The sequence below is a fragment of the Anolis carolinensis genome, chromosome 4, assembly GCF_035594765.1.
Source record: "Anolis carolinensis isolate JA03-04 chromosome 4, rAnoCar3.1.pri, whole genome shotgun sequence".
NCBI classification, from domain to species: domain Eukaryota; kingdom Metazoa; phylum Chordata; class Lepidosauria; order Squamata; family Dactyloidae; genus Anolis; species Anolis carolinensis.
In genome coordinates this window covers 82,172,786-82,422,010 of record NC_085844.1, presented here as the reverse complement: position 1 = coordinate 82,422,010, position 249,225 = coordinate 82,172,786, and the positions used below count along the sequence as shown (strand labels likewise).

At 40.4% G+C, this 249,225-nt stretch overlaps 1 protein-coding gene across 1 annotated transcript; it reads right to left on the bottom strand.

Moving 5' to 3' along the window:
* Positions 1 to 6,380: 6,380 nt before the first annotated feature.
* c4h1orf21 (chromosome 4 C1orf21 homolog) lies at positions 6,381 to 152,473 on the bottom strand. The gene is made up of 6 exons (XM_003223408.4): positions 152,196 to 152,473; positions 102,710 to 102,935; positions 77,740 to 77,834; positions 30,793 to 30,869; positions 18,770 to 18,830; positions 6,381 to 8,328 (listed from the first exon to the last, which is right to left on the bottom strand). The coding sequence occupies exons 2-6, from the start codon at positions 102,801 to 102,803 to the stop codon at positions 8,290 to 8,292; spliced, it is 366 nt and encodes a 121-aa protein (XP_003223456.1). The 5' UTR covers positions 102,804 to 102,935; positions 152,196 to 152,473; the 3' UTR covers positions 6,381 to 8,289.
* Positions 152,474 to 249,225: the final 96,752 nt, after the last annotated feature.

Sequence of the window (249,225 nt, the reverse complement as noted above, 5' to 3'; positions counted from 1 at the left end):
TTATTTTAAAAGCCTCTCCTGAATAGATCTGCCTCGTCTTCTCATGCCCATAGCTTAAAGGATCAGTATTCCTAATACAAGGTGTGGCATCACAATCCAGTAATCCTGGGAAACAGCCCAAGAAGGTGCATAGGATCAAAAGGCAGTGTTGTTGCTACTGTTAGTCATGTTACCCCCAAAGTGATGGGCAGTCTTTCTCTTTGCTGGGGAGCTGATGATGGCACAGGTAAAAAAAAGTTTTAATGAGCTCCAGTGGGTGAGAAGTAAGTATACTTTAACACATTAGTCTTCTTCATTTCTTAATTCCATGTAAAACAAATGCACAGTGGAAACGGTGAACCGTCCAGGGATTTGGCGTTTTGTCATCCATATGCAGGCAAACATGCAACTCCAGTAATCCTGGGAAACAGCTCAAGGAGGCAGTGGAAACTTGTTGTCCAATGTGAGCTACATGTTTTTGTCCAAACATGACAGAGGTATTTGTGGAGTCCACAGAAAGCATAATATTCAGAAGTGGAATAGGTATTTCTCCTCTTCTAGATAATAATCTCACTTTAGGAATGCTCCCCGTCTTCACCATCCTGATGAATGGTGAAGATGACTATTTTTACAGCTTCACTCCATTTTAATGAATTTGTGTGGTATTATGTATTTCATTTTCCTTGCATGAGGTTTAGGAGTCTTTGGCAACAGCAACAAAACAAACAATATCAGAACAGGCATATTTTCCCACGTATGCTTCAACGGAACCTCTCTTTCTTGTATAGTTGTATGCATAGTGATTTCCTGGAGACACACTATGTGAATTCATGTTGATTGTAGAACAGAGATGACTGTCTCCTCGAAACATCCTCCACCATTATTCATCCTAATCTCCACAAACATAACAGGGCTTCTAAGGAAAATCCAGGGGACACTGAGCAGTTATGATTCTCTATTTGTAGTGTTCCAAATGCACTAATTTTAGGATAATTCAGGTAGATACCAAGATCTGACTATTCATCATTTTCTAAAATATAAATTTTAAAGCTATAGCTGTTTCATTGAGGTTCTAGCAAAGCAGATATCTAAAGGAGCACATTTCCTCGTTGGAAGCCATAGAGAGAACATTTTGTCCTTTTACCATAATTAAATCATAATTAAATCTTGGTTTAAAAATCTTGTACAACTTTATATTTCACCTTACTTCTCCTCTTGACATACAAATTTCAACAAGTCTCCCAACAATGGTTTAAATAACTTATCATTAGTCAAAATCAATACTGTCTGAAACAGAAACAATATTCTCAGCAAAACATTCATTTTATCACAGAAATTGTCCTCAACAGCAATAATTTGTCTCATCCATTGTCTCATCCAATCTTAATATAATTCCAAATCTTAACAATTCTTCTTCAATAATATACAATTCATATTTGTCATAGTAATACTTAGTTTACCCTTTATCAATTTTAAAATCCAACTTACCCATCAAGTGTATTTGATACTCTTTTCTCATGTTTTTAGTTAACACAATCTTAAACCCAGCAGTCTCCAGATTTTTTAATGCCCCCAATAGTACTTTTATACTCTCCAAAGGATTTTCTAACACTGTCATGAAATCGTCTGTGAATGCTCTTAACGAAAAGACTGTTCCTTTTTGTACATTACATGGTTTGAATTACTCACCATTGACCAGAATCTGTGCCTTCTGTGTATCATAAATTACTTTGATCCAAGTAATAAAATTATCACCCACATGAAAGTTTCTGAAACTTTAAACACAAAACCCTGTCCTTCTCAGGAATAATTACTCCATTCATTTAAAAACATTTTTTTCTTGCTAAGGGCATAAACTCTTACTACTAAAAATTTGGCCCATAATCATTATGAATTTCCACATACCTATCATCTTAATATTTGATTTTTTTCTGGTGTCAACTTTACTTTCATGTAGACAACAAGTCAGTTTTTCTTATCTGTCATGGAAATAAATTCTTTGCTCTATTTGGGGTGATGCAACTTAATGTCCTTCTTTGCAATATGTGTCTCTTGAAAGCATACTTTATCTTATAATTGCAGGCAGTCCCCGAGTTACAAACATTCGGCTTACAAATGATTCATAGTGAAGAAGGGTGAGACAAGAGGAAGTGAGAAGAAATCTGATCCTATGAAGGGAAATTCACTTCTGTAAGAGTTATCATGGGGGAAAGGTGTCTCCACTGAAGCTTTCTCACCAATCCTTGTTTCAACAATAATCCAAAACTTGGGACCAAGTGTTTTAGATATTAATTTTTTTCCAAATTTTGGAATATCTCAAGTGGTAGGAATTCAAATATCTCTGAAACGGTGGGAATCACAAATCCATGCCTTTCAACAGTCTCATTTCTCATTCATTTGCTACTTGTGTGTCAAACATGAGGCTAGAGAGAGACCGAAGATAGAAGGGACTTGATATTCGGGGGAAGGGAGATATAATAATATACAGGAACTCCACAACAAGCTAATTTTTTCACAATCCAATTATCACAGGGACAGAAAGCAAGGTGAAATCTTCTGAACAGGGACACAGAGAGCAAAACAAACATCATCCAAAGTTTATATATGTAGAGTGAGGCTGGAATTACACTTAAAATGTACCCGTTCCAACTTACAACATACAAACTCAACTTAAGAATAAACCTACAGAATCTGTTTGTAACTTGGGGACCGCCTGTACTATTATACAGTAGAGTCTCACTTATCCAACACTTGCTTATCCAACGTTCTGGATTATCCAACGCATTTTTGTAGTCAATGTTTTCAATATATCATGATATTTTGGTGCTAAATTCGTAAATACAGTAATTACTACATAGCATTACTGCGTATTGAACTATTTTTTCTGACAAATTTGTTGTATTACATGATGTTTTGGTGCTTAATTTGTAAAATCATAACCTAATTTAATGTTTAATAGGCTTTTCCTTAATCTCTCCTTATTATTCAACATATTCACTTATCCAACGTTCTGCCGGCCCGTTTACGTTGGATAAGTGAGACTCTACTGTATTAAATAATTACTATTCAAAAAGTGAAATCTCTACGTTCTTTTCTGAGGGATATACGGTATATTCCCCTTAATGTTCCAGTTAATGGATCTTAAATCCATACCTATATGGAAGTTTATAAAAGTCGACAGCTTCTGCACCTCTAGTTTCTTCATTTTCTCCATCTGGTGTCTTTTCCTTTTCTTTATCTGAATCATGATTCAACAAGTTCTCAAGATTCTCTTATCTTCGTTCTTCAGGTTGCTTCAGTTCTTTATTATATTTTCATGTAAATTATTTCATGTTTTGTATAGAGTTCACTTTAATTCATCTTTGTTTGAAAGTAAAAGTAACTTTCTCCAATGCCTCCCAGCTAAATTGTATTTTATTTTGCTTCAGTTTATTTGCTTGAAAGGCATATTCCCTTTTCTTCAAATAGAATTTGTCAGGAATTTCTTTAGAAATCCTTCTCACCCACCTTTATTCTATTCTCCTAATGTTGCTGTAGTGCTTGATCTCTAATCTATTTTCAAACAAACCTTGGCAATTTTTTCTGGCTTGCCCCATGAAAAGACAGAACATGTGATCCAATTCCAGGTTAACATCCTCACTTTGTTTCTCTAAAAAGTTATCTGAACCTTCAATTATTCTTGCCAAGATGCTTTCATTTGGTTGTTCTGGAACAGCCCTAAAACATAGGCAGTTATTGTATTCCCTCGGTTTCATTAGGGAACGGGAAAATACATGTTTTCCATATTCTTGATAGATCTCTCCATCCTTTGCTTAATCTTTCCTGTTTTTTCTTCCAGGTTCCAAACATTCTCATTCTTTGTACTGTCATCTGGGTCAGTTCCAGTTCCTTTTTTAAAAAAAACGATCTTCAGGTCTCTTGCCATCTGAGACATCTGCAGTTTTATAGTGTTAAGATCATCCAATATATTGTGTGTCAGATCTGCTGACTCTGATGATTTATTTTGTGTCAAAAGCATTGCATAATAAATAAATTTAAAAGTGATGAAATAAAGGAAATCACAAGCAGCTAAATAATTTTAGACTAAAAGCGGGCAACAGCGACCACATTGTCTGTAGATAATTCCACAGGTCTCCTTCTTTTAAGCAGTCTGGTCCTTGATCTAAAAGGAGAGCATGTTATTTTATAAATGGACATTTTTTTAAAAAGTGCTACCTGAAAATAATTTTTTGTCCACTAGATGTTAACTCTTTGCTTCAGTTTCCCTATCTGGCTCTGTTTCCAGCATTTAGTATAAAACAGCACCCAGACTGCCACTAGATTTCAACAGCCTTGTTCTTACAGCACTTCCAAAGGTAAACAGCATTATAGTCCCATTGTAGTTTTGCTATTTCTAATCCTCAATCTTTACTGTATTTGAAATATATTTTTTCAATTAAAAGCTGGAGAGAACGCCTAAGTGAATGCAGATTCTCTTTTCCTTATTCTTACGTGTCACTAGTAGCAAAATGGAGAAATTTTGCTGTAACCTATGTATATTTTATCAAAAAGAGAAGAGGCATGAATCAATTATTTACTGTCCCTTCTAACAGAATGTATTACTCTCAAAGAGCTCTGTACACTTTCCAGACCTCTGCTCATTTCTCTGACCCAAACATTTCTGACTCAGTCTTTCTTAGAAAGTCAAGAGTATCCAGCTGTCACTTGTTTGAGGTGTGGGGACAAAAAAAACCCCTCTTCTCACAATTGGCAGCTGGTTTGGATAGTAGATATGGGCTGTCATGACAGGAAAGCAAACCTTTGGTTAAAAATAATACTGTTCTGGAGTTGTAACAGCTGCTGAGGTGCTTGTGGGTTTTTTGCTCTCAAGTCTAGCTTGCATTATGCACCATGATAAGGGGAAAGCAACTGCTTTTCCACCAAAGTTTTGAGGTGGTTCTGCACTTTCCTTTAGTATCAGTTCAATGGCTACCCAGCTGTGGATGTCTTCCAGAAACACCAGTTATTTGTAAAAGACACTGAGCAGATTCTGAGAAAAAGTGCAATCTATGATGACTCCAGCCCTGCCTCCAACTATAATATTTCGGAGCAGTAATTCAGGCAGTGATCACAACCTGAATACATGTTAGAAGCAGAATTGCTTCAGTAAAGAGGCTTTATACAGAACTGTTGCCAAAAAGCCTGTACAGTAGCTCTGATTGACCTAAGGTGACAGGGGATGTCTATGTACATTGCTTTAATTAGTTTCGTTACAATACTTTTACAAGCTGCTCTGGAAACTTGCTGAAAGAGGAAGTATTTTAAAGAGAAGCCAAGCTAACAGGTGTACAAAGAAGAGTTTTACTGCTCTTACAACATCAGGAAATACTTAATATTATTAAGACACATTTTAATCCACCCAGTAGCCTGCCTTTTTGTTCTGTTTCTTTGGTTTGGGCGTTATTTTGTTTGCTTCTCTTATTTATTTACCACATTTATACCCCGCTCTTCTCAACCCTTGGGGGACTCCTTTATAGACACACAGAGAAAACTTAGATATAGGGAGAAAGCAAATTTGCCTAATTCTGAAGCTGCAATGTCATTTGCTTTCCTGAAAAATATATATATTTCAAGCTTTCGCACAACAAAGAAACATGAGAATGTGCTGGATCAGACCATAAGACTTATTCCTACATTTGCCCGTAAAATGCCAATGGGAACCCTACTATCTGACACCTACTGGTATTTCCCGGATGTGGTACTGAGTTTGAAGTTCTCACTAGGTACCTGGAAATGGGAGATGCGTACCGTGAAGCTAGAAATCTTTCCTCCTGGCATCATATTGGGGTAATTTTGGGTAAGAAAAAACAAAGTTAAGAAAAGGGTGAAAAATTTCTCACTCTCGAGAAATCTCATATTATATAGGAGCAAGTCATATATGGGAACTGGGCCCAAATCTTTTTAAACAGAACTTTAAAAAAAGTTCCTTTTCCCTTCACTCTTCTGGAAATGCTCTCTTACTCACCGAGATTCTTCCTCCAGCTTGGCCAGATCATCAGATGTAGGAGTCTATAACTTTGTTGTAGGTCCTCACTGATGTGTTATTCACCTGGTAAAATCATGTTAATTAGTATCTCCTTCATATATCCCAGTGGTTCTCAACCTGAGGTCCCCAGATGTTTTTGGCCTACAACTCCCAGAAATCCTAGCCAGTTTACCAGCTGTTAGGATTTCTCGGAGTTGAAGGCCAAAAACATCTGGGGACCCCAGGTTGAGAACCACTGATATATCCCCCTTTGGATTGAGATCCAGCAGCTTACCTGTATAAGGCCTCCAAGAATTGCAGAAACTGCTTGCTACAAACTTAATTTAGTTGCCTTGTTCAAAAAAAACAACCCTCAGGAAATAAAGTCAACACCAGATAGAAGAAAAGAAGCCTCCATTTTAATTCTAAAGGAAAATCAGAAGAAATTGGACTCTGAACACAAATAAATGAGACACAAGGACCCAGAAAAGAAGCTGTAACTTCCAATGAAGTTGGAGATAGTGGTAGTGAGGAGCACGTACAAATGCCCAGAAATATACTTCTTAGGTGTATTTACTGGTATGTCACACATTGTCACCCCTAAAAACTCCCAAATGATTGATGAGATGATAGCAAATGGAGAGCTCTAGGAAATTTAAACAAGTTATCGTGTGCAGCATGAATGTGAGTTCAACTGTAAATTTTGTTCCCTGTGTATTTTCTGTAATTGAATTGGTGTTGCTGAAGGAAACGATTTCACACCATAGAGGTCAATTTCCTTTATGATTGTTATTGACTCCCTGAAGGGAGTAGGGGCTTTACAAATGTCTGACAATGTTGGTAAAGCCTTCACATTCTCTCACACACATACCCTTTCAAAAGAAGGGGCAAAACAATTGTGGCAATGTCTAAATTGGCCACACTTTGGAGCAGGTCAATTCCTTAAAACTGGAGACAGAGAGGTTCAGTGATATCATCCCTCATTGTACTGATGGTGGGTGTCTAACTAGTAAAATCAAATTAAATGAGATGGACATAGGAAGACCAAACAACAAACAGACAAAAAGCACAACCCTTTCCAATGTGCAACATCTACTGTGATCCTGGGCAAAACTACATCACAAATTATACAGACTGATCTAAAATGTGCTTTTCCAATTTACACAGTTTTATTGATGAGATGTCATCTTGATACCCTATTAAGGCAAACTGAGGGATAAAAAGTTCAGCTTCAAAGAAGCATTTTAAATGGTTACACCCCTCTATAGACACAGAAGAGAATCTGTCAGCAAAAGGTGTTTTTAAAAAATAAATGCAAAAGTGTTTTTTTTTCAAAACCTTAGGATTATTTTTACTCATGACAATATTTGTTAAAAATATTACATCTGCCTTTGAGAAGAGAGAGCCTCATCTTTTTATAATATGGAAAAATAAACTCTACACGACATCCCAAATTGGCACACAGGCGGTTTAAAATAACATCCTCTCCCATTATAGTTCCTCGGGGTTGCTTTGCCCCTCTCTCCCGTTCCCCAATGTTGCTTAACACGCTGGACTGTATGAATGGGTATAAGACAAGAATACCTAAAAACAGTAAAATGTTTATTTCCTTAGAAAAAAAAGAGGGATTCAAACTGATTGCAATCACAACTTCCATCTGCGGTCAGCAAAGCCAGTACTGAAAGCTTATTCCTCGATTAAAATAACCAGTAAAAGAAGTGGTGTATTTTTTAAAAAATACAGATTTCTGCTCCTGCATCACCATAGCCAGTATTTCTGTGACAACATGCTTTTAAATTGACAACTTCTTCCTAGCAGAGAAACGAGGTCTGTCATGGCAAAGCATCCCATTTCCAAAGCTCAATATTGTCAGCATTAACAGGAACTCCAGACCCCATCACGGCTGGACTGACGGACTGGAAGAGGCTCAACTGCTCAGTTATGGAAGATTCTGTACAACACCAGCTCAGCCAACAGAAAACAGGCTAACAGCTCCAGGGAAATCCAAGGTGTCACTCAGATTTTATGTCAAAGATCCACTGTGTTCCTGGACAAGGTAAGTGACAATCGGCAACAAGTTTCAACCACCAGCAGCCAAGGGCAGTTCCACACAAGCCGTTCTTCCTTCCTGTAGCCATGTTCATTGTATGGTCATTGAGAAACACTGTAACTTAATGGAGCATACAATGTGGAAATGATCTTTTGTTATGTAGTGCTGTTCACTTGAGAAGACTTCCAGAAAAGATCTTCACTGGACCATAATCTATTTACACAGTAGTATTCCTGTTTGATCTGCAGAATTGGCACTATGTGATGTCCTCCTCTTCTGAACAGTAATCACGGCCCTTCAAAGGGAAAAAGAACATTTTAAAGATATGTTATATCTGCATTAAAATAATACACAGAAAATGAAAAAAATGGATATAGCTAGAGAAAACGATGGCTTCAGTTTATGCAAGCTCCATTAGGATTGTTCTGCTTGGAATACCTTTATGCAACAATGTTCTGTAAACTTCACAGCTGAAGTCACAGCATGTGTTGTGAATTTCCTAAGTAAACAAAGAGCAATGTCTTTCAATTTCAGCCTCACACTTTGCACCATGGGGACAATAATAACCACAGGGTCCTTGTAATGATTCATGTGCACAGCATTCAAAACGGCTACACAGAATGCACTATAGGTAACTTCTATCTCTAACTCATACACAAGCCAAAGCTAAGAAAAGTGTATTCTACAAATAAGGGCAGACCTAACTGCATTTCCCAAGTAGAACATTAGAGTCTTGCTGAGAAAAGGAGGAGTGAGTGTCATCTCATCCAGAATTATAACCAATATAATGTGTCTTGTCCAAACTGGATGTCAGTTCATTGGCCTTCAACCAATTCATTGAACTCCAGGATCCAGATAAGCAAGCTCAACTGACTCTGCCAGTGATGAGATCAATCCCAATCTTCTGATTACTTCACTCAGCACAAACACACAAGCTATATAGTGTTTTGAGAGGCAGCTAGACAAGACCATGAATCTATCGTAGCCTCTGTGAGGCAGAGAAACGAAAATCTGAAGCCATTTTCTGGAAATGACCACTAGATAGGAGAGCTTATTCAAACCTATTTCATAATAACAATATTAACATTGATAGAGCAGTCCAGAGAACATGGTTGAAAAACACTCTTCTTGTCTTTCTCTGAGCACAATTTATGCCCTGGGCAAACCAAACCATCTTGCTGCCAAATCCAGCCTGGAACTAGTTTAGATATCTGTGATAATTAGGAACAGCTAGGCTTAAACAGCTACCACTTGCCTATCTGCTTGGCTCCAAAAAGGATATGTATTTGTGAATGGATGACTGTTGATACAACCCTAGGTATCTCAAAGAAATTCCTCACTGCTCTCCTACCAATCGCAATATCTAAGGGAGGTGAAGATACCTTTTCTCCTGACCTCTTCAGTAACCTAACTACTAGGGGATTTTAGCACCCTAGTGATTTTTTTTTTAATTCCTTGATTTGAAATTCAGCTCTTGCTCTAATTTTTAGACATTTTGTCAGCTTTCTGATTACTTTGTGTAGGCAGGAACAGCACTTGAAAAAGAGAAAGGCGAGAAAGAGAGCATACAGACACTGGTTAAGAAATGGGAGATATGGCCCACGCCTTCCTGAAGCATGACAAGCAGCTCTTCAGCACAGCCTGTCTCTGAAAATGCAGCTACCGAAGAGAAAATGGATCATGGCTGAATGCATTAATTGAATGAAGAAGCTAGCATAATGTCATCTTTGAATATAGGTCACTATCATACCCCTTCACACCAATCTGTTCCACTTTTAAATATTCCAAGGTGCAGCATAGACTCATTTTTCACCTTTGCATCAAAGCACATGCAGAAGAAATGGGATTGAAGCAAATACTGGGACAAGAAGGATAGAGGGACATCTTTCAGAGGGCAGACAGATCTTTCTCCCACAGTTTGAGGTGAGTAAAGTTCCTCCTTGGAATAAAGTTCCAAAGTCAAGAGTTGGATGGAGAGGAGGAGGTCTATGGAAAAGCTATACACAGAATACTGCTGTGAAATATGAGCAGCCAATGGGGAGCCAGGCAAATAGTTTTATGTATCCTAAAATTATCACAGACAAATTTGAGTCATTTTCTCCTGGTTTGGAATTCATCTTGAGCTTTTACTCTTCCTTCCAGCTTGTATATTATTTTGTGTATGATGTATTGTACTTTGTTTAGTGTTTGATTCTATAAACCACAGACTGTTATAAGAAATTTAACCATCAAGAGTTGGTGTTGAAACTAGAGAGTGGTGATAAAAGTGGCAGCACTGGTTGGCAAAATCCAATATACAACCAATGAAATCGTAAGTATGATTACTACATCTCATTTATTTGCATAGGTCTGCTCTAATTGGGGATAGTAGTGGATTTAACCTTTTTTTTGTTTGACTACATCTAATATTACTACCAAGTAGAGCGTACCGATTGAAATGAATGGAATCTGTTAGTCACAATTTATGTAAATAAATCCCACTGATTTCAAATATTCTACTTTAGTTCAGGGGAGCCCCCAGTGGCGCAGCGTGTTAAAGCGCTGAACTGCTGAACTTGTGGACCAAAAGGTCGCAGGTTCGAATGCGGAGAGCGGAGTGAGCACCAACCCCAGAGTCGGACACGACTGGACTTAATGTCAGGGGAAAACCAAACTAAGAATTGATTTGGCCTAACTATCATCACCATCACCATAATAACTGAAATTCAACTGCAGGCTGCAGTTTAATTGCAGACTCGGATTGACTCCAGAATCTTTCCTACTTGAAAAGAAACATTTCAGGACAGGAATACTGTACAGTAAGCAAAAAAATGAATCATCAGCTATAGGTTAGTTCTGGTCAGGGCCATGGAAATGATGCCCACATTATGTCAATTATATAAGACTGAAACACAAATTAGATTAAGCTCTTTAAGTGCAAGCAAATCATGATGTATTTCCTAAATGGCATATGAGTAATAGGAAAGAAATGACTTGAATCTCAGACAGCATCAGACAGGCACTTGTTAGACAATTGTGAGTGTGCATAATTAATATCACTTTTGTTATTTGACATTCTGATATGATAAATATAATCCATTTTTAATAAATCTAAGTCCCCCTCCCATCTTATTAAGTAGGTTAATTGTGCCATGAATGTATGGTGTAGCTGTTGGGAGTGTAGAATTAAGGCTGGGAGACCTATGTTCAAATCTCAATTTGAAGATCCCTTGTCCACTTTAGGCCAATTAGATTCTCTCAATTTCACAGAATTATTTCAAAAATAATTAAGGGAGTGGGAACTATGCCATCTTAGCCCCTTAGAAGAACAGTGAGATATAAAAAACTACTACAACAAAAAGTCCAAATATTTTCCAAAGACACTTCCAAAACTAAATCTTATAGCTTGTTTGGACTAAAATTTCCAGCATACCAAAATAGCAAGAAACATAGACATCACGGCTCGTGTGATGGGAGTTGCCATCTATAACATGTTAAGGGAACTGGTGATGGAAGTCTGTGCCTAAGCACTCAATGAAACTGAAGCGTTTTCTCTTACTACCCACTCCAATTTCAGGCAATGCACATATTTTTAAAAGTTACTCAAAGAATCCTGGTAATTTGATGAACATTATGTTCCTCTGGTCTTAAATAACAAAGATATGATCTTGAAAAGTTGAATCTTGAAAGCTCAAAGAAACACCTAAATGCAACAGTAAATACAGTTGTCACATATTTGGCCATGACAGCAGGACACACACAGGGATCAACTGAAGGTTCAACACAGCAGCTCCCTTTGCTTCCACTCAACACAATTCTCAGCAGTTAAGAATTGTAAAAGTTCTACTGACATACCCTTTTATTAGTTGCTTCATTGTTTTAAAATGACAGATTAATAAACAAATTGACACCACAGGAATACAGGAGTTCTCTGGGCTAAATGACTTTTTTGTACTTTGTAAAGTCTTCCATGGTGTGAGGCCAGAGAGGGCAGGATGTCTCTAAGGCAACACAGCATCTTCTACTGCTATAACGTTCAACAACAGGATCCCGTTTTCTATCTGTCACTCTAAAGGAAGCAAAAGAGGAGGACAAGGATCTGGTTGCCATGAGTGCCACTGTGCCAAACAGTCTCGCTTTGCGCTATGGCAGAAAGCACTGAAAGACAGAGTGGCTATTTTCATGAATGCATCTCCAAGGCAATGAGGAAACAGCTGGTTCCTAGAAGAATTCCAATTTCTGTTTTTCTTTCATTCCCAGAACGGGTGGAATAAATATGCACATGAATGTGCAACCAAATGTACACTTAACACCCATATATGGAGTGTTAACTTTGATTTCTGCCAAATAAATAATGGCTCAATCTACCTCTCCCACACTAGCCAGGTAGTGGCATGATGTGTAGAAAAAGGTCACACTGTCCCTATATGTCACATCCCTTACACTGGTTTATTATTGGATCACCTGTGCTGACATAACCCTTTGAGATCAAGTATATATTTCAACAGTGATAATCAGTTTCAGTATTTGCATGTTTGAAAATAGTCAGGCAGCTTTCTTTGGATAGGCAATCCCACACATCTAAGAAGCAATCTTTCAACTGGCGTATACAGCAACATCACAAATCAGTATTCTCTCCCTACAGCTCACTACTCCATGCTTACTTAAAGCTTGCTCCAGGGAGCTAGGAAATCCTCCTCGGCATTTCACAGAGGTTGCAGGGGCAAGGAGAAGATAAGTACAGGCAGTCCCCAAGTTACAAACAAGATAGGTTTTGTAGGTTTGTTCTTACGTCGATTTGTAAGTCAGAACAGGTACATTTTTAAGTATTACTCTAGACAGACAAACAGACAGACAGACAGACAGACAGACAGACAGACAGCCAGCCAGCTTTGGATAGCATAGGGAAGGGTTAACACCCATGTGGTGTTTGTTTTGCTGTCTGTGCTCCAGAAGATTTTACCTCACTTTCTGTCCCTGTAATACCGCATATACTAGAGTATAAGCTACCCCAAATGTAAGCTGAGGCACCTAATTTTCCCACAAAAAACTGGGAAAACATATTGACTCAAGTATAAGCCGACAGTGGAAAATACAGCAGCTACTGGTAAATTTCAAAAATAAAAATAGATACCAATGAAATTACATTAATTGAGGCATGAGTAGGCTAAATGTTTTTGCATATTTACCATATTTCAAAGAAAAATAGTAAATTAGCTGTATAAGTGGAAAAGGAGGGTCAACAAAAACAATATGGTATCAACATTAACTTTGTAACAACAACAACAATAATTTATTTGTACTCCACTCTATCTCTCCATGGGGACTAAGGGCAGTTTCCAACATAGTAACAGACAAACATTCAATGCCAATTTAAACAAAAAAAAAACCCAACCATTTTTTTGTAAACAAAAGATGATATTAAACATTGTACAATAAGTTAAAATAAACTAATTTAAAAACCAGACGAGGTTCCCTTTCACCTTCTCCCAGGCTTCTCCTATTGACACAGCCTAGAATGGCATTGACCTTTTCAGCTGCAGCATCACACTGTTGGATCATGTTCGGCTTATCGTTGACTAAGACTCCTTTCATAGAATCCTAGAGTTGAAAGGGATCTCCAAAGACTATTTAGTCCAACCCGCTTCATTCTGCCTTCATGTAGGGAAAGCACAATCAAAGCACCCGCTACAGATGGCCATCCAGCCTTAATATTATTAATAATAGAGTTGGAGGGGACCTCTAAAGACTATCTAGTCTAAGGACCTTCTGCTTTCATGCAGGGAAAGCACAAACAAAGCACCCCTGACAGATGGCCACCCAGCTTCAATAATAATAATAATAATAATAATAATAATAATAATAATAATAATAATGAGTTGGAAGAGACCCCTTGGGCCATCTAGTCCAACCCCCTTCTGCCTTCGTGCAGCAAAAGCACAATCAAAGCACCCCGACAGATGGCCACCCAGCCAGAAGAAGAAGAAGAAGAAGAAGAAGAAGAAGAAGAAGAAGAAGAAGAAGAGTTGGAAGAAACTCCTTGGGCCATCTAGTTCAATCCCCTTCTGCCTTTCCCTCCTTCAGCAGCGGCGGCGGGAAAGGCGCACGTGGGGTGAGGGAGGAGGGAAAGGCATGCATGTTTCCCTCCTCCTCCCTCGCCCCACATGAGCCTTCCTCGGCAGTGGCGGAGGGAACCAAGGTGGCAGGGTTTGTCTGTGGCCTTGCTCCCTCCAGGCTCGGAAGAGGGAAGGGCACGTGGGGGGCGAGGGGGGAGGAGAAGGGAGGGCCCAGTTGGGAAAGCATGGAGAAAGGGCTCTTCTTTCAGCCTCATGCCTTCCTACCAGGACCCTCACCCAAGTATAAGCCATTGGGAGCCTTTTCAGCCTGAAAAAAGTGCTAAAAAACTCAGCTTATACTAGAGTATATATGGTAATTGGATTTTGAAAAAATTGGCTTATTGTGGAAACAAGGAATGGCAATAAAGCTTCAGAGGAGACACCTTTTCCCCCCATGATCACTCTTCTAGGAGTGAATTTCTCTTCAGAGGGGCAGATTTCTCCCACTTCCTGTTGCCTCACCCCTGTTTGTAACTATGAATCATTTGTAACTTGGGAATTGCCTGTATAGGCTTGGATTTAACCCTGTGAGCAGACATGGGGTGGGAATACTGCAACTCTCTAGATCGGGATCCTCAAACTTTTTAAATGGAGGGCCGGTTCATGGTCTCTCAGACTGTTGGGGGGCCGGACTATGATAAAATAGTTCAAAATTAGGATTGTTGTTGTTGTGCCTTCAACTCATTTCAGACTTAGGTCAACCCTAAGTCCAAAGTATAGGACAGGGGCTAGGTAAATAACCTTGGAGGGCCACATCCGGCCCACGGGCCTTAGTTTGGGGACCCCTGCTCTAGATCACAGACAAGCAAAGTCTGGCTAGTAAGAAGCCTGGGCCAAGCTTTCGTAACACATGAAACCTGCTAGTGCTCTAACCTTTATTTTAAAAACTGCAGTGATTTTCGGACTGATTTTGGGTGTTTTCATCTAAAAAACTAAAGGGAGAGACTCCAGCCCACATAAAAATGACCCCAGCTCACAGAGATATACAGTGTTCACTCACTACTTCGCGGATCACTGTGTTGGATTATGGTTGTATGTGTATGAAATGTAAATCAAGTGTTTTCTGCTGTTTTGTAAGAGTGTGTGTTGAGCTGGTGCTTGCCGAGGCAAGAGGCTATAGAAGAATGCCAGCTCAGAGCGATGGCTTTTGCTGTGCTTTATAAATATGTATTATAGATATTGAATAAATGTTTGGACTTCAGACTATGGATATGTTTGAGTCTGACATTGAACAGGAATTGGTGAGGCAGACAATTGCAACCAATTCATCAGGGTGCTGGAGAAGATGATTGATGGAGTTTGAAGAAACCCACCCAGCACGCACCCTGACCTCATCCACGCCGTCACACTTTTCGCGGATTCGCTGTTTTGTGGTTTTTCAATAACCTCTAAAAGACTATTATAAATCATAAAAAATTACGATTTACAGCCTAAAGAAGAAAGGACAAGCCAAAGGGAGAGAAAAGGAGCCCAAGCAGCAACAGGAGGAGGCGATTTATCAACACACAGTTGGTAGATAAAGACTTAGAATAGTGTGTAACTACTTAAATAATGTAGAAATATTAAAATAAATATAGTGTCCCTACTTCGTGGATTTTCACTTATTGAGGGTGGTCCTGGAACCTAACCCCCATGATGTACAGGGAATACTGTACATCAGAACTCTGCAATATTAAACAGATTCATGAATTTTCAGTCACCCTTTTTTTAGGAAGAACAAAATATTTAGGAGTACTACTATCAGCAGGGATGGATGTGGCCTATGAAAGGAAAGGGAGGGAGATTGATCCCTGTGCAGTTGTCCACCATTGTTCTAGGTGTTGTTGGACTGTGGCACCCAATATACTTCATCACTGGCTAAAGTCAAGGATTCATGAAACATACAGTCCTACAACAACTACAGGAGTCATCCATGGCATAAATGACTATATTTTTATTATATTTATTATTAATAAATAGTCCATCTGTAGTCCATCTGTAAACATTTCAGAATTGTCTTATTGTAGCTATTTTAGAGCCAGAGATGGAAAATCCACAGACAATCTTTAATCTTACAGATTAACATGGGTCATCATTTATGTGGAGGCTCTTTAAGATGAATAAGAGCTGGGCTCCAATTACTTTCAACAAGGTTTGCACAAATGACTCTCCTGTGGGATCTGGTCAGAGCTGTCTCTTGTTCTACCCCCCCACAGTGGCACCCAAAATCTGCTACCCGATTTAGCAGGACTCCCTTCGGTCTCCACACATCAAAGAGCAAATTCCAGATTGTGCAGCCTGAATTCAGCCACATTCTTTTAGTGGCTAATTAATTCACTTCAGAGAATTGTCGCCTGTAGCAACTCTCCAAGAATCCTCAATGTTTTAGTCTTGTGGTTTTCTTGCATCTCATATTCAAAGTTTCTGAGGATAATATCCATGCCTTGATTTCTAAGGTCAAGCTAATTACTTGTCCTTCTGACCCAATCCCCTCTAATTGACTCTGGGGACTCTTTCCCCAAGCCTAATTGATACCATTAGAAATTTTCCATTCTCCACAGAGAATCTACCCATGTGATTTTGGCTATGCTTTGATGAGTCTTATTTGAAACAAATCTATAAACCTATTAAATTTTCCTTAAATATTTATCTCCTTGATCATCTCTGCAACTCTTGCCCCTTCTAATTTGTATAGCCTGTTACTTATTTTCAATTATATATTAACAGTGAGATCACATTACCATGCAAAGGCCAGGACTCTAATCCTGTGGGAAGGTATTGGATCCAGCCTCCTCTGTCATACGATGTTGTGAATGAGCCTTCTGGGGTCAATGATACTACTGATAGTAGCAGGAAGAGAAGAAAGACTCCTCGGGAGCAAGACTCATTTGAGGAGTTACAGAGAAAGAATGTGTGATATCAGATACATCTAACAGAAGCCAACTTAAGAAATGACAATTAATGACCTGAGAATTCGAAATTGGATCTGTGTACCTGGTACATATACAGTGGTAGCTTTTATCCTACAGCTGTAACTAAATTGTACTCAATGGTTTCACACTGATGTGGCTGTTTGGTGGTGGTTGGAGTGTGGAGTGATGGGTGTGTTGTTTTTGCAATGTATGCTGGGGAAGGCATTTAATTTTGTTGTATAATGTACAATGACAATAAAGTTATTCTATTCTATTCCATTCAGTGGGATGTGAACGTAGTACCAAATGTAACTGCTTGTTCCTAAACAAATCATAGCCACGTGTATGTGGCCTACTTTACCATCTATGTAGGCACCTCTATACAACATGCAAAAATCTAGATACTGTGACTTCAACATCACTGCTACGTGAGTATTGTTTTATCATATTTGTCTGATGCAGAAGCCTAGAAGAAGTTCAAAAGAAAGTATGAGATGTTCTACACTTTTTGGCCTAGTCAATGTATCAAGATAAATTTGGGTTTGTTTTGTTTTATGGACAACATCGCTACCTTGCAACTTTGGGATTTATAGAGTTACAGTCTTTTAAATCCTTTCATGCTGATTTCCTTCAAAAGTACTTGGAATTTTGACTGACAACGTGGTTAGTGGAAACAACCCAACTGCAAACTAGGGCTGTTTTCAGGATACACTGTTAATCTAAAATGGAAGCTAGTGCTCCCAATCTTCTCTGTAGGAGACTGGGAGATCCAAAGAGCCCGAGGTGGAAAGGTTAGGTTTGTCTCGTTCTCAGACTGAAATGCTATGTGAAACACCTTAGGTAAAGAGCTTCATTTAACTTCTTCACTGAACAAATCTCTTTCTCTCTGTGCATTTAAATACACACGTTGTTATCCTGCATAATGTGACATTTGGGATGAATATGTGATGTCCTCACAACAAGAAAAATCAGTTAAAAAATCAACCAAAACAAAAAGTATAAAAGTACAATTGCTGAGTTAAGTGTTTGGCCAAAGTTCTGCTTCATTTTGGCCAAAGAGGGAATATACAGGAAAAATAGTCATAGGAAAAGCAGGTTGCTTGCTTTTTAGTCACCTGAGAAATATCTGAAGATGAATTGTGTAGGCACCTCCCTCTGTATAGGTGTCACAGAAATCACAAAAAATAACCATAAAACACTCTTTATATCAATATGTCAGGACAAGCCACACACATACATCAGCTGCAATGTTGGGGCTACGTTAGATGAACCTGCAGTTGATGCATCTCATTCCTGCAATAATCCTTGAGACTCAGTCTCAATGAGACTTAAGTCTCAATGTGGAAAACCAACAATTGCAATTATACTGAAAATATAACATACTTTGAAAAGTTGCCAGATGTTAATAAAAACACAAGAGATCTTTTCTTATGCACAAAGGTTTACATGTCCCAATAAGTCACATTACACAGCTATTGCATTTCTTCTAAAGCAGTGTCTCTCAAACTCTGCTTGTCCAGGTGTTTTGGACTTCAGCTTCTACAATTCCTATCAGCTGGTAAGATGGCTGGGATTTCTGGGAGCTGAAGTCCAAAACACCGGGCAGAGCAGAGTTTGAGAAATATTGTTCTAAAGGATTTATACACCACCTTTCATCCTATTTAAGATTTGGGGGTAGTATACCACTGGCTCCATCATAGTACAAATACTATTCCTTACACTAATAAAATGTTTTCTTAGTAATTCTTACCTTTTCAATTTTCTCATCCAGCATTCTGAAGAATTCTTGTTGGCTTTCAGAGATGTGCATGCTGAAACAGAGAGAGAAGTGCTTTTTAAAATTTGACACAATACAATACAAAAACATACCTGCTGTGTCAAGCTTTAGTAGAACAGGCAACTGTCAGGTGTCAGAAACCTAAGTGCTTTTTACTGTTATTAAGGTACATCTGAAATAATTTTGTTTTGGAAAACTGAGGACAAATGTTGGGGGGTCAGTGGTTCCAGGGACTAAATGTGACATAAATCCTATACTTTTTCCATCCATTATTAGCCTACCATTTATGGGGGAAGGGGGGGGGGGAGAAATACAGATTCTGACGTAGTGCTAGTAATGTCAAGATCAGCAATACTATTCTAATATCACAATATCTCTCCTTAGCAAGATAAATGAGCAAAAAAAAAAAGATACCAGCTAGTTATTGATATATGTATGATTACCACCCCTTTCAGCTTCTCTTGAAAACTGGTAGTTTTCTTATCTAACTTAACCAGAGGGTATCACTCTTAAATGAGAGAAATATTATTTGATGAAAGTGAGAATTATGGCTTTATTCACAATTTATACAGTTTTAGTATGTTTCTTTAATAGATTTCAAAAAGTGCTTATTATGGTGTTGACAAAACAAAGTGATTGATTATTAGGCAAAGTATTTGCAACTGAAAATATTTAATCATTCATTACTGCTGTTTAAACAGGGAGGCAGAAGAAGGCACAGCTCGCTCTGTTCCTATTCCCTTGGTGAAAGATATCACCAGTGAAGATATAAAAGCAGAGGAGAGAGAAAACAAACAGTACTACTATTTAAAGCTGCATTACCTCAACCTCCCCCCCCCCCCCCAATGGATGACATTTAAGTTTGCTCTGGAGCAAACTTCAACACTTTTTATGCTGGCTGTACCACAACTGCAAACTAGAAAGGACATCCCCACCCCAAAGTATGGGGTGTGCCTAGCAGCCAGCAGCAGTCAACACCCACTCAAACCCATTTAAGAAAACATATTCCAGCCAACAGTACTTGTTACAGAACTCATGCAAATGATGAGCTAACTATTACAGGTGTTCTGAAAATGGTAGGAAAGGCTAGTCAATCTAGAGGCAGGTTGGAAGGAGAATTCCTCAATTAGCTTTCCAAAAAAGACATCTCCACTCCAATCTTCGGGGTGAGAAGAGCGGGATATAAATGTAGTAAATAAATAAATAAATAAATCTACTTAGAAGAGTATGCAAGCACTCCTCAGTAGCAACTCCAGCCAATTTTTCTTTGATTGGCTCCACCCTTCCTCCATGGGGCTCCCTTGTAGTCTTGTTCTGTTGTGGGTTGTTAATTTGTATGAGATGATGCTTGATTCTTGCCACAATTTTTAGAGTTTCAATTTGAACATTGGGCTAGATTCACGGGGAGGGAAATGGAGATGAGTGTGGTCACTTCTTTGCTTTTGATATTCCTTTGGTGAGATCACAGGGGATTGAAGTACTTGGGACAGGGCCAGCTCATGGACCTACTATAATGCTTCGCCCTCTGGCAGCAATGGGAGCCACACAGTGAGGGTTCCATTTGCTGTCATCCTGTTAGTCTTTCCCCCAGCAGATTGTGGGTGGGTGTCACTGGACAAAGATTGGTTGACGTTTGGATCCATACCCTATGCCACTGGTTCTCAACCTGTGGGTTCCCAGATGTTTTGGCCTACAACTCCCGAAAATCCCAGCCAGTTTACCAGTTGTTAGGATTTCTGGGAGTTGATGAGCAAAACATCTGGGGACCCACAGGTTGAGAACTACTGCCCTATGGTGTACCAAGGCTCTATCAGCTGCAACTAATAAAGCTAAAGCTGTTTTAACTTAATCATTGTCTCTTATGTGTGCCCTTTCATAAATAGCCTCCTTCACCTGGCAAACCCAGCAATAACATCTATGTTAATAATGAACTCCTTCATGCAAGAGCATCTATATATATATATATAAGGATAAAAAAATTTCGGCCTAGGACAAATCAACAAAACTACACATCCCAGAAACACTAAACTTGGCAACACAACCTCTCATCCATGCCTCTACGTTCATACAACAAAAAGAAGAAAAGAAAAATAAAGTCCTAATTAGAGGGAAAGGAATAATTGTTTTTTTATCCAATTGCTGCCAGTTAGAAGGTTACACTCTGCCCACTTGGTCTCCTAGCAACCTACTCAGCCCAGAGGACAGGCACAGTTAGGCCTCAGGCCTCTTCCACACTGCCCTATAAGATACAGATTATCTGATTTTAACTGGATTATATAGCAGTGTAGACTCAAGGCCCTTCCACACAGCTATATTACCCATTTATAATCTTATATTATCTGCTTTGAACTGGATTATCTTGAGTCCACACTGCCAGATAATTCACTTCAGTGTGCATTTTATACAGCTGTGTAGAAGGGGCCTCATATAATCCAGTTCTAAGCAGATAATATAAGATTATAAATATACAGTAGAGTCTCACTTATCCAACATAAACAGGCCGGCAGAACGTTGGATAAGTGAATATGTTGGATAATAAGAGATTCAGGAAAAGCCGATTAAACATCAAATTAGGTAATGATTATACAAATTAAGCACCAAACATGTTATACAACAAATTTGACAGAAAAAGTAGTTCAATGCTCAGTAATACTATGTTGTAATTACTGTATTTACAAATTTAGCACCAAAATATCACAATGAATTTAAAACACTGACTACAAAAACAATGACTACTAAAAGGCAGACTGCGTTGGACACCTGTTTCGGCAGGCTTTTGATCTCCGCTATTGCTGTTTTTAAATTGCTTAGATTTTAGCTGTTTTTGTAAGCCACTCTGAGCCCTGGGGGAGTGTTTTTAAGATTTTTTAAAAAAGATATTTTAAAGATGTTTTTAAATTGTTAGATTTTAGCCTTTCTTGTAAGCCGCCCCGAGCCCTAGGGGAGTGGCGGCATATAAGCTTAAATAATAAATAAATAAATAATCCAGAACACTGGATAAGCAAATGTTGGATAAGTGAGATTCTATTGTAATATGAAATAATTACTGTGGTAATCCAGTCCAACCCAATTTTGCCATGGAGGACACAATCCAAGCACGCCCAACAGATGGCCACCCAGCCTCTCAATAATAATAATAATAATAATAATAAGAAGAAGAAGAAGAAGAAGAAGAAGAAGAAGATCATACAATCATAAGGTTATGAGACACCCCTAAGGATCATCCAGTTCAACTTCCTTCTACCATGCAGGACGACACAAACTAAGCACTCCTGACAGATGGCCATCCAAGATCTACACAGTAATAATACAAATCGAATCATAGAATCAGACAGTTAGGAGAGACCCCTAAAGGCCATCCAGTCCAACCCAACTCTGCCATTGGACGATACAATCCAAGCACTCCCAACAGATGGCCAGCCAGCCTCTCAATAATAATAATAATAATAATAATAATAATAATAATAATAATAATATCATACAATCATAAGGTTATGAGACACCCCTAAGGATCATCCAGTTCAACTTCCTTCTACCATGCAGGAGGACACAATCCAAGCACTCATGACAGATGGCCATCCAGCATCTACATAACAATGATGATGATGATGATGATGATGATAATAATAGCATAGAATCCAAAGGTTTGGAGAGACCCCTAAGGGCCATCCAGCCCAACTCTTTCTACTATGCAGCAGGACACAATCCAAGCATTCACAACACATGGAGAACATATAAATACTATATAATACTACACAGGGACATAGACCCCCTCTACCCTCACCACTTTCACAGTACACAAACAACCAAATGCATACTAAACATAAAGACAACTATACAACAGACATTCCACTACCACTACCTCAACAAGTTCCCAACAACAACACCAGACAACGCCACAGCAACGCGTAGCTGGGCATAGCTAGTTTGGAATATAAACTAAGAAGAAAACAGATTTGCCTGGCATCTTCTGTTTGAAAAATAGTCACCTGCAAACGCTCCAGTTGCAACTGCTGAGTTTGGGGGTGAAAAAGAGATGCGGGAAAGTGTACAAAATGCATACTGGGCAGCACCCATTTTAAAGTTATCTGTTCATCTTTCTGCAGCCAGGTTTTTTAATTTGTCTTTTAAAAATAAGCCCCATGCATTGATGAAGCTGTTGAAGTTGGGGAAAGGACCATATGATGGATGGCCAGCCCTTAGCAAAGGTGCTACTACCGTGTTCCCTCACTTATCACGGGGGTTACGTTCCAGGACCATTCACTATAAGTGAAAATCTGCTTTTCTTTAGGAAGGAAGTAGAAAGAGGGGGGGAGGGAGGGAAGAGGCAGGGGAATATGGGGCTGCCTCCTTCTCTTCCCGCTGCCGTTTAGGCTTCTTCTCCGCCCTGCTGCCCACACCCGACTGAGACCACCACCACTGTAAATCATAATTTTTGATGATTTATAATATTATTTTAGTGACTATTAAAAAAACGCAAAATGGTGAGGGAGCAAAAAACGCACTCCAAAGTAGCGCGGGAACACTGTATTGCAAAAAATAAAAATAAAATAAAAGGGGGGGGGGGGGACACCTCGTGGAAAGCCTGGACAGGATCGGGAACTTGGTGAGAGACCTATGGCAGCATCAGATTTCCAATGCTGCAACCCCCTTAATACTGTGCTGCTACTTGGCCCCCAGTCTGTTGTTGTTTATTTGTTTAGTCATTTCTGACTCTTTGTGACCTCATGGACCAGTTCACGTCAGAGCTCCTTGTCAGCCATCGCCACCTCCAGCTCCTTCAAGGTCAAGTCAGTCACTTCAAGGATAATATTCATCCATCTTTCCCTTGGCCGGCCCCTCTTCCTTTTTCCTTTCATTATCTCCAGCATCATTCTCTTCTTTAAACTGTCCTTTCTTCTCATTATGTGGCCAAAGTATTTCATCTTTGCCTTTAATATACTTCCCTCCCGTGAACAGTTGGGCTTTATTTGCTGGAGTATGGATTGGTTTGATCTTCTTGTGGTCCAAAGCACTCTCAAAAATTTCTTCCAACACCACAGCTCAAAAGACCCCCAGTCCAGCTGACTAAAACCACCCTAAGACACGGCCAGGCTGCCTCTGTGGCACAGTGCAGCACTATCTCATATTTTAGTCTTGAATCCAGCCATTCTTGGCACTTCAACATGTTCTGAATGAAAATAAAAAACTCTACTGTGCTTTTAAGAGCTGTATTTCCCAATTACTACTACTATTACTATACTTTGCTGGAAAAAAAGCCAGAGGTTATATTTATTTTACAGTTATCTGTCACTGGTCTGAAAGCAAAAGTGTCTTCTCTTTTGGCCTAAGGCATAGTAAAAAAAACCAAAAAACCCAGCTCCAAATGAGCAGCATCAATGGGAACCCGTGAAATGGCAGGCTACACACTACAAGGAATGCTTTTTCATTTATTTGCATTTATCTAGATGTGCAATTGACAAAGCTAATTAGTACAAACTACAGTCTGGAGGTTCTCCTCTTCCCAGGGATTCTTGTTTTTATTGCACTTGTTTTGACTGGTTAATTGTCTTTATCTTCGATCTCCCCCGAAAAAGTTTTTTTAAAAAAACAAAAAACATCAAGTTACCTAAAGGGATCCTTAACACCAAGAATACAAACTACAATACAAAACACCAAGAATACAAACTACAAAACAGAAAGTAATTTAGCAGAATAGGTACCAGAGAAATGCAAGTGCTGCTAGAATATTAACCCTGCATTATAGTAGACTTGAGTACAAGGTACACGAGGTCTGTTTACATTCTCCTAGAGAAGGAGCCAGTCCAGAAAAATAACCCAGGGCTTCAATTACAGTGGATAGGAGACAAGGAAGGACCCTATCTATTTGGTTAAAAAGGCTACTCATAGTACAATTCAAATGCATTTTAGTTGTGCCATGAGTGGGAGCTGCACATTTAATTCAGAGGCCATGCTAGCTGGCAATTTGGAAACACTAGGTGACTGAGATGAACACCAGGATTTCACAAAGTCCCTCATAGAGTCAAACATTTAAGAGTGCTAGGCTATTATGATTTACATTAAAACTAAAAGCAAAGGTAGCCAAGTTGTCTGAAAGACTTTAGATTTACAGTTTTACCCTTAAAGGTGCTTCTGTAGAGTTTAGTCTTTGCACAGTACCTCTTTACATTACACTCATTCATTTCTCCCTCCCCTCCTTGCCTTGCCTGTACTTTTTTCTTTCCAGACAGAAGGTCAGATCATTTCTTTCCATTAACAACACGATGTTATGGGGCCCAGGTCAGTGAGACTGTGTTTCACTGTAGTGTGCAAGATTGGAAAAATACTATTATTAGTAGCTGGCAAAGTGCTGGCAGTGCATTATGTATGGTATAGGATGCAAGACAGCAGACCCTGCCACAGGGCTGAAGGGGGGAACATGAAAGCTGAACATGCAGAGCAAGGTCAGATGTTTCTATAAAGTCAGAGGACATAGAAGATATTCTCACTATTTTATGTGTATACATTAATTGGGTCAGTTGGTCCTTCCTTCCTTCCTTCCTGCCTGCCTGCCTGCCTGCCTTATTCAAGTTATATTCTTCCTTTTTCTCAAAATAAGACCCAAATCTACTTTTTAGAATTGACAATAATTAGCATAATTAACAGAATTTACTGCTGAAGTTATTTGTGGGAATGAAAAAAGATGCACAGTGTGACATTGTTCACAAATTTCACGCTCCTGAATCTCTTAATATTCTTTTTTTAAAAAGCAACTTATAAAACTGAAAATATGCTTGAAGTGATCAATGTTATTTCTTATCTAAGCCAGACAAGCTTGCTTACTTACTTAGGCAATCCTTCGTAGTTCGAGGATGATTGTCTTCCATTTCTGTTGTCTTGGGGGTGGGTTCTTAGGTGGCTGAAGATACCTATTCTTGACCTGCATGTTCTCCCGCAGTGAGGACATCGGTTTCCAGGTGGAAGGTGGTCCCGGTCAGGGTTGGCTTGACAGGCCTTTCTCTTGGCATGTTTCTCCCTTAAGCCCTCCATTCATGCCTCTTCGAACTCCGCAGCACTGCTGGTCACAGCTGTCCTCCAATTAGAGCGCTCAATTTCACGCTCCTGAATCTCTTAATATTCTTTTTAAAAAAGCAACTTATAAGACTGAAAATATGCTTGAAGTGATCAATGTTATCTTTTATCTAAGAAGTCAGAGGAGCATAGATTTCCAGTTGTTGTGGGTAGCCCAGATCTCTGATTCTTCTCATAATTAACTGAGTAGAATAAATTATACAAGATGTATGCATGGTGTAATGATTTGAATGCTGGGCTATGATTTAGGAGACCTACTGAGTGACCTTGGCTGAGTCCCACACTTTCAGCCCCAGCAAATCCCATAATAGGTTCACCTCAGGGTAATGATAAACCTTTTAAAAAATAGAAACCAAAGTGGACTATACAACAAAGTGATGCAATGTAGAGCACTCCTGCTCAGAGTTCTAGCTAGTGATGCTTTCTTCAATCATACATACATTTTTCTCGCCCCCCCCCTCCAAACACTTCACCTAAGATTATGGTCACCTCTATACTTGTTTCTAAGTCTCTCCATGGTTACAGTCCTATTAGCATTCACAATCTAAATTCACTATTCGAGACAGTGATGATACAGAAGACGACAACACGAATAAGACCTAACTTGAAAGGAATATTTGACAAATCTTGTCAAAGAAGTGATTTCTGAGACATTAGCAAATATTAGTGCAGTTAGTTTATCAGTGACATGTTAGCAACCAAAAGAACTCAGAGAATGAAACCTTTGCCATGAAACTTTTATTTTAAATAAAAATCAGAGCCAAATACTCATAAGGGAAGAAGAATTTCCAAGGTATTTCCTTTTTAGGCAGTCATCTCTCAATCAAGGGAGAGCCTGAATTCTCATCCAGTTATTAATATTGTCATATTTGCACATCTAGAGCAGATTTTTTTTTTGTGGGACTGTATACTCTTACAAATACAAACTTCTGCACAGAGAAGAGAATAGTGGAAGCAAAGGGAAAAGGGATTAGGGAATGAATGTGGACAATTCCAGTTATACATACTCAGGCTTCCTCTCATAAATTCCACGGCATAACTCTGCAAGTGCCATGCAGAGAACGGTTAATGTGAAAGACTGTGAACTAGCAGTGCTTTCCGTGATCACAGCAACACTTTTGTTATTTACTCCTAACCCTTCTCCGTGAGGAACTGAATTCTCTTCCATGGAAAAATTCACCAGTACTTTGAACTTGCCTGGAGGTAGCTGATCACTTCCACAGGAAAGCTCTTTATAAAGAAATGATCATAATAACATAGCTAGCTCAGTCCAGCTGGGCAGACCTTGTGCCCCAATATCTCTTTTTCAGATCTAACAAAATGCAGAGCAACGGAGATATGTTTTTGATATGCCATTTATACAAGGTGATGTGGTACTTTCACAGCAGCTGATACACTTCCTGACATGCAGACTATGACAGATGCAGCCAAAATACCCACCAGACAGTCTGCTTGTCCAATCATGTCATCTAAGGCAACAGCAATAAAACCTCTCAAATTCATGTCTGCATCCACATCTCTCTAGGGGCCAGTACAATCAGCTTTGTACACAAAACATAGCTTTATTTTTAGGAAGATTAATTATGGGGAGGCAGGAAATAATTAGCAAGGGATGTTTGAAAATGATAAACCTGTGATACAAAATATCAGCCAAGTACCACTATTCTAGTTCATTAAATTGTTATCATTATTACAATTGTTTGAACGGTGAGGAACAGCAGTAAATGAAAATACAGAGAAGAGGAAAGATATGCACCACAAAACCACCATAATTAGCTTATATGCTAATAATAATTGGTTCCTGGACATAGGGGGTGAGCTTCAATGAAATCTTGAGGATTTAAAAATAACAAAATGCATTGTAATGAGATGCAGGATTGCTTAAAATAAGCCTCTTGGGATCCTTTCCATTCCTGTCATTCTGTACTTTAGGGTCTCTGTAAGCGGGTGATCAGTTGTGGGTTGCCCTGAGGCAATGCCGCTTTAAGGCCTGACAAAAGATTGCTGACAGCCAGCAGCATTCAGATGAATGCTCCCCAATGGGAGCTCAGCTGGGCCAAGAAGGCAAGGGACTGGCTGAAATGATTCATGCTTATTCAACCCAGCAGTTGAGTTGTGGGGAGGAACAGCCAGGTCTGTATATATGAGGAAACAAAAGGACAAAACCAAAGCTTTTGGGAAGACAGAGGTGCGAACAAGACCAGAGTGAGGGCTACAAGCCTCTGTTTTCTGCTTTGCCTGTAATCAATTGTAAGTAAGTCTCAAATCACAAATGCCAACCAACCTCCCTATAACCTTATGCCAAGGAGGACAAAAAAAGAAGTAAATACTTGAAACTCTGGAGTTCTCAGTATTCAGAAAAACAGCATGTGAAAGCTATAACAGTTTCAGAAGCATCCACCCCTGATATCAAGAAGCCAAAGATCTGTCACTGTTTTGACATCAATATTCATAAGAAAAAGGACCCCTATTATTCTTAGTATTCGGTTAGGAGGGCACACCACAAAGATCGGCCAGACCCATGTCCAAGGTCCAGTTTGAGAATTCTACCTTCTTACATAGTTAGGCAAGCCGTCATTCCTATAACTTACTTAAGGGTAGAAGCAGCAGTAGGAAAAATATATACATTTTGAACCTCTGCAGGATAGGGTAATTGTGAGATACAAATCAGCTCATTTCAAAATATGAAAGCTATATACTGAAAGGGAATGCAGAATATCAATTGGCTTTACCATTCATTCTGCTATGGAGCAAGAAAATATCTAGGGTAGAAGGAAAATTGTTCCTCTCTTTGATGGTTTTTCATCATCACAGTATGCCTTCCTAGGAAATCAAACTCAGCATACAATTTTGTCCATGTGGATTCAGAAGTACACATGCACAAAAATCCCACTGCATTCAAATATACAAAGGACTGCAGCCTACACTGCATAGGGCAAAAGCTTCACATGTTTTATAAGTGAAGGGAAGTAAACTGCCTCCCCTTTCAACTAAATAAATAGCTCAGTTGTAATAGCTCACATATTTTAAGTCTCTATTTTACAGTTACTCGGTGAAGTCACATACTATGGGATACATTCTATCCAAGTCAATTAACAATCATCTGTGGGGATAATGTTGCAGACAACATTAGACCATAAAACACATTATTTGTAGTTTAATAATACATTCTGAACTTTAACACACTGGGAATTTATGTGTACAAACCCAATGCAAACATTGCATCCAAACACAGAAGTCTGGCTGGGTCAGAGCGTTGTTTGGGGATCATATCCACAGATAGTTATGCTATCATGCTGTTATGTTATTTTGGTTGTTAGTGAAAGGTTGAGCGGGTAGATAACTGTTGGCTAACATGTCAACTAGATGAATCACCATCTACTTTCAGAACATGAAACAGCTTCCATTCAGCTGTCATCACACTTGAGGTTTTAAAACAGCTTTTCAAACAGATTTCAGGACCTAGCAGTGTGGCTCAGTTCAGATATTACGCAAAGTCATGATCTTAATCACTGATGATTTAGTATACAAACCACTGCCTAAGCTTGCAAATGTATCAACAAAACAGAATTTACAGGCAATTCTCAGATTTTTGACCCCACCTCAAGTTAAAGCAACAGATAATTATAAATTCAAACATCATGAAAGCATAGTTAGCACACATCCTGGTTTGCAAGCCTCTTTCAGACCATGGGCTATTCACACTATATACCATATATACTCAAGTATAAGCCAACCCGAATATAAGCCGAGGCTCCTAATTTTAAAACAAAAATTGGGAAAACTTATTGACTTGAGTATAAGATGAGGGGGGGAATGCAGCAGCTACGGGTAAATTTCAAAAATAAAAATAAAATAGATACCAATAAAATTACATTAAGTGAGGCATCAGTAGGTTAAATGTTTCTAAATATTTACATAAAACTGTAATTTAAGATACTAAGGCTTTAATAAAATAAAACCGTCTAACTCCGATTATCTATATATTCGAGTATAGTCCGACCTGAATATAAGCTGGCCAGGACCCTCAGTCGAGTATAAGCTGAGGGGGGCTTTTTCAGCTCTAAAAAGGGCTGAAAAATTCTGCTTATACTCTATTATATATGGTAATTATAACGCTATGGTTATACTTTAACTGCCATTATTCTAGCCCATGGAATCCTAGGATTTGTAGTTTGATCAGAGGCATCCCTAAGCTTTCAGTCCCAGAATTCCAGTTAAAGTTGAATGGCACTATAGTTCTGTAGTGGGCCCCATGACTTTTAATTGGTGATTATTTATCTGAAAGACTTATTTCACGCTCTATTTGAAAGAAATTATTCAAAGTGGAAAACAAAGTAAAAAGTAAAATAACTATTAAAAATAACAAAAATAACTATAGAAAATATCATGTCTAATTTTAAAATGAGACAAAATTAAGGTAAGGTAAAGGCTTTCCCCTGACGTTGAGTCCAGTTGTGACTGACTCTGAGGGTTGGTGCTCATCTCAATTTCTAAGCTGAAGAGCCGGCATTGTCCGTAGACACCTCCAAGGTTATGTGGCCGGCATGACTGCATGGAGCGCCATTACCTTCCCGCCGGAGCGGTACCTATTGATCTACTCACATTTGCATGTTTTCGAACTGCTAGGTTGGCAGGAGCTGGGGCTAACAGCGGGCGCTCATTCCGCTCCCGGGATTTGAACCTGGGACCTTTTGGTCTGCAAGTTCAGCAGCTCAGCACTTTAACACACTGCGCCACCACCAGGGGCCCAAGACAAAATTAATGGGAAACAATTAAAAAGGTTGTAAAAACTAGCATTTTACGCATGGCATAATATGAGCAAGTATATGGGTGAGAGGAGAAGAAAAAGGAGGATTGAAGGGAAATGCCTCTTTTGTGGTAGAAAGATTTATGAAAATATATTTTAAAAAGAGGAAACTTACTTTGCTCTAGGTTGATGTACTAATCCTGGAAGCTCTTTATTCGTCTTAAGTCTTACATGGGTACTGGCACTTTTTTCCTGGGGAAGTAAAAGAAAACATGTCAGAGAACAGAAAGACAGATACAATCTAGTAGCATGTTTAAAAACTGAAGATTAATTTCTCATTACGATTTCTCATTAAAGAAGCTATATATAAGTAAAATCTTTAAAACATAGTTCAGGTGATAAATTATAATGAGTCGTGAAGTTCTTCCTAGTGTTCAGGTGGAATCTCCTTTCCTGTAATTTGAACCCATTGCTCTCCAAGTCCTAGTCTCCAAGGCCACAGAAAATGAGATCCCTTAAAATACTATTAACAAAACTCAAGTAAGTAATGTTGAAAGCAGGAAATAAAAATTCTATTCCTACCCCCAAACCATCCACTAGACAGGCTCAGATGGCCTTAAATGCCAAGTAACATGGTGATACTCTTCCAAGTTAACAAATGAACAAACTTGTAGGTGATTTTTAACAAAAGGTATACCTAGCATCATTTTTTAACTTGTACCCCTACTGTAATCTCCTTTGTGCCTATCTTTCTTAAGTGGGGTCTTCAAAGATAGCCAACCTCCACGTAATCCTGTATCTAAAAAACTTTAAGTTGTTATTGTTTCTATTACTGCATGGCAAAGCAATATCTTATGTGAAACTTCTACTTTTTGTGTACTACAGACAGATTTACCATGTCAGCAAAAATTATTCATTAGGACTGCTTAACAGTTCAGTGTTTCTTATTTTGATTTTGATTTTACATTTATAGGTTCAAATTCTGAGTAACTCCACAACTAATGGATAATTACAAATCAACTGTAATCATTGTAATTATTAGCTTCCTGTCAGGGCCCAACACCTTCAGGGGATTCAAAACCACAGGTTAAATATCAGCAATACTATGGCCTGGCTTTAGATCAAAGCTATCAGTCTTGCCAGACCTTTCCACTCATTTTCAGTAGTATTATATAAAGCCTCTGAATAGGGGATGCAGCCCATCTGCTGAGTTCTCTTTATCCCATGGGGCAACTTTTAATTTTGCTTTGTCATATTTATTTCTGGGTAGAGTTTTGTTTTGTTTTTGCCTACAAGCATGATAAGCAGATACCGCTGTCAAAATGAGAGGAGAGGACAGAGAGGCACAGTGAATGTTAATGAGACTTGAAGGGGCAGACTGTAGCGTGAGGATAGAGAACTGGAGGTATCAAGTCAGCATCTATTCATACATGCCTCTATCATGTCTTTTGATTGCCTCTATTGTGAAATTTGGTTTCAATTATATTCGCACTGTTATCCAACTGGAAGTGGGCTCCCTGCTCCCTGTCTACTCCCCATTAAAAGTCCCTTAAAAGCTAATCAGAGTTTCCTCTTAAACCAGAATCTGAAAACAACATAAAACCAAATTCTAGATTATGAGATTCCTGGTTAGTTTTGATTACATTTAAGATTGATACAGACGAAATGACTGGCCATGACTGGACACATCATGTTGATACTTTATTAATTAATCTATATATATAAAAGAGTGATGGAATCAGGACACCGGACAAAACTACAGGCCCCCCAACCTCGAAATTTGACAACACAACCCATCATCCACGCCTCTACGTTGATACAACAAAAACAAAAGAAAAATAAAGTCCTAATTAGAAGGAGAGCAATAATTGTTTTTATCCAATTGCTGCCAGTTTAGAGGGCTAATCTCTGCCCACTTGGTCTCCTAGCAACCAACTGGATTATCTTGACTCCACACTACCATATAATCCACTTCAGTGTGCATTTTATACAGCTGTGAAGAAGGGGCCTCATATAATCCAGTTCTAAGCAGATAATATAAGATTAGAAATATACAGTAGAGTCTCACTTATCCAACATAAACAGGCTGGCAGAATAAGTGAATATGTTGGATAATAAGAAGGGATTCAGGAAAAGCCGAATAAACATCAAAATAGGCAATCGTTATACAAATTAAGCACCAAAACATTATATTATACAACTAATTTGACAGAAAAAGTAGTTCCATGCGCAGTAATGCTATGTAGTAATTACAGTAGAGTCTCACTTATTCAACACTTGCTTATCCAACGTTCTGGATTATCCAACGCATTTTTGTAGTCAATGTTTTCAATATATTGTGATATTTTGGTGCTAAATTCATAAATACAGTAATTACTACATAGCATTACTGCGTATTGAACTACTTTTTCTAACAAATTTGTTGTCTAACATGATGTTTTGGTGCTTAATTTGTAAAATCATAACCTAATTAACAATACAATCTCTAAAATCAGAACACTACTCTGAAAACAGGGGGATTCCACACAGGAAACAATCAGGGTCAGCTAACACCTCCCAACAAAAAATTCACTCAGGGAGGAAACAGCCAGGCTTTAAAGCTGCAAGGCCATTACATCCTAATCATTTTTCCTAATTGCAGCATTCATACTTGCCTCCAACAGACAAAAAAAAAACCCAATCAGAAATATTGCATATTCACAACCTTTAGGAAATAATATCCCCTGATGGCGCAGCGTGTTAAAGCGCTGAGCTGCTGAACTTCTGGACCGAAAGGCCGCAGGTTTGAATTGGGGGAGCGGAGAGAACCCCCACTGGTAGCCCCAGCTTCTGCCAACCCAGAAGTTCAAAAACATGCAAATGTGAGTGCATCAATAGGTACTGCTCCAGTGGGAAGGCAACACCACTCCATGCAGTCATCCCACATGACCTTGGAGGTGTCTACGGACAACGCCAGCTCTTCGGCTTAGAAATGGAGATGAGCACCAACCCCCAGAATCAGACATGACTGGACTTAATGTCAGGGGAAAACGTTTACCCTTTACCTTAACTACCACCAGTTCCTCCATACTTTATTTCCCATACCACCAGACTTTGCCACAGCAACACCTGGCCGGCTACAGCTAGTAGAAGCTATAATCTTTTAATGAGTACACTCATTAAAACGTCCACAAAAACACTGAGCCTGCAAACACTTTGCTAACTGACACAAGTAGGTATTGCAGACCTGTGCCTTTTTTCCAGCAGCCTCTCTTGCTTTTCTGTGTGGACATAATGTTCCATTACTGTTCTTGCAGTCCATTCACCAGCCTATGTTCAATCCCTTCATATCTACTAACTATAGGTTTAGTGCTTAAATATAAGTGGACTTCAGGAATCCAGATTGGCCGGTCTCACTTTATCTCTACAGTTTAACTGCTAGATAAGTTAAACTGAAAAAGGTCACTGAACTGGCCAAGGTTTCCCAGGGAATTTTATGATTAAGCAGGAGGTTAACTGGGATTGATAAGATGTGGATATAACTCACTGCAAGCATCAATACAAATCAAGGCTAAGGAAACTTGTCTATGGCTTGACTGGACATAAACAATGCTTTATACTCCACCAGTAAATGTTAAGTCAAAAACCATGGTTTGACTTTGAGTTTTGCAAAGAATGAATTCTGCTATGCTATGATGTGATGTTAAAATGGGGTGATGGTTAGATATTATATGCCATAACAGAGTAACAGAAGTGATGGAAAATGGAAATGCCATTCATCTTAAAGAACCATTTTTTTATTCTAAAATTTCAAATCATGGTTTATATAAATGCTGGGTAACACAAATTACTGTTTGGCATGAGGCTGGGTGTACACAGCACTATCCATAGGCTGCTATAGACAGACTTAAGAAAAACAAATCGAAATTTAACTGAGCAACCTACAATTGCTGTTTAGGAGCGTATAAGTCAACTTTTTCTTTATTTTCCATCTGTTACTCAGCAGGATTAATAAGCAGCAATAGAAGAATTTAATGACAGAAATAAAGCTCCACCTTAATAAAGTCGAAGTTCACTCATTTTAAAGCTGGCAGGTCACACTGTTTATGCAGTCATAATTTACCACAAGTGTGCATTCATAGAAAGTTTGAAGGTTCACTCTCATAAAAATTGTTTTTTTCTCTCCAGACAGTATTCCTAAGTATAAAAAAATCTTGGTAAATTCATTACAACTTCTGTCTAGTTTCAGCTCTCAAAAAGTATTTGCTCTTCCTTCAAAGATGTTTTAGAGAATATAATCAAGAATTCTTCCAAAGGTTCCTGACTGTAGAATTTCAATCTCAAGCCTCAAAATATCACAGATTTTCATAAACAAAGAAAGAGATGTGAATACGAGAGCAATGCTGTTTTGAAAAATTGAAAGACAAATGGAAAGTGTTGAATTTTTTTAACTTTCAACAGTGATGCTGTTGGAATCACAGACGCCTTAAAGGGCCAGAATTAAAAGTGATTTCAAAAGAGTTTATTAAAACAAAAGAAAAGGGACACAGAGAAACTAAAATGCAATTCCACTGGTCAAAACTCAAAAAACAAAACCAGACCTGGTCCAAAAGGTTAACAGAAATATAATCCAAATTAACTGGATGCAAAGAGCAACAAGTCAAACAAAGCGCTCTGAGGCAAAACAAAAAGGCACAGTACACAAATGGTTAGCAAAAAGAGTCGCAGGAAGAGAAGCGTCGTCAGCTGAAGTCCAGGGTCGAAGCAGGAGAAATCCAAAACAGGGTTACTCCAGTGTCCGCAGAAGCAGCGTCTTTAGCCAAACCGGTCCAGGTCCAAACTGCAGATCCAAATCCAACGCCGAACACGAAACAGACAACAGCAAGTCTACAAGAACCTTTACCAATATACAGCACACAAACGCACATCAACACCTTGCCTTCTGCAAAGACCCCTCACCCCTGAACCCACTTTTATCTACAAACCATCATCAGAAGATGAACTGACCAACGCCCCATCACTATCCCCCGCAGCTGCTCCCAGTTCTTCACGTGAATTCCCTTGACTTTCCCTCTAATTCCTCCATCTCCTGTCAAGACTTAGATCCCCCCAAGACTCAGTTGGATCCCCTGATTGCCAGTCTTCACCCCCAGAGAACCCCATAAAGGTATCACTAGTTGTTGGCGTCTCACAAATAGCCTGCACTTCTCTTCTCTTAGTCCAATCCATGGTGTCTCTTTCTTCTCCTTCACTCATTGACCCATCGTCCCCAGAGAATCCCTCAAACGACTCCTCATCTGTAGGTGCTATAAGTATGTCTCGGATCCTCTTTTTCTGCTGTTCATCATCAGATTCCTGCTTCCGAGTAACCCTTTTCCCCCTTCTGGCACCCATACTACTGTCTGCAACATTATAATCCCCAGAGAATCCTTCGAATGACTCCTCATCTATAGGTGCTGTAAGTATGTCCCGGATCCTCTTTCTCTGCTGCTCATCATCAGATTCCTGCTCCCAAGTAACCCTTTACCCCCTTCTGGCACCCATACTACTGTTTGTAATGTTACTCACAGGCTCTACTACAACAGATGCTGAGCATCTGTGATAAATGTGACCAACACTCATATAAGGTTTGAGATGTCATATTAAACCTACTAATATATACAGTAGAGGTAACCTTTACCTTTAATTTTTTTCTGCATTCCTTCCTTTCCTATTGGAACTTTTGAAAACAATTTCTTTAGTAGCATTTGTAGTGGTCCATTACCTCTTGGTCTGAGTCACTGATTGAGTAGACTTCTCCCTGCAAAACATGGCAGTTTTGCCTGTAAACAGTACCCTGAGTCTTCAAAGGCTCCTACAGTCCTTTCTGTTCCTAGCTAGGATCAGATCTTGATATCAAGGTAAAGTAGGTAGCATGCTTACAGCTTGCCCGAAAAACTGGTACGTAGCATAAAGTAAATTCTATTTTGAAATTCTATAAAATTACTTAAAACAAAAGGCTATTTTGACTATGCAACAAAGAGGAATTTCTGCCTAAGTAACTCTACATTTTCCCCTAATAATATGTCTGTTAGATAGATTTGGTACTTTTTTCCTTGACTATTTTATGTGAGTTCTGATTTCTATTAAAATAAATTCACTTTCTTTTTAATTGTAATAGAATCCTCTTTGGGTTACCCTCTTAAAACCCACTGACCTTTTTCATTCTGTTGTAATTCTTTATTGTTAATTTCTGCAATGCGCAAACCCTTGGCCCCACAAAATTCAATCAGTTTCCTGCTTGATTTCTTGATCCTAAGCCCATTTTCTCAACAATCTTTGATTCTGCTGTTTCTTATTTTTGTATCCCAGTCCGATATATTTAACAAGAAACCCTGAAAAGCAGCATAGTACCTTTAAATTTCTTTTTCTGCCTTTGTAAATGGACCATAAACTTGAATTATATTGTTGGGTTTTCACAGAAATCTTATTGACATGTTTCGGTCAGACTTTGCATTACATTCTTTGACCGCTTTTGCTACATCTCTCCTCACAATAAGTGTCACTCCAGTTCTTCTTAGATTTTAATTACCTGAGTAAGTTAAATTGTCTGACTCAAAATATCCCATTCCTATCCACTATAGCTCGCTCATTCCAACTATTGCTGTATTTATACATTCCATTTCTTTTTTTTTCTATATCTAGCTTTCTCTGATTCATGTTTCTTACATTCCTTGCTTCAGAAGTGTATGAAATTTCATTGTCTTCTATTGGACGCATGGATAATTGGAGAACATTGCCTAGAGCAATGGACATCCAGATCAAAATCTGTACTCCAGTATGAAGGCCACTCTGTAGTTTTAATCTGGCAACAATCTTTTGCTCTAATTTACCCCTCAGAAGATAAAATAAGACTGTGACACCTAATGCTCCATAAAGGACAGTACAGTGTTAAATCAAATGAATAACAAACATTCGTCTAAACTGGTTTGCCCAGCAACCCTTTCTAGAGAAATGACTGGATTTCTTGTTCATAGCATCTATGCCACAGTTATTTCCTGCTAACCTTGATGGAACACCTGGAATCCTAATACAGACTGATTTCATGTATAAATTAAAGGAACCTTTAAAAGCCAACAAATTTACATGGGGAGGGGGAGGTGACCATCTTCCATATTTGGTTAACTTAACAGATCATAAATCTGTCCCAAGAACTACACCCCACGGTTGGCGCATTTAGCAACACCCACATTATATACTTATACACATAATGATACACATAATTTTGAACGTGACATTGAAATTTACACACACTAAAATACATCAAGCAGAAATGACTGAATCTCTCCCAGGCCACCCTAGTAAAATGACATTTTCCTCTATTCTACAGGTCAGCAAGCTGCTGCTGAATTGCAATTTCCATCAGCACTGCCAGTACAGTCAAGGAAAAGGAATGCTAGAAGCTGCAATCCAAAAGTATCTGGAGAACCATATTTTACCCAAACTTGCTCCGTCAATGGACTATATTTATTTCCAGTCTCAACAATAAAAGATATTAGACCCCAAAAGATTGCTCAGGCATATCCAGGGAGATATGATACTGGAAATTTAGAGTTTTTCTAAGTCCCGTGGATAGCCGAGGGATGCCTGGCAAGCTTCGCTAACCACAAATGGCACAAATAAGGAATCTGGAATCTCACCAGGTTGAAGGCAAACAACAGAGACTTTATTCAATTTGTGCAACAGGGACACTTGTACAGCACGGATGCTCGAAGGATACAAGTGTAAAAGCATAATCATAAGCAGGCACTTTTATACACAAGAATTCTCATGCATTAACACTGCTATGTTTTCAAGACTCCCTCACTTTCCCCTGATTGGCCAGGGGTGGGGTTAGGGGTCTTTGAAAACAGATATGCCCTCTTGATTTCAACTGAGGAAATACAAGACCACAGTTGCTGAGTGTTAACACTCTGGTTCATACAATATGTGGAATGAAGCTAAAGAAGCCATATACTCATCATGTTTACAATAAACGTGCTATACACTGCTGTGATACTAAACCACAGATAAGCATTTCATGCATGAACTTTGGGTTCCTCCTCTCCTTCTTCCAGGTCACCACAAAGGAGACTGCTTAGATTTCAAATTCACTGTGGTTACTTATTATATCCCACACAAAATTATAGGTAGCAGTAATGATGATTTAAAGGGGAAATGGCAAGTTTGTTAACTCTAATTACAGATTGCCTTATTTCATTAAAACTTAGTTAACACCTATCACAGTTTGTCTTAATTTAGATATAACAAGTAACTGTGGTTAGTTAAAAATAACTGAAAAAACTGCCAGCTTCATAGCCATTCCAAAAGAGGAGATGGAAGATAGAGTGCATAAACCAGATAATGTAATAAGCAAAAGATTTTTAAAAATTCTTATTTTAACCTTTATTCTTAGAACAATGAGCTTGAAAAACATACACATACAACTTTCCTGACATTTTAATTAGGATAAAAGTTCAAGAATTTTGGGCAGAGATTAACTCTGCCCAAAAAGATGTATGGATGAGTGGTACTCAGGATTCATAAGAAATAGGTTTCCTTGAAGATTCAGAACATGGTCCATATAGTTTAGCAACAAGACTAACGCCTCTGGAAAGTTAAAACAAAAAACAAAAGAAAGCCTAAACTACTGAACAATCAGACTTTGTTTCCAGGGTCATCTTATACTTCATGTTGAGATTCCCAACTGGCATCTTTTCATTAAGGTTAAACTAAATTGTTTCCATTTTCAAAACTGAAGCTTTTAAAGATTAAACAAATGAAAAAGTATGTCCTGTGGGGTCTCAACAGTGAGCAGGTTCACAATGGAAAAAAATCCCAAACCTTTACTTCCATGGTTCCCATTTCCACTGCTGCTTCTGTACATCTATCTGTTCAGCACATCATTTTGTTTCACTATGACGTCCCATCAATTATCCAAACCCAAAGGGGCCAAACACCAAACAAACATAAATGATGCACAGTCTATTAGACTTGCTATGAGACATTAAAACCGAATACAACTGAAAAAATGGCCAATGTTTTCTGACTGTTATGCTTGCATTCCTAGGAAACTGGGATTTACATAGAAAGGCAGTTAGTGTTTCCTCAACTGGTGAATATTTTCAAAGCAATCATCATAAAATTATCAGTTTTTTATGCTGCTGGAGAAATTCAATAAAAGCAGTAAATTAGGTTCAACCATATATTGCCAATCAACATAATACTTCACAAATTTTTCTAAACCTCAGGATTTTAAAACTATCACCTCATCTTGACAATCAAATTCATAAACAAAATGTACTCCTTTCACCTGTCCTAGATTCACTGCCAATTGCCTTCATTAAAATGGCTGGAGATCATTCACAACATGGCTTTAAAAGACTTAATTAAGTTCAGATACATGCTGTTCAAGAGAAGCTATAATTCTAGGCTCAATATTTGTATATTATGATTAAATACATAGTGTTTTCTGTGATCTTTTCGGAACATTTTAACACACATGCACACACACCTCTGTTATTTGAAGATTATTCGTATACAAGCTAAAGCCAACATCAAAGCCAAAGTGATTATATTTGCAGGATGTGTTAATTATCCTTTCCCTGCACTAAGGCAGCTTCACCGCTGTAAGAATTTCAAAGAATTAACAGGCAGCAGCAACTGTGTGGCCAGGTGCTACAAGCAGAATAGCAGCCATCAGTTTTGCTATAATTATCAACTGGTGCATTCCCTACTAGTCAATTTCAAAGAAGTTTTATGAAGATTGTTTCAAACTATTCTCTTTCTCCTATTATAAGATTTCATGCAACTGACTAAATAATTTACAATGATCTTGGTAAATGTCACTCGCATCATCAAAATCCTGCACTGATAGTCCCTGATGCAGAAAAGGCCTCTACATTTTGCGGCATTTGTGATCTTCCATTAGGGCTTTCTCCTATAGATATCTACAACAGTAATAATTTTGTTTTCCTAAGTTTCTTGCATCAAATATTGTTATACATCACCCAGTTGTTTCCGACTTATGGGGACTGTAAGGTAACACTATTCCAGGGTTTCTTAGCAAGATTGTTGGCTTGTCCATGCCACTCAGTGGAAATTTGAACACTGGTCTCCAGAGCCATAGTTCAATGCTTAAAAACCACTATACCATGCTACCTTTCAATATCAGGTATAGACAACAAATTTGTGTGGAAAATGGTTGTACATTTGAGAATCAAACTAACTACAAAATTCCCACCAGGTGTCCGAGTGCTTCTCTCTATTATACTCCAGATATTCCATTTCCAAATATATTTTGAAAAGAACTTTCTACAGATCCCTTTCTTACCCTGTAGTTTCTGTATTAACAATATGTTACTTCAGGTGCTGAACACGATGATGGTGGGTCCTTGGTATCCGCTGGAGTATGTTTTCAGGCTCTCATGGCTACCAACATCCATGGAAGCTCAAGTCCCATTATTACATAATTAAAGCCCTTCTGACAGATGGCCAACCAGTGTCTGTTAAAAAGCCTCCAGGGAAAGAGACTCCTCCACACTTCTGAAGTAGAGTATTCCACTATCGAACAGCTCTAGAAATTTCTTCCTAATGTTTAAGTGGAATCTCTGTTCCTGTAGCTTGAATCTATTGCTCTGTGCCAATTTTGCTATACCATTACATACAATGATGTCCCTTTATAAAAGACTAGTTTGGGAACCCAGCGATGCCCAGGTTATTTGAAAAAGGCATTATTTGTCTTTGATTGTTAGGTATTCTCAGTTTGGAGTGGGTGAACTGCAATTCCCAGAATCGCGGGTCAATCCTCCCCAAACCCTGCCAGTATTCAAAGTTGGCCATTTTGGGTCTGTGTACCAAGTGTGGTCCAGATCTGTCGTTGGCTGGTCATCACCTAGCTGCAGTTTTCTCTGGATGGGGCTAAACTGCTACAACTCCCAGATTCCAGGGGCAATTGTCCCAAAGCATCTGTCAGTATCCACAGCAGGCTATGTTGAGTCTGTGTGCCAAGTTTGGTCCAGATCTGTCGTTGGCTGGGTTCAGTGCTCTTTGGATGCATGTGAACTACAACTCACAAAATCAAGGCCCATTCCCACAAACACCTGCAGTATGTTCAGTTGGTCATGAGGCTTCTCTGTGCAAAGTTTGGTCCCGGTCCATTGTCGGTGGGGGCCACTGTTTCTCTGGATGCAAGTGAACAATATGTTCTTTTGGTTATGGGGGTTCTGTATGCCAATTTTGGTCCTGGTCCATCATCGGAGGGGTTCGGAGTGCTCATTCATTGCAGGTGGACTATAAATCCCAGTACCTACTACTCCCAAATGTCCAGGCCAATTCCCCTCAAAACCCACTAGTATTCAAATCTGGGCATATTGGGTATGCATTGCAAGTTTGGCCCACAGCCATCATTGTTTGGGTTCATAGCATTCTGGATATAGGTGAACTACAACTCCTCTAAATTCCCCAGTAGGAGTCACAGTGCTCTGACTTGATGTAGGGTGAACTACAACTTCCATCATGTGGAGTCAGTCCCCCAAACTCCTCCAGCAAGTTTAGTTGTTGCTCAGTTCTGCTCTGTTTGTTATGCAGACAGATTTGAAAGGGAAGGGCAGTAGGTGGGGTCATGCAAATTTCACACCAATTGAGAACCCTGGGATGCCTGCCTGTGGTGGAGGAAAATGCAAAATCTAGGATGAAATGGTCCCCAAATGAAAGCATTCCTTGGGTGGTGGGCCACATCATTTGGGGAGGACATTGGCAGGGGCTGGGATACATGTTCATGGAGCTCCTTGTAACCGCAATGTCAGTGGATGGGAGTGACTTGGTGGCTCCTTAGCACTGGGAACTATAACCTGTTTGTGGAGGCTGGAGGGTGTCTGTGTGAGCAGACACCCATACCACATACACACATATAGGTTTTCACTTTTATTATGGATATAGCTATAGATTTGGTTTTTGGATTTTCTAAAAATATTTCCAAGTTGTGGATGGTTGAATCTGTGGATAAAGAACCCATGAATACGGGGGCTGACTGTAGTCTCTCTAAGAAAACAATGGCAATCATGGATGACCGTGCTAACATTCAACAACAAAGCAAGTCGGACTCAGCCTAACCCACAATTGTTCCCTTGCTCCCGCAAAGGTGATGACCTATCAGGTATCCTGTATAAATATTTCAATAGCTGTAAAAGTTATATCAATAATTTACACACTATATTGTGGCAGGAGTCTTCAAACAAACATTACACCAGGGAATTTTGTTCGCTCTAAAAACACAGCCTCTCTTTAGTGCAGAAAATTAGGTCCCCCTCATGTTACACTTTCAAAGGTCAACTGCAGAGTAAAGGACATATGAAGACAGATCATTAGTTCACCCTGCCGGGCACTCTCTTTACACTTAAAGGGAACAGTGCTCTCAAACACAGGCAAAAAGGGCACTTTGCCAGGCCTCCCCTTTTCAGTGATGCAGAGATGCAGTGCGTTCCCTGTCTGCATGCAAAACACTTTCACTGAGCTACAGACTCTTTCCTTCTAATACAAATAATGTATTGATTTAGATATTCATATCCCACCTGATATCAAAAGATCTCAGGCAGAGAAAATGTGCTCGACAATCTTTAGCATGGCAAGCCAAACAATCATCATTTTCCTTGTAGCTTTGGCATTACATAAAGTCAAACAAATAAAAAACTACTGACAACGGGATTATCCAAACACAGATCTCTAGTCTTATTAGATACTATCCCATCTACCACAACATCCCTTTCTTAATGTGTACAGAAACAATCATTTTGTGTTAGTAATTAAATCACCAACCTGCCAGAAACATATCTATTGTATGAAGGGCCAAATCCTATATTTCCTACTGGCGCAGGCGTACAATGCAGCCGGAGAACATTGATTATGCTGCAAGCATACAACAAACAGGATTTAGAGGCATCTGGGAGTGGGGGAATGTAGTATGTAGGTTATCATGTGGCTCCACAATTTAGTTCTGGAATTAGACATCATTTGCCTAATTGACAGGCACATAAGTATGTGTGCACACACATCATGACAGCTATTATTAAAATATTCCAATGTCCTTCTATAAACAAGGCCACTGGGAAAGACTGATACTTTGACAAAAGTTCCAATCCTTTTCAGTGTAATCATGGTAGGCAGTGATTATTTTAAGGTATGGATGGCGTCACGTAGACGACAGTACACAAAATCCTGACACGAGTCAATAGGCTTTGGCACTGCTCCATTACTGATGCACAATTTCCCCTAGGCTCAAAGAAAATACACTTCATGATCTGCTAAGAGCAGATCTCTGCTCCCCCTCCTTTTTTTTTTCTTAAAAAAGATGAATACCACCTAATTGAGGCACTTCAGGCAATAATGAAGCCAGGTCAGTCCATTTTACTAGGTGCTTCAAAACTATTGCCTAGAGCATCTCTGTCCTGCAACACAAAAAGCAGTTTAAAATATGGTTTATGGCTGCATTCAGACAACTGGGAAACAAACAATTCCCCAACTCTCTCTCCCCTCTGACCAGACCATGGTTTCCATTACAAGCAAAATAAAGAACTGCTTACTGATTTCAAAAACAGGAAACAGATTGGTAGTGTTCATAAGACTAATGGTTTTGTGCCTTTTGTGCACTGAAAATACTAGATGGCCCAATGAAAGGGAAAACAACAATAGAAGCACTCCTAAATCAAGGAATTAGAAAATCCCTATCGATTCCCATTCACCAACCTTTTGAGGAAAAGGCCACTATCTGCTACTATTTACAGACAAATTGCAGTGCTTTAAGTTAAATCGTTCACATGAATCCTTTAAAACCACTTAATATTTATCAGATCCTTTTGGTGAATAATACATGATGAAGGAAGCCAAATCATTTGTGTCCTTGAATCAGATTCTCTTCAGAGGGAAGAAGTCCAAAGACAATGGGGGCCCCACAGGGAATTTCCCTGAGCAACGAAAGAACAAATTGTGTTCCACAACACTTTACACTTCATTAGCACATTTTCCTCCATAGTCTCAGAGGAATTTACAAACGATAATGAATTGAGGCTCTTAGATGGAGTAAGATTTAAGTCATGATTGTTCATCACTTAGAGCAGGCACTAACTCTAGTTCAGAGCTGCAGTTAATATTTGGAACAACCTTTTGGAATAAAATACTAGCAACCTCACGATCCGTTGAACTCCTGGGGCAACACCAGCAGAACAGCAACAACAACCCTTGCTCCACGGACTTGTCCTAAAGCATCCCAACTAAAACCTTCATGATATATTGTAAACTTCTGGGATCTATAGGAGGAAAGGGAGCAATAGACAAACAAATAAAATCCTATATTCTGTCCAGTAACAGATGTAGTTTGTCTTGTAAAGTACACATTTGGTGGCTTCATTCCCAGCTAGGATACTGTATCTTGCATATTCATGTTTAAGTGCAGAAAATGTATTCAAAAAATCAACCCCCATAGTCTGGGATGATTTCTCCATTGGTCATTGTGAATACTGTACCTTAGCTCTTATTTTTTTAAAAAAGTTAGTCCATCCCAGACTTTTTTTTTTAACTTTTTATTTGTGATTTTAATGATACAATAAAAAGAGAGAGTCATTTGTGGCCCCCTGTACAGATAGAAAGAAAGAAAAAAGAAAAAAAAGAAAAGAAAGAAAAACGAATCCCATACAACCCCCCTCAACCCTCTCTTCTCTTTACATTTCCTTCCAGATCCCCTGCTCTGCAATTTAGATCTTGTTTTTGCCAGTTCTTTCCCGCAACAATATTCTTAAGGTCCATCCCAGACTTTTTGAAAACCTTGGTCAATGGGGACACCAGGGATGGCTGGCCCCAAGAGGCAGCATTGGTACTCTTCCCTCTCCATGGGTCATATAAAAATCCATACTTTTGGTCCCCAAACCTGCCCTTGACTTTTACATGAGGTTGACTTATATAAAAGTCCCAAGGCTTCACAACTGAACATATCAAAACTGCAGGTTCTGTCCTCAGCCAAATATAAAATTTGAATTCAAGTGTTACAAAGAGATAACCACATCAACAACAAAGGCAACAAAGGTTGGTAGCACTGTAAAGTATAACCCATTTCTGACAGTATGGGGTGCTTTTGTGGCCTGCAGGTCACTTCAGGTGCACAAAGTGGTATCAGGAATTTCAGGTATATGTATTAGATCGTTCTGGGGATGAGGTGGGGGAAATTATGTGCAAAAGTACTGGCAATGATAATTAGATTATTAACACTGGCTGTTCAGCAAACTGTTACTGACAACAGAAACACCCTGACACTAGATAAGCCAATTAACACAAGTAGTGTGATAAGAACCATCCTGCTTCAAAGGTTGATAGATTGGGAACTTCCTAATATATTTTATCTCTTCAGGCTCTTTAGCTCTCCTATTCCCCCCCCCCCCCCCGGCCGTTTTTTCTTCTCCTTCTTCTGCATAATGGCTACTTTAAGGTAAGTGCCAGAATCAAATAATGGATGAAAAGTTGAATTTAGAGTACTGTACTGTTATCTACCAGATGAAGCCTCCTTCACTTAATTTCATAAAACCTCTCCTTCACTTCTGAAATTAGAATTTACTTTTTAACATGTTGTTTCTAATTTATAGCTTTTACATGACAAGCAGCTAGCTCAATGCAAACAAGCAAGGTACAGAAAATTTGGGAACTTTTTAGCAAGGCTCTCCTACATAACTGCCAATAATTTGCAAATGAAATGAAGCAGACACACATTTGTAAAATTCTACATCAATCAATATATCAGCTCTGTCTTCTACTGTACTATATACAAAATCATCTTGGCTCTACATTTTATTCATCTGGTAGAAATTATCAGTACCACCTACTTTTTGAAGATGAAGGAAATTTAATATAAAATTTAAATTCACAACAAATCTTGATATATGGAAGTTCTCATCCACATTCAGCAATCATTTCTTTACTCTGGACAGGCCATTATGGAAGTAGCAGCATGTGGAATTAACATGGCTCTGTGTGTGACCCAAAAGCTAGATGCTAAATGCACATGCCAGCTCCCCCACTTAGGTATTTCAGTTTTAGAGACACAGAAAAGGGAAAAGGAACAAACAGTATTTTAGAAATTATTATTATTATTATTATTATTAATAATAATAATAATAATAATAATAATAATAATAATAATAATAATAATTTATTTGTACCCTGCCCTATCTCCCCATGGGGCTGCTTCCAACACAGTAACAGGCAAACATTCAATGCCTATATAAACAAAAAAATCTAAATTTTAATCAAAAGACAATACTAAACATTGTACAATAAATTAAAATAAACAGTTGCATTAAATAATTATCATTCAAAGCAATTTAAAAAATAGCTGGGGTAAAGTGCCGTATCAGTTCCCTTTTGCTTTCTCTCAGGTTTCGCCTATTGATGCAGCCTAGAACGGCATTGGCCTCATCCTCAACAAATTGTATTATCATTTTGCTCCATTTTAAGGATACATCTTTCTGATGGTTCTTACATTGTGCACTTACTTCTGGCTTACTTACAATTAAAAAGTTGTGGATGCAGATGGAGAAAGAAAAGCAGAGCTGGACCTAACGTTGCTGATTTTTGAAAAGCACATATCTAAGCAGCTGCCTCTGAATCAAGAGTTTTGTCAGCACACTAAAAGAAGTTCCAATCACATTTACTGTATATGTACATCCACACATCCTTCCAAAATCTTATTTTGCTAATTGGCCCCAAGGGTCATCTGGCTCTTCAAGCGTTGACCACCTTATAAAGTGTACTTTCCTCTAGCCCACTCCTTGACCACAAATCAAAGCATTCACGTTCATGGATGACACCATGCTACTTCTCAGATATCCTATAATTCTCACCAGCTTAATACAGCGTTGCAATTGAGGGCAAGCATCCGTCTTCAACATCTGGGCATCCCATGGACACAGTATCTTCTCTTACACCAGAGAAGATTTGGAGTTTCTCAAGTCGCTCCTGACATGGAAAAAAAATCCCTCTTCAACATGACCAGATGTCCTTTCAGGCCCTAAAATGGCTTTCCAGATTTTGTTGGACTGGAAGTTCCAGCAGCCCTAGCAAGCACAATGGTGAGAGATGCTGAGAATCGCAAACAATTTCTAGAGTGCTGACAGATTCAAACCTGTTTTACGTATGCAAAGTCTATCTGCAAATAAGTTAACCCTTTTTGATGAGTCACATGTGAAGATGAAACAGACCCCATGACACTCTTCATATATTACTCCCCTCCAACTAGGGCCTCTCTGTTAAAGAGTTACATTGAAAAAAAATGCTAAACCAGACAGACCATGCTATAGTAAGAACGACAAGTTCATTATTACAAACCTCTAGGAAAAACTGGATAGAGGTGATATATATCACATTAGTTAAATCACATTAACTCTATCAGGCTATATATGGCCTACCAATGTCAACACACTGAAATGATTTATCTCTTCAATTATATAAACATTTGGATGGGCAAAGATTAAAGGCTGATTTCAGATGTAGGTTTATAAATGTTAGACTGTATCTCTGAGCAAAATTTTATGCTTTCAAAGCCTTTAAAGGGAACTGATGAAAACCAGGCACGAGATCTTATTTCCAGTGCCTCACTCTACCTTTTCATTCTACACACATTGGAAAATAATTAGTGTGTTTTCCTTCAGTGTTTCTTCTCATCTCTCTCTTTGTTTCTACACCAAACTTCCAATGAATTCTTATATTATTCTTGAATGCCTCTCAAACTAAAATTAGCATCACAAACATCTAGTAACCTATTTAAACATGACACTCAACATGAAAAATCATTATTATTGGGAACTATTACAGAAATGCATTCAGGCGTAACCAAGCCTGCATCATAACCAGGCTATCAAGAAGGGAAGCTACAAATATTGATTACTTTCTGTGAATATGTTTGTATGGGCATCACAAAAATAATCTGAAAGCAACATGCTGTCCGTTAGAACCATGCAATATAATACTAGACCACTTACACCTACCATCCCTCGCTACTGACTCTGTTGGCAAAGGCTGACAGGTGTCAGCAAATTCCAGAGGACCTAAGGTTTCTCAGTAATGCTTGAGATTTGCTCTAATCATAAAGAGCAAAAACATAGCATAGTACAAAGTCCCACCAAAACTGCACCCATCAGAGTATGCAAAAGAAATATTTTGTCTTACAAACCTCTGCATATGACAAAAAATAAGAACAATATTTTATGTTAGAAATAAGTTTCTAAATGCAAACACATAGCTATTATATAAAGCCTTGTGGATAGTCTGATGTCTGACACAAAGAGACAACTGAGTTGTCCTTTCACACTACAGTCGGTCCTTCACATTTGCAGCTTTGACATTTGTGGATTTGATTAAAATGCTCTCTCTAGGAATCTCTAGGTCCTCCTATGCAATTCTATACTTTCTAGGAGAAGAGCTGTTCTGGAGAACCTAGACATTCCTAAAGAGGTGTTTTCTCTCAGGTAAAAAAAAATTAATTCATGTATTTATGGTTTTTCACTTTCACATGGGTCATGTGTCCCTAACCACAGCAAATGTGAGGTCTGAGCATACATTAAACTATAACATTGTAACTCCAGTTTAACTACCCTCATTCCATCCTATGGAATCCTGAGATTTGTCACTTATGGGGGAATATTTTGAATTCTCAGTCAGAGGGCTCCTGCTGATAGTTCACCAAACTACAAAAGCCAGCATTCCATAGGATATTGCCATTGCAGTTTAAATGAAATCATAGTGCACTCATAAGCATAACCAGATACATATCTCTGACCCTCCCTGCAACATCTTGTCCTTTTATACTTTCCTGTTTCTTTGGTGATGAAATCATTTGCCTGTTATCTAGGACTGAGTCTGCTCTTGGGCAGTATTGTGGCACAGACACCAATTCTATCTTGACAGGAGTGGACTTTATTTTTAAATTCTGGCATGCTAAAATATAGGGTGGTAGGACAAAAAAGGAGATTGTGGGCAAGCATTCTGGGGTAATTCATACACCTCATTCAAAAGAAACCTTTGGTTTTCCAGATAATTTTGAGCTGCAACTCTAAATGCCTCATGCAAAAGCAGGGATGAAGAACTTTTTGTCTTCTAGATAATTTTGAGTTTCAATTCCGAAAAGCCCCAGCCAGCAAGACCAATAGTAAGGGATTATGGGAGTTGTAGCCTAAATCATCAGAAAGGCCAGAAATTTCCATCCCTGCTCAAAAGGCATGTTGAAACACACAACTGAATGCTTTGTTTTTAAATATAGGGGCTATTTTGTTTTGGTAACAGCTAACTGCCCTTCTCCATCGTTAGATCCTTTTGCATGCAGAGAGAAGGCACTGCTGTTAAAGATGCACCCAGGAGGCCAGAAGTGACTGATTGTCATCCGAGCCCAACTGTAAGCACATCAAACACCATTCTGAGAGGGGAGATATAGCTTCTTCTGAAAGACAAGTCATACTGCTCCAAAAACACGTCTAAAAAAACACAGAGAAGCTCTTGGCTCCCAATGTCTTATTTCTTTGCAATTTATACCCTCATACTTTATCTCTCAGATATTTCGCTGAGAGGACCAAGAGGAAGGATGCTGCTCAGCTTCTTGAAAATGGCAGCTGCTGATCCAAAACTACTGAAGACCTTTTTGATTGTGTAATATTTCTTGAAAGTGGCTATTCTTGTTTAAGCTCTGTACCTGATGTTATGTTTTAGGTCATAGCTCACAGAATACTCAGCCAGCACAGGGTTTTCTTGGAACTGAAGTTTAAAAAAAAAAAAGCAATACGCAAATCCTTGCACCCCATTCTTCATAGCAATGCTAGTTTTGGACTTCTAGTATTCCTATGACTAATACAGCCTCATATAACCTGAATATGACTTCCACCCTAGACAGTGCCTGGGAAGACAGAAAAAAACTACATGAATCAGAAAATGAGCCACACAGATTTAGAAATGTCTGTTTGAATAACCAAAGAGAATATAAATCAAAGAAAAGCTTCTGAGACTTTTTTGCTCAGGAAAACCATAAGCAGCTATGAAAAAAGGATGGCCAAGCGTCAGAGGAAGCTGACAGCATTTTACACATCAGCAGGAATCCAGTCATTTTGCTGGAAGGCTTGGGTCATTTATTGCCTGGGGGTATAAAATTAAGTGTTAAAATGACAAAGACAAAATGGCTTAAAATGATGGTGGGAAGATCTTAAAGGATATTCTCTTTGCATCTGGGAATTATTCAAACAATGAGTTCATAGTTCTAAGGTATTTTTTTCATAGGATTTTTTCACCATGTAGGATGTAATTGCTCTCCCAGTTGGTTCCTCACAAAATATCTTGATTTCCCAGATTCTCCTGCCTGCAGTTACATGGGAACTACAGCCATATATTTTTGAAAGCACAACGCTGCCCCACTTAGGAATGGTTGTGGTTTAGATTACACTTTTAACCCATATTTGGCTTCAGCTTGTTAAATCAATACGAAAAATAGAATAGCAGTATGTTTTTTGAAAACACACTAATACCCTGTTGAGGATAATTTTTACTTTAGAACAAAAAGGACAAATTGCAATCTTTTTATTCCTAGTCAGGAATGACAAAAACATTACCTCTGAAAATCCTGGAGGGTTACACATTCATCAGACATTAAGATTAAATTTTTAATTCATTCTGTATTTCACTTACCCAAAATTTATCATGTTTATTCAATATTAAAAGACAGCACTGAAGTAATAAAACAGAATCAGGCTTTTAAAAAAAATCATTTTTCCTCACTTCTGCAAACCTTAAATCAACAACGAACTAAATCACTGGCAACAAGGTTCAATACTAGAGCTGGAATATATTTTTGTCCCATTCTTAATTGAAACACAAAATGAAATTTCATATTGTGTTCTACAGAACTAGAATCAGTGGAAACGGGCTGTTCTATTCCTTGTGAATCCTCTATTCACAAGAGCAGAGACCCCCAAAATTACTTAGCTTATCACTCCATTTTCAGTGCCCTCCTAGAAAGCTGACTTCTTTAAGCAAACAAACACAAAGATACAGTAGCAAATTTTCATTTTTATGTATCTATATTTCTATTATTTCTAAACATAGTAAATAAAGATATCATTGTAATTACAACACATTGAAACTTGAAATTATACACTTATCTATTAAAATCAACCCCAGTAATAATCACATTACACACAAAAAAAGAGAAGACCTGAAAGGGTAACTATGTTCAAGAAGAACAAAATAGGGAACAGAGGGAGGATACACTGTATGAGTTTGCTTATTGACACAGTATTGATCAGGTGGAATTTTTTTTCTTCTGAACCATGCTTTTATTTTCCAGAATAAGAAAATGAAGGTCCATGTGCATTACTGGTACGTGCAGAGAACAGGAAAGTACCTGACGCATAAAAGGACTGTTTCTATTACACAGGAATTTCAACTTACATGTGGAACACAATGAAAATGAATCCTAAAAGATTAGGGGATCATCTGCAGAGCTAAAATTACTCTGAGGCTTACAGCTTAATATCAGAAAATTCATGGCTCTCCTGAATCCTTTTTCCATCTCTTGGGCAGTTCTCCCATCCAAGAACACACCCTTAAATACTGGGTTTTGTTTCAGATTTTTCAGAACCAGATTAGATCAGACACATTCAAGACCAGAAAAGGTCCACGGTTTTGATCTCTTTTGTCTCCTGCCTGTTCATGTTCCTGTCTTCAAGGGATAAACTTTTTTCTGCTGCTGAAAATAACTGCCTGTACTTGCTGCATACCATGAAGCATGCTCAACATCCAAGGGTATGTGAAAAGGAGGAGACAACTTCCATATTGTAGAAGGAAGAACCATTAAAAATGAATTAAAGCTTTTTACCGAGCAAAGCAATTTAGAATGGAATAACTATGCCACTTCAATTAGGATCACAAAAACACTTCAGGTTACACATTCAGTGGAGTGGAGAGAATGCTGCACTTGGTTCATCTGGCTTCATTTCCCAGCTTAAGCAGAGACCCAACCTCGATCAACAGTCTCTGTTCTCCCATTATTAAAATGGGGATAAAATGTGATTTGATTGACAGGGTACTTGAACAAGACAAATCATAAACAACATCTATCCTGTTGATGAATTTAATCATCTTCTGCCTTACCCTGGTAAGGCATACTCCCCTTTAGTCAAGACCATGTGATGTTTAAAAATAATCAAAATCATGCACTAAGATTTTTTTCCTCACGAGCTCGAGGGGGGGGGGGCAGGAGGAGAGGAATTATGCTGCCCACATTTCCATTAAAAAATCAAGAATATCCTAGAATCACATATTCCCATGAACATACAACTTCCCCCGCCCTTTCATTTATGGAGGTAATGGTGTTTAACATTCATAGGCTCTCACTCGTGGCCAAGGATTATTGTCTTCCAAGGGGTTTGTCTTCTGAGGTTGGTTTTGATACATTTTTATGATATTTTATACTCCGTTGGTTTTAATTGTTTAAATTAGATTGTTTACATTATATTATATATTTCTATGTTTTTAATTGTGTTTTAGCCTATAAATTTTTGTTTATGCTGGGCTTGGTCCCCATCTTATCCACCTCGAGCCCCTTTGGGGAGATGGTGGCAGGATATAAAAATGAAATAATTATTGTTGTTGTTGTTGTTGTTGTTTAGGATAGAGTCTTGGAAGTGGGTCAGTAAGTTACTAACATAACATATGCCCTAAAACTTTTGTTAATTATGGTTACCCAGAACCAGTTTGCAAGTAGGGTTCAAACTGGGGATTAGAGTTAACTAATTAATTAATTCATCTGTAATTAATTCTTCATCTGTACAGATGTTGTTAGCTTTGAAGATGAAGACAGGGTGGAATTTGAGGTGCCCAGGTTACTTCCAGTCTCCTAACTTTAACTAGTGTTGCACCCCTAGATTGCAGAGACACTTCAAAACCACACTGGAGCCCCAGACTATAAGCAAAACAAGTTGTTTATTGAAGAATATATGTAAGCAATAGCAAATCAAAGTCCAAGTCAATGAAACAAGGTTTTAGTCCATCAGGTACAAAATACTTGAGAATCTTGAAGCAAGGGTCCATGAAAATCAAACACAGGAATAAACTTCAACAAGGTATCAAAATTAGTCCAAGGTACAGGATCAAAACTCCCAGTGAAATGGGAAGGAAGTAAAAGGAACAAGAAAAATACCAAACTGCAAAGGACTAGAAGGAAGTCAAATTATTTTTTTTTATTCACACTTTTCCCTTTTTTCCTTTTTTTAGTTTTTTGTCTTTTTCCCTATTTTTAATACTATTTTTTAATCTTTTCCCCCCTCCTTTTTATTTTTTTCTCTTTCCCTTTTTTCCTCATACCCATTCTCCTCCCCCCCCCCTCAAGATTACCTTTTTCCTAGTCTATACCCGTTCCCTTCTCCCCAAAATGCCAAAACTCAATAGAATTCATTTTTTAAAAACTGGAACAAAGAGCAGGATCTTTAAATGGAACAAGGGATCCAAACTGCAAGCTTTCAGAACCAATGACTTGATAATCTGTATATATAGCCTAAAATAAATGTGAAAAGAGACTAATGAGTCAGGATCGTATTGCAATTCCTATTATCTTTAAATCCACTCAAAAAAACCAAGTGATGGTCACTCAGAGCCATTACCTGACAGCCACTAATAGACAAATAGTCAGAAAATGCAACCTTCTGATCACAATTTATACAAACAGGATTGAATGTGTCATGTTTTATTTATGGCTAATAATGTGAATTTAATTGCACTTGTCTAGAGAGCAATCTTCTACACAGGCTGTGCAAAATATAGGAGATAAAGCCAAAAAAAATCAAGAAGTGACTGCAAGTCTACTTTTATTTTAAAAATTGTCATATGCATATGCATGCACACAAGTAGGGTATAAGGGCCCTGGAACCTATTTAAAAAGGTGAATTAAATTGCGTAGAGATTCCTACTGGTGGCAATTCAACATCTGGCTAGAAAAAGGTCAGTTAAGGCTTGCAAAAAAATTGCCTGGACTAGGAAACTTGCTCAGTTCTGTTGTGCCTTTAAAGGTTTAACGTTCTACTGTCATCACAGAATAAAACATCATTATCCAAAACAGATTTTATTTGAATATTGTATATGTCATCTTTTGCCAGAAGTGGCCCTCAGCTTTCTACACAGGTCAAACATTAGATAGATTAGAAATGGCAACATAAAAAACTGTGTCATCAAATTGCAATCATGGAGGACACAATGGTTGATCTTAAAGCAGTTATTGTAGGCTAAAAGAATTTCAAGGAAAGTATTGAGCGTGGTTCCAGTGAACTGGGCTCTATTCAAGACTTCTGAACTGGGATGTATTCAGAAATTTTAGTCTGTCTTCAGAAGTTGTAGTCAAGATAATTTCTTAACACACGCCTTACCAACTGCTAGAATTGTTGATGGCCTGTAATTAGAGGATTGTTAATATCTAGTTTCATGTGATCCTCTCCAGAAACATAAAAATATGTGTATGCACCTGAAACCTAACCATGGTATGCTGCATATCAAAGGATGTGAATTATAATCGACAAATACTTCAACCAAAATGCACCTCAATCATAAAGGTGCTACAAAGTTCTTTGTTGTTTTGCAGATTTATTTATTTTGTGTCAAAAGCATTGCACGACAAATACATTTCAAAAATGATGGGGGGAAAAAAGGAAATCACAAGCAACTAAATAGTTTTGGACCAAAAGTGGGCAACAGCAACCGCATTGTCTGTAGTTTTGCAGATGAGCAAATGAAACAAAATCCTCTGAAAACACTAAAATCTATCACTCAGTTTGTGGCTGGTTTCATTCCCCAGAATATTTTCTTTGTGCCTTTTTACTTTCTAGGTAAGAGAAATTAAGGGCCAAAATACCTTTAATAGGGATTTATATGTAAGGAGGAAAGAGTCTCTTTTCACCAAGCCACACTACACTTTTATGCAAAACAGACTTGAGAAACTGACTTCTCACTGGCTAAGCCATCAGCAGGAACATGTGATTCTTAGAGTAGCCAATGCCAATCTCCATAGTCACTATGTATTCCCCACTGACGGGGAATGAGGTCAACCTAACGATTTAGTTAGGTTGACCTCATTCAAGAAGACAGGCTCTGAAGGACATGAAGGATTTTACAGTCTGTCACTTTCTCTTTCAGTACTGCAGTATTAAAGAGGGAAAGTAGCTGCTCAACGGTGCTCTCAATCACAGAAGCCCTAGCCTGTTTGGGAATGCAGTTTTCCTAACCTTACAGTTATCAGAGAATCATTCCTGATGTCTATAATCATGTTTTCCTACACATTGTAGTCTTTATACCTATGTTAATCCCACAGAGAAAATAACAAGTTGCCTCTGTAACAGCCTTCCCCACCCAGCATCCTTTAAGAAGCATAGTCCAATGGCACATGGCAGATGCTGGGTTTGGGAAGGTTGCTCTGTATGATAATTAATGCTAGATGTACACCTTTCCATTATATAGATGCCTTTTTCAAAAAGAAAAAAAAATGTTATAAGTTGGCTCTCTCTCTCCAATCAATTATTTCCCCTTCAGAAGCTAGAACTGCCTGAAGTTCTTGAGGCAACCTATCACGTGGGGGCATGACTTGTACTTCTGGAAGCACAGAAGGATGCACTGAATCCATGGAAACTGGTATCAAGATCCCTACAGATTAAATACAAACAGATTGACCAGCCTGAGCAAAAAGAAGTGGTCGAGGAGATGGGAACTTGTACTGATCCATATCTGTCAGCTTCTTTTTCTTATGACACTTCAAAAAAAATGTTTATGACACAAAGTTTTTGAGATCTGCCCTTTTGAAGGAGCTCACCAAACCTTAGAAGGCACAGCCAAAAGGTCTATTATCCTGAGAGATATAGTCCAGCCCACAGAGGGATGCATCAACAGGGTGAGCTGCAGAGAGGAAAATGAATACTGAAAAGTTGCTAAATGAACTGAAACAGGCAGAAAATATTTCCTGCATCCTATGGAAAATAAAACAATTAAAATACATTCATTCTTTAAAAAGGAAATAGAAATCAGATCAAACAGTGGGGGCTGCTGAAAAATCTTCTCTGTGAATTTTTGGCTATTCAGTTATTCCACTTTTGACACTAGCCTTCCTTTGAAGCCCTTGTTAATATTTGGTTGGGAGACAATGCTACCTCTTTGTATTCCTTACCTAAGACAACTCGGTGAAATTAATGGGATTCCTATAAGTCAATAGGTGACGTGAAGGTACACATGTATACATGAACACAAAGAGAGTTTTAATTATGGAACTTTAAAATGATGGTTTCACTGCAGATCTGATTTGGATTTTACTGCAAATAAGTGGTGTGGTTAGTTCATCTTTTGGTGCAATGAGAAGAAATATGACATAGAATTGCCCCATTTCTTCAATTTTAAGGCACACTTTTCTAATATAAATACCTCTAAAAATGGGGTGTGTTTTAGAATCATGGGTATGTGTGTATGTGCCCACACACACATATATTTTGTTGGTAGTACTGAAAGTAGTGTACATCTTACAATCAATGGCATCTTAGAATTGAAGGAATATGTAATTTTCAATACAAGACATTTCTTGGTTCTTACCTATAGAGCACTGCAAACAGAGAAATGTTCAAAGAAATAAAATAACAGTTATTTTTGTATAGTACTCAGCTTGCTGTACTGCTCCACTCTTTTTACAGAGGACTCATCAACTTTATTTTGGATTCATCCTATTGATTGTTTATAAGTTTATGGCGCAATATCATCAGATAATATGACAGAGTTGACTTGCTGCAAAATCAATATGTGCTGCCTATTTTCAAATGCTTCCCTATAGCGGAAAACAAAGTTTATCTGCCAAGTAGAAGTAAGTGTGAAATTAGCAAACAAAAAGAACAAAAGGTGCATCTACTGACAACACTGTTGACATATAGCCCCTTTTAACTGTCTGGCATTCACAACAGGTCACAGGAGCTCCCAGCTATAGAAAGATTTTTGACTGCAAACAATTTTTCAAGAACAGGATGTTTTTAGGACAAAGTTAGACATGACAGCAAATCATACAGTTGACTTCAAAAACAACATCCCTATGTTGTGCTTCTCCAATTCTTCTTCTTACAGTACATATCTAGACACTGTAAGAAATGACAATATCATGCTACATAACAGATACCACACAATACATTTCCTTTATGACTTTTTGGAGGGAGAGAAAGGGAACTGTAATAGAAAGCTGTTGCATTTGAGCATCACTCAGTGATGATCATAACACATAACATCTGGCTCTGCATTAAGTAGATGGATTTTTTAGGACATATGGCCCAAACCATAATCTTTATCCTAATCCTAGCTACAGAACAATATCACCTAAAAATAGTTCTAACACCAGTTCATTTCTGTGTGTGCTCGATTTGTTTTTGTGCATTCATTAACTTACTGTGGTAAACTGATTGAAACAGGGAACCCATAGCCCTGAGTTTGCAGGATCTCAGTAGGGTTGTTGATGACCAGGTCTCTTCAAGGGCTCTGATTTATGAAATCATCATAAGTCAAAGTTGACTTGATGGTAAACAACAACAAAAATCTTATAACAACCATTATAATGTTATTACTACTGCCATAGTGCGAATAGGGTGCTGGAAGCTCAGGTTGAGGGAACAGCATCCTTAAGGCTACATTCGGCAGACATTTGGAGCATACACATTGCCATTAGCCACTACAGTATGCTAGCTGCTACACAGTTAAATTTTATTTTGGAGTGTTGTGTGGCTTCCAGGCTGTATGGCCATGTTCTAGCAGCATTTTCTCCTGTTGTTTTGCTTGCATCGGTGGATGGCATCTTCTTGAAGATGCCAGCCACAGATGCAGATGAAACATCTGGAGAAAATGCTACTAGAACACGGCCATACAGACTGGAAACCACACAATATTCCAGTGATTCCGGCAGTGAAAGCATTCCACAGTAATTTTATTTTATTCATTGATATCAGGGGTGTCAAACACATTTTCACCAAGGGCCACATCAGTTTTATAATTGCCTTCAATGGTAACTGTAAACCTATAAATGTAACTATGTTGCCCTGACATTGAAAGCCTCGTGGGTCACATACTTGTTACCCACGACAAAATACATACAGTATGTTAAAAAACATAGAACAAAGATTAAAACACCAATACTTACAAAATGTAAAACTTTAAAATTCATTGTTTAAAGTTGAACAAGTAGCTAGTCAGAAGAAATAGGTTTTTAATTGTTTTAAATTCTGACCATTTGTTTAGCTTTCAAATTTCTTCCAGCAGGTCCTTTCACAGTTTAGGAGATGGCGAAGCTAATAAGCTCTCCTGACCACTGCATCTACCTAGAATCATAGAGTTGGAAGAGCCCTCGTGGGCCATCCAGTCCAACCCCCTGCAAGAAGCAGGAAAATCTCATTTCACAGGTGGCCATCCAGCCTCTGCTTAAAAGCCTCCAAAGAAGGAGCCTCCACCACAGTCCGGGGGAGAGAGTTCCTGGGCTGATGTTTAGAAAGATGGATCTAGGAGCACTCCCAAGCTGAAAACACAGTCTTTGAGGGGGAGTGTAACTCCATCTAGAACTAGTTGACATACCTCCAACTCCAGAGGAAAGCGCCTCTGTCTCACCTGGATTCAGTTTCAGATTATTTTTCTTTATTCTTTACCTCTTCCAGGCATTCATTCAGAGGAGACATGCTATCTTTAGCTAAGGACATTTTTGAAAGCTTGAAATGATAACAGAGCAGCATGCCTTGACCTCTAAACAAGAATGACATGCAGATTTGTGAAGTGTTTCTCACACACACACACACACACACAGCCTTTATTGGCATACAACAACAAAATCACAACACCAATATATACAAAAAGAAGAAGTCACATTAGAACAAGAGGAGGTCACCAATCTTCTCAACTCCACTCAAAAAAGCTCTCCAATAAAAGATTTCCAAAGAAAAATGATCATAACGTGGAAATTCCTGAGCCTGTCATCACCTGCCTTGCTGTGAGAATTCCCATGTGTTCGTTTTCCATATATGCCTTCTCAGATATTGAGATCTTCAAATTCCCCTATAACAATTTCCAGGAGAATCTGAAGATCTCAGCATCTGAGAAGGCAAGCATGGAGAACCAATAAGCATTCATATTGGGAAATATCAAGATAAGCTATCACATCAAGCACATTTTCTGCCTACACATATATACAATGTAGGCAGAAAATATATCTGATTTGATCACCTATCTTGATATTTTAGCATTATTCCAACATTGCTTAACAATTCTGCTATGGCAGAATATCTACTACTGAGCTTGAACTGATAAGGGGGAAGAATAGCTTGCCTCTGAACAAGGATGACATGCATATTCACAAAGTGTTTCATGTTTTAAAAGGCAACAAATGAAACAATATTACAAAGGCCCCAACTATGATATAAAATGTATAACAATGTCCTAACTAAAGTAGGCTCATCATATCCGTTGCTCAGGATCTATAGATTCGATCCACTGTAGATTTAAAGTAGAAGAAGCCGGAAGTCCCCACATCAGTCTCTTCTTGTATTTAGTATTGACAAGCTGGGACAAGTCTAGAGGAGGGCGATTAAAATGATCAGAGGTCTGGAGACCACTCTCTATGAGGTCTGGAGACCATGTTCTATGATTAAAGAGCTGGGTCTTTAAGGTTGAGAGGAGACATGACAGCCATGTATATGAAAGGATGTCATAAGGAGGAGGGAGTAAGCTTGTTTTCTGCTGCCCAGGAAAGTAGGACTTGGAACAATGGGTTCAAATTACAGGAAAGGAGAATCCACCTGAACATTAGGAAGAACTTCCTGACTGTAAGAGCTGTTCAGCAATGGAACTCGCTGTCTCAGAGTGTAGTGGAAGCTACTTCCTTGGAAGCTGGATGGCCATCTTTCAGGAGTGCTTTGATTGTGCTTTTCCTGTATGGCAGGGGGTTCAACTAGTTGGCCCATGTGGTTTCTTCCATTATTTTATAATTCTACAGTTCTAATAAATACCTTCTCTCCTCCCCATGTAGAAACTTTAACTTTTTGCTCATTCCTTTGCAAGGCAGAGGCAGATAGTTGGCATGCTCCCTGGAGATGGAAGAGCATGGAATTGGCAGCTGGGTTTGATACTGCTAAGCCTTTTACTCTGCAAGGATGGGTCCCATCCCAGTGCAAACTATTTTCTCCTGCTGCTTCATCACAATTCTGTATTACCTACGACAGAAACAGTCCGGATTTTATCTGCAGGAGAAACACTATAGCAGTGGGGGCATCTTTCTCCTCAAGCTCTGAGATTTTGTTTATCCCCTATCTCCCTATATCCCGTGAAGAGGGGAGCAGGAAACACACACCTGATGCTCAGAATATGCTGCTGTCTCCACTGCTACCCTATGCTATTTGATTAAATAGGGACTTGAGCATTTAGAATTTTTTTCTATCTGTGCAGAGTCCTGAAATTGAATCCCAGTGGATATCAAACCAATGAGTTTCAGTAGTTATTGGTAATAAGTTACCTTTTTGGTGATGAGAACTTAATGAAGCTATAATTCAGAAATAGTGCAACAAGAAAAGAATGAAGTGACTTAAATGGTACTATCAATCATGTTTTCTAGCTACTTTTGAAAGTTACTTTTAAGGCATTTTCAAAGGAAAATAGACATAACACAATTGGTGCCTCTCCAAACAGTGACTGTGCACTGATAGCAAATTATTTTCATAAAGTAACTTCCTTAATGTTTTTCTATACTTTGTTTACTTTTCTATACTAGATCAGCTGTCGGAATTTAAGACACAAGTGAAGACCTATCTCTTCCGGCAAGCCTACCTAGACAGCTTTAATGACAAATTTTAAATGACAATTCTATGTCTAATTTTTGTTTTGTTTATTTTAATATGTATTTTATGGAAATATGTTTTAATATGTGTATTTTATAGAGGGGTTTTAAATGATTATGTGTTTTGATTATGTGTTTTAGCAATGTTGAAACCTGCCTCATGATGTAAGGAGAGAATGGTAAGAAATAAAATTATTATTAAATCAACTAGTTTGGCTACCCGGCAGTGCCCAGGTTATTTGAAAAGAGGATTGTTTGTTTTGGGTGTTAGGTAATATCATATAGTTAACTTGTAACAGTATTTATTAGAAAAAAATCCAGTCTTGACTTCGTTTGTTATGAATGCTCCCATGAGAAAATACATAAACAATGAGGATGAATTACAATTCCCAGAATCGTTGGCCAATCCTCCCCAAAGCAGGCCTGTATGAACAGTTGGCCATATTGGGTCTGTGTGCCAAGTTTGGTCCAGGTCCGACATTGCCTGGGTTCAGTGCTTTGTGGATGAGGGTGAACTACAACTCCCAAAATCAAGGTCACTTCCCACACACCCCTGCAGTATGTTCAGTTCGACAAGGGGCTTCTCTGTGCAAGATTGGTTCCAATCCATTGTTGGTGGGGGCAGTTTGTCTGGATGCAGGGTGAACTACAACTCCCAAGGGGTGGGTCATTTCCTCTCTACCTCCTCCAGTATGTTATGTTGGCCATCATAGTTCTGTGTGCCATGTGTGTTCTAGAGCCTCCATTGGAGGCTTCAGAATGCTCTTCGGGTGCAGGGTGAACTACAAGTCCCACGTGGCTAGTCTTCGTCCAAACTCTTCCAGTTTTTCAGTGGCAAGTTTTGTCAAGCCCATCGTTGTTTGGATTCTCAGTGGTCTATGGATGAGGGTGAACTACAACTCCTATAAATAAAGGTCAATTCCCCTCAAACCTGGTCATGGTGTGCCAAATGTGGTCCAGGTCCATTGTCAGTGGGGGTCACAGTGCTGTGTCTTGATGCAGGGTAAACTACAATTTCCATCCTGTGGAGTCAGTCTCCCAATCCCCTAAGGCAGGTATGGAACGGATGCGGCCCCTTAATCTCTTTTTTCAGGCCCTCCTATCCTTCCTTCCTCCTTCCCTCCCTTACTTCCCTCTTTCCCCCTCCCTCCTTCCCTTCCACCCTTATGTCCTTCCTTCCTTCTCTCTCCTCCCTCCCTCCCTTCCATCCTTCTCTTCCTCACTTTCTTCCTTCCTCCTCTTTTTCCTTCCTCCTTTCCTCTTGGGGGATGTTTAGTTGGGAGAAGAGAAGGTAGAGAGGGAACATGAGAACCATGTTTCAAGATTTAAAGGGTGTCCCACTGAGCAGGAGGGATGGGGAAACTGACTTTCTGCTGCTCTAGAGACCAGGGCACAAGGGCGCAATTGGTTCAAATGGAAAGCAAAGAGATTTGACTGTAAAGATTAGGAAGAACTTCCTGGAGAGTGGCACATGCTGCCTCAGAGTGTGGTGGAGTCTCCTTCTCTGGAGGCTTGGGAGTGCTTTGATAGTGCCTCCCTGGATGGCAGGGGGTTGGATTGGGTGTGGCCCTTTGGGGTCTCTTGCAGCTCTAGGATTCTAGGATTCTATATCAGGAGTAGGCAATATAGGGGTCTCATAGCTACACTTTTTCTCTCCTGTCCACCACCTCATCCTGGCCAAGGCCAACCCCTTTGGGATCAAACATTTCCCATCTTTCCTTCATGTTCTGCCTTCAAAGGTAAAGAGAAAGGAGAGGAAAGGGCAGGGAGGGGGCTTGGCCTACATCTAGCGGCCTCCCAAGTTAGAAAGTTTGCGCTTGCCTGCCCTGCAGAATGTTTAGTTGGTGATCAATTTCTGTTTGATGTGTGCCATTGGAAATGATTAAGGGAGAGGCAGTGGGCAGGGTCATTCAAATTCCACACCAATGGAGAGAGAAAGGAACCCTGGGAGGTGTCTTTGGTGGAGGAAAAACAGAAAATCCAAGAGGAAATTGTCCCGGTATGAAAGCCTTTATTTCAGTATGGTATTTGTGGAGGACATTGGCAAGGCTCTTGAACATGTTCATGACGCTCTCTATAACCTGCAATGTCCTTCGAGGGAGGGACATGGGTGTCTCCTGCGTAATGGGAACTATAGCTGTTTGTGGAGAAAGGACTTTGTCTGTATTAGCGGACACCTGTGCCACATACACACATATACATTTTGACTTTTATTATATGTATAGATAGAAGATATATGCGTGCATACACAGATGTGCATATGTATGCAGTAACAGGGCCAAGAAGGCAGGCTCTTAACTGTGTGTGCTGTGGAATACACATTCTTAATCTTCTTTATTCCTTGGAGCATTTTTATTTTCATTTCCTCTTTAACAGTTCATTAAACATCATGTCATCACTAACATTAACTCCCATTAGAACTATCAAGGGTTAAAAAGAAACTAAAAGCAACCCTTCAAACCATAGCATCAAATCCTTAGCAGAATGAAATATGTAGCTAGTTTACTCTGTGGCTAATATTAGTGTGGACATCATGCTTAAAAAATGGTTAAAGCAAAAAGATGGGAATACATTATCCAAACAAGGTGGGATTTGGCAAAGGAACACCAGAGTTTGCATGCCGCCCATAATCTATTTAAGATATATTTGAAAACTTGTCAGTATTAGTAGTGATTTCCAGCTATGTTTTTATTTGAAACAAAAATAAGGGGCAGAGAAGGACAATTGACTAGCAAGTAGCCCAATGCTTCTGCACGCGCACACACACGCACACACACACTCACACAAATTATCCCATTTTGAAACTATCTGCAAACAATTTTTAGAAATCAGACCTATTGATTTCATTCTCAGTCATGAACATATTTCAGAATCCAGAGAATATATAGTATATAGAAAGCAGTGCTTTGTTAGGCTAATAAAAGTCCATCACGTTCTCTTACATCAATCTGATTTCCAAGTCCTGATTAAACATTAGATATTTAATCAACTAGTTGGACAGGGTTAATGTTTGCTCTGCCTGTATAAAGGAATGAAAATCATTCTTCATTGATTTTTGCGTAAAACATGATGAACATGTTAAAATATTTACCTTTAAATAATGGATCTATACACATTCGCTTTACTAAATTTCTACTCTTAACAAGCAATCATTTGTGCTTCAAGGTAAGTTATCAGCGCCACCCACAATTTCATAGCACAGAGACTTTTTCCATTACCAGTCCTGCTCAGGAAAGGAACTATAATATATGGGGGTGGTAAAATATGTTTATAGTACTTGGAAGTAAAGTTTGCTTATATAAGAATGACATTCAAAGACTGAGGACTCTAAATAGCAGTTTACACAAAGTCAGGTTATGGCATGACTGATGGTTAAAGGCCCTTTCTTGGAACTTGAGTTGGGAACCCCACAGTCACAAAACATTTAGGCAAGCAAGTTCTACAACTCAGATGGGGAAACATGCAAATTGACCCATCAGCTTATGACAAAAAGATGGTGGCTGGGCTGTGAGTGGAGAAGGCCCTGTATTTTCATTCTGCTTTTTCTTCCCACTTTGAAAATGCTTTGAGTCCAATCAGTATGTTTAGAGTGAGTATCTCCTGAAATAGAGTAGTTAGTATTAAAGCATTGGGGCTTTTAACTCAAGAGTAAAAGGAGGCAATGATAGAAGTGCATAAAAGTATCCACATATAGGAAAGGAATAGGAATCAAATAGCTTCTTGGCCATAGTGGCTAGGGCTACTGGGACTACAGTTCAACACCACTAGGGGGTTGTGCCCACCTCTGATGTAGAGAAAATTTCTCCCTTTGCATAATACACAAGAATGTGAAGACATCCAGTGAAATTTAGTATTCAAGGACAGAAAAAGGAAGTTCTTCATAATTAAGACTTCTTACCACAAAAATGTATCACTGTCAACTTGGACAACTTTGAAAGGGGAAAGAATTCGTGCAAGACTTTTTAGTCACAATGGCTATACATTTTCTCCAATACTGGAGGCACAGGAGCTCTGCAATCAATTGTTTGAGATCAGTAATACAAATGTTCAGTTGAACTAATGACATGCTTGTAGGTTCCCTGAAGGCAACTGGTTAGCTGCTGTGCCAGGACAGGCCTTTGTCCTGCTTCAGTTTGGCTCATTCTTATGTTCTTAATGGCTCTTAGGTCAATACCATGAGAATCAAGGAAGCTGGAGTAGAGATTACCAGGTTGTACAACTCAATGTACTCAAACACCTGCCAGTTGATGTGAGAGGGGGTGGGGGAAGGAGAAAAGATTTGTAGCTGACCTGACAAAGAAGGCAGAGAAATAATGACAACAAGAAAAACTGAAATGTTTCATGACACCTTTTAACAGAGAGAGTAGCAGGCTCATGACAAGTGTGTGCATGTGTGTATGAGAGCCAGGAAGACAACACAAGCATGCAACCTAGTCTCCTCCTCCCCATAAGTTAATGGCTTGTGAACTAACCAAATAATAATCCTCAAACCCGGAGGAGAGTGGGTAAGAAATAAAATAAAATAATAATAATTTGATACACAACAAGATGAGTACACAACAAACAATACCACTATGCTGGCTTTTGTATTGCATCACACCTTGGTATTATGCCTCTGCTTGTAGTCCGTCTGCATGATCTTCTTGCAGCAGCTGAGGATGTGACCCATCGTTTCGTCTGTTTCCTTGCATAGACTACACTTGTGATCAGAAGTCGACTTTTCAATTCTGGCTTTGATGGCATTTGCTCTAATTGCTTGTTCTTGGGGCTGCAAGAATCAGGCCCTTGGTCTCCTTTTTCAAAGTTCCATTTGTGAGCCACATCCATGTTTTTTCCTTGTCAATTTTGCTCTCAATTTTTCCCAGGAACTGTCCTGGAGAGCCTTATTATTATTATTATTATTATTATTATTATTATTATTATTATTATTATTATTATTATTACTAGCTGTGCCCAACCACGCATTGCTGTGGCAAAGTGGTGGTGGTATTGGTTAAAAATTGTTGTGGATTTTTTATTTGACGCTATTTGTATTTTTTAATTAATTTTATTGTAACTTATCTTTTTATTTATTATATTTTATTATTTTCTTGTATTATTTTTAGTTATTTCCTGTTATTATAGTATTTTATTGTATTAATTTTAGTGTTTTTAATTATCTTTTAGTGTTTTTATTATTTTTATTGTATTATCTGTATTTATTTTATTTTTATTCTTTCATTATTATTTGTGTTTTTATTATTTTATTTTATTATTTGTATGCATTATATTTTATTATTTTATTATATTATTTTTGTTCATGTTTTTTTAATTGTATTATTTTATTTTGTTTTTTTATTTGGTTTTTGTATTTATTTTATTATTTTTGTTTCTCTTTGTATTAAGTTGCTCTGAGTTCTGTGGTCTGCCTGGTCATGTTCCAAATGTATTCTCTCCTGATTTTTTGCCTGCATGTATGACAGGCATTCTCAGAGGTTGTGAAATGTGTAGTAACAAAAGGAAGTGGGGTTGATATATCTGTGGAATGACCAGGGTGGAAGAAAGAACTGTTGTCTGCTTTAGGCAAGTGTGAAGGTTGGAATTGGCACTGAATAGCCTTGTAGCTTCAAAGCCTGGATGGTTCCTGCCTGCCTGGAATGAACAAAATGTGGCTCCCAGTATTTAAAAAATCTGTGAAATCAGGACAGTTAACTAAAGAACAGCACTGAGCAATCAGGGAATTCCAGACATGATGTACTGAGGGCCAGCTAACATCTCCCAACAAAGGATTCCTCTCTGAAGCAGGAAGTAGGCACGGGCAGGCCCTGAAGGTGCAAGGGTATTCAATGGCAATCAAGGTGGGGAAGTCGCCTGAGAGTTGTCCCATCCTGGATATCATTGGTGAGATAAAAATAAACATCCCACTTGTCTGTTTTCAAACAGATCTCATAATCTCTGAGGATGCCTGGCATAGACATGGATGGCAGTTTGGCAGCAGATAGGGTCGTGAGGGAATGGGATGTTTAATCGGTTTTTCCTGAATCCCTTCTTATTATCCAACATATTCAGTTATCCAATGTTCTGCCAGGGTGTTTATGTTGGATAAGTGAGACTCTACTGTATATCTTATATTATCTGCTTAGAACTGGATTATATGAGGCTCCTTCTACAGAGTTGAATAAAATGCACACTGAAGTGGATTATATGGCAGTGTGGACTCAAGATAATCCAGTTCAAAGCAGATAATATAAGGTTATAAATGGGTTATATAGCTGTGTGGAAGGGCCTTGAGCCTACAATGCCATATAATCCAGTACAAATTAGATAATCTGTGTTTTATAGGCAGTGTGGAAGAGAGAGTGAGGCCTGAGTAGGTTGCTAGGAGACCAAGTGGATGGAGCTTAGTCTTCTAACTGGCAGCAATTGGCTAAAGACAATTATTCCTCTCCCTCTAATTAGGACTTTATTTTTCTTTTCTTTTTGTTGTCGGAATGTAGGGGCAAGGATGGTGGACTGTGCTGCCAAATTTCTAGGTTCTGGGGCCTGTACTTTTGTTGTTTAGTGGGAGGGGAGAACACCATTTGTCTTTTATATATATAGATTATTATTATTATTATTATTATTATTATTATTATTATTATTATTATTATACACCCTTACACCATCGGGTGCATTATAATTGTATACTAGAGTTCTATGAGAAGTAAGATATGCCCTAAGTTATGTGGAAAGTCAGGCTAATTTATTTGTGCATCATCTGGTAAAACTGAACTAGCTGGGAATCTAATGCTACTATTTTTTTCTTGCCAGTGATATCATTCTAGTTGATGGGAATTCAAAGCCCACGATCTCAAGCAGAAAATGGCAATGCAACAGGACTATATTATATTTCCTCCAATTTTCAAAGCAGGAAAAAGAAGGAAATCTGAGAAGGAGGAGTTCCCATGACAGCTTCTCTTACCTGTCACCACCTTATCCTGGTTCCCCAAAGGAAGTTTTTCATCTTGGGGTTCAGAACGGTTGATTAAGGATGGAATATGATCCATTTAAGTAACCCAGTGAAACATCATGGACCACTTAAAAGTGCCAGAGAACAGCCTTCTGCAAGACCATCCCTAGTTTGCTGTGTTAAACACTGTATAACTGAGAATGATAATGCACTGATAGATTATTAAGAATGACCAAATCATAAGAGACTGCAATTTCACAAACAGGAGACAAAGGTCTCAGTGTAAACAGGTACAAATATCAGATTTTTACCTCTCTAAAATGAGAAATACTCTGAAAACAGAAGCTAATTACTAATGTGGTGTGTTCGACATCACTTTAAAGCACCACTGTACAGTGTTTACAAATAATGAGTGACCTGGCTGCAATGCAGCACACCTCCCTTGTCCCTTCTGAAAATATAATGTCTTTATGTTTCGGGCTACTGAAAGTGTGATAGAGCAGAAGCAACTGTTCTTTGACACTAATGGCTTTCCCTTCCCACCTGATTGGTTTCCTTGGTTTCAACTACAGCCACCATCCTTGCACTGCATATATGTCCCCTCCACGTGCATAAAAGATAAAATGCCTTCATGTTAAATGGGGGGAAACCCCAAAACATCAATTATACTTACCCATATATGCTCGAGTATAAGCTGACCCGAATATAAGCCAAGGCACCTAATTTTACCACAAAAACTGGGAAAACTTATTGACTTGAGTATAAGACGAGGGTGGGAAATGCAGCAGCTACGGGTCAATTTCAAAAATAAAATAGATATTAATAAAACTGCATTATTTGAGGCATCAGTAGGTTAAATGTTTTTGAATATTTATATAACACTGTAATTTAAGATAATAAGACTTTAATAAGATAAAACTGTCCAACTCTGAATACCTATATACCTATATACTATATTGAGTTGCTGACCTGAATAGAAGCCGGCCAGGACCCTCATTCAAGTATAAGCTGAGGGGAGCTTTTTCAGCCCTAAAAAAGGGCTGAAAAACTAGGCTTATACTCGAGTATATACAGTAATTTTAAAGAAAAAAACTATTTTCATTCTATAGATCAACAATGTTTCAACATTAGAACAACAATTTAGTCCACATACTAATAAGCACTGGAAAAGAATCCTAGATCCTCTGTTTACCATCACTGTGGTCTTAGGAATTTCAATATGACAACCTTTAAAATGGTCCATGTTGAACACATCATGTCTGAAGCAGTGAAGTGTTGAAGTTCCATACAAAAATACTTGGCTATGGTGGGGACAGCTGCACAGTGCATATTGCAATGCCCAGAAACCTAGCCACCATTTTGTCCCTTCCCTTCCTGGACTGAGCAAGCTTAGAAAGAGGTGTGTGGGGATGCTGTTCAGCAAAAACTGCAACAGCTGGTGTTAAGGAAACCCTTCTGTTAACCCTCTCCCCATACTGAGCCCTGAGCAATTCCTTCTGCTACGTAAATGGAAATATATAATTAGTAACACTGTCAGTTTGTGACAATCAAACATCATGGAAAAAATGATGAGAAATCTAGACATATGGACCTCAGAGAATGTCAACAGCAGCAGATGCTTCAGCTCATAAACAGATGCCCATCACACTGCCTCAAAAAAAAAGGAACCCAAAACAACAGTGATACTTAATTTGAGAGAAAGAGAAGCTGGTCAGTTCTTATTTCCCTTGTCATCAACTCTAACTCCAATTTCACAATGTTTCCTCTTTGTCCTCATGCATCCATTCCCTTCACTGATATTTTCCTCTTCCTGAAATGTCCTCAATTCATCTAAAACTTATGAGGAAACAACCAGTAATAAAATTACTAGTAACAGATAACTAATTATATTGCCACAAAGCATCAAGCCTTCTTCAGCTTATGGCTCTTTCCCCTTCACTATGGCAAGCAAGAGTAAGGTGGATGAAAGAACCAGAAGAATATTTTACTTGATTCCACTGAGCCATCTTGAATTGGCACAATCTAGTCCTTGGTACTGAATGGATGGAAGATTTAAGGCAGCATGTGCTGATGGTAGCAATGGCTATCTCTGGCTTTCAGGAGAACACAAAAATGTACATGCCATAAAATTTGTCCTAAGTTAACCTGCTACCAATCCAGTCAGTAAATTTACAGAGAAGTGGGAAGGAGTGCCATCTTGTCCTCTGCCTCAAGCAGCAGCATGAGACACCCAGGTCAACCTTGTGCACACTGCTGTCCATAGAAAAAACTTTTTTTTCCTCAGCGAGCAATCCACCTGAGGTCTTGGAAGAATTTTGAAAAGCTAAGAATCCCAACAGCCTAAATCAACTGTTTTCAAAAGTGGCCATGAAGATCAGCAGTTTCTAGCACTTGTGGCAGAAGAACTGAAATATAAAAACATACCAAGAGTCTGCTAGAAAATCAAGAATATAAGAAATTTATTTAATATGATATTGATAAAGTCATGGAACAGATCTTAAACACCACACAAAACAAAATGTATACATCATGGAAAAATATCTCAAAATTTGAAAAATCCATCCTAGAAATTGCACAATTATTTGCACCTGGGTTGACTATAAAATCTATTAATATAACCTTATTTGTAGAAATAGAAAGTGAGTCATTTTTAGGCTTTAATTTCAAGGTGTCTGTTACAACACACTGAAGGCAATGACAAGAAAGGATATGGCTTGGCGATGTTTTTGGATTTATTCTAGCAGAAGAATTCAGGAGGCAGTGACTGTTTAAAAATACAGCATCAGTTTCTATCTCCTGTGACCTCTGATGTCCTCATCTTAAATTCTATTTAGGAACCTAGTTCAATGTCATTCTCTGTGATAATGATCTCCCTATGGCAAACATGCATGTACTAAGTGCTATATGAATGGTAACCCACATGAGATGAAGTATTCATTTGTATGTATGTGCAATCTGTTTATTGCTGTGCCCTCCAAAAGGAGGTGGCTATATCTATTGCACTTTTGCTGTTACAAGTCAGACGCCAGCCAATAGAAATAACTCAGTTTATTGCAAAAAACAACACAAAAGAGCCTAAGAAGCAACCAAAAAGGGCTCAAAACACTTTCTCTTCAGTGTGAAGTAACAATGTCCAAAAAGAACTCGAAAAACCCAAACTCAGGATATAATCCGGATTATCCTGGGAAATAATCCAGATTAAAACAAATTTAGTTGAAAAGGCTGGGAACTTGCTCCACCTGCTGGTTGGAGCTAAACAAACACAGGAAAGCTACCAGCAATTACCCACAGTGACCAACGGCCACACAATGCCCCAAAATGTAGTTAAAGCTAAACCACGTCGTAAAGGAGAAGTCACAGCCGTCACATCCGGTACGCGTCGTTAGGAAGAAGTCACAGGCATCGAGTTCTAGTCCAAGTCGTCAGGGAGAAGTCACGGTCATCGAGTTCCAGTCTAAGTCGTCAGGGAGAAGTTACAATCACCAAATTCCAGTCCAAGGTAAACACAAAGAGCCAAAGCGATGGAGGCAAGCTGGCAGCTAATGCATAAAACCAACACAGGACAATCCAGCACAAACCCACACAATGCCAGCCCCCGTTACCATTAAAAACCCAGGTTAACACTTACGTCCCAAAGCAGTCTTCCAAACACGTCTTCTGAAACAGAGATCCCGAAAGCACCCAACAAACACCTTGCCGATTGCAAGGCAACATTAGCAACAAACTTACTTTTATTTACAGGTCCTCCTCAGAACTTGAGCCAGCTAACGCCCCATCCACAGCTGAACCTTGGTGCTGCAAATCCTCATCAGAGCTGGAGCCGCCCAACGCCCCATCTCCAGCTGCTGCCCCTCTACAATCTCTCCAGCCAGTCCACCTTCTATCCAAACCCATAACTCCCCAGGATCCATCTGTATCTTCTCTGTGCCATCCCTCAAATGTACCACTGCTTGTGCGTTTCTCAAGAATCTCCCGGATCTCCTAAACCTTAGTCCACTCCATCACTTCACTCCCAGAGTCTGACATCCCATCCTCCTGACTCCCAGCCCCATAATCCCCTTCAAAGCCCTCAAAGGTATCATAATCAGTGGGCTCCACAAGTATTTCCCGGATTCTCTTCCTTTGTTGCTCCTCATCAGAGTCTTACTCACGAGCAGTTTTCCTGCCTCTTCTAATACAACTAGTAGGATCTCTACTCGAAGACTCCATCACAACATTTGCAGAGCGGTGTAGTCCTGCTCGTGAACTCCTGAGGTGAAGAATTTTAACTCAGACTGAATGCCTGAGCAAGACACAACTACTGCAGTATGCCTATTAGGATCCTTTCTGTTTTCATTATCAGCTGCATCCTACCTGTGTGGTGGTAATAAAGGGGTTTTAAATGGCACTATATTATAGAGAAGTGTAATTCATAAACCATTTCCCAAAGAAAGCCCAATTATGACAGAAGCTCTCCGACTGACTGTTTACACTGTCATCATAGGTTTGAAAAACAAAATCTATACGGTAATACAAAGAACACACAATTAACCAATCTAGTCTCTGTAGGAAAGACAAATGTCAAGCTACATGAATACCGTATCAATCTCATTTTATCTTTCTCAGAGGTAACATTTTATGTGGAAATACCATTTGTACTCCAATTAAACCAGCACTGTTTAGAATGTTAAGTAAGATGTTATGGCGACATTTCTGTGAACGTACTACACTACTGTCAAACTAAAACAATGAGTTCCTTCAAAAGTGGGGATAAATGGGTCTTTATAACTGAAGGAATACTTTATTTACACCAGGCTTGTGCACACAGGTTAAAAGAAGAGAAAGAGACATTTCCAGCCAGAGTTCTGCTAGCTACTTCCAGAAGCGATTCATCTAGCCAGGTAAAAATCACTGTTGCCATGACCTTCAATTGTTTCCAGACACAGGAGAAACACAACAAGGGCATGTAGCTACAGTGGGAATGAAATGAAAGTACTGCCCCTTAAAAAAGGATAGTGTACCCCCAAAGGAATATTTTAGTTAGTCACAAAATTTCTTGCATAATCCATGACTTAAAACTTCAGATGAACATTTACAAATAGGGTTTAGTCATCCAAAGAAAAAGAGACAGCACAGTTACCAGATGAATATGAACACAGAAAATATAGGAATTCTAGGTGGAAATCCTGTTCAGCATTTCATTATCTAGAAAGTCTGGGAGGGGATTTTTATTTGGGGAGCAATGCCCTCATTCTCTCTGTCTGTTGTACCCTGAAACAAAACTGTGTATGTGAGAAGACAATCTTGAAGGGCAAGCATAGATTTATTCCAACTGTGTTTAGGCTCAGATGCTTCAAAAGAAAGAAGTCTTCTGGCATGTTTTTGAGACTCAAGACAGCATCAAGGAAACTGTCCGCCATTTCTCTGCGTGCCTTAAAGCAGCATGTCATCCAAAATAGACCTCATGTTTCCCCAGGCTTGAACAGAGGGCTGAATTTCCCTGACTTTATGTTCCTTCCAGTGGTAACTCAACAATAAGGAGAGAAGAGCAGTAGCCATAGGTGAAAAGCAAAAGCCTATGCTACAATTCTACAAGAAATAGAGAGTATATTCTTAGAAGCAAAATATGCCCCCAAATGTAATGGAAATAACAATGCTTTTTCCTTCCTATGTGCCTGATTTTAGCATGAAAACTCAGGACAAGGAGTGTGTTCAACCACCAGCTTTCAACACTCTATTGTGAATGAATTCTGATGAATTTGAATTGTACTGTTATAGAAGAGGGAGGAAAGGTTCTCTAATTAACTTCTACTAAAAATACACAATTTTATAAACATCTATAGTCTCTCTCCATAGTCATTGCTTTCCTGCATTAAAATGTCCTGGAATATGTAACCTTTCTCAAGGAAAAAGGTATCCAGTGCATCTGATTATAATTTTCTTCATTTTCCAGATAGGATGACCAGATTACTACCCATCATTCCAAATGTGCCTGTCTCTAAGTACACACAAAACTGAAACTAACACTTTTTTCACTCACTTTCTGCCCTCCATTTACATATAATACAAGTCCAACAGTGCACTAAGATCGGGGTGGGCAACTGTGGAAGGCTAGGGGGCCATATAATGCCCTCCCCAAGAGAACTTGCAGTGCTGCACCCCCTACTGCACCTGCTCCCTCAAAAGAAATCAATTTTTTTTGCCTTCAAATGCCCTTTAGGGGTTATGGGGACATTTTGGGTCTTCCTGGCCTATATATGTTCTGGGCATGCCTTTTTTTTTTCTTTTAACAAAAGAAGTGAACACTTCCAGTGGTTTAAAAAGGCCTGGGCCACTTTAAATAGGCCAGGGAGCTCAAAACATAGTGGATATGCTCTGTGCATTGAGCGCTGCAGCAAATTGGATAAACTTCACTTATCCTTCATTTAGAATTAACAAAATTGGTGCTTATGAAATATATTAAACAATGATATGCCCGATAACAAACCCTGGTGGATTAATAATATGCTGCTATCACACAAAGCCTTATCTACAGGTTGAAACAGCAAACACAATATGTTTCCCAAGATTTTCAAACAGTATGTTCCTAAATGACTTAAAGCTACAAAACTGTTCTGATTTGAGTGTAATAGGAGGTTAAAAGAAAAATCATTTTGGCCACATCCCCAGGGCTCTAACTTTTAAAAATCTGATTGGTCTTAACATTTGCCTATGTTTTAAAATGACAGAATGCCACACACCTTTTTTTCCTGCAAAACATAAATTATCTCAGATTCCCAGAGGGCAAATGAGTCCTCTGCTGTCCTTTTGGGTTGGCAAAGAGAAACGAGAAAAGGTGAATCAAAACCATGTTCCTTTTGCAGTAGTATTTTTCAAGCTGTCATTTGAGGAATCCTGAGATAGTTCATCAAAGCTTCCCTCCCCCCACAAAGGTTCCTTAATAAGACAACCAGTAAATGTGGGCAAACTCTCCTGAAATATAATCAACATTAACCACAATCAAATTTACTACTGTAGAGAGGTTCAGGTACATTCAATATTGCACGCCTTCGTAACACAAGACAATTGTAAAGTCAGAGGATAAGTTACTATCTTGCATGACAAGCTTGAAATACTATTTTTAAGAAGCTATCTGTTAACTTGTCCTTTTTGGACTATTTACTGCATGTAATGCATTAGCTGCTACTATGTGAAGGCAAATATTTTAGTGACACATTACTAGCAGGGAGGAACACCCTGGAAAATACAAATATGACCCAAATTCTTCCCAAATGCCCTCTAAAATAAATGTTTCAAGAATGACGGATAAACATTATTGATTAGGTTCAAAAAGTACTATTATCCAGTCATTACATTTCTTAAAAAAAAACATACACCACTACAGCCTCATCTTCCCTGAAAATGCTTCTTTCTTCAGGCCCTGCTGGCACAAACAATGGGAAATATATCCCAGGACATTTTGCAATAAAAGCAAAAGTGTCCTGACAGAAAAGATGGTGGCAAAACTGTTTCCCGAAAGCCCAAAACTGGAAAAGCACTTTCTGAAGGAGTATTTTATAACTATTTGAAGAGGTTGGGCTTTATTTTTCCTGACAGAGGTCAGAATGTCTGGGAGTTCTCCCAGATTGGCTGGGACACAAAACCCTGGGACTGGATTTCAAATGGAGCAACAAATCTTCCAGTTCATTCCTTGTCTCTTCATTCAGATTCAGAAACTGCACACCTGTTTTTCTCCACTGCCTTTGCATCCAAAGACATCCTCATCACCCCTTATCTCCAAAACATCCTCTAATTTTCCTTAGCAGTAACAATACAGGGGATGAATGGAAAGGGGGGGGAAACTATTTCCCACTCAAACATTTCCACCTTTTTTCCTTCTGGTTGTCAGGTTACAGTGTAATAGGATGGAAATGAACTTTCAGGCAACTTTTCCCCTAATTCAGTTATAAATTCTCCTCACTTAAGATCCTTCTTTAACTGCTATGGATGCCCACACCACAGACTTAAACCGGCGTAACAGTTAAACCCAGGGTCCTGGGACCTATAGCTCCCTGTGTTTTGTTACAGATCTCTGATAGAAAATTCTTAGCAACAACAGTTCCTAGCATTTTTTGGGATAGTTATGACAGACTCTTTAATGGTTGTATAGAGGCAGGAATTTCAGCAGGTTGCAACAGTATTTCACTCTAACAACCCTAAATATCAATACAGTACAACCCTTCTACTCACAAGACCAGTATTTGTGAATTCATTTATTAATTTCCAATAAAATGTGTTTTCTTTAGCCATTTTCTAGTTCCTCCAGAGCAACCCTATGGTATTTTTGGACTAGAAGCTCTTCGTTTCAATAGGTTTCATTGTAATCCGTGGTTTCCATGTGATATTCGGGAACATAGTCCCAGCACATATTGGCATCAAGCTGTATATAATTCAGGTATTACTATGGAAAATAATGCTGAAGGTATATGCTGAACTAGTTTTAATTAGTGATAAATTGTTTGATTTGTAAATTTTGTCATTTGTATACATTTACATTTTTATAACTCTTTGCATTCAAGTTTCAGCTCTCATGATTTCAGAAAATATGGTCCATTCACTTTCAAATAATCTTTCCAATTTGTTTTTTTTTTTTAAACTGAAAGTCATGACTCACGGCAAGCTTAATTTTGCATTCTTTCTGTTGGACAGAAAACTACAGGACAGCCAGCTCTGGCAGTATGCAACTCAAGATAAAAAGAGGATAACACAAGGCATAAAACCCAAATAATAATAATAATAATAATAATAATAATAATAATAATAATAATAATAATAATAATAAAAACAACAATAACAACAACAATTCTTTTTTACAAAAAATATTAAAACGTTGCTACATACAATTCTCTACTGTAAACACAACAAACATCTTGAAGTTTCCAACTTTGTACTCTTTAAAATTCAATGTGGGAACTCAGAGAGTAAATAATGACAGACATCTACTTAAAAGTATGTAGTTTCCTTCTCAAAAGGCAGTAAATGTTGCTAACAGCTCCTTTGAGCACAAACACATTCATCATGAGCCAAGCAGCATTACCACTTGCAAAGGGGCTGAATACAAATGTGCCCATTCTACTGGAGCACACTCCACATTGCCAAGAGTGGGATAATTCACCGAGACAAGCAGGCAAGGTAACATTTTGCACTTTCCCTCTGAGCTATAAATAGTGGTGGCATTTTCAAGACAGCTCTTCTTCTCTGGTGCACTAAGTGTTCTACACACTTTATATTTCATTACAGATGCAAAGAATGAAGTTGTTAAATTAGTAATAACATCCATCCCTTACCAAATTTTCCTGGTTTCTGGCAGCAATTTTCTGATCATCCTCCCCTCCGTTTTTCATGTATTTGACTTCTTCCACAGGTTTGATTCTATACTCATCTGAGGATCAAGTAGAAAACAAGATATATGTAAGAACAGTTATAATACATACAGGGCCTAGCAAATAAAAGTGCAAATGGCTATTTGTTAAAAAAAAAACCTTTAAAGTGCAAAAGCATTTCAAGAATATTTTGTAGTATTGGAGGGGTGTTGCCCAGGTGTCAGATGGGCTGCTACGCGCCCACACACACACCTTTAACCATTTTTTCTCTTTCCCTCCCCTCATCTCTTTTCCTCTTTCCTTTCTCTTCGTTTCTTCCCTTGTTTTGCTTTCTTCTCCCTCTATTCCTTCTACATTCTTTTCTTTCTCTTCCTTCTTCCTTCTTTCCTTCCCCTCCTCTTTCTCCCTTCTCCAGCTCTCAGAGAGCCCACCTCCATTCCCCTCATATGCATGTCACCTTTCTTTCCCAATGATATCACAGAAGCCAAAAAACAATCCAGTGACATCACAGTGGGACACTTCACCTTGCAACACCCTTTGTGGTACAGACAGAAATACAGACAAGCATACTTTGACTTCTATATATATAGACTATTGCAGAACTGAATTAAAATTACAATAGAGTCTCATTTATCCAAGCCTCATTTATCCAAGTTTCTGGATTATTCAAGCCATTTTTGTAGTCAATGTTTTCAATATATCGTGATATTTTGGTGCTAAATTCGTAAATACAGTAATTGCAACATAACATTACTGTGTATTGAACTGCTTTTTCTGTCAAATTTGTTGTAAAACATGATGTTTTGGTGCTTAATTTTCTAATATCATAACCTAATTTGATGTTTAATAGGCTTTTCCTTAATCCCTCCTTATTATCCAAGATATTCGCTTATCCAAGCTTCTGCTGGACCGTTTAGCTTGGATAAGTGAGACTCTACTGTACTGCAGGAATGTCTGAAGCCCACAGACAAGATTACACAGATCACAGAAATGTGTGACAATGAGCTGCCAACGCAAGGTCTCCAAAACAAGCCTCTTTGGCATGTACGGGAATAATAGGAGGAAAAAATGATAAAACAGTAACTTTGAAGAAAAATACTAGAAAGGAGAGTTAGGGTCAGCCACTATAAGCAATGTACTTACATCTAAAACAGAACCCTACCTAGGGGAAAACAGAACTCTGTTTCCCTCTAGGTAGGAAGAGCTTGAAGCCTAAGTCAAGTGACTTACAAAGTGACTTATAAAAAGAAGTTCTGCGTACCTAGTTGCAGTGATCAAATCAAGAACAGCCTTGAGTAAATCTCTGCTGGGGGTGGGGTGGGGGAGGTCTTCCATTACAGACTACTGCTGGCTATTTGATGAATCCCATCCTACTAGGGAGGGCTTATCTGGGAAAAGAAAAATGGCCCCTCACACTAGAGAAGAGCTTTGAAACTGAATCTTACTTACTGTCCACTGGAAGGGACTAACCAAAAAGTCTTCAGATGATGCAGAAGGATTGGGAAGTTTTCTCATGGGATGGATATAAGAATCTTATTGTTCCACTTACACTTCTAAATTAACATATACTTGTTAATTTATTTAGAAACAATATGGAGTTAGGGGCAATAGGTGAGGTAACTGGCTTGCTGAATTATATCAACTTGCTATCTATAGAAAAGTAGAACCAAGACCCAAGGAGCAAGATGAGATCCTCAAATGTAGATGCTGGATGACATACCTATGACGGAATGAAAAATCAAAATGTGTAGTCTATGCACTGCCTTGCCAGAGAAAGATATATACCACGCAGGTGAACAATAAAGAATAAGTGGTTTATTCTTCTTAAATCCAGAATAACATATGTACAATATTATCAGTTGCACCAACTCACATAATGTCCTTTCCTGAGAGATTTAAAATAGTCTTTCCTTTCTCCATGTTGATAAATTCTTTCAAGCAGCTCATGAAGCAAGAGCACACTTCAAAATCTGTCCCTCTCTCTGTGCTTTTTTCTTCAAACCTCTCTGTACCTACTTAGCTCAAGCCTGAACAAAAATGCCATAGTATTAAAAAAAAACTCCCAGGCTTAACGAGCTCTCCAGGCATGGCTCAACCAATCAGCTTCATGCATCTTATTTTGTAGTTGACACACACACACATTAACTGATTTCTTACATTCCGTAACAATACCAAAATCAGAATAATTTCAGAACACAGTATTTCCTAATTCTATGTACAAGTGTAAAAGCTGGACAGTAAAGTGAAGAAAGCGTAAAAGAAAACATTTATTTAAAATGTGGTATTGGTATTTTATGGCTCCATATTCTATTGATTTGGATACCATAGATTGCCAAAAAGACAAATGAGTGGTTCTTGGAACAAATCAGACCTGATATCTCAATAAAGCCAATATCTTTAATGGAGGCTATCAAACTGAACATACTACAAGATGATGTGACTCGCTGAAAAAAGACAAAAATGCTTGAGCAAGTTGAAGGCAGCAGGAAAAAAATGTCTACAATGCAGATGGACTGAGTTATCAAGCAAGCCACAGTCCCAAGTTTGCAAGACTTGAGCGAGGCTCCTGGGGCATTTCAATTGATAGGGTTGACTTCATGACAAGCTGACTTGATGGCAACCTCTCCTCCCCCCCCCCCACCAACTAATCATCTTATGTATACAATATCCTTCATATTGCTAAAGTAACAAAATAATTTTCTATCTTCTATGTTCCTATTACATTTTCCCCACTTTTTCTAAACACAAACCCTCCAGAACTACCCATTCAATCTCTGTCTAAAGATTCAATTGGGGCTGGTTACACGCTCTTGTTACAAATGGCTTTCTCTTTTTTGTCCTTTCATGATCAAGCAGACATTTTTGTTTAGGCAGGCCTTTGGCAGGCAATTAATTTGGGGAAAAATTGCAAATTAAAAAGTTGAGGAAGTGACTGAGGAGTAATGCATCAGAATTAATGTAGTCTGAAACCAATGCGATGGGAATCAAATGAGTTGTCATTTCACTAGGTCTTTAGCATTCTCTGTCAAATAGTGCACCTGCTTTGCCAAACTACAAATCCCATGACTCCACAGCACTAAACAAGGCAGTCAAAATGGAGCCAATCTGCATTAATTCTACAGTGTAGATGCACCGGGAGATGAAGTAGCTGCTTTCACAGCATGATGACTTAACCAGCATTTTGGGACAAATACATGACCTTCTAATGCATTTATGGATGGCCTTGTCTATACCTTTAAGAGATTTCTCTTGTACTGAGAAGATTTTTGTTGGTCACACTGTGAAAAATAAGTTTTAAGTGCAATCAAAATGAAGAATCACTTGTCAAAGGTAGCTTGAACAATGTGAAATATCTGAGTTCCCGGCTGAAAAAACAGAAGTGTCTCCCAGGTAATTTAACTGTCAGTGTTAAGAGAAATACTTGACTAATTATGACCTTACAGCAGTGTTAAGACGAATCATAGCATGGATAAAGTATCTCCCTTAGAACTGGCACGTTGCCTTTTAGATTTAAGAACTGAGCTTTTATGAGCCCAAGAACCATTGTTGCAGTTTAAATGCAGACATGCACAACTCACAGTTGGTCTAATCATTCAAATGCCTTTCAATGTGGATCTCATTGTCTGTCTATTGTTTTCTTGGTAGAGCTACACAGTAATGTACAAGCTTACAAATATATGCTCCTCAATAAACAAATCCAACACCAAATATCATAGTACGCATTCACTACACGACACAGTGTGGCTATTAATTCAACTATTCTATTAATGATACAATAACTTTCTCATGCAATTGTACCACTTCAGATATAATAGATATGCACACTGAATGTGATATTAAATAACTGCATGTTAGAGAAAAGACATGTAAGTTTGTATTGCAAGCTACATTTTTGACATAATTATCACCTCTGTTAGAATGTGATGTAATGAAATAAAAACTGCTCTCAATGGATACAGTCAAGGCCCACACAGTCTAGCACTCCATTTTTCACAATGGTTAGCTGGCTGCCTCCAGAAACACAGAAGGAGAACCTAAATGGGATTTACAATCTTCACTATTTGTCTTCAGTGGCTCTGAAGGGAAAACGTGATGAAATGGTAGCAATGCCAAATAGCTGGTAATTTAATGGTGGACAGTAATTTAAAGCAGGGTACTGCCCAGTGGACATGTTTTGCTAAAACTGCCTCCCAACTTTGGTTACAAAGAATGCCTCAGCTGGATAAATTGCCTACCTCTAAGAAAGCATATGTGGAAGTAGGGAACATGTGGCAATAAATCTGCAAACAAGGCACCACTGTGATGGTTATGGGGGGAAAGAAAGATGGGCCACTCTATTTCTGTAATGCCTTCCCACTGGAGCCCCAATAGGTCCCAACTCTGGCACTAAGTTGAAAGGAGGCTGCTTTATAAAACACTGTAATTTCTTCCAGAATGAACTGTTCTAATCTTATTAGCCTTTTAATTTGTTAAACTGCCTAATATGCTATGAGATTGTTTAAATAACTTGGATTTCAATTTTAAACTGTTTTATAGTCTTTAATGGATTTTATTTAAGATTGCTTTGAGATCATGTGATATAGGGCACTTTAAAATAACCCCAATGCCATCCAAAGACTGGCATTCCAGTACAGGTTTTGGTGGATGTCTGTCATGTAGGTTCTGCTTTGATGTTTACTAGAACACTGAAGACCACCTACCAAGATCATAGAAAACAGAGACTAGTACAGCCTAAGAAAGAAATAAAGTGGTGGGGATCGAAGTTTTTCCCTTAAGCTTCGCAAAGCCCCATTTGGAAATTAAATTATTTTATACCCTCATCACATTTTTTCCTTCATTCAGCTTTCTTTTCAAATTATGTTTCCCTTCCCATCACATGGGAGACATTCTTCTTCCTCTGTCTCCTCCCACCGTTTTCTTTTACTTCAAGAAATCCTGTGTTTGTTCTCGTGCAAGTACTTTTTAACGCGAGATCATTAAACGGGATTTCTTCTGTTTATAAATACAGATACTTCTCAATTCAAAGGGTAACTCTATTGAATTTACATTGTTAAAAAAGATATAAATTACTGTTCTTTCCTTCCCAGTTCTAAAGATTATGGCGGAAGAAAATATTCTATACTTTCTCAGCTCCTCCCTCTAGAATGACATCGTTGTTATCTTCACAAGCGGACAATGTAGAATTCCCATCACATGTTAACTTTCATGTTTTTACATATCTCTACACAGGGAATTTTTTAAAAAGGTCTCATGGACCTCATGGACCAGCCCACGCCAGAGCTCCCTGTCGGCCGTGGCCACCCCCAGCTCCTTCAAGGTCAAGCCAGTCACTTCAAGGATAACATCCATCCATCTTGCCCTTGGTCGGCCCCTCTTCCTTTTCCCTTCCATTTTCCCCAGCATTATTATCTTCTCCAAGCTTTCCTGTCTTCTCATATGTGGCCAAAGTACTTCATCTTTGCCTCTAATAACCTTCCCTCCAGTGAGCAGTCCGGCATTATTTCCTGGAGTATGGTTTGATCTTCTTGTGGTCCAAAACACTCTCAGAATTTTCCTCCAACACCACAGTTCAAAAGTGTCTATCTTCCTTTGTTCAGCCTTCCTAATGGTCCAGCTCTCGCACCCATAGGTTACTACGGGGAATACCTCTGAACGTGAAAGGTGTGATATTTTGATTGGAACGTCCCAATAAACCTATTCCCCAAGAATTTAAAAACAATCTGAGCTATCAGTGTGACGTTACAATACAGTATTATTACCAGTAACAGGATCTAGTAAATGACTTTGGTTATTGCTGCTAATAGTATTATAAAAGTAACACAAATATTTTGAAAACCATGTCAGCGAATAATTCTATGAATCTACTTAGTTACTAAAACTGTCATTCAACTTGTTTATAAGGCCAATTTTTCAATAAAAATTCAACCTGCTGCCTTTCTTGATAGTATTAATATATCATATATTGTTTTTACCTTAATAGTTACTACCAAGTCTATTAATTATCATACTACCCACTTTCTCAGTAACAAGCTGTTGATCTTGAGCATAACATCCTCTCCTTTAAGATCTGAAGTACATCAACTAGGGCTTTGAAAATTAGACAATTAGAATTTCTAGTTGGACAACTGGGGAATCTGTGCTTTTTGATTTGGTTCTACCAAAAGTTTGAATCTAATCAGAATTAGATCAAGGTGATAAAGATTCAAAAAATGATTTGTAGTACCTGTTGCCAAAAGTGGGCTAAACATAACTCATGACCTTAAAATGCTTGGCGATTTCACAAATGCATTCTTCAACGTGTAAACAACTGGGTGTTTATTTTATAACTTAGTAATTGTTTATGTGCTATAGTTGCTGGCTAATGCAGAAAATGCCATGCATGGTTTTGAGGTGACATTTGAACATGTTCTTATACTCATAAGTTTAAGCAAGACATGTGATGAACTGTTCAAACTCAATTTTCAACCATAATTCAACATGCATTAATCTTAATTTCTTTCCTGTTTATGAATTAATTTTCTATCCTTCTCATTCAATTCAAGAAGCACAGAATATATCACACTCAGTTTTTGACTTACAACCAATTATTCAAATGCATTTTTTAAAAATACTACATTTAAAACTTTCTTTAATGAGAGAATACTGAAACTGTAACAAATGTTCGGTACCTTTTTTCTAATACAGTAGAGTCTCGCTTATCCAATGTAAACGGGCCGGCAGAACGTTGGATAAGCGAATATGTTGGATAATGAGAGACGAAAGAAAAGCCTATTAAACATCAAATTAGGTTATGATTTTACAAATTAAGCACCAAAACATCATGTTATACAACAAATTTGACAGAAAAAATAGTTCAATACGCAGTAAGGCTATATAGTAATTACTGTATTTACGAATGTAGCACCAAAATATCACAATATATTGAAAACATTGACTACAAAAAAGAGTTGGATAATCCAGAACGTTGGATAAGCGAGTGTTGGATAAGTGAGACTCTACTGTATTATTATTCACCATTTAGAGCAGCTACAAGCTGCCATTCAGAACATAAAGCGATCTGTTTGATATCAAACACATAATTCTTTGCAAGATAGACTGAAATAGCCACACACTTAACATAAAAATGTGCCATGTGGTGTATCAAGGGAAAATGAAACACTTTGCAGACTAGCACTATGCTGGATAAGGACAAAAATCTGTTTAGCCTTGTGTTCTATCTCAGGGCTGTAGCCAAGGGGTTGGGGGGTTTAGAGGTTCAACCCCCCCCCCCTCAAATTTTTCAGGTTTAAGAAAAATCTGGTTTACTCATGAATTTTAACTGGTTAACCAAATCCCCATGCTAAGTCAACAAGAAGCAAAAATTAAATGAGTCCCTCCAAGCAGGGGGTTGGACTAGATGGCCCATGTGGTCTCTTCCAACTCTACTATTCTATGATTCTATGATTCTATGAAAAGTGCAAGCACTATCTCAACCAAATTTTGACAATTTATTCACACTGTCATTACTTGCAGCAATAGCAGGTGTAGTTGAAGTAATCAAGTTGGCCCACCAATAACTGGCAGGCAAAACCTAAGGCATGGAGGGATTTGAAGGCCATGCTTTGCTGCCACAGGGGCCGCTATTCTCTATAGTGTTTGAGAGGAGGTGCCAGGTCCTGCTTGCTCAGGCTAATAGTCTAGCCCCCTGAAAGGCACAGAAGTTAAGCAGTCACATTCTCTCAGCTATAGGGTAAAATGCACACAATCAGATTAAATATAAATCTTCATTATATTACTTACTAGCTTGGGGACCCAACAGTGCCTGGGTTATTAGAAGAAGGCATTGTTTATTTTGGGATGTTAGGTAATATCACTAAAGTTTGGTTCAGATCCGTTGTTGGCTGGGTTCAATGCTGTCTGGATAAAGGTGAACTACAACTCCCAGATTCCCAGGGCAATCACCCCCAAACCCTGTCAGTATTTGCAGTTGGCCAAGTTGGGTGTGTGTGCCAAGTTTAGTCCAGATCTGTCGTCGGCTGGGTTCAGGGCTCTCTGGATAAGGGTGAACTACAACTCCCAGATCCGAGGTCAATTCCCCCCAAACCAGGCCTGTATGGACAGTTGGCCATGTTGGCTCTGTGTGGCAAGTTTCGTCCAGATCTGACATCAGCTGGGTTCAGTGCTTTCTGGATGCAGGTGAACCATAACTCCCAAAATCAAGGTCCATTCCCAGTAACCCCTGCAGTATGTTCAGTTGGTCATGGGGTTTCTCTATGCCAAGTTTGGTCCCAGTCCATTGTTGGTGAGGGTCACAAATGTGTACATCCCATTTTTCTGCAGTCAGCTTCAAGAAAGATTTACAAGGCACAGGGAAGTAGTTCAGGAATTGCAAGTGTTCCTCCCTATTAATTGTGGCCATTTAAAATCCAACTTGAACAAGTGCATAGAACTTTACAATGAATTCCTTCAAGATACTGACACGCTTATGAATGTGGTGTAAAAAATGGAGAAAGGTTGCACCTGCAGAACAAGCATCAAATGCACTGGAAGCATATCTTGTCTGTGATAGACAATTTTTTCCAAATGTGTAATCTCACAAGAAAAGCAGAGTGAGAGTGCATCAACTGTGATTCTTAACAGAAGTTATAAATTGGACACACACAAGAACCCAAGTAAAGTCTCAATTCTGCCACACACTAAATGGGAAGTCTTCACCTTCCTGTAAATCAGAATGCTTGAACATTTCCTCACCCCTACAACAGCAGCTATTAAAGCAGAAAAACTCTTATTTTGATGAAATTACATCACACAATGCTAATTCCAGTACTGTGCATACAGCAGGTGAGGCTGCAGAAAACGGTACCTTTACTTTTGCCAGCAGTGACATCCCCTCCATTTGACTAGTTTTGGCTTATCCTTGGACCTGCAACCTAGGATCAGTAACAGCAAACACAAAGGCAAAAAAGATCAGAATGTGCATCCAAATTATTAATGCTAAAGATGGGGAAACGGGAGGGGTGAATGGATGCCAATTTGAAAAAAAGAGGTTAATAGTAAAGAAGCGGAGCTATAGAACTCCCTCTTGTATTTATGAAAATAATCCCACAACTGTCATGCTAGCTAATACTATTGTTTTGTTGTTTATTCGTTTAGTCGCTTTAGACTCTTTGTGACCTTATGGAACAGCCAACGCCAGAGCTCCCTGTCGGCCGTGGCCACCCCCGGCTCCTTCAAGGTCAAGCCAGTCACTTCAAGGATAACGCCCATTCATCTTGCCCTTGGTCGGCCCCTCTTCCTTTTTTCTTCCATTTTCCTCAGCATCATTATCTTCTCCAAGTTATCTTGTCTTCTCATTAAGTGGTCAAAGTACTTCAAATTGGCCTCTAATATCCTTCCCTTCAGTGAGCAGTCCAGTATTATGTCCTGGAATATGGACTGGTTTGATCTTCTTGCGGTCCAAGGTACTCTCAGAATTTTCCTCCAACACCACAGTTCAAAAGTGTCTATCTTCCTTTGCACAATCTTCCTTATGATCCAGCTCTTGAATCCCTAGGCTACTACGGGGAATACCATTGCTTTAACTTTGTCGCTACTCTTCACTATTTTATCAAGATTGGTCAATGCTCTTCTGAATACTGTTGACTAGAGAGCAATTCCAAGTTGCTCTCTTATGTTTTTTTTTTCCTTTGTGTCAGGAGCAACTTGAGAAACTGCAAGTCGCTTCTGGTGTGAAAGAATTGGCCATCAGAAAGGACGTTGGCCAGGGGACGCTCAGATATTTTGATGTTTTACCATCCCTGTGGGAGGCTTCTCTCATGTCCCCGTATGGAGCTGAAAGAGGGAGCTCATCTGCTCTCTCCGCAGGTTGGATTCAAAACGGCAACCTTCAGGTCAGCAACACAATCTTCAAGTAAGCCGTCTGCAGGCACAAGGGTTTAACCTATTGCGCCATAGGGGGCTCCAGCTTTTTAGGTGGCCTTATAGGACTGCTTTAAGCCCTTCAGTGCAATCCTATGTCCACAGAAGAGTATTCCAAACTTACAGGAAGGTTCACCCATGACATGTGATTAGGTAGAGGCATGATGGAGTTTGGAGATGGGACACTGATCCACTAGATCAGAACTTTGCAAACATTTTGGGAGGGCAACACATTGTTTAGACATGCATCATTTCACAACACAGCAAATCAATTTTACTAGCAAACCAGAGGTTAAATGAAACCCTTTATAATCATAATGTTTATTTATACCCCACTTTTTCTCCCTACAAGGAGACTCACTTTATTCATCAGCCCTATCCTCAAAATTGATTTGCACCAGTCTGCCCAACCGTGCCTAGGAACTGACTGTTATTTCAGGTTAATTGGTTGGTTCAATTATTGCTTATATTTTGTTATAATGTTGTTTTGTTCTGTTTTATGCTATTGTCTATGTACTCGGGGAGATGGAGGCGGGGTACAAAAATAAAGCCATTATTATTATTATTATTATTATTATTATTATTATTATTATTATTATTATTATTACATTAAAAGCATTTCAATACAATTTAAAATCTAGAAATATACAAACTATTATGATTAAACATAATGGGTATTTAAAATTCAGTTAAAACCCATAAAACATATTCAAAACTAAAAATCACCCCCTGACTTGATCATAAAAACCGTCTTCTTTAAAAGCTTGCCTGAATAAAAAGGTTTTGGTCTGCTGCCAAAAGGACAGCGAGGAGGGGACCATTCTGGAGGTACAGATACATACATAAATTGTAGTAATAAAATGTATGGAGACTCTACATATTTCATGAAAACCTTTCATTTATATTTTTAAAAATATATGATGTATTGCTTATTTCACACAGACTCAAAGGTTTCTCATTACATTCACGTGAAACACCTACACATTGCAGCTGACACCACTAGTGTGTCACGACACACTGTTTGGAAAGCTCTGTACTAGATCTTCACCTGCTAACCATGTTCAAAACAAAAAGAATGATTCAAACCAGTTTTGGTCTAATTTAATTCACTCCCACTTTGGGAAGATCTTTTTGAGAAGATGCTATGGGAAGGTTTTTTAAAAAAAAATACAACACCATAGGAGGTGGTGTGGGGGAAGGGTAGTAAAACATAGCTCAGCTGTTATTTCCATCCTTCCTGGAATTGCTGTAGGCTCTGACCTCATAATATTCTATCTCTTCCTTTCTGGACTGTGCTCATATACAGGCCATGAAGTGAGAAGTGCCTTGAATGCTCTAAAATCCTTCTTATATTCTTAGCATTATTTATTCCGATGTACTGGATAAACAAGGCAATCAATTAAAAAGAACTACAGGTATTTGCAAGATATTGTACCATTTTCTGCTCTATTTAGTTAACTGATCAGCAAAACACATAACATAGGACAATATCTTTATACAGAGAGAAACAACACCAAGAATCATTTTAAAACAAGAAGAAAGGGGCACCTTATTGTTTCTGCCATAAAACAAAACACTCATAGAGTGACACAATGAACCCAAGCATAGAAAAACAATAAAGGTACCAGATGTATTATGACTGCACACATAATGTATCTCTCCAACTTCATGGCATAAAACAGATCATAGCCTTAAAAGTAAACAATGATTAACAATGTAGAAAAGATAGCCCATCCTCATTATATGCAAGATTGTGTGTAGGTGTTAGACAAATGCCCACACAACAATACTACAGGTAAATAAAGATTCCCATCTGGAAACAGCCATTCGACCACACAAAGCTACCATGGCAACATAATGAAGAAGCACAGCATTCATTAATAATAGTCTCTGTGATAAATGAGAGTATCAGCATGAACCAGTGAAATAATTACAAGGGAAGGAAACATGGCAAGAAAGCAATGTGAGGAACAGTTATAGCACAAAGTAGATTGCTAAAAAAAGGCATAGGCAATGGATAAAGAAAGGAAGACCATGAGTACACCCACTGAGTCTTGAAAACCCACCCAAATGCATCTGAAAGTAGTAACTTTTTCACAAACACAGGATTAGCTAAATGTTACAAAACTAGAAGCCATACAGTTAAAGAATTAATCTATTAGGACACCCAAAGAATTCCAACAATTGTAAATGCCTCTAATAGAATGCAGTCTATTATACGATGGTACCCCAAATGTTTTTCAACACCAATTTCCATAATCCCTCATCACATAGGCAAAAAATCACAAGACATAGGGGCTGATGGGAACTTCAATTTAAAATGATCTGAATGGCATCAGTTTAGGGTAAATGTTGGTCTAGTCGCTAACAGAAGCTTTTATAGACCACCATAAAATATTTCTTGGTGCCCCTTGAACTTCATAGTAATCCCAGCACATCGATTTGGTTTAACTAACCCACACTTGCTACTTAGTATGTGTTTTGCTTTGTGGTCCTTCTGTCCATACCTGAAATTGCGCAATCAATGATATTTCTTGATTACATGAATGTGTCTTAAAATCATGCACTAATCTGACCCCTCTCTGGCAGTCATGTGAAGGTCATCATAAATAATTACTTGCACATTGTAGCATTACATATAAATCTAAAGTCTGGCAATCCTGAATATGGAGAAATTCCAAGGACAAGAAGTCTATTGAGAAGTACTACAGTGCAGACTTACCTTGAAGAAAAAATCTACTTTAAAATAAAAGTGTAGTCTCTGATCAGGATGGATTTTCAGGCTTTTAAATGAAAAGCAGAAAATAAAGTTTAAGTGTAGACCTCAGTCCAATTTAATAAATCTATTTTCAATTGTTAAAAACCAGAGGCTTTTTGAGCTAGGCTTATAGTGAGTCAGAGTGGAAGGGTGGTACTGGATTTGTGCCCTTACTTGTGGTCCCCTCTCCTTCTTTATGTGGTGGTCCTCTGTGGGAATAGAACAATGGATTTGCTAGGTTTTTGGTGAGATTTAGCAATTACTCTAATGCAGGGATCCTCAAACTTTTTAAACAGAGGGTCAGTTCACTGTTCCTCAGACTGTTGGGGGGCAGGACTATAGTCTGAAAAAAAATGAATGAATTCCTATGCACACTGCGCATCTCTTATTTGTAGTGCAATAAAACATGAAACAAAAATACAATATTTAAAATTAAGAACAATTTTAACTAACATAAACTTGCCAGTATTTCAATGGGAAGTGTGGATCTGCTTTTGGCTGATGAGATAGTCAAGTGAGTTGTTGTTGTTGTTATTATTATTATTATTATTATTATTATTATTATTATTATTATTATTAAATTTATACCCCACCTTTCTCCCTGTGGGGACTCAAAGCGGCTAACAATCCACAGTAGACAAGTTTAAAAAGTGCAATACAAAAGTTAAAAAATAATTACAGTGTGGTAAAAACAGAATTAAAATACAATAAATACCCAAAAATGGCTTTTAAAACTCATATCCTTGTGCCTTCAAGTTGTTTCATACTTAGGGCAACCCTACATCTAAAGTTTGGGGCGGGGCTGGCTAAATGATCTTGGAGAGTAGCATCCCGCAGACTTTAGTTTGGGGACCCCTGCTCTAATGAAACAAGCAATGTTTATAAATGAAGTCTTTAAGTTTGCTTCATTTAGTAAACCATAGTTTTTCAATGTTCAAACGTAAAGCTAATGAGCTGTGATTGGTTAAAAACATCCATTTCACAGCCATAAAAAAGGAGTGAAGACATAAATGTGAAGCTTGTTCAATAAACTATAAGCCAGTTTACTATCCTATCTGAAGGCAATCAATGAAATTTGGAAAGGAGGCATTGCAAGGCAGGTACACCTCCCTTAAGTAAGAGGTGTTGAGTTGTCTAGCCCTAACACTGATAGGACAAAGAAAGAAGCCCTCTCTATTTACTTATGGCTGAATCCATCATTCAACTAAAAAAGAGTAAGTTGCCAAGTACATAATGGTGTTCTTGGCTCAAAAGAGGATTTAGTAATATAGAACTTCTGTCAACTGACAATACTTCATGGATCAGGTCTGACAAGTAAACTAAATTAGATAATAAAATAATGAATACAAGATGTCAAATGTATGTAAATATATCTAGAATTGTTTGTTTTAAATGCATTTAGGTTGCCAGAAAAAATGCTACCTCTATCTAATCTTTGCAGTGGCCTACATTTGGATACCCAAATGCCAAAGGTTGAAACAATACTATCTAGCATGCAGAAAAGCATTCCTTTTATGAACATCTTAAGCCTTGGACTTCGAGAAAATGTATATTACAAGTGAATAACTATACTTATAATTGTTTTAGATATTTCCTACGTACATACTCTGGGTGGAGGTTTATTACATCACAGGGACATTTCCAGTGTAAGTGCATTAACTTTCATGGTCATTACATGATCTGGTCTTGTTAACTATCTTATTATAAGGAACATTTTCCATATTTGCAAAGCATATTGTAAATACATATAAGTCATAAGAGACATCAACCTAGAAAATATTCGTAGTACATGGTTATCATTCCGTCTGAGTTTCATACATACATCTATTACAGAACATTTGCATACATTCTGTCTTTGACAGAATTTCATCATTTCCAACACACTGCTCTAATTCAGCATAGTCATAATAATTGATTCAGAGAATATGTCTAACTCTGTCTGCAAACTGGTATTGCAATCAGTATCTTTTAAATTCAAAGCTTTCTTGTCCATTCTACAGGTTATAATCGGCAAACAGGCCAGAGTGTGACCTGGCCCCTAAGTGCTAGAGTCTTTTATAGCTGTTACAGATATCTGTTTTTATCCAGTTATAATTCTAATAAGACGCTTCCCAAACAGGGGCTATTTTAGGAAACCATAAAAACCCAGCCTAGTTTCCTATCACATTTAAACAGTATTTCCTCAATCATTATTGACTCCCCCAATTGTGTTTGTTCACAGAATGCACAATCGAAGGGCCCATGTTAATGGCATTGGCTGGTTTCCCAGACATTCCTCTGCATAACAGTCTTCTATCCTGCCTTTTACCCAGACAAGCAACTTTTAGACTTCTGATTTCTAACATGCAGAATCCAAAATGGCAAATCATACTGTAGTTTCCATGATATCCTGCTATATCCTGCTTTTTATTACGGCCAAATGAAACTTTAGGAGATATTTCATCATTTATTATGCAATAATAAGGGGAAGCATATTTTATTGTGCACCTTACAATGTATTTTCATACAAGAAATGCACAGAATCGGGGAAAAAGATTTCACAGAAGATAAACTTTGCTTTCTATTAATCACATGTTGCAGAACTCATAAGCAAGGAAGCCACCCCTAACAAGCCTCTTCCAATGTTTCTGGCAATGGATGTTTACAGAATCCCTTGCTTTCTGCAGTGTCTGTTAATATACATCTGAACTTAATGTCTATGTCTATTGTTCCATAGCTCATACTGCGTTCAGAAGGCATTTGCTTCTTAATATAAAACCAGTAAATGGTAAAGTTGGTCAAGCTATTTTTTGGTCTCCTCTCATTCCAGAGGGCTGGCAGGCATGACTGTCTTGATTTTCACCTGGTTGTGATGACTTTTGTGGTGAGATGGGCTGATGTCAGTCTTAGGAAAAAACTGATAGAGCATGAAACTGCAAATGGGTGGAGCTAGAGAAGAACATACTTACTGTACAAGCTTTAAAAAAAGGATTCCAGATAGTTAAACTAAAAACCAAATAACAGACCTTTCAAACTATCTAAAGCTAACATGATAATAGTGCTCTGTAGTCATGTTGTGTAGACAAAAGAATAACCACAAAATCATACTGTTGCTATCAGTCCTTCATCTCCCATTGAACAGAGAATACAGCCTTCTTGTTTATAGTGAAAAGATAAGATGGACAGATAACTAATGTGGTTCTAAAACCATCTGACTTCTCTTTCCTTAGGAACTGAAATCAGTGGAAGACTTGTTTTCATAAACTAAATAGTAAATCATTTTCATTTGGATGAATTTCACACACACACACACACAAAAGATTTTGCAGCATAGCAACTTCTTGTGAAAAAAGAAGTCAATTATGACCAAAAGGTGATAGATAACACAAGAACCTGCTGTGGCTTTCTTTTTACCTATGAGATCTGCTGTTTTGAACTGTCTTGCCTGAAACATCATGCCTAGTAAGAATTTGAGACCAGTGTGCATACCCCCAAACGGGAGGAAATGTGCCACTGGAGTCTTGTGAGCGTACTCCATGCTGGACTATATGGCAGATCCAATATTGGAGGCAACAAATTTTTACTGAATTTAGAATAACTTCAATCAATCTTTCTTACAGTCATGGATCAGTATAAGGAAAGTAGGGTGCAATCTGATAAAAGCATAATTCATTAAAATCTAGGCTAAAAACTACACTACAAAGGTATATTAAAAAGCTTAAACAGAAGAGGGAAATCTTGAGGGAAAGGGGAAAAAAACTGGAGGGAGGGATAGGAGCATTCAGACAATACGAGGGAGCATAAGAAGGGAGGAGTACATTCAGACACAGGCCTAGGAAACTAGGGGATGAGAACATTATATATATATATACACACACACACACACACATACACACACACACACACACACACACAGTAGAGTCTCACTTATCCAACGTTCTGGATTATCCAATGCATTTTTATAGGCAATGTTTTCAATACATCATGATATTTTGGTGCTAAATTCGTAAATACAGTAATTACTACATAGCATTACTGCATATTGAACTACTTTTTCGGTCAAATTTGTTGTATAACATGATGTTTTGGTGCTTAATTTGTAAAACCATAACCTATTTTGATGTTTAATAGGCTTTTTCTTAATCCCTCCTTATTATCCAACATATTTGCTTATCCAACGTTCTGCCAGCCCGTTTATGTTGGATAAATGAGACTCTACTGTAATTACAATTCTCTAATAAATTAGAATGCTAGCTTGTGGTACCAGTCATCACCCGGCAAATTTTAATTGCTGCCACATTATAGATTGTAACAGACTTGATATCTGACAGTAACAGGGTGGTGTAAAATTGTCCTAACTTCAATGTGGTCTCCACCCCATCCCCCTTCCTGCCTCTCTATTAGTCTACAGCCAGAAGGCAGGTTTGCCATAATGGGATTTCAAGTACTGAGGATCTTTGTATCCTTGTGTACAACTACAGTAGTCATTCATCATCAAACTTCATTTGTACCAACATACCTAGCACCACCTAGCCTCCCACAAGGATGGTAAAAAAACATCAAAAACATCCGGGCGTCCCCTGGGCAACGTCCTTGCAGACGGCCAATTCTCTCACTCCAGAAGCGACTCAAGTTGCTCCTGACACGAAAAAAACAAACAAAAAACCTAGCACCAATGCAATATTGCAATTTCCCTGTAATATTATTATTATTATTATTATTATTATTATTATTACATTTACAACTGAAAAATTAAAGAAGGAACAAATCTCCTGAAGCAGATGAACTCAGCGAAGCAATCCAAATTATTTCCTTCATTAGCAGCTCCCAAGCTATGTCTTCCATACCACACTGTCTGGATAATTCAAGAAGTAATGTCACAACCAGCCTTCCCAAATTTTCATCTGCCATTCAGTGTAACAGAGGAGTAGCAACTTGAAGATCATTTAGCCGATGAGTTTTATGAGTGCAGAAAAAGTTACACTTACATACATGGTTACATAACTGCAAAAGGGAGCGAGTCCTATAAAGTCATGTTATCTGCTGGAAAAGTTCCAAGAGTTTGGTTGCAGGAAATGGACAAGAATGGGGTCTGATCGAGGTTACTCAGTTCTGTTCTACAGGAAGGAGAGGCGTAACAAATCAAAGTTTGACTGAATCAAAGGAAAACTCCTTTAAACTAGTAAACGTGAGTTGTATTTGGTAACAATCATATTAGTCTTTGACCTTATTTTGGTGACACAATTTTATCATCAAAAGGAGCCACCTTTTCTCCCTTGGATAGTTGCAAGTAATATGTAATGTACAACAACAAAAGGTTTTGTGATCAAATATATTCTTTATTCTTCCAGAAAAGATCAGAACTAAGCACATATTTCTCCATGTAATCCATATAATCAGCCATTGATCTCTCTGAACTAGTGAGGACCATTTTAAATGTATTTATTTATTGATTTTATATCCTGCCTTTCTCTTAAGATGGGATTCAAAGTGCTTAAAAGATACTAGAGTAATACCATACTCACAATTATGGAATAAGATGATGCTATTCCTAGGCTTAATGCTTATTTTTCCTACCTAGGCAGCAGGAAGTTAAATTGATAGTGATGCTTCCTAGGTGGTGTTACTTATATCCAGGCATATCAATAAATAAGTCAGAACTGTCCAGTTTATATTATTTCTAATTTCTACATATGAGTATGAAAGCTGGATGGTTAAGAAAGCCGAGAGGAAGAAAACCAGTTCCAGAAAACAAGTACAGCTGATGACCAAGACTCTTTGAGATTTATAGGGTGACATACGAAAATGCTGATTTGACAGCAAATGACAACAGAAGCAGCCAGGCTCTTTTACATACTGTATGTTACTTATCATAAATCACTCAAACAGGACATGTTACAAAGCTAAATCAATGTATACAGCAGAGGGGGAAAAGTAATGTCTCAGAATTAATTATGACCAAGATTCACTTACTGATTATACCTTACAGCAGTGGTGTCAAACTTGTGGCCCTCCAGGTATTTCGGACCTCAGCTCCCAGAATTCCTGGCCATTGGACAAGCTGGTTGGAGGTTCTGGGAGCTGGAGGCCCAAACTTCTGGAAGGCCATAAGTTCGATAACTCTGGCTTACAGTCATAGCCTCTGTATGTGCTAGAATGAGACCCAGGAATAACATACACATTAGCAAGGGAGAAGTTACTACACTTAGAATTTAACATCAACAGTTCAAATCTTCCAGGGGAAGAGTCAAACCACTGAACACACAAGCTTGTTTGCAAATGTACAAAAATGTGGACAATGGGAATATAATTTAAGACAACTGAATAAAGGATAATTCTAATCTAGGCTGCTGTCCATACGAAGTGTTCCAAGTCTTTGCTTCAACGGCAGAGCTCTACCAGTAACTTTGCCAGAGACTGAGGCTTTATCAGTAGTGGTCAGATTTGTTTAGAGAGAAACTGGATATTGTTGGATTAACTTCTGTTGCTCCAATCTCACAATGCCTGCTTTTAAAAAGCACTCTCAAATTAGCACTTGTGTTTCATATGTTCACTTTCTACAAAAGCCATGGGATGTTCAGTATACTTTTGTCCTAGTCAAAACAGGATTACAGAGCAAAAGCTTTCTCCTTGAAACAGTAAATCTGTGCAAATCTCTCTGTGTATAGACTCCAAGTGACTGTAACATCTACAACAGGCATGGGCAAACCTTTTTGAAAGAGGGCCACATGCTGGGCTGGGCCTGGGCCAGCGGGCAGGCCGAGCCCGGGGGGGGGGGGGGGGGGAGCCGAGGGCTGGAGTGGGGGGGGGGAGCCTGGGAGTGGCGCAGGAGGGGGGGAGTCTCACACACGGCTGTACGGGGCTCTGAGGAGAGCCCCATACAGCCGCATGTGCCTGCAGGATGCTCCTTTTTGCGGGAGGAAATGGCGGCTCACCATGTTCTCCCACAAAGAGGAGGGCTTATACACAAAGAGGAGGGCTTTTGGGAGAGCTCTGTGCAGTCGCATGTGACTGGGAGAGCTGGAGCCAGGGCTATGCCACACGGCTGGGGCCCAGGCCGGGGCCAGAGGTAAGAGCCTATGGGGCCACATCTGACCCATGAGCATGGGTATGCCAACGTCTGATCTATAAGATAAATCTAATATGCTCCTCTGTTATAATTTGCTTTGCATTTATTAGGTAAAAAGCAAACTCCAAAATGCTTGCGAAGGGAGTGTCTAGTATTTGGTTAATTAATAACCTTTCTTTGTTCACAGAACTGCAACACTGAAGGAAAGGGCACTCACATTTTATGGGCAGTCAACATCCCTTCTTTTAAGCACTTCTAAAGTTCTACTACATAGGGCATGGAAAAAAAACGTGATAACCTGGAAATTGTTAATGAGTACATGGGAGCAACTACAGAGCAGGTATACAGGCAGTACCCGAGTTATTTAACTCATAGTTAAGAACAGGGGTGAGACAACAGGAAGTGAGAGAAATCTATGCCTCGGAAGTAAATAACTCCTGAAAGAGTTACCATGAGGAAAAGGTGTCTCAACTAAAACTTTATCACCAAAATGCCAAATTTTTCAAAATACAATTATCACAGAAACAGAAAGTGAGGAGAAATCTTCTGAACAGGGGCACAGATAGCAAAACAAAGACCACAGGGGTGTTAACCCTCACAATGCTATCCAAAACTGTCTGTCTGTCTGTCTGTCTGTCTGTCTATCTATCTATCTATCTATCTATCTATCTATCTATCTATCTATCTATCTATCTATGGGGCTGGAGTAACACTTAAACGTACCTATTCTGACTTACAGGAAAATTTAACTTGAGAACAAACCTACAGAACCTATCTTGTTCATAACTTGGGTACTGCCTGTAAACATGGAAATGTTAGGGTTATGTGAATCTTTTCTTTTGAAATGAAGGATGGAATGAATTAACCCACCATCCAAATTAGTGCAAGATATCTATCTGTTTAAATTCAGATGCACGTATGGACTAAGTTTACATAGAACTATAAAAGTGAGTTGTTCATTTTTCTGAAAAATACAGAAGGATTTAGGGTGTCAACTGCAGTTTTATGTAGCAATTACTTCCAACTACTATTCTAACAACTATTAAATAGTATAGAGGCTATATCTTTCTTAATATCTGGTCAGCAAAGGTGAAATAAATTTATGCAAACAAAAGAGAGCTTTTCATCACAAAGCTCATGTTAAGTTCTGTAATTGTTTCAGACCATTGTAAAGCCTGCAAGCTATAATTTTAATGCTGTCCTAAACTATCCTCATTTTAAGAATAATGATGGATGCAGGGGGAGGGCTCCCGATATGAATGGCAGATATACACGGCAGTTCTTTGCTCACAGTTTGTCCCCATCTATTTACTACTGACAGAGAACCTTCTGTGCTTTATATCATTTTCTCCTAGAAAACATTGGACACCCTCAGTTCTGGGTTTTGCTGTAACTCAATAGTTATTTCCAAAACTAAATAATTTTTTAAAATTTAGAGAAGGCAAGGCTTCTAACTTACAGGCATTGCAGTAAGTTCTGTTCATTCTTCTAAGAATTTCAATAAAGAGTTAATGACATTTTGGGCCTATGTAGCTGCCCTCTTCTCACCTTTTCCACAACTCATTTTGAGATCTATTTTTGGTACAAGTAGAAGACTGCCAACTAAAATAATTCAGAGTAGAAAGAGTTGCTTCAGCTGAAAGCAGCACAAGTAGCTTCAACCTCTTTCAGAGAAAAGGTACTCTATAACAGTTTTCTTTCTTTCTTCCATCCATCCATCCACCCATGGAGTAATATTTGTCCTCATTGCCGATGTTTCCAGAAATTATGTATCACTCTTTACCTCTAAAGCACAGGAGAAGGGGAGCCATACACTGTCAATTTAAAAGAGGACAATGGCTGGAATTTATTTTCTTTCATCTATTTCTAGTCACACTGCTAAACACCAGGATCTCACTCTCTTAAATTCTGGGATAATTCTAAAAGAAAAAGCTCTGGACCTCAATAATTCTGCAAGGCTGACTCACACAAAGAGGTTTTTCAGCGTCAGAAACATTCCAATTAATGTTACTTTATGGTGGACACAAAGAACACTCTATAACATAACTTATTTGTAATGTAAGTCTCTTGGATGTACAATTCATTATACCAAACCCTGCTCTGTATGTCAGAAAGTCAGTCACCTTTGCTGAACAAAGCCTAGTGTTTATGATACTTTAACATTTTTTCCTGACAGGGGCTTTAGAAACTAATTACATACAACTCCACTGACATGAAAACCCACTCAAAACACACACCCACACCCACACACCCACACACACACACACATATACATTCACCTTAGAACTACATATGCTACTGCTTGTCTTCATGAAAACTTTTTGCCTCAAAACTGCCCAAATGACTCCATGTTTAGAGCCAAGATCCTCAAAAATAGCCACCACAAAAGTATTGCACCTAATACCGATTAGAGAATTTGGATGGTAGAGAAAAATAAAAACTTGCACTATGAAGTAAGTCAAAATTGTACAGCCTTTTCAGCAAGAAATGATTTGATCCTGCCAATTTGTAGTATCACATTCTCTCAAACTAATGCGCTAGACACACTCTGTGTACACAAAACAATGGAATGTCTCTTAAATAAATAACTGTTATTTGAGAAAGCTGATTATTTATTCATTTAAATAATATCAGCACCACAAATAGGTCCCTGCCCCTGCAAGGTGATAAATTTGTGGGATAAGCACAGCCGCTCTAGGAGCCAATATTTACATGTTTATGGAGAAATGCTCTGCATTAATATAAATTTCTGTTTTCCTAATCTGAGATTAAATACATTCCAAAATAATAAAAATATATAGTATTTAAAAATTCAAATCTTGCATGATTCAGTTTTCCCATGTCATAAAATACTTCCAACAGTAAGGAAAAGCAACCTGCATCAGATTTGATGATGTTAACTCTTCACACCGATCCCAACCTTCCAGATTAAGCAGAACCGTACAGACCCAATGCCAACAATTTACATTCTGCATTAAGGAATAACTAGAACATGCCATCCCTTGATAGTTTCTAATTTTTAAATTGTGTATAAATATTTATGATAAAAATCATGGTGTATGGGATAGGCAAGGGAGCCACTAAGGCTACAAACTCAAGGGGGGATCAGAGGAAGGATATTCCTGCATACCACCATCTCCATTTTCCTGCAGACCCTTCCATTTCTTTATTTATATTCCACCTTGCTTCCAGGCTAGAACTCAAGCTTGCTTCCAAGAATATGGAGTACAATAAAGCACATATAATTTTAAACATAGAAAATAAATTAAAATCTTAATTTAACATAGATCAAAAATAGTAGAGCATCATAAAAGTCTTATTTATTAACATCAGTTTCTGAAAGTTTCAAAAAGAAAGATCTTAAGCTGTCACTAAAAAGAAAACAAAGAAATAACCCTTCTCACTTTCCTGGTCAGGAAATTCCAAAGTGAAGTGTGGAAGCAGACACAGAGAAGGCTGAATGGACAGAGAACAGTGCATCCTCTGTGGATATTAGAGCTGGGGCAGGCTCATAAGGGAAGATTCAGTTCTTAAATAGCTTGGGCCTGAAACCTATAGGCTTTTTATTCCATGGTTGGTCACCACTACGTATCTAAACCTGCGCAAAGAATGACAATGTGGGGGAAGGTACACTTTTGATGGCCTCCATGGTTGAAGGCCAACAGGTACCAAATGGCATTGTACAGCACTGTGATACTGCATGTAATAGACCCTGATGCTATTTAATGCCTTTGCCATTTGCTCTCGTGCGTTTGTTGGTTTTTGCAAAGCAGCCCACCCTCCCACTCTCATTGCAGCATGAGTTTTACTGGTTGCTTTGGGGCCAGGTAGGATTTTCTCCCCTTTATTTTTTTATCTCTTTACATTCCCTATACTGTAGCTAGGGGACCTGATGATTGTTGAAGGTGGTGTCTATAAATAGGATGGCAATGACACGTAGCAGGAGAAGAATTTACACTACAGATTTTTGCTTATTTATTTTGAACCCTGACAAATTCCTTCAACATAACCATGAATTTTCAACACTCCAGTAGATTTATTAATCACCCACAAAAGCTTTCAATTTGCATATTTCTTTTCAACATCAATGCCTGCAATATTATCTTTTTGAATGGGGACAGTGGGCATCCTAGTCTAGATCTTTTCTGTATCTTATGTGGATTAGACAACTCTCTGTTTATTATAATTCAGACCGAGCAGAATACATGGACTTAAACCATATCATACAATTATCCCCAAATGACGTCCCCTCCAGTACTCTAAAAAGGAAAGTCCAGTTTAAACTGTCAAACACATTCGCTGCATCCAAGAAAATGAGTGTAGCTTGCTTCTTTTTAAGAGAAGACTGTCATTTACCAGCACCCATGGGGATTGATCGATGCTGGATAAATGTAGTTTCTGGTTGCTTGAGAGCTACTACTAAAATATGCCTAACTAATACCATCCCCCATATCATACCATACTATACCATACCATAAACTCTATATTGACTTAGTACTAATATAAAAATACAATAATTAAAAGCAAGTAAAGATAAATAAAGACAAATTTAATGTAAGGGAACACAGTTTTCCTGTATTAGAAAAACGGTTTTGTGAATGCAGTATGCAACTTTAGTTAATTATGTTTGCCAGCTGCTTGAGAGTTCGGCTTGCTTGAATTAACTGATAGTCTACTGTATTTTCCTATAAGCTTTCCAAACATTTAATACATTTCCAATATTAGATTTCAATTATCATTTTTGTAAAAATCCACACTGATCTTCAGGGATAAAATCCTGGAGAATAATTTTCAATCTACCTAAATTATTGTAAATAATATATAATCATTATAATCATTATTCAATACTGATATTATTGTATTTGTAAGAGTCAAACTTGATCTCATTTGAGAAATAAGTTATATTAGCCTTTTTACAACTGTCAGGGTATCTCCTTAGCTTATAGAATTCAGTTCATTGTCTGTTGCAGTGGGGTTCAGAGCTCTTAAAAATATTGAAAACATAACAGAGGTACTATACTGTACTGCCATTGTGCACTAACAGAAAATCAAAAGCCATTGACTGCCTCAAATATATTAAACAACTAAAGTAACATATGTAGAAATAAGGCAAGAATATAAACAATGTATGAATAAGTTAAATTCTTGAAGAATGAGCAGGGTTCAGAAAAGACAAACATGAATAGAGACCTTCTATGAAATGGTTAAAAACTATAAACAATGACACTCACCACCAAATACATCTCCATTCTGGTAGTTTTTCCCCTTCTGAGCTTCCTCTTCATTTTGTACAGCAGAAACATGCTTGGCTGATGCACAGCCCATACTTTCATTTAGTCAGCTCCAGCTTGACTGAGCCGCAAACCATTTCTACAGACTTGTATGCATGGTCTCTTCGCTTTTTAAAAAGAAATAATCCACCTTCCAGCCTTGTTGTCCAGAAACTTTTCTTCTAGCCTGTTGACATAATACAAAAGAAACAAAACAAAAAGTAAATAGGTGGTTAAGTCAAATCACCATCTCAGGTGCTCTCTAAATGATATAATATCTGGAAAGAGCAAGCAGTCAACTGCCTTACATATAAGATCTCTCTCCCATTACATAATGACAGTATTTTGATATCATTTTAAGTTCCATGGGTGCATCCTGCAGAATCCTGGGATATTTAGTTTGGTGAGGCATTTGAAATTTCTGCCAGACTTTTAACTACTTCACAAAACCATAAATCCCAAGAGAGCATAGGATCTCCATCCTGTGGGATATTAGGATTTGTGGTTTTGTGAGGTAGTTAAAAGTCATGCAGACATTTCACTTTCAGTGACCCATAACTCTATGTGTGCTGGAACACGTGTACCCACTTGAAAATATCTATCTAAAGCTGAAACACACACACAAATTATCCAGCTCTTGAACACTGGGTGATTTCTAACAATTCTGTCTATACAGAATTCTCTTTGTGCTCTTGATTTGATTGAAAATACTTCAGCTTTGCAGAGTTTTTTTTGGCTTTGAAAAACTTGCTGTTTATCACAACAGAAATTACCATCCTGAGATTTCTCACCATGCTTGTCATTCTTAGAACAGCCATGTGAGTTCCTAGAATGCAATAATGGTAGGAAAGGTTCCTTAATTATTACATTATACTACAAACTCTGTATTCCCGAGTGGACAACTTGCCCATTATCATCATTCTTGCAAAATCCTAGAAAGAATTAGATGCATTCTAGCATGTTCTCTCAGTTCACAGAGAATGACGGAAATGTTTTCGGGGACTGAACAGATCTTAATGGGAAAACATAGTTATCCTAGAAAGTCTCCCAAAATCTTCTGCAGGGGCTTTGTGGCTCTCTGGCAATAAATTTAGAATGGATTTTCTAAAACTATATCTTTTAAAAACTAGTGCCATAGTGGATTTTTGCATGGCAGCATGCCAATACATGTACAGAAATGAATAGAATAAAAACCATGAGTTTGCATGACTAAAAGAATAACATAAAGGCAGGCAAATAGTGGCATTATTTTTCAGTGAAACAGACCATCAGCATTAAACAGAAGCAATGCATTTGCTAAATAGGTCATTGTTCAATAATCGACTCTCCTTTCCAATCCCCTGTTCACTTCTCTGTGCTGTTCTGATGAACCATCTGGTTTCTAAGAAGCCATTTTTACATCTAAATAAACCAAAGAGTGGGAGAGAGATTCTCAAACCCCCATTTAACTTAAATACTAGCTTTGCACTTTTGTAACTAGGCACTTAGTAAGTAGGTGTTACAAAGAGCCATGAAAAAAATATAAATCAAATACAATGCTGAATTACATAGGACATTTTTAAACAAGTAACCAATTGATTTTTCTCTTTCTATCATTCATGACTACCATTCTTCTTTTCTAATTGCTGTATGAGTAAAACTCCTATAGAAATCTCCACCACCAGTGCTATGATGGGAAATTATCTGCATACTTGATAAGAAACAGTATTATCTAAATATCAGATAGCTGCTGAGAGCAGATCAGGTTGGCAACATCATCACAGATTACCAGGGAGGGTTTTTTTTTGGAAAAAAAATTATTTTTGTTTTGATCGGAAGGAGGAAGCAATGTTACTCAGGAAAGATCTTCTTTTGCATTCCTCATATGAACATACAGTCTATATGAAATCCAAAGCTATGTGATGTGAAAAGTAACACCACGATAAAGAATACAACAATCTTTTTAAAAAAGATTGTTAATTATTTAATTAATTTAAGTTATTTAATTATAGTCCCATGTCTACGCCTCTTCCAGCACCTTGAAGGTGACGACAATTTGGACAATCCACCCCCTCCTGATGATTTTGACATAATTAGCACTTTGGCCCAGGTTTCTCCTGATTTTATTTAGATTTTACCTTTTGTCCTTATATGTGAATTTTTATGACTGGTTTTGATTGTTTTAAATCTGTTTTATGGTGTTATTTTATTGTTGTTGACTGGGCTTGGCCCCATGTAAGCCGCCCCGAGTCCCTTCAGGGAGATGGGACGGGGTATAAGAATAAAATTATTATATTATTATTAAAAAGGAGAATGGGAATATTGTAACAGGATACAAGCATTCCATCATGTAACATATTGTGTTTGCTTTTCTCCAAATAATTTGAGCTTTGGAACTCGCTCCCCAGGGAGATCAGCGAGGCCCCTACCCTCCTCTCCTTCCGGAAGAGCCTAAAAACCTGGCTCTTCCAAAAGGCCTTCGATGATTAATCATTGTAGGTTCGATTCATCTGCCCACTCAACAATAGCTCCATTGTTGATGCTTTGCCATTATCACATTGCACTTTATTGACCATTTTAGCTGTGAAACTACCTCTCCCCATTTTGTAATATTCTGCACTTTGGCCCAGATCCGTGTATTAGTTGCCTGTTTTTAACATTTTATGCTGTATGTTGATTTTTTATGACTGTTTTATTGATGCTGATGTTTTATTGTTGGGATATTTGTTTTATTGTCTTGCTGTTGTTATTATATTGTTGTGTCGGGCAAGGTCCCATGTAAACCGCCCCGAGTCTCTTCAGGGAGATGGGGCAGGGTATAAAAATAAAGTTATTATTATTATTATTATTATTATTATTATTATTATTATTATTGTTATTTAATAGATTCCTTTCTCATCACAGATACCAACAAGCTGAGCAACTGCTAACTGCTCAACAATCACCCCATGAACTCCATGACCAAGAAGAGATTTGAACCATCAAGTTATTCCAAGCCAATAATCCTATACACTACACCACACTGCTGAACACCAGTCCTTAAGAGCAGTGGTTCTTTTAGTGTTCCCTGCAGAATCCCTGGGAAGAATACTGAGGGGCTCCGCGCTTCCCTCCCCCTCACCCTCCAAGTGCGCTTGACAGGGGCTTTCCCTCCTTTTTCCTGCTGCTGCTCCTCCTCCAAGCTAACACAGAGGCTTTCCCATCACCAGCAAGCGGAAGGAATAAATGCGGCCCCAGAAAGGAAGGCCTTGCACAAAGGAAGGAAGGCCCTGCTGAGATGGAAGGCAAAGCCTCGCTCAGGCTCTGTGGCAGGCCTCCTTCCCACTCCCACCAGCAGCCACAGCAGTATTGTCCTCTCGGGATACAGACCCTTTCTCCGACTTGACAAAAAAGCATTAGTATAGACTTTAAAATATACAAATGTGCAGACATTAAAACAGATTTAAACATAGACAGCACTAAAAACATTCAGTTGAAATCCATCAAAACATATTCAAAGTCACAGCATCTCTGACTTGATCTTAAAAACCTACGTTTTTAAAAGCCTGGGTCTCCAGGTTCAGTGCTGAGTCCAGGACCCCCAACTGTAGACCTGTGTCTTCGGGGGAGGGGGGTGTAACCCCCATCCAGTACTGGCTGGATCCCTAATTCCCTCACCGAACTGCCAACTAACCAGGAGTGCTTCTGTCTTGTCTGGATTTTCAATTTGTTTGCCCTCATCCAATCCATTACTGATGACAAACACTGGTTTATGGTGAAGACAGCTTCCTTGGCTTTAGGTGAAAAGGAGTAGTAGAGTTGGATGTAATCTGCATATATGTGGCACTGTACTAAAAAATGAACTAGAAAAGTTTTTTTTTATTAGAGGAACAGTGTGGCATTGTTTGAAAAAGCCTGGCCTGTTTTTTTTCTTATTGATATATTAAACGAATGAACATATCAATGCTTATGGAAGCAAACAGTAACTCTGCAAACACAATTTCATTTCTTGAACAAGTAACTTCTCAATGCAAGTATGAAGGTAAAATTTAAGTGGTGAAGTATGTAGGTTAAGAGCACCTAGAAAGCAAAAATGATTTATTTTAACTCAAATATACATTTTGTTTAATGAAATGACCACCCTCTGTAATCCATCAGACGTCAATGACTGCTTGCTTTCAGCATTTATCAAAACAAAAGAAGGTACCTGTTTACCCTGACTTTCCCCAACCATTAACTGATTAGACTGTTTCAAGCCTTGACTTATAGAGGATTAATCTGTAATATTATTGTGTTTTTATGGTATTATAAACTGTTTCTGCATTTTGAAAAAGGAAACAACATCGTACTTGCCATGCTAGTTCTAGATCAGTGGCTTTGCCTGGCTTACAATAAATGCAGATACTACATTTGGAATGAAGAAGATCACAACTTTACTGGTTACAACGTGAAGTTTGTCTTAGCATAGGTTCAGAGACTGGTTGACCTGTGTCTGCCAGTCGATGAACTCTGATTCTGTAGATCATTTGCTTGTTAATCCTGGGATAGTGGTCTTACAAAAATTTCTGGGTCCTGCTTCCTATTTCTAAGATGGACAAACTGAAACTCATCCAGGAAGCCCGGGGCCTCCAGCCAACCAGGATTCTCTTGAGTGGCTGGTCACCCAATCTTTCATCAAGCCCACCAAAACCACATGGCCCAGATGGGAACAAAGCATGGATGTCTCTGGAGAGAATGCACTGGAGACATACAAATGAAGAGAAATCAGATTCAGGATCTTCTGATAAAGAGGTTTGTAGAGTGAACAACTCAAGAAGGCAAGAAGGAACTCTGAAAGATATGAACTGCACAGGTGTAAATGACATATTTGTGGAGTCAAAAGGACCACGACGAAGAATCTAATCTTCATTTGCAAATACTGGCCTTAAACCTCTGTGATTTTTTTTTTTTTAAAATCTACGAAACTGCAACCTAAATATTTTCTCATAAAGCACATAAATCAAGGATTCTATTTCTCACTTTCAGGTTAAAAAAACCCTGGTTTACTCATGAATTTCAACTGATTAACCAAATCCCCATGAGTGCCCCCTGAAGTTTATCTGTCTTGAGTGTCCACTGAAATTTATCAATGGACCCTGATTTCTAATTTATTTTTCATTATGGAACTACTCTTCATGATTTGCTAAAAAAGGTTTCACCCCTCTCCCAATTTTTTTTCTGGCTATGGTCTTGACTACCACATATCGCAGCCATGCTTTGTATTGTATTTTATATTCAAAACAAGATGTAGCACTCTGTCTGCACAGTCCACGATAACGGTTCATTGAAGTAATCATCCATACAAGCATTGATTTTCCAATCTATTTACTGCTCTTTGTTAAAACAAATATATATCAATATACTCATGTTAATAATTCCAGAATAATTTTTTCTACTTTGGGAAAGGAAGGGCTTCCGTTATATGTTTTGATAGTTTAACCATTTTCTTGATGAGTCCAGGTAGTGTAAAACTTAAACAATGACAATACAAAGGGCATAGAAATTAAGGAAGTTACAACCACAGTAAATATCAAAACAGATAGATGTAAATAAATTCAAAGAGAGATAGCACCGTTCCTATATTTTACCAGAGAGACTATTGTATTTTATCATGGTTACTAAGAAACTCTTCCTGTACCTATTTAAGTACTTATACATCTGCATTATTATGTGTGCTAAGGGCAACACTGTACCCTTTAAAAATTGACTCTAGCCCATGAAAAATTATGCCACAATAAAACGGATAGTTATTAAATTGGTTCTCGCCCATCAGCGAAGCTGTTATATCAGAATTCTATTCCTCAAAGAATATACCGGTCTCTAAATTTATAACAGTGACAATATACTGCATGCCTGCACACACAGAGCTGACAGTTTTTGTAAGCATAGTGATTGCCCTGATTTAATGCCACGAAGACACTGCTATTTATTACTGTAGACTGTGAGTAAAATTCCACTGTACCTCCAGCTCACGCTGCTGCAAGTTCCTAAAACACAGATCTATGCACAGACTATATTCTTACATCTTCTTCTATATATATAAAAATGTACTGTCAGTTTGTAGGACCAAGTCAACAACAACAACAAAAAAAAACCACTGGAGCAAATGCCACCAAGTTTGGCCACAATACACCAACACATCCATGCCCCCCTCTCATGCACAACTGAAGGGAAAAATGAACCAACCATCTGTAGCGAGCTGGCTGTCCCTGCTGGCGCCAAGTGAGGCCCAGCCATGGAGTCAGGCTGCAGCTCGGACACACACTGTAGAACGGATGCAGTTAGGCCCCACTTTTAGCTCAATTTACCCTTAGCAAAGGTGGCGGCCGCCCAGCTGCTTTCCTGCTTCCCGTCTCTGGGGGAAAAGGTCCGTGTGTGCCCTTAAGCAAGTTGGCGGACAGCTGCCCTCACCTCTTCACAGCTGCTGTGCGTGTGCTCCTGTCAAGGCTCTGCCTGGGAAACTCCCCCGTCCCTTTGGGGTCAGGCTTCTGGACTTTGACTGCCTTGGCCCCGTGTTGGCCGACAGATGGATGTTCCTCATGTTGGTGGCCAGGACCATGGTGAGTAGCAGAACTCCCAATTCAAATTGCCAAGGGAAGACGTTTGGGAAGAGATTCCCTGCTGCACCTCTGGCTGCGCCTTGCCTAAAACGGCCCTCTCTCCCACACCTTGACTTTTGCAGAACTTAAGCAACTTTGAAGCCTGCTTCTTAAGATGTCTTTGATGGCTGGGAGTTATTATTTTCCGAGGCCTGCAGCCTCTTCTGCCAAAGAATGAAGCTAGAATAGAATACAGCCCAAATTTTTCATATTGAATGACATGCCAGGGGCTACAACAGGCATGGGAAAACTTGGGCCCTCAAGGTGTTTTGGACTCCCACAATTAGTCCAAAATACCTGGAGGACCCAAGTTGGCCCATGCTTCCTGTCTGGAATAGTATATGTATCCATACACACACAAATAGTATAACATATATGTATCATATAATCTGAGCTGTTAGAAATTGTGGGAGTTGAAGTTCAAAACACCTGGAGGTCCTAAAACAGGAATTTCAGACAGGCAACAATCAGAGCCAGCAAACACATCCCAATACAGGATTCCCCCAGACAGTAAGCAACCAGACCTTGAAGCTGCAAGGTTATTCAATGCTGATCAAGGAAACCAACTGCAACATTCACATCTGCCTCAAGCAGACAAGAGTTCTTTCTACCACCTTGGACATTCCACAGATATATAAACCCTTTTGTTACCCAGCTTGATTAGCACTGAATAGCCTTGCAGCTTCAAAGCCTGGCTGCTTCTCATTACTTTATTTTCCATACCACCAGACTATACCATAGCAATGTGTGGCCGGGCATAGCTAGTTACTAATCAATTGCTAATATTTGTGTTATTAATTGAATTTCTAAATACCTAAAGAACAACTCAACAACACCAGCAATATAATATAATGTAATATAATACTAAGTTGTATATACTCCACCTCATTATAAGTATTTTAAATGCTAATTATCTTTCCTACTAGGATTGCATTATGTTCACAATACCAAATTTTTGAGTAAAAGGCAGGAAGCAGAGGTGAACAGAGGAGGGTACAAGTGAACTACTCATTGACTGAACCTAACTTGCACCAATGCAATGTGCTCTGTACAACCTTTAGGAGAAAAAACTATAAAGGAGGATGAATATAGAACATAAATTAGAGCCCCTCCTCTAAATTATGCCTTTAAAAATCATGCAGCAGCTATTAGAAGAAATGCAACTTGCAATCTAGATAACATTTAATTGGACAAGAAGGATCTGTATGCTCAAAATAAATAGAAATCAGAGGAACATGCAAGCTGAGTCAGAGAGATGGAGCAAAACCATGTGCATAATTACATACTGATGTGGCTCATGCCTAAGCCTTACCTTCTCTATTTTAAGCTCCTTTACAGGAAATGAGCAAGGGGTGACAACGCTGCAATTCATCCCTCAACTATCTATGAAATAGCATATTTATGCAGGTGGTTTTCAAACTTTTTACCTTTGGAAAATCCCTTATGCATAGATTTCTCCTTATAAGCCCTGAGTGTTTGCCCTATATGCTTTCTGAGGACTAATACATTTACTTCGCAGATTTTTTTTTAAAAAAAACTTTTTCAATAGTAACCTGAATTGTTTTACAATCAATGTGCATTTGAGCTTAAAATACAGATCTCAAGCCACAAATTCTGAATTACTTTCGGTTCCTTCTCTTTCTTTTGTAACATTGAGCCAGGAAGTTGTATTCCACATGTAGAGGGCAACAGAATGGCAACTGATGATGGAAGGCCTAATGGGTCTCCTCCTCCCAGCCTACATTTACAGGAGTCACTTTGAAATGATCTGGATGCCACTAAATTTTTGTGAATCCAAGACAAAAACAGTTAAATGTATATGAAATAAATTCAGTAAGAGTCTATATACTTGCAAAACAATGTATGCCCCATGAGAAAGAATTCAAATGTTTAAGTCACACACTTGTGAATTTTTTTAAAAAAGAATAATATATTCAATTGTTCTTCTGCAACTTTTTATAGTAATAAGTTATTAGCAGGCATGTCACTCACCACAGTAACTTAAAATGACAGGTGCCCATATTCAAAAAGATTTCCAAGATGTTTGTAATGAGCTGTACTGAAAATATGCATAATCTTGCTGTGTATCATTGCCAACTATCAAGCAAAGCATTCATCTAAGGTAGGGATATAGGAGTGGCTGATCATCATGTCAACCCAGGTCACTAAACACGTCAAGCAGGAGTTGCCTCCAAAAAAACAAAAACAAAAAAAAAAATAGAGACAGGAGATGCCAGCTTTAGATCCTGCAATTTCCAAAGATGTCATAAGCACATGTGGGTTAGACATGACACAAAAGGGAATAGACAAATTGTTTGCGTCAGCATCTCTGAAGGCAAAAATGCTGTTACAAAACAAAACATGAAGTGCTATAATATACAGGTTGCTGTGGATCATTAAAACTGCTAGCCCCTTTGTGAAAAAAACTGAGATACAAAAACCTTATAACTCACCCGAGGAATAACTAGATCCCTGCCTCCTATATTTTGTCACTGGACATGACAATCAGACTATATGAGGCCAATTCATCCATCCTGTTATTTGCTTTTGCAACAGAATAATCCAAAACATAACCATACACATTCTACAAAAAGTGGGTGACCATCTGGAAATATCTTCTAGGCCGAAATGGAGTAGTTTCTTACTTAAAAATTGGAAGGGGCCTAAAAGTACTTGGCAATTACATTTTAATTTTGTTTTTGTGTTTTCAGTCTACAAATGTGCATTATCAAGAAATGTCTGATTGTTACAAAATTCAGTTCTGAAACAAAATTCATATGTTCACTTCTACTGATATATATTGGAATACAGATTTTCGAAGACGTGTACTGGTAGTTGTAAAACAAAAAACAGAGCATCCCCAAGACTACATGAAACTCTTAACTAAACTTCTGTCTGTTCCTCCATTAGAACATGTATTAACAAATCTGACAGAAACCCTGTTTCACACAGGGCATTGCATATGATTGCCAGTAAACACAATTCAAAGCACAGGAGAAAGGCAGTGCTTAGAAGCGTCACTTTAATGTTCACAGACAGATAGGAATCAAGGCACAACTAATACTGTCTTCACTGTAGTTCCATTTAGCATCAGATGTTTGCTGAGAAGAAGAACAAGAACTGCAGCCTAAGCACTGGTGCCATTTTAGATATCTGAATAATGCAACTTAAGAAAGCTGGGAAATACAGCCTACCAAAAACCAGTTTAAAGAGATAATTCCTCCCACACATCATTCTTCAACGGAGGGTTCATCCCAGTTGGCAACTATGAGATGCTGCTGCTGATTTTAAAAACTCTTGTAAGTCTACAGGAGCAACCTGGACCTAGAAAAACCCCTTGCTGACATGAATGAGGCAAGGAGAAGCTTAATTTTTTTAAAGGCACCAGCGGGAACCTTTTCCCTTTGCCCTTAACTCCTAGCTTGCTGGCATGAAATAGTAAGAGGTCTGGAAGAGGCTGGTGGCTCCGCAGTTCACATTTCCTTCCACCTTACCCTATTAGGATTGTTCTTTAAACCACAAGTTTACCAGGAAGGAGAAGCCAAAATATCCTCTCTTCCTCTCTGCCACCATCTGCAATAGTCAAATGTTGTATTTATTATATATTTTACATATATCACATTTTTCTGTGTATCTTTTAAATCTAGTACACACCACCACAAGATTTCTACTGAGAGACAGGCATCACAATATCTGCAATACACTGAATTTCTTTTACTACAAAAGTTGTCCCTCGCCAATTACTACTACAGTTCTGGCAACATGGAATAATATTGAAACTTATTTGAGAAGAGACCTCGAGATACTGCTTAAGAAATTACTAAACACAATACCTTCTAATCCAACAGTTATTGTGCAGCAGAACAAATAATACATCCCAAATTACTGAGGGATGTAGTGATCATTACTCCTTAACTTTTAAGTCCTTCCTGAAGGCAGTAGAGGAAGCTTGTTTTAAACGACTTCTGGGAACACAGGACTATATTCCTTTTAATAAGCAAAATTGGTCAAGACATGCTGCTTTTATTTTTTCAAATATTATCATATCATTAAAGGTAAAATGTGTGAGGAAAAACTGAGAGGAAAACATTCAAACACAATCATGTCTACCTTTGCTCTAGCAAACTACCCAGAACCCAGTTATACGTTGAGAAGTCTTCTTGCTATTGGTAGGATGACAAAAGCAGCTTTGCTTCCGTATTGGCAGAGAAGTACAGGAAGAAGTACCATAGCAACAACAAGAAGAGAGAGGGGCAACGTCACTTAGCAACTAGATGCAACTGACAGCAATCTGGTAGAAGGCTTTCAAAATCACGGGAAGGAGGAAGGAGGATATTAACATCACTTTCCTGTGCACATCGGAGTGGGGTGCTGGTTTGAATATCTAAAGGAAGAGCAAAAAATAACACATGAACTGTGGATGTATCTGCACTTGCATACATACAAAGCGGGCTGGAGCCACAGAATCATCATACCAAAAAAGTTTTAAATTGGTGATGTATTTGTTAAAGCACTCATTGCCATCCACATACTAAATTTCAAATCATTTCAGTTACTATAATTATGTAAAATCACCATTCCTTTTTAGGTACCATATCTACTAAATTATTCTAAAACATGTTTCAATAAATTCTGTAATTGTGTGTCTTCTAAGTTCTGCTATTCTTAGTCCTGTAAAAGGGTAGGGAACATTTTGTAGGTAGAGAAATAAAATTCTGACTTTCATTATCTACTTTTCCAGCTGCTCAAAGTTTACGTTTCAGCTTCAGCTAATATCTACTGATGACAGAATTGTAGCAGAATTCTAAAAAGGAGCTCAAATTAATTTGGGGCATGTTTTGGTTCACTAGCTAATACTTTACATTCCCATTGTCCAAAAATAACTAAATATTAACAATTAAAAAGAGTGGGCAATGGTCCAGGGATACTAGTGAGGGAGGAGGACAGGTCTTATCAATCTTCTTATTCTCTTTCTTATCTTTAACCTTGTTGGTCAGGGCAGTATTAAGTCCAGAAGTTTTCCCATTCTTAAAAATAGAATACATGTTATGCATTGGCAAAGGATCTGAAAACCAGTTGCTGAGCACCCAGTATCACTGGCAGTAAAGAGAAACTGAGAGATGTTAAATGAACAAAAATAAGTTTTGCTGGCTTGGTCACCATTTCAGCACTTTGGGTCCATTATCTTCTATGTTCTCAATGCCCATAGCAAAATACCAGTCTCATTGCTGTCCACAAATGAAACTGATTTGTCCTCAAATGTCAAAGGTTATGGGAAAACAGAGAAACCAGGAGAAAAGTCTGAAATATAGCCCATTTATTAGCTCATCAGATTGTTTGTCTGGCAACATTATGCACCACAAAAATTGAAAAAGAGAGGGCTGTTCTGTGAGAACTATAAATAGCAAACCAGTATCTCAGCTCATCTGATCAAAGGATAAACTTAGTTTATCACAATATATGGCATAATAATAAAGAACAATCCATCTCTGATTCTAGAAATATACAGAGATATGCTTTTCTACTGATTAATTACAACATAGAAAAACAAATCTTTATGGAAATAAAGGCACTTCATGATGTTACTCCCACTGGGAAAAAGTCCATTTAAATTATCCATTTTTAATTTTAAAAATGCATCTGCCTGCCAATGTTTTACATAATCTTTTGTTTTTTGTACAGAGGACTATGAATACTTTGAAAGAGTAAGAACATTCCAAATCACCACTTGTATAGCCAGTTACTGTTATTTGTGGAGAGAACTAAAGTTCACCATAAAAAGCTAATCTTAAAAACTAGACTTCTACATATCCTATGTACATCCTAAATGAACCAGTAGGCACTGACTCAAATCAAGGAATGGAGGCTGAGAAATGCAGAGAAGAAATGAGTAGAATGACAGAAACAGCAAGGAGTGTTTACATGCTCTGCAGATGAACTAAACTATCCCAGTTCACAAAACAGGAACTTCATTGGCCAACCGTTCTGCCAAACACCAAAAGCCCATACAGAACTGTTGCTCACTGAAAAGAAGCTACACTACCATCAGGCTAAAGATGACATTACCCATTGCCTTTCATCCCTCAAAGGCCACCAGCAATGGGGCTTCAGGCAAGTCCCATGCAAAAACTTACATAGTGCTTTTACAGGGACAGCAGTAATAACACAATTACATATACAATAGGTAAGATATCTGGATTTTGCAATCTCATCTCATGAATTAACATTCTGGAAGGTGAGGCTTTTTACCATAAGGTTCAATAATTCACTTTTTTGAAAATTTAGAAACTTCCTACTGTAACTGCTGACAGTCATTTTCATGTAACTGTGTAAACTTTAAAGAATATTTCCAGAGCTATCATGGCACAAACATAGTTTATAAAGGCTTAGTTACGATATTAAAAAAACAACCTCTTTGTTAAATAAGTGGTGTACATTAGTTTAAATTTGTCTACATACAAAATTAAGTTTAATCCACAGTAAGGAAGCAACAACATGTCCTTCTTTGTTCCACTGCTCCTTTAGATATGAGTTTTTCTCAGAATTCTATCGTATCAAAATCCCAAAACTTTTTTCCTCTAACTTTCAGCTAAATTTATAAAGAGGTTAAAGGCCTTTTGAAAAAACTACTTCATTTGCTTCTGACACAGTAATTTGTTGGGCCTGAATGCATCTACTAGTCCTAACTGCACTAGATTATGATTCCATTTTAACTGTCCATACTTCCATTGTATGGAATCCTGGAATTTGCAGTTTAGGGAGAGACATTTAGACATTTAGATTGGGGCCTTTGGTGGCACAGTGTGTTAAAGCGCTGAGCTGCTGAACTTGCGGACTGAAAGGTGCCAGGTTCAAATCCCGGGAGCGGAATGAGCGCCCGCTGTTAGCCCCAGCTCCTGCCAACCTAGCAGTTTGAAAACATGCCAATGTGAGTAGATTAATAGGTACCACTCCGGCGGGAAGGTAATGGTGCTCCATCCAGTCATGCCGGCCACATGACCTTGGAGATGCCTATGGACAAAGCTGGCTCTTTGGCTTAGAAATGGAGATGAGCACCAACCCCCAGAGTCGGTCACGACTGGACTTAACATCAGGGGAAACCTTTACCTTTACCTTATTTAGATTGCTTAGCCAGAGAGCTTTACTGCTTCTTCAAACCGCACAAGATGATGCAGAGGAAGTTGTGGAATCATAGTACTATAATTCTGCAGAGTGAAATAACTACCATCACAGTAAATCAACACTTATGATGTTTCAACAGGGATATGGCATGTTTATCAGTTCATGAAGATTTTGGTGTACAGACTGTAGTCTTAAGGGACAAAGTAAGCAACAACATGTCATTCTAATACTTCCTTGAGTTGACAACCATAAATTGCTTTTCTTCAGGAGCTGTGGATCCCAAAGGTCCCAAGAGATTAGACTAAATAGTGCCTTAATATTTACAAAATGATTACACTGGAAGAGTTATGTAGTCCAGAATTGCACGGTTTTGCAAAATCTTGATCGTATTTAGTCTAGAGATTTTTCCTCCATTTTGAAAAGACAAACGAATTAAAGTAGAAAGTAAACACATCTGCATAGGAAGTGAGCAATGGAATGAACTTTCAGTGGCTTAGAAATTCCAATCATAACAAGATTTCTACAGTGGGTATTGCAATCCTTTATTGGCTAGAAAAGTGGAAAAAAAATACTGGACGAGAAAAGAATATTTAAGAACTTCACAAATAGACATGTTGCGGAACCAAACAAAGTGCTTTGAGTTGGAGCACACATAAATATATAAGGATCATACAAACTATTTATTTTTAGGATTTTCTTATAGAACAGCAGTGTTTAAGGTTGGAAAACATCTAGAATTTAATAATTCAACAGTTCATTGTACTGGTACAAGTTAAAATAAATGCACTGATTGCTAACACAGGCTTGTAAAATGCTACTTCCCTGATAACCAGTGACAAGAATTTTTGACAACTAAAACAAAGGAGCTTATGACAACTAACAGAGACCTAGTGCACTTTTTAAAAATCTCCTAACTATCGTGAATATGTCCACAAATATTCTGCATGGGAATTATACGCCTGCAATGTAGTAAAAATAGTTATGACATGGTGATTTCTGGGTAATATAATGAAATGCTAATATGAAGTAAGCATTAATGAGCCCCTGGTGGCGAAGTGTGTTAAAGCACTGAGCTGCTGAACTTGCAGACCGAAAAGTCCCAGGTTCAAACCCCGGGAGCGGTGGGAGCGGCCGCTGTTAGCTCCAGCTTCTGCCAACCTAGCAGTTCGAAAACATGCCAATGTGAGTAGATCAATAGGTACCGCTCTGGCGGGAAGGTAACGGCGCTCCATGCAGTCATGCTGACCACATGACCTTGGAGGTGTCTATGGACAATGCCGGCTCTTCGGCTTAGAAATGGAGATGAGCACCAACCCCCAGAGTCAGACATGACTGGACTTAACATCAGGGGAAACCTTTACCTTTAATATGAAGTAAAAAACAAAAACATATCTCACTCCCCAAGGCAGTGGTTCTCAACCTGTGGGTCCCCAGATAGAATCATAGAATCATAAAGTTAGAAAAGACCTCACGGGCCATCCAGTCCAGTCCCCTCCCAAGAAGTAGGAAAATCACATTCAAAGCACCCCCGATAGATGGCCATCCAATCCAGCCACTGTTTAAGTCTCCATAGAAGGAGCCTCCACCACACTCCAGGGCAGAGAGTTTCACTGCTGAACAGCTCTCACAGTTAGGAAGTTCTTCCTAATGTTCAGATGGAATCTCCTTTCCTGTAGTTTGAAGCCATTGTTCCGCGTCCTAGTCTCCAGGGTAGCAGAAAACAAGCTTGCTCCCTCCTCCTTATGACTTCCCCTCATATATTTATACATGGCTATCATGTCTCTTCTCAGCCTTCTCTTCTGCAGGCTAAACATGCCCAGCTCTTTAAGCTGTTCCTCATAGGGCTTGTTCTCCAGACCCTTGATCATTTTAGTTGCCCTCCTCTGGACACATTCCAGCTTGTCAACATCTCCCTTCAATTGCGGTGCCCAAAATTGTACATAATATTCCAGGTGTGGTCTGACCATGAATAGAGGAGTAGTATGACTTCCCTGGATTTAGATACTATACTCCTATTGATGCAGGCCAAAATCCCATTGGCTTTTTTAGCTGCCGCATCACATTGGCTCATGTTTAGCTTGTTGTCCACGAGGACTCAAAGATCTTTTTCCACACATACTATCGAGTCAGGTATCCCCCATTCTGTATCTTTGCATTTCATTTTCTCTACCTAAGTGGAGTATCTTGCATTTGTCTCTGTTGAACTTCATTTTGCTAGTTTTGGCCCATCTCTCTAATCTGTTAAGATCATTTTGAATTCTGTTCCTGTCTTCTGGAGTATTGGCTATCCTTCCCAATTTGGTGTCATTTGCACACTTGATGAACATGCCTTCTAACCCTTCATCTAAGTCATTAATAAAGACATTGAACAGAACCGGGCGCAGGATGGAACCCTGCAGCATTCCACTTGTCACTTCTTTCCTGGAAGAAAAGGAAGCATTGGTGAGCACCCTCTGGGTTTGTTCACTTAACCAATTACAGATCTATCTAACCATAGTTTTGCCTAGCCCAAATCTGAATTGTTTGTTTGCCAGAAGTTCATGGGGGACCTTGTCAAAAATCTTACTGAAATTCAGATACACTACATCCATGTTTTGGCCTTCAATTCCCATAAATCCTAACAGCAGGTAAACTGGCTGGGATTTCTGGGAGTTGTAGGCCAAAACACCTGGGGACACATAGGTTGAGAACTATTGCCCTACGGCTTAATCTGTTACGTAGCCTACTTTGTCAATGGAGATTATAGCAGCTGTGATACCCAACTATGTGATTCAGAGGACACAAAGAAGCAGGACCTTCTAGTTGCTATTTACACTAACGACTGGTCAGATTCATGTTTACTTAGACTCAGCAAAGATAACGTATCAGATTGCCCCAACCATGAAAGCTAACTAGAGAAAGACTTACACTGTAACAGTTGGTGGAAAGGAACTGTTGTTGTTAACCACTACAAAGTTGACTTTACAGTGGCTAACAGAATGCTCTCCAAGTCATCCTGTCAACAATAGCCTTCCTCCTATCTTGTAGACTCAAACCCATGAAAGAACCACAGTATGGAAGACTTTGAACTATTCAATATTATCATTGTCTACTTTAAAGCTATGGGATTTATCTGAGGCCATTTACATTTTTCCTCAATGTTCAACTGTACACCTCTCTTTGGACTCTCTTCCTTTACTTTCTTCAGCAATTGTTCCAAGTCTTTGCTGTGTTTTGCTAATAGTATGGTGTCATCTGCCTATTCTAAATTGTTAATGTTCTTCCTGCAATTTTCATACCTCCTTCCACAGAGTCTAATTCTGCCTTACAAGATATGTACAGCATACAAGTTAAACAGAAAGTATGACAAAATGCAGGCTTGCAGACTTGCCTGATCTTTGCCAATTGGAAACTATTCTACATATTTCTCGTTATCCTGTCCTGGCAATACAGGTTGAAAGGAAATACTTATTCTTAATTCAGACCCAGTCTGTGTACCTCCTCAGGAAAATCAGGAATATAAGAAGGCTGTGTCTCGTGGACAGATGCAGGGATGAACCATCACCTTGGCAGAATGGGAGTGTAAACATTTCAGAAATTTTGACGCCATGAGGGAAAGGGGTTTTAATAAAACTGAGGAAAAACATAAATATTCAGAAAAAATGAAAAATACAATGTTAGCACTCTTTACAGATTAAAAGGCATTCTGCTACTTTAATTACATAGAATACAATGTATATGACCTGATTTTGCATACAATTTTTTACAAATGTTTTTTTTAAAAGATTCATTACAAATGGATCCACAACACCCCAAATTGCAAACTGTTTGCCTGTTTATAAGGAACAGATGAAAAATCCCCCAATGAAATAGAAGAAACCATCAGCTTTAGTTGATGGCTCTCCATGATAGCAAGAAGACATAAGTCTTATTACTACAAAAAGAACACAGAAAAGAAAGTTATAATGCTCTAAAGCAGTGCAAATTCTTAAATGAAGGTCTTCCTCTTAGTTTTTAGAAATGATTTTCAGGAAGTGAATATGTGAACATATTTTAAACATTTTATTCATAATTTTAAAAGAAAATATTCCATAGGTCTGTAATTCTATACAATTTCTGTTTTTTTTGCAGAAAACCGAGAACCAGTACAGGCCATGTTTAAAATGCGAATTTCAAAACTCACATAAGTTTATACCATTTCCCTAAATCACGCTAAACCTTGTTAAAATACTGCTTTATTAGTTACCATACTTATATGTGTATGGCCACTGTCTGTAGCCAATCCCATCTTATCTCACATCCAACCAGGTACACAGTGAATGCCTAAGGTGTGGCCGAGTTTTTATACTGCATATTCCATGAAGCTTAGGAAGTACATTTTGATCCATGCGGCCTGAGCATAATCCAAATCAACACAAATCTGACTACACAACACAAAGGGTACTTCCATTGGAAGTGAATGAGCCTCTATTTCAAGGGCTGTATGACTCTCAATCCCTGTAGAGCATTTTTTAATCATCGTTGCAATTCTATGAGGTTAGTCATGCTGACAAACAGTGAATGCCACATAGTCAGATGGTGATTTTCGAAGATGCATGAGCAGCTTAAATGTGGACCTTTCAAATCCTGAACTACACCACCTCTTTGGCTCTTCAGAACTGTGCCAAGGATGCATCTATGTAGTAGTAGTAATAAAACTTCATTTCTATTCCGCCCTATCTTCCCTATCTGACGATGGAGGCCCAGGTTTCTCCCGTTAGCAAAACCGCCTTTTTTCATCTTCGGCAGGCTAGACGGCTAGCCCCCTATCTGTCTAGGGACAACCTGGCTACGGTGATCCAGGCTACGGTCATCTCGAGACTGGACTACTGTAATGCCCTTTACATCGGCCTTCCTGTGTCGGTGATCCGGAAGCTCAAATTGGTGCAAAATGCAGCTGCCCACCTCCTTGCGGGAGTCCCGATGAGATGCCACATAACACCAATCTTACAGCAGCTGCACTGGTTACCAATTGAGCACCGGATCACTTTCAAAGTGATGGTACTTACCTTTAAGGCCTTACATGGTCTAGGGCCGATGTACCTGAGGGACCGCCTCACTCCCTACAAACCCCAGAGATCCCTCCGTTCTGAGGATCAAGACCTGTTGGAAGTCCCCAGTTTTAAGGCCTTGCGTCTAACAGCAACTAGACGCAGAGCCTTTTCAGCAGTGGCGCCATCTCTCTGGAACACCTTACCACCTGAAGTCCGTGCCTTGCGGGACTTGTCGGCTTTCCGCAGGGCATGTAAGACACACCTGTTTCGGCAGGCCTTTGAGTTCTGTTAGATGTTTTAAAAGGTGCTTTTAGGATGTTTTAAAGATGTTTTAAAGATGTTTTAAGATGTTTTTAAATTGTTGATTTTAGCCGGTTCTTGTAAGCCGCCCTGAGCCCTAGGGGAGTGGCGGCATATAAGTTTGAAAAATAAATAAATAAATAAATACATAAAGGGACTCAGGGTGGATTCTAACAAACAACAGCATACATTCAATGCCTTCATAAAACAGATAGATATTGGCATAAAATCCCAACAAGACCCCACAAATGAAAACAGCGTTAAAAACCTAACATCAAATTAAACCTAATATCAGTGAATTCTCTCCCTCAGCTTCAAATTCCTCCACGAATAACTTTTTGTAAAGCCTTGTAAGTAAACTTTCAGTTATCTCATGTTGAGACTAAGACTAAGAATGTGTCAACTGAAATAAACATATATTTTCCCCTAACACTTTCTTCCAAATTTTGCCTTCTCCTGAGTAAAATCTCCAATTATGCACTTATTAGGCCAGGAAGCTCTTTTTTGTTTGTTTTTTTGAATATCATGTCATGGAGCTCATACAAATGAGATGATGTAAGAAACCCCATCTCCTTTTTCTCTGCAAATGAGTAAGATACTATGAGCTTGGTATCTAATAAAGATATAACAAAGGCATTAAAGAGACAACCAAGTCCTGCTTCCAGAGTGTATTGTTATGATCCAATATATAGCTTCTGCTTCTGTATTTGCTTTAGTTTTCAGCTATGCAAATAAGTCCATAATAATGTCAATAAAAATGCCTGTGCTGGAATAAGTCATTTATTCAAAAATTTAAAAGGCATGAAGCACTGAGAATGTGGCTGCATTTTAAAGATGTTCATCAGAGATCATAATTTCACTGAAACATATCCAGTACCATGGAATATTATACCACTGCTATAGAAATCCTCATTTTAATAAAAAATTATAGCTTACATTTTTAGATATATGCTCAGAGTAGGCATGTCAGTTTCAGAAATAAAGGAAAAAATATTTTTAAAAACACAAAATACTTGGAGGAAAAGGAATTCTTTGGTGAAAAAAGTCTGGTCAATTATATGTTAGACAGTTTTAGCTATTTGAGTTTTCAAAAGTTATCCAATTTTGGGACTGAGGAACAAAGTTCAAAACATGACCTTATTCTATGAAACCATAGTTTGGAAACATTCCTTTTCTGAACAACAACCAGAATCTATAGCCAGCATGGCCACTGGATACTCAAGAGTAAAATTTTCAAGCTCTATTCAGATCTCTCCATCAACCCTTCTAATGTCTAGCAAAGCAGAAACCATAGCATCACACTGAACTGATAAATGATATTTCCTACCCAAAACAATACTGTCATTTAAGTTTCCTAAACATTATGAGGGAGAAAAAGGAGACAAAGCTACCCCTTTTGGCAGCAGCCATGGAATCTCCATTAACAGCTAACTGGAACATTAATATACTTGAAGAACAGAGTTAAATTGTACACAGCATCTTTTGTTTCAAACATAGTATTAGAACAGAAATATAGGAAAATGACTCCATAGTGTTAGTTGATTGCTGTTTTGTTAGACCAGTGGTTCTCAACCTGAGGTCCCCAGGCGTTTTGCCCCTCAACTCCCAGAAATCCTAACAGCTGGTAAACTGGTTGGGATTTCTGAGAGTTGTGGGCCAAAAACATCTGGGGACCCCAGGCTGAGAACCACTGTGTTAGAGTAAAATATCAGCAAGATCCTATTGAAAGGAAGTTGTAAGAGAACTGACAAAAAACAAAAAGCTACAATTTCCTGCAAAAAAGAAGGATCATTCATCCTTCTGTTTAGAGACACCAATTCCCAGTGTTCCACAATTCTCCAACATAACCCAGAAACCAAGAAACAAGATGGAGCTGTACAGAAACTTCACATAAAGTGTTTGTGTGAAAAACAAACAGAAGAAAAAGTGAGGAGGAAATATGGCCAATCTCCCCTTCTAATGGCTGTTGAGATTTCCATGTACTTCTTTGCTTTCCTTGTGTTTCAGGAAATGGCTGCAAAGGGCAGTTAAAGGGCTTGAAAGGGTGGGGAGAATCAAAGAAAGAGATTTAGCTATCAATTTGAATGCTAGCCATTAGATTTTTACATCTTACAGACAAATGCTAGCTATTTATTCCTATGCGGAGAAAAAACATGGATCTACTTTGTGTTGGAAGAATATTGCATCAGAAGTCATCTTTCCAAACACACTCCACCCATCAAAACAAGATTTTACTTGTATTTATAAAAATACCATGCATGCATTCAGGCACATACAGTTTCTAACATGATTTCCCACTGTTTAAGCATTCCCTCGTACTCCAATACAACCACAAAAGACAACCCACGATGTTACTATACAAACAGAAACATGCTTGTGTCTCAGTGCTAGGAATCTTTCCAAGACTGATCCACCATTTATTCGGTAACAGAAAAGCGCAGCTGATTTGCTAAAAATTTCTGAACTTTAAGGGCCAGGGACAGTCTCAAAGAACAACTGAATCAATATGCCATTTGCATGTTTTATATTTTGCAAGCTAGTTATTATAAAAGAAAAACAAGTGCCCATAAAATAATGAGAAGACTGAGAGAGGAGGATTCTGGTTAGTACTTCCTCAGATGTATCACTATAAAAAAGATCTTGTTAGAAAGATCTTTCATGAGGAAAAATTCTCAGTGGCTCCAGGGATGTTAAGCCTCTTAAACCACAACCAAATGATGCCTCAGAAAACTTCTTTATCTCCAGAGTACATTTCATGTTCCTGGAAAGGGTTGCTACTCACCTCTTTGGCAGAAGGACTTATCTGAGTTGCCTTGGCAAAACAATAGGATATCAAATATATTGGAAGAAAAGATGAGATATAAAATAAAGACCCTGATGCCCATGATGTAGTAAATTCAAAATCTTCTGCACATCCCAGACTATAAGAAGTTTAACATACAAAATACATTCAAGAAGATGCTTTCTAAGAAACGTACTCCTTGTTACAATGGGCATATTTTCTTTCACTTACTATTACAGTACTTCACCAAGACAACACTGCTCTCTAGTTTGAACAGTTTCAAACATAAAAAAGCCATAACGATTAAAACCAACCAATCAATCAACCAGCCTACTAGTACTTAGAACTCTGTAACAAACTGTTTACCTTTCAAAAATTACTTTCTATAATCTACGTAGAAAAACATGAAACTTATCTGTTCACGTTTAGATATTATTGAAAACAATGGAAATATAATCTCAAATAAAAATAAAGCAATGGATTGAGCAATATTCCCCTTCCAAAGCATAGAACTTCCTAATAGGACAAACACAGGCTGTGTACACATAGAAGCTATTTTTTATGTACATATACTGGAAGCATTCATAAATCACACTGCATGAACAGTACCACTCAAAGTACAGACAAACATATACAGTGTCCAGCACAACTTCTGAGGAATGGGACAAGGAATGTGTGACCAAAATGTCGCTTTTTTTCTCTCAAGGAATTATACATAGGCCTTTCATAGTTCATTTACCCAGTTAACTAAAATAAGATTAGGACATCATTTGCAAAACCATTTTCACAGGAAAGAGTGAGGAGAGAAAGGGGAAACCTATGAAGGTGAGAACAGTGTCTCACTAATCTGAAAGCAAGCAGAACCAAAATTTAAAATCTGGCGAAAATGTTAATGAACATTTTTGAGGCAAGAGGGTCCAGAGAGAAGCATTTTAGAAAAATAGGTAACTAGTTTTGTTCTTCTGCCTCCACTACACTTCAGATTCAAGTGGTGACAGAAGAATCACTCCCCCAACAAAAGGAAACACTATCTTTGTTTGGTAATCTTAATAAATCACAATCTAGCATGATAAGAATGAATAGTGGCTTGCTCTACTGGCATCACCTCCACTCTCTGCTGGTGCGACTAGGAAAAGGCCATTGTCAGCATTCACCTCTCATTTTGCTTAATCAGAGCTTCTCAGAGACAAACCATGGTTTGCTTGAACAATGGGCATCTGAAAACAGTTTATTTGCAGTAAGAAAACATTATAAATTAACATTGCAAAATAAAGTTTGGCACAAGGGTGGGGAATAATTAAAACCCATAGACCTAATTTAACTTGTTTGCTTGTTTGTTTATTTATTTATTTTATATACCGCTCTTCTCCCCCAGAGGGACCCAGAGCAGTCTTACATAATGGCAGGATTAATGCCACATATAATACAAAATATAGTAAAAACCAACAATCGTAAAAACACACTTAAAAACCAATTATCATATCCAATTAAAACAATAAAACACTGCGTGACCGTTACAACAAGGCCAGTAGCATTGGGCCAAAAGTCAGAGCCAGGCTATATTCAACTTCACAGTAATCTAATGAATACATAAGCTTATATCAACTCGTATCCTAGAATGGGTCAAAAGCTTGGGCCCACATCTAGGTCTTCAGTTGCTTCCTAAAAGACATGAGTGAGGGGGCTTCTCTAATCTCCCTTGGCAAGGAGTTCCACAGCCGCGGAGCCACCACTGAAAAAGCCCTGTCTCTTGTCCTCGCCAAACGCACCTCTGACGGCGGCGGGACCAAGAGCAGGGTTTCACTTGAAGGGATCTTGTGAGGAGTGGTAGGAAGGCATTAGTAAGTAGAACTAAAAGCAATCTAGAAAGAGCCAATAATTGATAGCAACAACATGCTACTACCTCATAATCCTTTGTCAAGACCTCCTTGTCACTCAGAAACAACAACTTAAGTCTCATTTACACCACATTCCTCCACTAGATTGCCCATAAGAAAGTCTCAATCAAGTTTCCTTCCATCCCATGCATACTGCCTCCAACATTCAGTTTGTGAGTAGGCTATACCATAAAACTGGATGGAGTGGGAAATCAAACTACATGCCAGCAAACCCCCAGTCACAATAATTAAACTTGACTGAATTAACCCAGCAGAGATTACTTTGGTTGTGATTGAGAAAGCATCTGAATTCCAAAAAAGTACCACAAAGCTCCAAGGTATCTCAGAAAAGGGAGAGATTTATAAGGAGAGCCCAAGCACTTAGATGTGCAGCACAGATTAGTAAAAAAAAAAAAATACCCACCTCCTCATCCTGCTCCAGAAACAATTCAAAAGGTCAGGTGATGTCAAGAGGAAAATCAACAAGTAAGAGAAAAGCCAGAAAGCTGGAAGACACAGAAATAATCCACAGGATGAGCATTCACACTGCAGCAGTGTCTCTAGCAACAAAAAAAATGGGGAAAACAGGGTAGATGAAAGAATTACAGGGGGAAAGACCGGTGCATGTGGCAAAGAGGCATGTCTTCTGGGAGAACCTCACAGAACAGATTCAGAGCCCTAAAAATATCAGATCAGGTTCTTGGCTGGCGCTTGCCTACATCTGGTCAATAGCCAATTTCACAGTTACTCCACCTGGGGAGAACCAAAAACAAAACATGAATCTTCTGCCTTCCAATTTGGTTTAACAGAAAGATAATTTTTCTATCTGCTATTCATTTTAGCTTTGGGGAAGATGTCATCATATTTCTAATTATATTTTTGGGCACTCTCACATCAGTTAAACATCATTACACCAAAGCAGCAATACTTGTCCCTCTTAATTGCCAGATTGGATGACTGGATTCGAAGAAGGAAGAAGCCAAAGCCCCAGCAGCTGTCCTCCCAACTTCAGCTAGTAGTACCACCATCCCATTTTCATTTAACCAACAGGTGACCTCTGGGTATAATGCCTGTACAAGCCTGTCTTGAATACACTCAAAACCCATAGATAACACTGGCAGCAGCAGGGTTACTGAAAGAAGAAACAAAGTGGACCTGAGCTTCAGCCAAAGTATGTTGATTTTCAGAGTATTTGTTTACAGCAGAAAAAATTAATTCACAATATTATATATACTTTAAGCCATTCTGAGTTTTTGTGTTGGGAGGAACATGGTTTTAAAAGGATCTAAGTAAGTATTTCCTGCTTAGAATATTTCAAAACTGCATGTTCTTAAATATTTTAAAATTTCTCATCTTCCTAATGAATGCTCAAAGCAATTTAAAGCAAAACCACTATACATAATAACTAAACAACATAAAAAATAACTAAACAATATAAAATGTGGAACACTATCTTCAGTTAGGAATTTATAGCTAGTTTGTGGTTGTTTTTAGGGGATAACACTACAATTTAAATTGGGTAACATTACTTTGCAGGTACTTTTAGAATTATTTTGCAAGACTAAAATCTACAAAAATGTCCCCCCAAAGATTACTCATTAGATTAAAAATGGGATTAATACTATTCACTGTTTCGTTACTTCACAAATACAACATTATTGTCCTCCTTGTTACCCTAAATATATCATGATGCAAGTAAAATTATTTGCAAAGCATTATTTTCATACTGTGGACAAAACTAACAAAAACATAACAATAAAAATGCAATCTTTAATATCCAAGAACTGCATCAGTCAGCAAAGGCTAATAGATCAATATGCTTTTTCTTAACCAGCTAAATGCCAACAATGAAAGAACCAATCTAACTTCCCTAGGAAAGGAGGTTCTGTAACATACAAGTAGGTGGTCTGTCAGATGTTTTTGTCCCTTGTCTTTGATGCATCACATATACTGGGATTAAAAATCAAGAAGCTAGGGAAACTGTTTCTAGACAGCCTGGTATCAGGTGTGTCACACATCATGACACAGTTTGTAGTAGTCACAATTTTGAAGGGGTGGTCCACATGATGGACTGATAGAGAATCAGCTAAAGGCAAATAAATCAGTTCGCCGCAACCACTTGGCCATCCTAACAGAGCCAAGATCAAAATCCTCCCCTCCCCAGTAGCTGTACTAGATCTTCCAGAGGTAGGACACTCTACTATAGTCCCATGTTGCTCTTTATACTAACTTGACATCCACTAGACTTCCTGAGGTGTTCTGTTGTGGAGCTTGTTTTTAAAGTTGTTCATAAATGATTTGGAGACATGGGTAGATCAATACACAAAGTTACTGGTATTTAGGGTGTTGAGAACAAAAGCAAAAAAGAAAAGAAAAAACCTTCAAACCAAGGAATGCATGTTTAAAATGGCAAATGAAGCTGAACATAACCATGTCTACAATGATTCACATTGAAGCTATAAAAATCAATTCCACATATACATTGATGAAATTTGGAGCCAGCAAAGACTGACCCAGAAACAGATCTTGGAAGTTTAGGGAGATACGTTTGATGAAAATGTCTACTGAATGTGGAGGGGTTTTTATAGGATAATTCTGTAGTGGGGATAAAATGGGATTAGATAACATTGACAAAAAAATATTAAATCTGTGGTCTGAAAACACGGTTGCTTCGCCTGAGTTTCATTCTTCAGATCAAGAATAGTAAAACACAGACATCCTCTTTGAATTCCAGAGTTTACAGATATTTTATGTGTTTTATTTTTAAAAAATAATTAGTTCTTTCAGGCATCTTTGAGCTCACAGGATTAGCTAATACCAACACCAATTTTATATGGTTTAACCTAACTATAGGAAGTCGTTTTAATACTGTCTTATAATATTATCTTATTTCTTACATGTTTTGATATAAGCAATTTACTTTGGATTTACACAATATCATAGTTACTTATGACATCTACAGGTTACTAGAGAGGGCAATTTCTGTTAAAGCCAAACAGAAGTCTACATACAGATCTCTACTCTCTCATTTGTTTGCTTTTCAAAATATTTACGTGCCATAAATGACAACTGTATGTAACTAAGAGACAGATAACCTAGTGAAATCTGCATCCATACTAGCAACTTTAATGGGCTTATTTTTGGGGGGTTAGCTGAAATTTTTTTGAAGAGAACTACCATAGCAATACATATTTAAAAGTTCATGTATGAATATTCCTAAATTTCTATTAAACAACTGAGAAAGGGAAAATAAATGTGTTAATCTGTGAACAAACCAAGGGGCTCAAAGAATTGTAGATTCAACATTTATCTAGCACCTACTTGTGATATGACAATACCAAACTACTTCAAACTTATATTTGAACTTCACATGCTAACTTCAAATTATTCATTTTCTCAAAACTTTATACGATATACTAACTCAAATGCCAATACCAGATTTATTCACCTTTTGACTTCCACAATTTCAAACTTCATTATGCTCGTCTTAGTAAAGCTGCAAGATACACTTCTCAAACAGGATAAATTACTGCATCAGAGTCATAGCAGATAAGATTTAGTATAAGCTGCAAATATACTGACATTAGTACATTCATTCAGAATTAACTAAAGTATGAGCTAGAAAAAGAAAATATTAAAGGCTTTAATTTTAACTAGCCTGTTCTAATGACAGTATATACATACAAACCCATGTGTGTGCATTGTTTCTGCTTTTAAAAGGTTTTTGTATTTGATTTTTAACCACGTAAGAAAAGGACCAAAATGTTCAAAGGAAAGGTGCAGTCAACTATGCTGAGTGATATAGAAACAGTTAATTCACCAACAGACACTCGTATTAATGCAGCCTCATTTAAAACCCATACACATAGGGACAGTTGATCTGTGTGGTGCTTATTGGATCAGTTTATTACATCTACTGGTCAACCACTAGGAACGTTGCTTTTGGTAATCCTGGCACAACTGAAGAAACACTAATGTAAGCGGGAATTTCCTCACCAAAACCAATCTAATCGACATGTTTGATATACAAATCCAATGACACATCCACAAGAGCAGCAAAAAGATTTCTCCAAGAGTTTGGACATTTCTTTAAGTACTTCCTCCCATGACCTATATCCCTATATGCAGAGGGAATTGATATTAGGTGAGAATTTTCACTGAGAATGTATATGCAGCAGGTTGCTGATATCAAATATCTATTCCACAATGAAGCATTTGATCACCATAAAAAGCTATAAACCACAATATAATCTATAAATTTTATGCTCTTCTTTTTACATTTTAATGAAACAAAACATACTTCAGATAACTTGTGTGAAGCAAGAAACTGTTGGCCCTACCATACATTTACCATTTTATTTAAACAAGGTGTGTATCTACAATCCTAATGTAACCTGCTACCTGATACTAATCTACTTTTTAGGGCAGATGTATAGATGACTAAAACAGAAATTGCATACAGACAATCACATATTGCCTTAATTACTCAGAATATGCATTGGCTTTGAGTACCAAGAGACCCTTTGCTCCCACTGGCTCCATATCCTTGCTTAGTAGGAAGCCATTCACCATAAGCCTCAATCCTACTGGCAATCTCAGCATTTAATCAATAGTATTTACACAAATGTTGACTCACTGTTCTACAATAAATTCAATCAGTCTACTTTACTGGTCAGAATGTAACAAGGAGTTTTGATTAAGTGTGTCTTCTGGTCTGTTCACTTGCTTAAAGGAACAAAGAAACAAAGGGGCTCTGTATAAGTACACAAAACTTGGGCATGTATTCCCTTAATGAACTAGGCTTTAATCATCAAACTTTGGGCATTTCAAATGCTTATTCGGCATTTTTAATTTTATCTGAAATCTGTTGCCTCTCAATGTGTAGGTTAAACAGCCTAAAGTATTAGTTTATCGAGAAGCACATATTGAGTTCACCCACATTTATTCTCATTTAAACAATTAAGGTTTCGAACCCAACTTTTGTACATCGGGGAATCTTTTCTCACTATCACCACAGGACTCATGTCTTATAAACATACTGTCTCCAATCATTCTCCTTTTTTGCTCTAACATTTCCTAAAAATAGGCCTGTTTTGAAAAGAAAGATAATCCATTCCTTGAACATGTTAGTTCTTTTTTGTGTTTATTTTGAAGATGTTTTAAATGCAAAAGTATACTTTTGCACTGAACAGGGATTATAGTGACACCTTGAACAGCTACCTTTTGGACTATACTATCATTTAAGTATTGCTTGTATTATTTGATTAAAAACTTTGTTTACTTAAATGACATCACTACACTAACTACACAATGTAATGTTTTCTGACCTATATAAAAGCCAGTCATTTGCAACTGGAAGAACTATTACACACACTGCAGAAGAGGCATAATGGAACAAAACATGCACAGATGCATGAATGTACATTATGTGAATTAATAATTCAGCAACTCTCAGCAATTCTCTTTTCCTCCACCATTAACTGTTTATAAACTTTAATATAAGAAAGCACAGCTATCAACACACCGTAAGTCTTCATAATTTTTAAAGAACAGGCTGGAGCATTTCTAAATCAGAAAATAATTCAATCACTTATGGATAGCTTCTGCTTTTCACAGGTTTCTCCACCCATCTTACCACTGTAGCCGAAGCTGTCTCTGATGCAGTGACAACCAAGTGCCCTAAATGCCAGCACTATGGAGCTTACAGACAAGCATGCATTTTCATAAGTATGCCTGGGCATAACAGCGTGTTGCAAGAGAATGTAATACATGTTGACCCATAGAAACTGCATATATGTGCTAGAGAGAGATGAACCTTACACTCTCATTGCTTATGTTACCTCTACTACGAAGTACCTCTCAGCTGAGACTAGAATTTATTTCTCATGCAATATCTTATCTTTACTGTCCTAGATTCCATTATTTTCAATATTAGCTGCATTTGTAATTGATTATTTGTTGTTTCTTTACAAAAGAGTCTAGTTAAAGGACACAGACATCACACTTTAAGGAGATCACTGCCTACAGAACCACAAACCTCAATTACAAAGAGTTTAAATCTGTCCATCTGGCTTATCCTCTCATTTGACAGTCCGATTTCTACTATTGTACTAAAGGATCACATACATTTTTGTATATATTAGATGTAGATTGTGCTTCCATTATCTGAAAAACTTGGGACCTGAAATGTTTTTGATACAAGATTTTATTTGAATTTTGGATATCTGTATTTGCATATGAAGAGTGAGTGAAGGATAAGGGAAAAGAAGGTTAGTCACACACCCAGTGCATAGTGTTTTTGTTTTATCAATGTGTCCTGATGGAAGAAATAGGAGGGAGGGCTCTGCTTACACAAGATGCTTCCCAGCACACTTTTCATCCTTTTAAACAAAGTAGCTGACTTCTACCCTGCCATCAGCCAGGTAGAAGGTAAGCACAGGATCATCAAGGTTATCTGCTTTTTACAGGGGCTATGTGTAAGTCCTCTCTCCCTTCCTCTTCTTCTCTCCCCGCCCCCCAAAAAATCAGGGCTACGTGTAGAAAATCTCAGTGGGTGCTAGATGTGTGACTAGCCCCCCTTTTCCAAATATGGAAATGGGAGACAGAAGGCAAAAAGTATTGATTTGAGAAAAATTTAGGATTTCAGGATAAGGGAAAAAAATCTATACATGCTTCCAAAGGTAGCCATGTTACTCTATATTACACTAGCTGTGCCCGGCCACGCGTTGCTGTGGCGAAGTATGGTGGTATGGGAAATAAAATATTGAGGAATTGGTGGTAATTAAGGTAAAGGGTAAAGGTTTTCCCCTGACGTTAAGTTCAGTCGTGTCTGACTCTGGGGGTTGGTGCTCATCTCCATTTCTAAGCCGAAGAGCCGGCATTGTCCATAGACACCTCCAAGGTCATGTGGCCAGCATGACTGCATGGAACGCCATTACCTTCCCACTGGAGCGGTACCTATTCATCTACTCTCATTTGCATGTTTTTGAACTTCTGGGTTAGCAGAAGCTGGGGCTAACAGTGGGGGCTCTCTCCGTTCCCCCAATTCAAACCTGTGGCCTTTCAGTCCAGAAGTTCAGCAGCTCAGCGCTTTAACACGCTGCGCTATCAGGGGATATTATTTCCTAAAGCTTGTGAATATACAATATTTCTGGGTTTTTTGGAAGCAAGTATGAATGCTGCAATTAGGGGAAATGATTAGCCTTGCAGCTTTAAAGCCTGGCTGTTTCCTCCCTGAGTGAACTTTTTGTTGGGAGGTGTTAGCTGGCCCAGATTGTTTCCTGTCTGGAATTCCCTTGTTTTCAGAGTGGCGTTTGAGATATTTTATGTGCTTCTACTGTCTGTGGCCCTCAGAAAACAGAGGATTTGACTTTGGTGATGGGAATACTTTGTTGGGAGGTGTTCGCTGGCCCTGATTGTTTCCTGTGTGGAATTCCACTGTTTTCAGAGTGTTGTTCTTTATTTTGTGTTCTGATTTTAGAGATTGTATTGTTCTGTTTTATTATTTATTTAGCCTTCTAACTGGCAGCAATTGGATAAAAACAATTATTCCTCTCCCTCTAATTAGGACTTTATTTTTCTTTTCTTTTTGTTGCATCAACCTAGAGCCGTGGATGAGGGGTTGTGTTGTCAAATTTCGAGGTTGGGGGGCCTGTAGTTTTGTTGTTTTGTCAGCTGCCCTGATGCCATCACTCTTTTATATATATAGATCTGTACATCGCCATGAGGATAGAGTACTAATAGAGTTATCACTTTAGCAGCATATACTAGCCTGAATGCACATTAAAATGTATATGGACTTGTGCGTACAGACTTAAAATAATATTGCAAACTCCTGTAACACTGAACACACTATATTAGTACTTTTGATTAATTGGATTAATATCCATTAAATACTAATATTGTGAATTAATATCCACATAAATCCATGCCAAAATAAACTAGTCTCAAAAGGATTATTAGATTCCTTCTTCCTACCACCATCTTTTCTTTTTATCCTAATATATGTATTGATGCATGCAGTTTTGTCTAATACAAACCTTTATGAAAAGTTTCTCCTAATGCATTTTATATGTACTTTTCACATTACAAAATTCAGAGAAATGGAAATATCAATGTATAATAATTCTTCCATTTGTGTACTGTTTCAGGAAGTGCAAATTAAGTAAATCCACATGAAAATGCACAAACAATTTCTTATCTCTAACTTCAATACATGAGTTTATTTGGCTGTCTTGTCATTCTATGCTATGGGAAGTCAGCCTTACCTAGCTTCACAAGTAATCACTTATATTAGATTTTCAGTTTACTCCTACCCTGTTTCCCCGAAAATAAGACAGTGTCTTATATTATTTTTCACTCCCAAAGATGCGCTAGGTCTTATTTTCTGGGGATGTCTTATTTTCAGGGAAACAGGGTAAGTAACTTCACCTTGTTAAAAAGTTACCATGCCACCAAGCCATGCACACATCTAGGACTCCACTGTTTTTTAAAAAAAGACATGGCAGGTTCTTTGCAGTCCAGATGTTGTATTACAGATCCCAGTAAATAAAGTCTGTAAATATATGGAGAGCCACAAATTCCCCACCACTGTTCTGTGCTATGGCTGGCATCCCCTAAGACACAAAGATTTTGAAGTCATGGAGTGAAAGAGGCCAAACATTATGAATAAATGTAAGATATTTTTTACCACTGAAGTTTACTTATTTATTTACCATATTTATATCCTGCCTTTCTCTACACTGAGGGGGACTCAAGGTGGCTTACAAATGGCACTTGTGCAGGGCCTTGGGCATGAAACAAAAACATGAAATAGAATTATTAAAATTAAAACAAACATGAAACGTAATTAAAATACATTCCAATATAAGACAAGCCATCCAAAGACAAGGTCTAAAGCTGTTCCATAATCCATTGCACAATTTCCAGGTAAAATTATTGCACTGCACTATTTATCAAAGGCCTGCTCCCAAAGCCAAGTTTTTACTCTCTTTCTAAAGGTTAGGAGGGAGGGGGCTGATCTAATATCACTTTGGAGGGAGTTCAACAGCCGGGGGGCACCACTGAGAAGGCCCTGTCTCTCATCCCCACCAGTCGCACTTGCGAAGGAGGTGGGAACGAGAGGCCTCCACAGAAGATCTTAAACTCAGAGGTGGTTCATAAGGGGAGATATGTTTGGACAGGTAGACTGGGCCGGAACCATTTAGGGCTTTATAGGCTAAAGCCAGCACTTTGAATTGTGTTCGGTAGCAGACTGGCAGCCAGTGGAGCTGATGCAGCAAAGGGGTTGTATGCTCCTTGTACGTCACTCCGGTGAGCAACCTGGCTGCCACCTGTTGGACCAACTGAAGCTTCCAAACAATCTTCAAAGGCAACTCCATGTAGAGCGTGTTGCAGTAATCTATACGGGATTTAACCAGAGCGTGGACCACCGTGGAACATATTTTGCTTTTTAAAATAGGTTATAATTCTAATTAAGAATATTAAAACACATAAAATTTAGCAGGGCCATGAAAGGAAGTGAAATAGCTGCCAGTCAGTTGTCTTTGAAAAAGTACAGTAGAGTCTCACTTATCCAAGACTCGCTTATCCAAGGTTCTGGATTATCCAAGGCATTTTTGTAGTCCATGTTTTCAATATATCATGATATTTTGGTGCTAAATTCGTAAATACAGTAATTACAACATAACATTACTGCGTATTGAACTACTTTTTCTGTTAAATTTGTTGTTTTTTTATATTTGTTGTTTTGATATTTTTCAGGGATCATAAAACACCTGGATATTATATATCAACACTAAAATTTGGGAGTAAGTCTGGCATTAACTACAATAAGTAAAGGAAAAGTTTTTCCCCTGACATTAAGTCTAGTCGTGTCAAATGCTGGTGGTTGGTGATCATCTCCATTTCTAAGCCAAGGAGCTTAGACACCTCCTAGGTTATGTTGCCAGCATGACTGTATGGAGCACCGTTACCTTCCCACCAGAGCGGTACCTACTGATCTCACATTTGCACATTTTTGAACTGCTAGGTTGGCAGAAACTGGGGCTAACAGCAGGAGCTCATCCCATTATCCAGATTCAAACCGCTGACCTTTCGGTCAGCAAGTTTAGCAGCTCAGTGGTTTAACCCACTGTGCCACCAAGGGCTCCTAAAATAACAAAGCATTAACTGGGATTTAAGAAATGAGGCTGAAGGAAATATGCACCCATTACAGCAGTGGTTTTCAAATGTTTTTTTACTTACAAAACATTTTTCATTTTCGCAGACATGTCAGGAAACCCCTGTCTGCTTGCCATCAACTTCTGGCCAATGTATGTTGGTATTGAGCATTTAACTGGCCAAAAAGATTTGGTTAATAAATGGCAAACACTGCCAAAACAATCAACTTTCTTTTTTATTCACTCACATTACTGGAATAACAGCACCAAAAATCAACCAACTGGTTATGCACATATGCTAATTCCAAAAATGTGGTAGATGTAATTTTAAAATACTGTATGATTATAATATTTTAAGAAAGCTTGACAGGGGTTTCCATAAAAATAAATAATGAACTGAACAGTATGTTAATCATAAACAATGTAAACACAAACTGAAAAAAATAAAGACAGTTGTAAAAGTAAGCTCCAACTTATCTTCAGTTCATGGAACATTTGACTGTGTTTAGATCACAAGGAATTGACAATATATGGCTGGTCAATCTTCTGGCATGCTGACCTTTGTATGCAGAAAATTCCAGGGTATGCTAGGCCTAAGGTATACAATATATTCCCAGTTAAACTGGTCAAAATGACTGGCCCTCACTGTTGCCTTTTTTTGAGCTAAAAGTCCCACCTGAAACAGATATTTCAGATACGGTACTCCCACACATGCTGGGCCTCACAGGAAAGAACCAACAAACTACTGTTCAGAGAAGTCTGTATGCCATTTCTTATCTTCTAACTGAGAACACCCTGATAAGCTTCCAAAGAGTCCCAAGATTTCTTGCCACTGAATGTGAGAATCGCTGCTCTAAAAAATAAGTTTACGGGCTAAATTACACATATTTTACTGATCCTACAGGATGTTTACATTTTAATTTAAAAGTAGACCAATCATCTATAGCAGCAGTTTTGAGGTATAATATGTAAAATCTTGTAGATCAAGGTGGATGAATATGACAGCAAACAAGTATGTATTTTAAATCAACAGTCATTACAGTCTTGTCCATCAGTCATACATTTGTCTTCACTCTGCCAATGATGATGTACAGCTCTTTTTGTTGGATGCAACAGATATCCAGCTAGCACCATGAAGGAAAGCTACAGCATTCTCCTGAGTAGATAGTTACAAAAGAGCCTAACACTTCTGTTCTAAAATTCTTTCAGAATATATTTTTGGCAAAGTGAAATTTATAAAATTCAGGAACTCATCATGATACATGAAACACTTTTTTATGATTATCTGGACCCATCCATGCATTTTTCCCTAGACAGGAAAGAAAAAAAATCTACAACCTAAACCTCCTAAAGACACCAGATCCTGTTCGATTTTAAAAGTGGAGGAGGATCTGCTGTGGTCAGTACTTGGATGGGAAACTATCAATAAAAACCAGGTGCTGTAAACTATATTGCAGAGGAAGGAACTGGCAGAACAATCTCTAAGGATTCCTTGCCTAAGAAACTCCTATAAAATTCATGAGGTCCCCATAAACTGATGAGCAACCTGAAGGCATATCAACACACACACACTTTTTGTTTTGTGACCAGAAAATTGAGATTTGATTCCAATCCCTGCTCTTAAATTCTTCTCAATTAACTCCAACTATTAATTCAAAATCATAAATAACTAGATAAAATTGTGATCAATTGTCATTTTGTCTAAGAATGTCTCAGAATGAAAATTTATAAAAGTAGATGGAAATGGGGAGGGAGAGAAGCTGACAGGGAGAAAAGTATGTCACGTACAGTTTTATAGGGTGAATAAATTCAAACTCTCAAAATACTTAACATTATTGAAAGTGTGCAGAAAGTGGAAGAACCCATATGCAAACTTTGGGGGAAAGACTTAAACAGAAACACACACTAACATCTCATTTCTCTAAAAACCGCTATATTGATTCTAATATGCTAGAATATTCCTTCAAGGTTAGATTTTCTACATAAGCCTAAAGCCAAAGCATGCTCAAATCTCCTTACAGCCCCAAATATTGTAGTATAATTACAGCCATTCTGGCAGGTTAATGCTAACATTTATTGGAAAACATGAAAAGGTAGTATATCCAAAAATAAAAGGAACAAGGTTTTTCTCTAAAATGGCTTGACAATGTTTACTTCTCCCTTCCATTTTTTCAGATACAATCTCCAAGCAAGATGATTAATCAATTTTCTCTTGTACTCAAGCTGCTTCCAGATGAGGATCTCATTCTGTGAACAGTTTGCCTTTTGAATTGCATAGCCAATCCAGACAATGTAAAACTTTACGCATAATCCATGTTTTGCCCAGTACTTCTGTTTTTTTCCCTTTCTATGAAACAATATTACAGATGAGAAGAAAAAATAACCTTGTATTGACCAATAATTGAAGGAACTGTATGTTTTACAATAGTTAAAAACATTCAATGGTGTCCAGCCAAACAAGTTCCTTTATAATAATGGTAAATGGATATTCTCACACCAGCATACTATCTTTGCTTAGTTCCAGAAAATACCTGAGGCATAGATTGACGTGACACTTGACAGTAAATCTATATCTAGCAATCCAACTCACCAAACAGCTGCTGAGTCAGCAGGTAAAGATGAGATTTGTGTTGGCAACAAGGGGGACAGCAGGTCAAACAGGTAAAACCCTTACAATAGGGGTACACCGCAACAATGGGCCCAGGGATCAATTTTCTGCCCCTGGGATGTTCCAGAGGGTACAGTCATTACAAAAATGCCCCTATAATCCCAGAACGTCTGGGAATCCTGGTTTTCATAAGTGGTGGTGGATACTCAACAGAGAGTAATGATTCGGCAACATGTTTATAAGTAAAACTGCAGCTCCTAGAGGTTCTATAACAGGTAATTTATCATTTTGTTTGAACAGAAAAAGAACCGTCTGAGAAGTTCTGCAGGGGTCAATAGTTGCAGGAGATGACCCAGGGAGATGACCTGGGGCCAGATTTTGCCCATCCCTGTCCTACAACCTAACCTCTTCATGCCTAAAATATTCCCATAAACAGGGACAGAAAGGCATTAGGAGACAAGTGACATAAGGGTGCAAAATTAAGTATTTTGGCAGCTTCCTAACCAGCCATTCGCTACTATATTTCCCTCCACTGCTTTCCAATTGTTCAGTGGCAGCCTAGATTACCAGACCAGTTGGTCATTCACACTATACATACAGTACGAGTGTTATATTCCACAGTAACTACCATGGCAACATCCCACAGAATCCTGATATTTGCAATGTACGAAGATAAATGTAGAATTCTCAGCAAAAGAAATCCAGTGACTCACTGAACTACAAAACCCAGAATTTCACAGATGGGACCATGGCAATTAAAAGTGGAATAACAGTGCTGTAATTGTCCAGTGTGAATGAACCTAAGAAAATCCAGCCCAGTCCTGGTTCATAAAAAAACTATTATACTATTTACATTACATCAAATTGCCATATTTAAAAAGCAATGTTTCTTACTTTTAGATTTGTTGTGTTTCCAACAAGGTTTTCACTGTTACCTTCAGAAAGCACATTTTGCAATTTTATTACTTTAAGGAACTTAAAAACACCACAGTGAATAACTCCACCATACCAAGAACCTCTGCTGAAAGAATGGCATTGAAGAGCTGAAAATTCCAAAGTAGAGTAGGGAAAAAGGCAGGAATAGCAGGAAAAAAAGCTAGAAATGACATTACTCCTCCAAATACAAGAAGACATTTGCTATTATCCTCTTCCCTGAACAAATTTGTATCCTGATGTACAGGAAATATAATGCTGAGTTTCCTTGACAGCACAAGTATACTAGAGTTAACAACATAAACCCTGGGCATTATTTCTTGAATAGAAAATTTGGTACCAAAGGTGGACAGAACACAAAAAAGATAAGGGATAGGTTCCCACACCACAAAATCAGTTTCAGAAATATTTTATTCAAAAAAAAATATATGCAAGTACAGTGTTCTCTCACTTATCACGGGGGTTACGTTCCAGGACCACCACAAAAATGAAAATCTGCGAAGTAGGGATGCTATATTTGTGTTGTTTACAATCTCACTGGCAAGTAGTGTCTCTGTCCCTTCCTTGCCTCTCAAGCACGCACATGCCTTGTGAAGCGAAAACAAACCTGCTTCAGCCTCCTTTTCTCTCCCTTCGGCTTTCCTTAGGAAGGAAGTAGAAAGAGGAATTTCTAATATTTTATTATATATATATTATATATATATATTATTTTAGTGTTTATTTTAAAAAAACGCAAAACAGCAAGGGTGCGAAAAGCGAACTGCGAAGTAGTGAGGGAACACTGTACATTGGAACAAAAAACAGATCAGGGAATCCTTGCATAATAAAACAAAAACATTCCGAACCTTCATGAGACCACTTGAAGCCTCCTTCTAAAATTTATTCAGATATAACTTCTTTCCATCTTGTCTAGATTTAACTTCAGTTTATTTTCTGTATCCAACCCATTATTCCTCTACGCTAGGCCTGCACAACCTGTACCCTACCAGGTGTTTGGGACTTCAGCTCCCAGAGTTCCTGACCACTGAATAAGCTGGCTAGGGCTTCTGGGAGTTGGAGGCCCAAACACCTGGTGGGCCACACATTGTGAAGTCCTGCTCTAGGCACTCAAGAGGAGCTGTATTATCCTTAGCTGAGGCTGTTTTTGAAGGCATGGAGAAATATACGTGGGTGTCATCAACATACCTACAGTACCCTACCCCATACCTCCAGATGCTGTCTCCCAGTGGTTTCATGTAGATGTTGATTAGATGTTATGAACAGAATGGCACTTTATGATATGTCATAATCTATCATAAAGTCCCAGCATCTAGAATCTATCTGTAAAATAGGACTGGAACCACTGAAGAATTAAAAAATGACTTTTTCAAATAATCCGGGCAATGCCAGGTACTTAAGCTAGTCTCTAATAAACATTGTTAATCTATCCATCTCTGCATATTCTTGGATTTTGTGTCTCCAGGCTGTCCACACTGGCACATCTGGTTCTTTCCATTTTTGCGCATACAGTACTAGCTGCTACTATCATATATTGAAGAATAAGAAAAAAACCTTCTAGTTTAAGTTGCATATTTCTCTTTAAAATCACTTCCTAATTATGATGTATTGCTATCCAATATCTTCCTACTTTTCACATATTTACCACAGAGAGAGCTGTTTTCCATCTTGTTTAAAAGTAGCATTGGTATCACCACTTCTAAAAAAGCTCTTCTTAGACTTACAACAAGAACGGGCCACTATCACATCTCTCTTTTCTGAGCAAAGTGATTGAAAGGGCAGGTGTCTCCCAGGTTAGAGGCAGTCTTGGATTAAACATGTTACCTAGACACATTCCAAACTTACTTCAGAGCAAGATGTGGAGTTGAAACTCTATGGTCAACTTAGTTGTTGATTTTTGGCTGAACATTAATGTGGAAGTATGTCCTTAAGATTTTTTTTGTGTCAGGAGCAACTTAAGAAATTGCAAGTTGCTTCTGGTGTGAGAGAATTGGCTGTCTGCAAGGACGTTGCCCAGAGAACACCCATATGTTTTGATGTTTTGCCATCCTTGTGGGAGGCTTCTTCTCATGCATGGGGAGCTGGAGCTGACAGGGGGAGCTGTTGTAGTTTTTGCTTTTGCTTTTTTGATTGCTTTTCCCCATATACAGTAGAGTCTCACTTATCCAACATAAACGGGCCGGCTGAATGTTGGATAAGCGAATATGTTGGATAATAAGGAGGGATTAATGAAAAGCCTATTACCGTGTTTCCCCGAAAATAAGACAGTGTCTTATATTAATTTTTGCTCCCAAAGATGTGCTAGGTCTTATTTTCAGGGGATGTCTTATTTTTCCATGAAGAAGAATTCACATGTATTGTTGAACAAAAAAGAACATTTATTATATACTGTACAGTAGTTGTCATCACAAACCAACATAACCAGACAAACTCTGAATCCTATCAAGAATTTCTTGTTACTACCATTATTTCCATGTACAACTGGTATGTACATTTACCAATCCTGCATGCTCTGGTGTTCTGTTTGGCAGGCACTGAGCATGCTTCCAAACAAAAACATTGCTAGGTCTTACTTTCGGGGGAGGCCTTATATTTAGCAATTCAGCAAAACTTCTACTAGGTCTTATTTTTTGGGGATGTCTTATTTTCGGGGAAACAGGGTAAATATCAAATTAGGTTATGATTTTACAAATTAAGTACCAAAACATCATGTTATACAACAAATTTGACAGAAAAAGTAGTTCAACACGCAGTAATGCTGTGTAGTAATTACTCTATTTACACATTTAGCACCAAAATATCATGATGTATTGAAAACATTGGCTACAAAAATGCGTTGGATAATCCAGAACGTTGGATAAGTGAGTGTTGGATAACTGAGACTCTACTGTACCTAAAATGTAGTTTTATGTAGTTAAAATTTGTGTATTAATTTAAAAATTTTAAAAGGAAAACCTCCCTCCCGGAGAGATGCATTAAATTACCTTGTAGCTAAGACCTAACTGCATCTCTTCCCTAGACAACCAGCCAAAAAAGACACAGATAAAGAGGACATGCTCTCTTTCTCACTAGCCCTAGCAGCTTCTCTACATCTGCAGTACCCACCAACTGAAACTGATCCAGTGTAATCCTTCTCATGAAGTTGCTGGACAACCCATTGTCAACTGCTGCTATAACAATGGCATCTAAGTCAGGGATTATAAGAGATTTATCTGTCAAAGGGTCATTAAAGGCATTACAGTGAACTGCTGAGGGCTCTAGATTCGGATTTGGGAGAAGGTGCCTGAGTTAGAGTCCTCACTTCCCTAAATAATTCAGCTGGTTGTGACTTGGCAGACATAATATGTTCAGAAAAGAAGATTCCCCCCTCTGTGTGTATTGCCATTCTATAGGAATAAAAATGTTCTCTATATGGTGTCTTGTTCGATATAAGTCAAGTTTTCCACCATCTGCATTTTAGTCATTATCTTTCTCTTTTCAGTTCTCTGAGATCACTCTATATCAAAGAGCTTAGTGAGTAACAGATCAGAGGGAATGTGTTGCTGCAATTGTGTCAACAACCTTTATTAAATCACCTTAATGCAGTGTTTACATTATCTTCCCAGCTCCAGATAAGTTGCATAAGCCATGAAGAAGTGGGTATTGATAGACATGACCATTAAAATTGCTGAAGCTACTCATGCGGAGATAGGTGTGGGATGAAGGAAGAAAGTAAACAGCTGCATTTCCTGTTATATTCACATATTTCCAACACGTACTCATATTTAAACACATCTTGGGAATTCAACTTCCATATATCTGTACCTCGCACAGACTTCCAAAAACGTAAGTTATGCTTGTCAAGCATCATAAACTACTCAGTCCAACATGAATGTCAGATAAGGAACATCTCATGCCCCAAATATCAGCCATTTAAGATTTCAATACTAAAAGGGGGGAAATACACTCATGGTTCACATCACTGCTATTCTCTTGCTTAATCCAAAGTCATTGGCCATTTGGGTGCCTTCTGCATCTAAAGGTTTTATCATTACATTTATGAAAAGATAGTACTGTTACAGAAGTACATTTTTAGCAAAAGGAACAGCAAAATCTTTTAGTACTCTTTCTTAACTTTCTATTGGCTTTAACAAATAACACTGTCTTAAACATCAAAGTTACCAAGGAGATTTGCCAATGGATTTCTCCAACCTCCGTAAAAAAATTATCTCAGATCACTGACAATTAAAAAAAATGGTGGAGCAGTAAATCTGTACTACCACAGACACAAAAAAAAAACTGTGTGTGGAATGTATTACTAGGAAAGAAAAGGACAGTGTTCACCAAAATTTTAAAAAACAATCCTTGAATACAATTCAATGTTTATTTTTAAAAAGCAAACACTATCTTTTGTTAACATTCATCCAGACTTTGTTACATCAGTATCTCTATAACAGCATTATCAATATAAGTCCTCCTGTTTTGCCTTTCGCATGCATAGTAGGCCTAACTAAGATCTATTAATAGCCACTCATTGCACGGAATCAAAGAGCTAACAAAAATACTCTGATACACAATCAATATACAAGGGGAATAACTGCCCTCATGCTCACCCAAATCCCCAACCCCTCACCCCACAACAGCCCTTGCTATAGCCCTTAGTATTTTGCCCATAGTGTCATGTGACAGAGCCATACTATAATCTCAATAACTCATCACATCAAGCTTCAATTACAGTAAGAAATCCAAATGCACCAACAAAGTGTAACTAGCACAACAAGCAACCTCATTTTTAACCCATGCCTAAAATCTCAATTTTCTAAACACAGTAACAATATTGCAGCCCCTACATACCTTACCTCAGGAATGAGGAACATGTTTTGGCGTATAACTCCCATCAGTTGTACCCAGCAAAGCCTAGGATAAGCAACTGTGGAAGCCATGGTCCAGAACAACTGGAGGGCTAAAAGTTCCTACTTGCTCCATCACTGATGCCATAATAATCAAGTCTAATAGATGTCAATGCAACATAAATATTGTGACTGCACATTAAAACCCCCATCCAAACAGACAACAAGTTCTAGGATTGTATGGCTTGATAATAATGCAAAGATGGCTCTCTTTAAACAGAAAACTATAGCACTGCTTAGGCTGAAAGAAAGCTACTTATAAAAAAATATCTGAATAGTTCAAAACCTGTTTCACATCTAATTCAAACTTAAAAGAGCCCAAAAACTCAGTTACTACAAGCAAATCCCTTCAGTTATATTTTGCATCTTCCCTGCATTCACATTTGCAGAGAGACTCTGAAAAGAAAGGAAAAGCAGGTGCAATAATAAAAAGGAATAGAATCCAGCCCAAGAAGAAAGAAAATAGAGACACAGAGTTCTCAGTAAGAATGGAAGATTGGGAGAATGAATGGACAGAAGGGGGGACTCGTGTGTCAGAACTGCAGAGATGAGAAAGGCTGAAAATCACATTTAGATTTTGAAATAATCAAGCTAGCAGTTTTGGCAGGAGGCCTCCACACAACAACCAGCCCTCTCTTTTCACAGACAATGCCCAGCTTCCAGCATGCCCTTTCTTTCCGATCCACTGTGCATCAGAAAAGGCACTCTACTCAACAAAAGCAAAGTTTGAACGCATCTGCCTTAGTGCTGACATTTTGGAGCACTACATGTTGCAAAATGGCAAAGCACACAGATGCTGTCTAACACCATCAAACCCCACAGTCTGTCACAAGACACAAAGTGGAGAAGAATGGTTTCCAGCCACTGAACATTATTGCACAATAAAACACACACCCTGCTGTGCATTGCTGCTACTACAGCATGGGCTATTAACCAAGGAACATAACATGGATTTTCAAAATAAATAATTGCATGGAGACAAACAGAAGTCATAATCTTTGTGTCACGTCACCCAGCAGCCTGTTATTCAGACACTTGGCAACACACCTATAAATTACAACTTTTAACAATACCAGTGCTTAAATCTTCTTCTTTGCCAGCTTCACAATGGAAATGCAATTTCTGACAGTTCACCCATGCCTAACCTTTCCACAATACTAATCACAATAATTATCACACACCCCAAGGGAGATATTCTCAAATGTGGAGTCCAAGAAAAATGTGTCAACCTTATTTATGTTACTATAAAAAATACTGATGTCAGTACATATTTTTAAAGGGTAAAGCAGAAATTATGTGTGACTGGAATGGTGTGGATGGATAGGTCTGGGGCCCCTTCTACACTGTAATGTAAAATCCAGATTATCTGCTTTGAACTGGATTAAATGGCAGTGTACACCAATTGTTCTCAACCTGAGGTCCCCAAATGTTTTTGGCCTTGGAGAGCTGGTAAACTGGCTGAGATTTCTGGGAGCTGTAGGCCAAAAATATCTGGGGATCCCAGGTTGAGAACCACCAGTGTAGACTCATATAACCCAGTTCAAAGTAAATAATCCAGATTTTATATGGCAGGGAAGATGGTGCCTGGGTTACTTTCTTCATATCACACCCTTTAAAATGCTCTCTGTTATTACAATCACAAACAACAGACAGAAATATATGAATATCCCAAATAATATTTAGATTGTCTTTGGTGAACATTATCTAATCATTTATCTGTATCCTCCCTGTGTTGCTGCTTATCCGAAATAGTACATTTATACAGCCATGGATAGTTGTATTAAAATCTGGTGCTGTCTCGAAAAGGCTTGCAAAGAGCCAACTGTCTGGTAGTGTGTGGCAAGTAAGATTACCCTTAGACAACCAGGTTAGCTTCACAAAAACATTTAGACACAGGCTACTCATAATGGTTTTCAACTGGTAGCTTTCAAACCATTTCCCAAATATATAGTACAGGTGCTAAACATTTCTCTTTCTTCCCTGCCCTTTACCAGCTGTGTTTAAGAAATCAAATCTGACATCCAATTCATTGATTCTCACATACTTAGCCTTAGCAACAACAAGCAGCTGAGAATCTTTATCTGCCGCTCTGGTGGTGCCCGGCCAAGAACTTTTCTACTATTGAGCGGCCACCGACGTTTTTTTTTTTGGACCTTCCATCATGTCTCCCTCAAGCCTTTCATCACTTGTGGCTCTTGGTGGTAGTCTAGTCTTCTCCTCTTCCCATTTACCACTACCGCTGGGCTAATCTATCTAGGCATCACTATCATCCTTACATCTGCCGTGACGCTAATTGGGAGAGCTCTGGTCTTCGGAGGTGTTCTTCACTCTTCAGCGGGTTATCTTGTCGTCTTCTAGGAGACATAGAACATCTGACCTGGTGTGGTTTCCCTTCCTGAACATAAGTGGCCTGAGGACTGATTTATAACTTTTATATTACCCCTAGGACGCTGGAATTTTAATTCCATCTTTGGAAATGCAATTTTCCACTATAATTACCAACGTGATTATTATTGCCAATTGTTATTGTAAGTTTGTTACAATCTGTGAATATTATACCAGCTCTATTTTTTAAGTCAGCCTTCTCCTGTATTATACTTCCCCCCTGTCTATCCCTGGCCCATTATTGAGCTAGGCACTAGTGTTTTGATTAGATTTATAGATTTTTACAACTTGATTATGTGCAGGTTAATGCAAATTTATATTGCTCTGTATCTTGTGAACTGCACTACACTTCACTTGTGCATTTTAAATCAAAACTATATATTTCCAGCTATGTCAAGGGGGGGACAAGAGGGGGTAGCCTATGTGGGAGGAAGGGGGTAGGGATTTTTAACCTTATAGGCACTGTGCACTTTGAAGAGGGAGGTTGGGAAGGTGAGGGGGGGGGTTGCAGGGCTGGGGGGGCCCCATCGAGGTAGTGTGGGGTAGGGGGAGATCAGAATGGAGGAGACCAGGGCAACACCAATACCAGGGTGCTCAGGCCAGTGCCTGTTTCTCCCAGGATGGTTCCTCCTATACATAGTTGTGTGAGTAGTATGGGTAATCAAAGTGGCAGGCCCCCTGGGCTTAAACTGTTGCTGCTCAATGCCAGGTCAGTAAATGGCAAAACAACGAGCAAGGCGGCCTGGCTTGTATTACAGAGACCTGGCTGGATGAGGTCGGAGGAGTCAATCTGACCTGGCTTTGTCCTCCAGGGTTCTCCGTACAGCAGCAGGCTAGACTCAGGGGATGAGGAGTAGCGGTGGTCTATATGGACATCATCTCCCTGACCAGGTGCCCCATCCCACAATCATCCAGGTTTGACTGTGTCTATCTGCGGGTGGGTTGCCGGAACACAATAGGGTTCTGTTAGTGTACCGCTTACTCCACTGCACTACCTGAGCTGAGCAGGGTGGTCTCGAGTTTGGCACTGGAGTTCCAGCCTGGGGATTTCAGCATTCATGCCGAGATCAACCTGTCAGGAGTGGCTCAGGACTTCATGGCAGCCATAACAACCATGGGGCCATCCCAACAAATATCTGGCCCAACTCCAGGGATTCCTAGATGACATGGATCATCCTGATCCATCACAGTCTGGTTTCAGTCCTGGCTATGGGACAGAGACAGCATTAGACACCTTGGTAGATGATGTACGTAGAGAGCTAGATAGGGGGAGTGTGTCCCTTCTGGTTCTCTTAGACCTCTCAGGGGCATTTGATACCATCGACCATGGTATCCTTCTGGACCGCCCTGTGGAAATGGGACTTTGAGGCAATGTTCTGCTGTGGTTCTGGTATTTTCTAGAGAGTCGGGTCCAGAAGGTGGTGCTGGGGGACTCCTGCTCCACTCCATGGCCTTTGTCCTGTGGGGTACCGCAATTCTGTCCCCCATGGTATTTAACATCTACATGAAACCGCTGGGAGAGATCATCTGTACGCAGATGACACCCAACTCTACAACTCATTTCCACCTGATGCCAAGGATGCCATCCTGACTCTGAACCAGTGCCTGTCAACTGTAACAGACTGGATGAGGTTGAACAAATTGAATTTGAATCCAGACAAGATGGAGGTCTTCCTGGTCAGCTGTAGGGCTGATCAGGTATTGGGTTGCAACCTCTGCTGGATGGGGTCACACTCTCCCTGAAGGCACAGGTTTGCAATCTGGGGGTCCTCCTGGACTCAGCGCTGACCCTGGAGGTTAAAACTTGTACGCCAGCTACGTCCATGCCTTGAAAAGCCCAATCTAGCCATGGTAGTACATACCTTAGTCACATCCAGGCTAGATTACTGTAACACGCTCTACAAGGGGCTGCCCCAGAAAAGCGTTTGGAAACTTCAATGGATTCAAAGGTCAGCTGCTAGACTGCTTACGAGAGCGGGATATAGAGAAAGAACTACTCCACTCCTGAAGCAGCTACACTGGTTTCCAATTTGAGGTGCTAGCCTACAAAGCCCTAAACGGTTCAGGCCCAGCCTACTTGAGGGACCATTTCCTTCTACCAACCCACTCGAGCCCTGAGATCCCCAGGAGAGGCCGTTCTCTCGGTCCCACCATCATCGCAGGCACGTTTGGTAGGAACGAGAGAAAGGGCCTTTTCGGTGGTGGCCCCGCGGCTCTGGAACTCCCTCTCTAATGAGGTACAATCGGCCCCCTGCTTACTGGCCTTTCGTTCACAAATTAAAACCTTTTTGTGGAGCCAGGCCTTCCCAGGTGAATGATAATAGGCAATGCCAGCCTGATAGCAGTCTGATAATATTTGACAAATAACCTCAGTAGTTGAAGGTTATGGATATCTTTAAATGCTGTAAGTTTTAACGGTTTTATATGATACGTTAAATTGGGTTTTTATATTCGTATATGTTTATCTGATTATGTGTGTGGATGTATTTGTATTGTTTTTGTATTTTGTAAGCCGCTTTGAGTCCCACCCATGGGCGAAAAGCGGGATAGAAATGAATAAATAATAATAATAACCAATATTAAAAAGTAAGGGCAGGTGACTTGAAGATACATACACATAAGGAATATTGACCATGTTCAAATAATAACAGTACTGAATACAAAGAGCTCCCTCCACCCAAAACAGTACAGCATTTTAAATTACAGAGAGGAAGATTTAGATGGGAAAAAGTGGAACCCTTACATATTGTAAGAACTGCTCAGTACCGAGACAAGCTCTCAAAGGGACGTGTTAGAACCTCCTCCTGGGAAGAGTTGGTATTTGCTTTATAAAAGACAAATATGTTTTTGGGAATAATTAAAAGGTAAATTCCCAACCCCAGGGGAATGGAACATATGAATGATCTCTTCCTTTCCAATCCTGTGGGGGCTGCTCCATACCTGTGTACATGGCTGCTAAACTGAACGTGTGACCTGATTCCACCAAAAGGCTCAGCATTTCAGTCCATTATGTGAGCCATTTCTGATCTGGAATGACTCATTTTCAAATCAAATCTCCAAGTAATGAAGACGGCCGTTCGTGTTTACTCCAAGCCATGCACAATGGCTTTCAATTACTTGAGCAGGAGGAAAGCTCAGGCTGCCTGAGCCTCTGAGGGAAACACAACCGTCTATTATTAATTTCTAACCTCATTTTGGGGTTTTAAGAAAACGTTACACTGCCACCAGCCTGTGGGCTGGAATATCCCAATTAATTGCAGCTCATGCTGTAAGGACAAAAAAAAAGTACTAGCCTTATTGGGAGAGAAAAGGGCAGAAGAGACCTCTGGATACAGTTCCATCTTTTACAAAGCTGAGGTCCCTTCTTTACAGCTGTATAAAATCTACACTGAACTGGATTATATGGCAGTATGAATTCAGATAATCCTGTTCAAAGATTTTGTGGATTATCTACCTTGATATTCTATATTATATGGCTGTGTGGAAAGGAAAAAAGGGAGGGGGCTCCGGATAAGGGCCCTTCCAGAAAGGCCCTATATCCCAAAATCTGGCCCAAGGTATTCTGTTTAATTCAGATTATCTGGCAGTGGGGACTCACATAATCCAGGTCAATGCAGAAAACCTGGGATCTGTTCCTGGGATATAGGGCCTGTATGGAAGGGCCCTAGATCTACACTGCCATATAATCCAGATTATCAAATCAAAGTATCTATCTGCTTTGAACTGGATTACATACACTGCCACATAATCCAGTTCAAAGCAGATAATCTGGATTTTATATGACAGCGTAAAAGGGGCCTCAGGCCCCTTACACACAGTTGTATAAAATTCACAATATAGAATATAGGGCAGTGTGGACTCAGATAATCCAGTTCAAAGCAGAAATTGTGGATTATCTGCCTTCATATTCAGGGTTATATGGCTGTGTGGAAAGGCCCTCAGATATCACCTCTTCCTCCAATGGCACAGATAACTGGTGCAGAAAAACACACACAATCCCCCATTCTTCCTTGCCTCCAAGGCCATGCTAGACAGTCCCCAAGGATTGGAGGGCTTGTACTTCTCAACGTGGGTGACTGAGGTGGGTGCATAATCCCAGCCATTGCAATTATTATTATTATTGCTGGGATTATGCACTCAGTATCACCGTCAAGGAGGCAAGCTTCCTCTGACAGCCACATCTGAAGCAGTATAAGCTTGGCTGTCTTCTTGCTCCTGAGAAAGGCATTGGGAGAAAAGGCTGAAAGGGAAGGCAGAAAGGGACTGAGAGGAAAGGCTGAAAGGCAGCAGTGGGAGGAAAGACTGAAAGGAAACGCAGATAGGCACTGGGAGGAAAGGCGGGGGGTCCAATTCACCAAAGAGGTTCTCCTCTCCAGCCCCCCCCCCCCCCCAAAAAAAGGGACGCCTCCATGCAAACTGCCTGCATTGTTTACCTTCCCAGGCCAAACACAGCAGTGGTATATTCATGTCTAAGCCCCCCAGCCCCCAAGATACAAATGGAGTATTTCAGTCCACTGAGATTCACGACGTAACACCAAAAAGGGGATCAATATAACAGAGAAATAGAAAATATCCACAGCACCGGAGAAACCCAACGTTGCCCCTCCCCCTCCCCTTTCCGGATCAGGAAAGCTGCAGCGTCCTGCTGGTGGGCTCAGCCAGGAAGGCTGCTGCTCCTTTTGGGAAGAAGGCCCTGGGAGGCCTGGCCTCGGCTCCCCTCAGCAACAGACTCCCCCCCCCCCCCCACACACACACACATATATCATGGCGCTCCCTTCCCGCTCACCTTCGCCAGCAGCCGGCCTGGCGTCCCGGCCGGGTTCGCCTTCCTGCCTGCCTTCCTTCTTGCCTGTCTTCCCTCTCAGGCTCCGCTTTTGTGAGGGCGGTGGGCGCGCGACTGACTGAGTGACTGAAGAGATGGACGGCTGGCTGGCTGGCTGACAAGCAGGCTCTGAGGGAATCAATTGCGGGAGGAGGGAGACCAGGAACAGCTCGCGCCGCGACCTGAGGAGAAGCGGAGCTTTCCGGAGCCAAGGCCCGCCCCGTCCCCGTCGAGCAGAAGCCACGCCCCCCTCGCGTGCGAGAGGCCCCGCCCACAACCGTTGACAGGAACCCTCCCTCCACTCTCCTTGCCAAAAAGAAAGGCGCACAATCCCAAACCCCCCTTGATTTGAGCGAAGTGGTAGGACCCTAAGGGGGAAGACACTGGACTGTACCACTGGGGGAGGGGAGGGGAATTAAGATTTGGATGCCACCAATGAAAAGAAGCAGCTTGTACTAGGCTAAGGCCCCTTCCACACAGCTGAATAAAATCCCACATCTGCTTTGAACTGGAATACAGTAGAGTCTCACTTATCCAACATAAACGGGTCGGCAGAATGTTGGATAAGTGAATATGTTGGATGATAAGAAGGGATTAAGGAAAAACCTATTACACATCAAATTAGGTTATGATTTTACAAATTAAGCACCAAAACATCATGTTATACAACAAATTTGACAGAAAAAGTACAGTAGAGTCTCACTTATCCAACGTTCTGGATTATCCAACGCATTTTTGTAGTCAATGTTTTCAATACATCATGATATTTTGGTGCTAAATTCGTAAATACAGTAATAGCATTACTGCGTATTGAACTACTTTTTCTGTCAAATTTGTTGTTAAACATGATGTTATGGTGCTTAATTTGTAAAATTTTACTTAATTTGTAAAATCATAACCTAATTTGATGTGTAATAGCCTTTTCCTTAATCCCTCCTTATTATCCAACATATTTGCTTATCCTACGTTCTGCTGGCCCGTTTATGTTGGATAAGCGAGATTCTACTGTAGTTCAATATGCAGTAATGCTATGTAGTAATTACTGTATTTACGAATTTAGCACCAAAATATCACGATGTATTGAAAACATTGACTACAAAAATGTGTTGGATAATCCAGAATGTTGGATAAGTGAGACTCTACTGAATATGACAGTGCACTCAGGGCCCTTCCACACAGCCATATAACCCAGAATATCAAGGCAGAAAATCCCACAATATCTGCTTTGAACTGGATTATCTGAATCCACACTGCCATATATTCCAATTCAAAGGAGAAAATGTGGGATTTCATTCAGATGTGTAGAAGGGGCCTCAGATAGCCCGTATTGTGGGATTTTCTGCCTTGATATTCTGGGATATGGGGCTGTGTAGAAGGGCCCTAGGTTGCTGTGAGTTTTTCAGGCTGTATGGCCATGTTCCTGTAGCATTCTCTCCTGATGTTTCACCTGTATCTATGGGCCCTTCCACACAGTCCTATATCCCAGAATATCATGGCAGAAAATCCCACATTATCTGAGTGTGGACTCAGATAACCCAGTTCAAAGCAGATATTGTGGGATTTTCTGCTTTGATATTCTGGGATATAGGCTGTGTGGAAGGGCCTTGAGTCCGCATTGCCATATAGCCCAGTTCAAAGCAAATAATGTGGGATTTTATTCAGCTGTCCGGAAGGGGCCTATGGCAGGCATCTTCAAATATTTTTTTGGCAATAAGGCCAACAAAACCTGGGTAATGTCCAGGGTGGGAGAAAGAACCCTTGTCTGTTTGAATAAGAATACATTTAAATAAATAAACTTTATTTGTACCCCGCCCCATCTCTCCAAGGGACTCGGGGCGGCTCACAACATGAATAAATACAATAAGACACATAAAAATGAAAGAAACAAATAATAATAACAATATACAATATACAAACACAATAAAACAAAGCACAAGCAACAAAATAAACAATAAAAATTCTGAAACATTAGTTTAAAACATAGTCATTCCTACAAGTTAAAAAGAGCCTACTACCCGAATCGAGGCGTATCAATATAAAGAGAGGCCTTGTCCATATTGAAGTGATTGACTAATCATTGCCAAAAGCCTGTTTAAACAGTCATGTCTTCAACACTGCGGCAAGTGTGAATGTTGCAATTAGAAAGCTTGATTAGCATTGAGTAGCCTTGCTTTGACACACAGCTGATTTCTGCCAGGAGTTCCACAGGCTCGCAGGAACCCTGAATTTCCCTTTCAGATAGGCTTCAGTCACACAGAAGCATTGTATCCTTCCTTCAGAACTGCTACAGGAGCTGAAAACCGCAGGCAACCTCTCTCCATTAAGGCTCCATTGTCCTTTGCTACACATTAACCAAGAGTAATAAATTGTATCTGCTGTTCGCTTTCACTTCCCAGCCTACAAAAGAGCTCTTTCCACAACCCCAAAATTAACAATAAACCCCTTTCCGAGCCACGGATCCCCACCGGCTTGGCTGAGGCGTTCCAGAACCGCTTCGGGAACAAGGGAATGCAGTTTTTCCAACCGCTGATACAAAAACCCACTGGGTCCCCGTATCTGCAACTCAACGGATTCACTCCAGACAAATTCCATTTCATTCCAGAACACTTTTTAAACTAAACTGCTATCTCGCTTTTTGCCACAATAGCCCCGATTCGCCTCCTGACAAATGAATTGGTTCTTTTTCATGAATGAGTAGCCTTTTTATGAATAAGCATGGGCAATGTGATATAAAAAGGACCTTTTGTGCCTTCTTATGAACTCTTAAGGTATCAGAGACCCCTTTTCCTGCATTAACCCCTTGTATCCCTTGAGCCGTCTCCCAGTTTTAGGGGAACCCCAAAAGCCTTTTTGCCTGATGGGCTACTTGAGAACCTCCGGATTCTTCTCTTTGTCCCTCATGGGAAACACAGGAGAGATCAAAGCTCTCTGAAAGCCCCATGAGTCTACCTGCGTTTGTCTCCCAACATGTGGGGATGCTGGATCTCGTGTTTCTCCCCCATTGTGAATCCCACATGTGTCTCCTATCAATTTTATTTTATTTTATTATTATTCTTTATGATATCCTGCCCCTTATAAAAAGAAGCACTGTGACCCTGATGTGACCTTTTGGCCAGCACAACATCCTGACCTGAGTGCCACCTACCTGCCTCAGGCCATGTTCTACAAAAATGGTTTACCATGATCACCATCTGGAAATAAAACAAAGGACTCTTTCTCAAACTTCGGAGGGTGAAGCCAGGCCACTTGAGAATGGAGCAACATTCCAATCATTCACCTAAATGGCTTATCTCCTCTGCAAGGAGGCAAGGGTAAGCTGCAGTTGACAAGACAAAGCCATCTCCCTTCCTCGGACTCTGAATCATTTTTAATCCCATCAAGATTACCGATGCTGCTGCTCTTTTGACAATAGGACTGACACTCAGGTGTCAGACTTCCATCCAAGGGACTTGTTCTTCCAATCGGTATATCAATAGACAGGTCTGGTTAGCAGGACCCTGGACTGCTTGACAAAGGATGCAACATAGGGTCACTCATTAATCCTTTCATCAACATATGATTGTCTTTGTTTCTCTTGGTGCCACGCCTCCATCTCCCCCATTGGCCAGCCATGGAGAGATGTCACAGACGGGGCTTGCGCTCCCATTGGCTGAGGCGCGCGAGCCGCCAGACTGCTCCTCCTGACTCCTGACGTCAGGGACTCCCCTGGCCAATCAGCAAGGAGCCAGCTGGGTGGGCAAGAGCAGGAAATTCAAAATGCAAAAGTATAAAATGTGTATTTTTCTGCGTAATGGCATGCCAGTACTTCTTACAACTTATTGCTGCCATTATCCTGCCCCAGCTGGACCAGAATAAATTCGGTGACCTCTGCTTCAAACTTGGTGATCCTTTTATTGGGAATAGGGAAGTCTTTATTTACTTCTCGCAAGCTTGCCAAGTTTTGTACAACCCTCCTTCTGGGTCTAGCGCGGGTTTCCATTTCCAGCGAGACCCCCAAATCTTTGATCTCCTCATCAATCATAGGAGTAATCCCAGGGGCCACCCAGTCCAACCTGTTTCTGCCATGCAAGAAAAGCACAAAGTGGTGGTGTGAGGACTTGCAGTCACTTGTGATTTCATCCCATGGGATAAGTAAAATGAAGTAACTGCCGAGGGCTCTACAATCGGATCTAGACCCCTCACTACCCTAAATAATTCAGCTGGATGTGACTTGGCAGAAAATAAGACTTCCCTCTCTGTATGTATTGCCATTTTATAGGAATGGAAATGTTCCCTATATGGTGTGTTGTTGGATATAAGTCAAGTTTTCCACCATCTACATTTTAGTCACCATCCTTCCTTTTTCAGTTCCCGGAGATCTACTCTATATCAAAGTGCCCAGTGAGTAACAGGTCAGAGGGAATGTTTTAGTACAACTGTGTCAATAACCTTTATTAAAGCACCTTAATGCAGTTTTTACATTCTCTTCCCAACTCCAGATAAGTTACACTAGCCACAAAAGAGGATACTGATAGAAATGACCATTAAAATTGCTGAAGCTACTCTTGCAGAGATAGGTGAGGCATGAAGGAAGAAAGCAAACAGCTGTATTTCCTTTTACATTCACATATATCCTATATATATAGGAAATATGTGAATGTAACAGGAAATACAGCTGTTTATTTTCTCTCTCTCTCTCTCTCTCTCTCTCTCTCTCTCTCTCTCTATCTATATCTATATATATAAAAGAGTGATGGCATCACGGCAATTCACAAAACAACAAAAGTACAGGCCCCCCAACCTCAAAATTTGACAACACAACCCATCATCCACGCCTCAAGGTTGATACAACAAAAAGAAAAGAAAAATAAAGTCCTAATTAGAGGGAGAGCAATAATTGTTTTTATCCAATTGCTGCCAGTTTAGAGGGCTAATCTCTGCCCACTTGGTTGCCTAGCAACCAAGGGACAGCCAGGTTTCAGTTAGGGGACAGGCAGATTTAGGCCTCACTTAGACTTCTTCCACAGATTATCTAATTTGCACTGGATTATATGGCAGTGTAGACTCAAGGCCCTTCCACACAGCTATATAACCCATTTATAATCTTGTATTATCTGCTTTGCACTGGATTATCTTGACTCCACACTGCCATATAATCCACTTCAGTGTGCATTTTATACAGCTGTGAAGAAGGGGCCTCATATAATCCAGTTCTAAGCAGATAATTTAAGATTATCAATATACAGTAGAGTCTCACTTATCCAACTTAAACAGGCCGGCAGGATAAGTGAATATGTTGGATAATAAGAAGGGATTCAGGAAAAGCCAATTAAACATCAAATTAGGTAATCGTTATACAAATTAAGCACCAAAACATCATATTATACAACAAATTTGACAGAAAAAGCAGTTCCATGTGCAGTAATGCTATGTAGTATTTACAGTAGAGTCTCACTTATCCAACACTCGCTTATCCAATGTTCTGGATTATCCAACGCATTTTTGTAGTCAATGCTTTCAATATATCGTGATATTTTGGTGCTAAATTCATAAATACAGTAATTACTATATAGCATTACTGTGTACTGAACTACTTTTTCTGACAAATTTGTTGTCTAACATGATGTTTTGGTGCTTAATTTGTAAAATCATAACTTAATTTGATGTTTAATAGGGTTATCCTTAATTCCTCATTATCCAACATATTCGCTTATCCAACGTTCTGCCGGCCCGTTTATGTTGGATAAGTGAGACTCTACTGTACTGTATTTACAAATTTACCACTAAAATATCACAATGAATTTAAAACACTGACTACAAAAACATTGATTATGAAAAGGCAGACTGCGTTGGATAATCCAGAACATTGTATAAGCGAATGTTGGATAAGTGAGATTCTTCTTTAATATGAAATAATTACTGGGATAGAATAATGCAGAACAATATAATCTCTAAAACCAGGACAGTAAATAAACAGGGGAATTCCACACAGGAAACAATCGGGGCCAGCTAACACCTCCCAACAAAGTAATCCCATCATCAAAGTCTGGCAAATCCTGTTTTCTCAGGGCCACAGACTGTAGAAGCACATAAAATATCGCAAACAACACCACTCTGAAAACAAGGGAATTCCAGACAGGAAACAATCAGGGCCAGCTAACACCTCCCAACAAAGTATTCCCATCATCAAAGTCTGAAAAATCCTCTGTTTTCTCAGGGCCACAGACAGTAGAAGCACATAAAATATCGCAAACAACACCACTCTGAAAACAAGGGAATTCCAGACAGGAAACAATCAGGGCCAGCTAACACCTCCCAACAAAAAATTCACTCAGGGAGGAAACAGCCAGGCTTTAAAGCTGCAAGGCCATTACATCCTAATCATTTTCCCTAATTGCAGCATTCATACTTGCCTCCAACAAACAAAAAAAAACCAATCAGAAATATTGTATATTCACAACCTTTAGGAAATAATATCCCCTGATGGCGCAGCGTGTTAAAGCGCTGAGCTGCTGAACTTCTGGACCGAAAGGCCACAGGTTTGAATTGGGGGAGCGGAGAGAGCCCCCACTGTTAGCCCCAGCTTCTGCCAACCCAGAAGTTCAAAAACATGCAAATGTGAGTGCATCAATAGGTACTGCTCCGGCGGGCACAGCTAGTATATATATATATTCATATCTGAGCACATCTTGGAAATTCAACTTCTATATATCTGTACTTCGCACGGACTTCCAAAAACATAAAGGTGGGAGTTATGCTTCTCAAGCATTGTAAAGAACATCAGATAAGGAACAGCTTGGGGGTTAAATATTTGAACGAACTCCTCTCCTGTATCTACCTACTCGGGTTTGGGGTCTGCTGCACTGGACAACTGTAGGGGCACCGCCCTGCATGAGCAGGTGGAAGGGGGACTTCTTGGTTGTGGCATCCCATTTGCTCTCCTATTGGTCTCATTTTGCTGCTAAGTTGAAACATGGCTTTTAAAATTAAAGGTGATAGGATATAAGGGTTTTCATTCATTTTGTCCTTGTACATGGTTTCAAACTTCTTATATCATGTTTAATATATTTTAAACATTTTATTTCACATTTTTTACATTTAAAGTTTTTTTTTATTTTATTGGTTGTTGCCATGAGATATTTGGATAAATGTTAGGATATAAATATTTTATCAACTACATAAAATATAAATGAATTAATTTTCCTAGTCAGGCTCCTTCTACATTGCCATAATACTTCAGATTATCAAATCAGATAATCCACATTATCTGCTTTGAACTGGATTATGAGTCTACACTGCCATATAATCCAGTTCAAAACAGAAAATCTGGATTTTATATGGCAGTGTAGAAGGGGCCTTAGAAAAGTCTTAGGCGTGACTGATATCAGTGGATTCACCTGTTGGGTTTTTTTTAATGGAGTTTCACCTTGCTGCAGATATAATGTAACCTGCATTCAGGTCTGTGATGCAAATATATATTTCTTTTAAATCAAATGTAGGCATAAAAACACAACATGAATTTGCCTTCTAAATATATTGACCCCGGTTCAATCATAACTGTGTTCCCACAACACAAATCACAGTATGGTTTGTTAAAATTCAGTTTATTCTGATGTCCGTGCTACTATTGCTATGGTTTGTTAAGTAGTCCAAAACTGCAATTTGCTGCTGCTTATGAACTCTGGGTAGTTTAAGCCACTTTGTTGTGATGTCTGAATGCACAACTCTGACGTGTCCCTTGATTGTCTTCCCATCTATTTACCTTCAAATATTTATTTATTTACAATATTTATATTCCGCCCTTCTCACCCCGAAGGGGACTCAGGGCGGATCACATTACACATATAAGGCAAACATTCAATGCCTTAACATAGAACAAAGACAGAGACAAACGCAGGCTCCGAGCTGGCCTCGAACTCATCACCTCTTGGTCAGAGTGATTTGTTGCAGCTGGCTGCAGCAGGCTGCTCACCAACCTACGCCACAGCCTGGGCCTATTTGTCAAATAGCAGTTGACAAATGCAACAGGAGAGAAACAAACAAAAATGGATGAGACAGTCCATGTTTGGTCAAGTATTATGCACTTGGTAGCTCAAGCAATAAGGCTTGGGGCCCATCCACACAGTCATATAACTCAGAATATCAAGGAAGAAAACCAAACAATATCTGCTTTGAACTGGAATATCTGAGTCCACACTGTCATATATCCCTGTTCAAAGCAGATAATGTGGGATTTTATTCAGCTGTGTGGTAGGGGCCTTTGTTTACGTCTTATGTAACACAAAATTGTATTTATTATGTTATGGGCATCATAGAATAGAGAAAGCATGTCTCCATTTTGCTAATTTGACAGGAGTCTCCATGTATCTGCTCTGCAAACCTATCAAAAATTATAACACTTGCCCTGAGTCCTAAATTGGCTCTGCACCCATGCTGCTTCCATTTAGCAGTGGCATCATCCAAATTCCAATATTCTTCTCTTCAAAGCTTTAACTTTAATGGCTTTTTAAATATTCAGTGGCACCATGCATGCAGATCATTTATGCATGCGCAAAAGTTTATTTTCCATTAGAACAGTGGTTCATAAATGTCTTCATTCAGATGTTGGGATTTTCAGCTCCTAGCATTCCTGGGCATTGGCCATACTGATTGAGACTTTGGAGGAGCTGAAGTTCAAGACACCACAAATGCCAGAATTTGAGAACCACTGTATTAGAATGTAATGAGAGAGGGTGTCTGTCAGAAGCAACTGCTGTTCCTTTTCAATGCCATTTTTGAGTAAAATCCAGCCCCCACAGGGTTGTGTTGAACCCACTAAAATGATTCCATAGAAACAGGCTACCAAGCTGCCCCATAGCTCATTGCCACTTATTACCCCTTGTCTCCTACATCTTTTCTGCTTCCTTCCTGCACAGACTGTTGGAGTGGATTTTCCTGGTAAGGAAGGAAAGCAGCAGTGCAGCTTTGAACTTGCAAGTTTTCATACTCCTACATACTCCTAATCTTTGGGGCTGGCTACACTAGATCTCAGCAGCAAGGACCAGACTAGAAACAGATATTGTAAGAACACAGGTGGGTGAGTCTGAAAAGAGATTGTGAGCAGTGAGGACTGCTTTCCTTATTTAAATCTGTGCTGTATGTATCTAGGCAAGAAAAATAATTTTACCACAGGCAGTCCCCAAGTTACAAATGTCCGACTTACATATAACGCCTAGTTACAAATGGGGTGGCGGCACCAGGTGGGTTCCAAAGTGGGTGCCCATCCAGCAGTGTGTGCCAAGTCTTTTGCAGTACAGTAGAGTTCTGACATAAACAGGTGGGCTGAATGTTGGATTACTTAAACTGTTGGATAATAGGGAGGCCCTATTATCCCTCCCGGCAAGCAACCGGCTTGGAAAGGCTCGCTGCTGCCTAGAAAAACAGCTGTTTTCTTGGCAGCAACGCACAGGGGGCTTTTCCAAGCAGGGTGCTTGGCCGGGAAGGAGGAGACTTTTCCCTCCTGGCAAGCAAACGGCTTGGAAAGGCTCATTGCTGCCTAGAAGCCTGCTGCGTGTTGCTGCCTAGCAACACGCAGTGGGCCTCTCCAAAGTGCTAGGTTCTTGCTGGGAGGGACTAGACTTTTCCCTCCCGGCAAGCAACTGGCTTGGAGAAGCCCGCCATGTGTTGCTGCTTAGCAACGCACAGCGGGCCTCTCCAAGATTCAGGTGCTTGCCGGGAGGTAAAGGTTTGTGCCAGCCGTGTCTCATCCCCCCAGCAAACACCCGGGACGATGCCGCTGACACGTCGGATAATACAGACTGTCGGATAACCGGAATTCGGATAACCGGAACTCTACTGTATTTGAAAATGTTTAGACATTTACATGCACAGATAATATAAATAATAGGTTAAGACAAATATCTATCCAAGTTTCATTTAAAGTAGAACTCTGCTTTAAATGCTGGCTGGAGTTACAGTAAAAAATGTACCTGTTCTGACTTACATACACATTCAATTTAAGAACACACCTACCACTTCATCACATTGGGGCAAATTGCACTTTGCAGCACTTTGAGGGTGGGGCCTGTTGAGCGCCATTACATTGACCCTCCACATTGCAAGACCCTTCTTCAGCAAATATGGAGAGGTAAGTGTTGGAACTACAGTAGAGTCTCACTTATCCAACACTCGCTTATCCAACGTTCTGGATTATCCAACACATTTTTGTAGTCAATGTTTTCAATATATCATGATATTTTGGTGCTAAATTCATAAATACAGTAATTACTACATAGCATTACTGTGTATTGAACTACTTTTTCTGCCAAATTTGTCGTCTAACATGATGTTTTGGTGCTTCATTTGTAAAATCATAACCTAATTTGATGTTTAATAGGCTTTTCCTTAATGCCTCCTTATTATCCAACATATTCACTTATCCAACATTCTGCCGGCCTGTTTATGTTGGATAAGTGAGACTCTACTGTACTTGCATTTTTTGGCCCTTTTCCCCATCTGATGGGGAAGGGCAACCCGGCAACAAACATTGCTCCCCTGTCCCCATCAGATGGGGACAGGGGCAGGGAGCTTTGTCCCCTTCCCAACTTTGAAGTTAGTGTGAAGAGGTCACTAGCGTTGGTAACCTGGCTTATATATTAAGGGGGATGAGGCTGGGAGCAGGATAGTTGAGCCCATAGTAGAAAGCATCAGAAAGATTTATTTGGAAACTTCTGAAGGGGTTTTCTTTAATGCTGAAGAATTTATAAAGAATATCTGTATTTGCCCATGAATCCTGTCCACCAAGATGCTGCAGACAAGGTAAGCCTGGGAACTTGGGCCCCTTCTACACTGCCATATAATCCAGATTATCAAATCAAATAACTTACATTATCTGCTTTGAACAGGATTATCTGAGTCTACACTGCCATATAATCCAGTTCAAAGCAGATAATCTGGATTTTATATGGCAGTGTAGAAGGGGCCTTAGGGCCTTTCCGCATAGCTATATAACCCAGAATATCAAGGCAGATAATCCACAATATCTGCTTTGAACTTGATTTGTTGAGTCCACACTGCCATATAATCCAATTCAATGTGGATTTTATACAGCTGTGTTGAAGGGGTCTTAGGCTCAGAGAAACATTAAGAGACCTGAATTCTCCAGTAGTTCTCTAATGTGAGTAGAAAGATAATGTTACCAAAACATAGTTAAGTCATGTGGTGACTGCAGCTCATTGGGATTTTCCTCTGTCCATAGATTACTGGAACTGTGGAAGTGTTAAAAGAATTGATTAGTTGCACAGCCTAAGGCTATATAATTTGCTGGAAATAATTCAGCATCCACAGGAGGGCTTTTCACCCACGCAGTTCCTCATAGGAAAAGAAACGTTCCTTTCTGGAGTCCCAGTGAAATTAATCAACCTGGAACATCATGCTACTGAAGGCAATGGTACATTAATGGGTTTTCCTAGCTGTTACTGAATAGGGGAGAGCATCAGGAGAACAACACAGTGCAGTGGAGAAGTGAATATAATGGTATGGCAAGTTATAGGTCACAAAATATTATTAGTAATGAAGTAAATTGCATTCAGAATAAATGTCTGAATAACTGGGATAATCTATATCAGAGAACTGTTATGGATTATCTGATATGATAAACTTCAAGGGATCATGCCCAGTACTAGTATCGCAGATTACCGTGATTCTTTTCAAATGAATTCAGTTCCACCATGGAAGTGCCATTTCTAGTGTTATTTTGCTGGCAACAAAAATTAGGTGATGTCCTCCTCCTTCAGCTTTCACTGCAACTCCTTCTGTCTTTCATTTGTTTGCCTTCCAGTCTTCTAATAGAAATCATAAGAGCACCATCTTTAGAGCAGTCATTCAGTAAATGACTGGCTTGGGACATGATGTTTTGACTATTCACACCATTTTCTGAAAATGCATATCCAAACCAATTATTTGGAATAAAGTTTGGAGTATTTGTTTAAAAACATATTTGCAATCAATGTGTTGTCGAAGGCTTTCATGGCTGGAATCACAGGGTTATTGTGAGTTTTCTGGACTGTATGGCCATGTTCCAGAAGCATTCTCTCCTGACGTTTCGTCCACGTCTATGGCAGGCATCCTCAAAGGTTGTGAGGTATATTGGAAAAACTAAGCAAGGAAGGTTTACATATCTGTGGAAAGTCCAAGGTGTGAGAAAGAACTCTTGTCTGTTGGAGGCCAGTGTGAATGTTGTAATTAATCACCCTGATTAGCATTAATGGCCTGGCTAGCTTCATGTCCTGGCTTCTTCTTGCCTGGGGGGAATTCTTTGTTGGAAGGTGTTAGCTGCCCCTGATTGATTCATGTCTGGAATTCCTCTGTTTTCAGAGTGTTGTTCCTTATTTACTGTTCTGATTTTAGAGTTTTTTAAAATACTAGTAGCCAGATTTTGTTCCTTTTCATGGTTTCCTCCTTTCTGTTGAAATTGTACACATGCTTGCGGATGTCAATGGCTTCTCTGTGTAGTCTGACGTGGTGGTTGTTAAGGGTGGTCCAGCATTTCTGTGTTGTCAAATAATATACTGTGTCCAGGTTGATTCATCAAGTACTCTGCTATGGCTGACTTCTCTGGTTGAGTTAGTCTGCAGTGCCTTTCATGTTTCTTGATTCGTGTTTGGGCAATGCTGCATTTGGTGGTCCCTATGTAGACTTGTCAACAGCTGCATGGTATACGGTAGACTCCAGCAGAGGTGAGAGGATCCCTCTTGTTCTTCGCTGAACGTAGCATTTGTTGGATTTTCTTAGTGGGTCTATAGATAGTTTGCAGCTTGTGTTTCTTCATAAGCTTGCCTATGCCATCAGTGGTTCCCTTGATGTATATTTGTAATCTTTTTTTTTCTTCCTTTTCTGCCATGGTGGCATGAGGTCATGGTGCATTACCAAAATGTATGATATAGGTCAATGCATAGTATAGCTATGTTGGGATGTCTTCCTAATAGCAAACAATACCAAGAGGCTTTTTGAAGCAGGTAAACAGGTGAGATAAGATCTCTACATTCAGCATAAGGCTCACAGAGGCAGAGGAAAACCTATGGAGCCATCAGAAGTCACCTTCTATATCCTACTACTTTTGGTTGGCAAGACTGGCCCAAATGGCTTTGATCTTTTTTCACCTTTACCTCATTTTTCTCTCGTCTGCTTCCCAGTCGTCCAAAACTTTGCCTCAGATCAACACATTTTTTTTCAAAAGATACGCAAACTATTTCCCTTTTCCTCACATGATTTTGCTGCGATTTCACTGCTCACTGCAGTATTGCATCTATAACCCTGACACCGTGGTTATAAAGGAGGGCATGTCAGCGCTGCTTGATGTGTATGCCATTGGGAGCAGGCTTGGAAAGAAAACAGAGAGGGCACAGTCATGTTTTCTAATTTAGAAGCTCCTACTTTTCATTATAATGATGACTAGACATCATTATAATTTTATATATTTTCATTATAATGATGACTAGACATCATTGGATGGGAAAAGATGAGGGTGGTGAGAGCATCTGTTTGTGATTGACAGAAAAGAGGTGGAGTGGGGAGCAGGAAAAGAGTTGGACTGTCAGAGTCAACCAAAGTCTGCCTTAATAAAAAGTAGCATTTATTTATTTCCCACATTTGTACTCTGAGTCATCACGAAGGGGATTCAGGGCAGCCTTACAACAGGCAGCAATTTGATGCCGTACACATACAGCATTAACCTGCAAGCTATAGATGAGGTGTGTGAATTATTGATAGAGGTGCATAGTAAAAGCAATGGAAATATTTGGAGAAGCTAGTCTGAAGGGGAAGGTTGGAACAAAACATTATGGAATGGAATCAAGCAGCTGGATTATCAAATATGTCCTGGAAAAAATGATTATTTCCAAGCAATCCGCCTGGATTCCTTCACCAAGTTATCAGCTAGAAAATCCCTCCTGGATCCAGAGCCGGCCCAAGGAAATTTTCAAGTGTAAGCGAAAAAGGATTTTGGTGCCCCCCCCCCCAAAAAAAAATCTCAATCACCGAGAAAGCAGGCTCCGTGGAAATGGGCGATCTGCCCTGCACGCATGCGCACAGGACAGATCGCCCATTTCCGCCCTACCTGCTCAACGCAGGCACAGATCAGCTGGCGATCTGTGCCTGCGTTGAGCAGGCTCCATGGAAATGGGCAATCTGCCCTGCGCGTGTCCGCACAAGACAGATCGCCCATTTCTGCCCTGCCTGCTCAACGCAGGCACAGATCAGCTGGCGATCTGTGCCTGCGTTGAGCAGGCTCCGTGGAAATGGGCGATCTGCCCTGCACGCATGCGCGCAGGACAGATCGCCCATTTCTGCCCTACCTGCTCAACGCAGGCACAGATCAGCTGGCGATCTGTGCCTGCGTTGAGCAGGCTCCATGGAAATGGGTATCTGCCCTGCGCGTGTCCGCACAAGACAGATCGCCCATTTCTGCCCTGCCTGCTCAACGCAGGCACAGATCAGCTGGCGATCTGTGCCTGCGTTGAGCAGGCTCCGTGGAAATGGGCGATCTGCCCTGCACGCATGCGCGCAGGACAGATCGCCCATTTCTGCCCTACCTGCTCAACGCAGGCACAGATCAGCTGGCGATCTGTGCCTGCGTTGAGCAGGCTCCATGGAAATGGGCTATCTGCCCTGCGCGTGTCCGCACAAGACAGATCGCCCATTTCTGCCCTGCCTGCTCAACGCAGGCACAGATCAGCTGGCGATCTGTGCCTGCATTGAGCAGGCTCCGTGGAAATGGGCGATCTGCCCTGCACGCATGCGCACAGGACAGATCGCCCATTTCTGCCCTGCCTGCTCAACGCAGGCACAGATCAGCTGGCGATCTGTGCCTGCGTTGAGCAGGCTCCGTGGAAATGGGCGATCTGCCCTGCACGCATGCGCACAGGACAGATCGCCCATTTCTGCCCTGCCTGCTCAACGCAGGCACAGATCAGCTGGCGATCTGTGCCTGCGTTGAGCAGGCTCCGTGGAAATGGGCGATCTGCCCTGCACGCATGCGCACAGGACAGATCGCCCATTTCTGCCCTGCCTGCTCAACGCAGGCACAGATCAGCTGGCGATCTGTGCCTGCGTTGAGCAGGCTCCGTGGAAATGGGCGATCTGCCCTGCACGCATGCGCACAGGACAGATCGCCCATTTCTGCCCTGCCTGCTCAACGCAGGCACAGATCAGCTGGCGATCTGTGCCTGCGTTGAGCAGGCTCCGTGGAAATGGGCGATCTGCCCTGCACGCATGCGCACAGGACAGATCGCCCATTTCTGCCCTGCCTGCTCAACGCAGGCACAGATCAGCTGGCGATCTGTGCCTGCGTTGAGCAGGCTCCGTGGAAATGGGCGCACAGGACAGATCGCCCATTTCTGCCCTGCCTGCTCAACGCAGGCACAGATCAGCTGGCGATCTGTGCCTGCGTTGAGCAGGCTCCGTGGAAATGGGCGATCTGCCCTGCGCGTGTCCGCACAAGACAGATCGCCCATTTCCGCCCTGCCTGCTCAACGCAGGCACAGATCGGCTGGCGATCTGTGCCTGCGTTGAGCAGGCACCGTGGAAATGGGCGATCTGCCCCGCGCGCGTGCGCACGGGACAGATCGCCCATTTCCGCCCTGCCTGCTCAACGCAGGCACAGATCGCCAGCCGATCTGTGCCTGCGTTGAGCAGGCACCATGGAAATGGGCGATCTGCCCCGCGCGCGTGCGCACGGGACAGATCGCCCATTTCCGCCCTGCCTGCTCAACGCAGGCACAGATCGGCTGGCGATCTGTGCCTGCGTTGAGCAGGCACCATGGAAATGGGCGAACTGCCCCGCGCGCGTGCGCACGGGACAGATCGCCCATTTCCGCCCTGCCTGCTCAACGCAGGCACAGATCGGCTGGCGATCTGTGCCTGCGTTGAGCAGGCACCGTGGAAATGGGCGATCTGCCCCGCGCGCGTGCGCACGGGACAGATCGCCCATTTCCGCCCTGACTGCTCAACGCAGGCACAGATCGGCTGGCGATCTGTGCCTGCGTTGAGCAGGCACCGTGGAAATGGGCGGTCTGCCCCGCGCGCGTGCGCACGGGACAGATCGCCCATTTCCGCCCTGCCTGCTCAACGCAGGCACAGATCGGCTGGCGATCTGTGCCTGCATTGAGCAGGCTCCGTGGAAATGGGCGGTCTGCCCCGCGCGCGTGCGCACAGGACAGATCGCCCATTTCCGCCCTGCCTGCTCAACGCAGGCACAGATCGGCTGGCGATCTGTGCCTGCATTGAGCAGGCTCCGTGGAAATGGGCGGTCTGCCCCGCGCGCGTGCGCACAGGACAAATCGCCCATTTCCGCCCTGCCTGCTCAACGCAGGCACAGATCGGCTGGCGATCTGCGCCTGTGTTGAGCCCAGGCTGCAAGGCCGTTGAGCCAAACGGCGGCGGCGCAGCGGCAGCATCGGCGGCGCTACGGGGGCGCTGTCGACGCCTCGACAGCGCCCCTAGCGGCGTGCGCCCGAGGCGGGCGCTTCAGCGGCCTTATAGGTTAAACCGGCCCTGCCTGGATCAGAACTCGTCCTCATCAAAAATCCACTAAGTGGTCTTCGACAAACAAACAATCTTTCTCAGGCTCAGCCATCACATCTGCAATACGTGGATAATTTTACTGACTTTGCTGACTCATTTTACTGGGTTTTTTCAAAGCTTGAAGAAATAATGTATGCAAAGCACTCTGGAGACACTAAAAAGCCCTGTGTAAATGCTAAGTATGATAGGAATAATTTCCATTTGTTATAGAAGTTTTTTAGGGCAGCCTTCCCCAAGGCAGTGGCCTCCAATTGCTTTGGACTGCTCATAATTCCTCACTATAGTCAATGTTATCTGGGGGCTGCTTGGAGCTGTAGGTAAAAGTATCTGGAGATCACCAGCTTAGGGAAGGTTGCTGTTGAGAAATAAGGTGATGTTCCTTTGTTATTCTAAGTACACTCCCTCCACCCACATGCCAAAGTGAATGATAACCTAATCCTGTTTACTATTCTGCAGTACAATCCCATGCATGTTTATAATGGAAGTATGTCCCATATTACATTTGAGAGGTCTTACTATTAAGCGAAGGGTGGTGGCTGCCTTTGGGGGCTTGTTTTTGGTGTAAAGGAAAGGGAATTGCTATTTAACCTGTTGGGGTTTTTTTTTTTTTGTATTGCCTGAGATAGAGGTGTTTTAAGAATCATCTGGTTCATGTGGTAAATATTTTTTGTGATGTTGAGTTCTGTGTTCATTCTCTGTCATTTCCAGTTCAAACATCAGAAGAAAAAAGTCTGGAAGAAATCTGTACTTGAAACTTAGGAGAGACACTGCCAGTCACAGCAGATGGTCTGTGACTAGAGAAACCAGTGGCCTGACTGTGGGAGTTGTAGTTTGGTGAGGCACTTGCACTGTCTGGCAGAGAAGGCTTCTAAAACTACAGCTCCATTGATTCTATAGCATTGAGCCATGGCAGTTAAAGTGGTTTCAAACTGTATTGATTTTTATAGTGTAGATGCACCCTCAGTTGTGAATGCATCATGTCTACTTGACACTATGGAGAACTAGTGGAAATGAAATTATTTTCTCTGTTTTACTCTTTATGGTTGATTGTTTATTCTAATACGGGGTGATTGTCCACTCCACACATTGGCAAAACCAGAGGTTGCTTATACTTGTTCAGGATCTTATAGCTTCATTTATATATAAAAATAAAACTTTTATTTATAGTTTTAATATACTTTTAATAATATAATATTGATATGTCAAACGAAGTTATATAAATCTGTTGTCAAAGGCTTTCATGGCCAGGATCACAGGGTTGTTGTATGTTTTCCGGGCTGTATGGCCATGTTCCAGAAGTATTCTCTCCTGACGTTTCGCCCACATCTATGGCAGGCATCCTCAGAGGTTGTGAGGTACAGCCCGGAAAACATACCACAACCCTGAAGTTATATAAAATTCATGTTATATTCCATAGTAGTTGTAGTAGTAGTAGCAGTAGTAATTTTTATTTGTTACCTACATTTCCTCACAGCTCAAGGTCAAGTACAACATGGTTAAGACACACAGATAAAAAATAATACTATTAAAATGCATATATGAAAATATACAGAACAAAAATTGACACCAATACTACTAAAAGTTAAAAATCACAGTTTAAAATTACTTTCAACTTGTGAAGAGTTATAGTATTGCTTTTTCAATTTTTCAATTTTTTATTTCAGAAAAAAATGGGGAAAATGTTTTCTCCCATAGCTTCAAAATTTTTAGAATCTCACATCTCCAGTTGTTGATGCTATGACTCTATTTTTTCCTCTCAAAACAACAGATCCAGTGCTTTTCAACAGAATAAGGAAGTGGAAAGAATTCATACAATATGTATGTATATTAATCAGCAGAAAGTATCTATGCAGTCATCAAGCCAGCTTTTGCAGGTGCTTGTAGGTCCCTTCTACACTGCCATATAAAATCCACATTATGTGCATTGAACTGGAATATGTGGCAGTGAAGACTAAGATAATCCAATTTAAAGCAGATAATATGGATTTTCTGCTTTGACAACCTGGATTTTCTGGCACTGTAGAAAGGCCCTCAGTCAGAACTATTTGACTTTAAGGCATGTAAAGTACATTTGATCTCACACAAACACACGACTGTGAAAATCTGGTTGAGTGAGCAAGATTATTTTAACAAGTTTTAGTTTTAAAATTGCACCATATCCATTAGACCATCATCAGAGAAAACTTTGGAGAATGTATGAAGATATTTGACTTCTTAGAAAGACAACCGTATTTTTCTAGAAACAACCATTGTTTCCTTCCTAGAGCAGAATTTTTGGAATTCATTGCCCAATAAGGAAATGTTAAGACACAGTTTAATCCCCAATGAGAGAACAGGATCTTGCTCAAAATGCAGAGCAATGTTTCAAATTAAGAAAGATCAAAAGGTTGCTGACGTTGACGATTTCCCATTGTATGAACTGGAATGACAATAGCTACATAATTTGAAATCTACACTACTTCAGGGAGGCAGGATTAACACAAAATCATTGAAGAATGAAGCACAGTTAATAAGGTTTAAATTTTGAAAAAGCAAATAAACGAACACTAATATCTTTGGAAAATTAAATATGAAGTATAATTTTAAGTTATCATTTACTTTAATTGTTGATTACATTGGCTAGAAAATTTAGTGAGATTACAGTGAGGTATGCTACTTAAATCACTGAACGTCAAAAGGATTGAAACATGATAGGAAGGCCCAGAAATTATACCCAGAATTAAAGGTCAAGTACATGCAATTAAAAAAATGATTATGAAACTTGTTGGGTGTCAATAAATCTGTGGTCAAGTAAATTTCATCAATATTTTAGACTTCAAAAATGTCCATCAAATTATATTTACAATGAAAGAAGTGCTGTTTTAAAAATAAATGTAAACAATCATGAATGATTTAGGAGATGGAAATAAGACACATAGCTCACCTATTTTAGATGGTGATGGTTATTTTATTACTTGCTGCTTGTTACAATGACTGTGACCATGGACGAAGGCTGCGACAGATAAGAGGCCACTTGTCGTTGTGTTGACCATGCCTTTGGCTGGGAACCTTTTTCTGTGAAGACTGTGTCTTGGATGCTGTGCACCAATCTCCATACATAAAACTAATTCATACACAGGCATATTCCAAGAAAAAAAAAACCAAAATCAACAAAAGTCCCATGGCAATTGGTGAATGGCGATGGGGGCAGGACTCTGGAAGCCCCCAGCTATGGACTGGCACATAGGCAGTGGATATGGATTAAGTCATTCTAACTCAAGGTCCGTGGCAGTTGAGCAGTTCAGCAGCTGTATCCACGACTGAGCAGCCCTTTTTAGGATCCATTTTTCTCACCCCATACAAGGAAGGAGCTAGAAAAGGTGTCCTAAACATAGTCTGCCTCTTTTACTTATCCCTGACTAGATTGCTGTATCCAGAGGGGTCAGCACTTTGTGCTCAAAAAAAGAAAAATGAACTTTGGAATGTAGAACATAACACAGACAACGAACTCACTGAACAAAAAGCTATTATTGCAAGGGAACTGAGATGTTTTAACACCGATATAGCAGTGTTCCAAGAGACCGGAAGAGCAGGAGAGGGAAAGCTGGAGGAAGAGAAAAGATGCTACGCTTTTTTTAAAAGGGACTGCCTGAACAAGAACCGTGAATGTGCAGACTTGGCTTTTCTATCAAAAAATGACCTGGTGAAGCATCTGCATGAAGCACCCGTCAACATTAATGAATGACTTTCATCTTTCTGAATCAATTGTAACAAAAAGCAGTAGGCAACTATCATAAGTGCAGCTGTCTGGACTGCCCTAAGTCAAGAGAGAACCCAAATCCTGGTGCAGGATTTGGGTTTTCCTCTGATTTACATTAACCTGGGATACAACCGCATTAAGCACCTTTCCTGGGTTCATGTGGATCGGCCCATGTGCATTTTCTAGCCGCCTGTGAGCTGATCTGATTCCACACCAACTTAAATAATCAGTGTATATGTTGGCGTAGTCATTAATTAGAATAAAGATTAAGATCCGCAGTTATGAAAAAACTGGTAAGATCATCAAGTGTAAACAATAACATATATCAGGATCAAAATCAGAATAATGTTCTAATAGGTAAAGGTAAAGGTTGCCCCTGACGTTAAGTCCAGTCGTGTCCGACTCTGAGGGTTGGTGCTCATCTCAATTTCTAAGCCGAAGAGCCGGCATTGTCCGTAGACACCTCCAAGGTCATGTGACCGGCATGACTGCATGGAACACCGTTATGAAATGAAGTCGAGATCAAAGATTTTGGGGTCTCGCTTGAAGTGGAGACCAGTATAAGACCTCAAAAGGATGGTTGTGCAACACCTGGCAAGCTCCCGAGAAGCAAAAAAGGGATTTTCCTATTTCCCAATTAAAGTCTCACCAAGTGTCGAAGCAGAGGCCACCGAGTTTATTTCTGGACCAGCTGGAGCAGGATGACGGTCACAATAAGATGTTCTGATATCTGGGTATAATTAAGAAAGCTGGATAGTGAAAAGGAAAAGTATAAATTGTTTTGAAAAATGGTCCTGCTAGAGAATTCTATCAATTCCTCGGGCCACCAAAAAGTCAAATGAGTTTGAGAGCAAATTAAGCCTGGACTCTCACTAGAATCCAAAATGACTATACTCTGGACATATCCTGAGGCATTGTGACTCTTTAGAAAAGAAGTTAATGCTAAGTAAAGGTGAAGGAAGTGTAAAAAAAAAAGAGAACCGCAACACCAGAAGATTGACTTTAAAAAATCACCACCCTGAGTTTGCAACATCTGAGCAGAGCTTTTAATAACAGGGTCTCTTGGAGGTCCCTTATTCATAGGACTTCATCACACACAATCAAATCAGTGTTTCTACACATTTAAGAAATGGCTACCTATGGAGCCCATCACATGACACAAACTCGTACCGTGGGCTCCAGGTATTTCACCATTTCTAAAGTGTGCTTTTTCTATGCTTCCTAAGTCGACAGGCAATCAACTTCTTTTTCAATTTCCCACATAGAGATGTGTAAAAACATCCAATGTAACATGTGATGGGAATTTCCCATTTCCCGCTTGTAAACATAATGATAACATCATCATGGAGGGAGGAGCCGAGATGGGCAGTCAGAGCCGGCCCTAGGTATTTTTCAAGTGTAGGCGAACAGAATTTTGGTGCCCCCCCCCCCAAAACCAATCACTGAAAAATAAAAACGTTGGATAAGCAAAAATGTTGGCTAATAAGGAGAGATTAAGGGAAAGCCTATTAAACATCAAATTACATTAAGATTTTACAAACTAAGCACCAAAACATCATGTTTTACAACAAATCAACAGAAAAAGCAGTCTCGACTGCGCCCCCGTATGTTTTGCGCCACAGGCGACTGCCTAATTCGCCTCATTGTTGGATTGCCTCTGTGGGCAGTATTGATTCCTTTCTTCTGCTATTGTAGTTTTGGGACCGAGGAGGAAGGAATGGTGATTTATATGTCTTTTTAAATGTAGAATAAGTAGACTTACCTTTTGAATTGAGAAGTATCTCTTCTTATAAAGAGAAATTGTAATATCTAAAAAAAACAGAGGAGGAGACAGTGAGAAAAGAAATATGTCTCCCATATAATGGGAAATAAGAACTGGCATAATAAATAAGAACGCTTGGTGCCCACAGGATTGAGCCTAGCATGATGGTTAATAGGATCCTTCAGAAAGCCAAAGCAGTGGGCAAGATGGTAGAAAAATCAGGACAGACAGACATGAATTGCTAATTCTCCTTTGGGCTTTGGGTTAAAAACAAAAGACTGATATATTAGTTTCTTCCACAAAAACTAAAACACCGTGATGAGAAAAAAAGCCAATTTCATTACAGAGCTGAATTTGATGGCGGGGGGATGGCAAAGTGAGATGAGACAAAACAGATTGTTTGATTGGCAAGCCGGACCTGACTTGGATAATGGGCAGCAAAGGCACAGCTGTGTGATCCTGGATCCGCCTCTGGCCATTGCCCAAGCATTAGGAAGCGAGAACCTTTCCCCCCTTCTTACGAGCCTGCGGAATCAGGAATGAATCATTAAGGAAAGAGAAGGGAATTGAGAAAACATTTTTATCCCCACAACCAAGGCAAACCTGGTGAAGAATGCACAAAGCTGTCAGCAGAGAAGTGCATTCTCATCTAGAGTCTACATGTAAAATAAATTATAGGGATTTTTTGTCAAAAGGGAAAGAAACAATCAGTCCTCTTCCACTCGTATAAATTATCCATCATCTGGTCGTGTGCTGACATTTGAGCCTCTGATCCTCCCCACCCCGAGATAGAAAGGATATATTGCCTCTGACCCATTTTCTCTATATATTAGGCTTCATTTTAACATTGTCTAAATATATTATGGCACTTTATTTATCCTCGCACACAGCCTCAAGGCGTCTTTCATTCCCACTTTTTCCTTCTGCACACATATATCACATAGATGAAGACTCTTCATTGCATGACATAATAATAATACCAAGAATAATACATTTCCCCCCAATTCAGTTTAACCAAAGGGCATATCTTCTTGATAGCACACATGTATAATATTGACAATGGTACATCAATCAGGATATTGGAAGAGAGACTTTAATTATAAATATAGTCTTAATTAATAATGAAAATCCCCACTAAATCTCCATTAAATAGCGGGAAAGCTGCCTTAAGAAGTGGAGTGTCATACTGCTTTGTTCTGAGAAGAAGTAATTTTAAAAGGATAAACTCATTTGTTTAGGCTTGTAATAATGATTTCTGAAAGGCCTTTTTGGGGGGTGTGAGATTTTCACTCAATTCCCTTTTTTCTTGTGGAAAATTTAAAATCAAAACAGTGACCAACCCCTGTTCTCCACCAAAAGAGTTATGAAGGGAGAGGAAAAAATGAGATCAAAGCTTGTCCTGCCATTATGCAGAATAAGACAAATGCCTTATTTTTAGAAATGCTGCAGCGGGGGGGGGGGGGGGGGGGGGGGGCGGCGACGATGGCGACGATGACAAGATACTTTTCCCTTTTCTGCAAAAAAGCAGAAATGTTTGAGAAGAAAATGAAAAATTAAATATTAATCCATTTTATAGCATAGATTTTCTTAGTATAGATCTATGGCAACTTCATGAATTTCATGGGATGTTCTTGCTTAAGGAATCCTCAGAGGTGGTTTTGCCAATTCCATCCTCAAGAGTTCCTCCAAGTACTAATCATCATCATCATCATCATCATCATCATTTAATTACTTATTAATCGCCCTCCATCCAAGATGCTCTAGGCGATTTACAAGATAAAATTGCAAAGGATAAAAATACATACATACAAATATTGATAAAATTAACATAGATCAAAAGCTCTAGTAAAAAGCCAGGTCTTAAAGTGCTAGGGTAAAAGGCCCTAACTCACGCATGGCTCTCATATAGGGCGGCAAGGCATTCCATAAGGCAGGGGCAGAAATAGAAAAAGCTCTGTGTCTGGTCCTTTTCAAGTGTACTTCTCTAGGACCCAGTACATAAAGTAAGTCGCGTTGGGATGGTCGTTGCGACCTCCGATGATGGGAGAAGGAGAGACGGTCCCTTAGGTACGATGGGCCCTGGCCATAAAGAATTTTAAAGGTCAGAATTAGCATCTTATATAGACCACGGTAATCAGTTGGAAGCCAATGCAAATGCTGCAGGACTGGTGTTATGCGGCATTTCATGGGTGAGTAGCCTGGCTGCAGCATTCTGAACAATATGGAGCTTTCGAGTTGTAGACATCGGAAGGCCAACATACAGGGCGTTGCAATAGTCCAGCCTAGACGTGACCGTGGCATGGATGACTGTTGCCAGAGCCTTATCAGATAGATAGGGTGCCAATTGCCTCGCTTGCTGTAGTTGGAAAAAGGCCTGTTTGCTAGCAGCAGCGACCTGAGCTTCCATTGTCAGCTGCGAATCCAAGACGACACCCAAGCTCTTAACGGTAGGCGAAGGAGATAGGGCAGCACCATCGAAGGTGGGTACCAAATGGGTCAGACCAGTCGAGCGGCCATGCCAAAGAATCTCAGTCTTCGCCGGGTTCACCTTCAGTCAACTAGCACGTAGCCAGTTCGACAGAGCCTCCAGACATAAGGTGAAATTGTCTGGTATTGACGTTGCTTCAGGCTCTAAGGACTGATGGGACCTTACTTAGCCTCTAAGAACTGATGGGATCTGGTGTCTTTAGGTTATTTAGGTCCTTTGTTACTTTAGGAACATAAAGTCTGTTATATCTAATTTTGCCAACTTTTGCTAATTTTTATACATTAAAGTATACTTTGTTTAGAATGTAATTACAAATTTAATAAACGTTTAAAATACACACCTTTATTTGCTACAAAGTCATGGACTGTAAGAAACACTTGAGCAATAAGGAACCTCTTGTTTTTATATCCTAACTTTCTTCTGGAATGGATTTTTGCCAGTTTGAAGTGCAGAAAATTATTTCATCACCACTGGTTTTTAACGTGTCAAACAGACTATGTAGTGCACCCAGTTTCACAAACTAAATTAAGAACTGATTATGTATACTGGTCGGGTGTGTTTGTATGAATTTTATATGTTGTAAGCCGCTTTGAATCCCACCCATGGGAGAAAAGCGGGATAGAAATGAATTAATAATAATAATAATAATAATAATAATAATAATAATAATAATATTAACTGAATTAAGAAAATGAAATCAACACTAGGGATTAAAGTTGATCTGATACTGTATGCTGTTTCATGTAAATATTCCACTTATGTAACTTTTGGAAATGATTTTGGGGCAATAGAATAACATAATCATATAATCTTAGAACTGGAAAGGATCCCAAGGGCACAAACACCTGCTGTGCAGAAACACACAATTAATAGAATTCCTGCAAGATCCCATTATACCTACATATAAAAACTTAAAAATAATTCCCCTCTTGCCACCACAACAGAAACATGCATACTCCGAATATATGTTTTAAATAGATCTAAATTATATATGACAAAATGTGCAATTGTTTTAGGAAATGTTCTCTGCATTTGCAGTGATAGCGTACAGAGGTGCTTTGTTCCACAAAGTGTCCCGTGTTGTTCGTTCTGCCTCAGTGCTCAGGACTGGGGAATGTGTTGCCCTCCAGGTATTGTTTGATCTCTGCTTCTATTTTCCCTAGCCAATATGGCAAGGGATTGTTATCAAGAAATAACAAATTATAAATAATAAAAAATATATAAATCTATAGCTGCGGCTCAATTTCAGCTTGCAGCAAGCACGCGCCTTTACCCTGCAGTAATCCTCTTTATGAATTGACTTTGAAATGTTGTCTAACACCCTGCCAAACCCCCGGAAACAATCCTTTAAAATCTCCATAATCCCCTCACAATAGACTGAGAGAGGTGAGGAGAGCACATAATGAAACTTGAGCCAGAACTCCTGGGTTCCTTTCCCTGTTTCCCCTGATATAACCGGGGCTATTAGTGGGAATGATCCATCTCCCATGCCTCAAGCCAGCCTCACCTTCACAATACCCATTGAAATAGTCATCACCTTCAAGCATCCATTGTGTACTTGGGACTAACTCTATTGTGTTCATTGGAGCCCAACCATTAAGCCCATCATGGACTCATTGGCGATTGCCATACCTCATTCCTTTCTGATCACGCCCCTCTTGGAGGCGGATTAATAAACAAACAGACACTTCAAATGCTCCAATGACAGTATATTAAATTTCCCGACACCACAAAGTGCCAACCAATGGTGATGTTGGATGGAGTTCTGAGCCACTCAGGGTGTGGATCTAGCCAGACAGTTTTTAACCCATCAGGAGCTGGTGCAGGTTTCTTGAATAGCTGTAAAAATGAATCAAAATGCTCTGTGTTTGCTATTGCGGCATGTCAGTTCTTTGAAGTGCCTTTTCTGCTGACATCCTCTCTGGCCATTGAAAATAAACCTCTGATTTTGCCTTCTATCCATCTGTGTCTCATCTGACCTTCTGGAAAACTGAACACACCTGGCCTCCTAACATGCGGTTCTTGAAGTAGCTGAAATCACTTGACAAGATGATGAGGGAGAGTTGCATTTCAGCAACCTCTGAAAGGCTACACCTTGATTGTCCTTGGCTTGAGCAATCCCCACTTTCCCCATTTCACTTAGGTGACAGCCTGCCTTGTTTTTAAAACAAAAAGGGGAAGAAACAGACAATTCTATGTAAAAGATTATGACTGAGTTCAAGCTGTTGGGAAAAGTATATGAATTTACCTTTGAATATTTTTTAACTGATCAAACAAGCCAAATGACTTGTTTCATCATCACAAAAATATTTAAAGAAAAATTACTCAGACCGTGAAGAACAGTATGTCCTTTTGGTATCTCCTGATGCTTGGCAAACCACATCAGGCTGTGGTGATTCTATGTTACTTTCAGTCACTTAATGATGGTATCTTTTACTACTTAGGAATGGGACAAAGTAATATTTACTAGGCAAAAAAGTACACTTCTGTCTTCTAAGCCTTTTTGGGCTGGAAAAGTGTGTGTGTGGGGGGGGGGGGCGGGGGCGGGGAGGGTGTCAGTCTTCAGAGAGTCCGGGCTGAGGCAGTGGGGGTGGAGTACTGTACTGGATCTCTCAATGACGGCTTCTAGGGTGCATGATTTCTGTCTCTGTTGGAAAGGTCTGATCTATTCCTCAGACTTTTAAAACAGTGTTTCTTATGTTATCTGATGCGGGGGACCAGCAGGCGCTTTTCCCAATGTGCCATGGATTGGCACAATACTTGTGTGTATTACCTACAATCAGGCCCATAGCCAGGATTTTGTTTCGAGGGGGGGGGGGGGGAGGGCTGAGTCTGAGCGGGAGAGGGTCTACCCTAGCAAACCTTTTGTATCATTATCCCAATACCCCCATGCATGTGGGATATATTGAGCATGGTGATCAGATCATGATATGAATAAACATAACAGTTTAAATAATAAATGTAAGGCCTTCTCGTGGACCACCCTGAGAGTTTCGGGGGGGGGGGGGGCTGAAGCCCCTCAAGCCCCCCCCCCCCCCCAAGCTACATGCCTGCCTACAATGGTTTCTTTCTTTCCTGGAAATTTTCAGATGACTGGCAGCTTATAGTTTACAGGTGAACAATGGCTTTCAATTTGTTTCCAGACACAATTCAAAGTGATCTATAAAGCCCCTATGACTCAGGTCCAGGCTGCTTGGCAGATTGTATCTCACTGTATATACCTGCCTGGAGCCTAGGATAATCAGGAGAGGACCTTCTTTTAGCCCCACCACCATCACAAGCACATTTAGGTGTCAGTGTCTGTCCTTAGGATCTGGAACTCTATGCTTAGTGAGGCCATAATGGTCTCCTTCCTGTGGTCCTTCTGATGGCAGGCTAAAACCTTTTGTTTAGGCAAACTTTTAAAGATGAAGAACAGGCCGTGTGGTGCTATATGGTGGACTTTTGCCATGTGCTTTACATTGGGCTACTTTTGTACTAAATTCAGAAACTCCAGCTGGTTCAAAATATAGCAGCTAGATTGATTACAAGAACATACAGAAGTTAGCATATTACACCTATTCTAAAGTCACTCCTCTGGATCCCAATTACTTTCCAGGCAAAGTACAAGGTGTTGGTTTTGACCTTTAAAGCCCTACATGGTTTGGCCCAGTTTACCTCCTCTACAGTCCACACTTAAGTTCTGGGAGGCTACTCCAACCAGCCAGAACTTGACTGGCCACCGTCACCAGAGGACCTTTTCATCAGCTGCCCCAAGAGTGTGGAATGACCTGCCAGAAGAGCTCCGACAGCTAGATCAGCTGTCGTAATTTTAAAACCATCTAAAGACCTATCTCTTATGACAGACCTACCCAGCCAGTTTTAAGCATGAATTTTAAACTCACATCTTGTATTTAATCTCTGTTCTGTGTATTTTAATATGTATTTTATATAAATACTTTTTAATGTGTATTTTTATAACAACTGAAGAGTTGGATGTTTCAGCAGGCCTTCGGAGATACAGTCATTAATTAATCAGCCTCAGAGGGTTTTTAATAATCTTTCCTGTATTTATTACGGTCTTACCTTTTATGTGTTTTTAATGTAATTTTTTATCCTGTATTGTTGTTTTAATTGATATATTGCATTACTGTTTTATCTGTTTTATATTGTGATTATATTATGTTGCTTATATTTTGTCCTTATGTTGTTTGGGCCTCTACCCCATGTAAGCTGCCCCGAGTCCCCACGGGGAGATGATGGTGGGGTATAAATAAAGTTTTATTTTTATTATTATTTATATAAATACATTTTAATATGTGTATTTATAAAAAATTTTACAATGTTTATATGTTTTAATTTATGCTGTAACCCGCCTCAAGCCACAAGGAGAGGAGGGGAAGAAATAAAATTATTATTATTATTATTTGTAATATTTCATTCTGCCTTAATATTTATATTTTGTAGGTTCTGAATTGTGTTTTTAATGTTGTGAGAGCTTCTTTGGGTCTTGATTAAGAGAGGAAAACAGAGTATAAGTAAATAGCAATGTAGTCCACAGAGTCATGCAATCATGGAGTTGGAAAGGGAGGCATCAAGTCCAACCTCCTGTTCAGTGCAGGAAATCCAGCTAAATTATCTATCTGTCCAGCTTCTTTTTGAAAATGGACAGAGTAGAGCCCATTTCATCTTTAGGCTATTGGCTTCGATTGCTGAGCCACTTTCTCTGTAGCAGAAACAGTATCCAGCCTCACAAAGACAACAGAGACATCTGGAAATGAAGCTGGTGGATGCTATCAGCAGGCTGAGTTCCCACTCATAGAATCTGATATATAAACAAATCAGCTAATTTGTAACGGAAAATGTAAGATGACATATGATATTATTTTTATAACAACTCTGGCCTTTATATATGAGATCAGTTACACTACATGTAGGCTCACTTACTACAGTATCAGTATTCCAGGCAATCAGCTGTGGAATGGTGTATGAGTTTACTTTCCTGGAACAATTATCTCCATTTGCATCCTGACCATGTGTGCAGCTTTCACAATAACTGTATTACAATAGTGCTGATCAGAAATTTCATATATATTCCACTAGAAATGTCCATAATACTGCATTACATCAAAATCATTAGCAATATCAAGACTTGGTACTGCCCTGAAGTTATTTAATAAGTCTAGTTAAAGTGAAAAGAGAAATGCTCAAAGCTATGTATCTTTACAGTTAGATAAGCCCCTTCTATGTATAATTAAAATATGCATCTCCCACTTAGGTTAATGGAAGTGGATTAGCAATATATTTGGAATATTAAAACTGATTCTGCTGTCTTCCTCAGTTAGTGCTTAAGATAGAAGTGTAGGCCTTTCTATGCTGCTAGACTGAAATTCCTATCATCCCTGATTTATTTGCTATACTGGCTTTTGTTGATGGGAGTTGCAATCTATTAAAATCTGTCCCTGAATCAGGAAAATAAAAAGCATTTTTCTCACTTCATTTCCATTATTATTATTATTATTATTATTATTATTATTATTATTAATAGGTAAAGGAAAAGTTTTCCCCTGACGTTAAGTCCAGTCATGTCTGACTCTGGGGGTTGGTGCTCATCTCCATTTCTAAGACGAAGAGCCGGCGTTGTCCGTAGACACCTCCAAGGTTATGTGGCCGGCATGACTGCATAGAGCGCCGTTACCTTCCCGCCGGAGTGGTACCTATTAATCTACTCACATTGGCATGTTTTCGAACTGCTAGGTTGGCAAAAGCTGGAGCTAACAGTGGGCGCTCACTCCGCTCCTGGGATTTGAACCTGTGATTTTTCGGTCTGCAAGTTCAGCAGCTCAGTGCTTTAACACACTTCGCCACCGGGGCTCCTATTATTATTATTAATAATGAATTTATTTATTACCTGCCTCTCTTTTTATTATGCTTACTTTATAAGCACAAAATTCACCACTCTTGTTTTGCTTGGATATATTTAATTCTTATGCTATGCAAATTAAAACTTACATTAAATTGAGGTGTATCAATAATTTTTGATTAAGCCTAAACTAAAATAATTCCCTGCAACCTAGTACACTCCAGACTTTTGTTAACTGTCAGTACTGTTGTGGTGACACGGACACAGAGACACACGTTCCAACATCTAGCCTAGCCATGTCCATAGAGAAAAATGTCTAGGAGAGAAATTTCAAAGATGTAGTTCAACATATCTGGAGGACATGAGGTCGGGGAAGGTAGCTATATTCTAAACATGGATTGAAAAGGAAAGCCAACTAATGCAAAAAGGTAATGCCTGCTCAAGAAAGCTCAGAAAGAAGAAGTCAAATAAAATATTGACACTCAAAACTGTCAGGGATTGGAGGGGGGAGAGATTGGTGTCTGAGACACATTGTGAAAACTATGCATGTTGCCAAGACCCTTAATGGGTTTCATTGCAATTTAGGAACAAAAGGTCTGGGTGTAGCTGAAAAGCAATTTGGGCAGATGTTATGCAAAGCATGACAGCTGTGCCCAGCTCTGCCTACACATGCAGTAAGTCTGTTTCTTTCCTCAGGGGCTTTTTTTGTTATCTGCCCAGAAAACAAAATAAAAAAACAGCCTGATCAGCTTTTTTTTGAATACTTCAAAAAGTTGTAATAAAGAACGAGTTACAGAAACAGGAAAAGTTCTAAAGCAAGCCAAGACTGGATTTATTGTAACAGGCATCAGAAGAAATGCAATAATAATAATAATAATAATAATAATAATAATAATAATAATAATAATAATTTTATTTTTGTATCTCACCTCCATCTCCCCGAAGGGACTCGGGGCGGCTCACATGGGGACAACATAGATTAAAAACACAGATCCATAAATTAAAACATTGTAACAATATAAAACAACATAAAACACATCAACAGAATTTAAAACCTGGACATACTAGTAACTGAATATTCAGAGGGTAAAATTGTGCAGAACTCTAAATAGGGTTCCTGGGTAGTATAAGGGCGATCAGGGATAAGGGCAGAGGAATGGTATCAATAAACAGTGAAAACCTAAAAAGGTGAGGAACAGTGCTAAAGTGCAGTCAGAATTGTAAACAGGCTGAGTATCTTGCAGGACTATTTACTCAAAGGCGCACCGGAACATCCACGTTTTTAGGTCCTTGCAGAAAGTACTGTAATTGATAGTAAAATGGCACAGTCCTAATGGCTTTGGGTAAATGTAAACTATATCTATGTTGAGAATACTTTATCACAATTAAAAATAGATGGATTATAATGGAGCAGGAAGTCAACCCACAATCAAAATATTGTAGAATTTTCCCAATGAGGAAAAAAAAATCCTTCAAATTTTGAGAAAAGTAAGTTATGTAGAACATATGGATGTTCATAGCACTCCAAATTTAGTTACAGTTGCAGGACCCCTGTGAAAGTGGGAAAAACACGATCCTCTTTTTAATATGAGATAACACTTCTTTTAGATCCTCTAGGTCCTCCAGCATGACTCTTGTCAACTTTCAGTAGAAGTTGACAATAGAGTCACCTTGGAGGACATACAAATGCCTAGAGAAGTGTCCTTTCTAGGAGTTTCTAGGTTCTTCCACCAGAATTTGAACATAGAGTCACACTAGAGCACTTAGAGATATCTAGAAAAAAAAATCAAATCAGCGAATAATTAAATATGCAGAAGCAAAATCTACAGATGTGGTCCCTTATCCCTTAGTCAAAATGTCTCTCCATTGATATGGATCTGCAAGAGATTGAAGACAGAGAAATTGCTTCTTCAAATAATCCGTACTTAACAAGGAATTTGTAGCCACAAAGAGTCACTAGCTAGGAAAGCATGGGAGATTCCAGGGCTGGACTGGGCATTAGCCAGAGTGAGGTGGCCTATGAATGGAGATTGGTGGAAGGGAAGAGATGGGGAGGCAATGCGAATGAGGAGTGATGTGACTGAGAGGATGAGAGTCAGCCAGGATTAGGATTTGGATAAAGACACAGCAAGAAAAGTCAAAGTGGGAGGCTGTGGGAGGGTAGATTGGCTTGTCAGTTCTTAAAATAACAGCAATAGCAGCTGGTAGAGTTTTTCTGCTGGAGAATAAAGGATTAAGTATGATCCTTGAAACATATTGCATCGTTTTCAACACAATTTCTTTATTTGTTTGACAGATCTGCCTATCTCCTGATCACTTAATTAGTATTATGTTAGTGCTAGAGCATTAGGACAGAAAGAACAGCCATCATACACAATATAGCCTCAAACAGATCTTAAAGGAGTTTGATCATGGATGGTATTGCCACAGGTGGTGGTTACAAATGGGATCACACTGTTTAGCTACTTCTTTAAAAAAATGACTGGGACAGCATAGAGCATCGTGAACTGTGTGCTATCATTCTTTTGCTGTTAGTGAAGAAACCTCAGACTAACATTTAGTGATTTCAGCTCCACTAAAACCGCGGGTTCAGGAGGCCCATTGTGCCTAGTTTTCCAGAAGGCCAAACCAGACACAGATAGGTAGAAGGCAAAATGAGAGTTTTATTCTCAATGGCCAGAGAAGATGTCAGCAGAGATAGCCCTCCAAAGAACTGACATACAGTAATTACAAATACAAAGCATTCATATTTCATTTGACAGCTATTCAAGAAACCCGTGCCAGCTCCTGATTGGTTCAGAAACTGTCCGGCTAGGTGGCTCTGGATTCCTTCACTAGTTGGCTCTTTGTATAGTGGGAAATTCAGTAAACTGTCATTGATGCATTTGAAGTGTCAGTCCATTTATTGATCCACCTCTGAGAGGGGTGCGATCAGAAGGAATATGATGGGGAACGGGGAAATAAGACCATAATGGATTTAATGAGTTGGCTCTGGTGAACACAATGGATGCTTGAAAATTATGACCATTTCGATGGGTTAGACTGGCTTGTGGCATGGATGACAGATATTTCCCAGATATCCCTGGTCTTATAAAAGGGCACAAGAAATGCACCCAGAAACTCTGACCCAAATTAATTGAGTACTTTCGCCAAGTCTCCCAGTTTATTGTTTTATGGAAATTAAGGGAAGCAGTCTCGGTGTGTTTGGACAGCATCCCAGAGGCAATTTTGTAATAAACGTTAATATGAGGCAAGGGTGCACGCTCACTATGTTCCTTCTTTCAAAAAAAAAAAAGAAGAACTAAATGCAAACAACTCATATATGAAATAAGTTACTTGTAATAAAAACATTCAGTAAAATTAATATATTAAAACATGTTTCTACACATACAGTAGAGTCTCACTCATCCAAGACTCGCTTATCCAAGATTCTGGATTATCCAAGGCATTTTTGTAGTCAATGTTTTCAATATATTATGATATTTTGGAGCTAAATTTGTAAATACACTACTTACAACATAACATTACTGCGTATTGAACTACTTTTCTGTCAAATTTGTTGCACAGCATGATGTTTGGGTGTTTAATTTGTAAAATCATAACCTAATTTGATGTTTAATAGGCTTTTCCCCTGGTGGCACAGTGCGTTAAAGCGCTGAGCTGCTGAACTTCAGACGAAAAGGTCCCAGGTTCAAATCCCGGGAGAGGAATGAGTGCTCGCTGTTAGCCCCAGCTCCTGCCAACCTAGCAGTTCGAAAACATGCCAATGTGAGTAGATTAATAGGTACCACTCCGGTGGGAAGGTAACAGCGCTCCATGCCGGCCACATGACCTTGGAGATGTCTATGGACAATGCCAGCTCTTCGGCTTAGAAATGGAGATGAGCACCAACCCCCAGAGTCTGTCACGACTGGACTTAACGTCAGGGGAAACCTTTACCTTTTTTTAAAAGGCTTTTCCTTAATCCCTCCTTATTATCCAAGATATTTGCTTATCCAAGGTTCTGCTGGCCCGTTTAGCTTGGATAAGTGGGACTCTACTGTACTAAAATACATAGAACTTGCAAGCTCTGAGGCAGGACATACCTATAAGCTTGCCACAGTGACCAGTGAATTCTGGACATTGTAAACAAACAAGCACATTTATAAATGCCTTGGCTATTTAGTTTATTACATTTTTAGTGTTGGGGAAACAGTCTTGTAATGCTTATTTAGAACAGTTTTTGTGGCCCCAAAGCTGCATTTTCTCCACTCCTAACCAGGAATACTGCACAGATTTTTTTTAAAAACCTTCAGATTTGCTTCGGGTTTCATACCTTTAAAATGAAATTTTATTTTGCCCCAGAGGAACTAGTTATTCAAACACGGTTTCTTTTTCCTACAAGAAGAGTCATCTTGGTTTTTAAAAGTTTTTTTTAAAACCATTCTGGAGACTAGTCCTGCCCATTTTAAATATAGACAATGGCCCCCCTCACCCAGCTGTATAAAATCCACATTGAACGGGATTATATGGCAGTGTGGACTCAGAAAATCCAGTTCCAAGCAGATATTGTGGATTTGCCTTGATATTCTAGGTTATATGGCTGTGTGGAAGAGTCTGAAATCGAGCAATTTAGAGCAGTTCACAGATAGTAAGATACAGACGGAGGATAGCGAGACCCAATATGCGGATAACGACATCTGCCAAGCGGATAACGAGAGTCCATGCCTGGCGAGACCCAAAACTAAAACCAATGTTCCTCAATCAAAGAAGTCTCACCAGTTTAAGCCACCAAGGTAATTTATTCGATTCTTCCAGAAAAGATGTCAGCCAGCAGCAAGTTGTCCAAGAAGCTGACATGCCATGGGACAGATAAAACATATATTTTATTCAGTTCAGTACTGTGTTTTTCACACACATGCCCAGCTGGGGCTGGCTTTGCGTTGATTGGCTGAGCCAGCTCTGACATCACAAGCAGATGGGGGAATTCCCTCCACGTGGAGAGGCTGGAGCACCTGGTGGGCAATCAGAGGGCTTTCCCCGCTTCCAACGCAGCTTTCGGCTCTTCAATGGCAGGCAGGGGTGGGATGATCATGAAAAATAAAGGAGAATATGGTTTTATGAATGGACGACAGTGTCTCAACCTCGAGATTAACAAAGTGGGGCAATCGGGTCCCTGAGAATTATTATTTTGGTGATTGTCCACTGAATGATCCATCAGGTGGGTCTGGGGCCAAAGCGCCTCTGGCCACTGTTGACCTTACAAACATGCTGTCCAAAATGATGGGATTACAGAATCCATTCCTGGGAAAGAGGAAATGACATTCAGGAAAAACAGTGGCAGGACCTTCCAAACTCCAGAAAGGGTGCCAGATGATTATGAGTCCTTTATGTCCATATGGTCACACAAAGGAAGGTAAGTCCAATTCAGGGTCCAGTCATGCTTTGTGCGACCAATCCAACCTGGAATCAATAGAGATGGATTGATTCCGAAGATGATGGTAGCTTGAGTCCTTTGTTGAGGTGAACACGAGGGAGGCACAAGGGGAATTCCAGGTCACAGAGTGCCGGTGAAAGGTCACCAAGATCATGGCGGTGGCATCATGGATCCAAAAATATTTTATGAAATTATAAAACATAAGATATTACAACACACACACACACACACACACATAAGGAATGAGGCATCGCCTGAACAGCAGATACCGGGGGCATCTGCTTTTGGATGGTGGGTTCTTTGGGGTATGGAAGTTGATCCAGGGTCGGGGCATGCAAAGGGGAGTGGATATGGGGAAATAGAGGGGAGAGAAGCCCTGAGGAGCCACACAGTAACCGGGACAGGTTGTGAAAGTAAAAAGGAAAGCAAAAAAGAGACAATGAAGGCTACAGTGAAACAAGTATGAGGGCAAATGGACACAGGAGTGTCCGTTTATTAAAAGTTTGTAAGGTCTTCCTCCGGCAAGCCATCAGGACTCGGGGCTCCAGTGGGTGAGGTTTGAATCTCCCGCCATGGTCCGAATGAAGACTCTGTTGAAAGGAGGGGAGGCGGTCTTGGCTCGACATCAGGTCCAATAGCAAAAGAAAGAAGACCTTGCTTTCTTTTCCTCCCTCCCCAACAATCCTAGGCCCCTTCCACACAGCTATATAAAACCCACATTTAACTGGATTATATGGCAGTGTGGGTTTAGAAAATCCAGTTCAAAACAGATATTGTGGATTATCTGCTTTGATATTCTGGGTTATATGGCTGAATGGAAAGGCCCCCTAGACACACCTACCTGGCATTCAGTACGAAATCAATAGGGGGTTACTGGAAAAATAATAATTAGAATAATAAGAAATACAGTTAAAGAATGCAATTATTCCTCATTAAATTATCACCATAATGTAGCATAATTATACCTTGGTTCTTGAGGGAGATGAATTCATCGCAAGTAATTCATTATTTTTAAATGTTACTTTTGGGCTGTGTTTCTACGCTGAATGGTGATCAGATATGCTAATATATAGCCATTTTTCTTACTGCCTCTCAGAAAACTAAATTCACTCCACAACACTTATCCCCACAGTTAAATAAGAAAAACAAATGTAAATTATGTGCTGGAAATGGAATGTTGGACATATAGTTGCATTGGTTCCTCTCCCCCACCGCATTCTGGGAACTGAATGAACAAGTCTATTTCCATATATATTACAAATAGAAAATGTAGCCACTCTGCTTAGGAATTCAAGGATGCTTTCTATAGGAAGTCACTGCAGATTTCAAAAAGAAACAAATTGTGGTTTGGTACTTTCTAGTGTCAACATCTAAAAGATTTTCACCAGTGGGTTTCACATATGCTTCTGAGTGTGGTTTGCTTCTTTGAATTAGTAAAGAGTTTATTATACCTTTTGGCAGATTATCTTGTTTTAAACTCTGTATTGTTTTGTTTTTGTATAGACCTTTATGCATTTAAATAAATAAATGGACATAGTGGAATTTATGCATGTTTTATTACTTTATTATTATGCCATTTTAATATTTGTTATTATTTATTATTGTTGTTATTTTATTATTGTGTGATACATGCAGTCTTACAGTACAATAACCTCCAACATTTCACAAATCAAGATATATAAAACAAGATAATCATATAGATGGTAAAATGAGAATGAACATAAGCCTAGAGGGGATGCAGTTACTTGCTTTTGTCTGAGTTTACTTTTAATTGTATTTTAACTTTTACATATGGCACAAGTATGTAAGTGTTTTTTAATGTTTATATTCGCATTTGCATCTATTTGCCTTATTTTTAAATTCTACTGCATTGTGTCATGGCTTATTAGCCGCCTTGAGTATCTATGGGGAGAAAGATGGGTTAAAAATAAAGTATTTATTTATTTATTTATTTATTTATTTATTTATTTATTTATTTACAGTATTTATATTCTGCCCTTCTCACCCTGAAGGGGACTCAGGGCGGATCACAATGTACATATATATGGCAAACATTCAATGCCATTAAACAAACAACACACAGACAGACAGACAGACACAGAGGCTATTTAACTTCCCAGCTTCTGGCTTTGTGAGGGTATGCTCAATTCTGGCCACAGAAGGAACTGCTGCTTCATTACCCACTGTGACAACGAGTCCTTTTTGTTGGGATTCATCCTGGACTACTCAAGTCTAAATGTAGTCAGATAGATGATAGAGTTAGACTGAGGGAATCCTTTCCCCGTTTCCAAAGCATGCCTAGATAGGATTCACCATTGTTTCCTGTTTCCCGTCCTACTTAGGTCAGCCCACCCTTTGATGTTTTTAGAAATGTGATCTCTTCTAGGGCTTTGACGTAACTTCCCCAATTTGGTCCTTTGGAATGTTTATGGCCCTAGAGAAGAAGTGACCCACCCACGAGGCTGGTCGCCATTCCAGCCTCCTCCTTTGTTCCAGAGAGGACGCACCTCTGTCCTCTATTAGTCAAGATGTAGCTTATCTAGAGCTTTGTTATTTTAATCTGGCTATGTGTATTAGAACAGGATAGATTAGTTAGTTAGGTCCTAACTTTTTCTATCCATCAATGGATTTCTTTTTACCTCAATAAATGCTTTTAAACTTTAAAGCTAACTTTGCATCCCTTTGCCTTCCTGAATATACAGAGGCCTTCCAAACTCACACCCGCGTAAGTCTCACGCTGCTGCAATTCTTTACTCTGCTATTTTAATGGGAATTTACCTCATAAAAGAGGGCGATTAGAGCTTAACGGCTCTTCCGTTCCCAACACTTTTGATGTTGTACTTCCTCTTCCGGCATGCAGGCTGCTGGATGTTTTTTATGGTGTTGTAAATCAGTTAAATTAGCCTCCCCGCATAAGTGGTCCCTAAATTTTCCTACTTGACATATGCAACTGTTTTTGAGGTTGCTTAGGACAACAACGAGCATTTTTTATTTTAATTGCCGGGTGCTCACTCTGACACTAGCTGGCCTCAAACTCATGACCTCTTGGTCATAGTGATTTTTTGCAGCTGGCTACTAACCAGCCTGCACTACAGCCCGGTTTGAACTGTATTCCATCTCCTTTTCTACTTTGAAATTTGTTTGTAGTAATTGGAGTAAGAAAAAGGGAAAACTGAGAGAAGAAGGGAGGAACTGGGATGCTTTAGGAGCAGCTGAAAAGAGTGAGACAATGCAGGATTAGTTAAGTCCCTCTCTGCCCAAATTGGAAGACCTGGAAGGTAGGCTGTAGACTAGTATGCAACAAGTCCTATTCCTCTCCAGCTCCTGTATGTAATGAAGCCTGTGTGACAATGCCACCATAAATAAAGGACCTCATCACATTACCTTTTGGATTCACCATCGTGGCAAATCCATGGAGCCCAGGCAGGGTGTGTGGAGAAACCACTGCTCCGTGCCCTACATCGCCTGACTTACCTGGGACCCCATCCCATGGGTGGAAGCGTCTATTGCCTGGTTTCTCCCCATTGTTTTGAAAGCAACACTGAAAGCCTTCCATGTTGCCGCTGCAGCGTCATATGCTGTTTGTTCTTTCCTTTCCTTTCCTGATGGGGCCTGGCTGGAAGTACACATGCGTTGCACAATGGGCTCCATCTCAAAAGGGGAGAACAAGCGGTGTACGGCAGGCAAAGTAGCCTGTCTGATGAGATCATGAGGATTTGTAGGGGAGGCCATTTGTCTCCCAGAGAGCGCACTGGAGATGTAAAGCACGACTGATCAGAATGGATTAGAGACTCTTGGGACCTCATCAGATGGGCAGTGGGAAAATGGAGGGAACCATCCTGCTTTGTTCCCTGCCATCTTTCCCCATAATCCTACATCATTTTCCATCATTTGTTATGCTTTCCCCGCTTCCCCCCCATTTTCTGTCATTAGGTAGCATCCAACTCCTGAAAATGGAGTATTCTCTCTGTTTTCAGTTGCTGGCAACACAGATTCCCATAAGCATAGAATCATAGAACAATAGAGTTGGAAGAGACCTTACGGGCCATCCAGTCCAACCCCCAAGATGCAGGAAATCGCATTCAAAGCACCCCGACAGATGGCCATCCAGCCTCTGCTTAAAAGCCTCCAAAGAAGGAGCCTCCACCACAGTCAGGGGCAGAGAATTCCACTGACGAACAGCTCTCATAGTGAGGAAGTTCTTCCTGATGTTCAGGTGAAATCTCTTTTCCTGTAGTTTAAAGCCATTGTTCCGCGTCCTGGTCTACAGGGCAGCAGAAAACAAGCTTGCTCCCTTCTCCCTATGACTTCCCCTCACATATCTATATATGGCAATCATGTCTCCTCTCCTCTTCTGCAGGCTAAACATGTCCAGCTCTTTAAGCACTCCTCATAGTGCTTGTTCTCCAGATCCTTTTTAGTTGCCCTCCTCTGGACAATTCCAGCTTGTCAACATCTCCCTTAAATTGCGGTGCCCAGAATTGGACACAGTATTCCAGATGTGGTCTGACCAAGTTCCCTGGATCTAGACACTATACTCGTATTGATGCAGGCCAAACTCCCATTGGCTTTTTTAGCTGCCACATCACATTGTTGGCTCATGTTTAACTTGTTGTCCACAAGGACTCCAAGGTCTTTTTCACCCATGCTGCTGTCGAGCCAAGCATCTCCCATTCAGCCGCCTGAAGTGCCCGTGCATCATGGGACGGCCTCCATGAGACTCTGTTTTGCCAATGCCTGAAAACTGAGAGAAGGTGCAGAGAAGAATGCGTCTGATAAGGTCCTTGATGTCAACTGTATATTTCATACTAAACTAAACTGTTGAATAAAGAGGCAGAGAGCACCAGTAAATGTCTGCCAGATATCAGTATTAGTGCTAAATGTTTGGGTTAATCATTTAAAGAAATATAGTTCACTAACATTAAACCATTGAGAATATATTATGAAATTTATTAATTCATTAAGAAAATAAAATTGAAAGGTATTAGGTGTAATGACATTTAACGAATTACTTCCGGGCTCCGATTACAATACTGCACTGAGAAAGCTCACCATGCTAAGCTAGGCTAAAGGGGTGGTGAATAAGAGGAAGGAGGGAGGAAGGCAGGTTGGTGCAGGGTGTGGGCAATAGTAAACAATTCCTTTGTTTTGATACCCATCTTCAAGTCATCCCTTGGTAGTTATGGTGAGCTACCAGAATTTGCCACACAAACACACTTGCTAAATCCTGAATAAATTTCATTCTACTCTATAGGCAGAAAAGGTTAGCAGAATCCCTGGGATTCTTGCTAAACAGTCTGCTAAACAATATAAAACAGAATTTTCTATTTTCTTTCAGTATACTATACTTTCCGATTCCTGTGTATTAAATATTCTTGAATCATTTGTTTGATACCTCAACTACATTGGCACTGATGTTTAAAAATAACATACCAAGATGTGTTGTTCCATGTTTATACCCTCTTTCAGTGAGCGGTAGTTTAGCCATTGATGCCGATACTGCTTATCTACCATGCTGCAACCATTCATTTTCTTTGTTTTAGTTCTATAGCATAGGGTTTTTTTGGTCTATTCCTGTTGCCTCTTCAAAATTACGTTGTCAAAATTGTTACCCTTGAATGAGGGGGCCCCATTTTATCGTAGGTTCACAATAATCTTTTAATGCTTTAAGAACACCTATAAGAGGCCCTGAATTATATGTTTCAGTTACATGTTTCCATTCCAATGCTTTATTCCTACTGCACAACACATCTACTCCCCCAGATTCTCAACTGGAGAGATTTTCCAGCTGTAAATGTTATGCCCAATTGCACACATTTAAAAATGCTAAATTTCTAATCTTTCATATCATATGACACATGGTGGTGGTGCTATTGTATTAGTAGGGTCTCCATAGGTTTCCGCCTTATGGAGACTTGAGGGCAAACCTATCTTGGGGTTTTCCTGACATGATTTATTCAGAGAAGGCTTACCATTGCCTTCCTCTGAAGCTGAGAGAGTATAACTTGCCCATGGGTTTCCATGGCAGTGTATTTGAATCCTGGTTTCCAGAGCTGTAATCTATTGCTCAATAAATAAAAATAAATGTAAGAATTCAGATCACATAGAGACTTTTCATCATAATCCCCTTCCTCTCCAAACTCACACTCACAGCCAGCCAGATGATCTATTATTTGGCTGCACCAAGCACATAAGATGTTTCTGAGCAGACTGATGCTAATTGAATCACAGTTCAATTCTCTTTGCACAGAGAAGCAATCGCTCTTGCACAGTGCCTAAGGAATACATATTAGAGCATCAAGCTTTAATTGTTTTAGCTCAGGCTTGGAAAGGGATACTTGGCTGTTCACTTGTGGCAAGCGTCTCCTTCAGACAACCTGACTAGGAAAATTTGTGCAAAAACAGATTTCTTTAAGGCTATTTATGGGTCACAGTCAATCAATGTGGAGGTTCTTTCAGATACCACTGTTTTTTTAAACCATAAAATGATGTTTCTTTTGTCCCAGAATGTTTTCTGCTAATACCCAGCGCCAACTGCATATTTTATTCCCACACTTGAGTTGGTTTCTTCTTAATTAGTAGTCATATCATAACAATATTATACCCTGTTTTTAAAAAAATACTTTTAGAAATATAGTGGATTTGTGCATTAGTGAAATGAATCAAAAAGGAAATTTGCACTGATGCCATGGGACAACTTCAGCAAACTCTACACTACTAAAAAAAAACCTTTGGAGAGCTTTTGATTAGTTCTTATTGTCAACTCACCTATGCAAATCTGATCTATCAGACTGGCACTTTAGTTTATTCATTGGCAGGAGCCAGTTGGCTGGAGCCAGTTTTAATTCATATTCTGGGTGTAAACTATTTTCATTTTAATATGTTATTGGACTTAGAATCCTGCAATAAAGACATGAATGTTTCTGATTATTTATTATACAAATATGACTCCCGAGGAAACCATGATTAGTCATCACTCCCAAATGAGTGGTGGCAATTCTAGGTTTACTGCTTTGCAATGTATGAAATTGTCCCCAAATAACCTCTCTGTAATACTTGCTCTTCTCCTGGTTGGTGCCTCACCAAACTACAGATCCCAAAATTCCATTCGCATTGGGTCATGGCAGTTAAAATGTTGTCAAACTGCCTTAATTCTACATTGTAGAGCCACCTTTTCCTCCTTTGATATGTGTCTGTGGATATTGCCACGCTGGATGTATTACTGATATTGTCAGGCAGTTTCATTAATAAATGGAAAGAAAGCCTATGTGGCAGACTTTCGGGCCTCAGGACGGCTGTGGAAAATTACAAGTTTAAATTACTTCACACTATGCCAGTTTTTAAAAACATCTTGATTGATGCTAAGTGTCTCTTTGAATTTTGCAGTCCCTCGCTAGACAACCTTGAATTAAGCATAAGTATGTCATAGAATGCATGTCTTTTGCTTTAATTCAGTTTAGAGTATGCATTCCTTAAAATATCTTCCAAGACATTGTTTCCCCAGTGTATTCCCTGTGGGCGGAATCCTTATAAGCAATTACGTTTATGTGAATGCTGAAAAAAGGAGGCAGCTACTAGTCTTGGTATAAGAGGCTAGAAGCAAACATTTGCAATCAGTATGGGTGTAAAGGAGGCAGATAGATGCAGGCAGTCTCTCTGCTGAAGGGTTTCCAGGGGCCCATGGCTCTCTGGGGAAATCTCTATGGGTTAAATCCAATGTCATGGAAGTGGGCTTCCATACACACAGCTGAACCTTGGCCTTTTCTCTGCTTCCCCATTCCCCACCATCACCCTTTGCTCTACCAAATATCCCACCCCACAGGAGTACCGAAGGTTCTGGGGTGTTTCTAGTCTGCCCAAATACTCTACAGCAGCGGTTCTCAAAGTGTGCTCCTCGGAGCCCTTAAGGCTCTACGAAGCACAATTAAGGGCTCCGCACTTCCCCCTCCTCCCCCCTCCAAGTATATGGCGGTGGGGAAGGAGGCATTGGTTGGCTCATTCCTTCCCCAATGCTTAAGCGTCAGAAGCATGGTGAACAGAAGTGCACATCATTTGAAGTGACCACTGCCAGAAGTGCCCACTGCTGGAAGTGCACGTGCAGAAAGTTGGCAGTGAAGAAGGGTGGGGGCCTCGTTGGCAGCAGCGGTGAAAGGGGGTTTGGGGGCTGGCCCAAGAGGGCAGGGGCAGTCATGCTAGCAGGTCATGGAGAGCAGCTTGGTGGCAGTGGGGAACCATAGAGCACAAGTTGGGGCCCCGGGGACATGGAGGTAGTACCAGCAGGGAAGGCAGCCTCCAGGCAGGGGCGGTTCAACCGTGAGGCCATTTAGGCACTTGCCTGTGGCACCATAATCCCGGGAACGCAGTTGAGGGTGGGGACCCTGGTGGGCCTTCCGTCTCCGTGGGGGCAATTGGAAGCCCTGAGCGTGCACACAGGCCCATCGCCCATGCTTTTTTCCTGTAGGAAAAAAGCATGGGCGATGGGCCTGTGTGGGCGTGCAGGGCTTCCAATTGCACGCGCAGAGAGGAGCAGGTGAGGACCCTGGCGGGCCTTCCGTCTCCACAGCACCATGCGGAGTGGCCTAGGCGGGCTGGGAGCACGGCCCGGGTCCGCAATGGCAGCAGCAGAGAGAGGAAGACTGGAGCCGCTGGAATGAAACGGTGCTGAGCCAGTGTCCGCCTTCGGCCTGTGGCCACCTTCAGGGCCTGGCCCAGAGCCAGGCCCACCTTAATCCTATGGAAGGCATCCTCAGAGGTTGTGAGGTCTGTTGGAAGCTAGGTAAGTGGGGTTTATATATCTGTGGAAAGTCCAGGGAGTGAGAAAGAGCTCTTGTCTGTTTGAGGCTAGTGTGAATGTTGCAATTGGCCAGCTTGATTAGCATTTAATGGCCTTGCAGATTCAAAACCTGGCTGCTTCCTCCCTGGGGGCATTCTTGTTTGGGAGGTGTTAGCTGGCCCTGATTGCTTCCTGTCTAGATTTCCCTTGTTTTCAGAGTGTTGTTCTTTATTTAGGCTTTTCCTTAATCCCTCCTTATTATCCAACATTTTTGCTTATCCAACGCTTTTATTTTTCAGTGATTGGTTTTGGGGGAAGGGCACCAAAATTCTGTTTGCCTACACTTGAAAATTACCTTGGGCCGGCCCTGCCTCCAGGCCCTGCAGTGGGTAGCCTAGGGCCAGATGCAGGGCCCTTTCCAGAGGGAGCAGGTCCTTGCCCACCAAGGACTCGATAGAGAAGCAGCGCTTGGCCTCTGCTACCATTGCCATCGGCATCAAGGGTTGGAACATACTGAGGCTGGTGACCCCAGCTGCGAAGGGATTTCTTCCCCTTCTTCCTTTCCTCCCTTTCTTCCCCCCCTCCCCTTCCTCCCTTCCCTTCCTCGCCATGCTAACCCTTCCTTCCCCACACTTTCTTTGCTTCCAGAACCCCTTTCCTGCATGGCAGAAGGGGGTTAGAATGAATGGCCCCTGAGGTTTTTATTATTATTGGTGGTGTTGTTGTTGTTGTTGCTGCTGTTGTTGTTGTTAGAAAGGCTGGATGGTTATCTTTTGGAGTTGCTATGATTTGTTTTTTTACTGCATGGAAAAGGGGGGTTGGACTGAATGGCCCCAAGTCTCCCACTGAAATACTACTAAGTTTATGTTGGTTTAAAATTTTTCTTCATTTTAAATATTATATTGTTCTTTCTGTCTTTCTTTCTTGCACTACAGATGAGATATATGCAGTATGCATAGGAATTTGTTCATGTTTTTAAAAAAAAATTAGATCACACAAACACTCTCCATCCATCTTCCACTGGCCTGGTCAATCTGTTATACCTTCTCATTGAATATACACTCAGATAACTGTCACTTAACTTGTGAATTGACTCTCAGTGCACGCATAAAGACGATCAAATCTTTCTGCTACCTCGATTCCATACAATATCCAAAACAATGATTTCCTATTAAAATAAACGATTACACTATGAATTTTTTTAGTAGAGGAAAATTTCATTTTTTTTAAGGAAGAGAGCTCAGTGAAGTTTCTGCTTCCACTTGTAATTAGACCCTTTTAGTATTATATAATAATAATAATAATAATAATAATAATAATAATAATAACTACTACTACGTATTATTATTTATTACCTGCCTCTCTTTACGGCTCGAGGCAGGGCACAACATAGTTAAAATACATTCACAAAAGCACCTATAAAAACATACAGATATTAAAATACACAAAACAAATGTTAAAATGTCATAAACAATGAATGTGATTTTAAAATTCATAATAAAAGCTGGCTGGGTAGGCCTGCTGGAAGAAACAGTTCTTCAGTTGTGTTTTAAATTTTGACAGCTCATCTAATTGTGGGATCTTTTTTGGCAGGCCATTCCACAGTTGTAGGGTGGCCGATAAAAAGATTCTCTGAGTGACAGTTGCCAGGTTGGTTGTTGTTATTTCTCACTTACCCCTCCCATCAGTTAAACAGCATACATATTAAAAATGAACAATTCATACTTTAAAAATGCGTAATTTAAAAACCATTTGGATACACCTGTCAGAAGTCGAAGTTGATGCACTCTCTCAAGACTATGATATTTGGATTTTCAATTTTCAATTTACAGTCTATCCAAAATTATAAAATGGACTTTTAAAAAACCATGAGAGATATTTTAATTTCCAAATATCCACATGTATGCAACAACTACTAAACAATTAGCATTTATTGTGGTTTGGTTCCAGGACCCCCTGGATACAAAAATCTTTGGATGCTCAAATCCCATTATATACAATGCCATGGTGTTTCTTATATAAAATGGCAAAATAAAAGTTTTCTTTTGGATTTCTTTCTTTCTTTTTTTCTTTCTTTCTTTTTTGAATATTTTCAAGCCATAGATGGTTGAAACTACAGAATCCATGGACATGGAAAGCCAACGGCATATATACTCAGATTTTGTTGTCTCTAGAGGTTTCTTTTATACGCTCTTACCTACTTTGTCCACTTGCTTAACTCCTTATTAAGGATACGTAGAAACAGCCTTATAGGAAATAAGAGTGAACGGCCAACTGGAAATCAGGTAGAGAGTTCACATGATAGAACAGATTAGAAATATTAATCACAGAACTTTACACCCTTGGAAATCTTGAACTTGTATTCACCTCTGTCAATGGCAGTTTGCCAGGAAAAGCTTTGAGACAACTTTATCATTCCAGGGACAAAACAAATATCGGCTAATTATGTAAAAGATCGGAGGTCCAAGTGGTGAAGCTTCCATGGAGAGGCAGAGCAATTCAGCCATCCCACTGTAGCAGTAGCCAATTTGCACCACCAAAATGCCAGTGTAGCTTTGTCAAGATCCTATATTCCTCTTCAGAGAAAAGGAAACAATGGTGTAATAGAGAATTCAACAGCCATTCACTGAGTCTCCATAGCAACACCACTGGTACAAGTTAATCTTGGGCAAACTGGTTATTGGTGCCTTGACTCCACATCTGTCTCTCTAACCTCACAGCAAGTGACTTTGCAAGCAGGGCTGTGCTAGGGAGGTGCTTGGCAGAGGAGGTAGTGGTGGTGCATCAGTGATTATAAGGAGAAAGACACAGTGAGAGCCCTGATCTATCCCCTCGCCATTGGTCTCATTCAGGACTTGGCTTGGCTGGGGTGCCCAAAGAAGAATGGTGGTGGAAACGGTCCCAATCTGAACCTTGACAGGCAAAATATTTGGCTATCATTACAATAACTGTGCTGTACAGTGTTCTCTCACTTATCGCAGGGGTTACGTTCCAGGACCACCTGCAATAAGTGAAAATCCGCAAAATAGGGACGCTAAGCTTTTCCATAGGAAGGAAGTAGAAAGAGGGAGGGAGGGAGGGAGGGAGAGAAGGAGGAAGGAACGAAGGAAGGGAGGGAGGGAGGAAGGAAGGAAGGAAGGAAGGGAAGAAGGGAAGAGGCAGGGTATAACGCACACCGCTGACACCAATTATAACACACCCTGTGCCACACACAGACAGAAAACACAGAGACGGAGGCACAGGAGAGGGATACGTGTTAGAGAGAATGTGCTGGTTCCACATGCACTGGTGAGGAGCAGCTAAGGTGGACACCAAGGTGCAGGCCAGGAAGACGCTCTGCCTGGGGCTGGTGCTGCAGCCGCGTGTGACTTCCCTGGTCTCCTCTCAGCATGAGGACATAGGCAGACCACCATGTCCTCATGCTTATAGGAAGGTGAAAGAGAGGAGAGCCTGAGAAAAGAGCCCAAAGGGTCGCATTCAGCCCCTGGGCCTGGGTTTACCCATAAGGTAAAGTAAAGGTTTCCCCTGACGTTAAGTCCAGTCATGTCTGACTCTGGGGGTTGGTGCTCATCTCCATTTCTAAGCCGTTGTCCGTAAACACCTCCAAGGTCATGTGGCCGGCATGACTTCATGGAGTGCCGTTACCTTCCCGCCGGAGCGGTACCTATTGATCTACTCACATTGGCATGTTTTCGAACTGCTAGGTTGGCAGAAGTTGGAGCTAACAGCGGGCGCTCACTCCGCTCCCGGGATTTGAACCTGGGACCTTTTGGTCTGTAAGTTCAGCAGCTCAGTGCTTTAACACACTTCGCCACCGGGGCTCCTGTGGTTTACCCATACCTGCTTTAAATCCAGTTCCTAAGTTAGTATAAGTGGCTGCGTAGAACCACCTTAAGTGTAGCCTTGCAAAATAATATATGCGGTAATAATTCTCAATCAGACCCCAGTGCAAGGAGGTATCCTCAGTCCTCTGAGTGCTTCCTAATTTTTAACCTAAATGCAAAAAAGAAAAAAGAAAAAAGAGGCATGTGGTAGTGGGGGAGAAAACTATGATGAAGGGAAATTAGAATGAACGAAATTAAGAGACTGACAAGAGAAAGAGATCACCAGGAAAACAAGGTCAACAAGGAAACAAAAATGGCCTTCCTTTAAACTACAGTAGAGTCTCACTTATCCAACACTCACTTATCCAACGTTCTGGATTATCCAACGCATTTTTGTAGTCAATGTTTTCAATACATTGTGATATTTTGGTGCTAAATTTGCAAATACAGTAATTACTACATAGCATTACTATGTATTGAACTACTTTTTCTGTCAAATTTGTTGTATAACATGATGTTTTGGTGCTTAATTTGTAAAATCATAACCAAATTTGATGATTAATAGGCTTTTTCTTAATCTCTCCTTATTATCCAACATATTCGCTTATCCAACATTCTGCTGGCCCGTTTATGTTGGATAAGTGAGACTCTACTGTATTTGAGCACAGAGATTTACTGGATAACTAAAGAGCTGAGTGACAACCCAACCCCCCCAGGTTATAACCATAAGTTTTGTACAGTGTACAAGGGATAATAAGAGACATCTCACCAAGGCATTGACTGAAGATACATTAGCATGATCCCTGAAGTCTAATGGCACTGTGCCCTGAACCAGAATTGACAGGATTTATGTAATGGGGGAAATCATTAAAAATTTGGTGATGAAAAGCGGTCTTTTCTAGGTTCCAGTGATCCCTGCAGCTGTACTACAAAAGGGATGCAGGATGCAGCTGACAATTCTTGCAACAACACAATTGGACTCAAAGCAGATAGATTCATTTAATACTCTAAATGACTAATAGTATATTACTGGGACTGTGGTAATCTGTGACTGAGAAAAAAATACCCTTAAAGCACCAGATTCTCTCTGATGTTGGAAGCTGTTATGGTTGAGCCTTATGGCTCCGATACTGGGAGACGTGGTCGTAAGACTCCTCGGGAGTCAGATACTCTCGAGGAGCGAGAAAGGAAGCGGCTGCGGGATATCTTTGCAGAACCATCTGACGAGGATTCCTTTGAGGGTTTTACTGAGAGAATGGAGGAAGAGATGGTTAGCTCAGAGGAGGATGACATGGAATGGACTCGTGTGAGGGAGGATTTGGGTGCCACTAGCTATGATAGTGTGGAAGGCGATTGGGGACCTTCAGGATTAGACCCGTGGACAAGCTGGAGGGATGGGACGGGATCCACAGCTGGGGATGCTGTGGGGCGTAGTCAAAGGTGTTTCAGTTCTGATGAGGAAAGTGATGAGGAAACGCCTGGAATTAGGGTAACAGCTGATAGCGATGAGGAGCTGTAAACTGGCATAAAATGGGGTTTGGAAGCAATGGCTAATTGCGTTGGGCAAGGTAATCTGGACGAACGCTTGGGCTCTGTGTGGGAAATTCCTGAAGACGGGTGTGATTCGTTTGCTGACTACGTAAGTTACCAAGGACACTGGGCATAGACGGCGGGAGGAACTGTGTGGGCTTTTGTTGTGCAACCTGTGCTTAATCTTATTAGCTTGGACCTCCGTCGTCTTCTTGACGGACGCCATCTGTTTACTCTGGACTTACGGACTGACTGACTACGGCCTCGGACTCTCCTTCCTGTGATTATCGTTGGACCTGGTGAACTACAAACGTCTGTACCTGCCTTACGACCTTCGGACCGGATTGGAACTTCGCTGACCGCTTCTGCCCTTGAATGCTGGGTTTGTATCTGGAAATTGCTTGCTGTGTGGAGGAGTAACCTCTTAGTTACTCAAACATAGCTTTTGGCAGCAGAGAAGCATCTGCTGCCAGTTTTTTGTATTCCTTTGAATCTTTTGTTCACCAGCTTTTGTTTGTTTAAGTCTCAGGCTGAAGTAAGCTATTTTGGTTTAACCCGGATTAAACTCCGGTTTAATCCGGTTTATCTTTTGAGCGTTTTTCTTGTATTTTTTTACTTTTAAGGCCAGTGTTTGCCTAGCCCTTGTCTTTTACGGGCATTTTTGGTTCTGTAACTCCAATAAACTTTGTTATATCTTATCTTGTGGCGTTCTGTCCTTGACAGAAGCTAAGTCGGATGGGAGATCACAAAGATGGAAGATGGCTTTGGATCTTTGCTGAGCTGTATCAGAGACGGGGGCAGGGGATGTGTCTGAAAGCAGGGCAGGTTACATTTAATTTGTTTGAACTTTTTTTTTCATGTCAGGAGTGACTTCTGGCGTGAGAGAATTGGCCGTCTGGAAGGATGTTGCCCAGAGGATGCTTGGACATTTTACCATCCTGTGGGAGGCTTCTCTCATGTATCTACATGGAGAGCTGGAGCTGATAGACGAGAGCTCACCCCGCTCTCCAGATTCAAACCGCCGATCTTTCGGTCAGCAGTCTTGCTGGCATAAGAGTTTAACCCAGTGCGCCACTGGGGACTCTATTTGTTTGAACTGAGATAATTCTTGAGTGCAGGTTCAAATAATTGACATATTAACATATTATTTTGCAATAATACATAGCATACAAATCCTTAAATTTCTTAAATATGATTACATAATATCCCGATCATTTATCCAAAACCCGTGTCATTCCAATATATACTTACCTTAATCCAGTGAGTAGGCCATCATCCAGCTTTATAACAAATTATTAGTATCTCCTTTCCAACTATAAAGAAAAGTTTAAGCAGTCACTGCTTACATTACATTTTGTTTCCAATATTTTGACGTATTGTCTTTGCCATAGCTAATACATTAACAACACTCAAAAAATCCATCTCCTTTTCTGACACTTCCTTGTAAATATTCTAGTAATAAACTTGGCTCTGAAGTACAACAAGTAATTGTAATGCAGTTGCCAAGAGAATGAGCATCCACCCAAGAAGTCCAGTTGTTTGGTTCAATGTTTTTTCTCTGCATCAAAGGAAAATAAAACGTTAGTTTCTAGTCTCCCTCAGTCTAAAACAATCACTATCTATAAAAAAATATAATATAATATAATATAATATAATATAATATAATATAATATATTATATTGGTGACTTACTCATTTTTAAAGAGGTGTAAAATTGCAAGATGTGAGGAACTTTGGTGTGTGTATATTGTAATATCTGTGTTCCCTTCAGGAAGCCTGCCACATTCAGCATGGCTCACAAAAGTGAGCAAAAGCTGCTTATATATCTTTTTCTTTTGTTATATCTATGGAGTCCCTGGTGATGCAGTGGATTAAACCGCTGAGTTACTGAATTTGCTGATCGAAAGGTCGGCGGTTCGAAAACATACAAATGTTAGTAGATCCATAGGTACAGCTCTGGCAGGAAGGTAATGGGGCTCCATGCAGTCATGCCGGCCACATGACCTTGGAGGTATCTACGGACAATGCCGGCTCTTCGGCTTAGGAATGGAGATGAACACCAACCCCCAGAGTTGGACTCGATTAGACTTAATGTCAGGGGGAAACCTTTACCTTTACTACTCTGTAGAATTAATCCAGTTTAATACCACTTTAACTGCCATGGCTTAAACCTATGGAATTATGGGAGATGTGGTTTTACAGGTCTTTAGCCTTTTCTGACAAACCACTTCATTACACAGGGCTTTTTTAATGTCCTAGGATGCTCCCTTGCCATTCCAGCGATGGATGGGCATGCTGCTCATCTCACAATAGGCTTTGAATTCTCAACCTTCTGATTTACTGCAGCTTGGTGATTAACCTGCTGTGCTAACGCCTGTGCTGAAGAACTTAGAAATTCTACTGGAAGTTAACCATAGAGTTACATTACAGAAATTAGAGATTCCTAGAGAGAACATTTTAATCAAATCCATGAATAATCAAATCTATAAAAGTCGCATGGCCGTTGAGTTCCAGCAGCTGAAGAGGAAGGAAGTCTTCTTAGCTCGTGGTACGACTTGTCTCTTTGAGTGGAGCAGAAAGCTGAGTGTTTGTCTCTTGTTGTTTAAAGGGTCAGTATTTGTTTATAAGATGGTGAGTATGTTGTTAAGACTTTGTGGTTGTTCTGGTGTGCTTGAGGGGACCCGGAGCAATGGGTTCAAATTACAAGAGAGGAGATTCCACTGAACATTAGGAAGAACTTCCTCACATTGAAAGCTGTACAACAGTGGAACTCTCTTCCTCGGAGTGTGGTGGAAGCTCCTTCCTTGGAAGCTTTTAAACAAAGGCTGGGTGGCCATCTGTCAGGGTTTCTTTGATTTTGCTTATCCTGCATGGCAGGGGGTTGGACTACATAGTCTATATGGTCTCTTCCAACTGTATTATTTTATGATTCTATAAATGTGAACCAACTGTAGATGATCCCCATCTACTGGGTAGAATGCTGAGCTTCCACTAATCAGCTTCTACAAAAGTCAGAAAACAATATTAATTTATCTGATGGGTAAGATTCACCAACTACAGACTATAACAAACCTAGGCTTCATGCAAAATCATTATTCTAAATCTTACTGCAAACAACAGAGACCAACCTGCTGTCAGGTCTAATATGAATCCCCCAATTCCCTGCTTCTAGAAACAAATAAGAAGCTTAATAGAGTTACAGTATAATAGAGTTTCTAGTCAGGAAGCCTAACCAATTTTTCTCCAGTTGCACTTTTGATTTTTAAAAAATTCCCCCCTTCCCATTTTGCAAATGTGACTCCTCTGAGAGATGAGCCAAATTTAGCACACTCCACATTTGCTGGCAAATTTTAGACAGTCAAAACCATTTTTTGGAGAACTGCAGGTGCTGTGATAGAATTGCTGTTGCCTGCAACACAAACAGACTTCCCGTTGTAGTTTTTATTCTGTAGTTTTGCAGTGGGTTGCAGTACTTTAAACCTGTTACAAATAAGAACAGAGAAAACAGTCCATTCTGTTTTCTCCTGAGTTTGTTGTGATAGTCTCAATTACGGGCAGGAGGGAAAGTGTGTGTGGGGGGAGGGCGGTGGAAGTGGAAGAAAGTGTTCTTAAGAATGAAGACACAACCTACTCTGGCAAGTTCTGTCTTTGGAGATGGTTAGCCATCCCATGACGTTTCCCCATCCTCTTCTGACTTTCCTCTGCTTCCCGCCACTGTCTTAAATCAAGAGTTAGGGAACAATCAAGTCCTGAAGAAGTCTTCTGACCATCTACATATGTTGGTGAGACAGATTTCCATGCACATCCAGCAGAAGTGGCTGTGCATCATGGGATAGCCTCTCTGTGGAACTTAATTTCACCAGTGTATGAAGATGGTAAGAAAATTGGGGTGGGGGGGGGGGGGAGAATGAGGGTGGGATACGGTTGTATATCTCATTGCAAGCCCCCCAAGTAACTTATCATTATTACAATTTCTATTTTTAATAAAAAATAATTATATTATTATAATTACATTTTGTTGCTGTCTTGTTCCTTTTTTGTTCTTCTAGTGAGGCCCCTGGTGGCGCAGTAGATTAAACCGCTGAGCTGCTGAATTTGTTGACTGCAAGGTCGCCAGTTCAAATCCGGGAAGCAGAATGAGTGCCTGCTGTTAGCCTCAGCTTCTGCCAACCTAGTAGTTTGAAAACATGCAAATGTGAGTAGATCAATAGGTACCGCTCTGGCAGGAAGGTAATGGCGCTCCATGCAGTCATGCCGGCCACATGATCTTGAAGGTGTCTACAGACAATGCTGGCTCTTCAGCTTAGATGGGGATGAGCACCAATTCCTAGAGTAGGACACGACTAGACTTCATGTCAGGGGAAAACGTTTACCTTTACCTAGTGAGAAAATAGACTATTTTATGGAATTGGGGGGCTCAGAATGTCTCAAGAAACACCCCCTCCACAATAAGAAAAATTAACAGATAGATGTTGCTTGTAAACTGTGGTAAAAATAACCAACATGATGTATTAGATTTATTGCAAAAAGATCATAGTTTTCTTACAATAGTTAGACAAAAGAAACCTGCAATAGTTTTGCAACTGCAGCAATAAAAGAACATTTCAAAATGGTCCAAGACCCTTGAGGATCAATTTGTCAAGGGAATTTTTCAAATCATTGCAGAATCACTGTGTTACAATTGGGTTGTAATATTTAAGGATGCCAACAGGATAGTATATAAAAGAGATTCTTTTGCCACACTTGGTGTGCAAAGTGACAACATCTTAGTCCCAGTGAGACCATTGCTTGGAAGATAGGTCTCAGAAGGCCAGCACATTTTTGGAATAATAGCTCTGTTGCCCAATTTAAAAGTATAATCATTGCATTAAACCAAAATTTGGAAAAACATTTCTTGAACAAAAACTCTTCAGACTGAATGACCAGCATTAAGTATTATAGATTGTACTTAAAATACATTAAAAATATATTTCTGTGCTGTTTGCTATCTGAGATTTTGAAAAACAACAACAGCCTCCCCTAAAAAAAAAAATCTTAGGCAAGGAGCTGGGTTTAAAGCTGGTTTCTCGAGAAGCTTTACTCATTACTGATAGACAGGTGTAGAGGCATAGGGAGTATGTGTGTTGAATAATTCAGGAATGCTTGTGTGGCACTGCTCAGAGGGAAATGCACAAAATCCACATTGGTTTGGACAAAATGTAGCTTAATCCGTAAAAACTATATTTGTTTTATCCAATAAACCAAATACATTTTCCTTGGTTTTGTCTTAACTTTGGTTTGGTCGAATAAACAACATTAATAACACGCATAAGCTTTAATATCCTCTTTTATGTGCCATGTCTGTCATTCAGTAGTGGTAAATTATTTATTTGCCATTGTATTTGTATCCTACCTTTTCCCCAAGGAGCTCAGGAGAAGCAGATGTGGGGTTATCAGATTTTCTCCTCCACACCATAAATCTGTGATATGTAGCTTGAGAAAGTGGCAATGGTGGCTGAGAGATTCTGGCAACTGTGTCCCAAAAAATAACTTTTCCGAGCTCTGCCTCACAAAAAAAAATCTACCCCATATCTGTTGTTCTGAGCTCTTTGGGGAGTGGATAAGATAAAATCAGATGAAGTAGATTGAACTGTCCATGGTTATACAATCTGTTTCTTAGCTCAAAGGGATTTTCCCATGGTCACCGTTTCTATCCAACATAAGATATGAATGCTGAATGCTCAGGAGAAATGGTACAGTCATTTTAAACTACAATGTACTGAGATTCAACTTTGAAAAGAGATTTTTATTTCTTAGCTGCATTTCAGCACTAGAAAACATAGATAAAGGCAGTATGTAATGCTATATGCTCACCTTCAGTGTTTTAAAAAGGTTTGTTAAGGTATTCAAATGGCGTTTTATGCCCAGGGCAGGCTGTTTTAACAGAGGAAAAAAAATAGACAAATCACCTCTCTTATGAAATTAATTTATTCTGTGATTTATTCATTATTTTTTCACATATGTAGTTCCAAGTCTCATCACTAATTTAAAGCAAACATTTCAATTCACAATGGGTCTATTGAAGTTAATGGGACTAAAATGTTGCAGTCATTTCAATGAGCCAACTCTAAGTAGAAAAAATGTTGTTTGGAGCCCTTTATAGCTGGCAAGGAAAATTAGAATTTCATCACATAGATGAGGTCCAGCGCCATGATTTGCCAGTTTCTGTGATCAATCATGGTGACAGCAGGGCAGCGACGAGGGGGGGGGGGGCATCCCCGGAGCCCTGGCTGCCATCTGACACTTCTGTATCCCACATGGGGAAGTGTCACTGCTCCTTTAAGGAACACGGGGCAGCTTGTGTTTTGGTGGTGGCAGAGTCCCACAACTCTTCTGCTTCAGTTTGCCCACAGAGCCCCACCAAAAGTCTCCCGATGTCATTTGATGGGCGGCGTGGGGCTCCATGGGCGAACTGGGTCAGAGACATCCTAGAACACTTCAATTGTTTTGTGTGATAAGGCTGTATGTAGGACTGAAAAAAAAGAAACAGTTTTTAGTAGCTTTCAACACTTTTCTCTCTGGCTTTCTGCTTAAATTTCTGTTCCATGTATTTCTTGGAAAGCGTACTAACAAAGGGACACACATTAGAGCAGGGGTTTTTAACATTTTTTGTTTCATGGACCCTTTTGCCAGTTAGGCGAAAACCATAAACCTTTTCTTGGATGGAGCAGCTAATAGTTTTATGACACTCAACATCAACAGGTTTTTAAAATTAAAATTTGAGATTATTCAAAATTACATTTTACAACTTTTCCACAATTCCACTACCCGATAACCTAACATGGTGAAACATTTGTGTAAACAATTTTTGGAGCTTTGGAGAGGGGAAGGGGGAAGAAGTCATTTTGATGTGCCAGGAGCTTTGGAGAAGCATTGTATTTCAGTACCAAGGCTTTTCCAGTATGTTTTGTGGCAAAATGGGGGCAAGAAATGGGGATGTGACCATAACCCTCATGTAAATCATTAATCAGCACAGGAGGCTATCTGGTCATGCCCTCCCCTCCCATCATGTGGCTGCAAAATGTGGGTGGAATTGGTGTTTTGGCCAGTTGTACAAGGGCTCCCATATTTAGTTCTATGTGTAGACGAGCCCAAGATTAATAGAAACAATAATCTATACCAGTGATTCCCAAAGTGGGTGCTACCGCCCCCTGGTGGGCGCTGGAGCGATCCAGGGGGGCAGTGATGGCACCAATTAGGACACGGGGTGGGGCCAAAGGAGGGGCGGGGCCTCTTCCCGAATGCCGGAGACAGGGCTGAGCACCTGAGGCACCTGTTAGGACACATGGGGATGGAGCTAGAGGAGTGGGCGTGGCTTCTTCCCAAGAGCCCGAGACAGGGCTGAGAATCTATACCTCTCCTGAGGCTCTTATTGGGACACAGAGGCCGGAGCTAGGGAACGAGGCGGGGCCTCCTTCCAAGAGCCCAAGACAGGGCTGAGTCTCTATACCTCTCCTGAGAGGCCTTTTAGGACTAAAGCGCGGGGGTAGGGGTGGGGGTGGAGCCTCTTCCCAAGAGCGCAAAACAGGGCTGAGCCTCTGTATACCTCCCCTGAGGTATTTTTTAGAACACGTGTGCGGGGTATAGAGGTTCAGCCCCGTTAGGCACTTGGGAAGAGGCCCCGCCCCCTCCTCTAGCAGGTGCCGCAGGACAGGGATAGAAGCTCAACCCTGCCTCAGAGCTTGTAACTCTGCCCATCCCAGTCCTGGCTGCCCATTTGTGGCCCCACCCACCTCCCCTCCTAGCCCTGCATCTTGGACTAGGGAAGAGGCTCAGCCACTCCCTCTTGAGCAGGAGCCACGCCCACCCCTCTAAGCCACGCCCCCATTTCAGTCATATTTTTTCTGGAAAGGGGGCGGCAGGACAAATAAGTTTGGGAACCACTGATCTATACTGTGACCAGTTTTTCATAAATGCAGGGTGCTATAAAAGATACAATTCCAGCAATAAATCATTAGGAGTTTCGGAGTGTGGTGTTATCTCTATGCAGATGATATCCAACTCTGTCACTCCTTTCCACCTGTCCTTAAGGAGGCTTTCCAGGTCGTGAACTGGTGCTTGGTAGCTGTGTCGGACTGGATGAGGGCCAACAAATTGAAACTGAATCCAGACAAGACAGAGGTCCCACATGGTCAGTCGGAAGGCTGAACAGGGTATAGGGTTACAGCCTGTGCTGGATGGGGTCACACTCCCCCTGAAGACGCAGGTTCGCAGTCTGGGGGTGATCCTAGACTCATTGTTGAGCTTGGAACCCCAGGTCTCAGCGGTGACTAGGGGAGCCTTCGCACAGCTAAAACTTGTGCACCAGCTGCACCCGTACCTTGAGAAGCCAGACTTGGCCACGGTGGTCCATGCTCTTGTTACATTCCGATTAGATTACTGCAACGCACTCTACGTGGGTCTGCCTTTGAAGACTGTTCGGAAGCTTCAATTAGTCCAACAGGAGGCAGCCAGGTTGTTAACCGGAACGGCGTACAGGGAGCGCACTACTCCTCTGTTACGTCGGCTCCACTGGCTGCTGATTAGCTACCGAGCACGATTCAAAGTGCTGGCTTTAGCCTATAAAGCTCTAAATGGTTCCAGCCCAGCTTACTTGTCCGAACGTGTCTTCCACTATGACCTACCACATAATTTAAGATCTTCAGAGGAGGCCCTGCTCTCAGTCCTGCCAGCCTCACAGGTGCGGCTGGCAGGGATGAGATACAGGCCCTTCTCAATGGTGGCGCCTCAGCTGTGGAACTTCCTCCCTAGAGACATCCGGCAGGCTCCATACCTTTTGAGTTTTAGAAAGAAAGTGAAGACCTGGCTATGCGAGCAAGCATTCAAAGAATAAGTTTTGTTGGCTTAGACTCGGTCTGGACTAAGGTTTATGTACAAGGTTTTGTGGATGAATGGCTCAAGTATTTTGTATTATTTTAAATCTGTTTTTAATTGCTTTTGTTTTATTCTTTTGTATTGTTGTGTATTGGCATTGAATTCTGTCAGTTTTGTAAGCTGCCCTGAGTCCCTTCGAGTGAGAAGTGCGGGACAGAAATTATGGACACAAATAAATAAATAAATAATCATACTACATGGATCGTTGTGATGACACAGATGTTACATCACTTTCTAAAGACCTAACTTTTTATATTTAAAAAAAAAACCTTGAAGATTTGTTCTCAGAAAGGCATTACAAGAAACAACATAAATCTCATAGAGTGGGACACAGCAATTTGTTGGATAGTGTATTGTAGTCCTCAAGTCCCCTTTAACTCAGTGATACTTTGAGAGGGAGTCTGTCTCTTTCAAATTCCTTTGCGGCTTGTATAGCGTTTCCATGTCTATTTACAGCCTAGGAAAGTTCATTGAGATGCATGAACCGTATTGCTGGGTTTTTCCACTGACCCAGGATGCCCGGGGCCTTGCAGAAAGGGTTCAGTGTGACGTAGTTTTTCTCCAAAGCCAAAACTGTATTTTCCTCAAAATGTATACATGCCTGGAAAAAGATTCATATTCATCTTGACTTGTGTAGAGGGGGAATGAGGTAAAGCATAAGTATGTTTAACTTTTTATAGCACTTTAAAAACCCTTGCAAAGTGCACTCTTCTCAAGAATGGGATATAGGTAGCATGAGTCGTTGCAACAGAAGACATATAAAGCTTTTGGATTGGTTCAGCTAAATACAGATACAGTAGAGTCTCACTTATCCAACACTCGCTTATCCAACGTTCTGGATTATCCAACGCATTTTTGTAGTCAATGTTTTCAATATTTCATGATATTTTGGTGCGAAATTCGTAAATACAGTAATTACTACGTAGCATTATTGCGTATTGAACTACTTTTTCTGCCAGATTTGTTGTATAACATGATGTTTTGGTGCTTAATTTGTAAAATCATAACTTAATTTGATGTTTAATAGGCTTCTCCTTAATCTCTCCTTATTATCCAACATATTCGCTTATCCAACGTTCTGCCAGCCCGTGTATGTTGGATAAGTGAGACTCTACTGTAGCTTTCTGCTCACTAAAAAAGTATTGTTGGGGGTGGGAAAGTAGCAATACTGACCAGAGAATTCTTCACACTGTAGTCCCTCTAACTTATGCAACCTCTGCATGGAGTAGGTAGTTTAGCCTTCTGGCACCTACTAGATGTAATTCTCTTTTCTTTGAAAGTTGACTTCCTCCAGTCATTCTATTTGTATATACCGTGTTTCCCCGAAAATAAGACAGTGTCTTATATTAATTTTTGCTCCCAAAGATGCTCTAGGTCTTATTTTCAGGGGATGTCTTATTTTTCCATGAAGAAGAATTCACATTTATTGTTGAACAAAAAAATGAACATTTATTATATACTATACAGTAGTTATCATAAACCAGCATAACCAGAAAAGCTGTGAATCCTATCAAGAATTTCTTGTTACTATCAATATTTCCATGTACAACACTTTATGGTACGTACATTTACCAATCCTGCATGCTCTGGTGTTCTGTTTGGTGGGCATGCTTCCAAACAAAAACTTTGCTAGGTCTTACTTTCGGGGGAGGCCTTATATTTAGCAATTCAGCAAAACCTCTACTGGGTCTTATTTTCTGGGGATGTCTTATTTTAGGGGAAACAGGGTACTAGTGGTGCGCATTCAGGACGTACCTTATTCCGTTTCATGTTCTGGTTTTCGTTGAGACCCTAATCCATTTTCGTCTGACCTTTCGTCTGACCTTTTGTTTTTTGTTTGTCGGGGGGGGGGGCACCGGCCAAGGCCATACCACCAGCCAGTACCACTCAAACTCCCGGTAAGAAGCCAGGCAAAGGGAGAGGGGGAAGACGTAGACAACCCAGCCATCCCCAACCTCTCCTTCCCTACCAGGCCTGTGCGCGTAGGCCCAAAGCCTGCACCCATAGGCCCAGGCGTCCGGGCCTACGGGTGCAGGCTTTGGGTCAGGCCTAGCCGGGCCTCACAGGGCCTACAGCTAATTGCCAAGTAATGATTGCTCCTTATTCAGCAATTGGCTGCAGGCCCTGTGAGGCCTGGGTGCGTAGGCCCAAAGCCTGAACCCGTAGGCCCGGGAGCTTTGGGCCTACGTACTCAGGCCTTGCAGGGCCTACAGCCGATTGCCGAGTAAGAATTGCTCCTTACTTGGCAATCGACCGTAGGCCCTGTGAGGCCCAGGTTGCAGGCCCACAGGCTTTGGGCCTACACACCTGGGCCTCAATCTGAAAGGCAGGCTTGGATCTGATACCAGCTCCCGCCTGCCTTTCGTTTTGAGTCAGTTTTTGTTTCATTGGGGGTCTTTCCAACAAACAGACGATACGAAGTGGAAACACGAATTAAACAAATAGGACAAATACCGTGCACATCTCAAGCATATACATTTTGAAAATGTATCTGTTTTTGCAAGCACTTCCTATGTTGGACAACCTACCACCTACTTCAAGGTGACTATAGATATTGTATTTTAATTTTGTGTATTGTTTATATTCCAGACTTGCTTCATCATTGTTCTTGGCTGTGGAGTCTTCAGATTTAAGCGGTGAATGAAAAACGGTAAATGAATTAAAAATAAAATTGAAGGTCAAATGCTCCATTTAACACTTCAATTCTGAATGTGAACATTTACTGCATGATTCAGTTATGACTGCTTTGTTTTAGCTTTGCTGGCATCTCTTAATTGTTTTGTTCCTGGCAGGCATCAAATATGAATTGTCATATGTTGGGAACAATCAAATGTTGTCAAATGAACAAAGCGTTATGTCACATCAGTTGCCAAACTGTGTGAAACAGTAAAGACAACTGCAGTGTCAACTATCAACAAAACAAAATAAAACCAAGTACTTGTTAAATATCACACAGCAAGCAAGAACTGGATTGATTTCAGGGTTTTCAGCTTGAAGAGTCTTAAACTCATGGAGCTCTTTCATACTTCACAATTATAGTGCTATATTCTTAGGACTCCTGTGCCATTAGTCTAAGAACAGCAGACAGTGGTAAAAAGGGCCGTAGCCAGAAAAAAATTTCGGGAGGGGTTTTGAAAATTGGGGGGGGGGGGGGTTGAACCTCTACCACCACCACCCCACCCCCCGGCTACAGGCCTGTCAATATCTGCTTGAGATAGTACCTGGGGGAACTCTTAATTTTTTGTGTCTCATAGACTTAGCATGGGAATTTGGTTAACCAGTTAAAATTCATGAGTAAACCAGTTTTTTTTTAATCTGAAAAATTCGGGGGGGGGGGGGGGGGGTTGGAAGAACTTCCTCACTGTGAGGGCTGTTCGACAGTGGAACTCTCTCCCCCGGGCTGTGGTGGAGGCTCCTTCCTTGGAGGCTTTTAAGCAGAGGCTGGATGGCCATCTGTCGGGGGTGCTTTGAATACGATTTCCTGCTTCTTGGCAGGGGGTTGGACTGGATGGCCCATGAGGTCTCTTCCAACTCTACTATTCTATGATTCTATGATTCTAAGTGTCATGGCTGCATCTCACAGAATCCTGAGGTTTGTAGTTCGGGGGGGGGGGGGGGGACAAGATCTCCCTGACTGAGAACCCAAAGAACCCGTCCCCAAAGTCACTGCTAGAATTGCAGAGTGTGAATGGGCTCCTTAAGCTAAGAGCATAATCAGAGTATTCTCATTTGGATGGTCTTAGGAGGGCTAAGGGCCCAATCACATCATACAATTATATAGTTCCACTTTAACTTCCATGCAAAATCTCATTGGCACTTTGGAGAAGGGCATTTAGATTTCTCAGCCATAGAAAACTACGAATTCCAAAAGTCGATAGGCTGTTGCTTTGACAGTGTAAATAGAAAATATTTCTGCTGTGTGAATGGGTCCTTGGTGAAATTAGTTCGCGGTGCATAGAATTTTAAGGCTGGCTCTTTTGAACTGTGGTGTTGGAGGAAAATTCTGAGAGTGCCTTGGACTGCAAGAAGGTCCAACCAGTCCATACTCCAGGAAATAATGCCTGACAGCTCACTGGAGGGAAGGATATTAGAGGCAAAGATCAAGTACTTTGACCACATAATGAGAAGACAGAAAGCTTAAAGAAGACAATGATGTTGGGGAAAATGGAAGGAAAAAGGAAGAGGGGTCGACCAAGGGCAAGATAGATGGATGGTATCCTTGAAGTGACTGGCTTGACCTTGAAGGAACTGGGGGTGGCGACGGCTGACAGGAAGCTCTGGCGTGGGCTGGTCCATGAGGTCACAAAGAGTTGGAAGTGACCGAATGAATAAACACCAACAAACAAACTGCTAGAAGCCATAGATGGAGATGGCAAGCATTGGACAAGCAAGAGCAAGGCATCCATGTTAGTACAGTGCATCTTTTAAACCAGCTAAAATGTACAAAAATATGTGCAAGATTTTGAGAATTCTTGATATTTACCCCCCACGCCAAACGGTGTGTGTTTAGATAATGACTTGATGTTGAAGTTATCTTGCCTGTGTAATATCTAAGGCCTCTTCCACACAGCAGATTGAGAAGCTACTATTGTTGTGTTAATCATACCACTGGTTGGGACTCTCACTCTGTGAAGACTGTGTGTTGATCGGCTGTGTACTGACCTCCACACATTAAAAAAAACTAATGCACAGGTGTCTTCCAAGAACATGAAAGTCCATCATACTCGGACAATGAAGAATCGCCTAAGTAAGTAAAATTCACATTGAACTGGATTATATGCCAGTGTGGACTCAGATAATCCAGTTCAAAGCAGATATTGTGGACTATCTACCTTGATATTCTGGGTTATATGGCTGTGTGGAAGGGTCCACAGTGGAGTGAGTCCACAGACATTCAAATGAGTCTTTAGCAAGTGGTGCTGTCGCTTTAGGTTTCACCCTGAGTAACTCCTAGAAATGCCAGGAGCAAAAAAAGTAGGAAGCTTTGATTATCCATTTTTGAAATCCAGCTGTGAACTCACAACTGTCTCCTTCCTAGCAAAGATAGATCAAAATTGCACTGATTAGTGTAGAGATGGATGTGTCCAGGTATGATACAAAGCAATGAAAGAAAACATTTCAGAAAGCTGGTTCTGACCTTTCTTATCAATCCCAGACTGCTCACATCCTGGAACACATTTTCCTCCCAAGGGGACTAGTAAAATCGCAGTTAGCAACTCTAATCAAAACATATCCCAGAGAGAATTAGCCTTCCGGAAGACTCAAAGCACCTATTAATGTTCAAAATAGATCCCATGATTGAAATTGTTCCCATTGTAGGTGAAACAAATTATAGTTCATACTGGAGGCTAATACAGTGCCAAATTAGGTATTTTTGAAAAACGTGACAAGCCCTGTTTTGCAGAAGTCTGACTCATTTCCTGGTTTTATTTCTTTTTCATAAGCGTCACAAAATGTGGAATATTTTGGAAATTTTACCCCCTCTTCCTTCCTGATGTTTTTCAGCCCTTAAATACCAGAATAGCAGTTCAGCAGGGGCTGGGATGTTAATTGGAAGAAATCTGTCTAGAAGAGAAAGGGGAGATATCTGATGGACATAGTTTCCAAGTCAACTCAGCCCAGTATTTTGAAATTATGTGTCTGCCAACATTTTGAGGGTGATTATTTGTACTCCGAAGAGCAGCTAATATGGCGAGATGCCTCCTGGTCTTGCCAGACTAAGATGTGACCTTGACCTTATGTTCTAGACTGAGAGCAACAGAGCTCTCTCTCTCTCTCTCTCTCTCTCTCTCTCTCTCTCTCTCTCTCTCTCTCTCTCTCTCTCTCTCTCTCTCTATATATATATATATATATATATATATATATATATATTCTTCTTTGTTAAATTGATTGACAAATATAGCCAGTGACAAGAGCTGCATGCTTTCATGGGAGTCCACCTCAGAATAGGAAATTAGCACAACATCGACTCCCCATGGGTTTTCGGTCAGCCCTCTCAGAATATCAAAAGTAAAAAATGTCAGCTGTGTGGGAGATAACATTTCCTGCATTTGCCCCATGATGTAGAATACTTCTCTTAAGAGGTTTGGTGGTTTTTCTCATTCCCACAGTCTTAAAAAACACAAAAAGCTTGTTTATGTTTGGTGAAGCTTTGTTGGTGTCAGGCTCAGTCTCTCTGCAGTTGAGAGACTACTACTGTTATGCACAGACATTTTGAAGAGGAAGGAACAAGAGAGCCTGAAGGCTAGCAAGTCTTGTACAAGGAGAGCTTTCAGTTTGAGGGAGGCTACTAAGGGCAATTGGGACTTAGGTTGGATCTACACTACCATAAAATCCAGATAATCAAAACAGATAATACACATTATCTGTTTTGAACAGGATTATATGAGTCTGCTGCGCCAGGAAATAATGCCCAACTGCTCACTAGAGGGAAGAATATTAGAGGCAAAAGTGAAGTATTTTGTCCACATAATGAGAAGACAGGAAAGCTTGGAGAAGATAATGACACTGGGGGGGAAAGGAAGAGGGGATGACCAAGGTCAAGGTATCCTTGAAGTGACTAGTTTGACCTTGAAGGAGCTGGGGGTGACCACGGCCGGCAGGGAACTTTGGCATGGGCTGGTCCATCAGGTCACGAAGAGTCAAAAACAACTGAAAGAATAAACAACAACAACAACATATGAGTCTGCACTGCCAGTTCAAAATACATAATCTGAATTTTATATGGCGGTGTATATTCAGCCCTTGACCATCATCTCAATTCACGGCCTCTATGAATATGCCACTCTGCAGGTAGCAATAGATCAAGGAAGCTCTTTGTATACCTTGAAAAGTCATTGATTGTCACTCTGCATTTCAATTGGGTGTAATATATGGCTGATGTGTTAATGTGTCCCTTGATCAGGGGCAGTTAACCCGTTAGGCCAAGTAGGCGGTTGCTGAAGGCTCCATCCTCTAGGGGGTGCCTAGGGGGTGCCGCGGCCTGGGCGAAGGCGCCATGAGGGTGCAGCCTGCCTCCCTCCCTCTCTCTGGCACCCCGCCCTCCGCGGGCACGGCTGGCCTGCCTCCGCAAGCACGCCTTGCAAGCGAGAGGCCGGGCACCTGCTGGGGGCGGAGGAGGCAGGAATGGCGGCGCCCCCTTTCGCACCCCTGCCCCCTTTTCAGGAAAGGAGGGTGCAAGAAGGCGGAGGGAAGCCCCCGGGGCTGCTTCCGGGCATCCCAGGAGCATGGTGGAGGAGGCAGAGGCAGTTTGAATCCCGGTGTGAGGTGAGCACAGGAGGAAGGGCTCGGTGCCAAGGAGTGGGGCCTCACCCTTCCTGCTGGGGAGAGGGAGAAGGAGGAGAACCAGGTGAGGAGGCTTCCTCCTTCTCCTCCTCTTCCCCTTTCTTGGGGAAAGCATGGGCAGTGGAAGGAGAAGTGGTGCGTTAGGAAAGGCAGGCAGGAAGAAGGGCAGGCGGCTGTTCCTCCCTCCCTTTCTCTCTGTGGGTGTCTCTCTCTCTCTCTTTCTCTCCATGAGGGAAGAATCGGTGCCGCCATTCCTTCCCCCTCCTGCCTTGTCCTCCTACCCACCGCCATGCCCACCTTTCATGCTATCAAAAGGGAGAGGAAGGGGGATCGCATTCCTCTTTGGGGAGGGGCTGCTGTTCGCCAGGCGGCGTTCTCTTCATGCCCCTCTCCTTTCCTTCCTCTAAAAAAACCCCTCTCTTCTTTCTCTTGAGCGCCTTGATATTCTGGGTTATATGGCCTTGTGCCATATAACCCAGAATATCAAGGCAGAATAACCCACAATATCTGTTTTGAACTGGGTTATCTGAGTCCACACTGCCATATAATCCAGTTCAAAGCAGATAATTTGGATTATCTGCCTTGATATTCTGGATTATATGGCTGTGTGGAAGGACCCTCAGGGCTCTTCCACACAGCCATATAACCCAGAATATCAAGGCAGAAAAACTCACAATATCTGCTTTGAACTGGGTTAACTTAGTCCACACTGTCCTATATCCCAGTTCAATGTTTGGTGCTAAATTCACAAATAGAGTAATTCCTACATAACATTATCATGTATTGAACTACTTTTTTCTGTTGATTTGTTGTAAAACATGATGTTTTGGTGCTTAATTTGTAAAATCATAATGTAATTTGATGTTTAATAGGCTTTTCCTTAATGCCTCGTTATTATCCAACATTTTCACTTATCCAACGCTTTTATTTTTCAGTGGTTGGGTTGGGGTTGGGCGCCAAAATTCTGTTCGCCTACACTTGAAAATTACCTAGGGCTGGCCCTGCACTTGATGTTACTTCTTTAACAACAACAACAACAACAACAACAACAACAATTGATACCAAAGGGAGTCTCAAGTGCGGCTGGTGGGGACGAGGGAACGAGCCTTCTTGGCAGTGGCCCCCCGGCTCTGGAATGCATTGCCAAAAGAGATCAGGCAATCCCCTACATTATCCAATTTCCGTAAGGAACTGAAGACCTGATGGTGTCGGCAGGTTTTTCAGTAATTACATTGGAATACCGCCAATTTCTGGGCCTGAATATATTGCACAAGATTTCTCTAATTTAAATTTATACATTTTAATATATTGGGTTTATGGTTCCCGTCCCCTTGATCAGGTCATGTGTTATTTATTTCTATAATTGTATTTTTACTTTGCTTAATAATGTGTTATTATGTTTGCTATGTAATGTTTGTGTTGTTTTTATGATTGGAAACCGCCCTGAGTCCCATCCGGGAGATAGGGCGGTATATAAATAAAGTTTTATTATTATTTATTATAAGGGAGTTCTAACATGGAAAAAAATAGGGACAGTTTCTTCGGCTACAAAAAAAGGAAGATAAGGTGAACATGTTTCAATCACACACATACACTACACAAAAATGAACATGTTAAATAAAATAATGAGGTCCAGAAAGCAGTGCATAAATAAACAAAAACATTTTGAATCTCTGAGATTTCAAAATGCATCCAAGGATATTTTTTCTTTCACCATACCTCCTTTTTATGATTTTGTGGTGATGACCAATTTAAAAGATCTGTCATTTTTTAACATGCTGAGGGTAGTCTGTAAGGTAGGCTTACCTCCTCTCCCTTTTCCTGCCTTTTCATACGTACTCAGTCCTGGAATCAGTCACTCTTACAACCTCATCAGACGTGGAAGAATCGGCGGCATGCTCCACTTCTTTGCCCCTTTAAGAACGGAGCCCAGTGGCTCCCATTACACAATGCACAACTATTTCCGATGGGGCTCATGCTTAAAGAGACAGTGAAGTGGAGCATGCTGCCACAGTTGCAACACAGGAGGCTTCCTGTGTTCTGCCAGAAAGTCGCTATGGGATGCTCAGCTGGGTGAGTCGAGCAATACAGGGAATGGGCTGACGGGTTCTCCATGCCCCTCAATGTACACTGCTGGACTTGCCACAATGCGTGGCAATTCCAGCTGCCTTTATGATGAGGCCCTTAGTATTGGGTAGAGTAGGATCCCATTCACTTTCAGCTCAAGCTGAGGCACACTGCTTCAACCCAATACCCCAGAAGCCTTTGTTTCTTCAGCCTTCTTTCACTCTCCTCCCAGTGCAGATACTCGACATATGAGTAACTCCCTCCCCCACTTACACTCAGACTCAATGTCCATGGCTTTACTTACTCATGCTCTAAAAACTAGCCCCTTTTGGAAGTGCTATTGGGCCTCTTTTGGTTTGCCAGTGTTATTCAATGATATGCTACCAGGGTTTACTCTTACCTGTGGTTTCATGTATCCACGTGTGTGTGTTTGTGACTTGGAACATATCCTCAGCGGATATAGGAGCCGTACTGTACAAGTGCCATTTGCAGGATATATTTCGCTCAGTAACAGCCCAACAATTCAATATTATGGTTTCGTTCCAGTTCAGCTTCAGCTATTATTCAAGTTTAGTACTGATTTCCAAAGCAGTTTCGAATGTCAGCACTAACCTAGAAACACTCCTGAGAATTCATAAGATAAATTATTTCTTAACAACCCGAGAACACTTAGAATAAAATTAGTTACACTTTTTCATGTGCACTCTTTAATTACAGTAAACAGCATTTGTACTTTACAAAGCTGTAAAACTTCATCTTGCCTTGAGCTTTCAAGCTCATCAAGAGAAGCCGACAAGCCCTAAATGTATAGAAATTCTCACAGATATACTTTATGTGTTTATTGTTTATCCTGGATGGACTGATTAGAAACACTTTAGTAAGCAGGAAAACAGGGACACATTTTTAAAAAAAATCTCTTTCTTGCTGGGGAGTGGGCACACAGCAGGTTAAGCCTTATTGTGAACCAGTAAACAGACTTTTTAAAAAAAAACAGTTTTGCCCCCATTTCTATTCAATAGAGATGACAACATAATTGCTTTCCTCCAGTTAGGAAAAAATCAAGTTCAATTTTGTTGCCTTTATTTGTTGTCAAGGTTGTAAAAGTTAGGAGGATGGTACACTGACTAACAAGGTGGGGCTGATCTGGTGTCATGGCTGATAGATGCCACGTTGTCCGAATGCCCGATCACCGTCTCCCAAAGCAGTTGCTCTACTCCGAACTCTAGAATGGGAAACGTAATGCTGGTGGGCAGGAAAAGAGATTTAAAGATGGGCCTAAAGCCAACCTTAAAAACTGTGGCATAGACACTGAGAACTGGGAAGCCCTGGCCCTTGAGCGCTCTAATTGGAGGTCAGCTGTGACCAGCAGTGCTGCGGAGTTCGAAGAGGCACGAATAGAGGGCTTAAGGGAGAAACATGCCAAGAGGAAGGAGCGTCAAGCCAGCCCACCTCGAGCCATAAAATAATTATTATTATTATTATTATTATTATTATTATTATTATTATTATTATTATTATTTTATTATGACACAGCAAACAAGATAGATATGCTGGATTTTGTATCACAAAATCACAAGTCGAACACTTCCCAAGTGTCTAGGACTGTGTGATGTATTTTCGGATGATGCATGCAGATCCCAGCAGGGTGACCTTTTACAGTTGGCAGATCGTAATTTTGTCAATGTCTATTGTTTCCAAATGCCGGCTGAGATCTTTTGGCACGGCACCCAATGTGCCCATCACCACCGGGACCACCTGCACGGAACCCTTCACACACCCCTTGTGTGATAATTGGAATCACACAGAAACAAGCTAGTACCTTAGCCAAGTCACACTCACAGGAAGACAAAAACAACCCCACCTAACAAGCTCTGGCCCACCTTATACCTCTGACCATATTTACTGGGCTCAGCTACTAGAATCAGTTGCTGTTGAGTTTATGTTTTTAATGATGGTTTACATGTTTTTATGTTGATATGCTTGCAATGTACCTGTATTTTATGGTGTTGTATTTTAATTTTGTTCCTTTGGGCTTGGTCCTCATGTAAGCCGCTCCAAGTCCCTTCGGGGAGATGGGGCGGGATATAAGAATAAAGTTATATTATTATTATATTGTATGACACAGCAAACAAGATAGATATGCTGGATTTCGTATCACAAAATCACAAGTCGAACACTTCCCAAGTGTCTAGGACTGTGTGATGTATTTTCGGATGATGCACGCAGATCCCAGTAGGGTGGCCTTTTGCAGTTGGCAGATCATAATTTTGTCAATGTCTATTGTTTCCAAATGCCGGCTGAGATCTTTTGGCACGGTATCCAGTGTGCCCATCACCACCGGGACCTCCTGCACTGGTTTCTGCCAGAGATATTATTATTATTATTATTCATTTTCAGAATGGAAATAAAATGGGACTTAAAAAAACCTGAATATGAACGAAAGCAAACTAAACACGTCCCATTCCTATATTGCAGCTATATATTTTTATGGTTTTTCCCAGTCCAGGTCATCAAATAGTGTGTGAAATGATCCTTAGAGGTGGCATGTGAGGCGAACAAAGAAAGGAAAGGGGCTGTTTACAATTTCAAGCAGTTTCTGTCTCAAGCAGCTTCTATCTAAAGGAACAGCAAGAGAATTAATGAGGTTATGTAAATTGTCAAAGCATATTAATAGCCACTGAAGCCTGGAGTGTCTGACCAGGTAGTTATTTTGCAGTAGTTATTTTGAGATGAGTACCCAATGCCAGGTCAAATCTAGAAAGAGAGGATGATGTAAACTAACAGGATGTGTCCATGAGCTGTCTGCTTTTAAAAAGAGGGAGGGTGACAAGGATTTTTCACCCATCTTGCTGACAGAACATTATGGCTATGTGGGTAAAATCTTCTCTTTCCAGTGGAAAAGATAATCTCTTTCATCCTAAATTTGAACTCCAGAAAAATTAACTTCCTAAAACAAGTTGAGCTAAAGTTAATACTAAGCATATTAAACTAGCACAAAGCTGCAGATATATGCCTCATTTATATTTCTTCACTTTATTCTTTGTTTATTTGTATTTATTTTATTTATTCTTTGTTTATTCTAACACATTTGTACCTTGTCTCTAAAGCAGCTTACAATCTGTATTTTTTTTAAGTTGTTTATTGCAAAGCAGAAGCGACAGAGGGATGTATCCATGTTTTCCATACATCTGCGTTTGGAATGATAAAACATAGTGATTAATCAAATGGAGCAGACATTCTTGACAATGGTTATTAGCTTGTCTTTCAATGAGCAGAACACAGGGGAGAGGGCTACAGTGCATTCAGGACAAAGTAGCCTCTGCATCATGTACTAGGCTTCAAAACATCTCCAGTCCCTCTCTTGGGAAATGCAATGGCCCAGGGCTTCTAATCTTTGCCTTCCTTTCATTATTGTTGGTATCATGAAAGAACAGCAAGTTGTCAGCTATTTAATTTAAAATTAAATACTACTATTAAATATTAAATGATATTAAATATTAATATAATGTTAATGTAATATTACTAGTGTAATAGAATAATATAGAATATAGAGTAATATTACCAGAGTAATGGTGATATTACCATTTAATATTACAATGAAATCAAACATTGCTATCATGGCTCTTTTATTATTAATGTTATCATATTTTGATGTTAACATTTTGCATATTTTTACCTGAATCATAATTGTTTCAGTTCGTAAGTCACCATGAGTCCCATTATTGTGGGAAAAACAGTGTACAAATAAAGATAATAGCAGCAGCAGTAGCGACAACACTGTATTTTTTCACCAAGACAGGGCAAAAGCACTTGTTGTATTTCTCCATCTGTTACTCAGACTCAGGTTCTACATGCCTTGAGATGGGAAGAGGAGTGTCATTTTTATTTCTGCGTAAGACAGCAAAATCTTTTGGACGGTCTGTGCACCATATAGATCTGGTCCTCACATGGGCCCCATCTACATGGAGCACTTAGGTCAGTGTTGACAAGAATCAGCCCCATGACAGCCATATAATAATATTACCATATAATGATATAGTACAATATAGTAATTTAATGCTTACATTGTGCTATGCTAATAATATATTGTATGTACATTTGATCTGAGTCCCCTCCGGGGTGAGAAGAGCGGGATATAAATGTAGTAAATAAATAAATATGTGACACAGGCCTGATTCACAATAACATGGGCATCCCACATTTGGGGGAAAGTCTGAATTTTGCCTCAGAATTTGGGTTTTCCTCTGACTTAGGACTACTGGAGAAAATTGGGCCAGTTCCCAAATGGAAATGGCTGCAACTATCCTCAATTCTATCTCGTGCTTCCCAGGGTCAGGTGACCTAAGGACATGGGATGGCAATCTCCAACTCTCCATGACGCAGTGGTCTCCAGTCGCAAAATGGGATCTACGTGTTCCACGTTGCTTGCTCTGACATCAGTGGAGATGATAGGGAGTGTTGGGAAGGAGGAAGAAGGTAAGACAATGGGACCTTCTTCCCATAGCCTTTAATTGTTTTAAGAGTCAGAGGGCCTGGGGAAGCAATTATTACTTGGATTTGTTTAGACTCTAGAGCAGGGGTCCCCAAACTAAGGCCCGGGGGCCGGATGCGGCCCTCCAAGGTCATTTACCTGGCACCCGCCCTCAGTTTTATAATATAATATTTTATATCATTTTAAATAATATAATATATTGTATATACATATAATATTTATAATAATATTATAATGTTATACAATATAATACTAATAATAATACCATATAATAATAATAATAATATGTTATATATTACATATAATATTACAGTATAGTGGTATAGTTCAATATAGCAATATATAATGCTAATATTGTGCTATGTTAATAATATATTGTATGTACATACAGCTGCTCTGAGTCCCTTTCGGGGTGAGAAGGGCGGGATATAAATGTAGTAAATAAATGTAGTAAATGAATAAATAAATAATTTTAGACTTAGGCTTGCCCAAAGTCTGAAATGACTTGAAGGCACTCAACAACAACAATCCTAATTAACTTGACTATCTCATTGGCCAGAAGCAGGCCCACACTTCCCATTGAAATCCTGATAGGTTTATGTTGGTTACAATTGTTTTCATTTTTAAATATTGTATTGTTCTTTCATTGTTGTTGCTGTTTTGCACTACAAATAAGACATGTGCAGTGTGCATAGGAATTTGTTCTGTTTTTTTTTTTCAAATGATAATTTGGCCCCTCCACAGTCTGAAGGGTTGTGGACCGGCCCACTGCTTTAAAAGTTTGAGGACCCCTGCTCTAGAGCAGTGATTCCCAAAGTGGGCACTACTGCCCCCCGGTGGGCGCTGGAATGATCCAGGGAGGTGGTGAAGGCACCTATTAGGACACGGGAGCAGGGCCAGAGGAGGGGCGGGGCCTCTTCCCAAGTGCCGGAGACAGGGCTGAGAACCTGAGATGCCTGTTAGGACACACAGGGGGCGGAGCTAGAGGCGTGGGCATGGCTTCTTCCCAAGAGCCCGAGACAGGGCTGAGAATCTATACCTCTCCTGAGGCTCTTGTTGGGACACTGTTACGCCCTAGGCAGCTGGAGCACCGAAAACCAACACAAAGACCAATAACAATATAATATCTTTATTAAAGCAAGTAAAGTTCCAAAAGGAAATAAGCAGCAAAGTTGAAGAAGCAATTGACCTCCCAGGAAAGATCAAATTTAGTCCAATAAGAAAAAAATCTTATGTCCAGTATTAGAGTTCAAAATCCAGAAACCGAAACACAGTAAAAACTCTGCCTGAGTTTTGAGTGGGGAAAATAGCAAGTAGCAAGAAGAGTCCTCTAGAATAAATGTCCAAAACAGGATTTCAGGGCAAGGGAGAAACTAGATGTTCAGGAGCTGAAACGCAGTCCAAACTTGGCAAGGAGGTAGACCGACACCTGGTCTACTCAAGAGTAAGCGCACCTTCAGGCCGCTTGGAATCCAGGAGCTGGAGACGATGATGTTTCTCAGTGAGAAGTAAAGTTGTCACCGCAAAGGCAAGTTCTCAACACAACACTCTTATTGAAGTTCATAAGCTCCCCCAAACCAGGTGCCTAACTCCCTAAAACTTTCCAAGAGAACTGAGCTTGTTACAGTTATTACACCAGGTGTCTAACTCCCCAGTTCTTCCCAAGAGAACTGGGCTTAGCCATAGTCACCACGCTCCGCTAATCTGGCGCATCTCCGGGGGCTTGTCTGTTTGATCTGTCTGTATATACAAATGCCCTACAATCAAACACCAAGTTTTCATAGAATCATAGAATCATAGAATAGTAGAGTTGGAAGAGACCACATGGGCCATCTAGTCCAACCCCCTGCTAAGAAGCAGGAAATCGCATTCAAAGCACCCCCGACAGATGGCCATCCAGCCTCTGTTTAAAAGCCTCCAAGGAAGGAGCCTCCACCACGGCCCCGGGGAGAGAGTTCCACTGTCGAACAGCTCTCACAGTGAGGAAGTTCTTCCTGATGTTCAGGTGGAATCTCCTTTCCTGTAGTTTGAAGCCATTGTTCCGTGTCCTAGTCTGCAGGGCAGCAGAAAACAAGCTTGCTCCCTCTTCCCTATGACTTCCCTTCACATATTTGTACATGGCTATCATGTCTCCTCTCAGCCTTCTCTTCTGCAGGCTAAACATGCCCAGCTCTTTAAGCCGCTCCTCATAGGGCTTGTTCTCCAGACCCTTAATCATTTTAGTCGCCCTCCTCTGGACGCTTTCCAGCTTGTCAACATCTCCCTTCAACTGTGGTGCCCAAAATTGGACACAGTATTCCAGGTGTGGTCTGACCAAGGCAGAATAGAGGGGGAGCATAACTTCCCTGGATCTAGACGCTATTCCCCTATTGATGCAGGCCAGAATCCCATTGGCTTTTTTAGCAGCCGCATCACATTGTTGGCTCATGTTTAACTTGTTGTCCACGAGGACTCCAAGGTCTTTTTCGCACACACTGCTGTCAAGCCAGGCGTCCCCCATTCTGTATCTTTGATTTCCATTTTTTCTGCCGAAGTGAAGTATCTTGCATTTGTCCCTGTTGAACTTCATTTTGTTAGTTTTGGCCCATCTCTCTAGTCTGTCAAGATCGTTTTGAATTCTGCTCCTGTCTTCTGGAGTGTTAGCTATCCCTCCCAGTTTTGTGTCGTCTGCAAACTTGATGATCGTGCCTTCTAACCCTTCGTCTAAGTCGTTAATAAAGATGTTGAACAGAACCGGGCCCAGGACGGAGCCCTGCGGCACTCCACTTGTCACTTCTTTCCATGATGAAGACGACGCATTGGTGAGCACCCTTTGGGTTCGTTCGCTTAGCCAATTACAGATCCACCTAACCGTAGTTTTGTCTAGCCCACATTTTACTAGTTTGTTTGCCAGAAGGTCGTGGGGGACTTTGTCGAAGGCCTTACTGAAATCCAGGTACGCTACATCCACGGCATTCCCTGTATCGACCCAACTCGTAACTCTATCGAAAAAAGAGATCAGATTAGTCTGGCATGACTTGTTTTTGGTAAATCCGTGTTGACTATTAGCAATGACCGCATTTGTTTCTAAGTGTTCGCAGACCACTTCCTTAATGATCTTTTCCAGAATTTTGCCTGGTATTGATGTGAGGCTGACCGGACGGTAATTGTTTGGGTCGTTCTTTTTTCCCTTCTTGAAGATAGGGACCACATTCGCCCTCCTCCAATCTGCTGGGACTTCTCCCGTTCTCCAAGAACTCTCGAAGATAATTGCCAGTGGTTCTGAAATAACTTCCGCTAGTTCCTTCAGTACTCTTGGGTGTAGTTGATCTGGCCCTGGGGACCGAGGCAAAGAAGGCATTAAGTAGTTCTGCCTTTTCCCTGTCCCCTGTCGCCATCACCCCATCTTCTCCTTGCAATGGCCCTATCGCCTCCTTTTTCTTCCTTTTACTACCAACGTAAGCAAAAAAGCCTTTTTTGTTGTTTTTTATGTCCCTGGCAAGCCTGAGCTCATTTTGCGCTTTAGCCTTGCGAACCTTTTCCCTACAGGTGTTTTCCGGCGAATCTGGGAGAGCCAGCATTGTCTCAAGGGCATTCTTAATTGCCTCTGGCTCGGAATTGTCAACATGAGGCATCTGGAAGGATGTTGAATCTTGCTGACTTGGGAGAAAACCCAAATCTTCTTCATCCTGGTCAGGAAAGGGCGCAGGGTCCAGGGTCAAATGTGCCCTAGGCATCACAGACACAGAGGGCAGAGTTAGGGAACGAGGCGGGGCCTCCTTCCAAGAGCCCGAGAAAGGGTTGAGCCTCTATACCTCTCCTGAGAGGCCTTTAGGACTAAAGGGCGGGGGTAGGGGTGGGGCCAGGGCCTCTTCCCAAGAGCACGAGACAGGACTGAGCCTCTGTATACCTCCCCTGAGGTGCTTGTTAGAACATGGGGGCGGGGTATAGAGGTTCAGCCCCATCGGGCAATTGGGAAGAGGCCCGCCCACTCCTCTAGCCCTGCCTCCTGTGTCCTGACAGGCACCGCAGGACAGGGATAGAAGCTCAACCCTGCTTCAGAGCTCGTAACTCTGCCCATCCCAGTCCTGGCTGCCCATTTGTGGCCTCGCTCACCTCCCCTTGCAGCCCTGCATCTTGGACTAGGGGAGAGGCTCAGCCCTGCCCTCTTGAGCCCACCCCTCTAAGCCATGCCCCCCTTTCCAGGGGGCTCTGAGTCATATTTTTTTCTGGAAAGTGGGCGACAGGCCAAATAAGTTTGGGAACCACTGCTCTAGAGCAAAATTTTTGGGTGGGGGCTGCATTGCGGGGCAGAGTGGGGCAGGCGGGCCTGGCCGGACTGGAACTAGAAGGGACGGGGGAGGCCAAGCGCAGTTGGCATGGTTGGCATCTGGAGGGAGGGTCCTTCTCTCAGCCTGGAGGTATGGTGGCTGGCTGCGCCTCCAGACTGAGAGGAGGAGGAGAAACACTGCTGCCAAGAGCTCTCCGGAGAGCTCTCAGAAGCAGTATGTTTCTCTCCTGGTTCTCCTCTCAGCCTGGGGAAGGTAACTTGCATTCCCCAGGCTGAGAGGAGGAAGAGACACATCACTGCTGAGAGCTCTCAGCAATAGCTTGTTTTTAATTATTTTTAATTATGTAACTTTGAATTCTTTGTATATGCTGGGCTTGGTCCTTGTATATGCTGGGCTTGGTGCACCTTACCCAATCTACTTTTACAACCTCTCTGTTTTAATCCATGTTTTTATTAGTTCTTGTCATTTGTTTTTATTGGCTAATGTTTAAATTTTTGTAATTGTGCATGTTTTTTGTCTATTGTTGTGTTTTATATTGCTATTGTTTTTATTCGGGCTTGGCCCCATGTAAGCCGCCCTGAGTCCCCTTAGGGGAGATAGAGGTGGGGTATAAAAAATAAAGTTGTTATTATTATTATTATTATTATTATTATTATTATTATTATTATTATTATTAAGCCGCCCCGAGACCCTTCTGGGAGATGGTGGTGGATTATAAGAATATAGTTATTATTGTTATTATATTCCCCAGGCTAAGAGGAAGAGGAGACATGCTGCTGCCGAAAGCTCTCCAGAGAGCTCTCATTAGAGGCATGTTTCTTTCCTGGTTCTCCTCTCAGCCTGGGGAAGATAACCAGCCTTTCTCAGGCTAAGAGGATGAAAAGACACACTCAGCAGTGGCGTATCTCTGCCTCGGCCCTCTTTTCAGCCTGGGGACATGGCAGGTTGCTGCGTCCCATGCTGAGAGGAGGGCCAAGGCAGGCAGGGCTGGAGGAAAGAGCCCAAAGCATTTGCCCATGCCTGCTCTAGAGGCTCTCTTGAGAAATATCTGTCCCTGTTTTCAATTGTTTAGAAAAAATTATCACCAAGTGACTGCAAAAAGTAGTACAGAATGCAGACAATCATAATTAACCAAAAAGTAATAAATTTGCATGAAACACAATTAATCCCAATTCCCTTTGCTTTCCATGTCAAGATGTATGTGTTTAGGATTCTAGACGGAAGTGTTCTCTTTCTCTTATTATTATAGAATAGACATTGTAGCTTACTTTGAGGTCCCTAGAATATCTTTGCCTAATAAAATTTTGAACAGAAATGTCATGTGAAGTATTTTGTAGGATTTGCCTTTGTAACCATCTGTCCCAGGAACCTCAGCTTTAATTTGTAGTGTCTTTGACTTCATCATATGTGGAGATGTGGGGAGTGTGTAAAAGCGCTAACAATTTTGGCTAATTGGCATCATATTTAAAGTGTTAGGAAAGCTGTTAATGCTTTCAAATCCAAATTGTCTGATTGGTAAAGTTTACTGAAAGGATTCGGAAGGCTTCTTTTGTTGCCTTAAACTGAGTGTGAAGCATTCCTGATTTATCTTTAAATTCTTGGAATCTTTCTACATGATGCTTTCTTTGAACATTTTAGAACAGAGTGTTTTGAGAGTTCTCAAAAACAAAAACAAAAACCCAACCCTGCACCTTTCCAAAACTCTACAGTGGAAATTTTAGAATGTCGATAACTAGTGCTTTCAGATGATACCTTTTAAAAAATGTATTACAGTAGAGTCTCACTCCAACATTCTGGATTATCCAACGCATTTTTTAAAAAATATATATTTATTGAAAAGTAGTTTAATACATCGAAAGAGTGAGAACATTTTTTAATATAGAAAGTGCAGAAATTAAGATTAAGATAGTAGAGAAGCAGTTTAAAAACTTAAAAAAAGGGGGGGACTTCTATCTTTGCCTTTGCGTTTCCCATTCTCCAATCCTTAAAAAGAGGGTGATCTATATATACAAAACCATTATAGATCAGCCTCAGTCACCTTCGTAATTAAGGCAATCATTCAAAAATAAAAGGAATGATAGCCTTTCTATTGGCTGTGTCACAGATTCTTTGCTTCCAATAGACAATAACTTGGAAATTGGATGTCCAGAAGAGGTTAATCTTCTGCTCGTTCAGATTGAATCTTCATTTACTTTTCCTTTCATATTCTTCTACTTTGCTCCAGTCTGTATATTTTATCGGGGTCCCTGTATTTCTCTTTAATAAAAAAGTTAATTTGTCCATATCTTTTATTTCTCTCACCTTCTGTAGCCATTCCTCCGTGTTCGGTAGTTCATTTTGTTTCCATCTTTTTGCAAAACAAATTCTGGTGGCTGTCGTAAGATAAGTGAATATTTTATCGTCATTAGGCCCTAAATGGATATACTGGTCTGTTATCCCCAGAAGATAGTACTCCGCTTTTCTGGGGAAATTGATTTTAAGAATTTCCTGACAAATATTATGGACCTTCTCCCAATAAATTTTCGTCATTTTACATGTCCACCACATATGGAAAAAACTTCCCTCTAGGTCCTCACATTTCCAACAGTTTTTTGAGGTATTCTTATACATTTGATTTAATTTCTTTGGTGTGATGTACCAGCGGTGGAACATCTTTAGCCAGTTTTCTTTCAGGTCCATTGCATAAGTGTATTTTAATTTATTTATTTATTTATTTTTAGTCAATGTTTTCAATACATCGTGATATTTTGGTGCTAAATTTGTAAATACAGTAATTACTACATAGCATTACTGTGTATTGAACTACTTTTTCTGTCAAATTTGTTGTATAACATTATGTTTTGGTGCTTAATTTTTAAAATCATAACCTAATTTGATGTTTAATAGACTTTTCCTTAATCCCTCTGTCAGAACCCTGCTACTAGAGCCTGGATGTGGCTCTGAGTTTCAGGGTCACTGACATTGATAAGACACCTGCGGCTCAGGACTCGGAGAAGAAACGGCTGCTGGACTTGGCGGGGAATTTGCGCGGGGTTTTGCTGAGCGGGAAGAGACTTTTCAAATGAGGGGGAGGGTATATAAAGGATGGTTGGCCGGAGCCTCCCATTCTTGGCTTTTTTGATGTTCATGTTTCCTACAGTAAAAGTTTCTGGTGATAACACAGAGAGTCTCGTGTGTTCATTCAGGAGCGGCTGTGGTGAGCTGACACTAAGCCAAGAATACGGACACCATCCCGCTGTAGCGGTGAGGTGTAACATGCAAGTGGAGGATGAAGAGCTCTTGGGCGCAGGAGGAGGAAGGTCGGAAAGGGCCACTCCCGAGCCGGACGCTGAGTTCCACCAGCTGGCGGCCCTGGCGTCATCCACCGCTTATGCCCAGCCAAATGGGGTAACCCAGAGGCGTGGAGTGGTGCGGGGAGACAGCACCGGAGGAGAGGAAGGTTCACCTTCCCCAGGCCCACAAAGGATGGTGTTTCTGGAGGAGAGGATGTCGGCGATGGAGACCACCCTGGCAGTGATGTCGAGGGCGATGGAGCGCCTGGCGTTTTTGGCGGAGCCAGAGAGAGGAAGGGAACTTCGGGCTGGCTCAATGTGGGACGTGAGCGTGGGAAGCAGCCAGGGCTTTGCAGACCTCCCAGCACCGAAGGGAAGGGAAATGCGAAAGGAGCCCGGCGCCCGGCCCAAGACCCAAACAAGCCTGACGCGGGTGGAGGAGAGTGACGACGAAGGGGAAAAACCTCCGAGAATCCCAGCTACGCTCCCAGCTGAGACCCTGGTGCCCCTGGCGAATGCCGGGCGTGGCACAGGGCCAAGAGAAGCAGCAGCGGGGCCCACTGGTCCGCAAGGGGGCTTGCGATGGGCGGAGAATTGGGGATTGCCACCACAGGGACCCCTACCGAGACGAGAGGAACTAAGGATCGAGTTTGGGGGAGAGTCCTCTGAACTGGATTTTTTCCTGACCACGGTGAGGGGCTATATGGAGGACAATGCTCACACTTTTAGAACGGAATCCAGCCGGATACGGGCCATTGGTGCAGTGTTGAAGAGGGGAGCGGCCAGCTGGTACGTTCAGCTGCACGCGCGGCGCGACCCATGTCTGGGGTCACTCCGACGCTTTATGGGGGCCCTGGAGACCCGTTTCCGAGATCCACTGGAGCAGATCCGGGCGAGGGAGAAGTTGAAGACCGTCTCCCAGGGGCAGAGGTCGGTATCTGAGTATGCGGAGGAGTTCCAATGCCTCGCCGAAAAGGTGCCGGAATGGTCTGCAGTAACAAAGATAGAACTCTTCAAAGAGGGTCTCAGGCGGGAGATCCTCTCCTGGGCGGTGCATCGTGATGAGCCTGACACACTGCGCGGATGGATTCAGCTGGCGGGGCGCGTCGAGACATCGCTGGCCCAGGCGAGGAGGCACCGAGGAGGGCTACAGCAGCGGCCGCAGATGAAAGAGGGGAGCCGGAAGGAGGGATCAACCCCAGCCGGGAGGAGAACGGAGCCGACAGGGAACGTGAGCGCCAGCAGGAGTGGCTGCTTCGTGTGCGGCCGGTTGGGCCACAGGGCTGCCGAGTGCTGGCAGAGAAAAGGGGAAGGCGGAGGCCAGCCCAAACCCAGAGCCGTGGCAGGAAAACGCGCCGAGGAAGAACCACCGATGAGGCACCACTCGGGGGGGTTGGTAAGTCAGGACAAAGCTATGATAGTGGTCCCCATTCAGCTTGAAAATGGCAGCAAACAAGCAACCTGCAAAGCATTTGTGGATTGTGGATGTTCCAGGAACATCATCTCCCCTGAATTAGCCGAGGGATTGGGATGCGAAAGAACGAACCTAGAATCCCCAATAGCTTTTTCGCAGTTGGACGGATCCACAGCATCGGGATCGTTAGCTAAGTACAGTGCCGAAGATGTAAAGTGTAAGATAGGGAGTTGGGAAGGAAAGGTGTCATTTGTGATATCACAAATAGCCAGCTATAATGTTATACTAGGCATGCCGTGGCTGGGGCAGGCCAACCCGCAAATCAACTGGGAGGATAAGAGCATGATCTTCAGGATGAATTTGGAAGAAGGGAGCCAGGAAGTTGAGAGGGAGCCAGGGAAAAGGGGGGAGGAAGACTCTATCAGAATAGCAGAACTGGCAGATAAATTACCCCCAGAGTATCGGGATTTTGTGGACGTGTTTGATGAGAAGGAAGCAGACAATTTCCCACCGAAGCGGAGAGTTGAAGTGAAAATAGAGCTAGTCCCAGGAGCAGAGCTTCCCAAGGCAAAAATATACCCGATGTCAGCTAGGGAAAAGGAGGAACTGAGAAAATACATTGATAAAAACCTAGCGAGGGGTTTCATAGAGCCTTCAAATTCCCCTCTAGGGGCGCCTGTGTTGTTCAGGCGGAAAAAGGACCAAACGCTGAGGCTCTGCATTGACTACAGGGGCCTAAATGCAATCAGTACTGTAAATAAATACCCCCTACCCTTAGTGAAGGACTTGATCGCCCAGTTATCGGAAGGACAGATATTCACTAAATTGGACTTAATTGAGGCCTACCATAAATTGCAGATCAAACCAGAGGACAGGTGGAAGACGGCCTTCTCCTGCGCATTCGGATTATTCAATTATCGTGTGCTCCCCTTCGGTTTGTGCGGGGGAGGGGCCGCGTTCATGCAATTAATCAACGAAGTATTGCATCCATTGTTGTACAAGGGAGTCTTTATTTTTTTAGATGACATATTGATAATGTCTCGAACTAAGGAACAACACGTAGAACTAGTCAGGGAAGTCCTACAAAAGTTGAGGGAAGCGAAACTGTATGCGAAGCTTGCCAAGTGCGAGTTCAATAAAGACCAGATAGACTTTCTGGGGTATAGGATTTCCTCCCAGGGAGTGGCGATGGACCCTGCGAAGGTGGAAGACGTGAGGGGGTGGGAAGCCCCCAAAACACGGAAGCAGCTGCAATCCTTCCTAGGGTTCGCAAACTTCTATAGAACATTTATCAAGGACTTTGCGCGCCTCACTTTGCCATTAACGGATTTGTTAAAAACTAAAGGCAGGGGAGAGACAGCCAAAGTGAAGGCCCCAGGGGCCAAACTGACATGGACAATAGAATGCCAGGAAGCTTTCGAAGCCCTTAAAAAGCGTTTTACTGAGGAACCTGTCCTACAGCACCCTGATATGTCTAAGGCCTTTGTACTACATTGCGATGCGTCAGACCGGGCATATGGGGCAGTTCTGCTGCAGAAAGACGAGGGGGGGAACCTGAAGCCATGTGGCTATCTGTCAAAAAAGTTTAGCGATACAGAAAAAAACTGGCCGATTTGGGAGAGAGAAGCCTTAGCGATTCTAAAAGCACTAGAGTGCTGGAGACACTTTCTGGAAGGAAGTGGAACACCGTTTGAGGTGTGGACTGATCATAGAAATTTACAGTATCTAAGATCCCCTCGTAAACTATCAGCGAAGCAAATTAGATGGGCCCAATATTTCAGCCGTTTTGATTTCAGACTCAGATTCTTCCAGGGGAAACATAACATACTCGCTGACGCTCTCTCTCGGATGCCTCAGCACGGGGGAGGAATTCAGGAATCTGAAGGGAGCCTGTTCCTAGATAAGCAGTGGGGCCTGGCAGTACTAACTCGAGCACAAGCGGCCAAAGAAAACAAACGTACTGCCATTTCCACGGGGGGAGGAGAAATATGGGAGGAAGAGTTGAAGCGAGCGTATGGAATGGACAAATGGTTACAAACTAACAAGGAAAAGGGAGAATTGTGTGGGGATTTGGTGTTTGTAAATAAGAAATTGTATATTCCTGAATGTTTAAGACGAGAAATGTTAAGGAAGTGCCACGATAACAAGGGTGCGGGTCATCTAGGCCCCACCAGGACTATTAAACTGTTGGCCAAACAATGCTGGTGGCCCGGAATGAGGAAAGACGCCAGGGGGTACGTCACGCAGTGTGAATTATGTGCAGAGGGAAAAACACCACCGGGGAAGCCCCAGGGGCTATTGCAGAAGGTGGTGGAGCCCATGAGGCCATGGGAATGCGTGGCCATGGATTTTGTAGGCGAACTACCCCCCAGCAGAGGCCACAGATACATTTGGACAATATTGGACCTATTCTCAAAACAGGCACACTTTGTGGCCCTGCCGAAACTCCCCTCAGCTGAAAAACTTGCTGATTTGTATGTGAAGCATGTATATCGCCTACATGGGTGTCCCGACAAAATAATTAGCGACCGGGGAGTCCAATTTACTGCAAAATTTTGGGGAAAATTCTTACAGCTGTTAGGAGCAGAAAGGAACCTGAGCTCGGCTTTCCATCCCGCAACCAACGGGGGAGTCGAACGCACCCAACAAACACTGTGCCAATTCTTGAGGATGTACACCAATTATAGACAGGATGATTGGGCGGACCTTCTACCGTTTGCTGAGATGGCTTTTAACGGGGCCGTACATTCGGCCACAGGTCGTGCCCCATTCGAAATAGTATACGGACAGGAGGTGGCACCTTTCCCCAGGCTACCCGAGTGGAAGGAAGGAGAGGGCCAGACCGACAAGGAATGGCCGGCCAAAATTAAGCAAGGGTGGCAGACCGTGGTGGAAGCATTGCGGGAAACACAAAAGAAGTACAAGCTCTTTGCCGATCGTAGGCGCCGAGAGGGGGACAAATTGGGCGAAGGGGATCTGGTTTGGCTGAGCACAAAAAACCTGAAATTGGGGTTCCCATCTAAAAAATTGGCTCCACGCTATATAGGGCCGTTCAGGGTAGCAAAAAGAATAAACGAAGTGACCTATGAGCTGAGGCTACCCAAGGACCTAGGAAAGGTACACCCGGTATTCCATTGCAGCCTGTTAAAAAAGTATAAAGGAACTCTGGACAGCGGAGAACAATAGTTGTGTTTAATCTTTTCCTTCCAGGACGAAGGGGAGGAGGACGCCATGTCAGAACCCTGCTACTAGAGCCTGGATGTGGCTCTGAGTTTCAGGGTCACTGACATTGATAAGACACCTGCGGCTCAGGACTCGGAGAAGAAACGGCTGCTGGACTTGGCGGGGAATTTGCGCGGGGTTTTGCTGAGCGGGAAGAGACTTTTCAAATGAGGGGGAGGGTATATAAAGGATGGTTGGCCGGAGCCTCCCATTCTTGGCTTTTTTGATGTTCATGTTTCCTACAGTAAAAGTTTCTGGTGATAACACAGAGAGTCTCGTGTGTTCATTCAGGAGCGGCTGTGGTGAGCTGACACCCTCCTTATTATCCAACATATTCGCTTATCCAACATTCTGCCGGCCCATTTATGTTGGATAAGTGAGACTCTACTGTATGTTACCTGCCTTTTCTTTTTTTAAAGTTACGTGCTCTCCCGAATAAGCAACCTTGAAGGATTGTTTTCAGTGGTAAATTTCTCTTACTTATAATTTTATGTGTTTTAACATTTTCCTCTGGGAAGACACTCATAAACACAGCTCTGGGAAAGGTTTCCCTCCCTTTACTTGTTTTTTTTCACATCTGGATTTAAAAACAGCATATTAAGCACAGTGTACTTTGCTTGCACCCAGCTTGCCAGAAAGAGTAGCAACTGTCACTGAATTTTTTAAAGCTTGTATTTTGCATTTCCATTTAAATAAAACTGAAAACCAGGTGGTTTTTGTTGTGGTTTCAGTTTCCACAGGAAACATTTTGGACAGCCTAGCTCAGCAGGCCTTTTATCCAAGCACATAATCTCTTCCATTGGCAACGGTTCCTGTTTGTCAGCCTGAGCAAATGCCAATTCCAGGTCTATCTTGCTACAACACTGTCTTTGCCCATCAGCCCGTCTACTGGCAGCCATAGGATTATGCTAAGGTGTGCAATAAACATTGAACAGTTTGTCATGACATGTTCTAAAACTCTTGCTTAACATTTGGAAAATATACTTTAAAAGTATATTTCTTGTATATTCACCCTTTCAGGAGACATTTTGGGCCCTTCCACACAGCCATACAACCCAGAATATCAAGGCAGATACTCCACAATATCTGTCTGCTTTGAATTGGGTTATCTGAGTCCACACTGCCATATAATCCAGTTCAATGTGGATTTTATATAGTTGTGGGGAAGGGGCCTTCATGGTGACTTAGAATAAAAACAACAGCAATCAGGCAAATTAACAGTTGAGGGTAAAAACTACCTACTACAACGGGAATGTAGGATTTGAGCCATGATGGGTTGAAAATCACATTACTATGGTGGAGATTACTTCAACAACCAGGGCCCTCCATTTTGCACCTCTTCCTTGGCTGTAAGTGTGAGGTACCTCACAACCTCCGAGGATGCCTGCCATAGATGTGGGTGAAACGTCAGGAGAGAATGCTTCTGGAACATGGCCATTCAGCCTGGAAAATGCACAACAACCCACTCCTAGATCCCTTTCACATGTACTGTTTTCAAGACAGGTGTCACCCAGCCTATTATTATGCATTTCACTTTTATTGTGTAAGTGTAGCCCCATACATTTCTCCCTGTGGACATTAATTTCGTTAGCTTTGGTTCTCAGCTCTCAGGGTTGAATGAAAAGTACTGCCTCCACCTTCGTTACTTGAGTTTGGATGGGAATATTTTAATAAATCAAACGCAGAAATAATCCTTAGAATGAGCTCTTTAACTACCACTATTCACTTTGCCACATAATCACCAGACAATTGGATACATTTCTGCCAACAATGAACAAGTTTTCTGAAGCCATCACAGAAGAAGTTGACACTCTGTTTCCACAACCAGTGTCTCACAGTACCCATCGTGCACAGATCTTCTGATAGGCAAGCAAAGCACATGTGATAGCCAAGCAAAGAACGTGTGACCCACACGTTCTTATGAAATGCTGATTATGCTTGAAATTTCTCTCTGAGTAATACGACGATCGTCCTGAATCAATCTGTCAATCTTTTGCTTGTGAAACTCGGTGGTTGCTGTCACAGGATGTCCAACTCTTTGTTTGTCATGCAAGTAAGATGTTCCCACATCTTTAAACTAACTCGCTCAATGATGCACAGTACTCGCATCAACACAATCACCATAAACATCTTGCATTCTCTGATGAATCTCCTTTGGGGTGATACCTTATGCTGTCAAGAATTCAATGACTGCACGTTGCTTAAGTCGCATTGACTGACCATCTGCACAGGGTTCCATACTTCGCACTGATAACACAACTGTTCGATGCTAAGGCTTCCTACCAAATGGAACTGTAGAGGAGAGTCAACTGAACAAGCCAATACCTACCGCATACCAGTACTGCCATCTGTTGAGGAGTTACGAAGGTGGAGGAATTACTTTTCATTCAACCCTCGTATATTAAGGTTCTTTTGGATTCTGATCCTGTCCATCAATCCAAAACTGAACCAGTCAACAAAATTATTTTCAGGACCAATTCAGCTACACTAAATGGAGAAAGAAATCTGCCATCACTGTCACACTCTTGAAATCTTTAACAGAACAAACCAAAACCACTGAGGAAGAAACCTTGTAGGTTATCTGGACGGAGTTGCTTCCAAAAGCAAGATTCCGAGCCAAAATGAGAGAGAGGAAAAAACCCTGCTCCCAGGGGTCATCAGCCAAGCTTCCACTATGGAAGGGAACCCCAATATGGCTTCACTCCAAGATCTTGTCAAAAGGACAATGTTCTTACAGGAAGATGAGCCACAGTATCTGCTTAGAAAGGATCTTGCCTGAAACCGTAGTAAGCCAGAGCCCATCAGAGCGAGGAGACAACTGAAATAAACAAACTATTGGTCTGTCAGGATATAAGGCAGCCTCCTTTGTACTGCAGAGTTGCTGACAAACGCCTGCAGCATACAGAGTGCCATGTTATTATACAGTTGGGATTCATTTCTTCTAAAGCAAACAATGCCACCTACTTATCCAGACTTGATCATTCAATAGTCCCTACTGAAGATGACTTCAACTGGCTTTAGAGCGCTTTTCAATCCACCCAGTTGTTGAGCCAAGAGAAACAGAGACTACCAGCCTTCTATTCTTGATGACTGACTTAAGACTTTTTTTTTCAAGAATTCAATCAAAGCCACAAATTATTTACACATTCCTTTCAGAGTATAAAGAAAGCCATTGCATATCATAAGATAAAATGCATCGTATTAAGATCTACATTTCTAAACACAAAATCCCCTCTGCACACATCATAGAAAGTCCAGCTAGCAATTACTCTACAGAAAAACCAAGCGCCTGGTATTCTGTAATTTTTTTTAAAAAAAACTGTTATTTAAAAACAGCTGAAGGCCTGTCAGATTTCATAGAGTGAAGAGAGGAAAGGAGAAGGATGTAGAGCTCCAGTCCTTTCCTCAGTCCACCCCACACACACCCACACATCACACAAAGAATATATAGATGCACTTCCTTAGCTTACAAGTATTTTCTCCCACAGAGAAATGAATGGCATTCATTCATTTCTAGGAAATAGCAACAGAATGCATGTGGAATACATTCCCAGCTGAGCTATTTTTACCTGAAACCTGGTAAATTACCTGACTTCCAATCCCAGTAAACCTAGTTGCACCTAGGGATTTCTAGATAAGTTTTCTGTCTAGGAATTTGCTGGGTCCTCCGTCATGACTCTCTGTAACTTCAAGGGGAAATGCATCATAGAATCACCTGGAAGTTCTAGCAAATTCTTAGGAAGACTATTTTCCCTCTTGGGTACGGAAAAGTAAAATGGGGATATGCCCCTCCCTTCCTGTGAGCAGGTGCCTTTCTCCAGAATGTTCCAAGACCAAAGGTTAGCTTGAAATCAACAAGTGAGGTCACAGGTATCACTTATGCCAAAGTGGGTGTGGAAGGTGATGAAGACCTCCAGCCATTGGTCAATTTCACATATGCTGAGATATAAAATCCTTTGTTTTCTACGCACATATTGCGACAGCCATTTGCATGGTATGGTACCCACTAGAGTGAGTACCTATGGCTGTTTTGCCTTATCATCAGCCGTGATAACAATAAAAGGCTTGTTTTATTGCTCTCCTGGAATTCCCTCCTTTACTTCCCCTCCGGGCTAGTCTCCAACGTTATGATTGGTACTTACCACCTAATCTCTTTGAGAAATTTCCCAGTCATAGGACATTTAAGTCTATTTTCAACCATGGAGAGGCACTGAGCTCATCTCATGAGTTAAACTACTTCCAGCTGTCATGCACAGCTCTTTGTGGTTGAAAAGAGGCACAAGTGTCCTGAAAGGAGGGAACTTCGGCAATCAATCTCATCACATTGAGAAATTTCCCCCTGATAGGACATTTAAGCCTCTTTTCAAGCATGGATAGGTATGGAACTCATCACATGTTCCAGGGTTGAAAAAGGGCAGAAATGTCCTGAAAGGAGGGAACTCTGAACACAGGCCAGCAATCAGTTCAGAGCTCCTACCTCTTATCATGCTTTACTCCCATGGTTCTAATTGAAAAACAGGTGGGATGGGAACTATCAAAGTTTCCTGTCCTATTTCATTGTCCAACAGTCTCTTGTATCATGTGGTGCTTGGGGCAGAACAATATTATCCCATGGAAAGAAATGGTTTTTAACTGGCGTCAGTTCTCCTTTAGTGTAAGGGGTTTTGGGCTGGGCAAGGGATCTCTTGGCTTTCAGATATTGTTGTTTCTCCTGGGTAAAAAAAAGGTCATAATGATCATGTGATGAATGTAAGATGAACGTAGGATGAATGTATTGCCAACTCTTAAGTTTCCACATGTGTGTGATGAGGAGGCAAAACTCGAAACAACACTGCTTTTTCTTTGTGTCAGGAGTGACTTGAAAAACTGCAAGTGGCTTCTGGTGTGAGAGAATTGGCCATCTGCAAGGATGTTGCCCAGGGGACGCCCAGTTTTTTTTAAATGTTTGCCATACTTGTGGGAAGCTTCTCCCATGTCCCTACATAGGGAGCTCAAATAGTGGAAGATATCGAACATTTTTTGATTGACTGCCCAGCATATGCCGAATTTCGACACAGTTATTTACATCCATTACTATCTAATTTTAGGTCCCCCAACAGAAATGATCTTCTGACAGTCCTCTTGCAAGGACAAGAAAGATCCACCATAATTAGAGTAAGCCTTTTTATCCTGAAAGCTATCAAGAAAAGAGCACATTTCCTGAAAGAAGAATCAGGAAAATAAGATTTTGTCGGCAAACAGATGGTCAGCTGCCTGTCCTCCCATCCTTTTTGCCTTGTTTTTATTTATGTTGCACTTTGAAATGGTCATATGACTGGTCAAACAAATTATTATTATTATTACATAGGGAGCTCACCTGCTCTCCCCCAGATTCGAACTACCAACCTGTCAGTCAGCAGTCCTGCCGGCACAAGGGTTTAACCCTAATGGAAGTGCTGATGATATAAGAGAAGCATAATCTTCTGGAACATAGGGACTGGGCATATGTGACAAGGGACTAGGTGTTGCCAAAAGCAAGCTGAAGCAATCAGGTTTTCAGATCCTTGCAAAAGGTGGCCAACGTTGGGGCTTGTCTGATTTCCGGAGGGAAAGAGTTCCAAAGCCGAGGGGCCACCACCGAGAAGGCCCTCTCTCTCGTCCCCACCAACCATGCTTGAGATGGTGGCAGGACTGAGAGGAGGGCCTCCCCGGCAGATTTTAGAGCCTGTGCCAGTTCATAGGGGGAGATGCGATCTCGAAGATAAATAGGACCCAAACCGTTTAAAAGGATGTTCACTCATGCTTTCCCCTCTCAATGTGATGAGGTCATAAAAGAGTCCTTCCCATCAAACCTGGGTCTCATAGCTGCTGAGGAAGGGGATCTGTTTTTTTGAAAACAAAAAAACACAAAATGCCAAACGTACTCTTAGATTTTTTTTAAAGCTGTGGATTTAGAACAGAAGTCACTTAAATCCTAGTGAAGTTTCAGCATATTTGAGTAATTTCTTTTCTCTTCCTCCCTTTCTTTGCTGACAGATCTTGAATACGATGCTTCAAGTGAGGTCAGTTGTCAGCCTAATTATATTCCACTAAGCCTCAAAATGGATCAGATATAAACCCATTGCTTTCTTTTTATAGCAATTGCCACTGCTGTCCAATCCTCTAATAACATGTTGTAAATGAAGAAAATTAAAGGCTTTCCCCATTTCTGCCTTCCCACCTGGATTTTATTTCAAAGGCAAGCTAAGCTGGTGCTTATTAAAGCACTGCGAAGTCACAGTTTTTCAAATGGAAATCATTTAGGGAATGGATGGCCCATTTGTGGTTTCTCAAGTGGACTGCAAATATCAACTACAGTTGGATTCACTTGTCAGGCAGTTATCATTTTAGTATCATCTGTGTTTTTTTAAAGAAAAAACCGCCTGCTCTTATGAGACCTAGGGAAACCTGTTTACATGTATGTGTCTTGTATCATGGCCAAGAAATGAATCCCAGGCGGTGGCTGTGTTTTCAGGAAGGAACCCAGTACTTAGTAACGTCCTGCTAAATTCTACAGAACAAAGTAAAAGAGCCAACATAAGGAACAAAAACTTATCTTCCAGAGAACATCATTACCAGAGGCATTTTTAAAGTTTTCACTGTCACTGTGGTGTTTTCTTATCTTTCTCTGCCCTTTGTTCACATTAAAATAAGGTCAGGCAACTAGTAATCCTCATGCTATGTGTTGTTGTTTATTCGTTCAGTTGCTTCTGACTCTTCGTGATCTCATGGACCAGCCCACGCCAGAACTCCCTGTCGACCTTTGCCACCCCCAGTTCCTTCAAGGTCAAGCCAGTCACTTCAAGGATATAATCCATCCATCTTGCTTTGGTCGGCTCTTCCTACTTTTTCCTTCCCCTTTCCCCAGCATCATTCTCTTCTCCAAGCTTTCCTGTCTTTTCATGATGTGGCCAAAGTACTTCATCTTTGCCTCTAATATCGTTCCCTCCAGTGAGCTGCAGGGCATTATTTCCTGGAGTATGGACTGGTTGGATCTTCTTGTGGTCCAAGGCACTCTCAGAATTTTCTTCCAACACTACAGTTCAAAAGTGTCTATCTTCCTTCGCTCAGCCTTCCTTATGGTCCAGGTCTCGCTTTCATAGGTTACTACGGGGAATACCATTGCTTTAACTATACGGATCTTCGTTGCCAGTGTGATGTCTCTACTCTTCACTATTTTATCGAGATTGGTCATTGCTCTGCTCCCAAGAAGTAAACGTCTTCTAATTACCTGGCTGCAGTCTGCGTCTGCAGTAATCTGTGGGCCTAGAACTACAAAGTCTGTCACTGCCTCCACGTCTTCTCCCTCTATTTGCCAGTTATCAATCAGTCTGGTTGCCATAATCTTGGTTTTTTATGTTTAACTGCAACCCAACTTTTGCACTTTCTTCTTTCACCTTAGTGATAAGGCTCCTCAGCTCTTCCTCACTTTCAGCCATCAGAGTGGTATCATCTGCATATCTAAGGTTGGTAATGTTTCTTCCAGCGATTTTAATTCCAGCCTTGGATTCATCAAGTACCACACATCACATGATGTGTTCTACATACATGTTGAATAGGTAAGGTGAGAATATACAGCCCTGCCGTACCCCTTTCCCAACCTTGAACCAGTCTGTTGTTCCATGGTCTGTTCTTACTGTTGCTACTTGGTTGTTATACAGCCTCATGCTACATAGAGGAGAGTATTCATGCTGCTTCTGAAATTTGTGGGCAGTTGCCAATATTCTTGGAGAGACCACAGATGCCATCATTTGACAATAATATCTATTGACAATTAGAGACTCTGGCCCAATCATTTTCCGTACCAGACCAGCAACTTTCACCCTCTTCAACCTCACTACGTTTTTCCAGTAGGCCCCATTTATTCCCTTCTTTTGAAGTAAAGTTAGATGGTGTGTCTAGTAACCTTTTGGATCCAGGGAGCTGACTAGATTCTCTTAAGGATGCTCCAATTGAGCCAGACTCCTTGGGGGGTAGGGAACAGGCGGGGGGTGGCTCCATCGAGGTCGTGTGGGGGAGGAGGAGGAATTGCCGTCAACTAATTTCCAGGGAGAAGCACAACAGGGTTCTTGCGACCCTGGAGAAGGATAGGTGTGGTAGCCTCCATGGTAGCCCCTCCCGGCTGAAGGTCCTGCTGTTTAATGCCAGATCCGTCAAAGGTAAATCATCTATTATCCAGGATCTAATCATGGATGAACATGCGGATCTGGCCTGCATCACCGAAACCTGGTTGGATGATCTGGGTGGGGTTAGTCTTACCCAGCTTTGTCCTCCGGGTTTCGGGGTGCATCAGCAGGCCAGGCCAGGAGGGCGGGGAGGTGGGGTTGCGGTGGTCTTTAGGCAGTCCATCGCCCTGGTCAGATGCGTCGCTTTGCAATCGGTCGGGTTTGAGTGTCTCCACTTGAAGGTGGGTACCCGGGACAGTTTGGGGATTCTGCTAGTGTACCATCCACCCCGCGACACAGCAGTCTCCCTGCCTGAGCTAGCAGAGGTGGTTTCTAGCGTGGTGTTGGGTTCCCAGCGCCTGTTGGTGCTGGGCGACTTCAACATTCACGCTGAGACCACCTTGACAGGTGCAGCTCAGGAATTCATGGCCGCCATGACGACCATGGGTCTGTCCCAAATAATATCGGGTCCCACTCATCAAGCTGGACATACACTCGACCTGGTTTTTGTTGCGGGCGACGGTTTGGTCGGAGTGGAAGAGCAAATTATTCTTCCATTGTCATGGTCCGACCACTATCTGATCAGTTTAAGACTAACCGTCTCTTCCAACCTCCGCAGGGGTGGTGGACCAATTAAGATGGTCCGCCCCAGGAGACTTATGGATCCTGAGAGATTCCTGAGGTCTCTTGGGGATCTGTCTACCATGGAAGCTGACGATCCTGTCGATGCCCTGGTCACTCGTTATAATGGCGAGTTGTCCAGGGCAATAGACACGATCGCTCCTGAGCGTCCCCTCTCGCTGCGTGGAGTTGCCCCAGCTCCCTGGTTTACTGGGGAGGTGGCGGAGATGAAACGTGCAAGAAGGAGACTAGAGTGCCGCTGGCGGACAACTCGTGACGTATCTGACCGAGCACGGTCTAGAGCCGCTATTAGGGCCTATTCCGCGGCATTGCGAGCAGCCAGGAAAGTTTTCTCGACTGCCTGCATCGCGTCTGCAACAAATAGATCTTCAGAGTTGTTTCGAGTTGTTGGGGAGCTCCTCCACCCTCCTCAGGTCGGGGGAGCACCCGACATCTCGTCAACTCGGTGTAGCGAGTTCGCTCACCATTTTGCAGACAAAGTCGCTCAGATTCGTTCCGACTTAGAGGCCGGCCTTGATGCATTGCCAGGTGAGGTAACCGAGGCATCTGTCTGTTCGATCTTGTGGGATTCGTTTCGGCTTGTGCAGCCTGATGATGTGGACAAGATTCTTGGAGCGGTGAGGGCGACCACCTGTGCCCTTGACCCTTGCCCATCTTGGCTCTTAAAACAAGCCAGTGGAGGGCTAGTTGATTGGTTTGTGAGAATAATCAATGCCTCTTTGGAGCAGGGCATATTTCCATCTGGCCTAAAACAAGCTGTGGTGAGGCCTGTTTTGAAGAAAGCCTCCTTGGATCCGGCTAACCTCAGTAACTACAGACCAATCTCTAACCTTCCATTCTTGGGCAAGGTCTTGGAGCGGGTGGTTGCTTCCCAGCTCCAGGGATTCTTGGAAGATACGGATTTTCTGGACCAATCGCAGTCTGGTTTCAGACCTGGCTACAGTACCGAGACGGCTTTGGTCGCCTTGGTGGATGACCTCCGCAGAGAGCTGGACAGGGGGGGTGTGACCCTGCTGGTTCTCTTGGACATCTCAGCGGCTTTCGATACCATCGACCATGGTATCCTTCTGGGACGTCTCTCTGGGATGGGCCTTGGGGGTACTGTTCTGCAGTGGCTCCAGTCCTTCCTAGAGGGCCGTTCCCAGTTGGTGAAGCTGGGGGACACCTGCTCGGACCCCTGGCCATTGACCTGTGGGGTCCCGCAAGGTTCCATTTTGTCCCCCATGCTTTTTAATATCTACATGAAACCGCTGGGTGAGGTCATCCGGAGTTTTGGAGTGCGGTGCCATCTCTACGCGGATGACACCCAACTCTACTACTCCTTTCCACCTAATTCCAAGGAAGCCCCTCGGATACTGGACCAGTGTCTGGCCGCTGTATTGGCCTGGATGAGGGCGAACAAGCTGAAGCTCAATCCTGACAAGACAGAGGTCCTCCAGGTCAGTCGTACGTCTGATCGGGGTATTGGGTGGCAACCTGTGCTTGACGGGGTTGCACTCCCCCTGAAGGCACAGGTCCGCAGCTTGGGGGTCCTCCTGGACTCTGCGCTGACACTTGAGGCCCAGGTGTCGGCCATGGCTGGGAGGGCCTTTGCACAACTAAAACGTGTGCGCCAGCTGCGACCATACCTCGAGAAGTCAGATCTGACCATGGTGGTCCATGCCTTAGTTACCTCTAGACTGGATTACTGCAATGCGCTCTACGTGGGGCTGCCTTTGAAGACGGCTCGGAAACTACAACTAGTACAACGATAGGCAGCCAGGTTTCTAACTGGGGCAGATTACAGGGCGCGCTCAACGCCGCTGTTTAAAGAGCTCCACTGGCTGCCATTTATTTTCCGAGCCCAATTCAAGGTGCAGGTTATCACCTACAAAGCCCTTAACGGTTTGGGACCCACCTACCTTCGAGACCACATTTCCCCCTATGAACCCGCACGACCTCTTCGCTTGTCGGGGGAGGCCCTCCTCTCGCTTCCACCAACTTCGCAGTTGCGGTTGGTGGGGACGAGGGAGAGGGCCTTCTCCGCCGTGGCCCCCTGGCTGTGGGAGATTAGGCAGGCCCCTACCCTACTCTCTTTCAGGAAGAGCCTGAAAACTTGGCTATTCCAGAAGGCCTTCGTTGACTGATCCTTGTGGGATCATGTTATTTACCTATTAAGCAGTAGACCCTCTGGATTGTTTTTAGGATTCATTCAGCACTTTAAGTATTACACCTGCTGTATAATTATCCCTCCCTGATAACTTGATATTGCTTTGCACCTTGGCCTGGATCTTTTGACCCAAATCGGGATTTTAATATTATTGTATATATTGACTTTTATAACTGTTTTTAATCATGTTGAAGTTTTACTGCTCGGTTTAATGTTTTATCTGATTTGTGCTGTCGTGTCTGGGCATGGCCCCATGTAAGCCACCCCGAGTCCCTCCGGGGAGATGGGGCGGGATATAAGAATAAAATTATTATTATTATTATTATTATTATTATTATTATTATTATTATTATTATTGACAATAACATGTTTAAACAAGTGTTAGCAATACGATTAGTAGTTTCAGTGTTAGACTATGAAGACCGGGGTTTGCATCCCCACTGAACCATGGAGATGCATTAAGTGACCTTGGGTAAGCTGTGGTCTCTCAATCTCAACTGAAGACAGTGGCAAATCCACTTTGAGCAGATCTTGCCAAGAAAACTGTGTAATCAGGTCGCCATGAAGGAACACAATACAATACAGAATGATACCTGAAGTAAGAAAAAAGGGCATGAAAGACAGAGAGGATTATGTCCTTAAGTGGCAGCTAAGGATGCAAGGAGCTGAGGAAACGCCGGCTATTCATTTCCAGAATAATGTGTTGAAATTGGTTCTCTATCTCCCAGTCACTCCTGATAAAGATCCTATATATATATATAGCCTCCTGAGGAAAGGAAATTCTGACTGGTTTTTTCCTCATTGTGTAGATGAGATATCACAAATTCTCATCATATTCCCCACAATGGTGTGAAACTTTCCTCCCTCTTTGTTACTCCCAGAGAGATTCTGCACATTTTTTTAGAACAGTTATTGTACGCCTTTCTCTAAAATGTGCATAACTGGAAAATTAATTGTCACTTTGTTGCATGAAAGTCATTGGACTCGTCATTTTGTCTGTACACTTAGTTCCTCAAAAGAAAAAAGGCACAAATTTTCCAAGAAGACATGTTTGCACAAAATAGAGGAAACACAATGAAAAATTGTTGTTTTGGTCTTGCACTGGAAATAAGATTTTATGAGAACGTTGGTGAATTCTCTGCAGCAGAGCTTTCCAAACTGTGTGTTGTAACA

Bases quoted from the DNA above. Each gene is read 5' to 3' on its own strand.
- c4h1orf21 (XM_003223408.4), bottom strand. From the start codon at position 102,803: ATGGGCTGTGCATCAGCCAAGCATGTTTCTGCTGTACAAAATGAAGAG. The intron at 77,835-102,709 runs GTGAGTGTCATT...CTTGATCCTCAG, and splicing joins GAATGGAGATGTATTTGGTG to ATGAGTATAGAATCAAACCT. The intron at 18,831-30,792 runs GTAAGTTTCCTC...TCTCTGTTTCAG, and splicing joins GTACATCAACCTAGAGCAAA to CATGCACATCTCTGAAAGCC.